We start from the raw sequence: 274,397 nt of genomic DNA, 5'->3' as shown, positions 1-274,397 counted from the left end.
TACCACACTGAAGGGGACAGGAAAGAAAACTAGCATACAACCAGCAACTTTGAAAACAGGATATGACTGTATAAGGCTAAACACATAAAGAACTGTACACAATTATACTGTAGGTAGTAAAGGGTTATGGGTTAGCAATTCTAAAAACACCTTTAGCATGTTTAGATTGAGGAAATAATTATACTGTGGATAATGAAAGATCCATAATGAAAACAGGTTTTCATTATTGGAGAAAAGGAGTCACAAAAGTTGGGAAAGACTAGAATGAACCCTGTGGTGTTGGATTGAAATTGGAGGTTTTTATGTGTACAGATGCTTTGATAAATACAGACGGATGAGTGAGAATATACATAGACCTTTCCTAGTTTTGTCCACTGAGAGAAGGGCCTAAAAGTAAGGACACCCCAGCAGCAGTGAGCACACCTAGTACACAAATACTGGTTTCTAAATACCTTCTATAAAGGGAACTAGGGCACCCTGGAGAAATGATTGATTCCAGGGCTGGGGCAGGGAAGTCATAAAACAAGTCCAGAACATCTGTGATGCCAAAAAAGGGAGTGCTCATAAAATGGTAGGGATGGAAAGGGGGCATGACAAGGGACTGAGGAGCCAACTCAATGCTTCTGATGGCCAAATCTGGAATGCTTTGAAAAAAATAACTCAATGCTAGCAATCCATTGTAAACCGTGGAACCAAACATCCATGATATAAGTGAATAATTGCATAAATAAATGAGGGAAAGAGACAGCTTTTCCTTACAGTAGAATACCAATTAGTAGAGCTAGAAGGCATGATGTAAACAAAATCCTCAAAAACGCAATAACTGTGTGAAGATAGGAACCATTAATCAATGTTAAATGCAGTGGGCAAAAGAATGACAACATACATACATAGGCTCAGTGTATCCCCACAAGATATTATTGGAGAGGGAAGAATACTAACTTGGTGGTTAGCCAACTTGACATGACCTTCATCAAATGATCAATAAGATGTGAGGACATCGTGTACCATCTGATGGATGTGCTGAGAAGGGCACGATTCTGTGGGACTCTTGCCAAAAATGTATAACCTCAACCTCAAGACAAACCCAAGCTTTGGCACGTCCTACAAAATAAGTGACTAGTGGGATGCCTGGGTGGCTCAGTCAAGCTTCTGGCTCTTGATTTCAGCTCCAGGTCATGGTCTCAGTCCTGGGATCAAGCCCCATGTTGGGCTCTGTGCTCAGGGTAGAGTCTGCTTGTCCCTCTCCCTCTGCTCCTCTCCCCACTCCTGCTCTCTCTCAAATAAGATCTTTTAAAAAAATGACTAGCACTCTTCAAAAATATCAAGGTCATGGAAGATAAAGAATGAGGAGCTGTCACAGATTCAAGGAGCCATGACAACTAAATTCAATGTGGGATGCGGGATGGACCCTGGAGGACGGTTCTGACGAAGGAGGGGTGTACAGGGGGCTTCTCTGGTACTGGCAAGATTCTGTTTCTTGACCTGAATGGGGGTTACATAGATATTTACCTTATGATTTTTAACTATGCTTACGTGTTTTATGCACATTCTTGTAAATAAGATGTCTCATTAAACAAAAATGCCACCTTATGAGTTGCCCTCAAATCTGTGAGGTTTACCTCATCCCCTAGTAATGGGTTGAATTGCACCCTCCCACCCTCAAAAGAATATACTCAAGTCTTAACCCCCAGTACCTTAGAATTTGTCTTTATTTGGAAATAGGATTTTTACTGATGGTAATTAGTTAAAATGAAGTCAGTGTGACCGGGGTCCTGAGAAGAAGGTAGCCATGTGAAGACACAGAGACACAAAAGGGAGAAGGCTGTGTGATGGTGAGGGTGGAGGCTGGAGTTCTGCAGCCTCAAACCAAGGAATGCCAGAGATGGCCAGCAAACCAGCAGAAGCTAGGATGAGGCAAGGAAGGGTTCCCCTCCAGGTACCAGAGGGAGCACGGCCCTGCTGACATCTTCATTTGGAGCTTATTCTAGCCTCCCGAACTGTGAAAGAGTATGTTTCTATTTTCAGCCACGCCATTTGTGGCCCTTTGTTATGGCCACCCTAGGAAATTAACACATATCCTGTGAATGGGGACATTTTTGGATGGGTTGTCTGTGTACCTTCAGTAAAAGGTCACGTTGAATCCATGGGCTTATGGGAGGGTAGGAGCCACTTCACCGCCCAGCCCATGTAGAGCTCATCCTGAGAGAAACATTCGTCTCCAGGGATATTACATCTTCCTGCCTCAAATTAACTTAATCTACACATCAAGATGCTCTTCACAACACGAAATAGTTGTACACAGTGATTGCATGAAAAATCATAGGTAGAACACATAGGACTTTCTTGATAGGACATTAAAGATAGAATTTTTATCATTCCTTAACGCCCAGAATTCAGCTCCAAATCGAAGCAGGTGTCACAGGCATACAACTGTGATTTTCTGATGGGGATGATGATGAGATGCAAATGGAGATATCACACAAATTCTAGAAACGATGTCCTTCCTGTTGTGGAAATAAATGAGAAAGAGCAAATTACAAAGTGGGTGGGAGCTGACCAAGAGGGTTGTGTTTTGGGTTTGAGATGCTGAAATCATTTATGATAATGCGAATACTGCTAGCAAACTACGGAGCATTGAGGACAGAAGGCCGGCACCTAGCTAGAGGGTGAGCTGGTCACCAGAGAGCAGGCTGCTGCAGTCTTATATTTGACAATTAATTTTGCATTAAAATAGCCACATTCCAGTCCCCAGGAGCTGCTGCTGCTGCCCAAAATTCACATTTACAGAAACTTGGTAAATGGCCGCAAAGTCAACTCTCTGCTGCGTCCTTCCACACATGCCCGTGCGCGACTTGGGAGCCGCTGGTGTACAAGTTAGCCAGACCCCACGTTACACCTTTCCCTCGAGCAGGTGCTGACTCATGTGAAAGCACAGGTATTCCAACATCCTCTTTGCAATTAGTATAATAAAAATACTCATGGAGGGAGCGCCTGGGTGGCTCAGTCGGTGAAGCGTCTGCCTTCGGTTCAGATCCTGATTTCAGGGTCCTGGAATCGAGTCCCGCATCGGGTTCCCTGCTCAGCGCGGAGCCTGCTTCTCCCTCTCCCTCTGTGCTTGCTCTCTCTCAAATAAATAAAATCTTTAAAAATAAATAAATAAAAGTACAGTGAGTTTATTCCATTGACCAGCCATTGCATGATGGGCAAAGTATTTATGCAGACAATGGGCATATTAGGGATGAAAAGCAAGGATTATTATATAATGTATCATTAGTTTGCTAGGGCTGTCATAAAGTATTAAAAACTGTGTGGTTTAGGGGCACCGGGCTGGCTCAGTCGGTGCAGCATGTGACCCTTGATCTCAGGGGTTGTGAGTTTGAGCCCCATGTTGGGTGTAGAGCCTACTTTAAAAAAACAACTGTGTGGTTTAAACAACAAATGCATTGTCTCACATTTCTGGTGGCTAGAAGTCTGAAATCAAGATGTCGCAGGATTGGTCCCTTCTGAGGGCTGGTGAGGGAGGATCTGCTCCCAGCCCCTCTCGTTGGCTTGGAGAAGGCTTCTGTCCCTGTGTCTCTTCACATCATCTTCCTTTTGTGTGTGGCTTTGTATCCCCACTGCCCCTTCTTATAAGGACACCAGTCATACTGGATCAGGGCCCACCCCTCTGACCTCAAATTAACTAGATTACCGCTGTAAAGATTCCATCTCCAGATAAGGTCACATTTGGCTGTACTGGGGGGTTAGGATTTCAACATATGAATTTGGGAGGTGGGGGAAGGCAATTCAGAGCATAACAAATGTGGTTGTGGATTATGGATTTAGAGAGTAAGAAAGAGAAGCACTTAGCTCTTTAATCGGCCCAATATGTGTTTATGATGAAGCTGGGATTTGGGGAACACCACATGGGACATGAACAAGCTGGCTGTAAAGAGATTTTAAAGACTGCTCCCTTAACATTTCTTACGTTTATCTGTGTCTACTATATCTAGAGAGAAACTCAGCACATGGAATTCTCTTCCTGATTCCAAATATCTCACTACATAATCAAGACCCACTGGAACCCAGGCCCTTTGCCACTGGAGCTTCCATGACATCATGGGGCTGGCATGTGTATGTCCTCTGAGGTGGCCTGTTCCAAGGGCCTTGTGTCATCCTGTCAGGCAGCATCATCCGTCTGCGTAACAAAATTTCTCAGAACAGGACATGTGCAGTGGTGCTGTGCTTTCCAATTCTTCTTGCCTTCTCACTCCTTTCTCAGCCTGAATGCTTTTTTCTTTCTTGGTTTGTTTTCTTTAAAGATTTATTTTAGGGGCTGGGTGGCTCAGTCAATTAAGCATCTGCCTCCAGCTCAGGTCATGATCTGAGCGTCCTGCAATCGAGCCCGGAATCGGGCTCCTTGCCCAGTGGGGAGTCTGCTTGTCTGCTTCTCCCTCTCCCTCTGCCCCTCCCCTCTGCTCCTGCTCTCTCCCCATCAAGATAAATAAATAAATTCAAGATTTATTTGGAGGGAGGGACAGAGGGCTAAAGTCTTCAAGCAGACTCCCCACTGAGCACGGAGCCCCACATGAGACTCCATCTCATGCTCCATGAGATCGTGACCTAAGCTGAAACCAAGAGTCGGACGCTCAACCAACTGAGCCACCCAGGCCCTCCTCTTTCTTTCTTTTAAACTGAGGTGGCATTGGGGCGCCTGGGTGGCTCATTCGGTTAAGTGTCCAACTCTTGGTTTCGGCTCAGGTCATGATCCTAGGGTCGTGGGATCAAGCCCCACGTCAGGCTCCTTGCTCAGTGTGGGGTCTGCTTGAGATTCTCTCTCTCCCTCTCCCTCTGTCCCTCCCACTCGTTCTCTCTCTCTCTGAAATAAATAATAATTAAAAAAATACACTGAGGTGACATTCACATAACATAAACTTAGCCATTTTAAGGTGAACAATTCAGTAGTATTTAGCACATTCACAGTCTATGCAACTCCCCCATCTAGTTTCAAAACACGTTCATCACCCCAAAGGAGACCCCATACCTATTTAGCAGTTACTCCCCATTAGCCCTTCCACCCAGCCACTGGCGACCTCAAATCTGTGTTCTTTCTCTATGGATCTACCTGTTCTGGACATCTATAAATGGAATCATATGGTACGTGGCCTTCTGTGTCTGGCTTTTTTCATTCAGCACGTTTTCGAGGTTCATACACATTGCGGTGGATATCAGTACTTCATGCCTTTTTATACTTTAACAATCCACTGCATGTGTCCACCACACTTTACTCAGTCCCTCCGTCACTGATGGACGTTTGGTCTGTTTCTACCTTTTGACGATCGGGGCTACTGCTGCTATAAGCAAGTGTGCATGTGTATCAAACGGATTATCTAATGGCCCTCGGCACCAATCTAGTTCTGATTTTCCCACATTTAAATGATAAAAATATCGGGGCGCCTGGGTGGCTCAGTCCTTAGGCATCTGCCTTCAGCTTGGGTCATGATCCCAGCGTCCTGGGATCGAGCCCTATGTCGGGTTCCCTGCTCAGCGGGGTGCCTGCTTCTCCCTCTCCAGCTTGTGTTCCCTCTCTCACTGTGTATCTCTCTGTCAAATAAATAAATTAAAATCTTAAATAAATAAATAAATATCCCTTCGGTCTTTTATTTAAAAATTACTAAATACGCACATCGCTTCCAAAAAGTCGAATAGTACTAGAAGGCTTATAATAAAAGTGACCATCCCTTGTCCCGCCTGTCCCCACCCTCATAAGTGACTTCCCAGAGTTCTCAAACCCAGCCTGCACCCCCTCCTTGGTACCCGCATCCACCGTCAACCTCCAGGTCCTATGTGAGGAGCCATGGAGTTTGGACCCCTGGCGCTGCAGTGTTGAGAGGGGACACGGAGCCACCTTCCGTGGTAGCTGCGCTCGCTATTCACAGACATTTCACTCTGCCAAGTCCACATGGTGGTGGCATTTCCTCTCCTTGCCCTTGTGCATTTGCGTATTTTATTCCTATAATGGCATTAATTGAGGTCTTGGGAGGGAGATAAAGGCATGTGCTCAACCCACCTTGCTTAACTAGAAGTCCAGGGAGTTCCTTCCCTCCTTTATAAAGGAAGACAACAACACTGTCTTCCTTTATCACTTGTTAAAATACAGTGTCTGCTGCAGTAAACAAAGAAAACAAACAAAAGGTGGAAAATTAAAACTAATCTCCAGGTTCGGATTTCCCACAAAGCCAACTCTGAGACAAGATTTAGGTGCAAGGAATTTGGGGAGGGAGTGCTCCCAGGAGCATAGTGAGGGCGTGAAGAAATGAGACAGGGAGAGGAGGAGAGAAAGCTAACAGGAGCGCCGGGTTAAGTGTCTGACTTCAGCTCAGGTCATGATCTCCAAGGGAGCCCCCCCTCCCAGTGTCGGGCTCCATGCTCATCTGGGAGTCTGCTTGTCCCTCTTCCTCTTCCACTTCCCCAGCTCATGCTCTCTTTCTCTCTCAAATAAATAAAATCTTTAAAAAAAAAAAGAAAAGAAAAAGCTAATAAATGTGCATTGTTGGATGCATTACTACTATGTGTACCCCGGCGCTCATTCCCATTGAGGACCCTCTGGGAAACTGACAAGGACACACCCCAGCAAAGGGTGACTTCTGTTGTTCCGGAACCCGGACAGGATCGCCTGATGGAAGAACCAAGCAGCACCCGGAGATCTTGGAGGATCGGAGGTTTATTTAACACCAGCGGGCTCAGAGGAGAGTGGTCTCCAAAGGTCTGAGCCCTGAGCACAAAGGGGGCAATTTATACACTTCTGCTTCCACATATTTGGCACTTTTGGCACGTGCACGAAGCGGGGCAGGGAGAGGAAACTGGATTGGTGCGCGTGGGAAGCAGAGCAGGGAACAGAACCCAGAAGAGCCCCGGGGCAAGGACTGGGACTCTCACTGGCTCAGTCGGCCATCTTAGGACACAGATTTTCCTTATCACTGTCATTGGAGGGAGTTGCTCTGGGGACATCAGCTCCCTAGCACCCTAGCTTGCCCTGTACACCACCAGACATGCCCGGAAGCAGAGAGACTAGAAAACTTATGGCCCGTGATAAAGGACTCCAGGTGATGACTTGGGGGTGGGGACCAAGGCACCAACAGCCTCTGTTCAAATGACCTAGAACCCCAGCCCCCAGAGAAAACGACTTGGCATCTTACTGTATTTCTTTCCAGTTTCTATGATTATACACTCGTATGTTCTTTTATGAAAACAGAATCATACGGCATATACTACTCTTTTTTACCTATTCTATTATATAAATTTTCCATTGTTGTTACCTAATCTCCTCAGTTGTAATGATTAGGAATATAAGCTCAGGAGCCCCACCGTCTAGTTCTGATACAGGCTCTACCACTTACTAGCAAGGAATCAGACCCCCTCCTTCAAGTTCTTCATCTATAAAATAGAAGTAATAATTGCCCTACCTCATTGGGTGGCGGGGAGGTGAAAAGCACTATTACATGGAAAGTTCTTAGAAATTTACTTGGCACATGGGGAGTACTCAGTAAATGTTACCTCAATCTTTGGACACATAAACAATTATTTCTTTAAAATACATTCTTAGAAGTAGGGGCACCTGGGTGGCTCAGTCGTTAAGCATCTGCCTTTGGCTCAGGTCATGATCCCAGGGTCCTGGGATCGAGCCCCGCATCGGGCTCCTGCTCCGCAGGGAGCCTGCTTCTCCCTCTGCCTGCCATTCCCCCTGCTTGTGCTCTGTCTCTCTCTCTGTCAAATAAATAAATAAAGTCTTCAAAAAATAAAATAAAATAAAATAAAATAAAATAAAATAAAATAAAATAAAATAAAATACATCCTTAGAAGTAGAAGCACTACTTCATAACGTATAGACATTTTTAAAGATTCTACGTATGTAATTTCTCTCCAGAAATGTATAAGTTTAGGGGGGGCACCTGGCTGGCTCAGTCTGCAGAGCTTGCGACTCTTGATCTCAGAGTTTTGAGTTTGAGCCCCACATTGGGTGTGGCCATTGCTTAAAAATAAAATCTTGAAAAGGAAAAGAAAAAGGAATGTGCCAATTTATATTCCAACTAGACCTCAAGAGTGTTCTGTTTTCTGTACTGTATTCCCAACAATGGACATTTTTACTTAAAAAAAATTTTTTTTGCAAGTTGATGGGCCACCCCCAAATCTTTGGTCTGTGTCATTTATTAAGCAGTTCATCTTTTCCTCATTACATCTAAATGCTTTAATTTCAGATGATAAAAATTTAATATGCATATTTGGACCTGTTTCTGATGTTTTTATTGTGTCACAGATTTCTACATTTCTGTTACTACTACCCCTCAAACTCCCCAGGTTCTTTTTTTTAAAAGATTTATTTATTTATTTGAGAGAGAGAGAGCATACGGGGGAGGCACAGAGGGAGAGAGAATCTTAAGCAGACTCCACCCAGAGCCGGGAGCCCATGTGGGGGCTTGAACCCACTGCCCTGAGGCCATGACCTGGGAGGAAGTGAAGGGTAGGTCGCTTAACCGACTGCCCCGCCCAGGTACCCCAAACCCTCCAACCTCTATTGGAATTTTTAAAAAATTGTGCTTAATGTATAGCTTAATTTGGGGGAAAGTTGATATTGTTGTGATAGTAAATGTTCCCATCCAGGAACAAGAAATGTCTATCTGTGCAACAAGGACTTTTAAGATAATGATGTTCATTCTAAAAATAGAATTTTGAGGAGCTCAGTTTTTTCAAAATCTAAAATTAATCCCACTTCCGCGTTTTCAATTTCAGTGCAACTTAGGGAGGAGATTTCTGCCCATTTTGCTTTTTGTTTGACCAGTCTAAGACATTTCACAATTTCTACTAATTTTTATCACTTCTCATCTACTTTTATTTTTCGACTGCTTGTTTTCTCTTCTATACATCTCTTAGTTCCTTATCCTAAAAAATAACCTTTCTCTTCCTTTAGCTATAAAATGTCATCCAAAAAGAAACAGCAAATATTCACTCTGTATTCATTTCATTCAATTCAATATGAGTGAACTTTCCTCAAATACTATTTTCCAAGTAAACAGAATAAAATCATATTAATATGCTACTTGATAACATAATGTGATATTGTTTCATATTTAGCCCCCTAATTATTGAAAAATAATGACTATCAGGAGTCCTTGCTTGTGGCTTAATAATCAAGTTTTCCACATGGTAGCCTGCCCAGCAGCCTGGCTCTTGTTGACCTTGTCCTCGAGACAAATTGCACTTGGTTGGCTCCATGGTCTATTCCTTCCTTAGAAAAGCTGTAAAGATGTGTTCTTTCTGGAGACTGTCTATGGATCATACCACATGCCCTTAGCCCTTCTTTCTCCTGCCTGTTTGGCACCTCCTTCCAACTTTCTCGGCCCCTCTGGACCTGACTTCCTGCCGCTCCCTTACTCAAGCTTCTCGCTGGCTCCCTGGGATGTTTATTGCAACACTCTGTGAAAGAGCAAAAAATTGGAAACAACTTAAGCCTATCAATACGGGAATTTTCAAGTCAAATTTTAATCTATTCTGTAACTGACCAGCAGTGTGATCTTGAGTAAGTACTTAACTTTTCTGTAACTTAGTTTCCTTGATAAAAATGGGGATCTCAGTAATATCTACTCCACGGGATAGTTGTGATGATGAAATGGGCTAATTTTTATCAAGCACTAGAAGGGTACCTTATGCACAGTAAGTAGTATATACTTCATTACATAGGAAGGAAGAAAAAGACAAAAAATTTATGGAATACTAAATAATGGTAAAAAAAATCAGGATTCTATATAGATGTATATGGCATATTATTAAGTAAAAATATGGCATATTATATATATTTATATAATATATAAATCTATACAAAATATATTAAGTTAAAAATGTGATGGAGAATAATATATATATTGTGATCACATACGCATATATACACATATGCACATTGCATATGTATGTATCCCACACACAGGAAATTAGAGAAATACATCCCAACTTTTGACTTTGATAACTAATTTCTTTTTTTTAGAAGATTTTATTTATTTATTTGACAGAGACAGAGCACAAGCAGAGGGAGAGGCAGGCAGAGGGAGAAGCAGGCTCCCCGCTGAGCAGGGAGCCTGATGCGGGACTCGGTGCCGAGACCCTGGGATCATGACCCGAGCTGAAGGCAGCCGCTTAACAGACTGAGCCACCCAGGTGCCCTGATAACTAATTTCTGGATGGAGAATTTTTATCTTTAATTCTTTACGCTTCTACACTGTTTGAATTTTTAAATCATAATATTACATTAATATATGACTTGTGCAAACGAAAATTACATGAAGAGAAAATATAGGCAAACAGCATGAGCAGACAATTCACAAAAGAAGAAATATAAATAGCTTCCAAGCATATGAAAAGACATTCAAGATCAGTAAATATAAGTTGAAACAAAGAGATACACATCTTTGTCTTTCAAATCAGCAAAAAATAAAAATGCTTAATAACATTCAGGATTAAGGATTTACTTGTTCATGAAATGTTGATGGAATTTAAAGAGGGGAAATCATATATATGAATGACTGTGTGTGTGTGTGTGTGTTTGTGTGTGTGTGTGTGTAAATTGACCAGATGATAACAATTCTAGTCTTCTGATTCTATCCTACAGAGGTTTTAGCACAAATGCATAAAGACAAGTATGTAGGATGTTTACTTAAACATGATTTTTAATGCAAAATTGTTTTAATTTCCACACCAGGAGAAGGGATAGATTAAGGAATACCTTCCAGCCATTTACAAAACGGTGGAGCATGTGACTCTCTTGATCTCGGGGTTGGGAGTTCAAGCCCCATGTTGGGTGTGGAGATAGCTTAAAAATAAAATGTTTTAAAGAATAAAGTTTTGGGCGCCTGGGTGGCTCAGATGGTTAAGCGTCTGCCTTCGGCTCAGGTCATGATCCCAGGGTCCTGGGATCGAGTCCCGCGTCGGGCTCCCTGCTAGGCGGAGAGCCTGCTTCTCCTTCTGCCTCTGCCTCTCTCTCTGACTCTCATGAATAAATAAGTAAAACATTAAAAAAAAAAAAAAGAATAAAGCTTTTATGCACTAAGCTGAAAAGTTCATAATATAAAGAAAACAAATTATGCTAGCAGGACACTATTTATGGTAGGATCCGGTTTTTGTGAAAATAAGGACAAAAGAAAACCCTACTTTTGTGTAACTGTGCTTGCAAAGCATGGAAAAATGATATCAAGCTTACACAGGAACTGAGTGATGACCAAGACAGGGGGTGGGACGGGGAAATGATGCTTATGTAACACAGTGTGCATTGTGTATACTTGTTTCTGTGAACTGCTATTGCTCTTGAATTTTAGAAGTTGTAGGGTTTTTTTTTTTTAATCAACATTCTCATTAATAAATGTACATGTAACCATATTTTCATAAATGACAGCATTAAAAGGGATGCCTGAGTGGCTCAGGCAGTTAAGCGTCTGCCTTCAGCTCAGGTCATGATCCCAGGGTCCTGGGATCAAGCCCCACATCGGGCTCCTTGCCCAGCAGGGAGCCTACTTCTTCCTCTGCTGTTCCCCCTGCTTTTTCTCTCTCTCTCTCTCTCTCTCTCTCTCAACCTCTGACAAATAAATAAATAGAATCTTTTTTAAAAAAGTGACAGCATTAAAAACAAATGTGGGGAGGGGTATAAGGGAACCTCAATTTTGTTGGGAACCTAAAAATGCTCTAAAAAAATAGTTTATTCTTTAAAGCCAAATGCCCAAGAAGTTGTGCTAAAAACATTTTTTAGCTTTGTGTTGCAATGTGAAATACAGTGTCCTAAACTGACGAGCTCATATCAAGAAAAAAAATTACATGCAACGTAGTATTTTAAGACAAAATGTTATGCTGCTTTTTTTTTCTGCATTCAAAATTTTACACCAAGGGAAGAGTTTCTTGAAGGAAAAGTATAAAGGTTAAACATTTTCTCATCATGTGGTCCTACAATAACTCTCCTTAGAATTTACCCATATAAGTTGAAAATTTATGTCACACAAAAACTTGCACACCAAAGTTCATAGGCAGTTTTGTTCATGATTGCCAAAACTTAGAAGCAACCAAAACGTCCTTTAATGGATGAATGGAAACATGAATGTCGTCCATGCAGATGATGGAATAATATATAGTGTGAAAAACAAATGAGCTTTTAAGCACAAAAAGACATGTATATCCACATACACATATAGCATATACATTAAATGTATATTACTAAGTGAAAGAAGAGTATCTGAAAAGGCCACATAATTTATGGTTCCAGCTATGTGACAGCCTGGAAAAGGCAAAAACTATGGAAATAGTAAAAAGATCAATGGTTGTCAGAGGTTCAGAGGGAGGGACGGATGAATAGGCAAAGCACAGGGGATTTTTAGGGCAGTGAAATTATTCCATAGGATGCTACCATGGTGGATAAATGTCATTATACATTTGTCAAAACCCACAGAATGTGGGGCGCCTGGCTGGTTCCCATCAGATGAGCATGCGACTCTTGATCTCGGTTGTGAGTGAGCCCCGCATTGGCTGTAGAGATTATTTTAAAATAAAATCTAAAAAAAAAACCCTCACAGAATGTACACCACAAAGAGGGAACTCTAATGTAAACTATTGACTTTAGTTAATAATCATGTGTCAATATGCATTCATCGATTGTAACAAATTATCACACTAACACAAGATGTTAATAATAGAGGAAATTGGGATGGATGAGGGCATATACAAAAACTTTTCTATAAACCTCAAACTAGGGATGCCTGGTTGGCTCAGCAGGTTAAGCGTCTGCCTTCGGCTCGGGTCATGATCCCGGGGTCCTGGGATCAAGCCCCGCATCCTCCCTCTGCCTCTGCCTCTCTCTCAGTCTCTCATGAATAAATAAATATAATCTTCTAAAAAAATAAACCTAATTATTTTTATAAGGTTATTATAAAATAACCTTTTTATTTTTTTTCTAAAACTTTTTTTAAAAAAGCCTATTAATTTTTTAAAAAGTGTAAAGATTGAGGTCGATGCTTCCCACCCAATGTCCTGATTGGAGAGCCATTGGCAGAGACCCAGTAATTTATCATAGCTCAGTGGCTACCTCAGTTGAGGGGCACGCCCAGATACGGGAAGAATGAAGAAGAAAGCGTGCAAATGACAAATAGATTTAGCTGGTTCCTTTGCATGAACAGAAACCCTATTAAAAAATTAAAATCACTCTCCTCTCTGCTCCTTAAGGTCCCTTCCATCTCACCACCCATCTCTTGCACTTGTACTCACATCTGGATCAAACTCTATTGTCAGGCTCTGAGTGCCAATGAGACCCGGACATGAAGTCCTTCACCTGGTCTGACTGGCGTATCCTCTGAGCATTCCTGGGCATGGCAGGTGGCGATTTCTAACCTCACGCCCACCTTTGTACCCCTTGAGCCTGGAGGTCACCGGGGCACCCTTGGTTGGCTGGGACATCGTCTTCCTTTAGCTTCTGTTGGCTTCTCCCTATTCATATGACTTGGACTTCTGTGTCCCAATTTCAGATTCAGTTCCCACAGGAATGTAAGTCCACAAAGGCAGGGAATGGGGTTTTCATTTTTTGTTCTCTGATGTACTCCTCCCACCTGGAACAATGCCTCATTCATAAAAGGAGTGTGGAAATACTTGGAAAAAAGTGATGGATGAATAAAAACAAAAAGGAAAAATACATACACATATTTTTTCCCTAACTGTTCCCTTTTGGGAAAAGCTCTCTTTTTTTCTCTAAGATTACGTCCTTCTTACTTCTTTGGCGTTAAAATGGCTTTTCTCAAGTAACAGCAGTCGCCTCTGTGGGAGAGACATTCACTTTGTACCATCATCCTTTGTACCTTTGGTTTTACCTATTCAGAAAAAAATACATACAAATGTAAAATAAAATAATTGATGTCCTTGCTGTGATGATGGCAATTTTTACATGTCCAAAATGGGCAAAATCAAAATGTGTTTTATTAATTTCCTAAATTTATTTAATTTTTTAAAATTAAGAGCAAACCCCCCAAATTCCAAGGCACTGAGTACAACTTGGCACTGAAGTATTGGATGAATGAATGAACCACCTCTGTTTTGAAATGCTTGAGGTTAGTGTATAAACTTCACCACAGTAAAAGTGTCTGTCATGACACTGTGAAGGGCTCTTGTCACCTGTATTCTAACAACCAATTCCTGATTGCTTTCTCCACAACTAGGGTCTCCTGCTCAGATTCATTCTTATATACGCGCACATGCACACAAACACACGTGCGTGCAGGTACACACACATGCGCGCGCGCGCGCACACACACACACACACACACACACACACATACTGTCGTCTGTCTGCAAGCACACTTGGGGGCCGTTCTGGGCGAGCTGGGAGGCATGGGGACCTCTGCTGGGATCCTGATGCCTCTGGCGGTGGGTTGCAAGTGAGGTTGTCTGCGTCAGAATCGCTTGGGATTTGTTACACATCCAGGTTCCAGGGCCACGGAATCAACGTGGGAGTTGGGGGTGGCCTGGAGTCTGGCTGGAAAGACACCCCGGGAGCCCTTCCTGCTGCTCTCCCGTCTCCCTCCTGACTTGGATCTCCTCCAAAGGTCATGTCTTCTTCATCTCGGGATCCCCAGGTCTAGCAGAATGTGGCCTTACTTGGAAAGCACAGTGTTGCAGGTGAGGCCATACTGGAGTTGGGGGACAAGGGGCTTAATGATCACCAGTTTCCACAGAGGAGGAAGAAAGCCCCAGGTGAGGAGGCAGGCACCCAGGGAGAGTTCCATGTGCCGAGCCAGGCACAGGGCAGAGCCGGGCAGCTGCAGGCCAAGGACAGGGGAGCTAGGAAGACGCAGGGAAGGGCTATCCCCAGAGACTCAGAGGGAGCAAGGGTCTCAGACTTCCAGCCTCCAGAACCAGCTCTGTCGCTGAAGCCAGCCAGCCTGTGGTACTTTGACACAGCAGCCCTAGGAGACCAACACAGATCCAAAATGTAACACTTCTCCACCGCATGACACCTGCGACCACCATAGTGTTTCGTTTTGTTTACCATGAAGGTGATCATATAATTTGAACTACATGTGTTGATTAAGCTCGGTGAAGTGAGTACTCCTTTCATCCCCCCCACCCCAAATCTTTCCATTCCTTGGAAACATAGGCTAAAATATAAAAGGGGGTAAAATATACTATATATAAGGGGGTTCCCACTTCCCCAGGGGTGGCACTCTAGGTTTATCTTCATTTGGGGGTGCTCTAAGACAGGCTTCTCATATCAGGGTTGCCCTTGGTCCTCCAAAGACCTTGTGAAGATGCCGATTTGGATTCCAAATGTCCAGGTTCAGCCTGAGCTTCTGCATTTCCAAAGTGGTCACCGGTCGTACGGGTGCTGCTGGACCCCAGACGGGTGTGGAGCAGCAAGACCTTTAGCTCACGGTCCGTCCAGGTCCTGTGGGAAACGGCGGGCTCCTTCAGAAGAGAGAAGTGGATCTGGGGAGAGGACGAAACAGGTTTCCAAACATGGGCGTGAGTCGGGGGATAGAATACGCCTGCTCCGGGATGCTCACTCGAACAGTGACGCAGGGGGCAACATCTCTTCGCCATGGTTATTAGTTTTATTGCCCCGGGCTTATCTTTTGGGTTTTTAAATTTTTTTTTATTTAAATTCAATTAACTAACATATAATGTATTATTGGTTTCAGAGGTAGAGGTCAGTGATTCATCAGTCTTATACAATACCCAGTAGTTAAAAGTCTCTTATGATTTGTCTCCCTCTCTGATTTGTCTTGTTTTATTTTTTCCTCTCTTCCCCTATGATCCTGTTTTGTTCTTAAATTCCACATATGAGTGAGATCATATCATAATTGTCTCTCTCTGACTGACTTATTTCGCTTAGCATAATACCCTCTAGTTCCATCCACGTCATTGCAAATGGCAAGATTTCAATTTTTTTAAAGATTTCACTTATTTATTTGAAAGAGAGAGAGGGAAAGAGAGCACAGAGGGAGGACTCGATCCCAGGAGGCTGAGATCATGACCTGAGCTGAAGGCAGATAGATGCTTAACGACTGAGCCACCCAGGCGCCCCAAGATTTCAATTTTTTTGATGGCTGAGTAATATTCCATTGCATATATATACCACATCTTCTTTTCCATTCACCTGTCAGCGGACATCTGGGCTCTTTCCATAGTTTGGCTATTATGGACATTGCTGCTATAAACATCGGGGTACCCCGGGCTTATCATTTGGATTCTAAATCACTGATGAAGAAAACGTTAAAATGCCTTGCACAAAATCACAGAGATTGTGTTTTCGGCTCCACAGCTATACCTGCTTGCCAGTGCCTCTGATTTCTCTCTGGGATTTTAAAGCTCTTCCCCAGTCCAGATGCCCTAAATACTTAAAGATCCTTCATTCATAATAACAGTGGTGGTAATAATAATGACTACAACACCAATAAATTAAGTAACAATTTTAAAGGAAATCTACATTTTTTTCAATTGTCCAATATCTAATTATTAAAACAGAGAAAGCTATTTTGGGACACCTTAACCACCGCCTAGGAGTGATGGGCAGTGGATAAAATATAAGCTAGGGTTGCTTTTTTATGTTAGCATTTGACAACGTGAGAAATAAATTTCATCAGATTAAGAATAGCCTTCCCAATATATCAGAAGCATGTAGCTTGAACACGCTTTTGTTCCTTCTGAGGATACGGCATTAAATTTAACTGGAACGTCCCACTTCCAACACAGCAAGAAGAGCTGGACACTGAGGTGGCCATAAATTCCGGGGTGGCCTCATCAGGTAACTCTCCCCTATGCACAAGTCATTGATTTTAGTTCTATAGTGGGTTTTATTACTGTGAAGAAAACCTTTTTATTTCTACCACATGATTTGACACTAAAAATTATTAAAAAGAACTTAACAAACCAAAGCCACGACAAAAAAAACAATGTGTTGTGTATGGATCATTTTTATGCTTGGGACCAGCTTTATTATTTTTGGAACTATTACAAGACTTCTGTTAAACATGTTGAATGTTAAGAGGAAACAGACTCTTGGCAAATGTGGAAAACCAATTACAGAAAACGTCTCTGCTAGAGCTAGAGAAACACAGGGAAGGGATGGGGAGAAGCTGGTCGTCCCCTGCTCTCGCTGCTGAAAATACAGACAGTGGAGTTGCCTTGAAAAGAATAGGACTGTTACATTGTTCTCAATATTTTTGTATTTACAGGCAAAAAATAGCAAAATAATACTTCTCAGTTAAATCTACTTATGTAGTAGAGTACAACACAGAATTACTTTTCTTAAGGTAAAGCTGATACAAGGAAAGCAGCATCTGCCAAATAACCTAGAATATGACTGCTACACAAAAGAAAAAGCTTCACCGCTAATAAAGAATTCAGATTACCTTAAATTGTAAACACTTGAATTAGAAATATTAATTTACTCATGGTTTGAGAGCAGATCTGGTGTATCCAGTGTAGTAAAAGCATGCTATCATGTAAATGTTAATTAGAGAGTATCAATCATTTTATCTACATCAATATTGACAAGATTTAAATAAATGAAACTTCAATTTTGAATTGATTAAATTTTGAAAAAGCCAGACAGCTGATCTGGATCAAGAATCAATAAAGGAAATGACGATCTGTATTTAGCTATTCCTTCATCATGTTCTTGATGTGTTTGGCACGGTGCTAAGCACCAAGACGCGCAGATGAATGACGTGAGCTCTGACTTCAAGGAACCTCCATTTTGCGAAGGGCCAAGCAGCAATTCCAATACAATGTGGTCAATGTTGTAAGAGACGCAGCCCACGTGGAAGGACACAAGGAAGTCTTCATAGGGTTTTCCTGACAGAAAGAACAGCATCCTCGAGGGCTAAAGTGTGTGGGGGACAGGAGTAGTTTGCTGTGTGAAAGGGGGAAAAAAAACGCAGCAGGGAAAGGCCACAGATGAAACTGGAGGTGTCGATAAGGGGCCAGATCATGATGGATGTCTGAGGCAGGCCCCAGCCAAGAAGGGAAGGAAAGGCACATTCACTTGGACTTCTGGAAAAGACTTTTAAGAAGTGCGGGCCGAGTGAATCAGCAAGGTGAGGCAACCGGGGGCAGCCGCCATGGGAAGCCATCCCCACCCCAGGCTGAGGGGTTAAAGAAGGAAGATGGCGCACCAGAATCTGGTTGTGTGCCGGAGCCCAGGAAGAGAGGGTGGCCACCTGTTGGGTGAGAAGTACTAGTACAAAGATACAGGAGTAGGTGCTTGCTATTAGATTTAAAATAGTTTTACACATTCATAAGATATTTAAAATATTTGGATTTGAAAAACATCAGATGGGGACGCCTGGTTGGCTCAGTCGTTAGGTGTCTGCCTTCGGCTCAGGTCATGATCCCAGGGTCCTGGGATCGAGTCCCACATCGGGCTCCCTGCTCCGCGAGAAGCCTCCTTCTCCCTCTCCCACTCCCCCTGCTTGTGTTCCCTCTCGCTGTGTCTCTCCCTGTCAAATAAATAAATAAAATCTTAAAATAAAAAAAAAGAAAGAAAAATATCAGATGGTAAGAGCTTCATTATGGAACACTGTAAAACTACAATAAAGTAAAAAGACAACCCCTGGCTAATGAGACCAGGCTTCGGTCAGACCTGCCCCTCTAGGTGCCTTAGGGACTAAGACATTGATGGCAGCAGGACTTGTGGATCGGGTCACCCAACGCTGGCCTGTCCTCCACGCTGTGCTGTCCGCCTCCCTGTCAGTGTTTTACGGGAAATGGAGAAGCATTTGTTGGCCAAGGACAAAGAGCACTGGGTGCTGGTTGTGGGGCAGATGGGGGCGGAGGATAGCTGAACACGATTCTTTCATCCCTCTCTGTCCCCAGAACCTCAAATCCTAGTGCTGATCCTTAATCACAAAAGTTAAACAGACTTAGGCAACTCAATTTTCAGTGATAATGAGCATCAGAAATCACATGGATTAATGAGTCGCAAGTGATCCCCTTCAGAATAATTTTATTTCTAATTTCTTAACCCTCCCAATACAGGCACCGTGAACAAGCAATGACAGGGAATGTTTTGAGACTGAAAGCCCCTTTCCCCCGGACTTTGGCAGAGCTACCCAGGAGCACGACCTGTCTACTGCCTGTAGCACCAGGCCTCTAGAGGCCAAGGTGAATGTGAGAGGCAGCAACCCTCTACCCTTGATTGTCATGAAGGATGTGCCACTTCTCAGCTGAAGGTACAGACTGAAGAAGAAAGCGGCGGGGGCGGGGGGGGGGGGGGGAGTCTTGAAAGTACCAGCCCTTTCTCTCAGCTTTATGCTACTGAACCCCCAGATTCCTGCCATGCATTCTTGGTCTCCCCTCCTTTTTCCGTCTTCTGAAGATCTGAGTGACTTGGCAGCCTTCGGCCAATACTGACTGTGGACGCCAGCACCTCTGCTGGATGGACACCAACTCGATGTACCCAACACAGCCAGCCGGTATTCTCGGGGTCCCATGAAGCCATAGGCCTGAAAGAAGAAAAAGAACGAAGAGAAAGAGAAAACGCCGAAAAGCAGAAGGTGAGCGGACTTTCCCATGTGCTACTGCCCATGTCCACGTCTCGTTAAAAGAGAATAGAGATGCAAATTTCAGGGGGTGTTTCTCTTCAAAGGTGACAGGCATGCTTGACTTTTGGTAGCAAACTAAGCACAGATGGCGCTCTGGTAGCCACAGGCTCACCTGAAATATAAATGGATGAAAAGGACAAAATATTTAAATGTGTAACTGTTGAAAAAAATCTGATCAAAAGTGCATTAATGATCACACCCATAGAAATAACTAAGCCTGCTCAGTGAGGGCTTGAGAACACATAGCCACATGGCTTTGAGCAGAGTCAGACAGGATTCTAGGCCCAATTCCCAGCTCTGCACCACCCCCCGTCTGACTTCAGGCAAGCTACCTAACCTTTCTGCATCTTTAAAATGGGGATAATAGGGGCGCCTGAGTGGCTCAGTCCATGAAGCGTCTGCCTGTGGCTCAGGTCCTGATCCCAGGGTCCTGGGATGGAGCCCCACATAGGGCTCCCTGCTCAGCCAAAGGAGAGTCTGCTTCTCCCCTTCCTTCTGCCCCTTATCCCCTGCTCATGCACTCTCTCTCTCTCAAATAAATAAAATCTTAAAAAAAAAAATCCTATTTAATAAATAAATAAATAAATAAATAAATAAATAAATAAATAAAATGGGGATAATAATATACCTGCTCCCTAGGATTTTTGTGAGGATCTAAGACACTTAAAACACTGCTTGGTATATACCAAGTGTTTGGTAAATATTATGATTCTATACAGCTTATTCTATAGTTATATATGGAATACCAAAGCAAAAGTCCTAAGGAAAAGACTTGCTGGAAAAGTCTCAAACTTACTTGGCTAGTCATTTCATGCCTTATAGACTATATCGTACAACCTGCTGCTTATGTTTATTACAAACACCTTATTTCACTCAGCTTAATCCCTAACTTTTAATCATTTATTCAATAACTTTCAGGTAAAATTAGTTTAATTCTAGAAATTAACAATTCAAATTCTAGAAGTTTAAGTAATCAAAACTAAATTCGCATCACTCACAGACATCCACACAACTATTCACGTTTCACTTCTGGGGACAGCTAGAATCTTTATGCTGATGATTTCTGCTTTTATTCCCATATTATGATGGGTGAGGTAGAGGAGATTGGGACAACTGTCATTTAAGGAAGTTGCAACAATGTTTTAAATTTTTCATTGCATCTCTTCTCTTTTTTCCTTTTCCATACCACAAAACAATGACAACAACGAAAAAACATATTAAATTAGTAAAATTTTGAGGAAAGTCTGTACAATAAATTTATTTAACATCAAATCTGGTTTAGTGGAAATCCCTCTAATAAGGAATGAGGTCATGTCTCTCGCAATGAATCATGTCCATTAAATTTATCTTGTTTTCCGGATGTTTTCCTTCCTTCATTTGTTTGTCATTTCCAAGTCTCTAATTCTTGTTGATTGTTCAATTAAATGAAATCATTGACTTTTTTTAATTTTGAAGAGGGCATTAAACTGAAGCTACAATATATTATAATCTATATTGGTGATGCCTGAAATTGTTGAATCACTATTTGGTACACCTGAAACTAATATAACACTGTATATTAACTATACTGGAATTAAAATAAAATCCTTAAAAAATTAAAATAGATTTAAATATATGCATATGTATACATATACATACATATATAAACACACAGGTAATCTGTATGAACACAAGTCTGCTTTTAACTCTACAATAATTTTTCCTATCCAGCTTTTTAAAAAGCAAATGCAACTTAGTTTTATTCAAAACTCTCCAAACATTTTCCATTTGTGTATCTCTTATTTCATTTGTGTCTTCTTTCCTTTGACATCTTTCTACTCCTTTGATACTGAGAACAAAATAGGAAAGATGGCTATTCTTTATTATAATATTCCTTTACCTAGAAAACTTATTTAGGATGAAAGAAAACCCTGCTCTTCACATTGACTAATAACTGATTGATCTCCATACATTTCTCTACTGCTCTCATTTCCCTTTACTCCAAAATTACACACTGAAAGATTACAACTCCACTTAAATAACTCCCATAAACATTCAAAGATGATCTGAGAACTGAAATCTCCTCGAGGGCTCTTTAAAAGAGCTCATTTATTCCAAGACCTTGAGATGTGATCCAACACATAGGAAGACATATCAGGAGTTTAAGTCTAGATTTAGAATCAGAGTTATTTTAATAGAAACAAACTTGGAAAGCTACCAGTCTTTTTTACAAATATGGAAACTAAGACCCAGAGAGGCTGTACTATCCAGAACAAGGTTATTTCATATACATATGAGTATGTATGTATGAATATATAGCTTAAAATTTCATAAAGGATATTCAGAAAAATTATCATAGGTCTTAAAGGACTCTTGAAAACAAAACTAATCCGTTTTTAAGACAGTTGGCCCTCTTCAAGTACCTTAATATTTTTAATCTTAAGGGAAACCTTTATATCAAACACAATGATTTTATTTCCTTGTTGAGAACGATTTTGTATTTTGAAACAGCACCTTTTGCCATTCTCAGAATCCGTGATCTCGTAAAAGTTACGTTTTCCCACTGTGGTGTTCCCACTGTTGAAGGCACTCCCTGGCCGCCGGTACCCTGGCGACCAGAGCCCTCGCTCCGCACCCATCTTGGTCTGTGGAAGGGCGGCGGGCAGGGACACAGACGTCCGCGACCAGACAATGTCCTGCATTCACGGCGGCCTCGGCCAATCACAGGCCGGCGCCTCCCGGCCCCGCGCGGCGCCACCGGCCACGGCTTGGGCCCGAGAAAACCCAGCCTCTGGGCGGCCATCTGCGGCCATCCCGGGGCAGGGCGCGCCGCGCTCCAAATGCGCCCCGCCCGGAGGAGGGGGCCCATGGCGCGGGCGCCGCGGCGTCCCCTCCTCGGGACACGGGTCGCGCACGGAGGGCAGGACGCGCCGCCCATTCCGGCAAGAACTCGGCGCTGTCCCTTTAAGACGAGCCTCCTCCCGGGGCCTAGAGGAGCGTCGGCGGCCCCGCCGCGGGGGGCAGCGACATCCGGGCTACCGGGCTGGCGACGACGACGGCCCCTCGGGCAGCTCCCAGTCCCTACGGGACGCCCGACTGGCCGCGGCTAGGGAGCGCTGCCGGGGCAAAGGGCGGTGGGGGGCCCTTCGGGGCCACGTGAGTCCCCAGCCCGGGTACAGCCCCGCCGCCGCCCGCCCCCACCTCGCGGACGCCCGGGCTCGGACGCTGAGGCCGGCACGCGGGTCACGGACGCTTCGCCCGCGGGACCGCGCCGCGCGCGCCCGCTTCGGGGCCCGCCCCACCTCCTGCGCGTGCACAGGGGCGGGGCGCCGGGGAGACAGCCAATCAGCGCCGGCCGGCCAGGGACCGCCTCTGAAGTCCTCGCGGGGGGCGGTGCGGGAGGGAGAACTTCGTGGGGGGCGCGGCGCCCGAGGGCGGACCGGGCAAAGCAGGAGTGCGGGAGGGGCTGGGAAGCTAGGCTTGCGGCGGTCCGGCTCCGATCCTGAAGCACCGAGGAAGTGAAAGGGGCGGGAGCGGTGGGGTGGGCCGCGGGCGGCGCGTGAGAACCGGCGCGGGCGGGCAAACGGGAGGAGAGGGGGAGGTGCCGGGAGCAGGTGGTGCGGCCGGAGGGGGGCGGGCGAGGGAGTGAGAGGGACTGGCCCGGGGGGGGGGGGGGCGGGTAGCGATTAGGCACGTCCTCGAGATAGGAGGACTGGGGATGGACTTGCCGAGTTAATAAGCGTAAAGCCAGAATCTGTCAAGGTTTATTTATGCAGCTCAGAGAACTTGAAAAAGTTTTGAGCTTACTGGTGGAAATAGGTTCTAAAATTTTCCTCTATCCGAATTTTTTAAAACATATTTTTAGTATCTGGTGGTATTTATTAAAACAAAGTTGATCACAGGATTTCATGAGGGTTGGGAGAAAAGGAACAAAAGGCATTTAAAAAGAAAAATCGTATCTGTGATCCACTCTACCGAAATTTTGAGAAAGAATATGTTTCAGCAATCGGATACATTGAGTTAATTTTTAGGGCAGAGTAGGGGCTCTGTTGGTTGGGAGACGGAAAGGCAAGACTCACCGTCAGGTGATCATGAACAAGCCTTACACTAAAGCCTCGTTTTCCTCACCTGAAAAAAATTGGAGCAATGAGCTCCCCTACTGATCGCGCAGCGTGTTTTGTAATTCAGCGTATATTGGAAGAGAAGTGGGATATAAGCATTGTCCAGTTGCGTGGGTGGGGTTCCCTGGGGAGCGGTCCTGGGTCGTCTTCTCTGTGCGCTCTCCGGATGGTGTTTGGTCCACTCTCAGAGGGCCGTCCTGCTTCCAGACCGCCCTGCTCTGAGATCCAGGCATATCAAACTTGGGTGCCGCAGAAATCTGCCAACCTGTGTGTCCCAAACGGAGCTCCGCACCTTTCCTCCAAACTGCCCGAGTCTCCCATCCCAGCAACTGCTTCACTACAGCTTGGACATCAGCCCCCAGCCCCTTCCCGCAGTCATGAAGCCCCAGGATCCGTTTTACTTCCGTCCTTCTGGTCGTCTGGTTGTCGCTCCTGCCACGCTCTGACTTCCTCTGTACAGGCCACGAGCGTCCTCCACCTGGACTACGGTAGTCTTCTGCTCACTAGTCTTTCGGCCTCGGGCTTCGCCCCACCCCCATCTCGACACTGCAACCGGAGAGGTATACTTTATTGTAAAGTAAATCCGATCGTGTTATTCCCGTTTAAAATCTCTTAGAATATCTCCGTTGCCCTCAGGATCGATTCTATCTCCTTAAATTGGTTTTGCAAGGCCCTCCCAATCCTGTTTCCGTCCCCGTCCCTAGCAGAATCGTTTACGACCAGCCACTCCTCCCACCCTTCCCTGAGTTCCAGCCTACCTGAATTGCTTTCAGTTCTCCAAGGCGAGAGAGTCCTCTTTAGCTTCTGCAGCACTCCCCGGTCTCCTTCTTTCTGAAGAGGTGGCTTCCTTCCCTTCCCTCACCTCCTAGCCCCAAAGTGAAGGACCAGTTGTATCCCTACGTCCACGGTGCACCCGTCGCCCTACCCTGCGGTCGCCTGTTGCGCCGCCTGAGTGTTACATCCCACAGCAGCTCTTCAGAACGGGGGCCGCATCCTGCTCACCATTGTTCCCAGTTCCCAGGATGGTACTCGGCAATACTGGTCGGAGCCCAATAACCTTTTAGGAATACACCGTGATCTGCTCAGGGAAACAAAAATCAGGGTAGCCTTAGGTATCTACTGATAGATTTATTTTATATTGCTGTGTTTTTCAGTTTTGAATGCTCCTCTCTTAATAAGTTTCTCTATTAAGAACCAATTTTTTTTTAAAAGGTATAATAAATTTTACTTAAACCATTCGGACGTTTTTGTCACAATTAACTATAAATCTCCCTTAGCAGCAATATGTGTGTGGTTTGTGAAGTGAAATTCTGGAACAGTGGCTCCCTGTTTAATGCTAATGGGCAGAAATGTTCATTTTAAGCCCAGCCTCTGAAATTTTAAAACGGAGCTGAAACTAATGCCCCAATAATGATAGTGGAAGGAAAGAGTATTATGGTAAGAGTTCTGATCCTTGATTCTTACTATTAAATTTTAGAACAGCAATTATCAATATGTTAAGGAATTGTCCTGATACTGACTTAAAAAAAAAATCCTGTACTCTTAATATTTTTCTTTTGTTTAGGAGATGTCATGGTAACAAACTGAAATTCTCATTTTCCTTGTGCTCAGAGCTAGCAATGCTACATATGTACATTTAGATCGGTAGTATTTCTAAACACCACCCTGCTACACACTTTCAATAAAATTAAACAAGAATTCTTTGTTGAGAGATGTAATATTTGGAGGGGAGGATAAGGGAATAAATCTTAACTACTACAAATTGTTTCCCTTCAGCCTTACTCTGAAGGAGATCCTTGTTGGTTTTCTCATTACTGTACATCTAGCCTGTTGACTTTGTTACACTTTGGTGGAAGGGAGTATAATTTAGTAAGAAATCAAACTTTTTAAAAGAAGAGAAAGTTTCTTTAGTAAAATAAGCAAAAAATAAGTGGATTATATAAAGGTAAAAGCAAGTAATGTATTTAAAGTATTGGAAGCAGAAAAAAATATGCATTATAATTATTTACTATTTCTGTAGGTAAGTATTCTCCCAGTTATGTATCATACCTGTTTACAGGACAAACCAAGTGATTATTGTAAACAAATGATAAGGGAAAAGTAAATCCCAAAGAGCTTCTCTTTGTGTATGTAGGCTTGCATAATTTTGAGTTTAAGAAAACATTTTAGGCACCGATTTGGAAAAGTCCTATAAGTGCACTTTACTGACATTTTGGCTAGCTGCATTTTTCGGTTTTAAACGTGTTAAAAAATCTTATTTCCAAATGTTGTGGTGTGGTAAATGACATTTAAAAGTTTTTATAGTGAAACATTTTTTTTAAATAGCCCATTTTAAGAGTGTATCTACAATGAAATACATTTCAGCCTTATTTGAGCATGGCAAACCTGATTAGGCGACCGCTTGAAAGAAACACACGTGTAATATGAGATCTAAGATTGCCATTTGCTACATTTGTTGGTTTTAGCAGAGATTTCAAGTTAATTGGGCATTGAGAATAAACTGCCAATCTAGCAGAGATACGCAGATAGTGATGACTAGCACATAATATAGTGGAAAAAGGTTGGGATTTGGAATTAAGACTCAGGTCTAAATCAGCTAGTTTTATGCCTTCTGCCAGTTATGCCTGAGAGTTTCCACATTATAAATTAGCAACTATTTACCATCCTGACCAGCTCACACTGCTGATGTGAGAAGCAAATGAGGATAATGTATACCACCAATCTTAAAATACTGGCCAAATAGTAGTTACCCTTTCTGTTCTATACATTATGCTTTGGACGTGGAGACATTTGGTTTTCACAGAAATCACACACACACAATGAAAAAAATCTAAGAAGAAAATAAAATTACTTTTTCATAAACTGATTCCCTAAGTAGGGATTATGTACTTGCATTTATTCATGGGTAATCCTGATATTAGAGGAAACTGGAGGACTCTATATAAAAAATAACTATTGGAGTAAGTTTAAGAGGATTCTGGTACAGTCTGGATTTTGTTATGCTCTACATATTATACAAGAGCAAGGTGTGTGTGTGTGTGTGTGTGTGTGTGTGTGTGTGACACTAATAAAAATGGATAAAGAAAAATAAGGCAAATAATGAAGCATAGTTGCTTCAGTGCTCACTGTCAAAGGTTAAAAGAGGAAGATGTTCTTCAATGACACTATTGTAATACATATTATTGACTCATGATAAATCTGAAGGATAAAGTAGCAACAAAAACCCTTCTATTATTCCTGGCTCCTTCAAGCAAGTCTGAAATATTTGGCCAGTGGTTAATCATCCTCCCAGGTTTGACTGAGAACTTACTATGTGCAGAAAGGGACAATGCACACTGTATGGATGGCAAAAGAAACACAAGATGCATTTTTTCTCAAGGAAGCTAAAATCACATTTTGAGAAAGAAAAAAAGCAAAGCCCTAAATGCATCTGTGAGTGAGCCTCCATTCTTTTGAGGAATGGGTAGCTGGGCAGACACTTTCCCACCCACCTTTCTCTGCAACCTCCTAACCCCACAAGCAAGCAGAGGAGGTGACTCCTGCCTTGAATACAGCACTCTCACCCCCCTGCCATTCTACTGTTACAGCCCCATTCTCTTGGCTCCTAAAATTTTCAATTTTCTAAAGCTGCCCCTTAAAATGTAAATCTCTTGGGAGGGGCACAGATGGCGCTTTAAGTTAGCACCTAAATAATCTTTCACCTGGTCAACAGAGATGGGTTCTATCCTGCGGAGATGAAGAAAGGGAACAAGATGGCTAAATAAGAGACTGTGAACAACAAAGGTAGAAAGGAAGAAATGATCAATGACCCAGTGAGGTGGGACCCAAAAGAGCTTTGACAGTTTTGCCTGGAGCTTCTCGGGCTCCATTTCTGTGCTGGTGTGGCGTCATACTGTGGGATTCCAGCCTCGCTCAGACTTCCAGGATCTGTTCATCTGCCCCACCCATATTCCTCCTCAGTCAGGGAATTCCACTGAATTCAGACCAGCTTGGGGGTAAACACGGGACTAGAACAAAAAGCAGTCTGAAGGTCAGAAGACTTGAATTCTTTTTGACTTTGAGCCATTCAGACCTTCCATAGACGACAATTTCCACATTTTTATGTAAAAGGAGAGAGTGGATTACATTCCTGTTCCGCTCTGGGTTTCTCCCTTTCCCTGCTAACTTCTCCAACTCTTTTTACTCCAAAGGCGAAACACCCCAAAAGTCCATGGATGAATGCATGAATAAAAAAATGTGGTATATACATACAATGAAATATTGCTCAGCCTTAAGAAAGGAAGGAAATCCTGACACAGGCAGCAACATGGATGAGCCTTGAAGGCATGATGCAAAGTGAAATAAGCCAGACACAAAAAGAAACATTGTACGATTCCCCTCATAGGAAGTACTTAAGAGTAGTCAAATTCACAAAGGAAATAGAACAAAGTAGAGCAGAGGTTTCCAGGCACTGAAGTGGGGAGGTAATGGGGAGCTATTGTTTAAGGGGTACAGATTTTTAGTTTGGGAAGATGAAAAAACTCTGGAGAGGGCTAAAATGGTGACAGTTGCGGAGCAATGTGAATGTGATTAATGTCGCTGAACTGTACACTTAAAAATGGTTAAAATGGTACATTTCATATTATGTATATTTTATCACAAAAATTATTTTATTTTATTTTTAAGATCTTATTTTTTATTTGAGAGAAAGAGTGAGCACAAGCTGAGGGAGAGGGAGAAGCAGGCTCCCCGCTGAGCAGGCCCAAGACCCTGGGATCATGACCTGAGCCAAAGACAGCCGCTTAGCCAAAGGCAGCCGCTTAACCGACTGAGCCACCCAGGCGCCCCAACACACACACACACAATTTTTAAACAAACAGCCTTGGAAGCCCTCAGTGGGATCCCTGCTTGAAGACCTGTTTTGTGTCATCTGCCTCATGCCTTGCCCCTGACTTTTCCGTGTGGCTGAGTTTTGGCCCATCCTCAATCTCTGCCTGCATGACAGGACCCCCTCCCTAGCCCCCTGCAGGGAATGCTCCTCATTCTCCCTCAAACCCACTCCTGGACTCCCCTGGCTCTTCTCAAGCAAACTCCCTTCTTACAAACTCCCGAGTGCTCTGCCACGACTCCAGAGCTGTCATCCCAACCCTGAGCCTTGTTCTCCCATGTTCACGCGGGACATGGCCTGGAACCACCCCACTTCTGAAGTGCATCCACGTGTAGCCTATACCCACAGCCTTCGTTCTTCCCCCATGGCTTTGATTTTTTTTTTTAAGGAGTTTATTTATTTATTTGACAGAGAGAGACACAGCAAGAGAGGGAACACAAGCCGGGGGAGTGGGAGAGGGAGAAGGAGGCTTCCCGCGGAGCAGGGAGCCCCATGCGGGGCTCGATCCCAGGAAACGAGTGAGCCACCCAGGCGCCCCTTTGGCTTTGATTTTATTACACCTGCTCTTCAACCTCACGGAGACCCCATCCACTTAGCCTCTCCCCCAGCCCTTCTCTGTACTTCGGGGGTGGACACGGTACCCTGACACACAGGCTTACTGGCTGCAGCCCCAACGGAGCCCAAAGTGAAGTCTATCAGTGCTTTTCTCCAAGGCCCTTAATGATTTCCTCTTACACTCTAAAACGGCACCCTTGAAGCCTCATTCCGTGTCACCTTCGGCCTCTCCTCATGCCATGTGACAGAGCACTGCCTCATCATGTTCCCACATCGCCCTGCGTGAACGGACCGCATTTGGTATTGCCCATGCTGAGCGCTCCAGAAGTGCTACCCTCCCTCTTGTTCCAAGTTTCTGCACCAGCAGATCCCACTGCCTGCCAAGCCGATTCTTTGGCCAGATCCTATTCTTTGGGTCTCAGCTGGGACGTCATTTCCGAGAAAGCACTCACTGGGCCCTACCTCAGTCTGCAGGAAGAGGGTGCGCGTGCCCCTAGTACCTGCTGCTTATCCCCACTATTGCAATCAGACTGCAATCTCCTCAGGTGTGCGATTCATGGGACAGAGACTGTGGCTTATTCGTAGGGCATCCTCCGAGTCCAATACAGGGCCCAGCACAAGAGAACTGGTTGGAAACTGGTCACTGAATATACTTTTAAGAACACATGAAAAGAAAAAAAGAACACATGGTTATAGGTTTGATCTAATAGACGATCATCTGGCTTACAATTTTACTTCTGTGATTTTATTATATTCTTATAAATAGCAAATCATTACCTTTTACCTTAACTTTTTTTTATCAACAACTACTTGATTTTAATACTTTGTATTAACAGTAGAATTAGGTTTGATGGCACGTAACAGAAAATCCTCAAATAACGTTAGCATAAACAAAATAGAAATTTTATCCCAGTTCTGTACAAGTGCAAGGACAGATGGTGTTGGGCTGATGTGTGTCTCACTTCAAATCTTCAGGCATCGATTTTCTTTGACTTCACCATTTGGAAGATTTGCCTCTATCTCTGTGGTCCGAGATGGAGGCTAGAGTCAAATTCTGGGCAGCAGGGTGGAGGGAAGAATAAAGAAAGGGTGAAGGGCATGCACCAAGTGTCTTTCTGGAAGTTCTTCTGAAGCTCACATACAACGTGTTTGCCTATGCACTGTTGGGCTGATTTAACCACCCTTAGCTGCAAGGGAGGCTGACATACACCATCTTTGTTTTGAGCAGCCATGTGCCCAGCTAAAATTTCTATTGGTATGGAAGCAGAGGACCAACGAGTATTGGGGGCCAAAAGAAGGGCGGGCCATCCCTGAATTTGAAAAGTTACAGATAATGTCAACATTATCATCCAGATGAATCTAGATTCAAAACGTCTTCTTCCCAAATCTTCATCTCCTTTATCGAGAGGTCATGACATTTAGACCCAGGAGTTTTTATAGCAAGCAAGTTATTAAATTTCCAGGGTTTTTTGTATTAGCCGGTATTGTAAGAAACAAGTGCTACCAATTCGTCCTCAGGATGAGGCTCAGAGATGAGGTGATGGGGGGTTGGAAGTGAAGGGTGAAAGTAGAGTAGAGGGCTCAGAAATAATAGAGAAAGGATTGCACATTTTCACGCTCCTGGTATGACCCCGAGTCTCCCTGGGTGCATTTGTTTTGTGCTGTGTTTTCCCCTTGGCTCTCCGGGGAGTGTTCTAGCCCTTCCTTCCTCAAGCCCCTGCAGTTCCTCCCCGGGAAGCTGGAGGTGTCTACTCCACCATGGGCCACCTTGGATGCTGCTTTAGACCCAGTGCCAGTGCCGCCCTTCTCCCATTGCCCCAGTGGAGGGATTAATCAGAGCAATCTCTGAAACAGGACAGGGTGCACACGCTACTTGCCTGGGCCTCGGACAGTGCTTGGGACCCCAGCCTGCACTCCATAAACCTGCTCTCGCTCGCCCCCAGCCTGGTTGTCCTTGTCACCCTCAGCCCCTCACCCACACACCGGGCCCCATACTCAGCTAGTCTCTCTTTCATCCTCCCTTCCGTGCTTCTCTGTGCTTCTCCCTTGCCTGTCTGAGCTCCCCTCCCCCTCCCCACAGTCCCTTCCAGTGCTCTTGGAAACCCTGATTCCTCTGGAAGCTTCATCCTGTTTTTATTCTCCACACCTCACTCACTGTGAATCAACTTCCCTGAATAACCTCACCCAAAGGTCAGCCCTCCATCTCTCTTCCTGAGCGGAGGACCCTGCTCCTGCCTCAGCCCCTTGGCTACTCCCCCTCCATGGGCTGCTTCCTCTCTTCCTGCAGACTTGCCAGTGCTCCCTCACTTTGAGAGAGGGCTCCCTTGCCTTTGCTGCTCTATCCCTTTCCTTTCTTCCATGGCCAAAGAGGGAGATATACAGAATCCACCGCCCCTCCCCCCCCCCCCCCCCCCCCCCGCTTCCCCAGCACTCCAGCGCAAGTCCCAGTCATCACGTTTTACCGGCCACATCTTTGTGAAACTAAGATGTTGACATCATCTGTGACCTCCAAACCACCTAATCAGATAAAGGCATCAGATTCCTGGATTGTAACCTGGCACCATTGTCATTGCTCTTTCATCAAAGTTTTCTCTTGCCTGCTGTCAGGCTGCATACTCTGGTTCTTTTCTTACCTCTTATGACCACTAATCAAACAGCAACTCCAATAGCGAATGCTTAATGAGTGTTTATTTTGTGTCAGGCGGAATATAAGATGCTTTATACACATTATTTCATTTAACTCTTGTACTAACTCTAGGAGGCAGATGTGATTATTATCCCCACTTTATGGATAAGGAAACTGAGGCTTGTACGCTTATGGAGGAAGATGATGTACTCAGAATGATGAAGCTGGTCAGAGGGCTGGATTCAAACCCAGACTTCTGGAATTCCAAAGCAGTGCTTTTTGCCCGTAGAGCACATTGCTTCTACTTTACCTGTTGTTCCTCTTTTCCTGATTACATCCTAACTATGAGACTTCTTGGGGTTCTGCTCTGGACTACCTGCTCATCTGTCTATAGATATTTACTTTAGCAAGGAAGTGTTTGACTTTCATGGGGTGAACTCTCTCATTCATTCATTCATTCTTACCTATTTATTATGGAACATTTTATTTTTTTTATTTTTTTTAAGACATATTTATTTATTTGAGACAGGGGCAGACCGAAAGGGAGAGAGAGAATCTTAAGCAGGCTCCACACCCAGTGCAGAGCCCGACAAGGCCCTCAATCTCATGACCCTGAGATCACGACCTGAGCCAAATCAAGAGTCTGATGCTTAACCAACTGAGCCACCCAGGCACCCGTATAATGGAACAGTTTAAATGTATGCAGTGGTAGAGAGAACTGTGTGATGCTGATCTGGCCTCCCCAGGTATTATCAACCATGCCCAACAACCATCCATTTATGGCCACTCCCATTTCATCTCTACCCCACCATTCCCTATGTCCTGCTCCTACTGGATTCTTTTGAAGCAAATCTCAGAAACTGTATCAGTTCATTTGTAAATCTTTCAGTATCTATTTCAGTACATATTTTTAAGTTTTAAGGACTCTCTTTTTTTAGTCTTAACTACAAAAATATCCAAATATCTAATCAGATCAAATTTCCTCAATTGTCTCATAAGTTTTTAGAAGAGTCAGTTTGTTCAGATCAGGATCTAAATAAAGTCCACAAATTGCACTTGGTTGATGTTGCTTTTTATTTAAATCTCTTTTCATCTTTAGATTCTCTTTCCCTCTTTTTTTTTCTTTTCCTTGCAATATATTTGTAGAAAACACCAGCTCATTTGTCCTGTGCCATGTCCCACATTCTGGAGTTTGCTGATCGCATCACCACCATGTTGTTTAACACATTCATCCCACCACCCATCTAGGTTTCCAGCAAACTGTAGAGGTGTGATCTGATTCAAGTTGATTTTTTGGCAAGAAGATTTCATAGGTGAAATGATGCACTTCCATCAGGAATCTCATTCATTTAGATAGCTTCATTCTTTTATCATCGGCTAACTGCTGGGTCATTTCGCTGGGATAATCTGCCATCATCTCAAAATCAACATGTCTAAAAACAAATGTATCTTCCCCCACACAAACTACCTCCCTTGACACCATATCTGTTTCTGCAGTTTCTGTGGTCCTCTTAAATCACTTGGCCGCCAGGTCTCAGAGCCATCCTCCACTTTTCCTCCGCTCTCATATTCAGTCATGAAGACCTGTCAGTTCTCTCTCTATAGGATGTGAACAGCCTTTCCCTTCAATTCTCACGCCTATTGCCCTATTGTAGGCTTCAAAAATATTACAATACCTTCTCCCTGCTGGTCTCTTTTTCCTCAATTCCACTCGAAACCGCCACTGGATTGACCACCTACACATCATGTGCTCCTTACCATGTACTTCCTAGTCACAAACCTTCAATGGCTACCCATTACTTTTGGAGTCAAGTCTAAACTGCTGAGAGTACTCTAACACAGTCTGGTCCCAACCTATATTCCCAGCCTCCCCGCCACAGTTCATCTTGCTTAGCATTAGATGTTTTTCTATAGCTATGAAAACCAAGTGACTTGAAGATGTGTAGACCAGTGTCATATCTGACATCCTCTTTCAGTGCTGAATATCAGAGAGTCAAATGAACAATTATCCAAGCACGGCAAGAAGGCAAAGCTTCTCTCTGAGGATGATTCTACATTTGTCTCAAGGGACACCTGTGGTCCCATGCTAGGGGAAGGGGAATTTGCCTGTCACTCTGGCAAAACACTGCTTGCTAGCTTTCTCAGCTTTCCTAGTAAGAGGTTCACACTTCTTCCTGTTGTCTGGTCTTAAAACATGTGACTGGCCATTGACCAGTAATACGGAATGCCAGCCACTTAGACTCTGTCCTCATGTCACCTGTTCTCTGGCTCCAATTCTAAGTCAAACACACAACCCCCGCCCCAACAACACAAAGAACTCCCAGCTGAGAGAAGGATATTCAGGCAAAATTCTCTAGGAGACATGATATTCATCCACTCTTTCGAGAACTTTGTTAAGGTAGACCCCTGAATGTCTGCATCCTGGATGACCTTCAGCCAAGATGCTCCTGATCATTACCCTGGCTTACACAGATCCTGCTCAGGGTCACGACTCACTGTCTCCTACGTGAATTCTCATGTGACACTTTCTTACAATTTTTTTAAGAAGCTTTTATTTGAGAGAGAGAGAGAGAGCGTGCGTGTGCAAGCAGAGGGAGGGGCAGAGGGAGAGGCAGAGGGAGAAACAGACTCCCTGCAGAGCCCGAAGTGGGGCTCTATCCCAGGACCCTGAGTTCATGACCTGAGCCGAAGGTAGATGCTTAACCAACTGAGTCACCCAGGTGCCCCACTTTCTTATAAAATTTGACAGAAAGAACTAGTACTCAGAAAGCTGTTATGCATCCTTTACATAGCAAAAGCCATGTGTTTATGGTTTTGTTTCTTTGCTCTGGCCATCAAGTGGCACAGATACAATTGCAAAGCTTAATAACTGGTTACTTCTCTTGGTTAAAAATTTGTTATTTTCCCCTAGGTCCTGATTTCAGCTTCTATTTCTTTTTTTTTTAAAGATTTTTAAATTTATTTATTTGACAGAGAGAGTGAAAGAGCACAAGCAGGGGGAGCAGCAGAGGGAGAGGAAGAAGCAGGCCCCCTTCCGAGCAGGGAGCCCGATGCGGGACTTGATCCCGAGACCCTGGGATCATGACCTGAGCCGAAGGCAGATGCTTAACCATCTGAGCCTCCCAGGCGCCCTCAGCTTCTAATTCTACTTTAATAATTTTGTGTTGTTTTTCACCTTAGAAGTGTCTTAAAATGCATGTTGGAATGAGCCAGTGTATACATTATGTAAATAAAATATTGCTACATTCCTCCACCCAGGCAAAGGTCAACTGATTTACTTCATAGACTCAAAGTTTGCTTATTGTGTGCCTTCTCTTTGGAATGCCATCCCACCCTACCTCCGACCACTCCTCGCTCTGCCCAAAGCCTGCCCGTCTGCCCGTCTTCCTTGAAGGACCACTCCACTTCCATGAACTGTCCTGACTGCCCCAGCCTAGAGCCAGCCTTCCTTCATCTGAGAGCCTTTCGTGTTGTTTATACACTATTCATTTACTGCTTCCCACACTCTCTCTTCTATTGTTAGTTTTAGAAACATTTAAAAAAAATTGAAAGTAATATGTGCACTCGGTCAAAAATTTAAACTGTACCAGAGAGGCCCAGGATAAAGGTATTCTGTCATCCACAACTGCCTGAGAAGCAACAATGCTTGTTAGTTCTTTGTGTTATCATTACAGACATAGCTATGCATTTACAAACACACACACATGAATACGCATATATGTACTTATATATATGCATATATAAATTCTTTGGTCCTTTCCCCCCCCAACTATAAACATACCATATACATTCTTCTGCATTCTTCTGCATCTAGATTTTCTTTCCCCCATATAACAGTATAGCTTGGAGATTATAGCACCTCAGCACAAAAATATATACCTTATTCTAATAGCTAGGTAGCTTCTATTATAAAGATAAACCATAATTTATTTGAATAGTTAGACCATCATGGTCGATATCTTGGACTAAATGTACTCTCTCTGAGGGCAATGGAAGGGATATGTCTACATTTAATATAGTCCTCCACAAATCCCAGAGGAACAGCTTAATAGGGGCACTGGATGGCTCAGTTGGTTAAGCATCTGCCTTCGGCTCAGGTCATGATCCTGGGGTCCCAGGATCGAGCCCCATGTTGGGCTCCCTGCTCAATGGGGAGTCTGCTTCTCCCTCTCCTTCTGCCCCTCCCCCTGCTCCTTCTCTCTCTCTTTCTCTCTTTCACTCATTCTCTCTCTCAAATACATACATACATACATACATACATAAAAATTTTTAAAAGGGAAAAGCTTAATAAATAACTGATTGTCAATTTTTATCAGCAAATAGTCAAGCAGCAAGCAATCCTATTTTATAAAAATATTTAACTTGAAAAAGTCTTATAGCATTATCCCATCACAACCACACCTGCCTTTCACTAAAATTTTCCATGTTGTGGTATACTTTTGCTATTATCTACAGCATGTTTTGGAAAGGTCTGACCTTGAGGCATACGAAGCTTTAGCTCATGAAGAGAAAGGCTGGGTGTGCCTGATCTTGTGACAGTGGCTTCCAGGGAAGGCAATGGGTCCTGCCAAGCTCCCACATCCAGAGACAGGAGCAGGGAATCTGCAGGGCCAAGTGCAAGAGAACCACTCCAAGAAGAGAGCACAGCAGTACATGAGGAAGCCAGCCTCAGTTCTGCTCACAGGAGGTAAGGCCTTCACTGTGGAGTAGGCAAAGGGACAGGGGAGCTGGCGTGAACCGGTCTCAGGGAAGGAGGAGTTACAGAATGCCAGGACCTTGGTTGAATGGGTCCTAGCCTTAAAAAAGATGAGGCTATACCCATGTTGATAACAGTGTTATTCACAGTAGCTACAAGGTGGAAGCAGTCCACGTTTCCATTAACAGATGAATGGATAAGGAAAATGTGGCACATACTACAATGGAATATTATTCAGCGTTAAAAAGGAAGGAAATTCAGACACATGCTGTGACATGGATGAACTTTGAAAACATGTGCTAAGTAAAATAAGCCAGACACAAAAGGACATGTATTATATGATTCCATTTACATGGGGTACCTAGATTTGGTAAATTCACAGGAGAGTAGAGAGTGCCAGGGGCTGGGGGAAGGGCAGAATGGGGAGTTAATGTTTAATGGGTACAGAGTTTCCACTGGGGGTGACAAAAAAGCCCTAGAGATGGATAGCAGTAATAGTTGCACAACATTGTGAATGAACTTAATGCCACTGGCTTGGACACTTAAAACTGGTTTCCTATTATGTATGTATGTATGCATGCATGTATGTATGTATGTATGTATGTATGTATGTATTAGAGAGGGGGAGGGGGGCAGAGTGAGAGAATCTTTTTTTTTGCTATCAGAAAGATTATTTTTTTAAATTTTATTTTATTATGTTAATCACCATACATTATGTCCTTAGTTTTTGATGTAGTGTTCCATGATTCATTGTTTGTATATAACACCCAGGGTTCCATTCAATACATGCCCTCTTTAATACCCATCACCAGGCTAACCCATCCCCCCACACCCTCCCCTCCAGAACCCTCAGTTTGTTACTCAGAGTCCATAGTCTCTCATAGTTCATCTCCCCCTCCGATTTCCCCCCCTTCATTTTTCCCTTCCTACTATCTTCTTCTTCTTCTTCTTCTTCTTCTTCTTCTTTTTAAGATATAATGTATTATTTGTTTCAGAGGTACAGGTCTATGATTCAACAGTCTTACACAACTCACAGCGCTCACCATAGCACATACCCTCCCCAGTGTCTATCACCCAGCCACCCCATCCCTCCCACCCCCCACCACTCCAGCAACCTTCAGTTTGTTTCCTGAGATTAAGAATTCCTCATATCAGTGAGATTATATGATACATGTCTTTCTCTGATTGACTTATTTTGCTCAGCATAATACCCTCTAGTTCCATCCACGTCATTGCAAATGGCAAGATTTCGGGTTTTTTGATGGCTGCGTAATATTCCATTGTGTGTGTGTGTGTGTGTGTGTGTGTGTGTGTGTGTGTGTGTGTGTACATATATACCACATCTTCTTTATCCATTCATCTGTTGATGGACATGTGGGCTCTTTCCACAGTTTGGCTATTGTGGACATGGCTGCTATAAACATTGGGGTGCATGTACCCCTTCAGATCGCTACATTTGTATCTTTGGGGTAAATACCCAGTAGTGCAATTGCTGGGTCGTAGGGTAGCTCTATTTTCAACTGTTTGAGGAACCTCCATACTGGTTTCCACAGTGGCTGCACCAGCTTGCATTCCCACCAACAGTGTAGGAGGGTTTCCCCTTTCTCCGCATCCCTGCCAACATCTGTCGTTTCCTGACTTGTTAATTTTAGCCATTCTGACTGGTGTGAGGGGGTATCTCATTGAGGTTTTGATTTGGATTTCCCTGATGCCAAGTGATGTTGAGCACTTTTTCATGTGTCTGTTGGCCATTTGGATGTCTTCTTTGGAAAAATGTCTGTTCATGTCTTCTGCCCATTTCTTGATTGGATTATTTGTTCTTTGGGTGTTGAGTTCGATACATTCTTTATAGATTTTGGATACTAGCGCTTTATCTGGTATGTCATTTGCAAATATCTTCTCCCACTCTGTCGGTTGTCTTTTGGTTTTGTTGACTGTTTCCTTTGCTATGCAAAAGCTTTTTGTCTTGATGAAGTCCCAATAGTTCATTTTTGCCCTTGCTTCCCTTGCCTTTGGCGATGTTTCTAGGAAGAAGTTGCTGCGGCTGAGGTCAAAGAGGTTGCTGCCTGTGTTCTCCTTTAGGATTTTGATGGACTTCTGTCTCACATTTAGGTCTTTCATCCATTTTGGGTCTATTTTTGTGTGTAGTATAAAGAAATGGTCCAGTTTCATTCTTCTGCATGTGGCTGTCCAATTTTCCCAACAAAATACTAGCCAATAGGATCGCAGTACATTAAAAGGATTATTCACCACGACCAGGTGGGATTTATTCCTGGGCTGCAAGTTTGATTCAACAACCTTTGTTGAAGACACTGTCTTTTTCCTGCTTTGTCAAAGATTAGTTGACCATAGAGTTGAGGGTCCATTTCTGGGCTCTCTATTCTGTTCCACTGATCTATGTGTCTGTGTTTGTGCCAGTACCATACTGTCTTGATGATGACAGCTTTGTAATAGAGCTGGAAGTCCGGAATTGTGATGCCGCCAGCTTTGCTTTTCTTTTTCAACATTCCTCTGGCTATTTGGGGTCTTTTCTGGTTCCATACAAATTTTAGGATTATTTGTTTCATTTCTTTGAAAAAAGTGGATGGTATTTTGATAGAGATTGCATTAAATGTGTGGATTGCTCTAGGTAGCATTGACATCTTCACAATATTTGTTCTTCCAATCCATGAGCATGGAACATTTTTCCATTTCTTTGCGTCTTCCTCAATTTCTTTCATGAGTATTTTATAGTTTTCTGAGTACAGATCCTTTGCCTCTTTAGTTAGATTTATTCCTAGGTATCTTATGGTTTTGGGTGCAATTGTAAATGGGATCGACTCCTTAATTTCTCTTTCTTCTGTCTTGCTGTTGGTGTATAGAAATGCCACTGATTTCTGTGCATTGATTTTATATCCTGCTACTTTACTGAATTCCTGTATGAGTTCTAGCAGTTTTGGGGTGGAGTCTTTTGGATTTTCCACATAAAGTATCATAACATCTGCAAAGACTGAGAGTTTGACTTCTTCTTTACCAGTTCGGATGGCTTTTATTTCTTTTTGTTGTCTGATTGCTGTGGCTAGGACTTCTAGTACTATGTTGAACAGCAGTGGTGATATTGGACATCCCTGCTGTGTTCCTGACCTTAGGGGGAAAGCTCTCAGTTTTTCCCCATTGAGAATGATATTCGCTGTGGGTTTTTCATAGATGGCTTTTATGATATTGAGGTATGTGCCCTCTATCCCTACACAGTGAAGAGTTTTAATCAAGAAAGGATGCTGTACTTTGTCAAATGCTTTTTCTGCATCTATTGAGAGGATCATATGGTTTTTGTTCTTTCTTTTATTCATGTATTGTATCACATTGATTGATTTGCAGATGTTGAACCAACCTTGCAGCCCAGGAATAAATCCCACTTGGTCGTGGTGAATAATCCTTTTAATGTACTGTGATGCTATTGGCTAGTATTTTTGCATCCATGTTCATCAGGGATATTGGTCTGTAATTCTCCGTTTTGATGGGGTCTTTGTCTGATTTTGGGATCAAGGTAATGCTGGCCTCATAAAATGAGTTTGGAAGTTTTCCTTCCATTTCTATTTTTTGGAACAGTTTCAGAGGAATAGGTATTAATTCTTCTTTAAATGTTTGGTAGAATTCCCCTGGGAAGCCATCTGGCCCTGGGCTCTTGTTTGTTGGGAGATTTTTGATGACTGCTTCAATTTCCTTAGTGGTTATGGGTCTCTTTAGGTTTTCTATTTCTTCCTGGTTCAGTTTTGGTAGTTTATACATCTCTAGGAGTGCATCCATTTCTTCCAGATTATCTAATTTGCTGGCAATAGTTGCGCACAATATGTTCTTATAACTGTGTTTCTTTAGTGTTGGTTGTGATCTCTCCTCTTTCCTTCATGATTTTATTTATTTGGGTCATTTTTCTTTTCTTTTTGATAAGTCTGGCCAGGGGTTTATCAATCTTGTTAATTCTTTCAAAGAGCCAGCTCCTAGTTTCGTTGATCTGTTCTACTGTTCTTTTGGTTTCTATTTCATTGATTTCTGCTCTAATCTTTACTATTTCTCTTCTCCTGCTGGGTTTCGGCTTTATTTGCTGTTCTTTCTCCAGCTCCTTTAGGTGTAGGGTTAGGTTGTGTATTTGAGACCTTTATTGTTTCTTGAGAAAGGCTTGTATTGCTGTATACTTTCCTCTTAGGACCGCCTTTGCTGCATCCCAGAGATTTTGAACAGTTGTGTTTTCATTTTCATTTGTTTCCATGAATTTTTTAAATTCTTCTTTAGGGGGCGCCTGGGTGGCTCAGTTGGTTAAGCAACTGCCTTCGGCTCAGGTCATGATCCCAGAGTCCCGGGATCGAGTCCCACATCGGGCTCCCTGCTCAGCGAGGAGCCTGCCTCTCCCTCTGACCCTCCCCCCCCTCATGTACTCTCTCTCTCTCATTCTCGCTCTCTCAAATGAATAAATAAATCTTTAAAAAAAATAAATTCTCCTTTTGGGGGCGCCTGGGTGGCTCAGTTGCTTGAGTGACTGCCTTCGGCTCAGGTCATGATCCTGGAGTCCCAGGATCGAGTCCTGCATCGGGCTCCCTGCTTGGCAGGGAGCCTGCTTCTCCCTCTGACTCTCCCCCCTCTCATGTGCACGCTCTCTCTCTCTCTCTCTCAAATAAATAAATAAATAAATAAAATCTTTAAAAAAAATTCTTCAGTTTCCTGGTTGACCCATTCATTCTTTAGTAGGATGCTCTTTAGTTTCCATGTATTTGAGTTCTTTCCAACTTTCCTCTTGTGATTGAGTTCTAGTTTCAAAGCACTGTGTTCTGAAAATATGCAGGGAATGATCCCAAACTTTTGGTACCGGTTGAGACCTGATTTGTGACCTAGGATGTGATCTATTCTGGCGAATGTTCCATGCGCACTAAAGAAGAATGTGTATTCCGTTGATTTGGGATGGCATGTTCTGAATATGTCTGTGAAGTCCATTTGGTCCAGTGTGTCACTTAAAGCCTTTATTTCCTTGTTGATCTTTTGCTTAGATGATCTGTCCATTTCAGTGAGGGAGGTGTTAAGGTCCCCTACTACTATTGTATTGTTGTTGATGTGTTTCTTTGCTTTTGTTATTAATTGGCTTATATAATTGGCTACTCCTATGTTAGGGACATAGATATTTATAATTGTTAGATCTTCTTGTTGGATAGACCCGAAGACAGAGAATCTTAATCAAGCCCCACGCCCAGCACGGAGACCGATGCCAAGCTTGATATCACAACCCTGAGATCATGACCTGAGCCAAAGGCAGACACAACCCACTGAGCCACCCAGGTGCCCCAAAGTTCAGTCCCTCTTGTGCCACTACCTCAATCTGTGCCATCTCTGAGCCTGCATGTACTATTTTACCCTTGCTGAGTCAGGTCTGGTAATGAGACATTTTCTTTTCCTGAGAGGTATTAAACGAACAGGCTGTTGGTGAAACATGTGAAATTATACTTAATCGACTGTAGACCCAGGTGACTTTGAAGTGACTCAAGGGCTGTGGCTTATGAGGGCCCCACAATGAAACTGTGAGGATGGGACCAGGAATGGGATGGTGTACTCCTCTGCGGCCAGTTGGCTTCTGTCTTGTTGATCCCATGAAGCTCTACCCTGTCGACTGAATTTACAGCAGCTTACACTGCAGAGAAACTCCAGAGAGGAGCATAGGAGATGGGTTAACACGAATTCTTGCTAGCTATCTAAATGAAAATTCCCAGTATAGCAGCTCAATCATATTATAAACACATTAGAAACATTAAAAAGTAATTACTTCGGAGGAAGTTAACTATGTTAAAATACAAATTAAGATAAAATTAAGAATGTTTCCTCCTTTCAGGTTCAAGTACACAGAATCTCTTTTAAAAATTAGTTTTGTCTTTCTGTGCCCAGTCATCCCAGCACCTTAAATGTAACCCTCTTTCCATGAGCATTGGTCATTGCTGGGCTCCTACATGCCAGACACTGTCCTAGGTTCTGGTACTGAGCCGAGTGCTCCCATATCCAAGTGGTGGGTTGCATATGCGCATCCCCATGACCGCCACATTTCAGTGTGGAGCAGTTAGACAGAGAGTAGTTAGCGATTCTGCCCAGGAGAAGGGATTAACTGGCACTGGTTGTCCAATTCTCAAGTCTGTCCCATTCAGAGCTGCAGCCTAAGGCAAGATATTATGAAAGGGTACAGACTGGTCTGTCAAATGTGACTTTTCCCCCTAAAAAAGCAGAGGAGGGGCGCCTGGATGGCTCAGTTGGTTAATCAGCTGCCTTCAGCTCAGGTCATGATCCCGGGGTCCTGGGATTGAGCCTCACATCGGGCTCCTTGCTGGGTGGGGATCTTGCTTCTCCCCTGCCTGCTAGTCCCCCCTGCTTGTGCATGCTCTCTCTCTCTCTCTCTCTCTGTGTGTGTCAAATAAATAATAACATCTTTAAAAAAAATAAAAAAGCAGAAGAAAGGGCAAACAGTTGGATGTAAAGGAGTTCAGTCCGCAGTGGATCAAGGGAAAGGCTACTCGTCTTTCGGCCATTATTAGATTTCTGTTTGGGAAAAAAACACTAAGCAGGGGTTTAGGAGGTCTGGGTTTCAGTCCCACCTTTGCCTTTCGCAGTAGGGCAATCTCTCAAGTCTTTGATTCTTCATCTATAAAGGTTGTGTGTACATGATCCACAAAACCCAAATCTTATATTCTATCTACTGTGAATATTTTGACCAAGGAGGAAGAAGCCTGGAGTGTCCTGTGCTAGCAATAATGATTGGCAAATATCTAAACCAGAGTAGAATGTAGGCATATCATGAGATCTGACACATGAGATACAGAATTAGGTGACCTTAAATTATGACCTGTTCTCATTTTACATCTCAAAGTACTTCTTTGAGTTTGACATAGTTTAGCCTAGAACTGTCTAAGAACTTGCAGCGATAATGTTATGTCCCACTGCTTGACGTTGACACTCCTGAGGTCACCAGAACAAAAACAACACTCAAGGCTTTGGCCTGGTTAACATTGGAATCCAACCAAATGGGCCAACCAGCCACCCAGAGTCTTAATGAAATGGAAGGAAGAGGAGACATACTTAGTTATTCCTTTGTTGTTGTGAACATATCTATTCCCCAAAAAAGGATTTGAGATGGCCAGAAATCTCCATCTCTCACATTATTTTATATAGAACTCATGTCCTACATTTCAACGATGACCCATGATTGTGGCTACTTCATGGCTCCAGGTAACAACGCAAGCTGATCTGGCATGGCTCTGGGGGACCCTACTTTGGCTATGTGGCCAGTGATCCCTCTGGGTCTCCATAAAAGAGAATGACTCCCCCAGGGTGAACCTGGCAATCCACCATTTGTATTCCTTTTCTCCAGGGGTGAATGCCACTTCAGAAAGTGGCATAACAGCTTAGAGCTGCTACAATCTCAGCTCAGGACTCAATGAGAGTCCTTTTACTTTCTTTTTGCAGCTTCTTTCTTCCCTGTAGGGACTATTCCAAAACTTGAACTCTTTCCTCAAATCTCATGACCATCCATGAACATTTTGATCTCAGCAAATGATTAGCCACTGAATTAATAAGAAAAACAGACGCTACTATAAAATGAATCTGCTTAACTTTCTGTTGTCTCTTCCTGCCCCAGCCTATAAACTTATTACCATTTTCACCCACCTTTCTTGGGTTCCAGAAAGACAGGTGTCTTTCCTGTCGTCCACCCAGGGTTTGATGACATCTTCTTCCCCACGAGCCTCACTCCCTGATGTGGTTGCCCACTCCCTTCCTGCTCCTGTCTCCTACTCTACAGGAATGCTTATCATCCTGATGGTTGTTTTTGTTTTGTTTTGTTTGTTTGTATTTTAAACCTGCTACCCTCTCTTTGATGTGAGGTCTCCTTTAGCTACCATCCCATCTCTCATTTCATGACTACACTACTACAGTCTGAAGTCTACACAAACTGCCTACACTTCCTCAGCTCCCATTAAATTTCTCACCCCTCTGCAATCTAGCTTTTGCCCTCAACATTCGAAACTGAAAAGGTTAACAAAGACCAAATCCAATGAACACTTTTTGTTCCTTTCCTTCTTGCTTCCTCTGTGACACTTGACTTGTTGCTCTTTTCCTTCTAGAAACTCTCCTCTCTTGAGGTCTTATTTTTCCTTTCAGATTGATCTTCATGAGTTGTCTTTAGTGGCTTCTTTTTTGATGTCTCCCTTTATTACTTTTTTCTGTCTGTCTCCTAACAGTTCACATGGATAAGTAATGCTCCCCAGTGAATTACTCCTCAGGGCGGTCACGGAATTTCCCACTTTCCTTCTCCCGTCACCTCAATTCTGGGCTTGACCTTGTGACTTGCTTTGGCCAGTAGAACATCAGTAAATGCAAAGCCAGCAGAGGCTTGATAGGTGCTTGTGTTTTGGGGCTTGCCTTCTTAGAACACTCCTCAAAGACTGCCATGTCATCTGGATGACTAAGATAAAGACCAAGGGGAGAGAGAGAGAGAGAGTGAGAGAGACAGAAAGATCTACCCCAGGTTTTCCAACTGAGCACAACCCCCAGTCAATCCACCAGATGAATAATACATTTTTGTTTTAAGCCACTACTTTTTGGGATGGTTTGATACACAGTAATAAATAACTGAGAAAACATGGTGTTTTAAAGATTCCTATTAGCCTGCTTTTGTCTCATGTTGCATGTCTTTCCAAACAATGCCATCCATGCTAACGGATTTGTTTTAAAGATTTTATGTATTTATTTGACAGCGAGAGAGGGAACACAAGCAGGGGGAGTGGGAGAGGGAGAAGCAGGCTTCCCACTGAGCAGGGAGCCTGATGCGGGGCTTGATCCCAGGATCCTGGTTTCATGACCTGAGCCGATGACAGACTAACGACTGAGCCACCCAGGTGCCCCGCTAATGGATTTAAGTACCATTCATACCTTATGATTCTTACACCTACATTTCTAGACCAGATCAGTCTTCTACATTCTCATATCTTAATGGGCATCCCCACTTGAATATTCCAGAGATCACCTCGAATTCCCATCCCAAAGCACTGTGTTCTGCAAACTGCTCCTGCCCCTTATTCTTTATCTTGGTTAATGATGCAACTGGTTACCATTCAAGGAAGACACTTAGAAGTGAATCTTCACCTTTACTTTTTATTCACTTACCAATTATCAGTCATTCACCAAATCTTATCAAATATGTCACCTAAATATCTCTTGCATTTATTCCTTTATCTCCATCACCTCGAATGCTGCCTTGGTCAAGGGCTTTGTCATGTTGTACTTTGACCATCAGCGATGTCTCTTCACTGTCTCCTTGCTCTGAGAATTGGCTCACCCAGCCAATACATCCATGTTTGTCCTGATCATTTTCCTGCTGACAACCCTTTAGTGGTTCCTCACCACCTATGGAATAAAGATTTCTGAATAGGCTACAAAACCTTCCCCAACCTGGCTCCACCTATATTTCCAGCCTCATTTCCTGTCCTGTCCCTGTTTATGCTGTGCTTGTGCCAAATTACTTGCAGTGCTGACACTAGCCATCCACCCAGTAGATGTCCCGGACAGTTTTTCTGCCTGGTATACCTCCCCAGCCCTGACATCTGCAGAGTCCTTGAAGACCCAGTTTAAATGTCACATCCTCTGTAAAGCCTCCCCTGCCTCTCTGCGCAGAAGCAAAATTAGTCGTCCCTTCTGAGCTACCACTCTACCCAGTAATACCACTATTGTACGCATTTGAATTGTAACGACATACTTCAATGTGTGTCATGCCTGATACATTCAGACAACTCCTTTAGGGCAGGCGTTTGCTTTATTTCTGTTTTTCCAGCCCCCAGAGCAAGTGCTTGATCGCTGTTGAATAGAACACTATATTTTCCCACTTAAAATGTCTTGTAAAAGAATCTAATTACAATTGGCTAAGTTAGCACTATGGATTTTCATTTGTTAGTCTAGAAATGCAGACAGTGAGAGACTTAGGTATGGCCCGTATTATTGAGGGTAAGTTCAGTGATGACAAGTCACCCAATATTGGAGCTGGTAACTGAGGGGAGAAGAGACAAAGTGGCTCCTTACAGATTGGTGGCAGGGCCACTCTGGAACCACTGCCTTCACAGTCCCCATAGGTGCTCCTTCCAGAAAGAGCACTGCCTTCCTCCACCACAGGGCGGAGCGGTTCTTCAGTTCTGCCTTGTCTTCCCTATGGGATGACAGCCCAGGTGACAAGCATCTAGGAACTTCTTGAGTCTGAGGGTACAAAGAAGTAGTTGATAATTGCTTCTATATCTTCCCTGTTTTTGTCTTATGGGGGCCACCTCACTTTTCTCCCTGCTTCAGGTCTAGTCTCCCACATTCTGCAACTTCTCACAGAGATCTTTTTAAGTACAGGTCTGACTTGTTACTCTCTTGCTGGACTCATCAGTGACACCAAAACGTTTGGGGGTGACATCTAGAGCTCTCCTTGGCTATCTACTTCTCCAGTCTAATCTACTACCTCTCCCCCCCCGTCCCATATGTATATAAGTATGTAAGCATTTACTGAGCACCTTCTATATAGAAGGCTCTAGGCCAACGAGGGATGCTAAAAGACAAGGCATGGACCTTGCCCCACAACCTAATGACAGAATAAGATAGCAATTAATTATAATCCATTGTAAACCAGTACTGATGTAGATACGCACTCTTGGGAGAACAAAAGTACAGCCAACCCATCCCGGGAGAATCAGAGAAGACTGAAGAGGAAGATTGGCTCACCCTCCATGTTCCACTCAGTATAGAATCACTTGCAGTAACAAGTGCTCATCAAGCTTTAAAACCACCGGACCACTTTGTTGTCTGTTGGGAATGCCTCCCACCCTCCTTGTTCAGATTAATTCCTGTGCTTACTCGAGACCCAGCTTGAACCTCCTTTCTTCTAGGAAACCTGCTCTTGCTGTCTCAGGCAGCAAAAATCACATCTTCCTTTACATTGCTGTAAAACATGAGCTCCTTGAGGACAGGGAGCTAGCCAATAGTCTGGCACATGCTAGGTACTCAATAAATGTTTGCTGAAAGAAAGTAGGCATTCAATACAATGTTTGCTAAGCCCTAGCTAAACATGCTATCTTTGGGAGTCAACAGTGGGGCTTTCTTTTCACCTGATATCTTGACCTTAATAACCTTGGCAGTGACTAGCAAAAGCTCATAGCAAGTAGTTCCATTATGGGTAGAACATGGAGGGTGAGCTTACATATCCAACTGGATTCTTTCCCTCATGAAAAAATGACAGAGGAACATAGACGCTGTTATTCCAGTGATGCAAGCAATGCTTTTTAGTGTTTTCTTTTTGGTGCTTCCTTCAGCATTTGTAACCTTTTAAATATCTGCACCTTTGTTTTTCTTTATATTTTCAATGGTAGTAAATCTTCATCATTTAAAGGCAAAATATATTGGAGCTTGCCAAAATCATTTGGATGGAAATTTGATAAATGATGAAGTAGAATAATACAGTTTTAGTGGAGAAAAAGAGATATGGTCCTAAAGAGAGTTGTTTCCTATGGCTTGCAAATTGGTTGCAAACACATTTTCAAAAGATGAGTTCCGAAAAGGCATTGAAGTATGTCCTCAACACTGGAATTAGTGTAATATCTGTAATTTCTTAAAGTTGATAATATTTGGAAGAACAGATAGGGCTCTAGTTTTAAGTAGGAGGTGTTCCTAAAGTTTGGGTAATTTTCAGTTCTTTGTTTGTTTGTTTGTAAGTAGTCTCTACATCCAACATGGGCTTGAACTCATGACCCCAAGATCAAGAGCAGTATGCTCAGGGGGTCTGGATGGCTTAGTCGGTAGAGAATACAACTCTTGATCTCTGGGATTTGGGTTGGAACCCCACGTTGGGTGTAGAAATTACTTAAAAAACAAAATCTTTCAAAAAAAACCAAAATCTTTCAGAAAAAAAAAAAAGGAGTAGTATGTTCTATCCACCGAGCCAGCTAGGCATCCCTCAAGTTACTTTGGATGTGCAAATTAACCCCCCCACCTCCCCCTGCCTCCATGAAGTATTATATATTGATACATTATGGCTATGTTTCCAAACAGAGACAACTATTCATTTGTCTAAACAGTGATGTAGCTGAACTGTTGGTCACTTAGTAATAGTTTCAGTTCTTGGAAGACTTTTCATTCATTTCAGGGGGCTGAGAAAACCTTTTTGTAACAGGTTAAGTTGTCTTTGGTATTTTTCTCGACTGCTTTCTGCTGGCACCCAATCCATACTTTTATGTCCATCTTCCAGGTCCTTAGTACCTTTCCAATGCCTTCTGGCTGCAAGGAACACAGACCTGCCCTATCCCCCAAGGGCTCAGACTCCAAAACTACCATTTTGTCTAACCACTGAATCAAAACTCCCAATCTGTTAGACTGTAAACTTCAGGAAGGCAGGAATTTGGGTTTGTTTTGTTCCCTACTGCATCTTCAGTGCCTAGGACAAAGCCTGGAACCTCTTAGGCACTCTGTGTTGAATGAATAAATAAATCTCTAAATTTGTTAGTCTCAGCTAGCTGTTGGGAGGAAAATGACCCATTGACCTAATTTACAATCATCTGTGAATGACCAAGAGTCCCTTATCTCTCCTTAAGGTATTTGCATACTTAAAGGGAAAGCTTGTGAATTCAAATGATTCTCATTGGGAGAACTTCAATAGTGCAGCAAATGGAGAGAAAACAGTGAAATCTAAAGGGTAGTGGGGATGGGGGGGTGGCGCGGGGGGGGGAGGGGGGAGGTAGCGACTTCAGTAGGCCAGAGCTGCCTAGAGTTTGCCCCTGAGGCTCCCTGCTTTTCAAGGCCCCTCAAACTCTGCACCAGACCAACTTCTAAAAGCTTAGAGTCTGCTCCATCATGGCTGTCAGGACAGTGGTTGGGATAAGGAGGGCAAATAAATGAAGGGGCAGTACCGCCGTTTTGCTTCTAGTTTGAGCTTTGGCTGTACTACTTTACCATCTCTCGTGTTTCAAGAAAAATGTCCTACCTTTCTAGTTAAATTACAAGGGCACAAGGGGGCCTCCTCATAGTCATTTAGTACTATTTGTTGATTGAAGATTAATACACTTTCATTATATGCAGATGTCATTTTTGTTTTTGCTCATAATTAGCCTTGAAACATTTACACCTGGCAGTGAGCTGGGGTATACTGTAAAAGATAAGAAATAGTTACTTTTATGTCAGTTTTATGTCCTCTGATATAGCAAGGCACTAGTGATTTCTTTGTAGACATTGTATCCTGTCTTTAACCTCTCTCTCTCCCACACACATACACCAAAGCATCCCCCACATGCTTTCATTGAGAGATATAATGGAAATGTAAACCTAACCTCAGAATTCTGATTCTTGGTTTATGATATGGGGCTATAAAACAGGGAGAAGTTTATTTTAGTGTTTTCCAATTTTTTAATGTCAGAATTTTCTGTAGTATCAATCTTCTTTCTGCTCTTTATCTGTAAATACCTTGAATAAACTATTTACCTCCTTTAAAACACCACTCAAATGACAAAAGAAAGCCAAACCCAATGCATTTTAATAAATGACAGTACAATGTAACTTATCTTTAGAAAACTATTACTAATAATAGAAAAATAAATGTTTTAGTGGTTAAGTCTAGTATAATCAAAATTATTGAGTAGTTCTAGTTATTATGTAGCAAAATGGTTTTGATTAATCTTTTGTTCAAATAGAAATATTGTGATTAGTCTTAGCACTACAGGTGGTGAATGAGGAGAAAGCATGTTTTGCATAGTTTTGCAATTTTCTCAGTTTATTTTGGAGTCTAATAATAGCAAGTTGCTTTACTCTATTTTAGACTACCTTTGGTTGATAAAAGTTCCTTCCTTGATTTAACAGTAAATGTAATCTTCAACCTAATAACATCATCTTAGTGTACAATTGTTGACAGTTTAAAAGAATTATCATTGCTCATTAACTTGCACACAGAAAGTGCTCGGTAAATGTTGCAGATTTATCTCCTAAAAGGAAAATTAATACAGGAAAATTTTCTCCAGGTTTACTATTCCTTTTGTACCGGGAGGAGAAACAGAAGAAGAGGTGTGGACATTAAAGGTTAGGAGATCATATAAAAGTGACATTTTTGCCAAAGAATGATTAAAACATTCTAGTCCTGACACGCTTAATAATGGGCACACAACCTATTTCTTTGTTTCATAATGACTGCGCTCTCTCCCCCTTTTTTGGCATGGTAACAAATTCAACAAAATCAACGCCATCTAGTTAAACTTTTTGATCTAGTAGTGGGTCCGGCTGTCCTGTCAACGAGGAGGTAGGAAAAGCAATGTGGAGAGAGGCAGGATAAATCTAGCTGAAATGGTATGTGTCCATTCTAAATAATTTCATGTGGGAAAATAATTTCAAGTTGAAGGATAATTACAGAAGAGACATCCAAACCCCTCGAGCCGCCGCCGTCCGCGTAGCGTTGGAAACCCCTCGCTGTGGCCAGGAGGACCGCTGCTGGCTCCCAGCCGCCGCTTCCTGCCCCGGGGCGGCGCACCCTGACTCCGGGAAGGTGCCGCGCGGGGAAACGTGGCACCCTCTCCAGCCCGCGCCCGGGGCGCTGCCGCGCGGCGGCCAAGCGCTCGGAGGAGCCCTGCCAGAGAGGCTGCACGGCGGCCGCGCACCGGCCGGCGGGGAGAACCGCCCGCAGCGCCGGCGCCCGCCCGGGGACGGGAAGTGGCGCCCGGCCCGCCCTCCGCAGCCCGCGGCCCCGCAGCCCCGCGCCGCCCCTTTTCTCTCGGCCTCTCCCTCGGCCTCCGCCACCCCGGCCGAATTCTTGCATAAATTATGCCAGGCGCGCCTGACGTCAGGTGGCGGCGCGCGGGCGCGGCGCGGAGGGAGCCGCCGGCGGGCGCGCGCGGCCCCGCGGCCTCGGGCGCGCGCAGCGTGCCGGGCGCGCGCAGGCGCTGGCGTGCTGGGGCCGCGGCGGCGGCGGCGGCGGCGGCGGCGGCGGCGGCGGCAGCGGCGGCGGCGGCGGCGGCGGCGGCGCGGGGGTTGAGCCGTGGTAGTGCGGACGCGCTCGTGCTCGGGAACTATCGGATTAAACTTGAATCGAGTGAAATTACACAAAGGAGCGCCGCTGAGGAGGCGGCCCGGGGACCCGGAGACCCTGAAACTCGCCAGAGCCCCGTTCGCCCCCGGCCAACTCCGCGCCCGTGGATTAGCCCCCTGGCCGCGGCCGCCGAGCCAACTCCGGAGCCCGTTCTGCGTTTTGTTTTCCCCTCGGCACAGGGCAGCGGAGGAGCCCTACCGACCGACCCGGTGAGCGCGAGAGTTCGCCGGGCGCCTCCGGGAGGGGCGGCGGCAGGAAATCGCTCCGGGCCGTGGCCGGGGCCGCGCGAGGAGTTGGGAGCGAGGAGTTGGGCGTGTGCGGGGCGAGGGGCGAGGGGCGAGGGCGGGCGGGGGCCGGGGCCAGCGCAGGAGCGCAGCGCCGCCCGTGCCGTGTCGCCGGCGTCGCCGCCCGCGGGGCCCGAACCCGCGCCCCGAGCGCCGCCCGGCGCCCCAACTTTTGCCTGCGTCCGCTGGGCCGGCGGCGGCGGGGGCGCGCGGTCCGGCCGAGGGTCACTTCCTCGCATGTAAATGGCTTTTTGTTGTGCTGCCGGCGTGGGGGGGGGACGGGGGACAGGAGGGAGCGTGTCTGCGCGCGGAGGAGCGCGAGCGCGTTTCCTCCCGCCGGCGCCGAGCACGAGTTGCCGGCTCCATTCGAAAGAAAAAGGAAGGAGGAAAAGTTGGGCTCCAACTCAAGTGCGAGTGGGCGATGGGCGCGCGGGGCGGCTGAGCGGCGGCGGCGGCGGCTCGGGGACGGCGGCGACCCCCGCCTCCCGCCCCCGCCCCCCGCTCCGGACCGACCACGCCGCGCTCGCCGGGAGCGGCGGCCGCACCGGCGCGAACAAAGTGCGTCCCTCCTGGCGCGGCGGCGCCGGCCCGCGCGGGGACGGCCACCGGGCGAGGTGGGTCGGTGGCGGGGAAAGTGCGCGGGGCGCCGCGTGGGGCGGGGGCGGCGCGAACACGCGGCGCTGGGGGCGTCCGGACCCCAACCCGTGCCGGCCGCGGGCGCGGAGTTGCGAGCCCGGAGCTGGGGGCTCTCGGGGCTCCCCGGCGACTCCCAAGTGCGCGAGGAGGAGAAGAAAGGGAGCGGGGCCGGGGCGAGCGCGGGGAGGCGCGGCGAAGAGGGGACCCCACCTTGCCGAGCTGGCCGGGCCGGCGGCGGCGACTGCATAATAGCGACTTTAACCCCCCGAGGCAACTCAGCTCCCCCACCCCCGACTCCGCCGGGGGTCAGCGCCTGGGGGGGGTCACCAGGTGGCCCCCGAGGTGTCTCGGGTGCGCTCTGCCCCCGCAGAGATCCGCCGTTCGGAGTGTGAACGGCCGAGGTGGCTGGAGGCCAAGCGGTCAGCGGGGAAAGGAAGGAGGGCGGCGGGGGACGCGTTGTTTGTTTGGTTCGCACCGGGGATTGGGCTCACCGGGGGTGCGGGGGCGCGGGCACCGGTGGGCTGCGGTGCGGCCGCGTCCGCGCGGGGCGAGCGCGGCCTGGGGGAAGTGGGGAGGGCGGCGAATCCCGGGCGGGGGTGGGGGGGGGGTCGGGAGGCTCCGGGGAAGGAGCCGCCGGCCCCGAGCAGCCATCATTACCGAGCCGCCTTTCTCCGGATGGCTCTGCCTCGAGGAGCCCCGCGCCGTGGGAGCGCACCCCAAACTCCCGGCCGGCCGCCCGCTTTGTGAGCGCCCACGTAGAGCGGGCGGCGCGGGGAGTGCTCCTGCTATGGGTCGGACGGTTTTCCCGGAGGTCACTTTTAGAGACTGTTCACGCCTCGATTTTAAACTAGTTTTTTTCCCCCCTCTTCTGAACAGACAATGGACAAAAGAAAAGTAGCAACCCACATGGAGAGTTTCCTTTTGAATTGCTAGAATTAGATACACTATCCAGCTCTCCACTCGCTAAGTATACTTTTTAGTTTCTCATTGTATATTATCTAGCAATCGATTTAAATAACTTATCTTGAAATATGTCCATTCTCTGGGCTCGATTGCTGGGGTATGTTGAATATTTTAATTTATTTTAAAAGGATTTATATGAAGGCCCTGATTTTTATTTTCTAAAAATATTAATTTAAGCCGTCTTTGCAGTGGGCAATACCTTTCAAAGAGGTTGAGTGTATTTCCCCCCCAATTCTCTCCCAATAACGAGAGGGGGGGAGTACTCACTATACGTAATCAAATAGGAAAAAAAAAGTAGTTCTCTTTATTTCCTCACAGATCAATTCTAATGATGACAAACAAATCTTAGTGACTACGACCTTAACAGCATGGGAACCTGGTTTATCCCAGTTATAATTCTATTTAGATTGTAGTAATGTGTGAGTACTAGGTAATTCTTATTTCAGAAATAACTTGAGCAGTGATTTTATGAAGTTGAATCCGTCTCCCAGCCCCCAGAGTACATCTGTCGCGGAGTGTTTTTGTCTTGCTGTTGCACAACAGAAGCCCTCCAGTCTTTACCCTAAAATGGCAGCTTTCATTTGACTGGGGCCCATTCATTGACAATGATAATAAAGAGGCTGAAAGCTAGATGCTTGGGGCACGGAACAGTACTCGGTTTGCCTTTCTAGGTGATAATAAGTAGGAGACATTTTATGTCTTCCAGATTTGCTCATGAAAAGTTTATTTTCCCTGGAAAAATCTGTACTGTAGAAAAAAGTTCCAAAGTAAACAATTTGGAAATTGATAGGGACTTGCAGTAAATTTTAGGAACCGAATTTTCTTATTTTGCCACTAGTGGGAATATGACATTCTCCCCTTTTTGATGACCTGATAAAGAGAATAATGGATTTTTGTGAGGCTTGTAACAGGTGAATTTCCTCACCATGACACTTAAGAATTATTTTCCAGCACTATGTATTTTATAATTTATATTCTCTTGATATGTTCTATTTTTTTCCTCCCTCTGTGCAAGACAGTAAGTTGAAGCCTGAGGAATTCTAGGTTTTTCAAGATTCAAATGAATTTTTAGGTAAGAAATGAATAATAATATAGACTGGCATGGGAATTCCAAACTAGTTATATTGGTTTAATCAATAGGTGTATTTTTAAGTTAATTTAAAAAATTACTTCCTTTATGTCTTTACATGGAAGTCAGGATTGAAAAATGATATAGGTTGTGTATCATACGTAATGGTGATGGTTTAAAAACTCAAACATGGTATTTTCCTCTTTTGAGGAAAAGATAATGCCTTTCCCCCAAGTTTAAAATATCGAAGTCAAGTTTAAAATGCATCTAGTAACTTAGTTTTAAAATAGAACTTTCATAGATTCACCTGTATTTGGTTTAGTTTTTAATCAGTGGGACTTATAGGACTATTTCCCAAACTTTTTTCATGAGAGTCTTTCTTTTATTTAATTAAAATGAATATTGTGAGGAGTACCTTTATAATAATGTATCAGAGAAACGTTACAACTTTCTCATACAAACATAGTCAATAATGTAATATTTATAGTATGGTTTTTAGGCAGTTAGGTCAAAAGAAAAAGAGTGTTTTCATCTGTGAGAGAATACAATCTGAGTGCTTCAGTGTATAAGAGCAATCTAAGTGCCAAGATTAGGAGTAGTTATCTCAGACCTAGGCTTACAACATTTTATTCCCTGTGCTTAAGAAAGTTTGCTTGCGGTAAAGTCGCCATCCATTTATTTACTCTTGTTTCCGTGTTCATTGGTAAGCCTTTCGGTGTGTAAATGACAAATAAGAGGCAGGGCTTTCCCTCAGAGAGTTTCCTGTCTAGTGGGAGAGAGAGTTCTTTAGGTAACCAAATACTCACATTTAACTTTTAAGGTTAACTTTGGAGGTAGTTATCTTTCATCCTTTGTTATCCATATATGGCCTTTCGGATTTGATAGCAGACACCAGGGCCATCTTATAAACATCTATAAATAAGGCATTGCAAGAATAAAAATGCTTAGTCAGGGCTGAGTAAAGTGTGTGACTACAAAAAAAAAAAAAAAAAAGCCCTTAATGCTTCAGCTTTGTAATAAAGTGATTTACTTTCAGTATTCAGATGGATTTTAGATGTAAACAAACAAGCACTTAAATAGCTATAGGTCACACAGCTAAATTCACTAAAAAAAAGATGGCGAAGGAACATTTTGGATGATGTTGAGATGATATCAGGAACACATTGGCCCTGTGTGACTCTCATTGTCTTGCCCATTCGTACGGACACGTTTGTGTATCTTTTTAAAAAGGCTATTCTTTTTTATATCATTCGAAATTCAGAGTTTAGTGTTATATCTAATCAGGTTTCTAAAGTCATAGCTTTATTTGGGTGATAAAATTTTCCTTTTTTTCCTAGAAAACTATTATTTTGCATTGCTTTAAAAAAACCCTTTGATATTCAAAGATGATGGATGATGGCAAAGTATAAAAAGAAATTGGGAGTAAATGATCACCTAATTTTTCTACAAAAAATAAGATGTCATGTTGTATTTCAGGTTGGTTTGCAATTATGACAGGCAGAAGACCATAGCTGATTATGGTGGTAGTTAGGAGCTAGGAAGGTAATGAAAAATGCTACTGCTGATCTTTTATATTTTACTTTTATCAATATATTAAAATTCTTAAACCACACCTTTATGATAAGAATAATGAACAGAAGTAGGAAATCATCAGGATATTGTCAAATAGAAATTTATCTTAAAATCATTAGTGAATCTTTGGATATTTAGACAGTGAGGGACCTTAGAGAGCTAGTCTAACTTTCTCATTTTACAGATTAAGAAACTAAAGCCCAGAGAGATTAATTAAATGAACTGCCTCTGGCTGGTCACCCAGTATTACAGGGCTGTCTTGGTCATGGTTGTCTTCTTGGTGCCTAGCTTGGTGCCGGTGTAGGGGAGGTACTGGGTTTGTTTTTGTTGGATGACTGAGCTGGCTCTGCAAGAGTCTCGCTCTCCCTCTTAGGTTCTGATCAAAAGTACCTTTGGCTTAAGAATTAAGCGCAGCTCTTAAAGGTGTTCTTAAGCCAATAATAATTTATTTGTCTCTGCTATGTAATGGTTTGGAGGTTTTTTGTTTTTTGTTTTGTAAAACTGATTATCCATGTAGAAAAATGCAGAGATAATTATTCCAAGATTTGATTACTGTTTTCATTTTAGAAGCTTGTATTCATTATCATAACTAGATTTTTGTACCTTTTAACTAACGTTAGGTGACTGAAAACATGATTGTTTTCTCAGTGAAGTATTTTTAGAGGGTTCTGTTAAAAAATAATGTAGAATAGTAATACAGAAGCATAACTTGGTAGTAAAAGGCTGATTGGTCCTTGGGCGTATTTGCTTATGCCAGTGTGGAATCGGTGACACTTTCTTAAATGGCCCTTTTAGCCCCTAAAGTGCTGTAGGTGTCAGGCTTGGCTCTAGCGGCAAATGACTGTGGACTACGATTAGTTTTCCTGGTTTGTCTTGTTTTCTTGTTCATCCATTCAAGTATTTATTGAGTACCTGCCACCTGAAAGGTGCTGTGTTGGGAATACAGGGGTGCAACAAGAAGACGTGGTAGACCCAGACAAAACCTAAATAAAGCAACCGGACTGTCCTAGGTGCTATGCAGTGGATATTGGGAGGAGTGAGAGTGACTTGGGGGCCTGTCTAGCTGGGGGGGGGGTGTCAGCCCTTAGGAAGTGGCTATAGCACTGCCATCTAAATGATGCTAGAAGAGGAGGGAGGTAGTGTGTTTGAGGTCTCTAGAGAGCAGCTACATGAGACTCAAGAGACAGGCAGAGGCCAGCTTGGGTGGGGTCTATGGAATACAGAATTTGGGATTTGAAAAAAAGTTACAGAGCCACTGATGAGTATTAAGCAGTGTTTGACAGAAACAGATTTATTTTCTAAAGAAGATTGGATTGATGGCTGGGCCTGAAGAGGTAGAATATGTTAGGGATAGCATCCAGCCTGCTATTGTGGTGGTCCATTTGATGGGGAAATAATAATGATTTGGACAAATTGATGGCCGTGGGGATGGAGAAAAATGTACTGGTGTGAAAAATACTAAGGAGGTTCAGTGAATAGGACTTGAGGATAGATTTGCTCTCAAGGAGAAGAATGTGTCAGGGAATGTAGATTTCTAGCATATACACTGCTTGGCTAGCTGACTGACTGGTGATGCTATTCACTGAGGCAGGGAGCACCTCATGAGGACCAGATTTGAGGAGGGTGTTTATTAGCTCTTATAGCGTATGTCTGAGGTAGCAGATAATGGACCATGATGCCATTGCTCAGCTTTCTTTCCATTGCTAGTGGCATTCCAAAACTTTCCCAAAATGATCTGCAAGGTTCCTCAAAAGGTGGTATATGGTGAGTCCCCCAAGGAGTGCTGGTGAAGGTCAATGAAATGGGGGGGGGGCGGTTTGAGAAGAAACCTTTGTTATTTGCCTAATAATATGGCACTTTGTTAGTTGCCTGAGATATAGCACTTTGTATAAGTTTGCTCATTATAGACTGATAATAGAATCCTATGGTAAGCAGACTTTGCCACATTTTGTTCTTCTATATCTCCACATTGTGATGGTGGCTTTCTGTTGCTAGTTACGTATGGGCACAAGGTGCTCAGGTTCCCAGGAGACAGCCAGTGGGTCCCACTGTGCTCAGCCAGGGGAGTTAGTTGTATTTTAGGAGCTGGTTGCAGTCGTACATGGGTGTGGTAGAAATGATACAATACTTAAATAATTGTGGAGAAAATACCATCCTACGTCAGAATCCTTACCTGTTTTTTAGTGGAGGATGTATAACTTTGCCATGTAAATTATCTTAAAAGCCACTTTGTTCAATTATTATAAAAAGTGGATTATACAGCATGGTTGGTAGCAAATGAGAGATGCTAACTGATAAATCCAGAAAAGCTTCTAATGAGATAAATTATGAAAAATCCTGAACGTTTATCTTGAAACAGTTTTTGAGGGAAGTGTTTATATTTTTGTGTTTGTTAGTTTATGTAGGTAATGATATTACCCACTTATATTTATTATAAATCAGACTTTGATCTTGGTGTGCGTGAAAAAATCCTTCCTGGGACTTCTTGCCTTTGGGTAGGGGTCTGTTTCAAAGGCACTGTCATTGACATTGTTCTTCGTAGGCTTCTCTGGTGGCCAGTGTGACATGGTCAAGTCTCCCTGAGTTGTTCCTGTCTCCTTCAGGATAGGCAAGATCATGTGGCTTTACAGGCGAATTTAGGGATGTAGATTGATTGTAGGGGCATACTTATTGTGAAAGTTTTACCTCTAGTTGTTCTGAGCGATTATTTGGGTAAGTTGAAACCTCAGGAGTAGTAGGTTTCCTGTGGTGGAATAGAACAGCTGGGCACGCTTAGTCTACCTTCCGATAGACTTGTTGTCCCCTACTCTGTGGCAGTTTGCTTGTTGCACTCTTTCTTCAACTTGATAGTTTTAAGTTTTTCAAAAACTTTTTAAGATATATTTTTTTTGTTTGCTCTCATCAGCAGTGTATTCTTAAAGTTTAAGAAATCATTGCCTTCTCAGAGGTGTAGACACTAAATGGAAAGCTGCGTGCAGGTTCCTGTGATGTGGGTTTTAGTGGAAGAATAAAGATGTTGATTTGTCCCGCCCCCTCCCACCTCCACTCTGCAAGGCCAGTGAGATAGCAGGTTTGAGTTTTCCACCATGTAGCTCATATATGGGGTGTGGGGCAGGGCAGGTCAGGCAAGGAGTCACTGTCAGCATGGGCACAATTGGGACCTGGATTGCCACATTGAGACTTTGTGGAGGGAAAGGCAGGCAATTAGACACTGTGTTAGTTTTGACATGTCATACTCTCCCTGGTATCCACCACTTAAAATAGTCAAGAGATTTTTACACTGTAGCTGCAGTAGGTCTGATAAAGGATACGTGATACCTCAGTAATTAATTTTTTCCCCTAGTCCTGTGGCAAGTTGGGGGCTACTTTAATCTTTTAAAGAGTCCACTTTGTTCTCTTTTTATTCTTCTGTAAGATACCCATAGCAGAATCTGTTGGTGTTTAAAACATAATTAGCAAGTGTACTATTATTTAAACGCACCTAAAAACTCTCATCTTTAACGTGATACTAAGAGGCGAATGGTGAGAAAGTCCCTTATAGAATTATAAGCATGCTTTAGTTTCCAAGGCAGTTCCTTCCATTGCACTAAGTGAATAATAAAATCAATTTGAGCACAGGTGTACAATCAAAAATGTGCTTTGCTTGGTGATGTATTTTAAAGTGTATGGGTCTAGAAATTACTTTATTTATGGATGGGACTAACATTGAAACTGTTAAGCCTACATCCTCAAGGTGAACTTTTTTGAAACCTCTCTATTGCAATATTTTATATTCTCGTATACTTGACCTTGTTTGTGCTTGGAGTTTTGCTTTGGCCGATTGCAGGTGTATTGATCTTGTCAGAAAAATCATGCAGACTCATCTTGAGAATTTAAAAATCTTGATTAAATTAAGAAACTTTATTTTTTCTATTAGGTTGTGCTGGGGCAATCAGCTAAAATGGTGTAGAAATAACAAAACAACATTATAAATAACAGTAATAACCATAGCTACTAACCAGCAGTTAGTTATGGAGCATTTCCAATCAAGTAGGCATTATGCTAAGTGTTTTAATGGATTGTTTCATTTACCTATCAGAACCTAGGAGATAAGTAGAATTACTGTCTCCATTTATAGATGAGGAGACCTCGGTTGAGAGCTTAAATTGCCCAGGACCTTACAATTCTAGCAAGTGATGGAGGAGGAATTTGAATCTAGATTGGCCAGTGTCCAGAATCTGCATGTGTAACCATCTTGCTCCGTTGTGTCCTCGATCAGCTCTGAGACCACCATTTCTGAATTAATAGACAAAGGTCTGTTAAAAATACTTACAACACCCTGTCATCCTGTATCATACCCTGTTACTGGATCCAGTCAGTCCAGGTTATTTCTGTCCACACGTCCTCTGTTTGTGCCTACTGTATTTGTGGGGCCATAGGTCTTGGCGTCTAAATGACTAGGTCCCATGCCTTTCACTCTTTCTGCCCTTACTGTCCCATGGAGGTGAGAACAGTTGTTCTTATGGAGGTTTTATTCTGTGGTGGCTGAGAACTTGAGTTCTGACATCAGGTCAGAGAGTGAATCATAAAAGTAGAAATAATACTACTACCAACTATCCAGGGTTATGGTGGAAGATTAATGAAATACTTTACTTAAAGCACTTGGTATAGCATATGGCATATGTATTGAGTAGTTACTGTTAGCTTACTCTTACTCATTGAGCTTATCAAACCATATATCTTGATTTTATTTTTAATCTAAAAAGCCCCCATAACCCTAAATTATGACTGGAAAGAATAAGTGACCTGCAGTAGTGACCGGCTATACCATTTTCACTTTTCCCCAGGAGTAGGCATAAAATTATACGTGCCCTTGTCCTGGTGTATAACTAGATGTTGTTTAGCTAACTTGTTGGTTACTGAGAGGCAGTTGAGATATCCCAGCTACTAAAAAATGATAAATTTGAGGGACTAGTTTTTCCTTTCGAGCTATAAGATACCCATCTACAGCCTGAATGGTGGCCGTCTCGCTAGCAAACCGGTCACTCCTTCTTTCCCCCAACCTGCACTTCTCCCAAAATGCTGGATGATGTGACCCTAGAAAGTCAGTGGTGTGGGCATATTCGATCAGTTCTGGAATAGTAGAACTTCCCAGTTCAGACTGGAGAGCTAGAGTGTTCTTACAAGTCTTCAAGTTGCTGAACATTTGATTCAGTCCTGTCCTCTCCAAATTCTCTTTATTGCTTAAGGAAGAAACAAGATGGGATCTAAAATGAAAGTAGATTGGGGCCAGGATTTGGAGAAGCCACAAGAGAGTGGGAGGGTTCCCTTCCTCTGGAAGGGCAAGGCTCTGGGATAGTTTCCTTGGAATTCCACTGCTATCCAGACTGGCATGACGACGGAAGAGATGGAGTGTAGACAACTTTCATTTTATTTTCACTTAAAAGTAACTTTTAAGGGCAAAATAAAATGGTGCGGCAAAATGCAAACACTTGATAAACATGGATGCATGGGAGTTCCTTGTACTGTTTTTGCATCTTTATTGCAAGTTTGGGAAATTGTATCAAAATCAAAGTTTCTTAAGTAACAGTGACTGACTCTAAGGGCTTGATCTCAGTAGGTAACACTTACAGAGCATGGATTTTTTGTGAGTTCACATTTTGCTAAACTCCTTATTTACATGAACTGTTTTCATTGAATTCTGAAGTAGGATTAATCAAAATGCTGAGGTAGAGGGGCATCTGGGTGGCTCAGTTGGTGAAGCATCTGCCTTCGGCTTGGGTCAGGATCCCGGGGTCCTTGGCTCGGGCCCTTCCACACCCTGCTCGACAGGGACTTTTCTCTCTCTTCCCCTCTCCCGCTTGTGCTCGCTCTCTCTCCATGTCAAATAAATAAATAAAATCTTAAAACAACAAAAATTGCTGAGGTAGGAACAATGCATGCCATTTTATAGGTGAGGGAATGGAGTTTTAGAGATTGTTTAATAAATTTGCCCCAAATCACAGCTGTTAAAGGTGGAGTTGGGATGCAAATCAGGATAGGCTCATTTAGTAGCCTGTGTGTGGCATTAACCTCTCGCAGAAGCTGCTTTGGATGGCCTCATCAAACAAACGAATGGAGGCCTTAGAAGTAGGGTGAGTTTATCAAGATTTCACGTACCCGTGCTTTGGAGGGCTGCCTCCTGGAAAGAAATTGAGAGGCAGAAAGGTGTCTATTAATGGATTATAATCAGTGAAGTTTCTTCTACTCAGATGTTGTATCTTATTAATTGCCAGTGCTTTCAACCTAAAAGACACATGTTCATTGCAAGACTTCCTGGTGTCCCAGCCCTGTTTTTGCTTACCAGTCCAAGACCTAGCCAACATCAGAGTATTCAGCTTGCTACAGAATTGGCGTTCCTGAATGTTCCTTCCCAGTGTTTACCCAAGATATAATTCACTTAACATCTTTTCCTCATTACACAGGACTTGAGTTGCCCAGGCAGGAACCCAGGATGCAACTTAGGCTCGCAGTCACTTGTTCTTCATAGATGCTTTAACTTGGGTGAATATGCATCCTCCTTGTCAACTGCTTCTGCTAACACACAAGACAGCAGGCCATCTTCTCCAGCCATGCAATGCGTTGTTTCAATTGGTATAAAATTCAACTGTGTAAATCAGTAGACTTGTATGTTATGCGGTAGACGTGTGTTTCTTTTCCAGAGGATTAAAAAAGAAAAGAAAGAAAGAAAACATCCTAAATGCTGCTACTGCTTTGCCTCATAGAAATATTCTGTGGTGAAATGTTTCTGTTTTCTTCATGTTTATAGTACGCACCCCCCCGCCTTTGCAACTGAAGAAACTGTTCACTAGCTTGAATACAGCGAGCTTCTAGTTGAAACTTAAGTTTTGCCATTTTTTTGGTGTGATTAAAATTTAAATTTTTGTCTTGATTGTGTTAAGTTTCAGAGCTGGGTTTGTCACCAGAATTAGCATTTAAGTTTTCCATTTCCCCGCTCATTGAAAAACAAAAACAAGTATCTGGGCTGGTGTTATAAAGAACTTTGTGGCTAGTATGGGCTGTTGAGAGCCATTCCACTTAGCTGCTCGGGTGCAGCAGGATAAGGAAGCGTCTGTCTTATGTGTTGTCAGATACAATTGTAAGGACACAGTGCAGTAACATAGTTGGGTGCTTTCCCCACGCAGGTGAGCCCACCGGTGGGGACACTGCTGTAACTGGATTGCCGGCTGGCAGGTGTGTGTTGTGGTGATGTTGGACTTTCTCTGTGCGGGGGCAAAAGGCAATGTGCTGTCCAGGGAGCTGCACCGGAATCCAGGCTTTTGTGAGCAGAATGGTTGATGTTGGGACCGACTGTCATCCTTTACAGCTCAGGCTTTTCAGAACCTTGGGAAATGCCCACATCGTTGGTATTTTCCTTTATGGGTCACTGCTGCAATAATAACAGCAATAATAACAATAATGTCTTCCCTTGGCAGACCTGAAAAATGACTGTTCATTACCTTTGCCTTCTCTAAAAATGACTGCTTGGGCCAGCTGTTGGCTCTAGTAAGAGATTTGACTTGTTTCACCTACTAGGCTAGAGGTGAGAAAATGGGTCAATGATTCAAATGATTCGAAGCACTACAGCAGTAATTCATATCCCTGTGAAATTTACCTGTGTATTTCTTACTCTCCCAGTGTTCTCCTTTGTGAAAGGAACTCCACCTTTCCCTTTTCTCACTGTTTTGAAACATAGAAAATGATCATCCATCATTCTTGGGGCAGAAAAGCAGCTTTTTAACAATGTTTTTATCTCCTCCTTCTTTCCGCTTTCTACCTTCCACCTCACCAGGATTCAGAAGGTGTATGAGGTTGTTTTGCAGAAATAATGCATCCATTGGTCTTTAAGAAAGAGTGGAGTGGTGAGCTGGGCTGAGGTAGCTTTTTCATCTCTTTTCTTCAAGGGACCCATAAAATGAGTCCATTTAGGTGATTTTCAGGATTTTAGGTAGTTATTTTTAAAAGTGCATGTGGTAAGATTAGAATAACTAATACAATAGATATTTGTCATGCTTTAGAATTGACACAGTCATCTGGGGTACTTGCTAAAAATGCAGATTCCTCCCCGCCCATCCTGCTGAGTTGGAATCTCTGTGGGCCATCTAAGATCTTACTCTTCATCTCCATGTCTCTGATGTACTCTAAGAAGCCACACATTTAGGCAAATGTGGTAGTTACACAGTGGGCATACCCGGGAAATACAAAACAATTGAGAAAAAAGGAAACCCAACTCATGTATTCTTAACGATATTTTTTTTGCAGCGCTGCAAGTACTGTTATTCTCTTACATGCAAATGAGTGAAATGTAGCCGCCGTTTTGGTGCGTGTGCCAATTAATAGAGAAGGCAAAGAAGGGCAGACATGGGTTAGGAGTTTAAAAACATAGTCGACTTTAAAGGTGGTGTCAAAAAGGGTTGGGGAATAGCTTGTTTTGTATTTATTTGCTACATTTGATTTTCCTTCCTGCCACAGAATAATTAAAATGTCATTTTATGTGTAGTTCTGGTTTACATGGTAGGGGTATGAACAACGAATAGGCTACCATGCAGCAGTAAGTACTAGTTTTAGGCAGCCCATTCCAAGCCAGTATCATTTCCAAGGACATGTAACAACTTTAAAATGAGAGTCCTCTCAAAATGTAATTTGGCGAGTGGGTTAGTGCTGTCTTTGAGGACTTGTCAGCATAACTCTCCAGAAGAGACTCGGTGTTCATGTTGAGGGCTGACAAAGCACCCGCACCGAGGCTTTTTTCCTTGGCTCTCCTCCCTCCCTTTCTGGTTTAGCGCTCACTAACGACTCTGTCCTCTCAGTACTCGTCTCCCCGGACCCTGGCACAGAGGCTCCATCAGGGTCCTGGCCTTGCCTCCTCTGTCCCCACAGTTCCCCCTTCCTCTCCTGGCTCCCTGCGGACAGCCTACACTCAGGGCTTTGATCTTGGTCTGCTCTCGGGCCTGCCTCAGGCCCCCAGCCTCAGCTCTTGTTTCTGTGGGGTGAGCTCCTAAATTTGTATCGTTTCCAGTATCTCTCCCATGCTTCTATCCTCGATGTCCCCAACCTGTCTAAAACCTAAGTCTTCCTAACACCTCCTCCTTCCTGCCAAAGCATAACAAAAGCCTGAAACTCCAAACCCAGTTCTTTCTCTTGAATTTTGGTTCTCCCTCTCAAGCCTGCACTGACGTCGGCAGTCCCTGGCTCCCGGATCTTGGCCACCGGTGGTGTGTTGCAGGCTCCTTCTCTTTTGAGGGTGCCCCATCCTTGTGCCCTGGCATCCTGGCTTCTTCCACTACGTTGCATTCTCCCTGACGCCTGCTTGGCTATTAGAACACAGTCCCGGGCCTGCTGGGCCATTGCCGTCATTGTTACTTGCACTGGAGGAGAGCCGGGCAGTAACCAGTGTCTGGGGGAACCCTCCCTCCCCTTCCTGTCCTTTTGCATCTTCCTTCTGTGCCGGGGTTGCCGCTGCCTGCATCCCACCACCCGGACTGGGAGTGTAGAAGGAGCTGGCTGTGGGACGCGGCTTCCTGCGAAGCGTGGGTCCTACCTCCAGCTCTGCTCCTCGTAGGGCCACCTCCATGACAGAGGCCCCTGCATGCAGCTGGGCCTGACAAGTTGACTGTTGAGGCTTGGGCTCAGGCGTGCCAGGTTGCCCTCAGTGGCAGATAGCCTCCCCTTGCTTGGCTGTCTCCCAGGTAGTTCAGAATGTGGGTGGGGAAGAGGAGGTGAGAGTTATTCTGGCCTCCTCAGACCCCATCATCATGGTCCTGGCATTTGACCCAAATGCGGTTTTCCACTGTGGCATTGTTTGGGTTAGGTACGGAAGATGCGCTGTGGGTTAATCCCGTGTGTTTGTAGGTTAGCAGAATAATGTCCGTATTCTAAGATTGTGTTGGAGGGAAAACTGTTAAAATAGCCCCTCAAATCCTTTTGGGAGGGAATTGCTGGCTGAATTGGGCATGATTTAAGTAACTCCTGGAGTGGGTGATGTTAGCAGGAGGAGCCATTTGGTGACACTGGGATGTAGGCGGATGCCTGACTTCCCAGCTCGCTGTGAGTACGGCAGACTTCTAGGAATGGTGTTACAGAAAACTGGACCTATCCGAATCCATGTTAAGTGAGCTTTTACGTAAAGGGCTGTGCCCACATCAGTTCTAGGAAGGACTTTAATGAATGCAAAGACGTGGCCAGTAACAGGCAGGGAAAAATTCAGTAATGTTTTCAGATTTACATCTCTAAAGAGAAAATGGCAATTTCTGTGTGAGGTTTATAATACAATCTTTTTGGGTTTCGGGAATCTGGATGTGGCTGATGAAAGCTGTTATTTCCTTAACTCCTTTCAAAGGTAATAGAATTATGAGCATGTAGATCTTTAGAATATTTTCGCTACCTTTTTAGTATGACTTTGATGTTTGTGAAGGTGTGCCCGTGTAAAATTACAAGTTCCGTGGGAGGTACTAAAATTGTTACCCATAGCTAGGAAGTGCAGGTTAATCCACATGTGACAATGTGAACAGGACAGCACGGTGTGTAATTAAGTGCTAAAAAGGTGTCATGCTGTCAGTCTAGTAGCAACTGCAAGCCGCCAGTGCAGGGCTTGGTAATGGAGAAAGAAATCAAGAGGTCTGACTTCACTGTCTTTTGGTAGGTTGAAGTAGCTGAGAAATAATACGAACAAAAGCATGGAGACTGCCGTGAGCCACGGGTGCTGGCCAGGAACAGACGGCTAGCCCAGAGCAACCTGCAGGGGCCAGTGCAGGGGACTTTGATTCCCAGTGCTCTCCCTGGGAGAATAGGAGCTGGGGAGAACGACACAGCCCCTGCCATGCACCTGTCCCCTCCTCCTCTCTCCCCCTGGGTCAGTCCAGCGTGGCTGAGCGAAGCCTTCCAGCTCAGGGAGGATCAGAGTTGGCCAGGAAGAAAGGAGCAGGGTTGGGATAGACAAGGAGGGTGTGGGCTATGGCGAAATTTTAAGTCCAGAGTGTTAGGTCCTGACTTCCATTACGTGATGGAATGGAGTTGAAAGGTTAGTTTGGCAACATGTGATGGATTGCAGTTGAAGAGGGACTAGAGGCAAAAAGTCAGAGTGGTTGGAGTTGGCCAGCCAGCAGTGGTTGGAGCCCTGAGTGCGGGGAAGTAGAAGAGGAGAGGTTGAGACTGGGCTGCTAGCAAGGGCAGGGGTGGGGGGGGGTGGGGGAGGAGGAGGATGGGAGCTGGGCACTCCAGGGGGTCTGGTGTGGAGCTGGGAAAGGCTTCAATGAGAACTTGGGTTTGGTATTGTGAACTTAGATTGGGAGGGTAAGATGTATAGAAAGAAAAAAATGATCACGTTAGAAAGGTTCCAAAGTAAAGCTACTTAACTGACAAAGTTGTGCAACTTGCAGTTCAAGAAATGGCCAAATACTAGACTGTTTTTGTTTGTTGTTTTAAATAAATGGATCTTATGAAGATGATTTTGGAACTCTTTTCACATGTAGCTTGACTTTATTTTTGTGAATGTCCTTTACAGCATGGGCACCCCCGGAATAACACGACGGTATCCTATAGAATATTAATATTAATATTACTTTTTTAGAGTCAAACAGCCCAAAGGCAGTATGATTAGGAGTCTGTAAGAAGGCCATACAAATACAGTTACTGCAAACTGAAGTTCATCAGCTTACTCTAGTTCAACTTTTTTTTAAGTGTATGTATGTGTTCCAACATTAGGAAGAACAGTCTCATGTTTTATACTTCATCTGCTCTGTGTGTGTGTGGATCTGTTAAAAAGACAAATCAGCATTTTCTGTGAGAGAATACAGCAGAGAAACATTGCAGCCCAATGGAAAAGCAGTAAAGGATACCAGTAGGTAATGCATAGAAGAAAATTCAGTTGCCAGTAAACATGAACATTTTCAAATTGTGGAGTAATAAAAGAAGTGCAAATTAAAACGAGATACTTTTTTCCTCCTTGTCAAATTAGTAAAATTTAAAAAATATTCTTGATGCTGCCAGAATATATTGGTGAAACTTGCACACTCACTGCTGTCTGAAGTTCAATAAATCCAAATATTTTGCAACGAAACTATAGATTATATGTCTCAAGACATTTATAAATAGCCATTGAAGTATCAGCCATTGTAGTCTGAGGAAAAATCTGAAATGCAGTCAGCTATTATGAATAAGAAGTCACAGCATTTTTTCTGAGTGAAAAATTGCAAATGCTTAAATTTGTGTTATATTCATGTTAGAATATTATGCAAACATTACAAATCATGTTTTTTAAAAATACAAAGCTTGTAAAAGTAGGGCACAAAGTAATATTAACTGTGGTCCCAGTTTTTTACAAATTAAATTATAAGCATAGGGAAAGACAAGGGGAAAATCTATCAATTTAAAAACATGAGTGATTTCAGGGATTGGCAGTTTCACTTAGTTAAAAGCTCCGATTCCTGAGTTAAATAGATCTGGTTTGAATCTCTAACAGCTTATTGGCTGTGTGACTTTTGGACAAGTGACTTACTAGCTCTTTGACCATAGGCAGGTTTTGTTTTGTTTTTTTTTTTTTTTAACTTACCTAAGACTCAGTTTCTTAAGCTGTTAACAAGGAGATGATAATAGTACTTACCTCCTGGCCTTATTTAGATTAACATAATAGTGCATTTAAAAGGCTTCATACAGTGCTTGTTGTATTGTTAGCACTCAGTAAATGTTAGTTATTTGGATTGCAGGTGATTTTTATTTTAAATCTTTTTATTTTTTAAATTTTGAACTGAAAGGTATTTTTATAATCAGGAAAAACAATAACCACCACCAAGAAGCTATCTGGTACCTTATATGGAAGGATGGACTGACAATTTTTCAGTGTTTTATGGTATGGCCAGGAAAATCTTCTGAAAAAAAAAAAACAACCCACAAAACTTAGCTGGTTATATTTTTGAAACAAATAGTCCCACTTGTCCCTCTCAGGGTTTTTCTTTTTTCTAGGTCCCTTAGCAATAATTGGCTTTTTTTTTCTATCCCAAAGAAATTTTGTTCTGCAGCAAGTTGAATTTAAAGACGACCCCCTCCCAACTGTTTAAGTTTTCTGAAGTCAAAGAAAACAAGAATCGTCTTTAAAAACATTTCTATAGATGAGATCCGAATTTGGTTAATATTAACTGCACATTTAGCACTCAAATTTCAGACATATTTAGTGCTAGCTTCTGTACGTCTCACCTAATTGTTTAAATATGTGAGCATGATTCTGATATTTGGGAGGTGGAGGAGAAAGCCCTTGAGGTTTTTCGAGCTTGAGTTAAAAGGCTTATTGTGTCTTGGAGCAAGTTGATGTAAGCTAGTAGGAAGACTTTAGCATCTGGAACTCTTTCACCTTGGAATTGTGTCTTTCTCGTGGAAGAAACACATTTGGGCTGCATGCAGCCTAGAGAAACAGGCTCTATTTTCTTCACAGGAGGGTAACAGCTTTGCACTTAGAATAAAATAGCTTCAAAGCCTTTGTCTTCTTGAAGTTATGTTACCTTGCATTTATCTCACACATTCTTTATTATATCTTCTATGGCAAACAGAGGAGGGTAAGAAAAGGAAGAATGGAGACACGTTGTTAACATTGTCACCTAAGTTAATTATGTAACGAGTAACCAGTTGATGGCAATATACAACTTGAAAACCATAGAATCCAGAATATAAGCAGTTATATTTTATTATTCTATTTCATCAAATCTAAGATGGTATCAGTTGTAAGACAGATCTATATGTGACGTATTGAAATGTGGAAAAAAAACAACGTATGTCTTGGAATTGATGAAATACAGTGAGTAAAAAAAATCAAGAAACCCTTCAGTTTGCAGTAACTTGTATTTTTCAGTTTTGTTTACTGAACAAAAAGGAAAATCAACTCAATGCATCTGAAATTGGAACCTAGGCCTCTAATCTTGAGCAGAAAGATTTCACAGTTATATGTCACTTTAATCACCCCTGGTGCCATCTCTAACCCGCCTTGCTCCGTAGTTGTGAGCAGCACATAGAGTTCAGCAGAGATGGATTCATGAATCAGGTATTTCAGCATGACCCTGCTTGGCTGCTGGACCTAATGAAAGCAGACAGTGGGCAACTTTTTGTAGTGTTAATCTTCCAGACTGCTGTCAACACATTGGGTACCATAACACAGTGTCACCGAGACTATTCCACAAGACCGATGCCAACATCGATTAAAACTCACAGGAAAACAAGAAATGTACTGTTAACCACGAAAAACTTGACTTGACAAACAATCAGCTATTTGAGTATAGATTCTGAGCTTACTAGGCTAGTGCCCACAGGTTACATATGCAAAAGTAGTAAAATGAACGGTTCTTGTTTATGAAGAAGTTTAAAATCTAACTACTTAGTGATAAAACGGAAGGAAGGACCCCCTTTACTATTTTTGTATCTAGGATAATTTGAGAGGATTTTGCAGCAGATAGTGGGAGGCCAGTATGTGAAGAATTCAGGTCAGGTAGACTTCTCCAAACCCAAATGTGGACCTGTTATAGGGACACCAGAGCTTCCTCCCCCACCAACCATAAGAAAGAAAGATTGCAGATAAAATGATAGCGATTTAAAGATTTCCTCAGTGGGGATGCCTGGGTGGCTGAGTCAGTTAAGTGTCTGCCTTCAGCTCAGGTCATGATCCCAGCGTCCAGGGATCGAGCCCCGAGCCCCGCATCGGACTCCCTGCTCAGCAGGGAGTCTGCTTCTCCCTTTGCCTCTGCCTGCTGTCCCCCCTCCTTGTGCTCGCTCTCAAATAAATAAAATCTTTTTTTTTTTTAAAGCTTCCTTAGATGTACAGTTAGAGATTGGAAAGGTAGCATGGCGTAAAGATTAAAGCCAAGAGCTCTGGAATCAAATGACCTGGGTTTAAAACTCAGTTCCAACACTTAACTACCTTTAGGACCTTAAGCAAGTTAATTAACCTCTGTGCTTCACTTGTAAAATGGGGTTCATAACAGTACCTTCTTTAGTGCCTGACACATACTAGGCATTCATTAAAATGAGCAGTTACTAATATCGTTATGGCTTGCTGTGTTTCTTTGTAAAGAGAAGATGAAAGTGAGGGGTGTAAAGATTTCAGAGCCCTGGTATCTATTTGCATGACAAGGTTTCAAATAAAGGTGGTAGCTAAAGGGCTTGGCATCACAGTGAGTGTGAACGCAATTTGAAGAACAGTTAGGTATTAGTATCTTTAAAAGAGAAGATTGAAAGTATGACTGTAGCAGTTAGCTTTAGAACATTTTGCTAGTAATGTCTTGGTCACGGTTTTCTGGATTTCTCCCTGTGTTATGTGGTTAAAGAAGGAGTGGTTTTAAGATGGCGATGTGGAGGGGCGCCTGGGTGGCTCAGTCATTAAGCGTCTGCCTTTGGCTCAGGTCACGATCCCAGGGTCCTGGGATCAAGTCCCGCATCGGGCTCCCTGCTCCATGGGAGGCCTGCTTCTCCCTCTCCCACTCCCCCTGCTTGTGTTCTTCCCTCTCTTGCTGTGTCTCTCTCTGTCAAATAAATAAATAAAATCTTAAAAAAAAATGGCAATGTGGATTTAGGTTGTAGCCAAGTGTAGGTAGGAGCTGTGCTTTGTGCAATGTAACAGAGGCTTCTCTGTTTTATCCCATGGATTCCTATATCTTAAGTGATATTACCCAGTATTTTAATGTCACCAAAAAATTATGTGACCATCAGGAAGAACTGGAATGATTTCAAAATCGCCAAATACTGATATTTTAGCCACTGTTTCTAGTCATGTAGAGTGAGCCAGTGCTATGTGATGGGGGCTCTTTTATTACATGTTATCTCTCCCCCCGTTTTAAAGCCTCGGATGGCCCGTTCTGCGTAGCCAGCCCTGTGTGTCCCCTCATTCCTATGGAACATGTCCTAACTCTTCCGTTTCCTTCCCCAGAACCTTCTCTACTGGGGTGGGGAGGGCGTAGGAACCTGCAGGTAAGAAGTGGGGCAAGGCTTTGAGGAGCTTACAGCTGAGTCAGCTTTCATCCCCCTTGAGCCTCATGCTCCACTGACTTCCCCCAGCACCTGTCACATTCCTCTCCCAGCTGCATCGTGGGTTAGGGCAAGTGTGGTGTTCTTTTTTCCCTCTCCCCATCTTGTCTGTCGTTGTTGTTTCATGGCTAGAGATTGTTTCTATGGAAATATTTTAGATTCTAAACAGTCAAATTTCAAAAGATCATCAGGGATAAAACTAAATTCTGAATTGATACTTGGTGATTGCTTGCCTTGGGCTGTTTCCAGCCATACTGGCAGCTTTTCACCTTCACGGATTAGGTCTAGGACATTTCTGAAAGCTTATTACTATCTTAGAGTAAGTATAACGGCCAATGGCTGTTCGGGTGTAGGTACACGCTATCTAACAGGTCTTTTTATTCGTTGCTGTGCGGAGACTGGATATGGACCTGATGAAAGCCAGGGTTCCATATAATTAAAACTAATCCAAAGGTCTGTGAATCCAAGGGAGTTTTCAAATGCTCTAGCTGCTGTCGCCAGCCATTGGAGGCAGTATAACCTAACAGTTAAGAGCGTGGGTTCTGGAGTCGGAACCTGGTTCTAATTTAGGCGGCACACTGCACCACGCGACCTAGGGAAAGCTACTTAAATTCTGCAGGCGTGGTTTCGAAGCGAGACCAGTGCCTGGCGTGTGCCCGCTAAGCGGAACCACGGGCACGATGATGAGGGGCAGTGGAGTTGCCGCTCCCGCACGTCTGTCATTGCCTCAGAAGGGGTTGCTTTCCAGAAATGGCGCGCTGGTTTCCCAGATTAGAACAACATGTTCATCTGAATGTTGTGCTGAGTGACGTTTGTGAGTGATGTGTATTTGGGCTAGAAAAGAATCTGATGGAAAGTGAGCGCACATATGTACGCAGACGTAAACTTGAGGCGATTCAGAATCTCTAATGTGATAGGAACAGGCACGTGGCTGCAGTTTGACCAGCTCAGCAGACCAGGTTAACTGAATCGAGTCACAGTTAACACGTCTCTGTGAGCAGCAGCTATGGCTTAGGCACCATGGATGTGGGACCGCTGATGTTCAGTGTCCGTGAGGGGGTGCAGACCTGAGTACTCCATCCAGTCCTCAGTGAAGGGGAGTCATGGCGGAGGAGACCGTGGCTCAGAGAGCCCAGCCCGTCTTCTCAGCCACATGGATCCGTTAACTTGTAGAAAGGCAGACAGTCTGTGTCTCTCTGACCTTGTGTAGTTCCAAATAAGCACATCCCTTAAGGTGAAGTGGGTTATTTTTCCTCCTCCTGTTTTGTGCATGATTACATTTGGACATTTGTTTGGGAATAGATGGACCCCCTAGTTACAACGGGGAGGGTGTTTCTTACCCCAAGATGATGTTGTAGCTGCACCACACGTGTGCAGTCATTGCAGTACGGATTGTTTTGTTGTATCGTAGTTCCTTCTTTTGTGTAGCCGTCTATACAGTATAATGGGAGTTTTTCTTAATGTGGTTCTGTCTTGGAAAAACTTTTTACCAGATAATTAAAAATTTTAAAGAATGAATTTTATTTGGAAAACTGGGTTTGGGTGAGAAGGAAACTCTGCTCGATTTGGTTTAGCGACGGCTCCGAATGAACTTGGGAGATATTTTTAACCTTCCTGGGGTTGTTTAAAAGCGAGTTCTCCCCGACTCTTTGTGGGGGGAAGCACCCATCACCACTGTGGCTTGTTTGATTTCTCTGTAAAGGATGTTTACCTTGCTGTAGGGTTGTTTTCTGCCTCTTGTGCAAATCCTTAAGCCTCTGGTGTAGCTCTGCATGGTCCATGGGGAGTGAGGACCTGTGCTTTCTCTCCTGCAGTGCTGGTTTCTGAGGCTGGACAAGATAACGAAAAAACAGCTCCTCTACTCACTAGTTTTGTGTTTTGGAGAATTACTTAGTTGCTTTGATTTCATTTTCTTCATCTACAAAATTGAGAATAGAGGAAGATAATACTTGAGGGGTATTTGTGAGGATTATAGGGGGTGTGTGGGTGTGTGTGCTGTGTAAAGCACCTAGCACAGTGCTTGGTTTATAGTGAGCACTTATTAAATGCTAGTTACTTCCCCCCTCCTTGCTTTAATGGTAATTTTCCACATGTGGTGTATAATTGGGAAAACACAGGATTTTCTTCTTACAAATATTGCACTTGTTTTAGACTAGGTATCCCTCCTGATTTCTGTGTTGGTAAACATAGTTATTGTGTCCGTATCACACCTCTCCTCTCGCAGCTGTTATTTTGGTTTCCTCCTCAACTTAACTGTCCGTTCCAACTTCAGAGAACAACTGGAATCTATTTAGTCCTCTAAGTAAAGCTTTTTATGTTAAGACCTCCTAGCAACAAGCTCCTGAGAAGGTGGAGACTGTGGTCTTAGTTGTAAACTTGAAAACAAAATTTCTTCTAATCCTTTTCCTATCCAGGCATTTCAGTTGCTGGTACGAGGAATGTGAAAGTGACAAGGAATTAGTCTATACTCTGAGATAATAGAGTCTCCTAGTGAATCTCAATTATTTGTTAACTTGGCCAGTCAGTGTGGGAGGGACTACTCAAGGGAGGTGTGAACAAACTGGGGCCATCAGTGCAGTGGTCTTCCACAGTGAATGTGCATAACCTTAATTCTCGCATAAAATACCTTTGGTCAGTTGACCAGTGATAGTGCTGAAATGGAGGGACTAGGGGAGAATGTGTTAGAATCTCATTGCTTTCTCTTCCTCTGATTGGTCAAGGTAGGGAAACAGAAGAAAACAGAACAAGAAGGCTATTTGTACTTTCATTTTCCCCATTACGGTACTCAAGTCTTAGAAGCTGTTTTAGGTAAATTGTTAAAATCCTATTTGGTTTCAGCTCTATCAATGGAAATTATGGTCTCTACTCTAGCGCCCCTCCCCCCCCTTAAGGAAGAAGGTAGATTCCTAATGCTTCAGGAACTGGAACCACTGCTTCAGCTCTCATCATAACATTAATATTACATTCCTATCTTTGAGTGTAAACTGAATACCATGTTGTTCCACCCTTCCTGGAAGGGCTGTCCCCACCAACAGCCCTGCTGTCCTGGTGCCATCTTGGACAATTTCTTCAGATTTCAGTCTCCCAAACCACTCTCCTTCCCTGCATTCAGCCAGTTATTGAATCTGATCTCTTGTTCTGCCTCGTACCTGAAACAGCTTATGACTCCTTTCTGTATCAGACTTCATTCTGCCAAATTAATCTTGGTTTAAGCATGTCTCGGCTCCTGGATCTACAATGTCAAATGTTTAACTTACTCTTTCAAGACCCTCCACTCACATCATCCCTTGTGTCCCCCAGCTCTCCCTCTCCTCTGTGGCGTGACCCCCCCCCCCCCCCGCCACAGTGCCCTTCTCTGAACTGTACCCAGTCCTAGGGCCTTGTCAACTCCATGTTCCTCCTGCCTTTTTTTTTTTTTAACTTACTAAACCCACTCGTATAAAAATTTCTCCTTTGAGTTTCCTCAGTGCACATGCACTTGATCATGAGTTTTATCTCACCCTCCCCATGGTATTGGCTATAGAATTAGTTGTTTTCATGTTTATTTGCTGATCCAAAAAAGTAATTATGAATGTTTGTGGGTTGGGTACCATGTTAAGTGTTGGATACAGAGGTGAGCAAAACTCTCCCGGGTGCCCAAGGCTAGTGGGATAGATGGATGTTAATCAGGTAATCACACAGACATGTAAAAGTGCAACTGTTAATAATTTTTTTTTTCAAAGAGGAGCTGTGGAATGGGTAACAGGCATTTAACTTAGACGTGAAGGACTGACTTACCTGAGGAAGGTAAGCTTGAGCTCTGGTCTTCCTGCCTGTAGGCTTAGTGGCTGAACTGGGGAGAGCTTGGTCTGTACCACAGGAACAGTGGGGAACAAGTCCTTGGTTGTGCTCGACACACAGATGGAGGGGCTGGAGATGGTGGGTGAAGACTGCGGCCTAGTCTAGGGAGAGGTAACAGTGATCTGATCTAGTGTGGTGGTCATGGGGGGATATGGACAGAGGCAGATGGGGCTGAGAATGATTTAGCAGGTAAAATCAATGTGGTTTGGAAATGGACTGGATGCGGGGAGGTGTCCTGGGTGATTTCTGGGTTTCTGGTTTGCTGAAATGGCTTGCTGGGTGACTGTATTCATGGGGCCAGTCCTCACCCATTGGGAACCTATGCAAACTCATGAGAGATGCCCTTTCTCTAGCGTAGATGGCTTGGCTAGTGGAGTATTGCCTGGATTTTTATGCCCGCTTGCTTCCCCCGGCCCCTATGTAGTGAAAGGACTGCACGGTCATACAGCTGACTGTGGCAGCCCCGGGCCAGTCACCAACATGCAGGCTCACCAGCCTTTTTCTCCCCTCCTCCACATCAGGTGAGATTTGTCTGTTTTTTCTTTTTTTAATCAAATGGCAGAAACTAAAGTATGTAGAAGCAAGTGGGAAGGATACACTGGGGAGATGGAAATGTAGGAGTTTGTGGGAGAGCAGAGGATAGTTGGTGGAGTAAGATTCTTGGGGTGCGGGGGGAGAGAGAGAGAAGGGGTAGAGCCCAAAGGTAGAGGGGCCATGGCCACTCTGTAGTAATAGGAAGGCAGGAGCAATGGGTGCATGCTGATGTTAGGGAGCATATTTAACCTTCAGAGGGCTCTTACTTTCCCTGCAGCATGGAAGTGAGGTTACTTATTTATACCTTGCCCCTTCAACCAGAGTATAAATTCAGTGAGGACCAAATGGTGTGTATGTATAAATATGTTTATTTGTTTCTTTCATGGCGCTGGGTTGATAGATACTTAACTGTTGGGTTTTGTTGAAAAGTTGGACTCATTGAAGATTTAGACTTGTTACTTGGGGTTCAGTATGGAATTACATGTGAAAGAACTCACTGTTTTATCCAGTTTTCAAAAATACTAAATGTGGGAAACATGTGCCATGCTCCATTATTCCTAATCACATTCCGAATATTACTAATGTACCTTGTGATAAAGTACCTGTAAGTAAATCTCATAGGGTAAAAATGGCAGGATTCTTGCTAATAGTTGGATGCCTGGACTTTAGAGAAATGCACACCATCCACTCTTTGAGATTTCTGAAGTACAAAGATAATGGTGACACATGCAGAAGAGAAGACAGAGGGAGAAAAGCTATGTGGGGTAATGGTTCTTTGCTTCAACCCATATGCATTGGTCGGCATTATGTAACAAATCACATCTGTACCGTGTTTAATTGCTTACTTTAACATACACTGGTGCTATAACCCATATGGCATTTTATAGAAAAAGAAACTTAGGATTTACCCACAGCCACATACTTGATTCCAGGCCTCATGGCTCCAAAACAGAGTCAAGTGCCTTTCCACCATGGGTATCTTGAAAGGGTGAGTTACATTTTTTTAGTGGACCCTGGCTATGCGGTTCCACATATCACGACATATCTAAAAGACACACACAGACCTTTTTAGGCACTAGTGATTATGCACATTTAATCCAGTTGCTTTGGGGTGATGTACCAAGTTTTCTGAATAATATTTTGTTTTCTAGTCATGCTTGTGCAAAATTATTCAACATGGGGAAAATTTGAGGCTCCCAAGTGGCTCAGTCGGTTAAGCGTCCGACTCGTGATTTCAGTTTGGGTTGTGATCTCATGGGTTGTGGGGGTGGGCTCCACGTTCAGCAGGGAGTCTGCTTGAGATTCTGTCCCTCTGCCCCTCCCCCACCTCCATGTGCACTGTGTCTCTCTCTCAAATAAATAAAATCTTAAATGGTGAAAATTTGAATTTGTGTTAGGTGGTTGAGCCATTATGAATTGCTTACGTTGGTAACATTCGGGAAGCAGGTAGGAATAATTTAGCATGGCCTGTACTTAAAATAGTATTTAATATTTTTAAACCCTTGGTAAAACAGTGAATTTTATGATACCAGGGAATATTTTTGTGCTTGGATAGAATTTCACTATAATTAAAAAGAAAAATATGCTAAATAGAACATATGTTAAAACAGAGTCTGGATGGGATGCCTGGTGGCTTAGTCAGTTAAGCATCTGCCTTTGCCTCAGGTCACGATCCCAGCGTCCTGGGACCGAGTCCCGAGTCAGGCTCCCTACTCAACAGGGAGCCTGCTTCTCCCTCTCCTTCTTGCTCGGGCTCTCTTGTTATCTCTGTCCCTCTGTCTCTCTCTCTCAAATAAATAAAATCTTAAAAAACAAAAAAATAATGTCTGGACATTGTAGGTGTTGAAAAAACAAAGGACGACACTAGACCACTTGTTACATAATTGCATGTTACAGAACTTCTTGTTAATAGAGGATCTTGTGCCAATTGTTGAATAGTCATAATGAAAAGTGAGAATTAGAGTTGTGAGGCATAAAAAGAGAGAGTAACACGTTTATCGTCAAATTATGAGGACAGAAGTATTGTAATTTAGCTATGATTTGATGACTTAAGTTTAAATCTATCCGTTAAAATATTTTGCCATTAAAAAATATCTTTGTGCTGTTAATTTTCATTAAGAAGAGGGAAGTGCGGTGTGCCTGGGTGGCTCAGTCGTTAAGTGTCTGCCTTTGGCTCAGGTCATGATCCTGGGGTCCTGGGATCGAGCCCTGCATCTGGCTCCCTGCTCCGCAGGAAGCCTGCTTCTCACTCTCACACTCCCTCTGCTTGTGTTCCCTCTCTTGCTGTCTCTCTGTCTCTGTCAAAATAAATTAATAAAATCTTAAGAAAAAAAGAAGAGGGAAGTTCTTTTAACATTGTTTGCTAATCTACAGAGATCTTTAAAAATGCATGTTAGTATCAGGATTTTGCATAGGAGCTATGAATCTGTGGTATAAAATCGATTAATTAAAAACGCCTTTTGATGCTAATATTTTGGAACCTGTGTATTTCTGCATCTACAGAGGCCAAAATATGCAAATATTAACAAAACTAGATTTATTGAAAGTGATTTCACTTAAAATATTGTGAGTCTGTGCATCCCTGAGTCTTCCCTGACTGGCAGCTCTCTCTTTGACTGCTTTCCTCCTGAGTAACTCTGCTCTAGCGCAGTTAGATTTGAAGATTATAATTTACTGTCTTACTCCTATGTTGTACACTTGTCCCCCATGAAATGGTATAACTTAGATATATCTTGTAATAGACGTCTCAATTACTGATTACTGGATTGGATTAATGGAAAAAGTTTACAAGGTACCCTTCTTTAAGAGTTTACTTTAAGGGATTTTAACAGTTAGTATGAAGAGTTGATTGTCACATTTGGGTAGCTGTTGATAACTCACCCAGCAAGCATCGACAGTCTGCTGTGGCAAGGCCAGGTACATGCAGACTCAGAGTTGAGTCAAATACTAAGGTTCAGACCTTAAACGTTGGTAATATTCGGCCAGGGAAAGTGTTGTGGAGAATACCTGGAGGAATTGGCTTTTGTGCAGAGTTTATTTTTTAAAAATTATTTATTTATTTGACACAGAGAGAGAGAGCACAAGCAGGGAGAGCAGCAGAGTGAGAGGGAGAGGGAGAAGCAGACTTCCCGCTGAGCAGGGAGCCCGATGCGAGGCTCGATCCCAGGACACTGGGATCATGACCTGAGCCGAAGGCAGACGCTTAACCCACTGAGCCACCCAGGTGCCCCTTGTGCAGCGTTTAAAGAAAGGGTGATGGAAAGGGGAGGAGGAGGAAAGGCATGTGGGGAAAGCAGTAAAGCTTTGTATTAGGAACTGGGAAGAATTTGATCTGGTGAAATAGAGGAGGTGTGAAGATTAGTGTAAGGAGGGCTTTTTGAATGAGCCTGGTTTTATTTCGTAGTCAGAGGGAGCCTTGGAAGGACGGAGGACACCTGACCTGTGCTTTGGTTGTCACACCTTCAAAACCGCATCGTGCTGCCCCACCCTTCTGCTTTCCACTCACCCACAGGCACTGTCTCCATTTCACTTTCTTCCGCTTTGACTCTCTCTTTCCATATCCAGAATGTTGTCAAGGTTTGTAGATCTGTAGATTCTGTCTCCCCGATGTGGCTTCTTAGATCTTGCCCACATTTCAGTGTCTATTGACTGCCCCTGCTGGCCTCTTGCAAAGACTTCTCGTGAATCCTCCACCTGTGCCAATGCCCACATCCCCCCGTGTCACACTTGGCACACCCTTCTTCGTATTTCCCCCTTGAAAACCAGATTGCCTGCTTGTCCCTGGCACTCAGGCCTTCCATTCTTAATGCCAGTCTGATTTTCTAGCCATTGTACCCTCTTTTTAAAATGTGTCCCATCATCAGGCTTAACTGGATCACTCATGGTCCCTAAACACACAGTAGTTCCCCTCTTCAGTGCCTTTACTCTGGCTGGCGCTATTTCGAGTACCTTTTTGTCCACTCAGACCCATCTTTGCCTGTCAAAATCCTGCTTGCCTGCCAGTTCTGTAAAGACATTTGTAATTATTTTCACCTGAATGCAACTTCCCTATCTTAACATTGTCTTCTCTTTCTAGTTATTTGGGGCACATGTCTTCTTGTAGATGATTCAGTCAGTAAACAAGCAAACACACAAGTGAGGTGCAAAGGTAAACATGGCAACATCTTGCCCTTGCATCACTTGAGTGTCCCTGGGGAGTGCTCCCTGCCCTTTCCTTCTCTGGGAGGATTCATTACTCTGTCTTTGGTGCTCCATCTCTGCCTGCAGCATGCTTCTTTTGCCAAATTTCTAAAACTGTATTGCTTTACAGTGCTGTTTTCTCTTATGTTAGAAGCTCTTTGAAGGTGTCTAGGGCTACTGTAGTATTTTTTTACTAGTATTTTCTCATTCCTGTTAACAGTTAAGTTCTGATTTCTAAAATAGGTAGTTGTACATTTTCTAATAAGTAACCAAGGTGCTTTTGTATAGCTTGTAATATTTTGATTAACTTGAAAAAATGGTGGGAGTCCCTTAAAGGAGGGAATCCTGTGTATGCTAGAATTTAGTAAAGTTAGAGGAAGTAGGGAAGGTAAATATAGTATAAAAATCACTGAAGCTTATTGCTATTATTTTTGCATCCCCATTGAAGCCAGCAAACAGCCTAAAGGAGTAGGTTTATGGGTTTTGGTTTAATTGAAGATTAAATAAAAACTCTTAAGTGAAAGCTGTTACCTTATAACTAAATTATTACAGTGCTAAATCACATTGTATCATTTACTTTTCTCTTTGCTCTTCTCACTAGACTGAGTTCATCAAGAATTTCTTGTTTACTTTTTATTCCTAAGACCTAGCGCAGTATCACTTATCCTCTACACGTTTAGGATTTTTAAATAGAAATTGAAACTGTAATGGTGAAAAGAAACTTTAGTGACAATTTTTGTCTCTTATTAGATGATAATAAAGATAGTGGTTTCTTATAGAGGAGTTTAAAGGTGTCTTATAGTAATAGTTTGTATAAATTGGAGTATTTGTAATTTGTTATTAGTAGTGAGGTATTTAAGACTGGAGATTCAGAAATATAAGTTGGTAGGAATAGTTTTGGAGATTGTCTTAAATCTCAGGTTTTAATCTCCTTAGTTTATGATAGCTGTTTTTGAAGTGATTATAAAAATTCTCTCTTGGTTTTTGGGAAAGAATTCTCCAAATACCACTTTCTTCTTTACATCTTGTTTAGATGAAAGTTTCTCTTATGTTGATAAAAAGGGGAGTGGGAGGGGATTCCTTGAAAGAAATCTTAGATATCAAAACACCTGTTCTTAATTCATTATAACTCTTGTGTAGACTTTTAAATTTTAAAATTTGTCTTTGTCTTACTGATGATGTTGGTCCTCATAACAGTGCTCTTTTCAGTAACACAAACAACATTCATCCTTGAAGTACTAACCCTGTAGAGGATGGATGCCACGGCTGCCATGTGTATAGCCAAGAAATGGGTCACTTGTACTCAGAATGCATCAGGTTAGCCCTTTCTCTCTGTGTTGTGGAAAATGACATCGTCTTTCTTTACTGTGCCAACTGTACTAAAGTTGGTAAATTATCGTTCTAATGTACAGTTGATTTCGCCAAGTTTGTTTTTTTCCTGATCTTAGTTTTATTTTTTTACATCGAAGTATAGTTGACATGTAATGTTATGTTAGTTTCAGGTGCACAACATAGTGACTTGACAAGTTTATACGTTATGCTCTGCTCACCGCAAGGGTAGCTGCTGTCACCATGTAACACTATTACAATCCCATTGACTGTATATTCCCTGTGCTGTGTCTTTCATCCCTGTGACTTACTCATTCTTTTTTGAAAGATTTTATTTATTTGACAGACCGAGAGAGAGAGAGAGAGAGAGGGAGAGAGAGGGAGAGAGAGGAAGAGAGGGAGAGGGCGCACTTGAGCGTGCATACTTAGGCAGGGGAGCGGCAGGGAGAGGGAGAAGCAGGCTTGATCCCAAGACCCTGGGATCATGACTGAGCCACCCAGGCGGCCCTCCTTTTTAAAAAGATTTTATTTATTTATTTGAGAGAGAGAGAGAGAGAGAGATAGCATGCTCCAGAGAACATGAGTGGGGGAGGGGCAGAGACAGAGGGAAGCAGACTCCCCACTGAGCAGGGAGCCCCATGCAGGGCTCAATCCCAGGACCCTGATGATCATGACCTGAGCCAAAGGCAGACATTTAACCGACTGAGCCACCCAGGTGCTCCGTGACCTACTCATTCAATAACTGGAAGCCTGTTATCTCCCATTCCCCTTCACCCATTTTGCCCATCCCCAACCACCCTCCCCTCTGGCAAGCATCAGTTTATTCTCTGTATTTATGGGTCTGTTTGTGCTTTTTGTTTTGTTTTTTAGATTTCACATATAAGTGAAATCATAGTATTTGTTTTTCTCTGACTTATTTTACTTAGCATAAGTAAAATGTGTGTTGTCATTGTCATTCATGTCTAGGTCCATGCATGTTGTTACAGATGGCAAGATCTCATCTTTTTTTTTTTTTTTAAAGATTTGAGTGTGGAGGGGAGAGGGGCAGAGTATGGATAGGGGGAGAGACTCCCAAGCAGACTCCCCATTGAGCACAGAGTTGATGGGGGGCTCCATCTCACAACCCTGAGATCATGACCTGAGCCAAAATCAAGAGTTGGATGCTTAACTGACTGACCCACCCAGGCATCCCAAGATCTTATCATTTTTTATGGTCAAATGATACTCCAGTGTCTGTGTGTGTGTACGTTTGTGTACGTACATACATACACACACATACCCCATCTTTATCCATTCGTCTTTATTTATTTATTTATTTATTTATTTAAAGATTTTATTTGAGAGAGAGAATGAGAGAGAGAGAGAGCACGAGAGGGAAAAGGGTCAGAGGGAGAAGCAGACTCCCTGCTGAGCAGGGAGCCCGATGTGGGACTCGATCCGGGGACTCCAGGATCATGACCTGAGCTGAAGGCAGTCGCTTAACCAACTGAGCCACCCAGGCGCCCCCATCCATTCGTCTTTTGATGGACACTTGGGTTGCCTCTGTCTCTCAGGTATTATAAATAATGCTGCAGTAATCATAGGGGTGCATATCTTTTTGAATTAGTGTTTTAGTTTTCTTTGGGTAAATAGGAATTTCTGGATCATGGATCATGATATTTTTTAAATTTTTTGAGGAACCTCATCTGTTTTTCACAGTGGCTGTACCAGTGATTTTTGTCAAGTTTAAAATCAAGTTCTAATAAAAATTCAGAAACTCAGTGTCTTCTTTGGTTGAGAATATAGATCCGTGTATATCTGCTCTCCATTCCTCTTGACATTGAAAGAATCATATAGTTCCACACCTAAATCCTTAATCTTGAGATATTTTAAATGTGAATATGTCACAGATGATTAACCTGAAACTTTCAGGCTTTAAAGTGGTGCATTTTTCTAAGAATAGAATGAAATGTGTACTTCAAAGGGCAGTGTGGTTGGCAGAGGGCAGCAGGGAAACTTCCCTAAGGAATGCCTCCAGCAGAGATGTGGATGGACAGCTATCAGGTTCACCTCCTAAATTCCTGCCTAAAATACTTGATGGGTGTAGGCACATCTGCATGTGCACACATGGTAGGGAAGGATACAAAAGAGACGGTTAAGTTGATTAAGTTGATTATCTTTGGAGAATGAGGCTAGGGTTGGTGGTGAAAGAGAAACAAAACTGTTTCAGTTAAGTGTCAACACTGGATACTGTTTACCTTGCATTAAGGACTTTTGCTGAAGAGTTACGTACAGTCCTTCACAATTCTAAAGGAAAAATGTGGAAGCTCCCAGGGAAAGCATCTCTGCCTGCCGAGTTCCCTTTCTGTGTGAGTGAGATGAGAACGTTCAGTGATGGGAGTCCAAAGCAGTTCTGAGGCAAAGGGTGGTAGCCTCCTCAGATACAGCTTTGTGGCCTGGTGACTTATAATGAGGATGGCATGTCATTAGAAATTGTCCCTGTCTTTCTGAGTACTGATGAAAACCATGGCTCAGAGGTTAATTCAAATAATAATTAATATTGGTCTCTGTCAGTACAGAGTGGTAATGAAATCTTTCGTTATTTGGTGACTTTGACTTTAAATGTTAAGGAAGGAGTGGAAATGGTATTATTTCTCACACTAATTGTGGGGAAGCTCCAACAACTGAACACAGTGTGGTAAAGTATGCTATTCAGCAGGTGTTGAGTGCGAAATTTTTTGTAGCCTAATATAATTGCCTACAATAGAAACTCTAACACAACATAGAGATATTAGTGTTATTTTATTTCCTAGAGTGATAATTATTTAGAGATACTAGGAAGGCACAAGTATTGATCCACCATTGTGGACCAAGCAAATTTTCCTGATCCTTCACATACCCTACTATATCTAGTGTATGTAGTATGCAGCATTAAATCACCCACTAAAACTTACCAGTTACGTATGCATGTTAATCTAAAGACAAAAACATCAAATGGTTGGTTGACTAGGGAGCCTTGAATGTCCTGTTTTCAACCTTGAAAGTCAGTGATTCTATAAGCCAGTTCACATTTAGTGACCATTTTTCATATACAGAGTTGGGAGTTACAAATGAAGTAAAAGACATATAAGTTAATGTAAAAAGATAATTTGGAAATGTAAGTATTAACACAAATTATTTACAGCTTTATAAATCCATAATGCTAAGAATTGTGGGCCTAAAATAATTTTGGTGGAAGGAAGATGTTTAGGCAGGACTGTTTTTAAAAAACCCAAATACTTCATGGAGCTATTTGCTCTAAAATTGCAGTTTTCTCTTTTGAAATGTTTGTTGACGGATCTCTATAGTTTGATCTTTGAGGGTTACGTTCGGTGTCATTCTAAGCAGCATCGTCTTTCATAGGGAAAAGTAACCGAACAAAAGGACTTTATGTTGAGTCTGAGTACTTTGAGGTGCTTCAGATGCCCAAATAATAGAACCTTTCCAACACACAGAAGGAGACAGAATAGTAGAATCAGCTGTCACAGCCTGATGCACTTCATTCACATACTCACCAGCTTCCCCCACATTCTGTCTAACTTAGAAGGAAATCCTAGGCAGCATATTATTTTATTTAAAAATATTTCAATATGGGATGCCTGGGTGGCTCATTTGGTTAAGCGTCCAACTCTTGATTTCGGCTCAGGCCATGATCTCAGGGACCTGAGATTAAGCCCCAAGTCAGGCTCCATGCTCAGTGGGGAGTCTGCTTGACATTCTTTCTCTCTCCCTCTGCCCCTTCCCCTGCTCTCAGTCTCTCTCTCTCTGTAAAATAAATAAATGTTGAAAAAAATAAAATATTTCAATTTGTATCACTGAAAGGAAAGAATTTCTTACAAATTAAATTGCTGTAGAAGCTGTGTGAGGGGCACATGGGTGGCTCAGATGGTTAAGCGTCTGCCGTTGACTCAAGGTCGTGAATCGGGTCCTGGGGTGGAATCCCACATTGGGCTCCTTGCTCAGCGGGGAGCCTGCTTCTCCTTCTGCCACTCCCCCTGTTTGTGCTCTCCCTCCCTCCCTCTCTCTCTCTCTCAAAAAAATACTTAAAAAAAAAAAGCTTGTGTGAACGTTTTAAGGAAGTTTTTGTTTTAATTTAAAAGCAGTGCTATATTTGAGGAGTGACTTGTAAGCATGTTTTCTTTGCTAGAGTGTAGTGGGTGATGGGCGGTTACTGTACAGTTAGGATCAGTAAGCTTAAGATGATTTCAGGAGCAGTCGCAATTCTGAAATGAGGACAGTATCAAAACATTGTTTTATTTGCAGAGGCAGCGTTCTCTACAGGGTGTCAGTGTCGTGCCTGTCTGGAGGCCAGAAGCTTTGGAGGAGGTGACCAAAGCTGATGAGGAGCTCTTCTAGAACTGTTGCTCTGTGGGGGTAGACCAACAAGAGATTCTACAAGAAATCATGGAAAAAGCATCACATTGTAATTAAAATGACCTTTCCCCCCAAAAGCCTGATCTTTTCACTTCTCTGCTTAATACCCTGTGTCGACTTCTTGTTGCCTTCGTACAGGCCAGGAGTTCTGACGTGATTTCTAAGGTGCTCTTGCCCGTTGGCCCCTCCGGGACTCGCTCCCTGGCCTTTTGGGTTAGCTGCACTGCCCTCCTTAAATCTCCTGCCCTCCCTCTGCCCCGGGCTGTGTGAGCCACTCCCTCTGCTTGGAGCTCCGCCCACCCGCCTTCCCTCTTCTGGCTGGTTCCTGCCTAGCCTTCCCCTCTGGTCATCACTCAGGGAGACCTGGCCTGGCCATAGCCCTGGTTAGGCCCCTGACCCTGTCCCTTGGCCTCAGCTGCCTGTCCTGCTTTCATAACCTTTATCCCACTTGTAATTAGTGGGGAAGCGGAAATCTGAGTGCTTAGAATGGGCTTGGCTCCCATCGGAGATGTGCCTGGGGAATGAGTGAGTGGAAGGACTTAGCTGGCAAGGCTGGTGGTGGGGCATTGAGGGTGTGCGTGGCACAGTGAGCAGGGAAAAGGAATGCTGGCAGTGACACAAGAGTCAGAGAAATAGTCTGCCGGAAACCTTTGTTTTTTGAGTTTACAGGATAGCTGAATGCAGGGCTCCTATGATTCATGAGAAATGTGACTGGAGGGAGACAGTAGGGTTTTGCAGGTGATGTTAAGAAACAGCTGTAACATTGACATGATTTGCTTCCTGAAAGAGATCAGGGTAGATAGCTGACCACGTGGGGCTAAACTTTGGGGTGCATTTTCGATTAAATTTCGATTAAAACAGCAGATGGGTGAACCACTGCTGTTCTTCTAGTTGTGTATATTTCTTATAGAACCAGCTGGGGCCCAGCTACATGAGGGAGCTTCTCAGCATACAGATGGCCCTGCAGATACCTGACGGTTTGGTAAAGGGTACTTTCTGACCTCTGGCTGCAGAAGAGTTCATGTTAGTGAGTTCTCGGGTACAAGTGAGCCATTGAAGTGTTCCAGAACAAGGCTTCTCCGTGTTCTGTATATTCTGTATATGGTAACATTCTGCCTTAAACAAATGGGAAACAAAAAACCAGCTACATGATATAATGGAAAAAAACCCTAAACTTGGGAAGGAAATCTAGGCTCCTGTTTTGTTTCCAGTACTCCTATATATGGACAGAACGCCCATTCAGGCCTCATTCCTGCATGCACAAAGGGTGGGAACGTTGACCCTGCACAGCCCCCTTCATAGGATTGCGGTGCACGGTGAGAGGGCACAGCGAGACCAGGTGCTTTCTGCCAGCATTGCCTTCTGAACCTTTATCACAACGAGGGCTTAATGGGAACCTTGGAATTCTCTCTGACTCCTCTTTCTCTCACATACTGCCTCACATTTGTCCTCAGATCCTGTCGGCTCTACCTTCCAAGTCTGTGCACCTCCACTCCTACCCCCTGCCTCAGGGGCTATTTCTTCCTGCTGGCACGACTGCGGTGGCTCCCTCACCGGTCCCGCTGTCTGCCCCTGGCTCCTACAGACTGTTTCCAACAGAGCAAGTGCCCTAGCCTGAGTCAGATCAGCCCCTCCTCCCAAAGTGCTTCCATGCCTCACCTTCCTCCTTGCTGCACCCTGCACAGTGGCTCCCCCACTCCTCCCTGCGACACTCCAGCAGTTCCGTGGGTCTGCGGGATCTTTGGGATCTGCAGGTGCAGGCCTACCTCGTGGTCTCTGCACCCTGCTCCCCGCTCTGGAGCAGTTCTCTCCGGCATCCGGCTTCCTCCTCCTCCTCCTCAGCTCCTTCCACATCCTCAGACTCCCTTTTCCCTGGGAGGCTTCCCTGTCTCGCCCACTTTAAAATCACACCCGGTCCTCCAAACTACCTCTCCCCCTTCCTTCTATGCTGTGGATTTTCTCATTTTGCCTTTTACTTTTTGCCTATGTTTTACTTACTTACTCTGTTTGACTCTGTCCTCACTAGAATGCAGTTCAGCTCCATGAAGGAGAGGATTGTTATCTGTGATGTTTACGGATGCATCTCCAGTGCCTACAACAGTGTTTGACCTATGGCCCGTGCTCAATAAATATTGGTTGCGTGCAAGTATATGGAAGTTAACCATTGGAGGGAAAATGTCATTGGTTTGCTTCTTTGTAGCACATAGTTTTTGGCATGAGTATAGCAGACAAAACTTTATGAAAGATAGCAAATATCGTTATACTGTAGTGGCTTTCAGAAGTTAAACATCTCTGTGAGGTGGCCAAAATAGCAACCTGATTAGTAAATTAGATTTTTTCCCTCCTCTTTAGAGGTGGGTTAAGCCTTTTTTTGGCCAGAGTAATGCATGGGCGATGGTGTGTCTTTCCTCAGGGTGTCACACTGGGGCACATGACATCTCTTCGTCCTGTTTACTGGTGATGTTTAGTTGGGTCATTTGGTGACAGTGTTACATCCTGTCTTGAAAGGAAATTATTAGAATTCCATTCATAACCTTAGTTTATTGTCACATTAGAAGTATGGTGATGTACCTGCTTGAAAATGAAGGAAAATGTATCACTGTAGTGTTTTCATTTAATTACTTGTGGTGATGGTGTAACTTTGTAAGCTTTGGTTAGTTATTAGACTTGGCAGTACCTTTGTGTAGGACTTTTCTGAGAACTCAAAATTATGTGACATTTGTTATTTCACTGTACATTTTGTTCATCTAGAGAGAGGGGGTTACTATGGCCTAGATATAGATTGGCCCTTTGAGGTAGCACAGTAAGTCCCAGCTTCTTCACCAGGACTTTGCTCTTGGTCCCACTGCCACTCAAGTGGTTCTGTATTAAAGCTCAGCTATGCAGGGGGTGAGGAAGTACAGAGGAACTCGCTGTAAAAGTTGACAGAGTTAAGTCTGATTGTGTGTTCATGTATAGCATCTTGCATTCTGCACCCGAGTAAATGCCTGGCACTATTTGGATGTGGGAAAGAAATTGTCACCCGGGGGGTAGGGAACTTTGGAGGTAACAGACTTTCTTTTTGATTCAGATGAGTCCAAATTATAATTTCAGATGAGTGGACTGAAATATTCTTAAGCTTTTATGGAAAATGTGGACATATTTCATTTTGAAACTCTACAAGGAAGACATTTAGATAGGCTGATCAGTTTTATTTATTTATTTATTTAAAGATTTTATTTATTTATTTGACAGAGAGACAGCGAGAGAGGGAACACAAGCAGGGGGAGTGGGAGAGGGAGAAGCAGAAGCAGGCTTCCCGCAGAGCAGGGAGCCCGATGCGGGGCTCTATCCCAGGACCCTGGGATCGTGACCTGAGCGGAAGGCAGATGCTTACTGACTGAGCCACCCAGGCGCCCCTATTTATTTATTTTTAAAGATTTTATTTATTTAAGAGGGGGAGGGCATGCACGAGTGTGGGTAGGGGCAGAGGCAGAGGGAGAAGCAGATTCCCTGCTGAGCGCAGAGCCTGCCATGGGGCTCGATCCCAGGACCCCGAGATCATGACCTGAGCTGAAGTTAGACGGTCAGTGGACTGAGCCACCCAGGCGCCCCCAGTAGATCAGTTTGGGGTTTTTTTTTTTTTTATTATTTTTTTAGATCAGTTTTATACCTTAAAATATTTGGAATGTGTGTGGGGTTTCACGGATTCATAAATACTTTTTTCCAAAATTCTCTTGAAAGGAAAATATCAGCCTCAGACCGACACGTTCTTATGTTACTAGTATTGGCTGAATATGCTAGCTGTAGATTGTCTCGTTCGTGAATTACTCCTCGACCAACATTTTGTACTAGGCAGTGTGGGGGGCCTTGAGGTGCACACAGCACACAAACACCTTACCCTCTTGGAGCTCTCCACCCGGCAGGCCCTTGTCACAGCATGCAGGGTTGTGTGGCCTGCCCTGGGGAGTACTGTGCAGGATAGCCGAGGAGATAGCTCAGAGAGCAGACAACAGGCGTTTTCGTCCCCAGAGTAGTTACTGTGAGAAAATCGAGGCTTTGTGAGACTTAGTAACCCAGCGAGGGTTACCAGCTAGCAGAACTTGGATGGAGGGAAGCTGGATCCATATGACACGGGGCGGGGGGGAACTGTAATAATTTTTTTTTTTTTTAACATCTGGCTGATTGTAAGGATACTTATTCCAAAATGTTTCACACTACAAAGTGTGTATAAAGTAGAAAGTGAAAGTCCCCGTGCCCAATAAACATTGGTGCATTAATTATTCCTCTAGGCCTTTTAGTGGGAGATAGGTTTTCACACTGCAGATGTATTCTACACATATAATTCCCTTTTTTCAGTATATGGTGGCTGATCAATACATAGAGCTGTACCTTATCTTTTCAGATGGGTCAAACAACGATATCCTGTATCATGGAACTTCACTTACCTGTCCGCCTTTAATGGACATTTAAGTCATTTCTAGTGTTTTCACGGTTGAAAACAGTGCCTCCATACAGCTTAGCCCTTCATGTACATCTCTCCATGAACCTTTAGGATACATTCCTAGAAAGAATTGTCATGGGGGTCACAGGCTGTGTTCATTTTCTATATGGTGCATTTTCCTGGATTGCCCTGAAAGACCACGCCATTTCATAATCTTTTTGGTGGTGTGGGACTTGCTCATTTTTTTCTGCACTTCCCAACTCAGGACATTGTCGTTTGCCAATTTGATAGGCACACTTTCATCATCAGTGACGTTGAGTATTGTGCCATGTGTGTTACGGTCTTTTGTGTTTCCTTAACAGCTGACCTCTACACCGTTGTGCTGGATGGCGTCTAGCGCCTGGGATCGCTCTCTCTGATTGAAGATCAGATACGAGCCTGCACTCTTTTCTCCCTTCTAGTAGCGTGTAGAGGTTAAGATTGTCTTGGGGCTTATTCCCATTGCTGCCTCTTACCAGCGGTGGCTCCTTGGTGGGCTACTTAACCTTTAAATCCTCCATTTCCATTTTCGTAATGGGGGTAACACAGATTAAATGAACCAGTACATCTGAAGCCTTACCACGGGGCCTGGCACATGAGCAAACGCTCAGTAAATGTTTACCACTGTCAGTTAGCATTAGGCACCAGTGTGGGAAGTGACTTTCCCTCCTTCCTGTGTTCCTGTGGCAATCCCCGTGAGTCCTTCTCAGTTGCTTTGGGTTAGTGCTGGGATTCCCATGATAGTTGCTGCTTTCCCAAGTAAACTTCTCTGTCTGTGTCCCTCTGTGGCGTGGGTTCTGCAGGTGAGGTCCTGGACCAGCAGCATCAGCCTTTGCATGGGGCCTGAACGTTTTCCTTCTGAAGTCAGTTAGGGGCTGAATTTTGTCCCTGCCCCCCCAAATTCATATGTTGAAGCCCCAGTCTCAGCGTAACTTTACTTGGAAATAGGGCCCTTATGGAAATGGTTATGATTAAATGAGGTCATGTGGGTGGGGCCTGAATCCGATAGGATTGACGGCTTTGTAAGAGGAAGAGAAGGATTTTTCTCTCTCTTTGCACAAAGAGGTTGTGTGACCGCAGATACAAGCCAGAAGAGGGCTCAGAATGAAGCCTGCCCTGCTGGTTCCTTGATCTGGGACTTCGAGCCTCCAGAGCTGTGAGAAGTACATTTCTGTTGTTCAAACCATTCAGTCTTTGGTGTTTTGTTATGGCGGCTCTGGCTGTATTGTATTGGTGTCAAGTTGTTCATATTATTTATGTTATTGTCCTGGCGGATGGGTGCCTTTCTGGGGTGTCATTGTTTCTAGGCCCTCAGTTCATACATCAGAATGACCAGGAAGGCTGTGTAAAACACACCTTGCTGGGGCTCACCCCAAGAATCTTAAATTGAGTCGGTCTGGGTTGGCTTGAGAAGTCACATGTCTAACAAGTTCCCCGAGGTGTCGATGCTCCTGGTGCCAGACCACACCGGGAGAACCAGTGTCCGAGTAGTGTGTGGTAGAAATTTCAAACAAGAGCCCAGAAGACTCGTGGTAGGGATATACGGTTCTTCCACCCAACTCTCAAGACTCAGTTTCACCATCTGTAAATGGGGTTAATATTTGTACTGCTTATCTCATAGGGTTATTGAAGCTAAGATACATATGAAAAAAAGCTTTTGGGTCCTTCTCTGATCTTCATACAAAGCAGAGAGAGTAGGAGTGTGGATGTCTCATTCTTGTAAAAAGAAGAACAAGTGGGTGAATGCACAAGTGTTTTCACAGTAAGCTACAGAGCAAAAGTAAGGTATTCCCTTCCTTTTCTCTGCTGGATGGACACAGCCTGGTCATTTGATTTGCTGGTTCTGGAACTTTCTCTGCTCTGCATTCCCCACCCCAACGTCTCTTGAAAGCCAGACATTTTAGCCAAGCAGCCTTCATAATAGAGTCTGTGGCTCCTTATTCTGGCTCTCCTTTGTCAAGGATATCTGTGGCTTTTTTGGTGATTGTGGCAGTGGAAATTACTGAGTTTCTAGTTCTCCGTGGTTAAAACTTTTGGCCAGGCTGTTCATGTCCAGGATATCGTATCTGAAAGGTCCTTTTTGTTGGTTTGTTTCCATTGTTGTTTTGCCATGTTTAAATGTTTTATGATATCTAAGTTTTAAGTGTTTGTACGTTGCATTCCTCAGCAATGCTGTTGACCAACAATACATTACATGTTAATACGAACAACTTAATTTTTTATGAAAAATCAAGTGTTTTCCAAAGCAAAAGTTTATAGGGTATTACTTTATGTTTTTGTAAATCTCTTAGTGCCTGGCTCAATAGAAGACCGTTAGATTTTGATAGCTCCTTCTGCATTCCATCTGTTGTAATATGTTGTTTTGGTTGAAGAACATGAAGAAAATCTGGCATGCAGACTTGTAATTGAAAAGGGAGGAATATTTGAATAGGCTTTTTAGATAATTTTATACTATACTAAAACTATAAGGAGTAGGTTCTTAAAGGTTAGTTGTAGTGTGGAATCCGAAATCGTATCAGTGAAATTTTAGTATTTGGTTTCATTAAAATGCATTGGTGTATCTTGCACTTTGAGTGGATCTTTTATCCTTGTGTATAGTTTTGTAACATCATGCATTGGTAATTTGGAAAATATTGGTTCAGTGAGTTACATAAATCTTTCAGATGTTGACACATTTCATTATACAGTATTTTTAAAAATCTTTTTTCTCTTACTATCTACTCAAAAAATTCTTCAAGTATTGGGAAGCTGTCAAGTTCATGATGGTGGATACAGATTTTCCAAAATTCTGATTTTTGCTTGAAAGCTCAAATTTTATCATTGGCAACAAACTGTCAATTGTTGTCCTTAAGTGACAGACTTATTTTGTTCATTTTTGAGAAAATGCCTGCCACACACTCGTCTGAATAATGATGGTTTGTAAGTTGGTTTTTTTTTCCCCCCATTAAAAATGGTGTCGTTGGGTCGTGGGCATTAAGGAAGGCACGTGATATGATGTGCACTGGGTGTTATATGCAACTGATGAATTATTGAACAATACATCTGAAACTAATGACGTACTATATGTTGGCTAGTTGAATTTAAATTTTAAAAAATGGTGTTGTTTGAAAAAAGCTTGCAACTCAGTCACACAAGCTGTTTCTCCATCTACCCTGAATCAAATGGCTTATGGCATTAACCACCATCTAGAAAGATCCAGGTGTATAGAAATGATGCATAGAGGGCAAATACCTTTGTGTACAGAAAGAAGGGCTTAGCATTCGGAGACAATTTGGGGAAGCATCTCCTCTGCTGGTTAAAAAATTCTCATGACATAGTTGACTTAATACACCAGAAATTATGCAAATGAATTTTGTTTCCTTCAACATAGTGACCTTGGAGTCACAACACCACATTCAGTGATAACGCCAACAGAACAGAATGTTTTTAGAATGCCACCTTATTTGGAATTGCTTCAAGTTATGACTTTAGCTTACCCCGTAGATGGTGTTTGGATGTACTGTTTTAAAATTGTATTGCCTCAAACATCTGTTAACATTTTTCCAGTGATGTATACAGTTACCTAGTCTGAGAGGACACTGTTGCCTAAGAATAAGGGGATACGTTCGTAGCAGTGTAGGGTATTTATTACAGTGGGAACCAGCACTAGTCTTAGAGCCTTCACTCTCTCTCTCTCTCTCTGACTAGCTGAATGACCTTGAATAAAGCATTTACCTTCTCACTGTTTCTCTCTAAGGTCAAGTGATCGGATTGGGTCTTGAGTCTTTTAGCACACCCGTCCTGTGATTCCCAGATTCTAGATGCATGAAAGCAGGATTTCCTTCATGGTCTGCGAGGGTGTCCATCCAGGGACTTGCTCTGCAGACTTCTGTCTGGACTCTTTCTGCTGGCTCTGTCTCTGCACTAGCAAGGTGACAGGCTTCTGTGGTTGTGATTTTTAAGAGGCATTTTTGATTCTTAATAGGGCAGAAGAGTTCAGAACTTGGTATAATACCATTTGAGTTTTGTACTGTCAGCTCCCATGAAGAGATACCCAGTATATTTGGCAGTGAAGCTGGGAGTAGGGAAATCTAGATGACTAGGTTAGGGTTGGTGCAAAGTGTGGGGAGAACAACTAACATTTACCATCTGTTGTGTGCAAGGCATTCTGTTAATGGCTACTTGTGACAAATCACTTCTAAGCAGCCCTTTGAGGGAGGTGATGGAATACTTATTTCCATATTTTCGTAGATGAGCAGCTGAGGTCCAGAGAGCTGCCTTAATTTGCTTGAGGTAGCGCAAGTGTTTGGGCCGGATCTGGCTGGCTTCACAAATGGTTTTCCCCAAATTTCTAGATGCTCTTCTCTTCTACCCCCTTCTCATGTTTCCTTATGATTGTTTTAAGCTTTTCTAAAGTGTTAAAGAGATGTCACAATTGTGCAACATTAATCTTTGATTAGGTGGTGATTTTATAAATAAGCTTAACATTTATAAGCTTAATTTTTGACAGTGGTCAATAAAAGATAAAGATGAGAAAATGCTGATATGAAATCATAAACTTGTGTTGAAAGGGGGTCTGCCCAGGGCTATTAGATATATAAAATTGAGGGGAGATAAGCTTTGGGACAAATTCAGAAACGGATGATGGGATTTGCAAATACAGCATTCAGGTGTCTTCCAGTTTGCCTTTCATGTCAGGGGGTAGAAACTCAGATTTTTGTGGCTTATTTATTGGAAAAAAAACTCTTACTTTTTATTCCTTCTGCAAGCATGTGCGTGCACCTGCTTTATCCTTGCCACGGTGATAAGTACTGGGGATAAAATGAGGAGGGATGAGCAGTACTCCAGGAGCCCGTAGCCCAGGGGCAGTGGGCACAGTACCATGTTGGTGATGACCAAAGTCTCTCCACTCCCTGGGGGCTCTAGGGAGGGGACTTGTTGGGCTTCTGGGCGAAAGCCCTGCAAACTGCAAAGGTGTACTGTTCTAGATTCCAGATATGGGGAAACCTACTGATGGTGGCTTGTTAGGGAAGATGTTTTAAAGAACTGTTCTGTGATCTTTTCTGAAAGTTTTTTTTTTTAAGATTTTATTTATTTATTTGACAGAGAGAGAGAGAGAGAGAGAGGTAGCGAGAGCAGGAACACAAGCAGGGGGAGTGGGAGAGGGAGAAGCAGGCTTCCCGTCAAGCAGGGAGCCCAACGCGGGGCTTGATCCCTGGGTTCACGACCCGAGCCGAAGGCAGGCACTTAATGACTGAGCCACCCAGGTGCCCCTCTGAAAAATTTTAAAATTGTGGAAGCTGAAATTTTGTGTGTGTTTTGTTTTTGTGTGTGTGTGTTGGGGGGGTTGTTTTGTTTTGTTTTGATTGGAGAGCTCTTCCATCGGTATAGTTAGGGAATCTGAGGAAAGAAGTGTCCTAAGCTAGACCTTTAAGACTAATCATGATGAATAATAAAAATTTTAATATATTTTTTATAGTGAGTATATTTGTGCTAGGAATTTGAAGAAGTTACCCTTACAGCATCCCTGTTGACATTAACTTATTTTGACATTAACCTATTTTGACATTAACCTATTTTGCTTTTGGAAAAGGAAATTGAAGAGGTCACTTCTCAAGTTTGCTCAGCAAATAAATGGGAAATGGGAAGAATACATTTAGCCTCCAGTTCTTCAGTGCTTTATAGGATGACTTGGAGTTATATTCTGAACCCTTAAATTGTTAATTTAACGGAAGGATTACAGTTCTGTGACCAAGAGTTTATATTATTGGTGATTAGGGAGAGATTGTGTGCTGCCAGCCTTGTTTAGGAATAAAGAGAGCATGAGGTTTCATTTTTCTGAGAAATTTGCTTTAGGTGACTGCTTGGTCTTCGGACCAGCACTTCGGACATTTAGGAAAAGACCTGGCAGGCTTCTGAGGGGTGCTTGCAGGTGTCCACTGCCCTGACCTCCGTTTCTCTAGGTGGTCTGAAGCAGAGGAATGCCCTAGGATGCCCCTTTATAGCGTCGCAAAGGAATGCGTTCTGAGGAATGGTGGTTTCCTAATCTTACCACGTAAGCCAGGTGCTGATTTACCTTTAGGGGGGAACAGTTACTTGAGTTACTAGTGGTTCCCACATTTTAGTAAGGGGGGATTCCTTCTAAAATGTATATCTTTCTAAATAGCATAGCTTAAAAACTTTGGAGTGATTCACTTCTCCATGAATTCGGAATGAATTCTGTAGAGTGATAATTCTACTTTAGCGTTACTGAATTATTTACATAATATATATGTGTTCAGTTTATCTGTATAGTCACTTTTTATCAATTATCTGTGCTTTTTGAAATTGTAATTACTTTTCTATCACTAGAAGTGTGGTTTCAGAAGAGGGCAGCTGTACTTCACCGATTTCCAATTGTGAAGTACTTAGTGTCTTAGAGTGGTAAGATGTTTGCCATTTTGTTCAGCCACCTTTCCACTTCCCCTCTCCACATGAAGAACCAAGAACCAGAGAGGCTAACTAACTGGGTCAAGGCCACACAGCCTGGTTGATATATTTTGCATATTTAAATTTCTCACATTAAAGGAGAAAGTTGTTTGATCATCTGCATTGCCTACTAATCATGTGCCAGGGACTGTGTTAAGTGCTTTGTATATACACTCCAGTTTAGTCCTCATGAATTAGAGATAGGTGGAATTATCATTTCCAGAACCAGATGTCATTTCAGAGTTGGTCTCAGACCTTAGTGGGTTCATAGTGCCCTGTGACCATGCCACTTTGCTCTGTCGATATGCGGGTCTTTTCTGGTTCCATACAAATTTTGGGATTGTTTATTCTATTTCTGTGAAAAATGCTGTTGAAATTTTTATATGGATTGAATTGAATCTATAGATTCCTTTGGGTAGTGTGGACATTTTATTTTATTTTATTTATTTTTTTAAAGATTTTATTTATTTATTTGAGAGAGAGAGGGTTGAGCACATGGGGGGTGGGAGGGGAGAAACAGACTCTGCTGAGCAGGGAGCCCGATGCGGGGCTCGATCCCAGGACCCTGAGATCATGACCCGAGGCCAGACACTTAACCAGCTGAGCCACCGAGGGTGCCCCATGTGTGGACATTTTAATAACATTAATTCTTCAATCCATGAGCACCGTATATCTTTCCACTTTTGTCTTCAGTTTGTTTCTTTAAAACTTACACTTCAAGACCACTGCCTCCCTTGGAATTGAACAAGCCAATTGAAGCCATGGGAATGAAACCATATTCACTTTTTGTTAACTCTGTATCTGTACCCATCATTCTGCTTGTCCTGGTGAAAAGAGGCAGATCCCATGCCCTCTGCATGGGTCTTCTCCCACCCCTGCCCCCTCCTCTGAGACTCATGCCCTTTATTGTTCCCCTTTTTTCTATGCTCCTTCTTGGACCTCTCACTCAATGTCTCCTGTCAGTGTTATGTATCTTATCTAACAGATGCTTATATAGTGCTTACCATGTGGCAGGCACCATTCTGAGCACTTTACAAATATTAATGCACTTAATTCTAACAGCCTTGTGGAGTAAATGCTGTTGTTATCCTCATTTTATATTGAGGTACAGAGAGACTTAAGGAATTTTCCCAGGGTTGTGTGAGTTGTGTTTGAGCACAAATCCCATTTCTCTCTTGTTGAGTCTACAGATACCAGTCCTTGATCAGTCCACTCCACTGCTGCCTGTTGTCTCTTCGCCTTCTCTGTTGGAGGCTGGCAGCCACCTCTGCTTTTCTCTCCTCCCATCACCACCGTAACTGGGGCACTTGAGCTTCTGGCTGTTCTACTTTATAGAAGCTGCTCTTAGAGTTACTGACATCCTGCCTCTGGAGTCTGGTGGACACTGTTCTTCTTTCTCTATAGCATTCGAACCTGTTGATCACCTCCTTCTTAAAGCTTTTTTTTGCCTTTTTTTGATGTTTGCTTTTGTCGTGCTGGCTGACGCTTCTGCCTGCCCTGCAAGTGTTGGTATTCCTCAGGGTTCTCTCCTTGTTCTTTTCTCTTATCATTAAACATACTTTCTGGGTGATCTTATCTACTCCAAGACTTTGCCTTCCTTCTGTTTGTCAGTGACCTAGACAGCCGTAGCTTTAGCTCAGCTCTCTCTCTCTCTCTCTCCACTTTTATATTGTATGGCTTCCTTGGTGGCTCTGTGTGGATTATTTCTACACCTCTCCCCCACCCCGTATGAATTCAACTTCTCTTCTGTTCCCCATGTTTCGGTGAATGGGATAACCATCTGCTCAGTTACCCAAGCCAGAGTCCTGTCATCCTAGACTCTTCATCCTCAACATCCAATCAGAAACGGCGTCAGATGGTTGGGTGGTTCCGGGGAGAGTCTTCTAACTGGGCTTCTTGGGCCTACTCTTGTACCATTCCCACCTCTCCCAGTCTGTAATCCACAAGCCGGTAAGGGGGATTCTTTCCAAAATGTACATCTTTCTAAACCATGTGGCTTAAAAACGTGGGAGTGACTTGACTTCTCCATGAACTCAGAATGAATTACAAAGGACCTTCAAGATCTGGCCTCCACTTAAGACATACTGAGGTATTTGCAGACATCTGAGTATACCTGCTTCCCTGAGCCTCGGGAATGGATTTTTCCGTCCTCCTGCTTCCCTCTGCCTGCTGGCCTCCTGCTTGCCTCTGGATCTCTGCTTAGACAGAGTCCTCTAGACCACAGCTGCCCGCATTGTCCTGCCGTGGTGGAAGTTCAGCAGAGCTCTGTGTCTGCTGCATCCACTTGAGTCGCCACTGCCACGAGTGGCTGTCGAGCACTTGCCTGTGACTCGTGTGACAGAAGAAGAGGATTTTTAAACTTCATGTAATTTCACTTCATTGAAATAGCTACAGGGGCGAATGGGAGGGTTCCTGTGCTGCTCGGCATTCTGTTCTTATCTCCACCAAAACACTTTCCCCAAGAACAACAAAATACTAGCTGATAGTATTGGAGGGGTCAGAAAAAATTCACAAACAACAAGCTCAAGAACTCAAAGTACATTTATATGAAGACAGAAGAAGACTATAATGAAGAAAAATAATTGTATTAAAACATGATTTTGATTCATCAGGAACCAGTTATGATTTTCAGCATATTCACATGGCTACTTGTTTTATACTGGATTTACATCTGAAATGCTTAAGTATAAGCTGTGAACCAAGGGGCCAGGTGGAATTAACAATCAAAACTTATTTCAAACATTTTATTGTTTGTGGATGCCAGATAATTTTACAGTTTTCAATGATACTTGTTATTTGGGTGGTTAGCAAATATTGATGGAACTTAAAATGGTTCATGATGAAAGAAATATTGAAATGTATATATTTGCAAGTTAACCTTTCAACAGGACATCATTTATTCAAATAAAAGATACATGCAAAATCAAAAAATTAAAGTAACAGAAAAGTTAAATTCATTCTACAAAAAAGTTATAAATGATTCTGATAGGTTAAAGGCTGCTAACTACCAAGTTTGTATGCAGCCAATAAAAATTATTTGAATACTGATGATCTAAACAATTTGAAATACCAAATGGTATTTTAAAGCTATTCCCTTTACCATGGTGAGAATCAGTCTTTAATCTCCCTTATTTTAGTTTTAGTGCTAAGGAACGTTGGTCTTAACAGCTGTCCAACGCAGACACAGAGGGCTTGTGAATTTACTTTTGAAGTAGAACGTGAGATATGTGGTCTTCCAGAACACTTTATGCTCTTTCCAGGTATACATTGCAATCTGGAAGATGTAGTGTAGGGCAGTACTCTATTTAATGGGACACTCTGATTTATGTACAGAATCCTTAAGGCTGTTTTAAGAAATTTGAGATATGTTTGTCATAGCCACTGGTTTTTAAAGGTAACTGAACCCTCGGTAGCATGGTTAGACTAAAATGTGTTCTTTATGTTCTGCAGAGTTGTTTTAGAGGAAAAATTGTGAATATTTTCAAATTATTTCTGAGAAATGGGCATGGGACTTTGGTATATTTAGAGACATAACGAATATGGGGGCGAGAACATGAACAGTGTGAGTAGATGTAGTATGATGTATAGTATCTGTGATGAAACTTAACTATTTTCATTTCCTTACCTGCACCATAATTTTATTGGCAGATGATGTATACTAGTTAAACTTGGAAAAACCATACCAGTGGGTGGGTGCAGCAGTCTGAGGCCTTAGGAAGCTCTGTATTTTAAAGGTGAGTAGATAGGTGTCTGTTCTTTTTGTATTTTTTGATTAAACCAAGTACAAATGTCAGTGGTAAGATCTCTTTGGTAGCCTTAAATCATCTTGATCATCCTCATTATGTGAAATAAATGTCTCACCTGGTAGTAGCTCCTCTTCTCACTCTGCCTTTTTTCTTTTTACACGTTACAGTCTCTCTTACCTGCTCACTCGAGGTGAACTTAATATTGATCTCTGATCAAAATGAACACAAGGTAGAAATTACAACTACATCAGTAGGATCCCTTTTCAAACTGAAATATAAAGTTTACCTGCCAGTTAGAACTATATCCTAATATCAGGAAACTTGTACACTCATGTAAGAATTACTTAACGTGAGAATTGGTTAACTGAATGACTTTTAGGGGAATATTTGAGGCAGAAGTGGCTATTATAGTCCGCTTTCAGCAACATAGAATAGTATGGTGCTGCAGTAAAATAATAAAGGAATTTGTTGCAGAATGTATTGTAATATCAGGGGGAACAGATTTGGGTTATGAATTCATTTGGTTAGAATAGTATAAAAGGTATTTCATTTTGCCCACAGTGCTCAGCTAACTGGGGAAGGAAGCTCAGAAGACTTATGGGTAACGAGGAAAAGGGCTGGTTTAGGGTTGAGCCTTTGCTGTGGATGCAGGAAAATGTAAAGTTAAATATACAGAGTCTATGGAGAAAATTGTTGTCTTTTATTACATGCGAATATGAAGACATTTAACTTGGCTAAAAGAGGTATCAGACTTGGGCACCTGGGTGGCTCAGTTGGTTAAGTGTCTGCCTTTGGCTCAGATCATGACCTCAGGGTCATAGGACCCAGCCCCACTGCACTGGGGCTCCCTGCTCAGTGGAGACTCTGCTTCTCCCTCTCCCTTTGCCCCTCCCCCTCTGCTCATGCTCTGTCTCTTGCTTTCTCTCTCAAATAAATAAAATCTTAAAAAAAAAAGATGTATTGGACTTATTTAGCTGCGTGAAATTGATAGTTTTGACTATCAGTAGTTATATTTTAGAATATTTAAAAAAATGTTTTTTTAAATTTTATTTACTTATTTGTCAGAGAGAGAGAGCACAAGCAGGGGGAGTGGCAGGCAGAGGGAGAAGCAGACCCCGGCTGAGCAAGGAGCCCAATGCGGGACTTGATCCCAGGACCCCGGGATCATGATCTGAGCCGGAGGCAGACGCCTAACTGACTGAGCCACCCAGGCGTCCCTAGAATAGTTGTTTTTTTTTTTTTAAGATTTTATTTATTTATTTGAGAGAGAGAGAAACAGCACGAGAGAGGAAAGGGTCAGAGGGAGAAGCAGGCTCCCCGCCGAGCCGGGAGCCCGATGTGGGACTCGATCCCAGGACTCCGGGATCATGACCTGAGCCAAAGGCAGTCGCTTAACCAACCGAGCCACCCAGGCGCCCCCTAGAATAGTTTTTGATAATAGTTTTGGTTATCAGATAGTTTTGATGATGGTGGCATTGTAGAACTTACATTTATAAGTGTCATAGGCATAGAAAAAATGTTTCCAACCTTGTTATAATTCAGAATGATTATGATATAATAGATGCGAAGCTGTTTATTATATATTCCAGTCTTCCTTCCATTTCCTTTGTCAAATATAATTTATATTGAAGTAGAGATTTAATGTAGTTACTGAATAAGTGACATTTGTTTTCTTCCCTTTTCCCCCTATAGATTTACCTTTTTGAGATCATGTGCAGTTTTCCCAAGTAACTTTCTGTAACACTCTTCCAAGGACCTCCTCAGCCTTTCTTTATAGTTCTGTGTCACTTTTATATTGCTTGCTTCCCTGATAGAAATTTGGATTTTTCGAAGTCCTGTGTACTCCTCTTCTGCATGAAATACAGCATCTTTAAAAAACCTTCCAGGTTACCGTGTGACCTCTACCCTCGTCCTGTGACACTTTGTGTCTGAGCTCAGGTTTATTCATGATGGATAAGGCTTCTCATCACATGTGCTCTCTTCTAGCAGAGAAAATGATAAATTATTTTCAGCTGTGGTATTGCCAAAGGTTCTTTTCCCCCTCCTCTAAGGAAAAGAATGTTAGTAGTACGCATCCGAGAACAGTATTTACTGCAACCTCCCTCTCCCTGCGTTTCAAACCAGGCAGAGTTGGGTACAGAATTGGGAGTTTTAAACTCCCCCTGGAAGATGAGACAAGACCCCCTTTTCAACTTTTTAGAACCCTTGAAAATGCAAAAGAATGTAGGAAATTGCCAGATCAGTTAATCCATGACAACTGTAGTTAAGTATACAGAAAACTGTTCTTACAAGAGCAGTTGGCTGTTTGCCTTTGTTTTAGCCCCTCAGCATTGTTGCCTGTATCCCGCTGTGGCATCTTTCAGTGGTTCAGGATGAGCTTTTTAGGGGTCTGTGATCAGCAGGGTGGCCCTAGGCAGCTCCTTCCTTCCCTCCTTCTATTCTCTTTTTACTTTCTGTAGGCTTGACATCACCAGATGGGGTGGGTGTGTGTGTGTGTGTGTGTGTGTGTGTGTGTGTGTGTGTAGTCAGTTGCTTGAAATAGTTCTAGATAGAGTGAATAGGGAAATATATTTTCAAATGGCGATTTTTAAATAGGCTAATAAACATGCGACATCATTTGCCTTTATAGATCAACCATGTTTTGTTTGTTTAAACTCTGCCAGGGTATTTTACAGTATTAAGCAAGATGTATCAGCAATCACAAAATTTGGAAAATTTATATTACTCTTCCATTAGTCTGCCCAATAAACATCCTTGCCAGGTGGATTGAAATACATTTCTGAAGTTTAATTTTTCCCTGTCCCAAATAAAAATTTCCATTTACCTATTTTTGGACCTGTCTCTGTTTGCTTTCCTCCTTGTCTGTAATAAAATTAATTAAGATAGCATTAAAAAGATGGGGTAGATTCACATATTTTACAGAGATACATATCTTGTTTACGTATATGGGTATAGCACGTACAGATGTGTCTATAGGTTTTGTCCTCATTTCTTTTGCCATGTTATATTGAATATTCCAAGTGCTTTTAGAGTGTATACTGGTCTATTGCTGGGCCATGTGAAGTTGTGTATGGAAAGGTCACCCTGGATGTGTTCTTCTTAGGTCTTGTGGTGGGACAAGCAGGTTAGCTGTCTGCTGGCTGCCTTCTCAGTGGGCCTAGTCTTTGAAGGAGCTAATTTCAGAGAGTGATATTTCAGTGTGGAATTGCAGGGTATAAAGGTTGTTCTCTAAAGGACATTGATTTCCAGGATTCTTGTGGTTTAGTGGCACAACTTATGTATAGGACAGTATGTACCTTTTGGCCAATTTAGAAAAAAAAATTAGTGTTGTGGCCATGCACTTGGTATGAACTGTTAGCTGAGTGCTCTTTCATTAGTTGCCTTGAAGAAAACATTGGTCCCATTGTTTGTGATCAGCAGGGCACCCCTGGATTATATGGACACGTTATATAGAAAAAAAAATCATCTTTATCTGAAAGACAGCTCAGAATATAGAGACTCTCAAAGTTATGTAGAAATAACTGAAAGATTTCTGCAAGAAACCTGTGAAATAGTGTGTTATGTAACATAGCATTAGATATCAATGTTAACTGCATTTTTTGGAGGGGCCATGTAAAATGATTGGCAAGCAGATGGATGTATCTTTAAAATCAAGCCACTTTTAAATGTCCACTCGTTGTAAACCATTGCAGATTAAAATTTATCACTAAGGAGTACTCATAATTCTTTGGATGAGGTCAGTATCAGTATTGTTTCTTTGTTGGTCAGGAATGCCAGGACTACCTTTCCTTAAGAGTAAGATAGCACATCTTTGTATTACTTTGTAATTCTTTGGGATGAGTTATTTGTTGTTGGTTATTCATTCTCGTGTTAACTGAGGAGCAGTGAGAACCATAGCGGCTGGAGGGCCTCGGAGTCTGAGAGCTGGACTTCCCAGATCTGCACTGGAATCCACAGGGGCGCTTGTTAATAAAATGCAGATTCTGGGCTTGTTAATAAAATGCAGATTCTGGGTCTGGGTTAGGACCCCAAGATTCTGCATCTCTCACCAGCTCCCAGGAGGTGCCCGCGGTCCCAGGACCCCCTTCAAATGGCAAGGCAAACAGAGGAGAGCAACAGTGCTGGGTGTTTTTGTAGCCCTTTGCCCAGTGTGGCGCAAATACTAGGGAGGGCTCCAAAATCAGCCTGAGGAGGAGAAGGGCTGAGGGTCAGGAAGTTCCCCCAGGTGGCTGGTAACAAAGGAACTGAGAGGAAGAAGACGCCAGACTGCATGGTGAGGGGGTAAGGAGGCAGGTGGGGAGGCATGGAAGGTGTGAGGAAATGAATGGATAATTGTTGGTAAACTTCCCGCGGTTTGACGGCTATTTGTGCTTGTTTCAGTGGCAGGGGGAGGGGAGTTTGGGGGGGTTAGAATGGAGGTTGACAGGGATCTGATTATGAAGTGCCTTCCCCACGCTGGAGCATTTGGACTTGATGGGAAGCCACGGAAACTCCTTTAAGGATTTTAATCAGGGGAGAAAGATGATGTGTTTTGTGTTTTGGAAGATCATTCAGTCGGCTGTGTGAACTTGTTGAGACCCGACTCGGGGAGAAACAGCCAGCCTTTCATGTTTTGTCCTGTGTGTCCCTAACACACGAAGGCCTGACTCCACAGGAGCTGGTGTGAACTGAGAGGAGAAGTGGACTGGTGGGATATTTGGGAGGCTGAGTTAGCAGGTTGGCGGTGGATGGAGTACGCAGGCTATCCAAGGGGGTGTATGAGAAGAGCAAACTGCACAGGACGGGGGGCATGGCTGTCTTGTTCAGCTCTCCCCCCGGTGTCTGGTAAATGCATTATGCAAAGTTAGGCACTCATTAAATATTTTTTAAATGAATGAATGATGGGAAGGATAGAGGGTTATTTCCCATTGTTTGGCTGGGTTAGAGAGGCAGATGGATCTAGTACGAGCTGCCATAGGGAATGCCGATGTAAAGCATAGCATTGCTCTGTACAGCATCAATTCTGAGCATAGTTTTTCCTGTACAAAATATGTATCTCTTCAATTCATATCAGCAAATTTGGGGGTTACCTTAGTGTTATGAATGAAAGCTAACTGTAGATGCAATTCTTACTCTTTTTTTTTTTTTTGGTTTTATTTTTCATATGGTGCTTGGACCAACATAGATCTTTTGAAGGACTTCAAATCCTTTTTTGTTTTTCTATATTTTTTTCTTCCAATAAAATAGTGACTGAAGGTAATACCCAAAGCCACTAAGAAAAATAGTGGCCTTACTCTATAGTTATGTAGATTCTTGGTTGTAAAAATTAAGATTGCAAATACTTTATTAAAGGGCAATGGTAATATGGCAATTATGAGTGAAAAGGATTTTGAAATTAATTGTTCTTAAGTGTAGTATTTTGTGTAGTTCAGACTCAATTCTTAACATAATAAAAATTATTCATTAAGAAATAGAAATACATGTTGGGAGGTATTACAGAAAGGAGAAATTTTATAGGTTGGAAATACAGTTAATTAAGATAAAATGTGTTAAATGGAACAAACACTGTAAATTTCATCACAAGGGGTAGGTATGGACCTTTGAAAGAATGCTTTGAAAGAACACTCTGAACAGTAGAAAATATTTTTCATCAAAGAAAATTGCTACTATCTTATATGGTCTTTGTCTAAAAATGTTACTTCTAACAAGAAGTATATAGTAGTGCTGTCCATAGATGTTTCTGCAATGATGGAAATGTTCCATGTATGCACTGTGCATATACGCACAGAGAGCCTTTGAAATGTAGCTTGTGTGACTGAGCTCCTGAATTTTAAATTTTATTTAGTTTTAATTAATTTAAATAGCAACATGTGGCTCATGGCTGTTGTGTGGGACAGCACATCCATAGCATATTGGTACCGCCTGAACATACTAATGAGGAAGAAAATGTCGTCTTTCCCCGGGTGGGGGATGGGTGGTTCAGGAAGGGCACCATTTGGTCCATGAGGCAAATCTGGAATGGACTTGTGGTCAACTGATGTTGCTGACTTGGAGTTCTTTATCTGGGTCGTTGTCTATTGGATAGTACCTTCTCCCACAGCGAGCATTGGCCTGAGTAGACTTTTTCTCTTTTCCAAGTGGCTCTTGGGGGCCATTAGTGGGCATCAGTGGCCACAGGCCTCATGATCTAGCAGATCTGTGAATACGAATATTCAGCGGCGCCGAGTCCTTTACCTTTTGTGTGTTCACCCATTGGCTCATGGATCCTCCTCCCTTTTGATATGATTTGTAACCTTGATGATGGAGAGGTGTCTTCCCAGGTTGTACTGCAGGGGCGGGGGGGAGGCGGTGACATGTGTTTTTCCAGCTGCGAGACACTGCCGTGGAAGTGCTGATACATGCTTTACCCAATCCCAAGAATCACTGTCACAGTCATGTTACGTGCCTCAGGCTCTCCTCAGGTGGAGGAGAGAAACTTACAGAGAACAATTTCAAATCAAGCTGTAGAACACAAACAGTCTTCATCATCTAAAAGGCAGTTATCCTTTGATTCCACATTTGCCCACATGTGTTGGATATTTATGAAAAAGTTTCCTCTGGATGGCATTCTACTTACACAATTGGATAAAAAGTGGCTGGACTATGGAAAATATTTTGCACATGAAAGTGTTTTGTATCCTTGCTGGTTTCCCAGGTCACTGTGATACCACATCGAAACTTGGCTGCAGAACTGCCATATTACTTTGGGAAGAGCAATGGAGTTAAGCATTGTTTATGTAAGTTTGAGGAAGTCAGAAATTCACTTCAAGATATTAATGTATATTTTTGCACGACTTATTTCTTTCATCTTGGTTTGTTGTATGCCCATTGCTTTCATCCCTGATTCTCTGTGTGCAGTTTACTTGTTTTTTGGATCTCCCAGTTTTCATCCTGCTCATTTCCCCCGAAATCAACCAGGAGCCTCAATATGGTGCTGATAGGTGCTTGCTTCCTAAAAGTTACAGATAGTATAATGCAAAACATTTGTTTGAAAGGAAACTCTCTTCTATTTGTTTGTCTCAGCAGTTTAGTGACTTATCCTGAACAAAACAGACCCCAGTTAAGGCCTTTAATAACTCGCTCTTACTAGGAAGCTGCCATTTCTTCCATATATTTCTCTTTCGTCTTTGGGAATTGTTCGCCATGAAAGTATTTTTTAGAAGATGTTTACTTCTCTCAGTCTCTAAAAGGGTTTTTTAATCTGTTAAAGGAAGAGGGGTTTGGCTTAGAAGGTCTCCAAAGTCCTTACTAATTCTCAGATTTTCATAATTGGTTTCATAGTGAGGTCTCTACTGCAGTGTAGATGATTCTGTTAGGTGACCTGTCTCATTGGGCCTCTCCTCACCTCCAGATGTACATGCACCTCTGCACTGTCATTCTTTGTCTCAGAAAATACCCAGTAGGGCACTCAGCTGAAATTTACATTATGTCTTCACTGTATGTTTCCATACTGTTTACTATATAATATCATACATAGTTAAAACACTTGTCATTATAAATTCCCAAGAAATATTTTGTAAAATGGTATCCTAAATTTTCATTACCGTAACCTCCGAATCTTACTTCTTTAAGGTTCATCATTTACAGATGATCTCCATGAGGATAAAGGGAATTTTGTTTGTTTCTGTTTGCTGATATATCTCTAGTACCTAGACCAGTGCTTGGATCATTATAGGTACTCAGTGCATGTATTTTGAATAAGTAAGTGTGATTTGAGATTTAGCTTGATTTTTATTTAAAGTCAAATCAGATATAAAGACAACTTGAATATTTATTACCCAAGTGATAATTATGAGAATTATTTGAGAACACTGACAACTTGTATTTCTAGTCTTCTTTTTAATAATCTGTAACTATGCTGTCCAGAGTGGTAGCCACTACCCCCACGTGCACATTTTTTCCTTGAAATGTGGCCAGTAGAAATTGAGATACGCTGCGAGTGTAAAATACATACTGGGGTTCAAAGATGCAGTACCAAAAAGTGTAAATAGTCTCATCCATTTTTTAATGTTGATTACATGTTGAAGTGATAATATTTTGAACATATTGGATTAAATAAAATTTATTATTAAAATTAATTACACTCTTTTTTGGTTACTTTTAAAACGTGGCTACTGCAATATTTAAAATGGCATCTATGGCTCTGATTTGATGGCTCATTGAACAGCGGATCTATCTAGACATAGAAAATGTAGATACTGAATGTAGAGAAGGGGCTAACTTCCAAAAAGGAGTTTTAAATGAATATCTTTGATAGAAACAAAATTATATGTTGCAGCTGTGACTTGGGAAAGTGGGTATTCAAATGGACTTGATCAAATTAAAAAAGACCAAAATAAATTAATTAGATTAGCTCAGATCAGAAATATGAAATCCAGCTACCAGATGGATTCCTAGCATAGTCGCCAGCCAAGTCTCGAGGTCAGAAAAGGGGCAGGAGGGCGGTGGTGGCTGTCCAGGCGAGCGAGAGCAGTCACTAATGACAGGCTAAAGCCATAGTTCTTGAACTCCTCTGCCCTGAGCTCACCTGACGGTGGTCTCAGTTGTGGTAGGTGGTGCGCTTACTGGATACCAGGTAATGCCGTCATTTCTCCTGCTGCTGGGAAATGGAGTGAGTCTCAGTTGCAAAGATCAGCTAACTGGAAGCCTGTGTGTCAGGTAGGATTGCTCTCCGTGAGTGTTCTGTTTCGTCCCTTCCCGTGCTTGTAGGCAAGTTCTTTTTCCTCTTTCTGCTCAGCCTCAAGCTGATACAAAGTCAGCGTCAACTCCAGCACTGCTGCTCCAGGCTCAGTGGACCAGGCCATCCACCCCCCACCCCACCCCCCGCGCTACTTGCTCCTCAGAGCTGGTTGGGAACCCCATGCAGTCAGTAGCATTGCCTCCCGGGACGCGTGGGGGACCCAGGAAGGGTGAAGCCATTATCCTGTAAAAACAAGGCCATCCATCCATATGAGTGGACATTACTTCCCTTAAGGTAATTTGAAAGGTTATTTTGGTAAGTGGTTAGCCTGCACGGCTAGTTTCAGCCATTATCAAGTCCATTCTAGTATTTATTTCCTTGAAAGCTGGAATGAGTCTTGAATAAATGAAGACCGACTGCTTAGGCTGTTGAGGAGTAAATTCAGTTTATGAATATTTGTTGCACTTGGCACTGAAGGTTTCTGCTTCTCTTTATTTTGGATTCGAAAGTGGTTGTGTAGTAAAGCAGCATGTCGGTAAATAAAATGGCTTTCACGCTCACCTTATTTTCACCCTTCTGACCTCTGTTTTGGAGAAAGTCGATCAGAAAATTCATGGCAGTTAGCGGCGGAGTGAGGAGACCTTTGACTTCAGCTGACAGCTGTCACCTGAAAACTACGGACCCAGAGACCTTCTCAGGTGTTCTGTCTGTAGTTCTGACAGTGAACAGGAATGTTGTTTACATTTCCTGTAAGCAGAATTCTCCCCTTGTTAGGAATATGTTAGAGTAGGGCAGGCAGGAACTGGGTTTTCTCTCTCTCGTACTGGAAAGTTCTCAGCAGTGCTGGTTGCCCATTGTTCCTTCCCATGCTGCTATGGAAGTGTGTCAGTAGAATTTATGACTGAGCCTGTTTCTAACATCACTTTTGAAATTCTTCAACAAGATATTGCTTTTTTCAAGTTGGGCAGTATCAAACAATGCTTCATGTACTTACGAAAGAGAGAAAAAATGAGTTAAATTCCAAAGATGTTTAAGATTTCGGACATTTTTCCTACGTGAATTAGTTCTTTATTAGGTTGTTGATTTAATTAGCATTCGCCAAAAAGGCTTTCCTGTTTTGATTGGTGAAGCATTCTTTTAAACTGGTTATTTTAATCAGACGCGCAAAATCTGTTAGGAACTGTTTGAATAAAATGCAGAGCAGTAGGTAGAACATACCTGGTGCTGTAAACACAGGATGCTGATGGATGGGCTTTTCTCCCTACGGGCTCTCGTCCTGTCTTGTCCCAGAAGAGGGGAAGGCAAGGGTGAAGCCTGCATGGATATTTTGAACTTTGTTCCGTTAAAGTAATTTTCAGTTTTGGCCAGTTTGGGGGAAAGTTTTCGGTTTCTTCTGATGAGTATAGTCATCGTCTAGCAACTGTCCATCCAGCTAGAATCTCTCTGAGTGGTCACGTGGGCTCTGGGTCCATCCCCAGGGTCTGGCACCTGCTGGGGAATCATGACCTGTGATCAGACCTCTCAGCCGGCGGCGCAGACTGGGGACATGGTGGGCCCAGAGCCATGAGTGAAATCGGCCTTCTTGGAGAATGAAAGCTTTTATTCTGACCTCTTTCTGACTCTTGTATATTCCTGCCATTAAACGTAATGGAGTCATGAATTTATTACACTGTTTGCAAGCTTGCTTTCCACTGTCATTATGGACGCTCCCTCGTTGGAACATCGTTGTGGACAGGTTCTCGTTTGACCCCTCTGTTGCTGTTACATAGTGGTATGTGGGCCGTAAATATCTAATTTGTATGAAATGGCTGATTTTGGTATTTGTATAATCCTCTAGTCAGTTTGACTAAGTTGAGCTTTTCACAGCCCTCGGTGCCGCGGCTGCCCCTCTGATTACCCTGCTCAGGGGAATAAGGTTGAGGGCGGGCTGCTGGGAACCAGAGCATCTCCAGGGCGTTCGTTCAGCAGATGGGCTGCTCGGCTGTAGTCCTACATCTGCTAGCCTGCTGTGGCAGCTGCTGTTGCTTCATGTTGTGTTCTTTTGTTCTGTTCCGTCCAAGAATGGAGCGCTAGGAAGTGTAGTGAATGGATTAATTTAAGGTTAAGGTTAGTGTTTTGCTTGCTTTCTAAGTAACCGATCATAATAATGCTTCTGGTAGAAGCTAATGAGTTTCTCTGAAAGTGAACTAGATTTATAAAACACAGCTCAGTGAGGGGGCTAGATTAGTATTGTTGATGGAAACCAAATTCAAATGCGTAAAATACTGGCAGTTTTTATCATTTGTTCCTAATTCTTTGTTTTCTTCCCCCTTCCTCCCCCCCCCCACCTCCCACTCTCTTCTAGGACCTCTATCCAGACTTTGCCTGACACTGCAGGGTCCAAGAGAATTAAAGAAATACGGAATGACATGAAGAAGATTAGTTAAGGATTATAGGCTTTGAGGACAAACACCTCAGTGAGGTGAAGCACAGACAAGCTCCTGAGCTGTAGTTTGGAGGAGCCGTGTGTTGGAAGAAGATGGCGGATCCAGGAATGATGAGTCTTTTTGGCGAGGATGGGAATATTTTCAGTGAAGGCCTTGAAGGCCTTGGAGAATGTGGTTACCCTGAAAATCCGGTGAACCCCATGGGTCAGCAAATGCCGATAGACCAAGGCTTTGCCTCCTTGCAGCCATCCCTTCATCATCCCTCCACTAATCAAAATCAAACAAAGCTGACCCATTTCGACCACTATAATCAGTACGAACAACAAAAGATGCATCTGATGGATCAGCCAAACAGGATGATGAGCAGCGCCCCTGGGAACGGGCTCGCGTCTCCTCACTCGCAGTATCACGCCCCTCCTGTCCCTCAGGTCCCCCATGGTGGCAGTGGCGGCACTCAGATGGGCGTCTACCCTGGCCTGCAGAACGAAAGGCACGGGCAGTCTTTCGTGGACAGCGGCTCCATGTGGGGCCCCCGGGCTGTGCAGGTGCCGGACCAGATACGGGCCCCCTACCAGCAGCAGCCCCAGCCCCAGCCACCCCAGCCTGCTCCATCGGGGCCCCCCACGCAGGGCCACCCTCAGCACATGCAGCAGATGGGCAGTTACATGGCACGTGGGGATTTTTCCATGCAGCAGCATGGTCAGCCACAGCAGAGGATGAGCCAGTTTTCCCAAGGCCAGGAGGGCCTCAATCAGGCCAGTCCTTTCATTGCCACGTCAGGCCCCGGCCACTTGTCCCACGTGCCCCCGCAGAGTCCCAGCATGGCGCCTTCCTTGCGTCATTCGGTGCAGCAGTTCCACCACCACCCCACTACTGGTCTCCACGGAGAATCCGTTGCCCACAGTCCCAGATTCTCCCCTAATCCTCCTCAGCAAGGGGCTGTGAGGCCACAGACCCTTACCTTTAGTTCTCGGAGCCAGACCGTCCCCTCACCTACTATAAACAACTCAGGGCAGTATTCTCGATATCCTTACAGTAACCTAAATCAGGGATTAGTTAACAATACAGGGATGAATCAAAATTTAGGCCTTACAAATAATACTCCAATGAATCAGTCCGTACCAAGATACCCCAGTGCTGTAGGATTCCCATCGAACAGTGGTCAAGGACTAATGCACCAGCAGCCCATCCACCCCAGCGGCTCACTTAACCAAATGAACACACAAACTATGCATCCTTCACAGCCTCAGGGAACTTACGCCTCTCCACCTCCCATGTCACCCATGAAAGCGATGAGTAATCCGGCAGGCACCCCTCCTCCGCAGGTCAGGCCCGGAAGTGCTGGGATGCCAATGGAAGTTGGCAGTTATCCAAATATGCCCCACCCTCAGCCGTCTCACCAGCCCCCTGGTGCCATGGGAATCGGACAGAGGAACATGGGCCCCCGAAACATGCAGCCGTCTCGTCCGTTCATGGGCATGTCCTCAGCACCGAGGGAGTTGGCCGGGCACATGAGACCAAATGGTTGTCCTGGTGTTGGCCTTGCAGATCCCCAAGCCATCCAGGAACGACTGCTGCCTGGCCAACAGCATCCTGGTCAGCAGCCGTCTTTCCAGCAGTTGCCAACCTGCCCTCCGATGCAGCCCCACCCGGGCTTGCACCACCAGTCGTCACCCCCACACCCGCATCACCAGCCTTGGGCACAGCTCCACCCATCACCCCAGAACACCCCGCAGAAAGTGCCTGTGCCTCAGGTAAGGGGACTCGGATCCTGCTGGCCTCACAGTAGAAAGTGCAACACGGTAAACTTTTCTAATCGATTTGTCCTTTGAATTTCTCGGAAAGCTGTTTCGTTAGGAGTTCCTTAATTTTTATCTTGTAAGCTACACCGGAATCTCGCTTTTTTTCTATGAGTCTCTCACTTACTGGCTTATGCGTTTATTCACCAATTCAGAACAGTCTCGAATCCTCTGTCCCAGGGATTGCGGTAGGTGCTGTCGACGTGTCATGGATAACTAACGCCGGGGCCCTGCCTGCAAGAGTTGTCACTGTGTCAGTGCCAACAGGGACAGGGACATTGGACTCTTGTTCTTTGTCTTTCTCTCTCTGGTTTAAAAACACCGAAACGTGGTTTCCAGCAGAGTTTTCCATGTTTGTGGCAGTCCCTCCCACCTCTTTTAGAAAATTACGATTTTTTTTCCCCTTGGGAAGCTTCAAAATGTGTTCTTCTGTAATATTTATTTTACCAGCTATTGGATGCTAGTGTGAACTTAAGTTGCTAAGTGTAGAAAATCATAGTCAACGTTAATCTGCAGAAAGCATTTGGTCTCTGAGATTTGGGTACCCGGCGCCACAACAGGAGTCTTCCTTTTTGTAAGCTGCAATTTTTGTTAATTTTATAAGCAGACATTTAAGTTTCAAGCTCTTGTATTCACAGAGATGTCCTTCCATTATAAGCGTTGGTGTTTGTGCCCTCGGTCTAGGAAAAATACATTAATATTTATATATGTACAGATTATTCTGAGTGCTATTCAAAAATAGGTATTGATCTTTCACCATGGTTGCCACTTGAGTTTGGATGGCACAGGAGGCGATTTTAGAGCTGTTCTTAATGAACCTAGAATCGGTGAGGGTAAACATGACCAATGTGTGGAAAAGAAGCCCACTGAAAGACTACACGTGGTTATGTGACAGGTGTCCGGAGACCGGAAATACCTGGGGATGTGGGTGCTTGGCATTTGGCTAAGACTTAGCCAGGGACAGTGAGCTGAGGACGGCATTTCTGGTTTGGGGATGACTCGGTAAATGACTCGGGGGCGTGGGACCTCGAGCTTGCCATGGGGCATGCCAGATGGCGGAGGTCTTGCGTTGTTTTAAGGAATTCAGACTTTGGTGGGGGAGCTTGGGATATTGATGAGACAGTCCACGGAAGCCTGGGAGACCAGAAATTGAACTGCCATCCTGTGGTCCAGGCCCATAAGGACAGTTTGGACCGGGGACTGGGGAGTAGAAACAGAAGGGATTAAAGCAATGTGAATGTAGAAAGGTTTGGTCAGGAAACAAATCTGTGTGGGGTAGCCCAGGTGGAGAGGCATTTAGAACAGAGACTCCGAAGCCTCAGCCCTGGTGGGCGCAGGAGAGTGGAGATCAGGAAAATCTCCTGGGGGCCCAGGACACAAGGATACATAGGGGCTTGGGGGAAGCTGCCGCCAGAGGTCTGGCACACTGGGATATTCTCAGCAGGACCCCTGAGGTCAGTGGGCGCTGCCCAGGAGAGAGCTGTTCCCTGTCTCCTCTGGGAGCAGACGTCCAACCTGTAGCCCGTGGGAAGAGGCTTGTGAGCCCTGTGGTTCCCGGGCCAAGTGAAGGGGGAGGTGAGAAAGCCAGTCTGACAAGAGGCTGGGAGCAGAGGGCCTTGGGGAAAACAAGTGCAAACGAGTCAGTGGAGAAGATCAAACCCTGCTCATTTGTTTTTCCTTGTATCAATCTCAAGGCAAGATGCCCCTCTTCAGAACTGACTGAAAGTGCTGTCCCTGTGGCCAGCCAACCTGGGTGGTGTCTAGGGCAGAAATGAATGTGACTTAGTTTCCAGGATTTATTCTTTTCTGGTTTCTCGGAAAGCGTCTTATTGGACGAGGGACGTTTCCAGAGCAGTGATTCTGACTTCTCCTTGTTCCAGCATCTTCTCACTCCGCTGGAGGACAAGCACAGCTTGAAGGAGATACCCTGTGGTGGTAATACGATCTCTGGATGGGAATTGTTGATCTCCTCCAGCTTTCCCTAGTTTGAAGAGCACAAAACATCTCAATAGCCACTTCAGAGGACGGATGGGAGTACGTGGCGTTCGAGTCACTTGACACTGGAGGGTTTCGTATGTGCTAGACTCTGGGGGACACGAGGTGTAGTTCCCTTTTTTTCCAGCGCCATATTCTTGAGTACGCCATTATAGACAGACTCAGAACTGTTTTAGGGATGTATGTGAACAAGTACGTTTAAGGGATTTTTATTTAAGTTCAGTTGCCCTTAAAAATTTTTTGTTTGTGGTATTTGCCTTCTTATTTCTGCTTAACTTTGCATCCTCTTCAGATTTTGAAGTACTCAGTTCTGAAAATAATACTAGGGAGGTGCAAAATCTTATGAAGAGATTCTGACTCTTATAGTCAGAAAAGTGTTCGAATTTCAGCTCTGCTTCTTATTAGCTTGCTGATCTCAGACAAGTTAACCTCTCTGAACCTCAGATTCTTCATCAGTAAAATAGGAGAGAGAGTACCTATCACAAAGGGTGTTGAAATTAGTATATACCAAGTACCTAGTATGTTGCCAGCTGGTGGTGTGTACTCATGTTCATTCTCCTCCAGGCTGTAGTTCTGGTCTCCTCCAGTACAGACCTTCATAATTATGTCATCTTACATGTAAATACAATGTAAAACTACTTTTATTTTTAAGGAACAGGTTAAATATGATTAAATATAGCCTTAGTTATGAAACTGAATTTAATTAAGTTTGATTTGTGCAAATATTTCCCCTCCTTTAGCCCATATTCACAGGTGTGATGAGGATAATGATGTGGGTAATTCAAAATGCTATCACATAATCCTAAAAACCTCTCTCTCCCCCTGTGAATGACTCACGTTCTACTCTAGCAAGTATATCTATCTAATTATGTTTTGCTTTAGAACTACTAAAATTATTTTGCATTTCACATATGATAGAATGGTGGTTCAAAACCATGCTGTGTAGCAGGGAAACCGCCAGATCAGGTTGAAATATTGACGTGATTTGCTGAATTATCGCATTCAGATAGGCCTGTTGGCTTTTTTATCTTGATTTTTTTCACTTTTTAAAAATGTAAGTTATGCTTTTTAAATGTCTCGTGGGCTCTGAACAGATGTTTTCTAAGTTATATGACACACAGAAGTATCTTTAAAGATAAGTTTAACTTTATTGTTGAAGAGTCAGCCAAGGAAAATGTTAGAAAAGCCAGAGTTCATTGGGCCATGATGTTCATTGTGGAGTGTGGACACATTCTTTGGTGCTAGCTCCAGACTATCCTGATCATTTGATAAAGTTTACAGGGGAAGAAAAAAACCTAGCATATATTTCTTTTTAGTGGATGATAAGGGAGGATATCAGTTCCTGAACCTTTTCATTTCAGACCCATTTACATGCTTAAAAATTGAGGACTCCAAAGATCTTTCGTGTACGTGGGTTATATGTGTTGATATTTATTGTCTTAGAACCTTATTTATTTGTTGATAATTTAAAAATTATAAGCTGGGGCAGCTTAGTAGGAAGAGTGTGTGACTCTTGATTTCAGGGTTGTGAGTTCGAGTCCCACATGGGATGTAGAGATTACTTAAAAACAGATAAATAAACTTTAAAAATAATAAGCCATTATGTATTAACATCAGTAACATTTTTAAATGAAAAATAACTGTTTTCCAAAACAAAAAAAAAGTTAAAGACATTGTTTTACATTTTCTCAAATGTTGGATTCTAACCTCTGCCACTGCATAGAGTCTGCATGCAAGTTATGAGCCTTTGCAAAAGTCCATTTACGTTTGTTTAGAGAGAATGAGAGTGAGAGGCCGATTACCTCTCACAGACTCGAGAGCCCCAGCCCCACTCTCAGAGCCACCAGCATGAAGAGAAGCGTGCAGGCTTTGGAGTCTGCAGCTTTTGAGTGGAAGTATCATCAACCACTGGCCCCATGACCTTGGGCGGGTGACTCAAACCACCTGGCCTCAATTTTTTTCCTCTCTAAAATGAGGGTAGACTGGGGCGCCTGTGTGGCTCAGTCGGTTGAGTGTCCAACTCTTGATTTCAGTTCAGGTCATGATCTCAGGGTCATGGGATCCAGCCCTGTGTCGGACTCTGCGTGCAGCTTCGAGTCTGCTTGAGATTCTCTCCCCCCGCCCCACTCGCTCTCTTGCTCTCACTGTAAAATAAATAAGTAAATAAATAAACTCTTTTAAAAAAGTAAAATGAGCGTAGATTTACCTCCCTGGTTAGAGGCATAGCAAGACTAGCAGTAATATCTTTTAATATTTAACATGGTTGTCAGATACATGGTGGGGACTCAAAAATGTAGTATTATCATTGGGCCAGTGCTCAGAATTGCTTGTTGCAAAGTTTAAAAAATAACTTAAAACACTTATTTCAATGTTAACTATAGTCAGAGTTGTTTGCCTTTGTTTCTGTGGTTTTAGGGACCAGTACCAGATACTGAGGCTCCTATAATACTATCCTTTGGGAGAGATAGAAACAGCTTGTTTGGGGTGGTGGTGGAGGGCTGGGAGCGGTGGGTGGATGGTGTAGGCAAGCATCTGCCATGGAAAGCACACCACAGGAATAAGCACTGTGTGCTTTGGAAGTAGCTCCCAATCCACTCTTGGTGGGGGTGCAGTTGGGGGTCTGGGAGGGTGAGCTGGGGGAAGTGATGGCTTCACTGAGATGTGAGGGATCAGTCCAGGTTGAGGGGAGGCTGGGTGAAAGGGGGAGGGGGAAGAGTATAAGGTTTAGGAAATAATGAGCGTAAATAACGGGAGCTCCTAATGCCCCAGTGTTACTGAGGTGTAGGGGCTGGGGTGTGGGAGAGGAAGCTGTGTGGTCTCCTTGTGGGCAGGTTCTGTGTCCATGGGGTGCACTGGGAGGTTTTTGGCAGGGACACGGCACCATTGGGGTGCTCTGCAGCACCGTCAGGGGTGGGAAGAGAGCAGAGAATGGAATGTTTATCAGTGCATGGTGGCTGTGGGTGAGAACCACCTAGAAGGAGAGTACAGAACATCGTTCTGTTCATTTGAAGAGTTTATCTAAAAAAGACTGGTTAAGTGGATTGTCTTTCAAGTTATAGGCAGATCCCTGAGTTTCTGAATAAGTTCTGCTACTGCATAAGACATAGGTATCTCTGTCCACAGATTTGGCTTGGGGCGGGGGGGCAACTTCTGGTGGAATTTAGAATCTGCAATGTTGTATCTTTAGAATAATTGTATTTTGAATAATTTGTACCCTTTTCATTAATGGGGGCCTAAAATACTGTCATGATCAAGGAAGCAGAAGCAGAAGAAATTTTTAAAGGACCTCTAAGATTGAGGAGATGGGTAATAATTTCTGTCTTAGTTTTTCCCCAGAAGATTAAAAAAAAAAGAAAAACACCTAGAAGAAGAATCAGTGGTTGTAACTTTCCCAGTTCTCTGTCTTTCCATGACATCTTATAAATATCTTTAAAAAACAGCCTTTCTGGGAAAACCTTTTCCTGGTTAATTTCAAGTAGAGTGCCTATTCTGCTGAAATTCTCTCAGTTCACCCAGTAAATACAGAATTCCAGACATGAGCAGAGTAATTTGGCAACTACTAAATAAATTTTATGGAAAATGTGGCCATGCATCTCAAGCTTCACTTATGCAAATTGTGATCAGAAGTAGAGAAAGGGGCCTTTTTAATAGAGAGTAGATGTATCTCTTTGAATATTATTCTTGACAAAGTTATGCTTTCATACCCCCATAGAAGTCTAGTGGAGATGGGGAAAACAAAATATATCTAAGGGGAAAACCCAGCTTTGACCTCAGTGGCATTCAGGGGCTGTTCTAAGTGTAGCCGCGTTCAGAGAACAGGCAGCCATAGTGAAGACCTTGGTGGAACAGGCTGCCCCACCATGCTTCACAGAGGGAGGGTCGCCGCTTTGCCCATGTGCTGGTGGCCTGTTGGTTCTTTCTTCATGATACGTTGGTTACAGCAAGCCACCCGTCCTTGACTGCCCTTGACTTTACTGGTCGATCTGGTGCTCTCAGCAGCCTGTTGTTGGGTGAAGACTGTTAGGTATTTCTTCTGTTGCAATTTGTATATGCTGCAGCTTAATGAGAACCTCCCGGCGTCTTCCCTCAGCATAGCTGCTTTATCCCAGAGGTCAGAGATTCGGTGGGTTAAAATGGAAAATACCAAGTGTAGAGTTAAAGCACAGGAAAAAATTTTGCCCTATCTGTCCTTTCACCCCACTGTCTGAAAGCATGAAGTGAGCCGCATACTAAACGGTAGCCTTGTCTCCTAGTGGCTTTTATTTTGTAAAAGAGTATTGTTTTCTGTAAGTGTAAAAAATATTGTGTAGGCAACAAGGAGTTAGTTTTTTAAATTACTTTTGAAGCCTGGATATTAACCATCGGCTAAGTGTCCTAAGCAGCCTATGAATTTTCTAGACCTTTAAGAAGTCACTTTTAGGTACTGCATTTTAGGCTCGTATCTTGTTGTTTTCGTTCAACTCCATTAAAGAAATGTTATATTGAGTGTTATGTGCTAAGCACTCTATGAAGGACAGAGATTGGTGATGTGGGAGAAGGCAGGGAGGAGATAAAAGGCCTTCACTGAGATGGACGCGGAATGTTGTTATTTAGGTATATCTTCTGGTTGTCATTTCTTCAGGAACCAACTATATTCTAGACCAGTGCTGTCCAGTTGAAATGTAGTGGGAGTTGTGGATGTAAGCCACATGTGTTATTTTAAATTTTCTCATAGTCACATTAAAAAAAAAGCTAGTAAAATTAATTTTAGTAATATGTTTAATTAACCCAATATATCTTAAGATATTATTCCAGTACAAAATCAGTATAAAATTACTAATTAGATATTTTACACAAGTACTTGAAATCTAGTGTGTGTTTTACACACATTTCTCATTGCAGTTGATCTGTACTTGTGTCGCCATCGAAGGCAAACCAGGAGCCCAGTGTGGCTGGTGGCTGCCGTATTGAAGAGTACAGGGCTGGACTCTTTCAGTGCTGGTTGCTTCAAATTCTTTTTGAAAACAACTCGGAGTATAAATAAGTCTGTGCACATATAAATGAATTTTAAACTGTTGAATTATGACGGTAAACTTCACCGCAGCTGTTAGCACCCTCATTGTGACGTTGGGAAAGTAGTAGCATTTTTTAACTCATGTAGTGTTGTGTGCGTGTGTGCATGTGTAGTATCCTCATCAGATCGTGAAAAGTTAGATCACTGAAGTGAAATTTCATTTGTTCGGATTTCAAAGAATGCTGTCTGAATGTCTTTCTACTTTCTTGTAGGAAGAAGTAGTGAGTTTCTCTGAAAGTGGATTATAACTATTTCCAAGACTTTAGTTTCAAGTGGTTTTTGGATACTTGTAGTAGTTAATGCCGCCCCCCGCCCCAAACTCAGGATCTCCCTTTGCCTCTCCATCACTAATGCTTATTTATGAAATTGGCTCTCCAAGGTTAAGGGAGTAAGCCCTCATCTTCATTCCTAGGCATGCCTCCCTTCCTTTTCCTCTCACCTTTTTCTTCTCTGCTGCTCTTTTCTTCTTCATCTTAACAATCACTCAGAAAGGCCATTTCTGGCACTGCAGAGCAATAGTTAGCTGGGGAAGGAAAATTGGGAAGTGGGTCAGGGGGACAATTAGGGGAAAAGCATTGCTAGACCTAACTTGAAGAATTTACCTTAATCTTGACATCTTAATATTATTCTTCATTTGCTGTAGTTACAGCTGTCAATCTATCAGTAGTCTCTAAGTAACCACGGAGAGAGGGCCCTCATTCTTCCTTTGTTACTGAATGTAGTTCCTTTATCAGCGAAGGAAGTCAGCAGCAAACTTGTGCTTTTGCCTTGCAAAACTTCAGTAGGTGATGGTGCATCACCGTGAGTGAGGTTTCACTTTTTTTTTTGCTTAGTGTGAGAAATGTAGGAGAGCCTTCTAGGGACTGGGGCATGACACTAGGAGTGGTGCCAGTGGAGAAGTTAAAGGAAGCTGGGAAAATGCCAAGAAGTTAGCACCATTTAAAAAAGTTAAAAGTCAACATAGATATAGAGACACTTGTTATCCTGCTTGCTTTTTTCCTGGTTTGATTGGATAGTGAGAGAGATGGCCAGGTAAGGCCGGAAGGCATTTCCTTCTGTCTTATTTTAAAGAATTTATGTATGTATGTATGTATGTATGTATGTATGTATGTATGTATGTATTCGAGAGGGAGGGAGGGAAAGCGGGTGCATGAGCAAACAGAGGTGGGGGCGCGGCAGAAGGAGAGGAACAAGCAAGCAGGCTCCTTGCTGAGTGCAGAGCCCATTGTGGGGCTCAATCTCAATCTCACAACTTTGAGATTATGACCTGAGCCTGAACGAAGAGTCGAACACTTAACTGAGCCACCCAGGCGCCCCTCCCTATGTCTTATTTTAATGATTGCATTAAAATCACCACCCAGACAGTTATTTAAAGGAAACATGCCATTTTGATTCCCCTTTATGAAGAGCATATTATCCGTTCTGCTTTATAGTGTGTTTAGCCTGTTCTCCACTGTTTTCTGTGTTTAATTCTGAGTAATTCTTACCACCGATTTCAGGAGAATTCTTAGACTTTAATGCTAACTGTGAAGGCAAAAAAAAAAAAATTGTTTTAATTTGAAATAAGGTGTTAATGTTGAGAGCTATGTTGTTTGTTTTGGGCATGGGCAGAGAGTTGGAGGGTATCGAGCACGTAGTGATGTTGGAAGCCTTGCTGAGAGTTTCTTGAATGGTGTTCTACCTTAGCATGTGCCCTTCCTGTCTCTTCCTCGGCAGGCTGGAGCAGGTTTGCAGCTCTGGGGTAGGAATCCCTCCCTCAGCCATTGGGTGGGCTGTGGAGTCTCCGCTTCTTGCTTATCAGGAAGAGCTGGGAACACGGCAGGGTGGATTTCTCAGCTAGTGAATAGGCAAGGACTTTTAGATGACCCTTTCCCCGGAACTTTTTTTGAAGTTGTATTTCTGAACTTTTTAATGAAGGGGCCATGCATGGACTTGAAGTTCTTATTGAATATAGGAATATTTGAAAGTGAAGTACAGTTTTTAGATCATGCTTCTTCGTGGACTCTTAACAGCTTGAACGTTCTCTTTAACTTAAAAAAGCAATCATATAAAATTGTGGGATTAGTCAATTATGATGTGTTTGTTTTCACTGTTAATGTTACAGCCACCTCAAAATGTCAGTGTGAAGAGATGGCTAACCTTTAATACCACTGTGGAAGTTGACAGAAATGGACAGTGGGGACTAATGGAGAATTTTCCTCAGTCTTGACATTTTAATGTTACTCTCCATTCTCTGTATTCATAGCTGTAAATCTACAGATAATCTGTCAGTAACCACAGGCAGAAGTGGAACTGGGGCAATCACCAAGTAGGATGTGCTGACGTTGCTTTAAATTGGTCCATTACTAAGCTAAACTCCATTTCTGGCTGCTCAAATATTGCAAGGACGTTTTCACAAAGAGCCGTTGAAATGCATGGAGGCATACTGTGGATTAAAGGAGACAAGTGAGAGTTCTTTAGGGAAAAAGTTTGATGATTTAGAAGGAGTTAAGTAGTAGTTCATTTTTATCAACTTTTCCTCTGGATGCTTTCCCCTTTCACTTTAGCTGTATTCCCCTAAACAGTGGGGCCTGTTAAGGGAGCATACACATCCCCCATGCTGGGTGCTCCGCGTCTTATATAGCCCGACCTCTGATTCAATCAGCTGTTCCTCTTACTCTGAAACAGTGGTAGCAGACAACTGAGGGAAAGAAATACTCCAGAGCCTGATTTTGGAAAAGGGCTGTCCTTAGAAGCTGAGCTTAAAGCTCTCAGCTTTAGTGTTTGCAAGAAAGTGAAAAGCCAGTATTTACATATAAATAAGTTCTCTAAGCTAGGGTATCATTGGTGAAGGGAAAAAGCAAAACAGAACAAAAAACTAAGAGACCAGGCAGTCATAGGGCAAAAAAAAGGCCAGATTGTAAGATCAGTTTTAATAAGTTTCCCTCATTGAAGACTTAAGTGAGAATCCCCCCCTTTTTAAAAAAGATTTATTTATTTGGGGGGCTGTGTCTTTGTGAGGGGATCGGCAAAGGGAGAGGGAGAGAGAATCCCAAGCAGACTCCTAGCCGAGTGCTGAGCCTGACACGGGACCTGACCCCATGACCCCAAGGTCACGACCCCAGCTGAAACCAAGAGTTGGAACCTCCACTGACTGGGCCACCCAGGTGCCCTTTGAGTGAGAATCTTTTTAATGCCATGCCGTGTTGCATGCTAGAGTAGTATTTCATATTAAATATAAATTTGGCTTCAAGAGTGGGTTAATGGGAAGAGGTGTCCGTTTACTTGCTTCATTTCGTGTTTTCATGTTTTCAACCCCGCGTGCCTCTGCTGGCCGGTGGGCCACACACTGGGCGGTTGGCCAGGGTGCTCCTGGTCACTGCTGCCAGAGGGGGCGCTGGCGAGTCAGGAGCGCAGACTTGTGAGGACCATGGGCTTCACCTGCGTGGGAACTGCAGCTGAATCTCACTCTTCCCATTTTGTGCCTGGTCAGAAAATTGGGTACTTAGTTAGTGTCCCTAAACTTGTTTCCTGGGGATAACAAGTACCAGTGGCTCCAGATCATTATGGGGGTTAAATGAGATAGTGGCTGTCAAATTTTTAGCACAGTGTGTGGCATGTGGTAAGTCTCTGATGAAAGTTAAGTATTTTATTGTAACTATTGCTAATGTGGTTCATTGAAATGAGCTCTTGAAATTCCTCCCCCCCCCACTTTCAACTTTTCACCTCAAAGTAGAAAAACTTTTCCTTATTTTGTGAAACAGAACATTATATATCATGGCTTAAAAATCAGTTTATTAGAATCCCTATAAAGCAAACAAGAATTCATAATATTTTTGTTAGGGGGAGGAAATCGCTATCACACTACTGTATTTTTAATTTACTCTCTAGGAAATGGGGTACTATATATAAAATACCAACTTTCTCAGTGTTTAATTTCTTCCCACTTTCAACCAAGGTGAAATCATCTCTTAGATTTGGAAACTTCAAGTGTCAGAGGTTACGTTGGCATCCTGTTCTGTGTTCTTAGGGAGGTTCATGAGTATTTCCTCTAGCATCCAAGAATTATACATACTCCTTTATATAGTAAGTCTTGACTTTATTAAATATAAACTGAAACTTAGCAACTGTTAACCACAATTTGGTGATCCATTTCACCCCATTGTTTTTATCAACATCTTCCTGTATTTTCATGGTGCCCTCCCTATACTCTGTGATGACATTATGATTTTGTTTGGTAAACAGGTTCCTGTGGAACAATTGCAGTGGTAGTTTTGAACTCCATTGGTTTGTGAGGGCCATACCACTTACAATATTTTTAGTGTTTTCTTTATCCTAATCTGTTTTTTTTCTTTGAAATATAACTTCATGTTTCAAACTGAGACCATCACAAAAGGAAAATAAAAAGAATCATTGCAGTTTGTTTGATTCAGTAGCGATGTTTTTTAAAAGTGGCCAAAGAAGGTGATTCACAGTTTTTTAGTATGTGGGGTTTACAGTTTTGGAAACATTTGTTGTGCAGCTCAATACTGTTGTCACTTTTTTTTTTTAAGATTTATTTATTTTATTTGGCGAGAGAGGGCATGGTGGGGGTGGGGAGGGGCAGGGGGAGAGGGAAAAAGAGAATCTACAGGTGGACTCCTCACCAAGCAGGAGCCCACCACAGGGCTCGATCCCAGGACCTGAGGTCATGACCTGAGCCGAAGCCAAGAGTTGGCCACTTAACCAAGAGTTGGCTGACTGAGCCACCCAAGGCACCCCAAAAGTTTACTATTTTAGAGCTATAGAATTTTGGAGCTAGATAGGGGAGCCATGTTATTTAGGAAAGATCACATATCTGTCTTCCGTTTGACTATAAGGGAAAGGACCTTTTTGCTTTTCATCTTGTAACTTCATACAGTACAGTTTTTTTCTTTTTATAAAATATATTGAAGAAGAATGGGATTTAAAAAAGTAGATGGAAAACCTGTTAGTTATCAAATGTCCGTCAGATATGTGTTTACCAAATATCATGTATAATGTTTGTATATATTTATTGAACTGTACACACAGTCTGTGTATAAAATGAAATGTTCCCTTCACATTAAGGAAATACTATAGAGTGGTTGCAATCCAGCCTGCTGTATACTTTTCTTTTAATTCAAGATTTAACACCTCTTAAATATGCTTAACTGTGTACTAAAGTTTGTCAGAAAGTATCTAGTACTTTCCAAGTTATTTTTCAAAGAAAGTTTGCCATTTGTTCTTTGATGCCACACTAATAATGTGTTTGTAGAAAATGTGTAAGTTCGTACTATCTGTGACCGGGCTTGTGGTGACGAGAATGTTCTGTGTTTGCTCCATCCGGTACGGTAGTCACTCGCCACAGGTGGGCTGTTGGGCACCTGAAACAAAGCTCGTGAGGGACTGAGCTTTTAGTTTTGTTTAATTTTAGTTAATGTAAATTTAGCCGTATGTGGCTAGTGACATACATGTTGGACAGCTCAGCCATAACAAACAAGAAATTATTTAGGTTTTACCAGAAAATAAGGTGTAGGGCACAACGAGAACTAGAAAAGTTTTTTGTCATCTGTGTCCCTACTTTTTTAATCTCTCACCTCTTACCAGATGGCCTTCAAGCCAGATGCACCCTGTATCTTTTGGCCCCGTTAGGTGGTTGTAGAATATAGTGATTCATACACGGTAATGCTGACACAATTCACATTGTTATTTTTGGAATAAATCTTTGCTGTGTATCAACCAGTTGTTGCTAAACACAGCATACTATTTTTTTTTTTAAGATTTTATTTATTTATTTGACAGAGAGACACAGCGAGAGAGGGAACACAAGCAGGGGGAGTGGGAGAGGGAGAAGCAGGCTTCCTGTAGAGCAGGGAGCCCGATGCGGGGCTTGATCCCAGGACCCCGGGATCATGACCTGAGCCAAAGGCAGATGCTTAACAACTGAGCCACCCAGGCGCCCCTATTACTTAATTTTTTCCCAGAGAAGTCCTAGCCATAAATGTTTTATATGAAACATTTGTTATTATTTGGTTTCCTAAGTTAAAAACTATCACAGATGATGAAATTGTTTTTTTCCTCCTTGAAAAAGATTTCTCACAATTTGATATTAAATTCAGTCTCCTCATTCTTGTAAGAAAAACTTCAAAATATTTTCTCAAGTGCTTGTGGCTGACAGCTATATCTTGTTATTGGTCCCCTAAGGTACACTTCTCATATTTCGAGGTGGGTGTATATCTTTTTTTTTTTCAGTAATCTCTGCACCCATTGTGGGGCTCGAACTCACGACCCAGAGTTCAAGAGTTGCATGCTCTACTGACTGAGCCAGCCAGGCGCCCTTGTGTGGCTCTCTTTTGAGCAGAATGTGCTAGTGTTACGTTTAGCATTGAAGACACGCAGAGAAACATCAGTTGTTATAAGATAATACTTCAGGGTAAGTTAGTTAGTCCTGTACTAAGATTGATCTTGTCCCCAGATTTTATAATGTATGATTAGTGGCAGAGAGTCAGTAGAATAATAGAAATTACATTATACTCCTTAGTTGATAGTTTTCCAAAAAGGATTGGCGGGGGGGGGGGGGGGTTGGGCAGAAATTGAGAGAGTGGGGGAGATGGGGAGGGGAGAGAGTGTGTATGTGTGTAACAGACAGGAAATTGGGTCCTGGAAATAGGACAGGGAGATATGCTAATGGTAGCCTTGGTTGCCTGGACTGAGCACCATGTTCTATTTCGAGCTTCCTGGTGACTGTGCAAGGGGAAACCTGACAAGACGTGTCATTCTCATCATCAAAAAGAAATTTTTTTTTTTTTCTCAGAAGGATGTTTTTTTCCCCTGGCATCAAATCCTAAAAGGAATTTTGTGTGGTATATTTTATATATGTAGGAGGTACTGACTGACATTACAGATACTGTTCTTAGATGGGGTAGTTTTATAACAAATATAGAAATAGTTTTTTCCCTTCATGATAGTTTCTGTCATGCCCCTTAATAATCCCGTCTGAGAGTGGCAATCCGGGCTACGTGGTGACAGCTGTCGTGTGAGGGTTACGTTGATCTGACCTAGGCAGCGCATCTCGGAGATCCTGCTTGGTAACCCAGATGGACTTACGATGCCTGACGTGGACAGGTTGCATATCTTAGGCAGTCTCCTCTAGATTTTTGTTCTTTTAATTAGGTCATGAATAGAACCTTGACAGAAGGTGATTTGACAGATTCTTCAGGTCATCAAGAGTCAAAAGTATGGTGACTATATTAAATGCCACTGAATTGTTTACTTTAAAATGGTTTATTTTTTGTCTTTTATGTTATGTGAAACTCAACTCAGTAATAATTTTTTTAAAAAAAGGCTAAAGTACTAGTTTTCTAACTTACCGGTGGAGAATAGAAGAACCCTCTTCATTGGAAATCAGATAAGAGGATTGTAGGGTGAACATTCTGTTTTGAAAGTTGAATTCCTAACATGCGTTGTTACCTAGGTGGGAATCTCTCACCTTCTCATGGCACTTGGGGTCATAAAAATGAGGGTAGGTAGATCCAGCATTTTCCCTGGAAAGGAATTCAGTGCTTTATTGAACAGTTGATCAGAATTCCAGAGTAGCTCTGTCCAGTGGAGTTTTCTGGTATGATGGAAATGTTCTCTGTACTGTCCCTTACGACAAGATGTATTAGCAGTTGTGGTCATGAAGACTTAAAATGTGGCTAGTGTGACCAGGCAACCAGATTTTAATTTTTATTTAATCTGAACCGGTTTAAACTTGAATAGCCACATTTGGCTACTGACTACCCTATTGGACAGCGCAGTTCTAGTCATATTTGGTAGAGCAGTAGTACTTAAACTTTTTTGTCCCCTAAGAGAATTTTGAAAAATTAAAAAAAAATTGTTTTTGTTTTTCAGTTAGAATAAATGCACTAAAATTCCTGTGTCACCATCATTTCACTAAATGGGCATTTGTGTCCTTTCTTTACACCTCATTCAGAAGAAGGCATTCTCAAATCACCATTTGATTGGTGGCCCCCAGAGGTTTTTATAACCCAGGGCAATGTACAGTAATAAGGTTTGGGATGAATGAGAAAGGCATTTTGGTAAAACGAAGTGATTGTAGTGGTGCCTGGGTGGCTCAGTGGTTAAGTGTCTGTCTGCCTTTGGCTCAGGTCATGATCCCAGGGTCCTGGGATCGAGCCCCGCATCGGGGCTCCCTGCTCGGTGGGAAGCCTGCTTCTCCCTCTCCCACTCCGCCTGCTTGTGTTCCCTCTCTCGCTGTGTCTCTCTCTGTCAAATAAATAAAATCTTAAAAAAAAAAGTGATTGGAAGAAAAGGAGAAGCAGCAGAAGGCTGGTTGTTTTTTCTTAGAATGTGTGCGTTCCTTGGGAAACTGGAAAGTGACCCCTGAAATTCTCCCTGGCCCTTAGAAACTCTTCAGAGCTCTCCGGGCTCGCACTCATGCTGGTTTGAAGACCGCTAGAATGTCAGTATGACTCCGGTGGTGTGTCTTAGTATCTTCTGCACACCCATGTCAGCCGAATGTTATCTAATCAGAGACGCCCAAGCTGCTGGTGTGGGCCTCACTGTCCCTACTCTGAAGAAGCTCATTAGGGACTCTGATGTGCGTCAGAGGCTGAGGAGGGCTGCTTTTAAGTACAAGCAGGGATAGTTGTGGCCTGAAAAAAACTCAAGAGCAGGTTTTGCCACCCATTGTCCCTCTGTATAAAATCCCAAGTAACTTTTCCATAGATTGTTGAGTTGCATGGCCTGCTAGTACATCCATTGTGATGAATTTGGTAACTGAACAAGTTATGCAGGAGACTATTTAGTTGAGAAAGGAGCATGGTTGCCCGGGTGGGCCTTGGAAGATGGCTGGGTCTTAGTGGGGTCATTGGTTCTTTCCTTCTTTCCTTCATCCATGCCTCACACGTTTAGTGACTGATGAGTATGAAAAAAGTGCTGGAAATATAAAGATGAACAACACCTTTTCCTTGCCTCCGAGCTCGCTTGTAGCTGGTGTTGAGTGGTTAAGCGTGTGTCTGTATCATCATGTAGTAAATGCTGGTAAAGAGTGAGCACTCTTTAGGTATGGTTATGGCACAAAGATAAACCATTTTGTTAGGGTTAGGGCTTCACAGAGGCTTCTGGCTTTGGAAATCTGGAACATAGTGACATTCAGAGTTGATTAGAATCTTTGGAATTGACCCAGTTTGACAAGATGGTACTTGGATGTGTGAAGACTGTAGAGGCCATGCAGAATTTTATGTTACTTACAATGTTTAAAGTTTCCACTGTCACCTCTTTTTGCTGTCAATGTACACGGGAGTCCAGATTCATAATCAGACCTTCTTTGGTGAGAATACAGTAGGAACAAAGGGTGTTGATTTCCCTGAGGTTTACTTTACTTAGGACTTTATCCAGGCTCACCTGTATCTCTGCCACATAGCAAAATTCCTCTTCCTGGTCAAGTTTTCCTTGATCCCTTTTACCCTTTTGACCTTGTTGGCTAAATGGCTAAACATGTCCTTTGGGTCCCTAGCAGACTATACCTTTCCTGTTAATACCTTCTTTCTTCTTACTAGGTTTGATAAAATTGATTATTATGCATCTTTTCATTTACTTTATTTTTCTTGCATGCACTTGGCTGTTAGGGTTTCCAAAACTCATTTAGGTACCTTTTCACTATTCTTTAGGGTATGTTGCTTCAGTAGATATTTCTCTCATCTATATATTTTTATCATTTGAACAATACTCAACAAATATTACTGCTTGTTCTGTACCAAGGATTGTTCTAGGCATAGCAGTGAGCATAGCAGTGATCATGAAGCTAACATTCTAGTGAGAGAGGCAACCAGCCAGCTAACCAAAGTGTGTGTGTGTGTGTGTGTGATATTAATTATGAAGAAAAATAGAACTGAATGAGGGGATAGTGAACTATAGAGAGCAGTATTGTGGATAAGTTGGTTAAGGAATGCCTCCTTGGGAGGTAACACTGAGCAGAAAACCTGAATAAAGTAAAGGGAGCAAGCAAGTTATGCAAACATCTGAGGGAAGTGAGTATAGCCTCTGCAAAGGCCCTGAGGCAGGAGTGTGCTTGGTATGTTTGAAGGGCAGCAAAGAGGCCATTGTGTTTGGAGTATAGTGAGTGAAAGAATGGGGGGAGTTTCGGTTACAGGAGTAACTGGGGGTCGGATCAAGTAGGGTATTGTGAGCCATAGTGTATGGAGTTCAAATTTTACTGTGAGTGAGATGGAAAGTTATTGAATTTTGAGCATGATGTGATATAATATATTGTGTATTTTAGCAGGCTCACTCTGCTCTTCTGTATGAGGACTAGATAGGGCCAATGTGGACAGTTGATCAGGCAAGATAAAATGGTGGCTTAAATTACGGTTGTGGTGGTGGTGCCTGGGTGGCTTAGTCGTTAGGCCGTCTGTCTTCAGCTTGGGTCATGGTCCCAGGGTCCTGGGATCGATCCCTGCATGGGGCTCCTTGCTCAGCAGGAAGCCTGCTTCTCCCTCTCCTGCTCCCCCTGCTTATGTTCCTGCTCTCAGTATCTCTGTCTCTGTCAAATAAATAAATAAAATCTTTTTTTTTTCCTTAATTGAGGTTGTAGTAGGAAGTGAGAACAGATTTCAGGGTAGTGCTGACAGGATTTGCTGACGGATTAGAAATGGGATTTGAGAGAATGAGAGACAGTGGGGTTTTAGCTTGAGTAATTGGGAGATCAGGAATACTGGGAGAGGCAGGTTAGGGCAGAAAACTCACATTTGATTCAGACGTGTTAATTTGGAGGTGCGTACTAACGAGACTCAAGGAGAGGTTTCAGAGAGGCAGTTGCATATGGGAATTTAGAATTTAGGGGAGGAGTTCAATTTATCATTATATAGATGGCATTTTCTGCATAGCCTGGACGATGTTGTTTAGAGTGCATGGGTAGAAGAAAAATGTGAGGATAGGGCCCTTGTGCAGTCCCTTATTTCATACTCTAGCCAGGAGATTCAGGACAGTATGGCGCGAAGAGTAGTCAGGAAGGTGGAACACCACCAGGGTGTGTGTCCTGGAACCAAGTGGGGAAGGGGTTGCAAGGAGGGAGTGAGTCATCAGTTGTGTCAAGTGCTACTGTGAGGTTGAGTAAGATGAGGACAGAATTTCACCTGTCTCAGTCTTTTTTTTAATATTTTATTTTTATGTAATCTCTGCGCCCAGCATGGGGCTTGAACCTACAGCCCTGAGATCAAGAGTTGTGTGCTCTACCAACCGAGCCAACCAGATGCCCCTTACGTGTCTCAGTCTTAAACGCCCACCTTTTTCATATTCTCATATGCTTCCTTACAACATAATAAATTAACTCTTCTTTTGTTGTTGAATTTTAGTAGAATCCTGCATCTGAGTAGCAGTTCAGCAAGAGGTCATTATAATAGCACTTAGCATCTACCATGTACTAGGTGGTATTGGCTCCTGAGACACAAAGATGAATAAGAAAAACCCTTCTAAACTTCCCAGACTTGTAATCTTGGGAGAGAATGTATGTACATTTTTTAGTGCAATGCTTGGCACAATGAATGTGAATATTGAATGAATAGCGTATAAAAGCTAATGATAAAATGGTTGCCGTTAGTTGGTGACAGGACTAGGATTAGATTGACTTTCAGTTTCTATTCTCTTTCTTCCAGTGGACGCCATTTTTTTTTAAGATTTATTTATTTATTTTAGCCGGGGGGCGGGGCGGAGAGAGAGAATCTCAAGCAGACTCCCACTGAGCACAAAGCCTGACTCTGGGCTCCATCCCAGGACCCTGAGGTCATGACCTGAGCTGAACCCAAGAGTCAGACACTTAACCGACTGAGCCACCTAGGCGCCCCAGTGGACACCATCTTTAAACATGTGAAAAATAGCCATCTTAAAGCTCATGAAGATATTTATGGGAGGATGTCTGCTTAAAAACTATATTACTACACTTCCAAGGTACCGCACATTAGTAGAAAGCTTTCAGTCAAGATAAGAAATCAGATTCCCATGATGCTCTTGGATAAGGGATCATATCAGTTTTGTGCATTGCCTGTCCCACTTTCCTATTGTCTGCTACCACTAAAAGCGAAGGAGGATGAACCAGTGTGTGTGGGGGGGGGTGGGGGGTTCTGTGGTATTGCTTGAATTGGCAAGCTAAGCATTTCTTTTAAAACTTTTAAATTCTTTTAAAAGCATTTCTTTCATCTTTAAAATGGATGTAAATTTTGCAATCCACTCAAGTATAGAATTTTTGCTTAGCTGTTTGGTTATTTAACACCTCCTCCCTCCCCATCCTCAACCTCTACCCCGAGGAAATTTTTTTTTTTTTTTTTTTTTGGTTGCTTTGAATCCCTGTTGATATACTTGCCGTGTTGTCTTGGGGAAGTGCTTATGCTGGTGGTTTCATAACATTTTTACTTCACAACCTTGTAATCAGAAATTTTTTTAAAGTTAGATGCATGTCTCAGTTGCATGGAGTTAGTAAAATCTTCAGAAGCCCTTGGCCCTTGCTGGTGGAGAGCCTGGGAATTCCTTCTTGAGGACTAGGGATGCCCCATTTCCCTTCGGTAAGAGATGTGAGGTTCTGGCTGGGCTCATCAGAATAAGGAATGAGGACTGCAGTATTCCCTTCTCTTACCTTCCAGATACTGTGGGAGGGGGGCCTCTCTCCCCCTTTTTAGTCAGTTCTTCACCAGACCTCTGGGTCTTCAACCGTCTTGTATCTTCATGGACTCTCTCTGCAGGCTCTCTTAAAAAGTTCCTTCTTCTTCTTTTTTTTTTCTTTTAAGATTTTATTTATTTATTTGAGAGAGAGAGAGAGAGAGAACATGAGCAGGGGTCAGGGGCAAGCAGAGCCCAATGTAGGGCTCAATCCCAAGACGCTGGGATCATGACCTGAGCCGAAGGCAGACGCTGAACTGACTGGGCCACCCAGGCGCCCCTCAAAAAGTTCCTTCTTAAACCACAAATAACCAAAGCCCTGTCTTCCTCTAGATATAGTCCTTTCTTTCTTCTCCTCAGGCATAGTGAACTGATACCAGTTCTTCCAGACCTTCTCACCCCTGGGCTTTTGGCCCAGAACACTGACCTGCAGTTTAGAAATGGCTTCTTCTCCAAAGCCTTTTCTGACCTCAGCAGTGTGGGCTCTGGACTACTCCTCTGTGCCCCCACATATCCCCCACATGTCCTCGCCCTGTTGTGATCCCTCATCTTGGAAGGCAGCACAGCACAGCGTTGGAACAGTGTGGCCTTGGAGTCCTGGTTCTGTCCCTTATGAGCTGTATGACCTTGGGTGAACTGCATAGCTTCTCTGGGCCTCAGTTTCTCACCTCTAAACTGAGACTCATACTAGAAGCTATTTAATACTGTAGTTAGGAAGATTGAGTAGGGTGTGCTTGCAGTTGTAGCTGGTTACATAGATTGTCTGTAAATTCTGACTGCTATCCATGCCACATTATTATATTATTACTGCTACTGTAATTTTTACTAAGATACTCTGTCACCTCCTTTGTATTCTAAGCAGAGTGAGATCAGGGTTGTGTCTGTCATCTTCATTTGTACCCTCAGTGCATGGTGCATACATTCTGTAGGTGTTTGTCCAGTGTGTGGTACGCTAACGGCAGGTGTGGGAGAGAAGAGGTGTCTGGGGATATGAGGGGAATGACATTCACGGACCTCCTATGGAGGAGACACCTCCTGGGCCGATTCGTGTCTGGCGGGTGGAAGCCAACCGGGACTGAAGGTCACTGGGCAGCAACTTGGAGGACTCCGGGGAGGGTGGGCTGAAAAGATGAGCCTGCATGGGGGAGGCCAGCAAAGAAACTGAGAGATGCTCCTGGGCAGTGCTGTCCGGGGGGACAGGATGTGAGCCACACGTGTCATGTAAAATGGTCTAGTCACATTAAAAAAGCAAAAAACATTTCCAAAATATTTTTCAGCATGTAATATTTGCATATCCATTCAACAAATAATATTTAATATAAAAATATGAATGAGATGGAGGTAGTTTACTTGTCCTGCTGCTGTTCTCAGTCTTTGGGATCTGGTGTCGTACACTCTCCGCACTTCTCAGGGCAGACCTGCCGCATTCCAGGCGCTTGGTAGCTGTGTGTCTGGTAGCTGGTGCAGCGGACAGCATGGGCTTGGGAGAAGCTAGTTGGGAGGTAATGGGTCTGGACTTGAGACAGCAGCGGTGTGCTGGAGGGGTCGAGGGGTGGAATAGGACCACTGCGTTTCCCGCTTGGGTACTAGGTAGAATTCAGGAAAAAGAACACGAGCTTTTTTGTTTGTTTTCAGGAATCAAGGGGCAAGAGGTTAAGATGGTGAGTTAGGTTTTGGAGTTAGGGTAAGACCTTGGGCTCCGTGGCTCAGGAGCTACATCTGGTGCTGTGTGATCTGGTGGAAGCTCTGCAAACCGAGGACCGTACCCCCTGGGCTGTCGATTTCCCCCTCCGCCCACTGCCCATTCAGGCGTCCTCTCTGGCTCAAGGGCTCCCTTCTTGGGCTTCAGGGGAAGATAGATAATCGCCCCCCCACCCCCACCAGTGGTTGGGTTGTGGTCAGAGCAAAAAGGAGAAGCTTACGTGTGTCAAAATTTGCAGACATGTTTAACCTTCCATCTAAAATGACTGAAGTATTTCGCAGTTCGTAAGCCATTAGAATTTTAAAGTTTATTTTAAAATTTGTATACACTAAAGTCCTAAGCCATTTTGATACAAAATATAGTAGTTCAGCAGTTATTAGAAAATGTACCTTTTTCATTTTTAGAGGTCCAATTCTGAGAACTTTTTCTGGGTCTCTTTCCAGGGAGTGCTTTTGTTGGGCACTGTCTCTCTGGGAATGAGATGAGTGATCGCAATTAGTTCACAGTAGAGAGGCAGCGTTTGTGGTCTCTTGAGTCTCGTTTAGGATATTCAAAGATGAGGTGCTAACCTCACCCATCCATTCATTCATTCATCAGTGAACATTGTTGCGCGTTTATTATGTGCCACTGTGTGAGGTTGTAGAGGTGTAAAAATAAGCTGCTCTCCCCTTAAAAAAGCCCCAGTTATACTGTAACGGAACTGCAGTGAAAAGAGAGAAATGTATGGGAGTAGGTAAGTAATTATTTCAGGGCCAGGAAGAAAAGGGATGGTTGAGTCGGGGAAAGAGAGTGCTGGAGAAGTTTGTGCAGACCCAGCATGGGCCCCGTTGAAGGACCGCAGACGTTCAGCCTTGCTAGTGTGCACTTAACTTATGCCTGCATTTGTTAGGTCGTAGTGGCTGAAGGCATTCTTCCCGGCACCGCGGAGGTTCAGCTGCTCTGAGGTGTAGAGGTGGAGGGCACTTGTGGTCAGGACAGAGGGTGGGGGATCATGGCCCTGTAACATCTTAGTGCAGTTCGGGGAGATTTTGACATTCACACTCAGTAGTAGATGCTCAGCTGTGGTATGTTTCAGTCCCTGCTCTGGGTGTTAGGGAAACACACACGTGTACGCGTGTGCTTGCACACATGCACACGCTGTGTATACATGCAAACAGGAGCATAACATGCTGCTTTCCAAAGGGCCTGTAGCGCAGAGGGCTAGAAGGATCTCATAATAAGTAGTAAAGCAATGTGGTAAATAGTACTTGACCTTGGGAAGAGTGTTTGACTCCACCTGGAGAGATCAGGGAAGGCCTCAGGAAGAGGTTATGTTTAGTTGTATTTTGAAGATTGAGCAGGAGGAACGAGTGGGAACGGGCATTCCAGGCAGGAGGAGTGACACGGCCACAGGCACTAAGTTGGGAAAGAGCGAAGTGTGTTATGGGACTGCGTTTGTTAGCCTGCGCTGGCCGACGTGTTCAGTGCCGAGAGGCGGGGCACAGGAAAGATGGCCCTGGGGAGGACCCCGACTGGCCACACTGGGAGCCTCAGTTTTAAATGCAGTTGATGGGGATCGTTGACAAATTGTACAGGGAAAGCAGCACAGGTGGTTTGTGTTTTCGAACCATCTCTCTGCCCCGATACACAGCACGGAAGAAGGTGAGCCCAGCGGGAGGAAGACTTGGAAGGAGGACCTTTGCAGTAGGCCTGGACTGCGGAAGTATGGATGGGGGCCAGCGAGGGAGAGAAAGAAACAAGATTGGGTGACTGGGAATCACAGTTGACAGTGACCAAGATAGAAAAGCAAGCTGGTGGAGGAAAGTGATTTTGATTTTTGGCCTGCTGATTTTAAGTTCCCGAAGGAAATATCCAGTCTCGGGTGGAAGCATGGATCTGGTTCTGCTGCAAATGAGGGAGGAAAGGTCAGAGACGAGGTATAAAAGAGTAATGTTGTGGTAGCACTGAGGTTTCCCCCCTCCAGCTTTGATTTTCGAAAATTTTTAAATCTACAGAAAAGTTGAATAATGCAATGAGCACCTGTTTGTCCTTCCCCTAAAATCACCAAGTATTAGCATTGTGTCACGTTTGTGTTAATCAGTTACTGCCTAAACCATCCTGAAGGAAGCCAAGGGAGATAGCCATGGAGGTTTTGGGTAAGGAGCTCTGAGGGCAGAGGCAGCCTGTGCGAAGACCCTGAGGTAGAAGGGCCTTTGTCTTTTATTGTTTGTTTGTAAATAAGGAATCTATGTAGTTGGAGTGGAAGAGCACAAAGGAGGATTATAGGGGATGAAGTTAGGGAAGTGGCAGGAGTCCACATCATTTAAGGCCTTGTAGGCCATGGTGAGGACTCTAGATTTTACTGTGAATGAAATGAGCAAATCTTGGAGGTTTTGAGAAGAGATGTGACATGGTCTGATTTACATTTCTAAAGGATCCTTCAGACTGTGCAGCAATAGACTGGGGTGGAGGACAAAGTTAGAAATCCCGGGTCAGTTATAGAGGCTGTCACAGTAGTCCAGGCAAGGTCTTGCAGTCCCTGGACGAGGAGAGTAGCAGGAGAGGTTGTTGAAGGGTATTTCCTGTCTATGTGGAAGGGGCAGCCAACAGGACTTAACAGATTGGATTGAAGGAGACTAAGTGAAGAGTCAGGGATTACTCCATGTTTTTGGCTTTTTCTGCTGGTAGAGTGATAATGTGTGGCACTGGAGTTTGGTCGAGAGAATTAAGATTTTGTTTTAGAATGCATTAAGTTTGGGATGCCTATTGGGACATTGACGTGAGTATATCAAGTAGACAGTTGGATAGAGAAGTACGGAGTTCAGGAGAGTGGTCTGGGCTCAGGAAAGAACTCTGGGTTTCATCAGTCTGTAGGTAGTATTTAGAGCAATGGTACCTGAAGAAGGAGGAAGCCCGGATGGAGCCAAGATCCAAACATGGAGGTTTGGAGCTTCTCAGACATCATGTTTGGGGAAGTTGATGAGAAACTGCCCATGAAAGAGCCTGCAGGGTAGGAGGGAGAGGACCGTCCTGGAGGTGGAAGTCTTGTGAAGAAGCTCAGAGTGGGAAGCTGTGTCAGGTCCCGCTGTTAGGTGAGGAGCACTGAGAGGGACAGGAGGCCTCTGGAGGTCACCTTGATGAGAATAGTAGAGTGGTTAGATAGAGCAAAGTCAAGAGTGAGTGGAAGGAGGAGGAAGACAGCAAATGTGGTCGCTCTCGTGAGGATTCTGCTCTAAGGGGGAGCAGAGAAGATGGCAAGAGCTGGAGGAAGACGTTGGGTCAAAAAAGGCTCGATAAATATTTGAAAAACTGAATGAGGGGTGGAAGGATGCCATAGGTGGAGAGAACTGTGTAAAGGCAAGAGTCAAATCCAAAAGTAGGTTGGTTAGATAAATTTGGAGGGAAGAGCTACATGGTTCTTCTGTGTGGCAGACTTCTGGGAGGGGGTGGGTAGACTTCTTTGAAATTGCTAAAGAGTGTTGCTACAGGGTGCCATGCGTGGGGGTGGCTGGAAGCCAGCCTAGGGTTTGCTTGAGCTGGTGTCTCCTGGCTTGCGAGGCTCACAGCGCTCTGGGTAGTGCCTGTCTGCACTGCCCACGCCTTCCGCTGTGTCGTGGGGAATTCGGATCCCCGGCAGTTCCCTTCCTTGCTTCCCTCAGTTCAGCACTGCCCCTCTAAAAAGTGTCAGCGCACTGTTTCCAGGTGAGAGAGTGTCGCTTTCGTCTGTGATTTCTCATGGTCTCGGGGCTCATGCTGAATGACTTCTGGTTTTTGGTTCTTCCTGCCTCATCCCCCTTCCCTCTCACCTCTCCGTGGTTTATGCGGTATGGATCTTCAGCTTCAGAGGTTCAGCAGAAGTGTATAAACGTGAATGCACTTTGTATTCCTAAGCATTATTATTCTGTGCAGACTGAGAGGCTTAATACACATTGTTTTATGACACGTTATACACACGCATACACACACACACACACACATATTTTATGACATGTTATATAGCAGAGGCTAAGCTTACTGCAGGAAAACCTAGCAGATGTTACATGCATGTCTGTGAAATGAGATTATGCGGTATTGGAATACTGTTCCAAAAGTTTCCCTTTTTTATGGGAAAAGTAAATTGTACACTTAAACATTTTGTTATAGTAACTCGGGTTTATCTTATTTAATTTTGTGCTGTCTAGTGCAGGTTTTCACTTCGGTTTTATCTTTTTGTGTTTATCTGAGACACTTTCTTAGTATTTCCTTCTGAGATCATCTTCATTTTCCCACTCCATCTTTACAAATAATCCTTTCTTTCTTTCTTTCTTTTTCTTTCTTTCTTTCTTTCTTTCTTTCTTTCTTTCTTTCTTTCTTTCTTTCTTTCTTTCTTTCTTTCTTTTATTTATTTGACAGAGAGAGAGCGAGAGAGAGATCACAAGTAGGCAGGCAGAGGCAGAGGGAGAAACAGGCTCCCTGCTGAGCAGGGAGCCCGATGTGGGGCTCCATCCCAGGACCCTGGGATCATGACCCGAGCGGAAGGCAGATGCTTAACAGAGTGAGCCACCCAGGTGCCCCAATATTCTTTTAAAAAGACAATTGGGGTAGCTATCGTTTGAGCAGGACTGAAGTCAGATTTTAACAGCAGAGACCTGGGTTGCAGAGTTAGAAGGGATTTTATAGATCAGTGCATCCAGCTTCTCCATCTTGCATAGATCTTGAGATGATTGGCTTCCCACTTGATTGTTAAAGCCCCACAGAGTAAATGGTCAAATACCAACCCTAATAGTGAGTCCTCAGGTCCATCCTGCTGTTCTTCCTTCTGACAACTTGTCTAAAAAGAGCTGCCAGCACAAAAAGGAATATCTCCAAATAAGCGTCTGGTGCTCTTCATCTAATGCTGGTGTACTCAGCGGGGGTTGCGGACCCTCATAACCCTGAGGACCTTGGCCATCTGGGCCAAGGCCACTCTGGCTTCCTCGCTGTTCCTGGTAGTTTAGTCTTTCCTGGTCGGAGGTAAATCCATTCTGCGTGTTGTTTCCTGTTTGCCGGCTGTCCCTGGAGATGATGATGGTACCAGATACAAAAACTTGGGAGGTTGTTCCCGAGATCATTTCTGTTTACTTTTCTGAATTTGCTATAATAGAAGCTTAAAGAGAATGTCTTTAGGTTCTTGAATTGGAGAAGTGGTTAGCGTTGGGCTGACCAGACTTTACATGATCATTATGTTTTGTAACTGTAGAGCTTATTATCCCAATACTTTTGAATAGTAAATGTTAAACTACCATGAAAAATCCCCACTCCTTTGTTTGCAGATGTTCTCTATTGCTGAAACACACCATCTTATTGTGAATAGTCAATTATTCCCCCTAAATTGTACTTTGAAAGAGAATATCAAAATATAAATACTTACATTTTAGGCACAAATGAGGATTTTGTCATAAGTCATCTCAAGTTATATATTTTCAAAACGGATGGATTTTTAATATAAATAAGTTAAAATAGAAACAAGTTACCTAAATATAAATTATTACATAATAGCCACGTTGTAGCATTTTCAAATTGTTCAAATGTTTTCAAATAGATACAAGTATCTGAGAACTCTATAAAGAAGGCTGCCGAATGGATGTTGACATTAAGACACAGAGTAAATCACATAGCAGTTTAAACTAAAACAGCTTAGTTCAGAGGGTACTGCTGTTTTATAACCATATTTAAAAATCTGTTCCTCTTTTACTCCCTCAAACTGAGTTCAGGGATATAATGGATCCCATTATAGGTAAAAGGTCTGTGACTCAGCCATCGAGCTACTCAAACTCTTGGCTGTTTTAATTGCCACCATTAAAGCTTTAGTACTTTTATCTCATAAAAATAGATATCATTGATGTAAAATGTGTGCCTGTTGAAGATACATTTGTACCTCTGCCCCGATGGTTAGCTAATCATCCATTTGTGTTTGAAGTTAGTTAGGTTTTTATGCAGACGGGAACTTGACATAGATCACTGATTTGTTCAGATTTAGTCATTTAATTAAGAAAAAAATGCCATGTAGTAATAAGGATAATATCTAGCTAGAATATTTTCCCAAAAGAAACTTACTTAGTTTTGGCTTGCATTTTAACTACATTTAGTTGATGGAAAGATGGTGGACTTTTACCAAGCTTAGTCTTGAACCCAAGAGAATAATAATGTTTTTCTAACTCAAATGCTGTGACTTTAACAATTCAAGGGAAATATAGGAGTCACTCTCTTGTGACACATCTGTGTAAACTTAACTATGGTAATTGGCAGAATTTCTCTGCCCATCTTCTGCAAAGGGGAAAATATCAAGGTGTGAAGGAAACTCCAAGAACACAGCAGGAGCTAAATGTTAAACTGTGAAAAGCTACTTTGTTCTAGGCTTTTCCCTCCAGTATGCTAGGGAGTCACAGTCATTCATTATTCATATTGCTGTACACAAACAAACTAAAATGTATTCATCTAAAATGAGTACATCTCAAGAAAGTTTAAGTTCCCAATCACTGTGAACATGCTTATTTCTCTAGTATAAACAGAAGAGCAAAAATTGGTGGGACAGTTCATTAAGTTATTTTCTGTTCTGTAGTCGTAATTGTGGAATTGTATTCAGATAAGAAAAAAAAATCTGACTTTATAAAAGGGACTCAAATCTGAACCAGTTCTAAAACTAAAACCTACCCACACAAAGCATTTGTGAGCTAATATACATAACCAGGCTTCTATTCTTGCCCAGCTGTGTAGATTCAATTATAATAATTTTCTCAGTTGCATAACATTGCTGTTTGTTTATTACTGCGTTATTAGTCAGTGAATGAACCTCCCTCTTTTTGACCCCTCAGCAGTGTTTATAAAATACTTAATTGCTTTGGTATCTTCTGTTTCATGTGTAATTCCAGCTGGAAGAAGTCATGGGGACATCATCCCCTTTAAGTGTTAAACAGACTGTTTCTAATGTGCAATAAAGTTTCTTTTAAAATACCAGGAACCTTTAATATTGTTTATAGTGCAGTTTCTTATATTTTTTTACTTGAAAACGGAGTGATTTTCTTATAAAAACCCTTTCCTCGTGATGATCTCCGTGGCGGTTAACTGTAGAACAGTGTCAGGCTTGCCACCTTCTCTGTGTCATCTGGGTTCTTCCTGTCGGAGCCGGTGCCACCCCTGTCACCTTACCACCAGCTCTCCTGCCGTCCCATCTTCCTGCTTCCTGGAGAGACTCTAGCAGGAGTGCGGGAGCGACAGGGATGAGGCGGCAGGCGTGATGGCTGAGGTCTGGGCTCTGCAGAGAGGTTGCCTGGGTTCAACCTGGACTCCTCTTGGAACCAGCTTTTTGTGACCTTTGGTAAGTTTATTGATCTCTTTGTGTACCTTAGTTTCCCCATGTATAAAATGGGGGTAATTTCCTCAGGTGGTTGGTTGTGAGCCCGGAACAGTGCTTGGCACGGAAGTTCTCAGTCTTGGCGGCGGCAGTGTCACAGAGGTGCTGTTTGTCATGACGTGGAAGGATCAGTGTCTGGCATGAGAAAAGGGATCATTTGTTGTTTATTGCTGTGCAACAAATTACCACAAATTTCATGGATAAAACAGTGCCCCTTTTCTTAGCTCCTAGTTTCTGTGGGTCAGGGTTTGAGCACAGCCTGGCTGGGTCCTCTGCTCAGGGTCTCCGCAAGGCTACAGTAGGGTGCAAGGGCTGCTTTCTCATCTGGAGTCTTGACAGGGGAAGAGTCCATTCTGGTTGCTGACGGAATTTGTTTCCTGTGGCTATATGATGAGGGGCTTTGGTTCTTGCTGCCTGTCACTTGGGGCTGCGTGCCACTCCTAGAGGCTGCCTGCAGTTTCTTAGCATGGTGGGTTCCCCACTGTGGTCTCCTCTCTCTGGTCACTTGCTTCCTCAGTGCCAGCAACAGAGAGTCTCTGACCCTCACAGAGAGCCCATACTCTCTTTACAAACCTCCCCTCATTAAGCGAGGCTTAGCCAGGAAAATCTACCCTTTGAGTAACTTAAAACCAGCTGATTTGGGACCTTAATCACACCTGCAGAGTCCTGTGACCTTTGCTGTGTTCTGTTGCCTGGAAGACACAGATCCCCTCTACAGTCAAGAGGTAGAGATCCTACGGCCATTTTAGGATTCTGTCTCCTATGAGAAGTGGAGGAATTTTTATAGGACCAAGGTAGTTCATCATTAAGCATTTATTGCCAACTAAATTTGCTAGACTCACAGTCTCTGAGTTCTGGAGAACTTGCCTGCCTGGAGTGTGTAAATTAGCTTTCTCACTGAGCTCCTTATAAATTGATTTTTTTTTCCCCCTCAAAGATTGTTTTATTCCCATTTCTACACAAACCCTTGGGATTGGCCAGTGTTAGAGACACACCTTCCTTTAAGTCTACTGAAGTTTGACTTTTTAAATTCATAGGAATAACATAGTAAGTAAGTTACATTTAATATTAACATTTATAGAGTAGTAGAAACCTAAATCAAACTTAGTATCAATAGCTTTTCCAGAGCCAAACTGCATACGTTTCACCTTTCCAGTTTTGCTGTTGGGTATACCAGTGATAGCAAAATGCGGTGTAAGTGTACAGTAAAAAATTATTGAAGTAAACTTAACTATTTTCAGTATGTAAGTTTGGTCTTCATCCTTAAGTGTCTTTGAATAGGATTTATCTCTGCAGATCAGTTGACCACTGTGGAAGCACTGTTTTGTGTGTTGCTGAGTTCGATCCCTGGTAAGTTGGGTCGCTTCAGGTCTGGAGGTCTGCTGCCAAATTCCAGCCCCCAGACACCTCTTTGAGGACAGTAGGGACCCAAGAGCTAACTTGAAATAAGTAAGACAAACGCCTGTGAACTGGGAATTTGTTCCATAGATTCTCATTCATTGATATTTAATTGAGCTGAGCCTACTAAGGGAAAACACTGTGCAGGGAGGTGAAGAAGAGAAAGAAAAAAGAGGGAAGGGAGACACAATAAAATGGACTTGTTAAGGCCCCCGAGCGGATTTGTTATCTTTTCTACTTATACTTCTGGAGAGTAATGTCTGGTAAAAGATAACACTTGATGATTTACCGCTATAAGGAACTAAGAAATCCAGACTAAGAGGCTGAAAGTATGATTGTGTCTCAGACTCTTCTCACGGGTTCATATTTTAGTTTGCCTCTTGTAAGTCAGATGCACCATGATGCCCTGCTTTTTCCTGGGGGTTTCTGCTGGGGAGAATGGATGTAGTCTTTATGGGTGGGCAGGCCTGCTTCCCAGAGGGGGCCACCCTTGTGCCTGTGGCCCAGGAGACCTATGAAGTTATTCACCATTACTGTGCTAGGCTTTGGATTGTGTTACATTTATGGTTGCGTCTGTTTCTCCCCTGCCCAGAGTAGAAATAGGTTCTGTGGGCCCCCTCTCCCTTTCTCTCCTATCAGGAGTACTTCAGGGATAGGAGAGTCTCATGATCAGGAATGCAGTCTGATTACCTGTATATACTTTTTGGAAAGCTAACACATGTAAAAACATAATTCAAGTCTTGTATAAACAATTAGGCTAATTTTTCCAAGCATTTATGGAGCAGTGGAGGTACATCAAAAGTATGTTCAGTTTACATCAGTTCAACTCTGTGCCCTAGGGGTGTGTGTGTGTGCATGCATCTGTATAAACACGTTATTTCAAATACATGGTCCTTAGATGCAAACCTCCTACTTCATCTGGTGCTTTTCCTAAGAAGTAGAATGATGTGTTACCAGACTGGGGAAAAGAACTGACTGTGTTAGATTCCTTGAAATATAGTAGATTGGATTTTTAAAAATCATATAAGCTGTTCTTTTTAAGTCGTTTTGGGAGAGTTTTCAGGGCAGGGCAGAAAGTGGGCTTATTTTCTTCCGGTTCTGGAAGACTCCATTCACTCCCTGGGACAGAGCAGATTGATTGAATTGAACTCAGCTTCTGTCAAATGGGGTGAATCTGATATTCAAACAGGATAATGTTTGTGAGCAGCAATCTAAATGCCAGTTCTTATCCACATTTTTGTCTTTGGGAGAAAAGTTAGTGATTCTCCACAGCTTTAGTTTGGGGTTAAACTAGAGTTCTCCTCCAATCCTTTGAAGACAGAAGTCCCAAATTTATAGTAAATCAAAAGCCATTTTAACCTGTAGATTCAGGTTTGGGTCTTAAAACTAAGGCCCTTCTGGTTTTGGAGAAAGACAGCAAGCGGCTTCCCAGGCTTGGAGAAGCCCTCCTCACCCCCTGGGTGAGCCTGATCCCATGGCACTGGCTTTAGCCGCCACATCGGGATTATGGTCCAAGGTTGACCCTTTTCTAGCTGTGTCACTAAAGCCTCAGTTTACTCATTTATAAAAGAGCAAGAGTATCACCCACCTTGGCAGCCTCATGTGGTCACTACAGACACTGAAGGAGAGGGTCGTGAAATGCACATGTAACTGCACAGGACATAGTTTACAAACCTTATTGAGTACTCTGTCCTGGGATGGCTTCAGGACTTCCTGCCAGTCTTGCTATTATCTCTCCCCCAGCTCCAGGGCTGTTCCCCAACTCTCCTCCCCGTCACCCTGAGTGGGGCCGGCTGCAGGCAGCCTCGCAGGTACCCAGCATGGGTTCCGGCCCACATACCTGTATCTCCCTGCGGCCACCTCCCCCCTCTGCAGGTCACTCCCTGCCCAGTGTGACAGCCTGCTCAGAACGGAGATGGCGAAGGGGAGATGGCCAGAAGGGCAGTGAGGGGGGTGGCCAGGAGTGAGGTACGGTGGACAGATGCCCTGTCCTCCACTGGGAGGGAGTCTACTGCCCTCGGGGTCTCTCAGACGCCTGGAAAGGGTTTAGCATTGGTGGAGTTTCACTGCTGTTATTCTAGCTAAAGTGACTGGACAAACACCACAGTAGAGTGCTTTACACATTAGAAATGCTGTTGACTGTTCCTTGTGGTACAGTTTTACTCATTCATAGAAGATGGGCAGTATTCGGTATCCAATGTAAACTATTTAATATTAAATGTAACATGATTGCTTGGCTCATTATTTTCATTAGTTTGGGCTCTACTTAAATTCAAAATGTGTTTATAATTTAGATGCCATTAAAGTGGTTCATGTTAATTTGTAGCTATTTAAGATTTTGTATGGCACATCTATTCTAAAGACAGATTAAAAACAAGCAGAAAACCAAAGTTTCGGAAATGCCCTCAGATGATTTTTAAATGAGATATTTCAGCAGTAATTAAAATTTTCAGTTCTAACATTTAATGGTTCTGAGGCACTCATAAAGATAACTTATTGCATTATGATATTTCAACATTCATTATCTTTAACTTGGTAATTATCTTGACTGTATATAACAAAAATTATACAAGTCATCCTTATATGATTATACCAATATTCCTATTTTATTCCTACCAGTGACTTGAATTGAGCATAAATGAAACTCCCAATTCAGTGAGCCACTGGAGCACATTTTATATAAAATTAGGTTTGTTCATAGAGTCACATGCTATATTACAAAACATTTGATAACCGCTCTTGGAGACACACAGACAGACACATGCACACACATACTTTCCCCACCCCAGAGAAGCAAATGAGTTTGCCCCACTTTAGCTATATTGGTATAATCCAAAGTATGTCTTGAAGAACATTTTTATTCAAGATATTCTTAGAAAAAAGGGATGGAATCATTAAATACCTTTAGGACACTGTATTATTCCCCACTCAGAATGTAGTAAGGTCTTGGAGTTTTTGTAGTGAAGAAAACTACTTACTTGGTTAGCATCGAATTTCTCTAAACTCCTGTGATCTGAGTCATCTTTTCATGTAACACTTCTTAATATCCAAAACTTAAAAAATGTTGTTTTACACATTTTGCCTTCTCAATTCATATGACTAACAAGCTTGATAATTATTCATTTGGGTGTTTTGTTCATAAATGTACTCATTCAATAAATCATTGTTCCTGGAAATTAAGAATGAGCTGAGTAAAACTAACTGGCATTTAAAGGCTTGAACTTGAAGCCCTGACTCTAATACCAAATTTAGCCAAGCAGAAAATAGCCCAACCTTTGATTGTCTTCTGAAGAATATTTTTATACTTTTTTTTTTTAAGGTTTTACTTATTTAACTTAGAGAGTGAGAGCGGTAGAGAGAGAGCAGTGGAGGGAGAGGGAGAAGCAGACTCCCCACTGAGCAGGGAGTCCTAGTCAGGACTCGATCCCAGGACCCTGGGATCATGACCTGAGCCGAAGGCAGATGCTTACTTGCCTGAGCCACTCAGGTGCCCCCATACTTATTTTATATCAAATAGTCATAGTTAAGAAGTACATCACTTGACCATTGAAACTAGCTGCTGCTCCTCCATAAACAGGGTTTCACAAGCTTGCTTATCATGCAGTTTTATGCTTTCAGTCACCTGACCTCAGGCATGAGTCACTGTTCAGGTCCATGGAGGAAGTGACCTCTGGCCAGCACCGGGCTGACTGTTTTCAGGAAGCCTCCTTAGTGTCAGCCTAGGTCAGGTGCTCAGGTACTGTGGCTGGCTTGTTTACTGTTATATCCCCAAATACTTGTTGAATGAATAAATGAATTGGGCACCAAATATTGAGTGCATCTTCTTTTTATCAGTGTCACTGACAAGAAAAGGGTGTTAGAGTCTCAACAGGACTTACAGAGCCTTTGCTAAATGCACTTTTGAATGCTGTATGCTCTTTTGGCTGAAGATTGAGCTTCAGTTTTCATACTGGAATTCTTTCCCTCCCTCCCTCCCTCCCTCCCTCCCTCCCTCCCTCCCTCCCTCCCTTCCTTCCTATTTGACAGAGAGATAGCACAAGTAGGCAGAGCTGCAGGGAGAGGGAGAAGCAGGTTCCCCATTGAGCAGGGAGCCCGATGCGGGACTTGATCCCAGGACCCTGGGATCATGACCCAAGCTGAAGGCAGCCGCTTAACCGACTGAGCCACCCAGGCGCCCCTGGAATTCCTTTTTAAAAGAATGTCAAAGGACCAAGAACCTGGGGAATACTGGAAAAATAAAAGTGAAGAGCATCAGTATAAGATGCATTTCCAAAGCCACTAAAGACAAAACAAAAGCAAATAATAGTTTGCAATCTTTTTTTTTTTTTTTTTTTTTTTTTAAGATTTTACTTATTTATTTGACAGAGACGCAGCGAGAGAGGGAACACAAGCAGGGGGAGTGGGGGAAGGGAGAAGCAGGCTTCCTGCCGAGCAGGGAGCCTGATGTGGGGCTCGATCCCAGGACCCTGGGACCATGACCTGAGCCAAAGGCAGACGCTTAACGACTGAGCCACCCAGGCGCCCCAGTAGTTTGCAGTCTTAAGTGAGCACTTAATATTTGTATTCTTACAAATCATTGAAATCATAGTTTAGTGTGTTTCAGGCTTGTATTTGTTGTTCCTTCAGCCTTCCATGACCTGCCGCTTCTCCTGCAGAATCTCAGTTTCTCTGAGAGCGCAAGTACCTCCCTTTAGCTTAATGTGCAGAGAAGGGATGTGCCTCCCAGAAGTGCCTTGTGACTCTTGCCCAGTTGGTGGTACCTTCTCTTTATTATAAAGTAGCATTTTGATTTTAGATTTGTTTGTATCACTCAGTTAATAAAATGTTTGTCCATAGGTGTCCTACGGTAGAATGTTACTTTGCAGAGATCATATGTGTTGGAAACATTGCGCAGTGTTAATATCAGATGGCTCACTCCTGTTACTTGACATTGCTAACAGGTTGAGGCTTTAAGAATATAATTAAGGCAAAACGTGAGTAAATAAGATAGCTCTTAGGCCAGACAAAGCTGATGAATGTTGGATGAACAGCATACCTGAGGTAAATGAAAAGTTTCTTCTTAGGCACTTTTTCCTTTTCTTGCAAATGCTCCTGAGCATTTTGGGTTTCATTTGCTTAAAGGTAAGAGAAGGATTGGCTTCACTTCTTCATCTCCACTCTCCTTTGGTTAACTTTGAATCCTATCTATGTGTTTGTCTAGTTTATACATTTTGAACAGTGGCGTTAAGGATAAAAGTTATTATCTTTAGTTTGTGGTAATTTTTTTGACAAGACACACATACACACCTTGAATCATTTTGATTTACAGTTTAAATACCAGTCATCCTCTTTTAGTTCCAGAAGTCCATGGCGGCGTCCTTACATATTCCATAATATATCAACAGGCACATGGGATTATGATAGAAAATGTGTCAAGTGGAAGGTCCTATAGTGTGTATTTAAAAATACCTTTGGTATCTAACATTCTCCACATTTGCTCTAATAAATGAGAGGTTTTAGCAATGCCCTATATGGTAATATCAGATGTTAATGGCATTGATTATCTGTCAGGCAGTGGGAATTGATGGGAAAATGTCCGCTGTAAAATTAAATAGCATTAGAGAAGACTGTACCATGCGTGGGAGAGGGGGGGCATGGCTGGGCCTGGGAGACTTTGTCAGGGTATTACCGTGAGCTCCAGGTTTTTTCCCCCACATGATTAAGGCAGGCCATCTGTTCTTTGTTAAATGTTTACAAAAACAGCTTTTCTCTAAAAGATTTAAGGAGATGTGGGTCTGGTAAACACTATAATATTTCTGAGCACCTTTTTCACCCTATTTCATATAGTACCCAAACATAATTCTGCTGTATATCAAACAGGATGAATATCTTTTTTGTGTTTAATCTTTATGTTTTTTCCTTCTTGTGGAAGATTAAAAATTTTAAGGGATACTAATTTATGGCTTCATTTATTACTGAAAGGAGCATCTAAAATCATTTGTATGCTAAAATGTGTAGATAAATTTTCAGTCTTTTTGTATTAGATATTCTGTGCTTTTTCTAGTTCATAAATGTGTATCAGGTATTTCTCGTGAGAAGCTGGCACTTTGTTACTGGGGTTAACATGCAGATTAAAGCAAGGTACGCGTACCTGGGATTAATTCACTATTCTGAGCTTTAAGCTTTGTTTACTGGTAGACTTTTCTCTTTCCTTCCCTTTCCAGGAAATACTTTTTCTTCCATTTCCTGAAAAATAGTTTGTCGCAAATAAGTTTGACCTCTAAATCTCTTAAAAAAAAAAAAGATACGGCTTTTTTCCTTTTTATTTACATTTGAAATAATATGTAACATCTCAACTTCAGCAGCTGAATTTTAATCACACAGTTAAATCGGACGCTGTTAATTCTCAGGTAATGGTAACGTGGACAGCACCTCGGTTGATGTTCATTGAGCGTGTGTGTGAGAGAGAAGTGTAGGGCAGAGGGTAACTTTTTTCAGTGTTTGGCTTGCTGTGCTATTCCTGTGTGGAGACCTGCTCATGTGGACTCCCACCCATGTGCTCTTCCTTAGACTTCTGCTCTTGTTCCTTTCTCTTTCTGTATACCTTTAATCTTTTTCAGGTTCATCCTCTTTCAGCTATGACTAGGAAAGGAAAATATGTATTTTAAGATTTTCTCATACCATTGGATTTTGAAAGAGACTTGGAAATCATCGAACCCAGACCCTTCATTTTGCAGATGAAGAAAATGAACTGTGGATGAGTGAAATGATTTTTCACTGATAATATAGCTAACGGCAGGACCCAGACTAGAATTTGTGTCTCTTACCTCCTAATTTCTGGGCTCTGTCTCTTGCACCAGTGCAGGTGAAGAATTGAATGTGGGTTTCTTTAGTGACCATAGTAAGGTTTAGTGGGGGAGAGTATGACCACTTTCTTTTCAGACAGTGATGTCTCAAAATTTGGGGGGGGGGGGCGTCACTGAACACTTCGGAAATCATATGAAACCCATGGAGCATTTCCCAGAAGGATGCCCATATGTAAGATTTCAGGAGAAGCACAGAGTCAGCAGAACACTGGTTTAGAAAACCTAGATTCAAATCACAGCTCCATCTCCTTCTATGTGACAGTAGGTGATCATATAACATTCTCAAACTTTACTTCCTTTCTGAAAGATGGGGGCAGATTACCACGGTTTTGTTGTGAGAGTCAGGTGAGCTAACCCATGAAAGCACCCAGCTCAGTACGTGGCATGGAATAGATGCTTAGTTAGTTGTACTGGAATCTAATTTATGGTACCTTGCTGATGGTAAGCCATAGCTTCTGGGTTACTCTTGAGTTCTCTGGAGACCTGGACCTGGGCTCTCCTCCCCCCCTTTTTGGAGGTGGTGTGGTCAGGAGGGTGGGTCTGTAACTCCTTGGGCACAGTACTGCATCCTCGAATGTCAGCGTCCATATCCAGCTCCTAATTAGGGCTGGTGTGGAGATTGAACAGTGTCTGGGGTGTAAGGTGCCTAGCACGTGCCTGGCACATAGTAAGATTGTTCGGTAGACACTAGCAGCCATTCTTGTTGCTGTTTCTGTTAGACTTACTGTTAAGTGTCTGGAGCAGCAGATGAAAAAGGCAAAGAAGAAAAAAAAAAAAGAACAAACCCAACCCTGAGTGACATTTGCAGATATAACATTTTAAAGTATTTCTTTGAAATACAGAGGTTCATTTGATGTCATAATTTATAGTGGAGATGACACTCGACCCCTGTGCTGGTTTGCAGCGGACTCTGACCTTGGCTGACCAGTAAGCCTCCCATCCTAATTGTTGGCATTCTCTACTGCGTTAAGCCCATCTCTGGATGCACTCCTTGTGAATGTCAAAGCTCTCCTGCAGGGCTTACCAGCTCGACTATTTGGATTTTCTGTTCCTCAGTGAAATGTGAAAATGTAAAGCTTTAGTAACTTAACACAAACACTCTCTGCATTTCATATTAGTATAAGAAATTTAATGAATCCGAAGTCACTAAGTTTGGATATGTGCTTTTAATGTGGCATTTTCATGTCATTTAAATCAGAAATGGCCTGCACTCTGTAAGATTTGTGCGTGATACTTGGATTTCAAGCTTTCACAGTACCTGAATTGTGCAGTGCTCAGTACACTTGTTCTTGTTAAAAGTGGCTTAATTATATATCTTTAATTTGAGTTCTCATTCCTGCATGGGGAAAAGAATTCCATTTAAATTTGTTCTTTGAGTATAGCTTCTGCCGCTGTGTTGTCATTCACCAAGTCCCACACACGTAGGGGCTGCTATGGAGATGGACCGTGTCTTCAGCTGAATGAGAATTATTTTTCTTCCTGAACTGAAATTTTTACTGTATTGCTAAGTTACCCCCCCCATTTTTTTACTGTTTATGTAAAAGCCTTCTTGTTTTTTGGATGAGAGAAAATGATAGATTTTTACAACTGTATAGTTGGTAAAATATTTGCTACTTTGAATGTAAAGTTTCAGAAGCATCAGCTACTAACTTTCAGTTCCTTTCTTCAATACAAAGAATAATAAACTAATTTCAATTCCCATTTGTGTCTCTTAGCATTCTCCATCGGAGCCCTTTCTAGAGAAACCAGTGCCGGATATGACTCAGGTTAGCGGGCCGAACGCCCAGCTAGTGAAGAGTGATGAGTACCTGCCGTCCGGAGATCAGCAGCCACAGCAGAAGAAGAAGAAGAAGAAAAACAACCACATTGTTGCAGAGGATCCCAGTAAAAGTTTTGGTAAAGATGACTTCCCTGGTGGGGTTGATAACCAAGAACTAAATAGGAACTCACTAGATGGGTCCCAAGAAGAGAAAAAGAAAAAGAAAAGGCCGAAGGTAAAAAAAGATCCGAAGGAACCGAAAGAACCCAAGGAGAAAAAAGAGCCCAAGGAACCCAAGACCCCGAAAGCCCCTAAGATTCCCAAAGAGCCAAAGGAAAAGAAAGCAAAAACTGCCACGCCAAAACCCAAATCCAGCAAAAAGTCAAGGTAGGCTGTGGGCAGAAACAATCACCAGCAAACACAGTGTAGAAATGAGCAGGGCAGTGAGGGCCCCTGAGAGGGGGTGGGGCCTGGGGATGGGGGAGGGGCAACAATTTGATTTTTGCCATCGGGTTCCTTTTTCTGATACCCAAACTAAAAAGTTAAGAGTTTTATACATTCTGAAGTTTAGGACTCAATTACCATGAACCGTTTGTTTGGATGGTACATTTTAGACTTAACTGGGTAAAAATTCTTTGTTATTTTAAAATCATTTGCTTGTATTTTTGTGAAAGTTCATCACTGACCAAATAGAACCAAATTGCCAGCTTAATTACTTGTAAGCCTAGACCAGCAACCTCATTTTGAATGACAATGCAAAGCAGGGACAGAAGGATTACAGAAGCAAGATAGGCCACTATATTTCACTAAGCGTTTCAGCCCTGTTTCCCAGAAGTCGAAACAGGAGAATTCATTCTCTCCACTTGGCGGAGTAAGCCTTCCAGGGGCAGGGTTGAAATGCTAGTGGGCAACGTGGGAGAAATCAAATAGCAGTTATCCATTAGATATGCATGCAAGAATAGCATGCGCTTGAGCTTCTAGGAAATGCCCTCCTCCACTCCATACTTCCCTCCGTACTTCCCCTACCAACTCGACCCCCCAGAAGGCATATTTACTCAGTAAGAAAAGCTGAGAGGAGAAGACATTGAAGACTAATTTCTTCATTTGTACTGAACATTTCTTACGACCGTTCTGAACCAATTCCAAACATCTGAATCTATTTTTCAGAATATGGCTCATGTTAGAAAATATAGTTTCCAGATGGAAATATGGTCAGACTTGGTTAATCTGAACCTGTTTGCAAACTTCATTAGAAAAAAACGCTCCCCCCTTCCGACCCCCGCGTGCATATGTATACACACACGTGTGCACACATGCACGCTCAGGTCTGTGATGGACATGCTTGATGAGAACTTTTTGAGCTCGCTGGCCTGTAAACCTTTGACTTGTAGGCTTTCCTGTGTGCACATGCTTGGATACAGAGCTGAGATGATTTCTGTGACTACAGAGATGTCCCTGCAAAGGAAAAGAGCAAAGTTGGATTTTCAACTTCTGCTAAAAATATCTATACAACCCCAAATACATTATTCTGTAGTGTTTTGAGACTTTGTATCATAGTCATTTAAACATTTTGTCGTCGGTATTTTTTATGGTGCTGAGATAACGGAATTCTATTCAATAATTCAATCTTACAGGTAACTTAATATTGGCATTTACTTAGGAACCTTCTTTGATGCCTCAGTATGTGGTTTCTTAATTGAAAACCATTATTTTTTTTCCCATATGAACACTTCTAAACCCACAACCCATTATAAATTTTGTTTTCATTTACTTAAGAAATATTAAGTACTTATTCTTTGTAGGTACTGTGTTAAGTGTTAGGATGTGAGCAAGGAGGATATTGTTAGAATTTCAGTCTGACTTATCAGGGTTTTTTTTTAGAAATATAATTGCCTAAAAGCTAAGTGTTGTGCTTTTGATAGGCGGAAATATGTGCTTATTTTTCCCAAGGAGAAATTGCAGCAAAATTTTAAAAGAATGTATTATTATGATTTTAAAACTTGAAATGTAAGAGCCTGTGTTCTAAAGAAGCTTCCTAGAACTCAAAATATATCACCAACACTAGCTTTATCCTCAAGGTCTGTCGTTACTTTGTATCTTTAATTTTTTGAATCTAGCACCTAATGATAAACATTGGTTAAAAAAAAGAAAAGACTTAACTGTGTCTGGATGTTGTCACAAATTTCCAAGTATATTACCTTCAGGTTCTGAGTCTACATTGACCTAGTTCTGTCTTTAAAAACATACTTTTAGTTTACCCTTACCTCTTGTGGGATACTTTAGGGCAGATATTAAAATGCTGTATTTAACAGTGAAACTTGTTAAAATTTTCCCAACAACTGTAAACAAGTGTTGGGAACTTGGGGCATCAGATCCAGTCAATTCTGGGCACCCGTGCTGCCATGGTCCAGAGAGGGGCCCTGTCTTTACCCACGAGAGAAAATTCCAGTGCATGCTCTCAGCTGCTCATCCTCAAGTTTGCATTGTCTGTGCAGAGTAAATTCTTGGCATTGCTGAATCCGAGTAGTGGCCTTGCATTAGAGTCACATGTTTTTGATAGGAGAGAGGGCATGTGATTATTTTCTCCCAAGAAGAATGTTGGGTACTTTACTCCCCCTCTGTTGTTGCTTTAGACTAATAGTTTCACTGGATGCCTCCTTGAGGTGATAGTTGCTAATCCCCAAGTGGTGTGCAGATAATTGAATGGAACATTTCTAGTGAGCGTGGGGATGTGTATGCAGAACGGGGGCTGACGTAACGGGGCCCAGACACCTGGGCCACACCGAGGGGTGCTGGGAGTGTTTGGAGTACTCTGTTGGCCCTAGTGACTTGACTGCTTGTCGGGCCACCTGCTGAGTCACGACAGAGTGTGGTGAAGACTTTCCTGGGGGACTTTCCTGTCATTGATGGTCAGATGGGAGTAGCTGTCTAAGAAAATGGTAATTGAAAAGAGATTTTCATTAAATTAACAAACCAACCCACTATTTTGTTGAGCCACAGTTTCTACTGGCCAGATGAATTGAGTATGTCAAGTTGTGGTCTTGTGTTCTGCTGAATCTAGGAAGGAAATCGCATCCCTGAAGCACAGATAAGTAGAATGCATACAACTACATGTAAATTCTGAATAGCATAGCAGAATAATTATGTAAATTGAATATGCAGTGATGAAGGTAATAGGGGGTTTGGGTTATGTTAGCACTGGCGTTGAATTGCCAGAGCAGTTTGCTTTTAAGCACTGGAATACAGCAGTGGCAATTTTGTTTTGCAAAATGTTATGTGATACCAGTTATTTCCATCCTTGAATAAGTTAACTTGATGAATTTGTTTATACAGAAAATAATTTTCCTACAGAGGGCTGAAATAGAAGGGAATAAACAGAAGTGAAATGAAAAATTTAGTGCAGAACTACTCACATCTTTCCTGTTCAGCCCCGCATGCCGAATGCGCTGCCCCCTGAGCGGGCAGTGACGGAAGTGGCCCCTGTGGCCTGCCCGGCCCTGCATTACGTCTGTGGAGGGCGGAGGGCTCGTTTTGCATCATTCACACACGCTCAGTACTAAAGGACATTTTGAAAGGGTGGCTGTCATCAGGGAGCTGATTGTGTACGCCTTTAGGATGTCCGTCTCACCGCCTGCCATTCTGCTGCATTCCCGAAAGTGGCTGAGGCTTGAATCTGTGGCCATTCCCCAAGAACTGACCCTTTGGGCAACCAAAATATAATGGTATTGTCTTGCCTGTGCAGGAGAACTCAAAGAATCTGCAGGAGAACTCAAAGAAGCTGTGACATAGAATGGTAGGGAAACAGAAAAAGGTATTCAGCCTTTCAGGAAAAGACATTTAAAATCTTAAAAATGAGAAAAATGGGCTGCATTCCACTTTTCTATTAGAAATGTATCTTTCTTTCTTCTTTTCCTTTTATGTTAAATATGTATTTTTCTACCCATTTTTTCCTAGTGCTTTCCCCAGGTGTCCTTATAGCCTTCGAATATTGGCAGTAAATATTGAAAATGAAAGCTAAGACATTTGTGGGCTGGAGGGGTTGCCACTTTGCATATGGAAGGATTCAAGGAGCTGAAATAGGATTTGCATTCTTCTCTTCAGTGCGTTTTCCGTTGTGTATGCAAGGGCCTTGTGAAATGAGAGGGAGTTTGGAGGAAGCGCTTCCTTTGAATGACTCTTGAAGGATTTAGTGGTCCATTTAGCTATATAAAGATTCTTTGAATGGACATAAAGAAGGGAACTTGGCCAAAGACTGTGACTTGACTAGCGAAGTGCCAGTTAAATGGAGCCGTGGAGATTTGCTTCTGGTGCAGCTTCCTTACTGTCTTCCACCCCCAACATTAAAGTTAGTATGAGACTAAAATGCTGTTTCTCAGTGAAGAGTGATGAAATATTTTATTTAAAAATGGACAGTAAACATACTGCTCTTGTTTTTTAAAAACACAAAGTACCAAAAACACATAAGGTATATTTTTTGCAAACCACACTGTCATTATCGTTAATATTTATGTGGCAACTTTCTTCTGAGGAACTTTGCTTTTCAGATTCCCCCCCCCCCAATTATGATCTAAGAAAGTAGCAACATTTTACCTGAGGAATATTTTTATTCAGCCAGCGAGCCCAACGGTGGTATATTTTGGTAACCTAATACATAGTTTATATAGTGTGCTCTTATACATGTACAATTTCTCAGCAGAGATTAGACACAAAAGCAAACCATTAAACTAGTTTTACTTAATAAAGACAGAAAACCTGGAGAGTCAGATACCTCTCCATCAGGTACGTAGGTGGTAAGTTAAACCCACAGCTTTTCTTCTGTTTTCTTGTTCTTTCTTTTACATCCTATGATTTAGTTTTGACTCATGGCATTGGGTAATTGGAGATTTTGAATTAAGTATTTTGGACAGTATGCCTGCAGAAAAGGCTGCAGATTTTTTTAACGTATAGTCACAAGACAGACTTTGAGCCCTTTCGGTATTGGAGAGGAACAAGGGAGAGAAAGTGCCTGTGGGCGGGCGTTGTGCATCTCCGCGGGCTGGCCTGCCCTGCCAAGTCTCTGGTTCATTAAATCCAAGCTCCAGGCCAGGGATGGGACCACGTAGGTGCTGCCTCCCCTGGTGGTCTGAAGGGTTATCATCTCTTTGAAAGGGGGCCGTTGGGTCTTTTTGTTTGTTTGTTAAGATTCATTTATTCATTGGAGAGTGAGAGCATGCCAGCGGGGAGGGGCAGAAGGGGAAGGAGAGGATCTTAAGCAGACTCCCCGCTGAGCAGGGAGCCCCCGTCTCAGGACTCCATCCCAGGACCCCGAGATCGTGACCTGAGCCAAGATCAAGAGTCAGATGCCTAACTGACTGAACCACCCAGGCGCCCCACGATTGTGTCTTTTTAACCCCAAATCCTTTTTTCCTTCAGGATGACCATCTCAGAGTCTTTCTCTTGCCAGTGACACGCCACATTACCACCCTTCCTTTATCCAGGTTGTCTTCAATCAGCTGAATGAGCAGCGAGGGAGCAGTCATCAGCCACTTTTTAGTACAGACCGTGCTAGCTTTAGCAGCATGTGGTTTGGTTCATAGTCCTTGGGAGAAGAGAATGCCCAACGCTACTGACCCTTAAAAAGCAGGTTCTGCTAACTCCTGCTCTGTGCTCTAGGCGGGAATGGGCCACACTGGGCCCTCCTAAGGTTTGTTTCTGCCTGTCCAGGGAGCTGCAGTGGTCTTGAAAGTGGTGGCCTGCAGCCATTTTGGTGTCTGTTGGAGAGAGTGGCATAGACCCCGCCTCCAGCTCTCACTGCACCCCACACACGGACGGTGGCAGGGAGGGGGCCGTGGGTGGCAGTGGGATGTTAAGGGGGGTCTTTCTGGAGACACGTTCCTTTGAAGGCTTTTGTAAGTGGAATTTTAGGGCGGAACACATGTTGCCATTGTAGAGGTGGTGGCGATGTTAGAATTGGAAGATAAAGAGCAGAAGGAGTCCTAGGCTGATTTTTTTTAAATGATTATTAAAAATATCTATGAAAATGCTTTTGAAAAGTAGGGAAATCGGTACAAATGCAAAATTTGTCATGTGATATACAAAGATCTTTCTGCTGGTTGTCTTCTGCCCAGGTAAGGGCCCCTTCAAGTCCAGGTGCTGTGCAAAGCCACCCTGAGAGCATCATTGGCCATCTGAAAGACCAGCCCTCCCTGCAGCTTCTCAGACAAGTCTGTGTGGCCTAGCTTTAAAATATTAACTAGGGAGAGGTGCCTGGGGGGCTCAGTCTGTGAAGCGGCTGCCTTTGGCTCAGGTCATGGTCTCAGGGTCCTGGGATCGAGCCCGGCATTGGTCTCCCTGCTCAGTGGGGAGCCTGCTTCTCCCTCTTCCTCTGCCTCCCTCCCCCTTTTCAAATACATTTTTAAAAAATTAAAAAAAAAATGTTAACTAGGGAAGTGTGAATTAAGAAAAAAGACACCATCCTTCTTTATTTTGACGTTTGAGAGAGAACACCCTTGAACTTCCATTAGAATACTAATTGTGTAGGTAGCCCTGATATCTGTATGAACAGTATAATGTCATGGTTCTTTGGCTTCTCCTGTTAGAGTGGGTGGTAATATTTTTTCCCTGTGGGTTTTACCATTTGCTCTGCCTAATTCTCTACCTACCTGTAGCACCTGATTAAAATGTGGATGAGCAGCATGTCTCATTTGTTGTATTGGCCATGCTGGCAGATTGGAGAAGATCATTATGAATCTAGGGAGTGGGGTTCTGACTGCCAAAGTTAGCCCAGTGTCCCCCTTCAGGGGTCATGGGAATGCTGTGCCTAAAAATAAGAGTGGCATCTGAGAATTGGGCACAAGCAGCCACATCTCTGCCCTACTGTTTGGCACTTGGGAGAACATGCTATAGGAAAAGGGTGTACTTTTTGCATTCGTTTTGTAATGTCTGATTTATTCAGTTCTTTAAGTTGCATTACAGTGCCAGGCTGTGCCATATAGCCAGAGTGGCCAGTGTTTATGTTGAGCTTCTGTGATGAGATAACGTATTAGCTAACTAGAGTTCTTTTCCATGTTACTGGCAGATCTTAATTCAATCCATAAAACTCAGTAACCCTTAGATTTTCAAAGATAATTCTTGACTGCATGATGAGTCTCCCCCACCCCGAATATATTTAATATATTAAAAATGGATTTGGCTCGTTCAGGAGGCTTTCTTTTGTACATTCTCTCCCTCCCTCCTTCCCTCCCTCCCTCTCTCCCTCCTTCCCTCCCTCCCTCCTTCCCTCCCTCCCTCTCTCCCTCCTTCCCTCCCTCCCTCCTTCCCTCCCTCCCTCTCTCTCTCCTTCCTCCCTCCCTCCCCCCCTCCTTTCCTTCCTTCCTTCCTTCCTCCTCCTTTAAATAAGGGGCTGCAACCCTGTAGCTGTCCTCAGGATAGTGTTCTGATGTTACTGGAAGGCTACCCAGAGATGGTCCCAGGTAACAGAAGACATTCACCAGGACAGGTCCCTGAGGCCTGAAGGGTACCCCAAAAGGCCAGGTGCATACTGGACTCTTAGGAAGATCTCTCTGAGGAGGTTAGATGCCTTCAGGCCAGGTCCAGGATTCAGAAGAGGGTCCTGGACCCAGACGGGTATGGCTCCCGTGTCAGCAGTGCCACTTCTCAGGCTGAGCGTGTTGCCTGTCTGACTCTCAGTTTCTTCATCCTTGGGAAGTTTGATTGTAAAATGTAAAGGCGAGGCATGTTGAGTTGAAATATACTGTATCTTTTCTAACTTTCTTGGTTCTTTTCTAAAAATTTAGCATAGTAAATGTACTTAAGGAGTACCTGATGCTGGAAGAGCTATTTAAGGTAACAATTTAGATTAAATTAAATGTCTTAGAGGTGTTCCATCCAGTAACTTTCAGAGAACTTAAAAAAAAAAAAAAGCCTATTAATTTGTCATTGAAATCCTATCTTTGTTGTTCAGAAATAAAATAGAATCCCCTCCCTTTCTCTCTCTTTTTCTCTTCTCAACTCTTCTTTCCCCTTTTCAGCCAGAAGAGTGGGGTGAAGAATTTATGGGTGGATTTGAGGAGCTGGGGTGGCAAGGCACCCACTTGGTCAGTGGCTCAGCACCTGCAGGCTGACTGGCCGGGGGCCTGACGGTGGGGGTGAGGGGCAGGTCAAGGCCCTTGCTCCCATCCCACCCGGATGCTGTCTGCCCCAGGTCATCCTGTGGAGCATGTCCGGTGTTGCGGCAGTCTCCCGAGTGCTCCCGGGCCTTCACCTTCACCTCGGCGGCTCTGACCGCCTTTGTGGGAAGAAGTTGGTAGGCCTTTATGTTTACTGTCTGTGGCGCAGTTTGTCTCTTTCATTATTAACTTTTTCTGTTTATTCTGCGTTTTATTCCATTCTAGTTTAGCCATTGCATAAATTTTAGTCTAAGGACTTTATTTTAAAATTTTTATTGTGTTTTGTTGGGTTAATTTTACTTGATGTATCACATTTTATGTTGCCTTGACACTTTGAGCTCTTAATACTTTATATTGTCTCTTTTTTCTTTTGCTTCTTTCTCAAGTTTCTTTTTCATGGTTTAAAAACTTAGAGGAAAATCCTATACTCAAGTTGAGAGACTTGATGCTTTTCTTTCTACCACCATTGGGCCCTTGACCCTCACAGCTTATTACAGTTTTCATTATGGCAGCCTGGATCTTTTAGAATTGCAGTACACCACAGATGTCCTGTGCCAGGAACGTCTCTCTCACTTACATCCATTAATTTTGATTCTTTATTAAAAAACCTTTTGAGCATATAAAATACAAGGATATCTTTCAATACCTTTTATTCTTCTAAAAGATGATAGTATGACATTTTGGCTTGAGTCCCTGCACACAAATCTGATTAATGTTCACGACTTAAGCCTCAAGGTTGATTTTCCCCAGTGTGAGGAGAATCTTCACTAACTTATCCCATCTGAAGTGTCTGTCTGATTGAGGACTCCCTCCCATTGTCCAGACCTTCACTAACCATATTCTCATCACATGTGGTTCATTTTCAAACTGCCTTTCTTCTTTTGAGTACTTAGATCCTTAGGCTGTTGCTAATCCTTTAACTGCATTCTGTTTTGTAATAAGTCAGGGCAGCTAGCTGGATTTCTAGTAAGTTCTGGCCCTTGGCTTGTTTAAAAACCTTGTACTCATTCTCACCAAAAAGAATTAGTTATCTCTGTGCTGTGTCTTAGGTGGAATGAGTTCATGCCACCCCATTTTAGGTCCTGCCACGTAACCCTTCATTGTAGACCCTTACAGTCAGAAGCTGACTCAAACCCTTCCGTAAAGGGTATGGAATGTCCTTAGCACGTCCCTCCATATGACATGTATTCTCTGAAGACAAAGTTTGGGTTCTCAAGAGTTCTCATCAAGGTGGCCTGTGCTTTGACCACACTGGGGGCAATTACAGCACTTTAGAGCCTGGTCTAGCCATGGTGACCTAAATGTCACTAAGCTATGGACCCTGAGCATGTCCATCTGCCCACCTGTGTGACCCTGCTCTCATGATGAAATGTGAAATGGAAATGGAGCTGGTGAAGGGACAGCGGCCCTTCAAACTGCTAGCACCATCCCCAGAAAAACGTGCTGCTTCCAAGGTTCTAAGGGCTTGTCTCGCTTTAGGAGTGGGTGGCTCTGTATCTCCATCACACCAGCAATGATGGGAGATAAGGCTGAGGAAATGAAAGAACTTGAGAGGAGGGAGAGGAAGTATAGCGATGTACTGGTTTTGAAAACTTGGTAAGTCTCCTGTTTCGTTAGCATGTTAGTCCTATTTTACTGAGCTTCATAGGTCTTTCATCATAAAGATAGAATCTCTGTGGGGTTTTCTTAAATGAGTTAATGAGAAAAGCACTTTAGAGTAGCGCCTGGCACTTCATAAGGGCTGTATATGTGTGTGTTGTCATCGTCGCTGTTACTTGTGCTCTTAGTTAAATTGATCTGTTAAAATTGATAAGGAACGGACCTGACCAGGCACCAGGAAAACAAAGATAAATAAGACCTACTTCTTCCTCTTTTCTGAGCTTCAGAGATGGTTGGAGAAAGACATACACTTGCACACACACTCAGGTACACACACAGCTTTGGTTTGGGTTCATTGCGGGAGTGCAACCCCCATATTGTGTGTATTTTAAATATCCCTTGTGTGGGGTCCACCGGGTGACGTGTAGGTGGAGTGATCCAGAAAAGGCTTCTCCGAATGAGTGATGGCAGTAGATGGAGCAGGGCGGGGAATGGAGGTGGAAGAGATAGGTGGACCCCCTAGGGAGTAGTTCTGCGTGTCTGCAGCATAAAAGGTGGGTGGAGGGTTTGAGGTGTGAGAAAAGTAGACAAATACTGTTGACAGTTGCAAAAGTTGCAGAAGGCCTTATATGCCGATGCAGACTCTGAGGCGTTATTGCAGACAGCATTGGGCTTCAAGTCGAATGGTGCAGTCAGCTTTACACTTCAGCTGGTCAGTGTGGTGACGTGTGCAGGGTGGGTTGGATTGGTTTGGGTTTGGGTTTTGGTGGCAGCGCCATGTCCCTGAACTAGGAAATGTGGGAGGCAGAGCAGCAGGTTCAGGAGAGGAGTGGGGGCAGATATGATTTCTCCAGGGCAGAGGCCATTTAGGGCTGGAGTGAGAAAGCGTTCCCTGCATGGCCGTGGTCTTCCTTGTGGTTCTTGGTGGCAGGTCACTGCACGGGGGCCAGCATCGCCTGCTCCCATGAGCAGCCATCACAGCAGCTGTTGGAGGTTCTGTGTCTGCGCCTGGCTGCTCGGCGGCCTCATTCTCAACATTGGAGTGTCAGCTTAAGGGAGGTTTCTTACTAGTAACATTCTCTTACCCCCAATGGGAAGAGCTGCCCTGTTTGTGCCTTCCGGCTTTCTAAGTTGTAGTTTGGGAGAGGATTGTTTGTGTGGCTGTGTTTTGGCTCTGACGTTAGAAAAGACGAGCTTTGAACCAGAGAGGTTTAAATCGTGACGATGGGGGTGGACTTTCCCCAGCTCACAGTGGGTCACCCTGCCTGTGGGTCCCCAGGATGACGAGGTGGCGGGGGGAGGGAGAGGGGTTGTGACAGGGGAGGTGGGAGATGACACCTGCCTGGACTAGCGCGGTGGTCCTGGGCTTGGAGAGGAGTGGCCTTTGGGGTTGTGGGCTGGTTTGTTCTTCCAGTTTGTGTCGGGGACTGTGGATAAAGGACCTTCCTTCTCCTCGTGTTGCTTAGAGGAAATGATCTGTGGTGAACTGGGGTTCTGAGTCTGTGGTTGATTTGGCCTGAGCGGGTCTGAGCCACACCAGAGGATTTGTTCCCAGCTGTTTGTCTTCCAGATGTGCGTCCATACCGGCTGTTTGTGTCAGACACTGCCAAGGCCTTCATCCACTATCTCACTTAAACCTCCTAACGAATCTTGGAGGAAGGTAGAATTACTAACCTCATTTTACAGACGAGGAAAGGGAGTGGCTTGTCCAGAGTCCCAGACAGACAGGGTTCTACGTGACAGAGTCGGAACTTGAACTAAGGTGTGTCTGACCCACCTCAGGGCTCTAACCCACCATTCTGTATTACACCTTATTGGTTAAAAATTCTGACTTTGGTGCTTTTTTGGGGGCAAAGCAGTTTTCATATAACACTTAGCTGAGAATCCAAACGAGCTTGTTGCAAAACAGTAGCAAAGGCAATTTAATAATTAAAGTAACTTCATCTTGTCCTTGATTGCATCATGTCTTCGGACGGACACCGAGGATCTTGTAGCTTTTTTGACTTCTTGGCCCGTTTTTGATTTGTATATTGGTGTCATGAGAAGATGTCAGTATGGAAATGCTTGGCTGTCTCTGAGCGGCGTTAACAGTGCAAGGTCTAATGAGTTCAGAAATCTTTCAGGAATCAGATCTGGGACGAGTGCTTCCCTTGGCCACAGGCTTTTTCCTCCTAAACATTTGGAGAGGTCTTGTCTGACTTTTAGCAGCCTCGGAGATTCTACATAGTTCATTCATGGGAAGGGCAGATGGAAAATCATTAGCACTTCTCTCCTTCAGCAAATTGATATCTCATCAAACCTGGGCTCTGGTGGCTTTAAGACAGTAAGCCTTTTTACTCCTATAGGATAGTTCACACAGGGTGCAGTAACCCCACTAAATTAAATTGTGTACTTCGCTCCGGTGCAGAGGGGTCACCATGAAAAGCACTGGCTGCTGACTTACTTTACCTGGCAGTGGTTCAACTCTGTGACAGGCCTACCTCTGATTTAAACAAATTTGAGAAATATGTAAAGTTTTGGAAGCAGTTTTGCACTGATTTGATAAAAGAAACCACAAAACACTGCAGCGCAGGTGTTGAGAATGTTTGAAAGCTGATTGAGGGAAGCAGATGGCTTTAGTCAGTGGCATCCAGCCAAAAGAGCAGGTGCTGGTCATGTGACCGCTGGTTACCAGGGTAATCTGATTGCTCTTGGCGTGCAGATGAAAGGAAAGGGGCCCAGCGTTCAGCTGTAGTATTGTATAATTTGTGGCAGTTAGAGCGGAAATAAATGCTGGAAATGGAGCCTCATAGTAGGGGAGACTTCTGTCCATGTGTAGCGTAAACACTAGGACAGTTGGATGAGGAACTGTTGTATGGATTTTTTTTTTAATTTAAAAAATATTATTCTTTCCATGGATCTTTTGGGGACTTTAAGTTTTTAGGACACTGCCTTTTTAAAAAATTTTAAATAAAAAGAACTCTTTAAACCTAACTGCCGTTTGCTATAATCTTGAATTCTTATAAGTTACTTCCTTATGTGGCTATTTACTATGCTAAAATGTTCACAAAATAAACTCTGTTTATTTTGAGTGTTTAGAAATAACTAGTTTAGGATTACCAAATATTTTATTTACTCATGACAAAAATACATTTTAGGTGGGTGATGGATACTTTATTATACTAACATGCTTTCGAAATATTTTCCATGACATGTGCTTTATTGAAATGAAAGCATAGAGAAGTCTTGGTGTCTTTTGTAGTAGCTGAGGCTGAAAAAAAATGCTGTTTAATGCATTCTGTCAGCAGTACTTTTCTGGAATTTATAAACTTCAATAAATAAACTTTTTAAAGGTGTTTGAAATACATCTTTTTTTTCAAATTTGTTAGAATTTAGGCTTTCTAGAAATAGTAAATATAATTAGGTGAATTTAAATGTTGGATAATGTGATAATGTTAGAAAATCTTGGGGCTGGTTTGGAAATTGGAACAGAAGGTGGCATTAAATGTACACTCTAAAAGAATGTCAAATAAAGGTTCTAAAGGTAATGGTAAACTTAAAAATTCTTTTTTTTGAGAGTTCATTCATGTCTTTTGACTTCTGTAACATTCAAATCCTATTAACGTTTGACAGAAACATAGTATGGAACATGCACTTTAATTATTGGGGTCGCTTTGCTATATTTTTGTATTTCAGAGACCTAGCTTTTGAAAGAGAGGCTATTGTGACTTTATAAAAAAAAAAAATGCCTAGCACCAAAATAAAGCTTATTTTAAATGAAGAAGACTGCATTAAGTAAAATTATGTGGAACAGGAAATTGCCATATATTTTGTTATATTTTAAAAGGCTGTCATTGGATAATAATGTAGCTGGATGACATAATAGAGGACACCTAGTAGTGTTGCTTATGAAAAGGACCTAAATAGGAGTATTTAAAACTCTTTGCAAGAAACACAAAGAAATGATCATTATAGTCTAGTTTCACTTGACATTTAAAAAAAAAACATTCTGTACCTTAAAAACTTCATAGCAAAACTAGTTCTTAATCTGATTTTTCATTATGGCTTGGTGTATTGGCAGGGATTTTGCATTGTCTAGAAGAACAAGTGTACTCAGTGTGGTACTAGGAGTTTTTGCATGAAATTTCTTTTTAATTAGGTCAGATATTTGCCAAAGGTCATCAGTGTGGGGTTTTGCCGTAAAAACTTAATTGAGTGTGCCATTTAACTATAAATGGCCAACATGCATCGATTTATCAGTTGTCATTGATACTTTCGTGATATTAATGTGGGAAATATAAGGCATGGGGCATGTGGAAAACCTCATTAAAAAGTGAACACTAAGTGATCCACTTTGAATTCTAGTAATAAGAAACCTGATTCAGAAGCAAGTGCTTTGAAGAAAAAGGTCAACAAGGGAAAAACAGAAGGTTCTGAAAATTCAGACTTAGACAAAACGCCCCCACCATCTCCTCCTCCTGAAGAAGATGAGGACCCCGGTGTTCAGGTAATACCGTCATTCTGATCCCGAGCCTTGGTTATTTAGCATGGGTAACTTTAGCCGCATATCAAGTACACTAGACCTCCCCTGTCTTTGTTATGGAGCTGCTTTAAAGGTGGCTTTATTGTTGTCTGGAACACTAGATCCATAATGGTGAGAGCTGGGGGCCAGCACGAAATTAAACCCCTGACTTCTTGGTTTTGTCATCTTTGACCCCATGATAAATAAAACTGAGAATCTTCATTTACTTCTGTAAACGTATCTTTCGATGTTGATGTATGTGTTAGTGTTAACATATTGTTGATATATGTATCATGTAAAGCTGCTTTCACATTTCTGATTTTCTCTGAAGTTTGGTTGCTTGTCAATTCTTTTATTTTTCAGAATAAAAAACCAACATGTAATCTGTAGCTTGTCTTAAGGTTTCTGACATTTGATGGCCAGAGTTGAGATGTATAGTCATGTAATAATAAAGTTTCTATGAACAAGTTAGTGACTTTCTGGATGGCAACGGTGCAGAACTTTTCAGTGTTAGATTCTCCTGACTTTTGGAGAATTTTGTAGGAAGCAGTTGAAAAACTGGAATAAACATTAGGAATTTAGATTCTTGTGTGTAAAGCACACTGCCTTCACTGATCGGACTATAAGGTAAGAGGCCCTTCCACGTGACCGTTAAAAATTATTTCCTTGTTACAGTCTCTGGAAGCATGCCAATACGTTCCACTGGGATGGCTAAGAATGTCACTTTAGTGAATGACATCTAAGTTATCAAGGAACAGTTACTGGAGTCCTGCTCAAATAGGAAGTCAGCCCCTAACAGCCTGCTTGCCTTTTTCTGAGTGTTCAGTCCACACTAAGTATTTGCTACCTATACCTCTACCAATTCTCTTAAAAAGTTAGGAAAAAAAATGTGCCATTTGTAGCTCTCTTCTAAAGAATTTCAGATGGGTTTGGTTTTTGTTTTGTTTGTTTTAAAGATTTTATTTTTAAATAATCTCTGCACCCAACGTGGGGCCCGAACCCACGGTCCTGAGATCGAGAGTCACATGCTCTTCTGGCTGAGCCAGCCAGGTGCCCCTCTTTGTTTGTTTTTTAGTAGAACTCCCTGATGTCTATAATGTCACGGAATGGCTTAAGCTAAGAGGGCCCGAAAGGGAGAGGAAAGAGAGAGTACCTGTGAATGAATGTGGTTTGGTTTGGTTCCGTAACTAACTTGTGATGCCTCTGGCCGTTGGGGTGAATTTTGTAATTTCCTTTTACACATCACTGAAAAGATAGGAAAGGTAAGTAGACATCTTTTTTTAATTGCTTAGGGACTTTTAAAGTATTTGAATGATTTTAAATTTTATTTTTATGCACAAGGGTGTTTTTTTCCTGCATAGTGTTGGCTTAAACTAGGGCCTTCATGGCAGTAGTATTTGGACAACATTAAACAGATTTATTGACACAGGTCAAGAAAATTCCATTGTTCCCTCACAAATAACGCTGCTGTTTCTTAAAAGTATTTGTATTAATAGAGACTGGGTTGGACTTATGAAATACTAATTTTTTTTTCCTTCTGCATTTCAGTTATAGAAGAAGGCTAATCTATTCAAATGAACATCAGTGCATCCTTTCTAATTGGCTAGTGCATAACTGTTATGGGTTCAGTAGCTCATACAAGCAACCACCCAAGGAGATCTGACTTTGAAGGCAGGTCTTTCTCTGTGTCAGTGACACAGGAAGTGATGCTGATTGCTGTTTGTTGTTTCTTCCTGTAGCATATGCATAAAGAGCTTACAGTTCTTGAGTTCTGCGATTGATTTGTTTAAACTAGTAAATGCCATATATAATGTAAACTCAAAATTGTATCTCAAAGTACTACAACAGAGAGATAGTGGAAACACGTTTAAGTCTTCTCTTTGGCATAGCCGTGTTAATTATGTGCAACTTTTCTAAAGCAATCCAAGGTTAACAAGTTGACCTATTATTTTAGTGTCAGTTCAGAAGTTTTGAGTTACGGCTTATTTTATTTTTTTAGATTTTATTTATTTGAGAGAGAGAACGAGCAGGGGGAGGGGCAGAGGGAGAGAGAGAGAGGCAGACTCCCCATTGAGCAGGGAGCCCGATGACCCCGAGATCATGACCTGAGCTGAAGGCAGACGCTTAACTGATTGAGCCACCCAGGCACCCCTTGAGTTATGGTTTAAATGGAATGCTTACACTTTGTTTTGAGTCACCGAAATCTTTCAAATAATGATAGTTTAACAGTCCATAATAGAAGCATATTATATAATAAATTTTATGTTGGGAAATTGTAAAAGGAATCTCGATACCACAGAACTTAAGATCAGTTATTATTTAGAAGGCAGAAAGCCATAATAATATGTTAAATTTTCAGAAAAAGATTTAGTTCTATTTTGGGGTTTTTTTGCTCCTATGAAGTGACCTTGTATCCACTACTAACTAACCTCATCACCATTGCATAGATTTGTAACCCCAAGTTGATGTGAGGGCAAACTTCCATAATTAAAAAAGTTATATCCGCCAGTCATAAATTTCTATTCAATAAAAAGAAAAGCTTCCTGTTTTATTGTACTGTAACATTTCTTCAGTAGTGAGATTTAGTGTAAAGTGGATTTGTCTTAGACTCCATCTGAGGGTGTTTAGTTACTTAGGCTGGAATGAATACTGTGACGTGGCCCCGACCAGGGAAACCTGATAAAACATCACAGATGCATCACTGGTAGCACACCCCTCCTTATAGTAATGACAACAGGATGAAAATACAGATTAGTCCATTTCAGTTTAGTTAAATTGATGTATTAAATGAAATACAGATATTATGCCAAATTTTACAAAATTAAAATACTGTTCCTCATAACAGCCCTTTATAGCTTAAAGAAATTGACAGTTGAGAAGTGAGGTGTGGTTAAATGGGTACAGGAGCAGGAGTTACTCTGGATCAGCTTTGGGAAGAGAGAGGGGAAGCTGTGCAAGGTAGCCTGGCCTTGTAGCCTAAGTGCTTTCTGATTTTTTTTTTTTTTTTTTGGAAAGGTGGAGCTAATTCATGATGACTTTAGTCCTCCTAATTTCATTTGGCATTCGTATGTACCATGCACTGTTCTGAATGCTTTAAATGAATTCCATTATGTGGTCTCATTCCTTTATGTGATCTTTAGGTATGCTTATGACGTAGTTAACTACCATTAACCCCACTCTGCAGACGAGGAAACTGAGGTCCACAAAATAACATGTCCAAGGTCACATAGTGAGAACCAGGGCTAATTCAGACACTCAGCACTCAACTCCAGGGCCCACAAGGTCAGACTGCCTTCGGTGGTGTGGGGAAGGGTCACAGATGGCAGAACCCCTGCTGATTTTTGCCCCACCCTGACCTGGAATTGGTTCTGGGCGGGGCTGACTAGAAGGGTCAGAGGAGGAACCTCTAGTCCAGGTTGCTACTCCTGCTGGTCTAAGCCGTTAGGAAGTCCATTAATAAGATGTTATCCCACATACCTTGAGTCAGAAAGGTGCTTTGCACCTCTGCAGTCACAGCTGTGTAGGGCTAAGAGCTCATAGTCTCCAACAACTTATTTGACAGTCATATTATACCAAGTTTGTGTTGTGAGTTGTCTCATCCCCTCGAGAGCAGAAAGAGCAGAAAAGTAATAAAACAAAATAAGAGTAGAGGTGCTTGGCTTCCTTGGTCCTGACTCGAGCCACGAATGTCCTTGCTTCTTCCTGCCCAGATCTACATGGTGGGGTGACTTGTCCTTCTGCCTTACTACTGACCAACTTTAAAATTCACGAGTCTCTTTTTAAAAAGTTTTATTTCATAGTTCTTAGTAAAAAGTTCGCTAGTGTTACTTTTCTCAGTATTTTTATTCATTCTATGTGCTTCAGGAACTCATTTACAAGCTGTAATCCTACACTTAATCGGTGATTTAAAACTTACACATGTCATTTTATAGTTATGTTAGATTTTTATCAAATACACATATTAATGAAAGGTTATTTCTCCTCATTTTTAATTAACTGACAAAACTAATTCTTCATCAGAAAGGTCTAACAGTACAGAATTATTTTGAACAGAAAGTGTAAAACTCCTCCTGCTCCATTCACTTCACTCCCTAGAATCAATAGCTATTAACAATTTGTTGTGTCTTTTCAGTTTTTTTTTTGTGATTGAAAATGTATACACATATACGTTCATTTTTTATGAAATATTCATTGAGTCATAGAGAAGTAAACAGGACATTCAGTGTCCTTGTCTTGAGTTTATGTATTGATGATCCACATATGCAAGATATGCACAAGCGCTTCTGTTACCTTAAATAGAATTATAAGTTACTTTATTATGTGACTTGCTTTTTTTTATTTTATAATTTATCTTGCAGATAGTCTAAGATCTAAAAGTTTGGGTCTAAAAAACATTGGAGGTATTTTGCAGATATTCTGAAGATATGTACCTTACTAGAAGTGCAATTGCTAGGGTCAAAGGGTGGGCATGTTTTAAATTTTGACAGACATGACCACACTGTCCTGCAAAGGTGGATTGGGTTCCCTTTTGACACTGTGGTGGGAGGGGACCTGTTTTGCCGGTGATCTTACTAATACCAGCTATTGCCAGGATTTTACATTTTAATCAGTGTGGTAAAAAATTTAACCAAAAAGAACAGTTAGTTTTTGTAGTCATTCATTATAAATTCTGCCATTCAGTCCTTCATCTCTTCAAAAATATTCAGACTATTGCCAAGATTAAAATGCAAACCTTTTATTTAAATGGCCCTCTGAGTATATAGAACTTTATAATTTGCAGATTATCTTCTAATGCCTTCACTTTTTTGGACCTTTTATTAGAGGAAAAATTTTAAAACATACAAAAGTAGAATAGTAAAACAAACTCCTATATACCTGTCACCCAGCTTCTGTATTGCTTTCACCTCTGAGTACAGAATCAGTTCTGTCGTTCCTTCTGTTGCCCAGCTGCAGGTCTGGTAGCTGGTGGTGGAGCCTCAGCAGCCCCTGGCGCCTGACTCCAGATCTCCCCCATCTCCATTATGTTCATTGCCACTGTGGCTTCTTAGGTGACTTACAGGGTTAAACTCATCAGCTTTTCTTTAAGACTAATTTAAAAAAAATACATATATCTTACCATCTGAAAAGTTATAAAGAGCATCAGCGATGGCTTTTTAAACCTGCTTTGTTGGGTTTTTTGTTTGTTTGTTTTTGTTTTAGAAGAGACGCTCCAGTAGGCAGGTGAAGAGAAAGCGATACACGGAAGACTTGGAGTTCAAAATTTCTGATGAGGAGGCAGATGATGCAGACACTGCTGGGAGAGACTCCCCCTCCAACACCTCGCAGTCGGAGCAGCAGGTCAGCCGCCCTTCCGTGTGGTTTTCACGTGCCTTGGAGAAGGTGGACCAGAGATTTCATAGCTGGAAGCCTTGGGCTCTGAGCTGGAGAACATTCATCTACTGTTGGATCACGTGCTATGGGCTAGTAGTTGTTCAGCAGTATCTTTTAGAAAGCCCTGTTTGCTGAAATGTATTTTTATATAAGCCTATGATACGTAATTTGACACAGTTTTGGACAATTAATGGTCTATGTTGAGGAAGAGTCAGAGCGAGGATGCAAGGAGACAGCTGAATTCAGGGCTCTAGCTTCTGGGACTTTAATAAACCACTCAAGCTTGTCTCCTGCTGTTAGGCACCGTCAGAACCCCTTTATGAAATTACTGCCTTGTAGTACCCAGCAGGGCATACTTTATTCTCTGTGCAATGTAAATGATGGATAAAATAGTTTGTATAAAATATGGGTAGTAATGTAGGATGGATTATTGTAAAGATCTTTTTTTTTTTAATGCCCTTTTGTTAGCATTACTGTACTTTAGTTAACAAACTGGTAACCCATTGAAAAGTATATTAAATGCAGTTTTTTACTTTATTTGGTAATTTGTGCTATGTTAAGTTGTTACATAACGCTTTATATGACCAACATAGATAAAAGCTGCCTACAATAACAGAATGATGAGTATATTTACCCCATGGGTATAGATGAGGAAAAGTTATATTTTTGACTGCTATCATGCGGAGATTATTTTCTCTTGGCAGCTGGAGTTTTTGAATGTTCTATGGCTTTAGGGATCCATGCTAGTCCACGTAATTAAACCACATAATCACGAAGTAATAAACACAGATCTTCCTTTTGCCTTTCTGGAGAGTGAGAGTCTTGTTCTTTTCAGTCATATTTCTCACTGGTGACTTTGTACCCAGTAATTTAAAGGGTATGAATTAAAAGGGGATGGATGTGCAAAGGGGATGATTTCTTATTTTTATATCATGGAATGAAATGATTACCATTTGGACTGATTTATTCTACTTTTTTTATTTGTTTTGGTTTGCTTTGTTTTTTTTTTTTGTTTTTGTTTTTGTTTAAGGAATCTGTTGATGCAGAAGGTCCAGTGGTAGAAAAAATCATGAGCAGTCGTTCAGTAAAAAAACAGGTAAGCACCATTTGGAGTGATCAAAACCTATGGTGTATGTGTGACTCTTAAATTATTTTTTGCTTCATAATTTCCTTTAAAAAATTCACTATTGTAAAACAAAACTTCTGGTGATATTTCTAATCCTGTCTGATTTATTAGCCAAATATAAAACTTTGGGATATTTGGCCCCAAATGAAATTGAAATATATCAAACAATCAGTGATTTACCCCATTTAGAGTAGGCAAGAAACTCAACAGTCGCCAAAGAAATGTATAGGGCTTTTAGAGTTATAGGCTGCCTCTTTCATAAATATTATTTATAAAAATCATAAACATGAATTTACCTCTCATCTCCCTTAGGAAAGTTCCCTGCCTGCCCCTGCCCCTGCCCCCGCCCCAGGATGGAGGTTTATCATTTTAGTGAGTAGGTGTTTTCTCATACTTTTCATAACATTCTTCATATCCAGTTAAAATATTCATTAATATCTTTTTTTGTCAGTGCAAAGGTGAAATACAGAACTGTTTTCAGCGTAATTTTTTTTTAAAAGATTCTATTTTTTTTTTTTTTTTTTAAATAATCTCTACACGCAATGCGGGGCTTGAACTCACAACCCCGAGATCAAGAGTCGCATGCTCCACCGACTGAGCCAGCCAGGTGCCCCTTCAGTGTAGTTTTTGAAGATAATATGACTTTCTTCAGTATGATTTCTTCAGAATTAGTCAAAATTTATGTTGATCTGCAAAGGTGAACTCTAAATACCTGTCACTAGTCTGATAACTTTGTCACTGAGGAACACATATCCTCTGTGACAAAGCAGTCCAGTAACACTGTATTTTCTTTTACTGTATTTTCTTTTACTGATTGAGATTCCCCATTTCATCCCAACCATCTCCCTCTTGCCCAGTTGGAGAAAATGTTTTATTTTGCTTGAAGAATTACATAGTCATTGAGATGCATCTCTGTGTTCCAGCATACAATTTCCAGTGTCCCTAGAAAGTGGTGTCCTTTAGATATAGGGTGCCTGTCTTTCAGCTTGAATCATTGTTAAATGCAGTTCTTTCTTTTTATTTACTTTCCAGATAGGTGGGAGTACAACCTCATTGTTTTGATATGTGAAATCAGCTTTTTTTAGAATAAAAATGTAAGATGTATACAAAATGTAACTTCCCATTGAGAGAGAGGAGACGCGGAGGAATCCAGGAGACCCCAGGCTTATCAAATAGGGAACCTTTGCTCTTCAAATGCTACTGTCTAGAAACCCTTGAAAATGGGTTTTAGACCAGCAGGGCACTTCTCTTTACCTTTGTTGCAGTACGGTTTGCTTTTCTATTGTGTTAGTCAGAGTGTGGGTTTTTATCAGAATATACAGCTCTAGTTCACATGAAAATAATCAAAAATGACATGTCAAGATATTTTCAAATTGAGTGTAGGGGATGAGGGGGAGATACGGAATGGCTGTCTGTTGACTCTTTGAACATGATGACTTCCTCTCTGATGAATTAAATGGTAAAATTTCAACCAAATTTCCCACCTGTTCAAGCAGAAATGAGCACTGTTTAACTCATTGGAAAGGTTGCATTTTTGTCCTGCTAATGACTCCGGAACTGTTAATTTGTGAATTGTAGATATATGGTAAAATTTAAATACTTGACATGCTCTAAAGAATAATCCCCTTCACTGAATTGAAGTGACTTGTTGGAGTAAAGAGCCTGTGGTTTGGATAGGATGTTTAATTTTCATCCAGTTGATAGTGCTTCAGTAGGCATACTCGGCAGGTTTGGGGGTTGCACATTATGATTAGCTCTGTTATTCAGAGCTACTTAGACTATGCATTATGTAGGACATTGCTTTTTCTTTCTGCTTTGCCCACTTTACAGCCCTTTGTCTTTTCTCATGACCCTTAAAAGGTAGGAATAGGTATTGTTACCATTTACAGACAGCTGGGGTTATTTTATCATAGGAGGTTAAAAATCACTTTGTTTTTATATGAGGGTGGAGTATTTGTTGAGTTGGTGGTGAGTTTTCGGACAGAGATGAATGGAAAAATTGCTCTGGAAGGGGAGGTATGCCTTGAGGTGTGATTTAAAGTCAGGATGAGATGTAGAGCTCATTGAAGGGCTTGTACATGAATGATATTTCATTAAGTGTGGTAAAAAACCATCAGAACGTTGTAAACATGAGCAGGTACTAACTTTTTAAACTGGTAATGTTCTTGAAATAGTTACTTTAGTTAAAATCAGCTTTATTAACGGAGCAAAGTGTGGCAAATAGAAACAAAAGGAAATTTGAGATCTTTCTGTGGATTCTAGCAATGCTTGCTGGTCTGTGCCCTACTACCATGAATAATTGAAGAAGTAGCTGTGAGAGGGTGCCTTTATTTCCCCTGGCAGCGCTACAGAAACTCACTGTGAGCTCTCAGAGCCTACCCTACACGGTGCTGACACATAGTGGGGACTCAGATAATGGTTTTCGAAGTCCGTTGACCTCATTACTGTAGCCTGAGAAGCATTTCCCATTGTGATGGAGTTATGCAGACGCAGAGCTCCTCTCGCCAAGCCTCTGTAATTCAGCGCCTCGTGTTAAATAGGGATGGCCCAGGCACGTATGTTGTTCTAAACTCATGTTCATGCATGTGAGACCCAGTGGAAGGGATGTAGTTGATACTTGTATTTGAATTTTGAGGTAGATTTCAGAATGGACTTTTGGATTGTACAGTGGTTAATTTTCTTTTGTTTTCAACATTTAGCCCGTCATGTAGCCCTTTCTGCTTGGAGCCATCTGTCCTTGGGGAATAATAATTCAAATTCTTTTTGTATTGGAAGGTCAAAGATAGTTTTAAAAGTGAATTCTGACTATATTCCCTGGAATTCTTTATCTTTCTTAAGTTATCCCATATGTTTTCTTAAGAGCTAATTTTAAATTCCAGGCTATTTGTTTTAATCCTCTTCAGCTGAGCCCACTAGTAACAACAACAAATCGTATGTAAAGCAGGCAAAAAACTCTCCGTTGCTTTTATTATGTCCTATTTCTCCATAAGTGAACTATAACTTGCTATCTCTGGTTAGAGTATAGAGTAGGTTGGGTCAGAAGTAGGAAGTGATTTGTACCTTTGCTTTATTGATATCTTTATCAAGGTGCTTTCTCTTTCTGTTGTCAATTATTTAACAACATTCTCCCTTTTGGCACTATAGTTTAGCTTTGTTTCTCCAGTGTGGCTGCTTAATTTAGTAATAGAATGCCTAGGAAAGGTCATTATTTTAGGCTGTTGGATTATCATTACTGGATTGCTGTTGTAGAATCCAGGTGGCCAAAGGAGTGGATTTTCTGGTTCCTTTGAACAATGGGAACGAGTATAGCTTAATATGTTTGGAACTTTAAATTTCATATGAGTAATAAAGATTTTCATAGACTAGCTTTGGAGTCTAATGAAGAGATATACACATTTCTTTAAAATATTCTATTGAACACTAAAATTACTTTAGAGGGCTCTCAAATATAATAGTAGTTGTCCAGAAAATAAATTTGCTGGTTCTTCATGTGTGTGCATGCACATGTGTGTTCAGAGTCAGTTGTTCATTGGTTATGCCATTATAGACATGGGGGGAGTTGTTGGGGCTGTTTCCAACTATCACCAGAGGCTGGTCAAACTACCATTTAGTGAATAATTAAAATGGTGTTCCTGAGGGCTTATGAATTCACATACTTTTGTTAATTGTTTTGCTATTAATAAAGCAAAAGAGGTTGGCAAGATTGTATTTATATGAAACAAAAGGTATAAAATGGCTCTGCTTAGAGTTCTAGGGGTAAGAAGGTGACCCAGTATGTGTGGTCACTTAATCAAAGAACAGCTTCTAATCCAAAAGAAACAGGCCATGGTAGAATTCTACACCAGCTCCCAGTGCTACTACAGGAAGCCTTGGAACCTAATTGCTTCCCCTCAGACAGTTCTAGACCCTCTTATTAGGCATCTCCACGGCAGGTTCCTAAAGGAATAGCTGATTATGACAAGAAAATGGGTATTGATGAGAGTCAGGGACAGACAGTTGATAGCTGTGAGTCAGAGCTTTCTGGCAACAGGACTCAGAATGAAAACTATCCCTGTTGTTCCAGAGCTGACCCTGTGTGTCTTGGTCCCCACTTGGAAATTAATGGGCTGGTGAGACTATTTAGAATGAGGTGGAAAAGATAGTATAGGAGGAAAGATTGGGAAGAAGGAAATCAGGAAATAATAGAGCATAGAAATGATAAAGCTTGTTTCTTTGGTTTGGTTTGGTTTTTTACTACCTCAAAAATAACGTAATTTTGAAACACTCTTTCTGGATTGAAAGAAATATAGTTAGGATCCAGAGAGTATAAAACGGTAGACCAGACATTTGAATTCCATTCTAGGATTGAATTTCATGATAATGCTCTGACAGGTGTCAAAAGCTCTCGGCTCATCCTGGCTTTCCCTTTACCCTGGTTGTCTTCTGTCTTTTCTTGGCCTTTCTACTGGACTATCCAGTTCTGTGCAGAGATAATGCATTTCAGAATGACTGCTGAAACGTGTGAGTAGAAGGAGTAACATTGGGGCTCAAAAAAAGTAAGGTGGGGGCTGGATAGATTGTCACTTGAATTGACCAGAATTTATCTCTAAATTAATTCCAGGTTTGTGTTGCTGGCTCTTGAGGGTATCTGGCAAACATTTCTATTCCTATTTTGGACAACTGAAAGTTTGGGATATTGATTGTGTTCTGTATATATTGGTTAAAAAGCTGTTTATGGTTATGACCGTTTATAGGTCATTAGGTTAGAACCAGATGTTAATGGGCTTTGACTACACTCTTGAATATCCAGTCTTCTAATTGCTGATCTCTATCCAGGTGGAAAAAAACAGTTTAAAATTTAGGTTCAACTGATACATGTGAGAGTTTTAAAGAAAAGTTTAAGGTCACAGTCTTTGATAGTAGTTTGAAGTTTAGGGATCGAGGGAAATTGTAGCCTCTTTGAGCAGAGCCTGTGCCAGCCTGTCATCCAGTCTAGAAGTCTTTGCTCCTTTGTTTGTCCTCTGCCGTGTTCCTACTTGCCTTAATTTTCTTCGCAGCATCTCTGAGGCGGCTTAGCCAAGTGTGACCCTCAAGGCAGGCTTGGGTGCTCTTGTAAGAGTGTAAAAGCAATCCCTAAACATCTGTAAGTGGTGTTTACGTTTTACATCCCTGATTTATCTGATCAAATGTTAAGGAGAAAATTACATATTATGACTGGCTTAACAGCCTAAAACCAGAAGGGAAAAAAATATTGAAAGAGATACTTAAAATATCATTTGAGCAGTATCTTCTGCACACAAGGCAGTAGGTGGGATCAAGGGAGATGGTGTAGATACTCTTACCGCCGAACTCTTGATTTGGCTGATGGGTATCACGATTTTAACCTTACCTAAATGTAGTAGTTGGAGTGTTAATTTTATTTGGCTGCTATGTGTGTGAGACATCTTGTCTGAGAGATTTTAATTGTACCATTGAGTAAAACTAAAACTGTGAATTGTGATGCACTGATATTACAGCATAAGAACAAGGTTTAGTTTTATATGGTTTCTTGTTTAGAGTTATTAACTATATGGAGGAATAAATGTCTTTTAAATATTTTAAAACATTACAAAACCCACAATGTAAAGTTGCCACGAGGCAGCCAAAAATAATACATATGGCATTCAGGAGAGCAGTTGCTAATTGGCTGCTGCCTGAGAAAATGGTACACTTGGCGTCTCCTTAACACTGTGGGTTTGGCAGAGAGCCAAATTTGGGGTCAGGTTGTTGTGAATGAAGCTGCATGTGGTTAGGGAGGAGTTAAAATGATTCATGTCTTAGAAGCTGTAGCACATCGAGTAGCATGCATGAGCCTAAGCGTGTTGGTCTTCATCTCCCCGGCCTCCTACCACTCGCAACGTGCTCATCCTTACCAGAACGTCCAGCACTGCCTTTGTCGTTCCTGTTGTGTGTTCCTGTGGGAGTAAATCATTACTTTTGGAATATTCTAGTAGTTGGTTTTAAGCATGTGCCTGAAATTTTCTTTTGTTGCAGAAGGACTCTGGAGAGGAGGTAGAAGTTGAGGAATTCTATGTGAAATACAAAAACTTGTAAGTAAACAGTGATTTTTTTTTTCTTTTAATCAGGCTCCCCGATTAAATCCTAAATAAGGATTTAAAAAGTAATTGGAAAAATGAAAAAATAAGTGGGAATTGGGAAATATTGGTATGGTTTATTTAGTGCTTTGGAGGCCATTGCCTGCTAACTTTTTTGCCTTTGCAATTTCATGAATTTAATTTTCCTGGAAAATGAGTAATTGGTATAAAAGTTGACTAGCTTTCATGTATAACCAAGAAATTCTTTTTAGAAGGGATAAAACCTCATACAATAATAGAAAAGTGAGTAAAGTAGTATTTGCCTGTCCTCTGAGAGTGAAGTTTACTCTGTGAGGCCTCTCTCCCACCTCTGCTTAGGATGAGATCTCTACTATCAAGCGAGGCTCTAGAAAACCGTGACATCATTTGCATTTTGAAATGCGCTCAGCTGTGATTTTGTCTGTTTTTGATTAGTAAATTTGAATTGCATAACTTTTAGAAAACTGAACTGAAGAACACAGTGAGTTATTGTTCTTTATTATAGATGTAGGACCAGACACATTTTGACAAGGCAGCGTAGTTGTGAGAATCAGTAGTCATCCCGCTATCCCGCTAAAGAAGTTTGCGGCCTTTTTCTAGTCTAAGCAACAATCACAGAACCAGGACAAAAATCTTCATGGATGATGTAAAAATTAAATTAAAAATGTTCAAGGCAAGGAGCTCAAGTACATCATATTTAATAGGTTCTAGAGCTTAAAGAGAGGCTTTTGGGCGTTGCTGTCAAAACAGCCTAAGAAAATTTACCCTACTCTTAGAAGATGAAAGCATCAGGCCCATGGTTTCTATCATTGTCCTTTGTTGCAACTGGCACTGTGTTAATAAACTAATATAGTTGTTAAGTTTTGTGAGCAAGACCCTTACCAAGTGAGAAGATGAAAAAGTCTCTTGTCAGTGTTACTGTGGGAGTTCAGTGAAATACAGAATACAGTGATAAAGAATGCTTGGTCTGTATTAGGTGGGTGTTGTCATCATTTTGTACTTAGAGCACGATGAGTTGTACACATGTGGAAATTATATGTATGACATGATTTCATATATAGTCATTTGAGGGAAGTGTCAGGATCGGTGAGGAGGAGATAACTAAGTAAGCCAGAGAGAGTTCTCTGGTCGATTTATCAAATCAAACATAGAGCAAAGAAGTTTTAAGTATTGATTCCCACAAAATGGCACCATTAGGTAGGCATCCATCCAAATCAGCATGTGGAAGTGGGGCTTGAGGTGCTTGGTTCATTCGTGACTAGGTACCGCTGCCAGGCCAGGGGAGACCAGTCATCCTTCGTCGGTCATGTGAGATGAGGCAAACATGGTTCTAAAAAAGCTTTTCTGAGTTCTAAGGGGAATTAAAATTTTCATAAAATTAGCAGTTTCTGTTAACCTTTTATTTTGACATAATTTCAGATTTACAGAAAAATTGCAAAATGGTATAAAGAATTCCTGTTGTCCTTTTTGTAATTAAAAAAGTATCTTCTGGAAAGATATTTTTGAGACTGTTAAATGTGATAAAGTTGCTAAGTGAGGATTTACTTATTCCATCACCCATTCTAAATGTATTAGTTGGGTTTCCACCATAAGGGAGAATTTGACCTAAATTTGCTTCTTTGTGGCTTTGTAGACTTGCAGAGTCCTATTTTATTCAATGGGCCATAATTCTTTATTATCATATCAGTATTTACTTTGCTCACATTATCCCAGATTTGGCCAGTGGGAGCCCCTTCAGGTTGGATCCTGTCTCCCTTTGCTTTGTCCCCATGCTTCTTTGAGCACTTCCTTACTTTCTGACACCAGAGGATAGTCCAGACTCATCTTGTAATTTCCCTGTTTAAGTCCTGGAATAGGTTATTTCTCCAAAGAGCCTTGGTTGTTTCTACTGGAGAATGGCATTTAGAAACCACGAGTTGAGTACTAGGTGTGCTCATTGCTGCAGGGGAGTCAGCGCTTCTGGGGCCTCTCAGTGGAGAGGGCTAGGTGGGCCCCCTGCACATGTCTATGCATGTGCATGCATGTGTGTGTGATACATGTTACATGTACACACGTTTATGACACATACACACATACCTCTGTGTACCTACCTATCTACTTAACTAACAGCGATGAGAATCAGTGCCTTTATAGCAGTAGTTTTGGTTTTATTTCAACAGCACCACAGGGCTCATTCAGTCCTTTCTCCTTCCAATAGCAATGACTCCCTTCTTCAACCATGAGAAACCTAGCTCTTATTATCCCAGTATGTTTGCTTATTTGTCCTAGAATATACAGGAAGTGTTTTCCAATTTACTAGATCATATTTTTGTGGAAAAGAAGCCTACCAACTATAAAGTTCATTCAGTGTTCAGAATTTTTTGTATTTAGCCAAAGGGTTTTTAGAAGCTAAATACTTGGTTCAGAATTGTCTTGGGTTCATTCTTCTCTTCCCCCGCCCCCCTTTCAGGGTGGTTAATGTTATTTATTTGATATTCAGTTTGGTCTTTAGTTCCTGTCTGTATTTATATTCCATTTTAGCACCCCACCATTCTCTCTCTCTTTTTTTAAGATTTTATATGTTTATCTGAGAGAGAGAACATGAGCAGTGGGGTGAGGCAGAGTGAGAGGGAGAAGCAGACTCCCCGCTGAGCAGGGACCCCGACGTGGGGCTCTAGAACCCTGAGATCATGACCTGAGCAGAAGTCAGACCCTTAACCGAGTGAGCCACCCAGGTGCCTCAACTACCCACCATGCTCAGTGACCTCATTTATTTTCTTCTTTCCAAGTTCATGAAAAGCACGTCCTTTTCCCTTCCCTTCCACCCCATTCCTACTTACCTTGTCGCTAATCCCAGATTTATCCTTTCTGTAATTTTTGGCACGAACAGGCAGATAACATACATATGTATATATATGTGTGTGTGTAAATATATATACATAAAAATATTTTATATACATAAGATATATATTATTTTCCTCTTCTTTCTTACATATAAAATAGCAACTATCAGTACACATTTGCACTTTGCTTTTTAATAATACTGTGTTTGGAAGTTAATATCAATCCTTAAGTCTTCTTTGTTCTTTGTTACTGCTGTGTGGTACTCCACTGCATGGCTGTATCATTGCTCATCCAACCAGTCTCTTATGTATGTGGGCATGTAGATGGCTTCTGATATTTTATAGCTACAGAGAGTGCTACAGTATAATTCTCATGCCTATATATTTTCGAATTATTGGAGGCACAATGTGAGGGTGACTTCCTAGGAGTGGGATTGCTGTATTCAAAGGCGAACATGTATGTAGTTCTGTTAGGTACTGCCTCATTCCCTTCCATAAGGGATGGCCCTTTGCATTCCTACCAACAATGTTAGAGACCACCTCTTTCCCTACAACCTTTCCAACATAGTATGGTGGTTTCATTTTTTGTGAGAAATTGTATTTCGCTTTAGTTTTTTTTTTATTTGTGAATGAGAACATCTTTTCATAAATTTAATGACCATTTTTATATTTTCTTTTGTCAGTTGTGTGTTCATGTCTTCTGCCCATTTTTCTGTTGTGCTTTAGTCCTTTTTCTTATATGTTGCAACTATGCTTTCCCAGTTTCAGATGTCCTTTGACTTTATATTTTTATTGCACTGTAAATTAAAGAAATTTTTATGTTGTTAGATTTATTAATCTCTTCTCTTGTTGGATATGGCTTTTGAGCCATAGCTAGAAAGCTTTTCCCTACCCCCAGGTTAAAGAGGAGTTTGCCATGTTTTCCTCTAGTACCTGCATGGTCTCATTTTCTGTATACAGATGCTTAATCCACTTAATGTTTATTCTTCAGTATGATATAAAACACAATAATATTTGGTTGTTCTGATTTTATACTTTTCCAAATATTGTTGTTCTAGCACCATTATTTACAAAGTCCATCTTTGTCCCAGTGATTTGAGATGTAACCCTTATCATGTACTAAATTTATGTATTCATTTGGAAATATATTTGTACCTTTTTTTTTTTTTTTTTTTTTAGAGAGAGAGAGAGAGAGAGAGAGAAAGAGAGCAGGGGAGGGCCAGAGGGGGAGAGAGAACCTGCACTGGGCTCGATCTCATGACCCTGAGATCCTGACCTAAGCCAAAATCAAGTGTCGGGTGCTCCACCCAGGTGCCTCTGTACCATATTTTAATCCTTTGGTCTGCCTGTCTATTCATGAGCCAGTAGCACACTGTTCTACTTATAAAGGCTTTATAGTGTATTTTAATATCTGGTATATCTAGTTTCCCTAACAACTTTTCCTTTTTAGTGTTTTCCTGGATGTTCTTGCATGTTTATTTTATATATAAGTCAGTATTAACTTGTCCAGCACCATAAAAATGCTTGTTTATATTTTATTTATATGTATATTGTGTTACATTTACAAATTTATGATTTATGACATTGGATCATGCTATCTAAAAATAAGGATGTCTTTCTAGTTGGTCCAGCTCTATTTTTGTGTCTTTTAGAAGGGTTTTAAATATTTCCTTATAGAAATTTCACACTTTTTTTTTTGTTAAATTTATTGCTAAGCATTTAATCTTGTTGATAATGTAAAAGAGGTTTTCTCTACTGTTGTATCTTCTAACTGGTTGTTGTTTGTGTAAATGGAAGCTATTGACTTCTGTATGTTAATTTTGTATCCTGCTGTATTGCTAAATTATTTTATTATTTGAATTAGTAGTTTTCTAATTGACTCTCCGGGGTTTTCCAGTTATGCAATCATATCATTTGCAAATAGAGATAGTTTTGCTTCTTACTTTCCAATTATTGCTTCCCTTGTTGTTTTCTCTTGTCTAATAGCATTGGCTAATGCCTCAAATACAATATTGAATAATAGTGGAGGCAGTGGCAGGTGCCTGGGTGGCTCATTCGTTAGGCGTCTGCCTTCGGCTCAGGTCATGATGCCAGGGTCCTGGGATCGAGCCCCGCATCGGGCTCCCTGCTCCACGGGAAGCCTTCTTCTCCCTCTCCCACTCCCCCTGCTTGTGTTTCTGCTCTCACTGTCTCTCTCTCTGTCAGATAAATAAAATCTTAAAAAAAAAAAATAGTGGAGGCAGTGGGCATCCTTGCCTTCTTTCTGATCTTAGTGGAAGAGTCCGTGGTTTTTCTCCATTTAGGAAAGCAGAGTCAGTATCCAAAAATTCCAGCCCGGTTTTCAAGAGGAAGAGTGAGACTGATGCCTGTGTCCTCTTCACAGTCACACTGGTGGTGCTTTAAAGTCATGTGTACCACAGCAAAGACAGAGTGTTGACTTGCACCCATGCCTTTTTCTATCCAATAAGTAGACTAGACTAGGTTATTTTTTATAATATTTGTTTCTTGATAATATGCAGTAACAGTATTGCATATTACTTATTGGAAATTGGGAAAGTACTTGAAAGTAGGAAAGAAAATACTTGCAGTCTTACCACCCAGAAAATATCATTATTCACGTATGGATGCATTTCCATCTAGTCTCTTTTCTCTGTGTGCATGTGTGTACAGGGTTTATATCAATTCCTTTCCTATTGAGGCATACGTATTTAAAGTCCTTGTCTCCGTCAGTCAGTTGTAGAAGGACTAAATCAGTCCTACCTTTCGCATGTTAGACTTTACATAAATATAAATGATATGACACTTAATATCATAAGCCTTTCCCATGTCATTAATCATTTTTGACAGATTTTAGAATGGCTGCATAATTTCTAAGAGTAGTAGTACCTTGATTTTGAAATAGGTACATATTCAGGCACCTCATTTCTTTTTAATGTCATCACCAGAAAGAGAAATAAGAGACAGTCCAGGCTATCTGGAACAGGGAGAAAATGATGGTACAAAAGAGTATTGAAATAGCAAGCCAAAGAATGTCAGAGGTACCATAAAATATTAACTATATACCTGTGAGTCTCAGGGAAGTAAAAGGGAGGATGAGAGTGTTCAACTTGAGGTTAGAGAGAACACCTGTGCTTGGAGCAGGCATGGTGACTCTGAAGAGGAGGGGACTGGCTCAGTGCGAGGACCAGGTAGACAGTAGAGAGTGACAAAGTCACGGGGGTCCAAGAGACATCATTTCAGAGCTCCTGGACGAATGAGGCTGGCAAGGCAGAAACTGACCAGGGGTTAGTTGGGGCATGGGTGTTCAGAGAGCAGGTGAGGGTTCTTTTCTCTCAGATTGCTCTAGAAGGACTAAGTTATGTTTACCTTTGTTGTTTTAAATCTGAATTCTCTTAACTTGATGAAAACCTTTTATTTCTCAATTAATGATAAAACGCTCAAAATGTAAATTCATAATTAAGGCCACCCTGTAGTGCTAATTGTTTTTTATTGAAGTGTAATCCATTCACTTATGAAAACAGCTTGTTAGTAGGTCCTTTTCTTTTTTTAATGGGATATAAATAGGAGAGCTGGAGGCTCAGGACGGAAGACAAATTTCAGGCACAATTATTGATTTTTTTTCTTATTCTCAAACATGAATAATTGTATTGAATGTTGATCAGCAGCCTCTATTAGTAGGTAAACCGCTTATTTCGTTCATTATTTAGTTGATTTTTTGGGAATAATAAAAGATTATTTTCTACATGTTTTTCAAGTATATTATTTTATTCTTTTAGCTCTTATCTTCATTGTCAATGGGCATCTGTAGAAGATCTGGAAAAAGATAAGAGAATTCAGCAAAAGATCAAACGATTTAAGGCAAAGCAGGGCCAGAACAAATTCCTTTCAGAGGTATGAAATACCCAGTTAATTTTCTTAAGTAGTAACCTTATTAAAGTGTTCTGAATTTTGAATTTTAGTTTAGCAAATTACTAAGAAAAACTAGTTTCCCTCATTTGGTGCTGTTACTTGCATATTGGTAACTGGTTATTGCTAAAAAAAATTTGTAAACAGGAAATTTCTCATTCTTCCTGTTACTTAGCCTAGAAGATACTGGTCCTTATGCTATTATATGGAAATATGATGGTATCATTAAAATCTTGTAATGAAAGTACAGTTAGCGGACGGTGAAAAAAGTCCGTTTATAAAAGTTCTGTTAAGATTTAGTGAGGTTAAAGACTCTACAGTAAGTATTAAGTACAATTTCTAGAATATAAGTTACTTCTATTAAGGAAAGAATGTGGTGGATTTCTTTTGTTCAAGTTAATGCCCGATTACAGAGTTTACTAAGCTCATTTTTACAAATGATGTGCTGTAGTATAGAAGTTGGTATAATGTCTTTGCCTGTCTCCCTTTATTCTAAGTTATCAATGATAGAAAGGTAACCATACCTAGGGCGGGGAAGGAAATCTGCATTTTTTGAAAGAAGTGCCAAGTTCCCCTCCCGGGTACTCGATTGCATTAAAAAATGCTTTTGCAGACTGCTTACTAGGGTCTCTGGACTTTTGCTCACCAATTTGGTTTCACTTACAGCCTCAAGAAAATAAAAGAGAAACCTTCACATTGAAAGATTAAACTTGCTGATTTATTAGTTTTCCTTTCCATAAAGGACTTAACAGAATGTAAACTGGAAAGAAGTGTGAAATTTGATGCAAATAATAACTGTTTAACAACCTATTTCACACCCCCTCCCCTTTTTGGACATGGGGTGGGGTGGGGACGGAAGAGTGTTCAGTATTTTTATGTCATAAAATCCTTATAATCTCAGGTGACAAGTCTGTGTTCTTCTGGAATCTGATTTCCATGCTCCCAACAGGCAGATTGTAAAGTTTGAATTAGATGGGTGATTGGGTGGTGGTAGTTTTATTGGACATATGTCTGCGTCACCCCCTTCCCTGATCTGAGGGTTCAGCTTCTTTGCAGTGCAGTAATTAACACTGAGGGGAATGAAATTACTCACATGTGACTCACTCACCTCTCGGAGAATATTTAAGTGATTTTTTTTTTTTGATAGGTCAGTTCCTAAGAAATACCATAAAATCCTATTTTTTTGTGCCCTTCTTAATGAAACTGAAGTTAAATGTTGGTGACATTAGGCAAGTTGACATCATTAGCTTTCTTTTAGAAAGAGATACCATGTGTTCTGGTGACCCATTCTCCATGGATCAGTGGAGGGAGAAGGCAAGAGTGCAGTGGCAGCACCCCCCACCCCCATCCTTAAGTCCTGGTTCTGTTCATGAAATTTATTTGGACTCTGTTTGCTGGTGTCAGATGCAATTTAGGGATTTGTGCCTCGCCCTAGCTATGTAGCCTTATCTATTTGGGTCTACCTATATGAATATCCTGTACCACAATTGAAATACATTATCTTGAGTGGTAACTTGGCAACTAGAAATCTTAAGTTTTGTCCCAAGTGGAGGTAGCGGAAACTTCAGTCCAAAAAGATGATCTGAGGGCAAGCACAAAAGGATAGCAACTCCCTTCCTCTCTCTTTTATACACACACACACACACACACACACACACACACACACACACACACACACACACACACACACACACACACGCCCTGTTCCATAGACAGTCCTGGTTTCAGGTGTTCCACAGTTCTGCTACTTTGGGGTTTTTAATTATGACTGCTTTCGCATTCTTTGTTTCACCTTAGGCGCCCTTAGAAGTCTGCTGCAACTAAAATCTTTGTTTAAATTGGAAATTGCATCACATGCATGATGGTGCAGATTACTCACTAGAAGGATGGAAATGTTTAAGAGTAAGGTTAAGGATTTTAATTCATCAGTGAAAGCTGCCATTTAAGAACAAGGGGTCTTAAAAGGAGCTTTTGTCATCAAAACATAGTTTATGGAAAGTTTTCAGTGTTCATGCTGTATATGAATAATGCATTCATATTGTGTACCTAAACCTAGAAGCTTTTGACAAAGCCAGTGCATTAATACATTAACATTTTAAATGAACTGAATGTTTCAATGAGTTTTTTGCCTTACTAATCAACGCTGTGTAAGGGCCTGAGGCATTTGAAACACATTTTTGTATTTCTGATTTTTTTTTCATAATTCAGAGTTCAAAGGACCCAAACCAGACGTTTTAAATGGACACAGTAGCCCAGAGAATGTTTGCTATCCTTGAGCCAACTGTAACCAAACAGCTTATCTTTTCAGCCTGCAATTTAGAGAATATGAACGGTGTCTAAGTGACTTCTAATATGTCTTGCAAAAGCCTTTTAATGCAGTTATGTTACTGATAAATTCATCTCGATGAACACATAAGAATGTGTCTTCTGTTTTCTAACTTGCCTGACTCTGAATTCTTTAAAGTATGGCATAGTCTGTAATTTCTCTTTGAGCCATCTTCTGTTACTCTATTCTCTTATAGGAGATAACTTTGCAAGCAAGTTAGTATTACTTTACTTTTGTAAAGATTGTTAATACGTTGGCTAAATAACCCAATTATTTAAGCCTCATTTCTTCATCCTTAATATTTTTAGTCAGCTGCTCTCTATTCAATACAAATAAATCATTAGAATCCTTAGATTAACGATAAGACCATATTCAAATGAGGTACTAATATTGATTAGTGAAGACGACCAGACACCCTAAACTATTCACACTAAAATAGGAAATTCACTGGTTTCATTGTTTTTGCCTTTGGAATAGCATTGTGTAAGTGATGCTATAAGGCCTCAGACAACTCCAGTAGTTATGAGATAGCACTTACTGTGCATGGCTCTGAGTCTTTACTGCAAGCTGTAGTTTCGAGAATACTAAATGCATTGCATGCCATAAGCCTTTTGGATTGCTCATTAGTGAATTGTAATTTCACACTTCATTTAAAATATTCCTAAACATTCTCTCACAGTAAAAAGGTTTCACACAGTAATTAAAATACCCAGTTAACAAAGTCTGAGAAGTCTGATTTCCTCATGGGGAATGATTTTGCTAAATTGTAGCATTTCAATTAATATAATAGAATTTGCCAAATATAAATTTTATTTTGCTGTGACCCAAGATATTATTGTCTGGTGAAAAGTGAAATAACGTTTACTCTTAGGAATTAAATAAACATTTTAACTTTGTTTTCCTTTGGTGCAGATTGAAGATGAGCTTTTTAATCCAGATTATGTGGAGGTTGACCGGATAATGGACTTTGCACGTAGCACAGATGAACGGGGAGAGGTAACAGAAGATCATTTGTATTATGGGGCAGTGACTCAGACGGTTTAAGTGTGTTTACGGAGAATGATTATGGAATCCTAGATCTGGTCCTGGTCAGAGCCCTGGATGATGACACAACTGATCTAAATTTAACTGAAGCTTTTGACTGACTATTAGTTTTATGACCTAATAAGAGCACTCAGTGTGTTCTTTGTTAAGTGTGCGAACTTTTTAAAAGAAATCAATTTTCAATATGAAACAAATACATTGGCATTTTACACGATTTCAGAATATGATCAATAAAGAAGAATGCAATACACTTTGGTATAAACCCAGTATGAAGCACAGATTTCCCATACATAATTAAGAGTGCTCTTGTAGCAGAATGGAATTTAATGTTACTTAACATTGTATATCCTTAGTGAAGTTGATGAACCTCATTTAATGTAGTGCCCAGAGGACAATGTAAAATAATTCTCTTTATGAGATCTTGGCATTTCTTAGGTTGCTTTGCAGAACTCTGTGAGGTTGTAAAGGACGGTTGATTAGGGCAGTAAGAGTGAGGACAAGTCTAGTGCCTTCCTGAGCATATTGTCTCAGGAATGATGTATGCACCCACCATGAGTTCTGTCATTCCTGGCTTCTTTGTGTAAATTAAATTTTATATAAAATGTTTAGATCTTGCTTATCTAGTGAGAGTCTGCAATGAACTCCCATTTTTTCCCCCCAAACTCTGTATCCTGAAAACCATGATGTTTCAAGGACTGTGTCTGTAATGTGATGTTTACTTTTCTAGCTTTACTTAGCTGTACTTAAAAGAAAATTGTTTTATTGCATATTTATGTAGCACAGTGAATGTTTTTAACATCACAGCCAGGTGTACCTTAGTCTTGAAGTGAAGGTTGACCACCCAAGTATTTTCTAGAAGAAAGACAAAGGAAATCCTGTTGATCTGCATTACCCAATATATTTTGTTCTCCAGTCTATGAAAGCTCAAACACTTTATTTTTTATTTATTTTTTTAAAGTTTTAATTAAGTAATCTCTACACCCAATGTGGGGCACAAATTTACGACCTCGAGATTAAGGGTTGCACGCTCTTCTGACTGAGCCAGCCAGGTGCCCCTCAAACGCTTTATTTTAAAGGGATTGGATACAAACAGTACCTCTCTCTTTAAGAAAAAGGCAGAGATACTAATAAATTCAAGCTTGTTTCTCATTCTTTAAGAAACTAGCCAATAATGTAAATATACTATGATGATTTACCATATAAGTCTGAATCAGACACCCGTTAAATGATTTGCACAGGTAAGAATAAGGCTTAAATTTATCTGTGTTATTTACAAGCTATTTCTTTATATTTTTTGGCTTGAACATAGCAGTGAATTCGATAAAAATTAGCTTGTTCTGATGATACCCAGTAATATTACTTCTAGTTTATGCTTGATACTATTAACTAGAGATGACTGTGTAATGGTTGTAGTTTTAAATAAACTTCTACCAACTCATTCTTACTGTCGCTGGGGTAGTGTCTATCAATAAGTAATGTGTGTGTGTGTGTTTGTGTGTGTGTATTTCGATCAAATGAATCCAATTCTAATTTATTTAAACCTGGCCCAGCCTGTGACTCACTATCTGGTGAAGTGGTGCTCCCTGCCTTACGAAGACAGCACGTGGGAGCTAAGGCAGGACATAGATCAAGCGAAGATCGAAGAGTTTGAGAAACTAATGTCCAGGGAGCCAGAAACAGAGCGTGTGGTAAGACTTGGCTAATGGTGAAGGATTTAATTTGAAAATAGCATAGTGGTGTGGTCTTGGAGAAACCACTAATGGGATTTACTATATTTGAAACAGGAGCGACCTCCTGCTGATGATTGGAAGAAATCGGAGAGTTCCAGGGAGTACAAAAACAATAACAAACTCAGGGAATACCAGTTGGAGGGAGTAAACTGGCTACTTTTCAATTGGTACAACATGTATGTAAAAAGCATGTTTTTCTTCACTTTTAAGAAGGCCTATAGCTGTTTTCCTTTGTAGTCATTGAAAATATTAATCAGATAATGTCACACTTTAATCTCTAATAAGAATTATGAAAAACAGCCAGGATTGGAAGTATGCGTAATATTTATCCAACAAACATTAATACAGAGATATTGATAGACATATGTAGAAATAATTTTTATGCCTTAGAGGATTTTGTTTGAAAATGTATTTTGTTGAACTAAGAGAACATTTGAGATATGCATTTGTGATTATAATAGTATATGTTTTGTGAAAAGAAAGCAGTGTCTAATATCTGTACTTATTAAACTTTTTGTGTTTTATTTCCTTCCCAAAGGCGAAACTGCATTTTAGCAGATGAAATGGGTTTGGGAAAAACTATCCAGTCCATTACATTTCTCTATGAGATATATTTGAAAGGAATCCATGGCCCTTTTTTAGTAATTGCCCCATTGTCCACAATCCCCAACTGGGAAAGGGAGTTCCGTACCTGGACAGAGTTGAATGTGGTTGTGTATCATGGGAGTCAAGCTAGTCGTCGGACCATTCAGTTGTATGAAATGTACTTCAAAGATCCCCAGGTAAAACGTCACAAGTGGTATTCTTTATGCCTATTATGTACGTTTTAAGGTCCTGGATATTAAAATGGCCTCAGACATTTTGGGGGAAGGTCTAGATTTTACAAAATTGAGAAATTTGCTTTAGATTTCTTTCCCAATTGTGTTATATTTTTGCATCTTATAAATACAGCTAATTTTTACAGCTTTGGTGGTTCTGATTATCCGATAAGAATAAATGAAATATTTTCACCTTGGGTGACTGTGGAAAATCATTTAATGTTTTGATATGCTAATTGGTTTTATTTTGCAAGCCTAAGAAAAAGCTAAACAGAAAATGGTGTTATTAAATGTAAGTGGAAGTAAAAATTATTAGGCATTCCATGTTGAGTGAAATACACCCAAAGGGAAGAACTTCTGCTCTGACTCTTAGTAGTACTTCGTATAATTTTTTTACTTACGCTTCTTACCTGTATACAGTTATTCTATGATACTGACAGTGAAGCATTATAAATGACAGAATAGTATCTGCTAAAATAGATTTAAGCTGATAGGTGGTAAGGAGAAGTCTTATTACTGGAAATAGGACAGAGTTTTGTTTTATAGGTTTGCTTTTAACTATAAAATCTGCAATTAAATACTTCAAGGAGAAAAATATTGAAATCTGTTTTGGTGTTTATCTCTAGATTTGAGAGATGGTTATAAGTTCTACCCTAAGGGAATGGGTTTTTTCATTTAGCACTTTAATAGTAAAAAATAAGTTAACAAAGGTAAAAAAAAAAAAAGTAAATGTTTTAAACAGTAAAAAAGTTTTTAAAAGCTACCTTAGTACATAATCCCCTAGGCTTTTCACCTTTTTGGGATCTGTAGGATGTAACTAGGATGACTACACTTAGTGGCACTTTACTACATATGATCTGTAGGGAAATTGGATAGGAAATTTTACTAACGATTTTCAAATTTCTTTAAAAGGGAAAAGAGTTTAAAGCTTCCCTGCAAAACACCTGGAAAACAAAATACAAGTGTTACCTAAAATAAAGATGTCCCCAAAAGATAAATATATCTGTTTTATGCTATTTATTAATCAAAGTTAATGTCATCTCTAATGTTAAATAATAATTTAGAACTGTTCTCATAGGGTCGAGTGATAAAAGGGTCCTATAAGTTTCATGCCATCATCACTACATTTGAGATGATTTTGACGGATTGTCCTGAGCTGCGGAATATTCCATGGCGCTGTGTAGTCATTGATGAAGCCCACAGGCTGAAGAATAGGAACTGCAAGCTGCTGGAGGGGCTCAAGATGATGGACTTGGTCAGTGATCATATTGATGATTCCATTGAACCTGAACAGAATCGTTACTGACTGTGTTCCCGCTGCTCTGAATGTGACTGATACCTGTGTAGTGTGTTTTTAAAGCCTGTCAAATAAGGTGATAGGTCCTCCTGAGCTTTTAGTTACTCAAAAGTTGCTGCCCTTCTCGATCCTCATATCATTGGCTGGTTTCTTTGCATGATTGTATTACAGTAAGGTATAGTTAGGATATTTTCACTGAAATGAGTTTCAAATATTTGCTTTTCCCTTTTGTTTATAAATACTGCCATTTCATAACCTGGTGGGCCAGGCTTTGTCCCAGTGATGATAATGAAGTTATATTCCAGGGCTCAATGGTTTTGGCACATTGGATCCAGTAGGACTTGTAGATGCAAGTTCTTTGTATGGGTTAATACCTGGAATTGGTCAAGTTCATACAGACACTTAGAAGTTTGGGGCATTACAAGACCTTGAATTTGATCTGGAGTTTGACACCACACTTACCCCATACTCTCCCTGCTTCCTAAGAGGTGGTCAGGTTTTTCTGGTTAGATTTTTCTAGATTGTTTTCAGTAGGAGTGTTACGGGATAATGTAGAGGTGGTAGGATTTGATTGATTTTTCTGTTCCATGCTTCTATGTGTTTGGTTTCCTGGCAGAAATTATTACATGACTTCAGTCATCCTCAGACTTCTTTGTTCTCTGTAGTTTGCAAGGTGGGTTTTGATCACTTGTTTTCATTTTTAATGTACATTTTAAAAGCAATGTTACTGTCATTCAGTAACATTGGATGTTTTGCTGAGTTTCTAAAAAAGTGCAAAAGATTTTTAAAATCTCTTTGATGTTGACTTCAGTAGATTAATTTGATTTCTTGTTAATTGAGAGTTTGAGACGGGGAGAACATTCTATACGTTCATGGCTATAAATTTTGTTAATGAAGACTGGGACTACCAAAAAGAACACTTAAAAGCTTTTTGTTGCAGCTGGTTCTTTGAAGCAGTTTCTTTTATTCATTAGCCAGTGATTCTTTTAATGAAAAACAAACAAAATTTAGCTTTGTTTAAAGGGAAAAAGTCTGACTGAATTATTCTATTAAGGATGGGAAATCCCATCCTAAGACCTTTCTCAAATCAGTTTATATTATTTGGTGACCAATCCACAAAAGAAAGGAGAACACTTAGAAACAGTGACCAGCCGTGAAGACATAGGCGAGCACGTGGAAAAGAGAAACTCTGAGACTGTATTTGGTCTCTCCGGGCAGCACTTGGGCATTACATTTGCAGGCAAATGTGAGTGTTCATGAAATACCTAACTCCATCTTCCAAGTAGGGACCCATCTTCACAGTGGTCCACAGAAAAGACAGAGTACCATTTTCTGAAGGCTTAAATAGCCACCTGAGTTTATCTAAGTTGTTTCCTATTATTAGTTTATGTGCTCCCAGGCAGTCGATTCTTACTGCAAAACAGTCCTCCATTGGTGCGTACAGTTGAGTTAAATGCTGTCAACATCGTATAGTCTAATTGTTATCGGGAGACTTGAAACAGTTTTCTATTGTTTGTAGTAACAGTTCATTAATGGATTATAATCTCTTATCCAGATAATTTTTGTGTTACATACTTCAGTGTTCCCTAACCTTTTTTCACATAATGGCACATCTAGAAATTGGTAATGTTCTGTGTGTACCATTACAGCATGTCATGATGGGGCAAGCTGAGAATGCTGCCCACTGCCACAGGTGACCAGCCCTGGAATCTGACTCTCAGCCCTTGCTGGCTACTCAAGGACTTGCATACCTGTAACTCATTCTTGGCTCATCCACTGGGAATCTCTGATAAGCACATGAACAAAATAATTGTTTTTTGACAATCAAGAATTTTTCTTAGAATGATGTTTTCAAGATGGAACACAGTACTGTTGTTTAGAATTAGAATGCAATTGTATTTGTCTAGTTCTGAACAACTCCTTGGTTGACCTTTAAATCCTTACTTACAGTAAACACCATGAGAACTTATACACTGGCCATTTTTTATTCTTTTCTGGAATAAGTCACAGTGAAAACGAGTTTATCCGGCTACAAAGCAGGTCAGAGGGAACTGCTGTTTCTTGCACTAGACTCAGTTAGGATGAAGGTGCACTTGATGAGGATCATGTTCCAAGTGCATTCTCAGAAAGAGAAGGCCAATGAATGTCTCAGCTCTCTCATCACAAAGGAAATGCTTGTGAAGATGATTTGTAGAGGGACATTTATGGTCTTCACCCTCTTCTGTGGGAGCTCTGGAAAGCAAAGCCATCTCCTTGTCCCTCAGTGACAAGGAGGGGATTCTCTGGAGGTGGTAGTAGTTCTTCATTGATTCTATCGTCTCATCTTTCATTGTCAGGAGGCCTCACACAAATTAAAGAGTCTGCTGAAATAAAATTAAATGGTCGTCACTCCAGCAGAGCTAAAAAGAATGGTAATGTTTTCAAACCAAAAGCATATTTGCTGACATAGTTGAGCTTGGAGGTGATAAGCCTGCTAGCACGTAACGTCTCTTACATGATGTTTTGGGACACTCTGTGTATTAATCACATGTTATTTCACAGTTACTTTCTAATGGAAACCTGGTTTTATTCCACTACTCACATGTAACCTTATAAAAATATCATGTGTGTAACCGTTTGGGATAACTGGCTTTAAACAGCCCTTGAGGGAAAGCAGCATAAAAAAGGGAGTCCCTCTCAGGGCACCTGGGTGGTTCGGTTGATCTCTGCTCAGGTCTTAATCTCAGAATTGTGGATTTAAGCCCCGTGTTCAACTTTAAAAGAAAAAAAAAAAAACCCTTTCCTTTTTTCAAATATATTTATTTTGAAATGAGTAAGTTAAAAGGCTTTTTCTGAAGTATTTGTTTAGAGGTAAGGATTTAGCTCAATCATAAGGAATAGGAGAAAACTGGGAAACAATCTTCAATATCAATATAATGCTCTTTCCTGAGTCTCTGACAGTTTTAAAAAATTCTTGGATAAGGTAATTCAGAACCAAAGTATGTCAGGGACTGTGGCCCATGTTACCCACCAATATGGTTATATATTAGAGTATCTTTCTTTTCTTTTTTTTTTTGAGAGAGAGAGATAGAGGAGGGAGGAGCAGGGGGAGAGGGAGAGGAAGAATCTCAAGCAGACTCCACACCCAGCGTGGAAACCGACGCAGGCCTCGATCTCACAACGCTGAGATCATGACCTGAGCTGAAATCAAGAGTCAGATGCTTAACTGACTGAGCCACCCAGGCACCCCTATATTAGAAAATCTTGAACTGATTTGCAAACTCCTTACTCTTTACGAAGTTAATGAGTCTGAAGATGATGATGGTCTATGTATCTTCCTGAGAGACATCTTTATTCAAAAGGGAGAAAAGGAGAAAGAAAAGCAAACTGAACTGCTTTACCTTACTTTCAAAGAGCTTCATTGGCATATAAGACATGGTGGATATTACGAAAATTAGCATGTCCTTACCCTAGTTACATCATTTATCTAGTATTTACTGAGCATATGCTCTCTCCTTGGCAACCAGGTCTTGTCAGATTTCACGTTAAGTCAATAATTTGAACCTGCTAGAAGGTAGGATCACGTTCTTTTTTTTTGGATCACTTTCTGAAATAGTTTTATTCGCTATACTATGTATCAAATGGCCAAACAAAATATTAAGTAATAAGACCCTTAAGATTAATAAACTCACCATCATTAAAACTGGTCACTGAGAAATAGCTCCTCTGTGTTGGATATATCAAATACAAAGACAAGGGTATAGATGCATAAGGAAAGCTGGAGAAAGAGCTCATAAACAGGAAGAATTATTTTAAATAAATAACCTAACTTGGTTCAAAGAAACAACATTAGAAATAGCATCTGCTTTAAAAAAAAAAAAAAAAAAGAAAAAGTGATTGTGGTATTTAAAACCAAGCTGACCTCTTCTCTAGTTTAAAATTTTTGCAGAACAAAATAGTTTTTCATATGCTGTTGCATGTAGAAGAACTTCTTTTGTCTCTAAAGTGAGTCATGCAGGAAGCAGATGGGGAGAAGAGAGCGCTGTTGATGTAGAGAACAGAAAGAAGCATGTGAGCTCTCTCTGAGTCTAGGGATTTTAGGAAGAAAACTTCGGTGGAGAAAAAAGTATTGGGACTCAAGAGACTTGTAATGTAAAGCCATAGCACTAAAATGTTGACCTGATAATCCCAGGAAGAAATGAAATGGCATGACATGTTTACAGGGTCTGCCGCATTCTAGAGGGCCCACACCACATATCTGTCTGAAGCAGGGTCCATGTCTTTCTTGTGTCTCTGCCTTTGTGCCCTCTACCTTTACATTATGGTGGACGCTGAGTTAGCATTAATGAGATGTAGGAAAATGGATATCTAGAGAGAGGTTTGGTTTTATTTATTTATTTTTAAAGATTTTATTTATTTGAGAGCGAGAGCACATGCGAGGGCACTCGCACCCTCGGGGCAGAGAGGGAAGGAGAGGGAGAGACTCTCAAGCAGACTCCACCCTAATCACACAGCCCATCCGGGCCGATCCCACACCCGACATCCCACCCTGAGCTGAAACCAAGAGTTGGAGAGTTGGACACTTGACCACCTGAGCCACCCAGGCGCCCCAGGAGAGCTGCTTTCATTTTAGGAAACTGTTTTTGTTGCAATTTGCTCAGTTGCTTTCCTTGTGTTCCTACAGGAACACAAAGTGCTGCTGACGGGGACCCCACTACAGAACACTGTGGAAGAGCTCTTCAGCTTGCTTCATTTCTTGGAACCAAGTCGCTTCCCTTCAGAAACCACCTTTATGCAAGAATTTGGTGATCTGAAAACTGAAGAACAGGTACTTATCACGTCTACTTTGCACTTTAGTCATATAATTAAAGATTAACCCATGAAATGGCAAAGCACTGCTACTTAGGTGTTTAAAAACAAAATTATATCACTTTTTCTCACCTAGTAGTTAAGTGAGCTTTGTATCTCCTTTCCTTGGGCATTCTGAGTCTTCATTATGGAGGTTTTCTTGTTTGTTTGTCTGTTTGCCCTCATGATGGGCTGTTGAGATTTGTTGGGAGAGGTTACTTAACTTTTCATGTAATTTTCGAACACTGCCATGCTGTTCAGATCAGTGATTTTGCTTTGTATACTTTTTTTTTTTTTAAGATTTTATTTATTTGAGAGAGAGAGCAGCAGAGGGAGAGGGAGAAGCAGGCATCCCCCTGAGCAGGGAGCCTGATGCGGGGCTCGATCCCAGGAGCCGGGGATCATGGCCTGAGCCGAAGGCAGATGCCAAACCAGCTGAGCCACCCAGGCGCCCCTGCTGTGTGTACGTTTTGAGCACAGTGTCAGAAACCAGGGGAACTTGTAGTTATTTTCCTCCTGGAGTTTTGGGATACTAGTCTTACTTCCTAGCTGTGTATACTCGGTCACATTGCTTACTTTCTGAGTCTACATATTTTCATTTAAACTACTCCACAGGATTTCTGTGTGAAATAAATGAGGTATTGTGTATGAAAAGCAGTTATTTTATACGTTCTAAGAGTTCTGTGGGTATTTATTATTATACTGTTTTTGAAACAGATATGGAGATATGCTTGCAGTCTTGGTCTTTATGTTCCTCCTCAATTTACTGTCTGAAACCTCTTAGTTTAGTTCAGAGTGAAGTCCGTTTTGTTTTGGTTTTTGCGTTCTTAAAATAAAAACTGTCTTGTGTGCTATATGTCCTATTGCCAGTCATCAGAGATGAGAACCAGAGAGTGACACCTCTGCTTGCTTGTTGGTGCGGGGGGTAGGTAGCTCCTGGCCTACTCGTTCTGTTAGCTCTTTCCAGAGGGGGAAGGGGACTGAAGCATTGCCACTCCCATGACATCGCCTCTTCCCTCTTCCTCATCATCCCTGTGGCTTAAGACAAACAGAAGGGAAGGCTCAGTGAATAAGCTGGGTTCTTTCCTGCTGTGTGCTTGTCGGGCCTTCTGGCTGTTCGGGCTCCTGGGCAGCTGAAATAGGCCATCTAACGCGGACTCATTCAACCTTCATGCACTTCTGTCATGCAAGCTGAGAGATTAGTGCCTTCATACCCTTACTGGGCTTTGACAAATGAAAACCAATGGTGAATGAATGTTTTAACATGCAAGCGAATCACGATACCAGTATTTACTTAAGGTCCTTTTTCAGGTGCAAAAACTCCAGGCTATTCTAAAGCCAATGATGTTGCGACGTCTCAAGGAGGATGTGGAAAAGAACTTGGCCCCCAAAGAAGAAACTATAATTGAAGTTGAGCTAACAAATATTCAGAAAAAATATTACCGAGCCATCCTTGAGAAGAATTTCACGTTTCTCTCCAAAGGTGGTGGTCAAGCTAACGTACCTAATCTTTTAAACACTATGATGGAATTACGGAAGTGCTGCAATCATCCATACCTTATCAACGGTAAGCCTGTGCACCAGTAAACGTGTTTAAATGACTCCAGAGGTCCTTTTCTCCTTCCCGACAGAGGATTTGTTGCTTTGTGGTCATTACTGGATCCTGTCACCTCAAACGTGGGTTTCACCAGCTTCCTGTTCTCTGTGATGCCTTGTTTTGTGGTGGCCGTTAGGCGGGGCACCATTGCCCCTGCTGACCTCTGCCGTGGGACCTCAGCTCACCGTTCTCCTTCTTCTCTGCCTCTGTGTCTCACCCCTCGGAAGGAGGTTTTGGTACTCATGCCTAAAAATCGTCAAAGGTGCTAACAGTTAAAGAGAGATTGGCCTCAGTTGAGACTTCCTTGCTGTGCGTGTGTGTGCGTGTGTGTGTGAATCAGAGCAGTTAAAGAGGAACAGTGTGAGAAGGCAGCTGTCAGCTGTCTGGAGACTGTGGTAGGAGGGAACTTCTGTCTAGAGACGTCTAGGACCTATTCCCTAAGAAGGAGAGATCGTTTTAAAACTTTGATCCTAGTTTGTTTCTGTTACTGATGAATACTTCATGGTCTTCCTGTGTTCTTAACTAAATTGATAGTGTCATGTAACTGATTTGAGTACAAACCTATATTATGTATTTCCGAAAATCATGAAAGGGATAAATATCGCAGGCCTGGATGTGTGGGACACTCTGGAGGATACGGGAGCCTTCAGGCTTGTCAGGGATGGAGATGAGAGAAGCCGCAGAGAAAGCGATGGTATTGAGACAGGCCTACGGGAATGGGAAGGAGTTTGCCAGTCAGGGTCAGAAAAAGGAAGGGCATTTAGGCTGAGGTAATAACATGAGCAAAGACAAAGAGACAAGAAAACAAAGGGGAACTTGCCCAAAGTGTAAAGTCCGTGTCAGAAACAGTGTGGCAGTGAACGTCAGGCACATGCTGGGACCCTGCTGTGGCAAGCCTTAAAGGCCAGGCCATGGGATTTGGGCTTTCGTTTGCAGGCAGTGGAGAACCATGGCTAGTGTTTGAGCTGAGAAACGATTCAGGATGACTGATCTGGCAACATCATATAAAACAGATGGGAAGGAGTAGGCAGAGACATACAAGCGGAAAGACCGGCTTGGAGGCTTTTGCTGCCTGCTGTCCTGGCCAGAGTCCATACGGGTTAAAGAAAGGGGCCGGCCGGCCAACTTGGGGTGTTTGTGCGCAGTTATAACGGGCCAGCAATGCAATATTAGGTTCCTTTACAGGGGAGTAGGAACAAAGCTTGGTGTTGTCTTTATCACAATCTGTGAAGTTCAAGGGCAGCTAATTTAAAGAGTTCCTGATCTTTCCCCACCCCATTCCTGACACACCTGTCCACCACCTTAGACCCACAAGTTCCTGTTATTAGATGACAGAGGGGCCCACACCTGCAAGACCGCCTCGACATTGCCCCTGAGGTCATTGCTGTGGTGTGACATCGATGAATTTCCTTCTACGACTTTGTGCTTTTTAGCTTTGTCTTCCAAAGAGAGTATCATGTGTGATAATTATGTTTACCACGGCCGGCCTACTAATCACCATGTGTTTTAGAGCCTGTGAGGCCATTACAGGGAGTGTCAAGCAACCTGTCCCTGTGTTGGGGAGCTGGAGTTGGGGCTTAGGGTGACTGGTGGTATGAGTAAAGCACGTGTGCTTGTATGACACACACACACACTCTTGCATTTAATATCTGCTAAAAAGAAAATGAGGAATAGTAGCCTACAAGGGGAAAGTGAGGGCAGTCACAAAAGAGCTGAAATGCTGCCGGCAGGATGTGTGCGAGAGGGCTGACCTCAGGGGTGGCTGTCAGATACCCGCTTGCAGCTCCGTCAAGTTTGCCTTGTCTGTTTACATGCCAGTGACATGCATTGAACATGTCAAGGAAGGAGTCCTGCCTCCCGTCCCCCTCGCCCCGCCCCTACCCCCCCAACACAGCTGGTGGGTCTCTTCCTTGGCTGATTGCTCTTCAGGGTCATCTTCTATACTTCATGGTTCACCAGGAGTCTCTTAGGACTTGTAAGACTTGGGTCTGTGGCATTATCCTAATTGGTCACACCTTGGGGTCAGCGTTTCTGTCCCTGCAGCTTATGGAGTAGCCGCTAAGCAGGGGTCTTTATATACCTTTATGTTGAGAAGTTGTAGTTAAAAAAAATATATATATATATACACATACATACATACATATATATATATATATATATATGCATCTCCGCCCCCCCCCCCCCGCCCATTTGGCGTCACAACTACCCAGATAACTTAATGTGGATGTTGGGTTTCACTGAGGTTGCTCCATGGCCGTATCGCCCATTCTCATCCACAGTCTGGAGTAGAAAGTATACCTATGTGCTGCTAACCCTACACATATGTATTGAGCCGATTCAAGGACATTTTTAGTGTTGCAGTTTCAATTGAAATTTGTATGGGTGGTGGCAGAGTCAAGCGGCCCCAGTCAAGCTAAAGTTCAATTCAGGAAAGCATAACACTTCCGTAACTGTGGAAAGTAGAAGCAAATATATGCGTAAGTTGGTAACATATGGTAATATAAGCAAAGCAGAAGGAAGAAAATTAGAAATGACGGTAGAACACAAACTGAGTAATATTTTAAATGTGGGTTAATATCTTAAGTGCTTAGCACAGTGTTTGAGGTGCACTGTGTGAGCATTTGGTAAGTGTCACTAGTTGTTGCTTTACTTGCTCTGATAAGTGGGTAACTGGGGAACGTAAATGCGGTTACTGTTACTGGCCCAAGCTTCAACAGAATGCAATGCCCAGTTTTAGGTTCCCTGTGTGAGAGTACAAATGATGTTGAAAACTTGATCGAGGTCCCCTGATGGTTAGGAAGTGACCTAAGGTCATTTGTTGTCATTGTTGGGGGTCGGAAGAGTACAGAGAAGAGTGGGCAGAAAGAAAATCAGCTGAAGCTTGCACGATGGAATGAATTTTTCAGATAGAACATGGTAACTTTTTTTCTCGTAATCTTCAAAAGAAAATAATTTCTTGTTGGTGGCTAGATGACATTGGCTAGATAATAACTTCTCATTATAGCGAGCTAACATTGCAATTCCTGTCCTCACGGTGACCATCTGTTTAAGTGAGAAGGCTTCCACACTCGTTTCAAGTTGTCTTTGACACCACACACACACACAGTTTGAAATGTAGCATGAACAGTAATTTGGGGCAGTGTCAACAAAGTATTTTGGCTTATCATAACCTATTTCCAGGTAATTTTCAGACTGATATTTACAAATCTAACATCAAGGTAAATAATTGGTAAACTTGGACACTTTGGCTGTGACGTCGGAAAGTAGAAATTGCTTTCCTCCAGCACCTTCCCCGACGTTCTTTCCTTCAGTCTGGCCATAATAAGTATAGTGCTAGAAGAATCATATAGGAAATATGTTTGCTGATGTTTAAAAAACTGGCTGCCTCTTTAAGAACCTTGAATTCATAACAAAGAGCTAAATTGATGAATTCAGCAGTAGCTTTTGTCAGGTAAGAACAAATGTATTTTAATTTTGACTGTTCTTTATAAGATGAGAAATTATTAGCAATCAAAAAGCAAGAAAGTTACTTTTCTCATCTCTGAATAAATTTAAAATGAAAATTTTCCTGCTAATTTGAGAAATTATTTGTATTTTCAGTTTTTTACTAAAATTATTCAAATGTCTGATATTTATCTTGTCAAAATGATTATTTCATTTTTGAAGACTTCATTGGCCCTTAGCTTGTTTTAAACTAATATACTATATTTTGATTCTAAGTTATAATTTTCATATAGACAAAAAATAACTACCCAAGTATCAGGAGTAAATCTGTTTCTGAATTGTAAAGAGCTTATACTATATTGCACATGAAGAAACTTTTTAAAAGACCTCATGTAATACATAGACTTAAATCTATTTCCCCTGGCTCCTGAGGGCCTTCTTGTCCTGAATCCAGAACCTAGATTTATAAATTTCATGTTTTGAGAAATATTATTCAGCTTTGTTCGAGAATATTCTTTATTTAAGAACATTCCTGCTAATGATCTTCAACAGCATTTTGTTTTTACCTTTTCCTAGTTAAAACCTTTCCCCTTTTTTTTTCCCACTTAGAGCAAAGTCCTGAGCGTTAGCCTCTTACTCGTGTGGCGATTCTGCCCCAGCTGGCTTTTTTAGCCAGGCCCCCTTCCTCACAAGTAGCAAAGCAGTGTGCTTTGCAGAGGCCTTAGTGCTTGGGTCAGGGCATTAAATGACTTTAATCTGTTCTCAGTAAGATTCTTTGCTGATTAATAATTAACAAGCTGCATTTCTGCATACGACCATGCCATAACTTAATTTGCACAGGTGCCCTTAGAGTGAAAATAGGATGGCACTTTTTTTTTTTTTTTTAACTTCCGTTGCTGCTTGTGGAAGTTCTGTCCCAGAGGCCATGGGGTCTAACTCACCTAACCTTTAAGTCCCCTTTGAGATTTTATGCATGCTCATCCCGTGTATTGTTAGTTCACACACATGTTTAAAACCGGTGGTAAGCAGGGTAGTTGACACTTTCTGGCACAGTTGAAGGCAGGGAACCAATCCCATTAGGTGGATTTGTTTGTTTGTATTTTCTAAAGAATATGTGACCCCATCAGCACGGGTCTGGCCTCCTTCCGTTAACTCCAGAGACGGGCGGAGGCCAGACCGGTGCTGTCTAATTCTAGCTAAGCCACCTAAGCAGTTGAAGGGAGCTTAGCCTGTGTGTGTTTGGGCTTTGGGGGTGGGGTGGGGGGGGTGGCTGTAAGCGCTTCTTTCCTGACGATGCCATTCTCTTGAGGCTTCTCTGATGCGCCCAAGTCTTTGACAAGCGGAACTCTGCACGAGGCTAGGAGAAAGAGGGCTAGGCATAGAAGAAGCCTTATTTGTGTAAGACAAGTTTGATTGCTGCTGTTGGTTTTTAAACGCTTGAAAAGCTTTGGCTCCTTCAAGATAGAATTTTTGTACCTCATGAAACGATCAGATAAGAATGAACATGGAGGGAGATTTAGAGATTGCAATAGAAGATGTGTGTTCAGAACCCCTAAAAAAAAAATCCCTAAAAATTATCCTGAGAAAGGAATTCCCTTTTGTTGCCCTCCTTTGGGCTGTATTTCCATGCAGTTATATACAAAAACTACTGTCCTGACACTGTAATTATTAGAACTCTATTCCCTTGTTTCTTAGCTTCAGAACAGATTTTGTTGTTTGTGTTTATATTCAGCTAGTAAACAGTTCTTCATTTCTTTAGCAATTTAGGTTCCAAATTTTCTGTAGGTATCTGGCCCTTGGCTTGTTTCTGCCACTTCTGGCTTGACAGTCTGTTGTTGAAATTCAGTTTCTACAGACAGCAAACATTTGTTTGTTGGAAAATGTGGGTTTTTTTCCCCCCAAATGTTTAAATGTGTTGTGCTTAAAACTTTGATCCCTTTTATACTTCCATGGTTTTGTGTTAGACCTGACTTTCAGTAAGTGGACAGATTCATATTCATAAACGTGAGTATGGCATTCCGGTTCCTATAGTTAGCAGTGGGTTTTGAAAGCAAGTTCATTGTTTTTAGTAATAAAAACCTTCTACAGTATTCACGTTATGCTGTCCAATCTCTGCAGGTGCTGAAGAGAAAATTTTGGAAGAGTTTAAAGAAACACACAATGCAGACTCTCCAGATTTTCAGCTCCAGGCGATGATCCAGGCTGCTGGCAAGCTAGTGCTGATTGACAAGCTGCTGCCAAAACTGAAGGCTGGTGGCCACAGGGTGCTTATCTTTTCCCAGATGGTGCGCTGCTTGGACATACTGGAAGACTACCTCATTCAAAGACGGTGAGGCCACCGCGCCATAAGAATATAAAGGAAATAAAAAATGACCTTTCCCAGGGCTCCAGGTGGCTCACCTCAAAGTGACATTCATAATAGAGGGGAAGGAGTGGGGGAGATGTATCACATCTCTCTTTAAAAACTGCCAATGTACACGGCCGTTATTCTGTGTGGTGCCTACGGTAGGACACTGCGTACTTTTGATGGCAATTTCATTTCCCATTTTTTTCACTTGACTAGGGGAGAACAGGTCTTACCTAAAATCAGAATTGCTTATTATTAAGAGGTGTCGGCCATTTTTAAGAGTTGTTATTTTAACTAACAGGGAAGTAAAATAAAATTTAATTTTTGAGCATTCCACCAGTTATATGCCAACCTACAATAAAACCTGTTTGCTCTGAAATGATTTCTGATACATAATATTACTCAGATAATACATATCCCATGTTGTAATACTTGCTTTACCGAAAGAAACAAGAGTGCCGTAGTCGTGTGGCAGGCCTCCTTGTTAACCCTGACGTTTTCTAGGTACCCGTACGAGAGGATCGATGGCAGAGTGAGAGGAAATCTCCGCCAGGCAGCTATCGACAGATTCTCCAAACCTGATTCTGACCGGTTTGTTTTCCTCCTGTGCACAAGGGCGGGAGGTTTAGGCATTAATCTTACTGCTGCTGATACCTGCATCATCTTCGATTCCGACTGGAATCCCCAAAATGATCTCCAGGTAAACACACAAGAAAATTGTCCTGATGCCTTTTTTTTTTTTTTTTTTAAGTCATTCCACTATGATGAAGACTCCCCAGTCAAACCAGTAAATTAAAGTTGTGTCCTCATTCAGGCGGTGTCCCACGATCGGGCAAATGAACCAAGCAGTAATCCATGTACTAACAATGTCCAAGTAATTTCATAGTATGTTAACCTTCTGTACTGCACCTTCTGCACTCCTCCTGTATTGGAACAGGGGTTTCGGAACTGGCACATGAGTCTTTTCTTTCTTTGGTGGCCATTCATTTCCTTTTTCTTCCAGGCTCAGGCTAGATGTCATAGAATAGGACAGAGCAAATCTGTGAAGATCTACAGGCTGATTACAAGAAATTCTTATGAGAGGGAAATGTTCGACAAGGCGAGTTTGAAGCTCGGCCTGGATAAAGCTGTGCTGCAGTCCATGAGTGGGAGAGAAAGCGCTACCAATGGGGTAATCCATGCTCGCCCGGGCCCTGCCTGTATTCTGGCTCCTTAACTTGAATTAATTCGTAGGAAGAAATTATCCAGCATCGAATCACTTTCAACCTCACTGTTTTCAGCCTATTTTGTCACATTGTCTTTTTTTTTATGTTTCCAGCTTGTCCTACTTGAGGGGCGCCTGGGTGGCTCAGTCGGTTAAGCGTCTGCCTTTGGCTCAGGTCATGATCCCAGGGTCCTGGGGTCGAGCCTTGTGTCAGGCTGCCTGCTCAGAGGGGAGTCTGCTTCTCCCTCTCCCTCTGTGCTCTCTCTCTCTCTCAAATAAATAAAATCTTAAAAAAAATTCTCCTTCAGTACAATGAAGCATTTGTGTTGTCTACAAACATTTCAATTCTAAATGATTTTAAATACCTCACTAAAACAGGTACAACAGCTTTCCAAGAAAGAAATAGAAGATCTGCTACGAAAAGGGGCCTATGGTGCACTCATGGATGAGGAGGATGAAGGGTCTAAGTTCTGCGAAGAAGATATTGATCAGATTCTCCTGCGGCGAACCCACACTATCACCATTGAGTCTGAAGGGAAAGGTTCCACATTTGCTAAGGTGCGAAATGATCTGAAGAGGCAGGTGTTCTATAGAAGTGTAATAGAGTTTCCTTAAAGCAGGACCTTATAAAGTACCCACAAGATGCATGTGTAACATTGGCTTTATAATTGAGAATTAAAGTAATTATGACCTCCCTGTGGAGCCCCTAATGCATAGAAGATTCTTTGTGTGCGTTTGGGTTCCCTTCTCTGTGTATGGCCCTGGGAGTCACGCTCACCTTGGCCTCATATCTGCTTCCTGTGTCCTTGATCCCACCCTCTCCACTTCTGGAGTTCCTGCTCTGACATCATCTTGCTTCCTGAGATCGTGATTCCTGACGGAGCCTGTAAGAACAGTTGAGTCACTCCTATCTTAAGAAAGCCTCTCCTCTGTTTTGCCCTCCAGCTACAACTCCTCCTTCTTTCGTAGCTAAAATCCACATGAGTGTTGTTTGTACCAGCTGTCCCCACTGCCTCCCTTTCTGCTTATTTTTCAGCTTCCAGCTTGCACCCCTCCCCCCACCCCTCCATCAGACCAGCTCTGGTGAAGGTCACCACCGAGCCTTCCTTCCCACCACGTGACTGAGGGTGCCTTCTCAGGCTTCCCCTACACATGGTTCCACCCATCCACACCCAGGCCCTCTTTACACCTATATTTTTAACAGCTTTATTGAAATGTTATTTGCTTACCATAAAATTCACCAATTTTAAGTGTACAGTTCAATGCCTCTACCATATTTGCAGGTTTGTGCAGCCATCACCACATCCAAGTTCAGAGCATTTCCATCACCCCAGATCCTCTTGCCCATTAGCAGTCAGCCTCTGCCTCCCCCCCACCACCCCAAGTCCTTGGCAGCCACTAGTCTACTTTCTCTATCTCTGTAGATTTGCCTACTCCGGACATTTCATAAAATGGAATCATAAAACGTGTGGTCTTTTGTTTCTGGCTTCCTTCACTTAGTATAGTGGTTTTGAGATATATCCGTGTTGTGGCATGTGTCAGTAATTCCTTCCCCTTTTTTGCTGAACATTGTTCCTATTATATAGGTGTACCTCTTTTAGCAATTGATGATGGGTGTTGGGGTTGTTTGTCCATTCACTAGTTGATAATGAAATTTGGGTTGTCTCCACTTTGGGGTTATCATGAATGTTGTTATGGACATTTATGGACAGGTTTTTATGTGGACATATTTTTTCATTTCTCTTACGTACATACCATAAATAGAGTTGCTGGGTCATATGTTAACTCCATGTTTAACCCTTTGAGGAACTGACACTGTTTTCTAGTGACGGTAGTACCATTTTCTCTTCACACCAGTAGTGATTTAGGGCTCCAGTTTTGCCATATCCTTACCAACACATTTTATCTTCTGACTTTTTGATTATAGCCATATTTGTGAGTGTGAAGAACTATCCCAGTCTGGTTTGATCTGCATTTTCTGATGCTTTTGAGCATCTTTTCATGTGCTTGTTAGCAAGTAAAGTATATCATTTTTGGGGAAATGTCTGTTCACATCTTTTGTTCATCTTTTGAGTTACTTGGCTTTTATTATTGAATATTAAAAATTCTTTATATATTCTGGATAAAAGTTTCTCAATAAAATGATTTGCAAGTATTTTCTCCTAGTCTTTCCTAATGGTATTTAATTTCAGTGAAGTCCTGGGTGCCTGGGTAGCCCAGATGGTTAAGCGTCTGCCTTTGGCTCAGGTCACGATCTCAGGGTCCTGGGATTGAATCCTGCGTCAGGCTCCCTGCTCAGCGGGGAGTCTGCTGCTCCCCCTGCTTACGTGCACGCTCTCTCTCTCTCTCTCCTCTCTCGTTCTCTCAAATAAATAAATATTTAAAAATTTTTTCAATAAAGTCCAGTTCACCCATTTTTCTCTTTTTATTGTTCATGCTTTTGATATGTTGTCTACCCTAAGGTCACAAAGATTTGCTCCTGTTTTCTTCTCTGAGTTTTATAGTCTTCACTCTTACATTTAGGTCTATGATCCCTTTTGAGTGAATTTCGGTGTGTGCTGGGAGATAGCGGTCTGTCTCCTTCCCTTTGCTTGTGGACATCCCGATGTCCCAGCTACTCAGTCTTGGGAGGCTTCCTCCTTTGGGTTCTGTGCCCCAACACCTTCTCTCTCCTATCTCAGCCTCTGTTCGGGTTCTGTTCTCTGTCCTCATGGGCACTTCCCATTCAGCGTGTTCAAACCCCCCCTCGTCCTCCCTGTTCCTCCTCCCTCTGCGTGCACACTCACTGCCCCGGTTGTTCACCTGACTGATGCTGTTCGGACGCCAGTGTTGGCGGCTGTGTTTCCTGGCTTCCTCCTCCTCCTCCGTGCTTCACATCCATGCAGATTCTAACCCCTTCCGTTTCACTTTTTAAAGAATATAGTTCTAGACTGCTTTTCTCCACTCGTGCTGGCACCGTTTCCAGTCTTTGCTGCTTCCTCTCTAAGCTGCTGCAGTAGCCTGTTCCTCCCTCCCATGTCCCAGGACAGCAGGATGATCTCTCTAACAGATGGCTTGGGATAGGAGTGTGTCCATCTTGAGATTCTTTCCATTTTGAAAGAGTTCATGGGTACCTGAGGATAGAGTTCCGACCCCATTCACAGGACGTGCGAGGCCCTGTGTGACCTGGTTTCTGCCTGCTTCGCCAGCTTGACCTTTAGCTGCTCTCCCCTGACCACGCTTATCACCAGTGCCATGACACAATTGCCTTTCTTCTCTTCTGAGCCTTTGCACATGCTCTGTGGTGAACATGTCCACATGCTTTCCTGTTCTCGGAGTTCTTAACAGTCTGGGCCAGGCATTATATTCTGGGGAGCCTGTTCTTTCTTCCCAGCCATGCCCTTCCTGCACCCCCACGTGAACCTGGCTGGCTCCCTCCTCTGTAGATCAGTTGTACCTGTATGTACCATTGTCACTGTCATTGGTTACACTGTGCTGCCTTCTTTAGCTTCCTGATCTGTTGAAAGCCCTGGACAGAGAGCTGCCTGTGGGACGGTCTTTCATCCCAGCCCACCGACTGCAGCATCTGGCACACAGTGCAAGAATGCATACGTGTTTGGCTGAATGAGTAAATGAAAGCTGCTTTGCATTGTGCCTCTGAGAAAAGCATCTCAAAGTAATGCATATTTTTTCCCCTTTAGGCCAGTTTTGTTGCATCTGGAAATAGGACAGATATTTCCTTGGATGATCCAAATTTCTGGCAAAAGTGGGCTAAGAAGGCTGAATTGGATATTGATGCCTTAAATGGGAGGGTGAGTGAGAGGTCCCGTTCAAACCCTATCTAATCTAACCCAAGGGATGCTGTTTTAGAAGTTTCAAATTTATCTGCTGTCTGTTCTAGAACAACCTGGTTATTGACACTCCGAGAGTGAGGAAGCAAACCAGGCTGTACAGTGCAGTGAAAGAAGACGAGCTGATGGAATTTTCAGACTTGGAGAGTGATTCTGAAGAGAAGCCGTGCCCGAAGCCGCGCCGGCCCCAGGACAGGTCACAGGGCTATGCTCGGAGTGAGTGCTTTAGAGTTGAGAAGAATCTGCTCGTCTATGGGTAAGTCAGGCTTGTGTGAAAAACGGAATCTTATTTTAAATATGGAATTCTAATCAGTGTAGAGAAGTGTGTCTGTGTTGGGATTTCTGTGACCCCCCCAGAGTGCAGCCAGGCACGTGACCGTGCAGCAACTGCGATGGGACCCAGGGTTGTTTGGTTCAGGTGCTCATGCTTCTTCATATCCTCGTACATTTGGAGGAGCACCATTTTGTCCCTTAAGGAATTATGTCAGATCCAGATTTACTTGTTGGTGACTAATAACTCAGAACAAAGTCTCAAAATGACAAAATCTTTTCCTACTTTAGCTTCGCATAAAGTTTTCGACTGTGGTAGTCTTTTAGTATTTTTCTGCTATAAAACCTTGTTAAAGGCAGTCGTCTCAGTTATAAAGCTCTTCCAACTCCTGGAACATAAATGGATGGTTATTTCAACTCTGAATGTGTCGTACTTTTCCTGCTGGACAACATGTCTCAGAAAGGCAGGACCCACATCTAATTCATCTCTGACGAGCACTCATCATGCAGTGCTCTGAGTGATGGCAGGGTGCTCACTAAATATCTAAGTCTGCAAATAAGAATTCTCTGGCATTTTATGGGACTGCAGGCAAGTTCCATTCAAATAAAAAAACCACCACCAAAACGATATTTCTGTGGATCTGATGATATCCTGCTTTTGATGATTTCTTCCAGTGGATTATCATGAGTTTCAGAATAAATACACACCTTCTGTTAACATGGCATACAGGGCTCTGATCTGGCTCTTGTCTGTCTTGTCAGTCCTTTCTCTGGGTAGCCTGGGCTTCTGTTGGGACAAACCGCTCCATTTCCTTCAGTGTGCCATGCTCTGTCTCGTCTCTGTCTTTCTACAAGTTCTTCGCCTGCCTAGAGCACCAGCCCCCGCACACCCAGCCCACAGACTTGATCTGTCCAACAGCTCTGGTCGTTGACATCCAGCACAGGCTTCCCCTCGGCACTCTGCACCAGAGTGTCTGGCTTGCACGTTCTGTCACACTCATCACGTTGGTTTATGACTTCAGGTAGCAGGCCTCTCCTGCCGAAGCCCCACTTAGAGCTCCATGAAGCCCAGGACTCTTTTCTCTGTGTCCACAGGGAAGAGTGCAGTGCCAGCAGACGCACAGTGAGTGCCAAATCAGTGATTTCTTACGGAATAAATGAAGTTCAGCGGAAGCCCATGCTATATCTCAGCTAATTATCTGCAAGCTAGACAGTCTTTCCTGTCTGCTCTTATGTGGTAGACAGACACCTGAGCCCTTCGCTACTGGCACCTGCTCGGATGTTTCAACCTAATGATCAAAGTTGAGAATTTTGCTGGTAACTTTAGAAATGGCATATCTTAATAAGTCCTAAAGCTAAGAAGTATGTGTAGAGTGCCATGTCTCTGAGGAAGGGCCTTCTCTCCTCCCCTAGGCCTCGCTATGTAGGAAACACCTGTAGGAGGCTGGGCACTGTGCTAGGTTACTCAGACACAGGGGACGCACCTGTGAGCAGGACAGTCTCGGCTCTTGTTTCAAGGCAGGTGGACAAGCGGAAATGGCAGGAAACCATGATGGTGTTGTGGCCGGGAAGACTGTGCAGATGGAGGGTAGAAGCATGTCTCTCCTGTAAGACAGCTCCGGTATCATCTCCCCACTTCTGAACCTGGGGGAATACAAGAAGGGATTCCACAGACGATGATATGACTTGATGGGTGGATATCATGGCTCAGCCCGGGTAGGAGAGAGAGTTGGGTGCTGGGCAGGGAGGAGAGAGTTCCAGGCAGAGAGAGCAGTGTGTCCAAAGGCCTGGAGGTGAGGACTGGCCCTGCAGTTTGAGGAACTGAGAGTTCACAGAAGCCAGAGATGACCAGGCCAGGGCATACGTCCGGGCCTGCTGTGGTGGGCCCGGCCCTGTGCCTCTCACAGCCAAGGCTTCCCTGCCGCGCACAGCCCTCAGTCCCTGAAGAAGGCAGAGGAGGGGCTGGCTTCTCTCCTGAGCTGCGGCCTGGGGGGAGACACGGTGCAGACAGCATCTGCCCATCTGTTGTTACGCTCTCACGCCACAACACCCAGATCAAAGAGCACAGCACTGTGTCTAACTGGGATTGTAACCCCGAATAGACTCTTCAGTGTCAGCAGTGTGCTATCTGTTCCGTTCTGTGTGCAATCCTTCTCCTCCCCCGCCCCTGCCCTCGCCCCGGTTTACACAAGGGCCTGCAAGTTCTCAAAACATGTTGCCTGTGAATGCTCTTGTACTTGGGAGTTAGCGCTCCCTGTTTCAAAAGGAAACTCAAGCCTGTTCACAGTCTTTCAGTTGTTATCATGGCATCCCTTTGAGGTAGACTGAAATATGACCATTCCTCCTTAGCATCGTGTCCTCGATTTGGGAGCAGCCACACCCACCTCAGGTCACCATGCATCTCAGATAGCTGGTCAGCATTGAAACATGCTAACCATGACAGAGCGAGGCAGAGGGTAAAGTGTCCAGGTCCCGGCATGCTTTCCTGTCCCCAGAGGTGCGGCCACTGCAGGGATCTGACTGAGAAAGCCTGTGTCAGACCCGTGGGCATTACTTCAGTGACGGTTCAACTCCAGCACCGAAGAGCCGCGGGCTCACGCCCGGCTCTGTAACATGTGTTTTTGACTCTTGTGCCCTGAAGTGCTTTCCTATCCCCCAATGTAAAATATTGCTAGTTCTGATCCAGGATTTCCTAACACTGCTACTTGACTGAAAGGAAAGCCCCACATCTAAACTGAAAGGCACCATCTACATGCTGACGATTTGCTTTGCAGCTGGGGACGGTGGACAGATATCCTTTCCCACGGACGCTACAAGCGTCAGCTCACCGAGCAAGACGTAGAAACCATCTGCAGAACCATCCTCGTGTACTGTCTCAATCATTACAAGGGGGATGAGAATATCAAAAGCTTCATCTGGGATTTGATCACGCCCACGGCGGACGGCCAGACGCGAGCCTTGGTCAATCACTCTGGTAGGTCTGCTTCATGCTGTCTGTACTGCGGGCTCGCAGAGAGCCACCCGGGACCCTTGTGACGCCATCTAGACCCCGGGTCTCTCTGCCACGAAGTCGACGTGTCTGAGTCCAACGTTGTAACTGGGGTTATAAAAAGCTGCTGTTACTATTATTATTCCTCCGATTCCAGGTTTATCTGCCCCAGTGCCACGGGGAAGGAAAGGAAAGAAGGTGAAAGCCCAGAGCACACATCCGGTGGTGCAGGATGCCGACTGGCTGGCGGGTTGCAACCCGGACGCCCTGTTCCAGGAGGACAGCTACAAGAAGCACCTGAAGCACCACTGTAACAAGTACGTTTGAAAGGGTCTGTATGACCGCCCAGGAGACTGTGCTCCCTGCTTTTGTACAGCTTTGCTGTTTTCCTTGAAATGTGGTCCTGGGTCACACGACGGTATACCTTCAGAGGACGGATTGTCTTTTTCTTTTTCTTTAGTGTGGTAGATACATAACACGGTCTTCCCATTTTAACTGTTTGTTAAGTACACAACTCCTTGGTATTAATTACATTCAGAATGCTGTGTACCCATCAGCACTGTCTATACCCCAAACCTCTTCATTGACCCCGGTGTAAACTCTGCACCTACGAGACAGTCACTTGCCCTCCTCCCTCCCTGCCCCAAGTCCCTGGCAGATACCCTTCTACTTTCTGTCTCTACGGATTTGCCTATTCTAGGTAACTCCTAAGTGGAATCATAGAATATTTGTCTGTGATGTCTGGCATAATGTTTTCAAGGTTCATCCACTTTGTATCCTGTGCCAGAATTTCATTCCTTTTCGTGGCCGAATAATACTGCATTGTACGTGTGTATACCACATTTTGTTTATCCATTCATCTGTTGACGGGCACTTGGGTTGATGGGCACCTTTTTTGGCTGTTGTGAGTAATGCTGCTATAAATGTTGCAGATAACTAAGTTGTAACCAAGATGTGTTAGAGAATGACTGTTTGCCTTGTATGACCCCACCTTCAGCTGACTACTTCCACGGGAGGGACTGAGGAGTTTATGTGGAATTTTTTGCTTAATCATACCTCAGTGGCTGGGTCCTTTTTTCTTACCTGTGAGCTTAGAATCCTGTTCCTTATCTTTATTTCCAGAACCTGATTATATGTAATTGAAGAATATTAAATCTGTACTTATTTCATTGCTGGGAGCTCTGGTAACTATCCTCATATTAAACTGACATCTGCTTGTGGCGAAGCTTCTTCTCTTGCCGTGACCGTGCGTTTCTGAGAATCATAGCCTAGCCAGCACTGAACAGGTCCACCACTTGTAGCTTTGTGGGGCCCTGGGCAAGTTCCTCAGCCTCTTTAAGACTCACTTGCCTTGTCAGCCACCTAGAGCTCTGCAGCAAGACCTCAACTGGATGAAGCAGGATCTAAATCAATGTGTATCTCTGCTAAAAAGTAGCAGCAAAAGTCTGAGCACATAGTAACTGGCGGTGTGGCAAGCACTTCGCATGCATTATCTGTGTGCCCTGCCTAAGATGAGTAGTGCTCTCTTATCCCCGTTTACCTGACGAGGAAATGGAGACTCCGGCACTTATGGTCTCAGCTAGTTAGGGAGCAGAGCCAGGTTGGAAGTCGAGAACGGCTGAGGGCAGTGCCCTTGCTCTCAGTGACCCCCACCCACCTGGGAAGCCTGCCTGCCCCACGGGGTCATCCCAGGCCTCACGCAAAGTAACTCCTGGCTGGCAGTGATGAATGGTTCTTACCCCTTTTTAAATATGGAAGTGCTTTCGGGGCCTGCCTTTGATCACTATCACTAGATTTTGACTGACAAATTTTTTCCTTTTTGAGTCTTTAAACCATTACCTCAAACCATTTTGGTGCCTCGGAAATTGTTTGTTGTTACTACTGTGGCACAATAGTTCTCCCTAAAATCCTGCCCCACTTACAGCTGTTAGAAAACTTCTGTTTCCTGTGGTTTATGTGAACTTTGGGTCAATAGCCTTCTGGGTTCTGGATTCAGACAAACCGGAAGTGAAGTGGTTTGGTGTGGGAACAATGGCTCCTGCGCCTGGATCCCAGAGTGATGGGGGCGGGAGTTTTTAATTTCCCATTCTACTATCAGTAGCAGACTTTTTATAGAGTACCCTCCCTAATTAGTATGTGAGATGGAGCTAGTATGCTCCTCCCTGTGGTCTCAGGAGAAGACTGGCAAGGCTTGCCATCTCCTCTCTGGGACGTCCATTTCTTCTTCCTATTGGATCATGCCCTGAGACCTCTCAGGATCTAAAGTGGGGAACTGGTTTGTGACTGGTAAGAGAAAATGAAACCCAAATCAAGGGACCTCCTAGAAAATAGCTAGCCAGTTCTCTTCAAAAGTTTCAAGACACAAAGAGGAGCTGTCTTAGGTTAAAGGAGATGAAGGGGCGGGACAGATCAGTGCTATGTGTGGTCCTGAACTGGATGCAGGTCCAGAAGGTGGTCACTAGTGGGGATAGCCAATTAAATGTGAATGAGGTCTGGGGACTCGTTAGTAGTCTGGTCTGTCAGACTTACTGAGTGCAAACTCAGGGTCAGAGCCCACCTCCTCTCTGCTTTGTTATCCTGCTGGTACCACTGAGCTTGCCAGTTGCACTGGTTTGAATTTTTTTCCTCTAGAAGAAAGGTGACATTCATAGTTAGCTCATAAAAGTCTATGCATAACTAAAATTCCTCCCAAAGAAGAAAATTGTATCTTTTGTTAAAAAAGGGAGAGAAACCATTCAGATCATTGCCACTGTGCAGAGTTTTGGTTAAAAAAAGAGAATCTAGTCAAAGACGGAGGGTATTTCCTTTGGAATTACCCTTTCTGAGCATCCTCTAGAAGGAGATCCTGGCTGGTAAATTCTTCCCTAAACAGAGAAGAAACAAGGTGCCAGCCATGGAGGCCCATACTGTTATTCTTTTGCCAGTTCAGTGTGGCACAGCCAATTTTTAATCTTACCAAAAGAAAAATCTTAAAAAATTAAAATGAAATACCCAGAATGACTGTTTACACTGGAGTTTACTCAGATATTTACAGCCTCACACTTTGTCCATCTAGAGCCCATGTTGCTCAAAAGCAGACACCGGGTGGGGAGGCAGGCGTATCACGGGTTACCTTTTCATGTATGCGGGAGTAGTCTGTTTTGGGGAAGCTGCCCCTGGTTGTCGTTTTGACATTTTCAAGGACCCTTGCCATGTGCCGAGAGACGTTGTGAGGCGGTGGAGTCAGAAGGCCTAATCCCAAGTGGTCCATGCTCAAGGTGACTCTGTGACCTTGGATATGTCACTGGTCTTCTGTTACCCTCAGTTTTCACGTTTGTGAAGTGGGAATTATAACATGCCCCACTTCATCATAGGATTATTGTGACGGTGATCCGTCAGCTGTAAAACACCCTCTAAATGTGTGATGGGATGACCCAGCTAGGGAAGGGGCATTTACTATTATCGTGTACTCACGGCCAAGGAGGTGAGTCTTCAAATACTCAGTCCTGAGTGCACAGCAGGGGCTGTCCAGCAGGAGATGCTAGAACTCAGAGTCGACCTGGGCCTTTGGGATTTACCAGGTGAGCTTTACTGAAATACTAATTTTAAGCCATTGAGGAGATCCAAGTGATACTGAAAATCTGGTTCCTCGAATTCCATGAGTTTTTAGAAACTGATTCCTTGAGAATGACGAAGAACGTCAGTGGATTGGACACATTTTAACCTCCTTTGTGTCATTTTCTTATTTCTTAAGCTACAACCTAGGCTTCCAGGTAATATGGACTAGAAGGAATATAAATAATGTTTAATACTCCTTAAGCGAGACGAGTGAGGACCCACCCTCTACCCCACCCCCATCACCATCTTCCTTGCTCGGAAGCAGAGTTGTATAATCTGAAAAACCTGACATTCCATATTGAGGGTTTATTGTAAGGTAGTAAAACCAGATTTTATATCTCGTTTATTCCTACAACTTCTGATGTGCTTCCAAAAATGGTATTAAGGCAGCAGCTGAGGAAATTTTATGAGATAATGAAGCAGAACAGTTAGTGAAAGCCATCTGCTCAGTTGTTTACAAACTTGCTTCAATACTTCAGAGGCAGTGGTAGGGTACGTGTCTAAACTTCACAAGCTGCACTAGGTAGAAGTAAATGAAGTGCGCCTGAGCCGGGCTGAGCTCGGTCCCTCTCCGTGCAGCGTGAGCGGTTGCCAGGCAGGCCTGTTGGAAGCCAGCAGAAAGCACCACACAGAGGTGATTATGTGCCACCATCTGTCACGCTTCAAGCCCGCCGTACAGCATGGCTAATCAGCCTTGGCAGGATGATGGATGAGCAGCGGCAGCTGCCAAAAGCCACTGTTGGCAAACAGTCCTGAAGTGAAGAACTTTGTCCCCCCTCTGTCTTCCTCTCCAGGGTCCTGCTGCGTGTCCGCATGCTGTACTACCTGAGACAAGAAGTTATAGGAGACCAGGCAGATAAGATTTTAGAGGGTGCTGACTCAAGGTTAGTGCACGTGCCCGCCACTCTGTACCTCCCTGTAATAACCCGGGCAGTCGGAAGACACCTTCGTCAGCCATTAGTGGCGCACGTCCCTGTTCGCGCCCAGAGTGCGATTTTTACCCTGTGAGCGAGCGTGGGGACGTGGAGGGGACCAGGGAGAGCGTGTTTGCATGTACGCGGTCCGTAGAAAAAGGTGGGAACCATGTTACTGGTGCCCTGAGGTGACCTTTAAAATGGGACACTGTGTGCAGGAGTCCATTTCTAGCCAGGGTAGAAAGTGACAGGCTCACACCCTTTTTCTCAGCCTTTGCTCACTGCTTCCCACGATGCTCGGATGCGTGTTGCGGGAAGGGGGCACACGAGCCTGTGTATCGTGTTTGTGGCTACTGCAGATTCTTCTTTACCATTATGTGTGTTATAAATGCCGTGTGAACGGTGTGTTTACAGTGAAGCTGATGTGTGGATCCCTGAACCCTTCCATGCTGAAGTCCCCACAGACTGGTGGGACAAGGAGGCGGATAAGTCCCTCCTAATTGGAGTGTTCAAACACGGTAAGTGATGTTCCCGTTTGACCACATCTTGACTGTGTGGCTTTGTCGCTAGCACTCTTTGCATACCCTTTTCCAAAGTCATAATATTAATGAGGATAGTTCCAAAGGACTCTTGGCTTCCACCATTTTCCTGTACTAAAAATCTAATATGAACTGTAAATATCAGATGCTGTTTTTGAATGTTTGTTGAGGATTTGAGAAGAAAACATTTCTTTCTTGGCTGTAAATAAAACCCAAACCATATTTGTTTTAATAATAGCCAAGTTGTCCTATAGCTCCCTAAACTTTGCTTCTAGCACGGCTCCCCTTGCTGGCTCTGCCAACCCGTGTCAAAGTGGACGGTGGGCTTAACCTCTGCTATTAATCTGTACAAGTGCCTCCTGGGCTTTGTTCCAAGCAATATTTCACAAATGTCAGTGCTGAGAACTCACGGCTCCCCTGAGCGGGATGCAGCCTTGTTAACTTTGAAAGGCTGGGGATGCAGAACTGGCATGATATATACAGTGAGCGATTCCTGATTATAATCCCAATTCTCTGGAGGTCGCGGAGGTATTCTCAGCAGCCCGGCCTGACTAAAGGGGAGAATGATGGCTTATAAAACCTTTCATGATTACAGTTTGGCTTGCGGCTCTACAGCAGTTAGGAGCGGTGTGTTGTAGTACACGTCCTAATTGAATTGTGCCGTTCTGCCTCCGTACTGCAGCCGCGTTTTGTGAGCTCAGCCTAAAAATCATTTTCCCGCAGTGCACTGTTGGGATCTGCCATTTTCCATCTAGTCAACTTGGGCAGTCAAAAAGCAAATTGCAGTTTGAAAACCATAGAGGGAACAGTGTCATCTTACTGACATGCATCATCCTAAACCTAATAAGACAGGTTCGCTGGCCTTACGTAGACAGGGATTTTCAGCCAGCGGTGCGCATTCCTGCAGGACTGGGAGCCGTTCGCAGGAGGACAGGGTGGACGCAGAGTACCCTGCAGAGATCGTAAAGCAGCATTATGAAGCCTTTTAAATGTCAAGCAAAATTAGATCTTGGAGAAAATAGGGTCAAAAATCTTCCCAGGCATCTTGCTTGCAGTTAGTTTGAACCTGTTTCTCTTTTCGTGTCTGTGGTCATTCGGATACCATCCCTGAACTGTAACTTGACCCCCCAAAATCTGCCCCGTAGTGAGCATTCTGTGGAATGCTTCACTAAAAACAAGGTTCCTAAGCGATCGTCTCAGTTGAGAGCTGAACTTGGTGTATTATGGCAGTGCTGTGATTTTTGTGAGTGACGGCCCTTTTGCTGTTTCTGTGCGTGTCCTCTGTGGGCTGGTGGGGACGGCGCAGGCTACGAGAAGTACAATTCCATGCGAGCTGACCCCGCACTATGCTTCCTGGAACGAGTTGGTATGCCCGATGCCAAGGCCATCGCTGCCGAGCAGAGAGGAACAGACATGCTAGCAGATGGCGGTGACGGGTAAGAAGGACATTTAAAAATTTTAATAAACTTTATGTCAGTGTCACATCTATTGGCAGGGTTCAGTCCTTACGCTGCACTGTGCACTATGCTGCATCTGATTTGAACTTCAGTGATGTTTCCCAGTATAGTCTGTTATGTATCATAATGATTATTTAAATGCAATATATTACCTAGATCATCTGAAACTTGTTTGTTTTTTTCCAAATGACACTTCCCCCGCCTGCCTCTTCCCCCATGGCTGCACGATTTAAATACTGATCAGGTTGCCTTTGATGTCAAACCCAGAATTAAAAGTAGCATCAGGCAGAGGATTAGTCATCCCCAAGCACCCCCACCCCCTCCAGTCTCTTGCTTATCTGTACAATTTAAACTTTTTTTTTTTTTTACAACTTCAATATAGGGGAGAATTTGATAGAGAAGACGAAGACCCAGAATATAAACCAACCAGGACGCCATTCAAGGATGAGATAGATGTAAGAACTTGAGTATATTGACTTTTACAGCACTGTTAAAATATCATATGCCCATATAAGACTTGTTAAACTTTATAGATACTGGCCCTTTCTTTAAAAGATAAAGCAAAATGAAACCCCAAATTAAAATAATTCTGTTTCTTGCTTTGCTTTCAAGGAATTTGCAAATTCTCCTCCAGAAGATAAAGAGGAATCCATGGAAATACATACCACAGGTAAAGCTCCATCAGAGCCCACGGACCAGAGCAAATGTGTGCTGTGCAGACATTATTCATGTACCGGCACTTTTGCTTCTTTATGACGATGGTATCTTCAAATGTTATTTCTTCTATACTGACTCATTCCTTTTGTGAATAATTTTAATTGTTTATTATGGGTTTTTCATTACATTGAATTTCTTTGATGAAATAACTACTTTTTGGATTATGATAATTTGTATATATATATATATATTTTTAAAGCATCTTTAGAAATTTATCTCAGAGTAGGGCATTTGCTAGGAATCTGAAATATTGCAAGTTTATAGAATGCTGACCTTTTCCCTAATGTCAGATAATTAGCTACCAATTACGTGATTATGTTTTGCGCTCAAGATTATTATTCTAAGTACATTACAGGAGAGCACCCTTATATTGTAGTTCATGGCATAAAGTAGGTTTCTAGGTTTCTTTACATAAAACTGATAAGTAAACTTGTTTCTCCCTGCTAAGGAGTTAAAAAAAGAAAACTGTTTATAAATTTCATACTAATATTATCCTTTATTTATATTTTAAAAATGAGAGCACTGAGATGCCCTTTCCCACACTGTCACTTGAATGTTAATGAGTCATCTTGTTTTGATGGAAAATCCTGTGTATTGCAAGATTACAGCTACACATTTCAGAAATCTTTTTTCCGCTTCCCCAGGCAAGCCCAGTGAGAGTGCTACTGAGTTAGGCCAACTCTACTGGCCCAACACCTCAACCCTGACTACCCGTCTGCGCCGGCTCATTACTGCCTATCAGCGCAGCTATAAAAGGCAACAAATGAGGCAAGAGGCTCTCATGAAGACTGACCGGCGGAGGCGACGGCCCCGGGAGGAAGTGAGAGCACTAGAAGCAGAAAGGGAAGCTATAATATCCGAGAAACGGCAAAAGTGAGTTTCTTCAGGGTTTTCCTCAGCTCCTGGGATGGGCCTCTCTCCTCTGCCCCTCTCGGCCGGCAAGAGGCTAGGCATCATGTCCCAGACGGTGATCAAAGAAAGCCTCAGGACATCAAAGCCCCCTGTCTCTCGCCCCCAGAATAAGTACCGTGTGTTAAGTTTAGGGAAAGAGAGGAAAAAAATGAATAAGCTCTATGCCTGTTTACTCAAGTACAGTTCAAGCTAATGTCTTCTTGCTCATAGGTGGACAAGAAGAGAAGAGGCTGATTTTTACCGTGTGGTATCTACTTTTGGAGTTATTTTTGACCCCATGAAACAGCAGTTTGACTGGAACCAGTTTCGAGCCTTTGCCAGACTTGACAAAAAGTCTGATGAGAGTTTGGAGAAATACTTCAGTTGTTTTGTGGCCATGTGTAGGCGAGTGTGTCGAATGCCCGCTAAGCCAGATGATGGTAGGTTCTCTTCATAACAAAAGTTCTATAGTAAAAGGCCCAGTACAGTGAAAAATAGAGCGTGAGCAATTGAGAGCATACTTAGGGTTTTCCCAAGTGAATACAATTGTTTTCATGTTACAGAACCACCTGACCTCTCCTCCATGATCGAGCCAATCACAGAAGAGCGTGCCTCTAGAACTCTCTACCGCATCGAGCTGCTGCGGAAAATACGCGAGCAGGTTCTTCATCACCCTCAGCTGGGAGAGAGGCTGAAGCTCTGCCAGCCGAGTTTGGATCTGCCGGAGTGGTGGGAATGTGGGAGGCATGACCGGGACTTGCTGGTTGGTGCTGCTAAACACGGGGTCAGTCGGACGGATTATCACATCCTCAACGACCCCGAGTTATCTTTCTTGGATGCACACAAAAACTTTGCTCAGAACAGAGGGGCAGGGAACATGCCCTCCCTGACCCCACTGGCCATTGGATTTGGCCAGACTCCTGCCGTCCTCCCGTCTGCTCACGTTCAGGAAGACAAGGCGACAGGACAAAGTGAAGGCAGGGCGGAAGAGTCTGGAAGTGCGGCTGCCCAAGAGAAAGCTGAGGGGAAGGAAGAGGAGGAAGAGACCGATGGCGGGGAGAAGGACAGTAAGCAGGGATGTGAGGCCGAGTCCAGCTCTGTAAAAAGTGAACTGAAAGGGATGGAGGTCAGTGCAGATACAGGGCCCAAGTCTATTTCAGAAAAAGGTTCTGAAGAGGACGAGGAAGAAAAGCTGGAGGATGATGATAAGTCAGAGGAATCTTCCCAGCCTGAAGGTAATGCCGCGCCATCTGGGCCTCTCTCGTCATTCCACCACGGCGGCTGTGACAGGCCATGTTTTCCTGTCACGTGACAGGGGCTTTTTTTTTTTTATTTTTTAAGGGTAATTAGTGTACATTTTCTTCTGCGAATGGGTAATTTCAGGTTATGCTCAGGTGTACGTTTTGCTCCCATGCCCCATGTAAACACGGAATTTTGAACAACTTAAGCTCTCAGAAGAGGGTTATGGGCACGTTAATGATTTCCGGATTAAGAATAGGGGTTACCTTCAGGTACCTGGGTGTCTCCGTGGGTTAAGCGTCTGCCTTCGACTCAGGTCATGATCCCAGGGTCCTGGGGTCGAGCCTTGCATCGGGCTCCCTGCTCAGTGGGGAGCCTGCTTCTCTGCTGCTCCCCCTGCTTGTGCTCCCGCTCTCCCTCTCTCTCTCTCTGACAAATAAAATCTTTAAAAAAGAAAAAAAAAGAATAGGGTTAACTTTATAGTAGCAGTGTATTAAGAATTCTAAATGATTTTAATTTGGACAATTAAATGTGAAGGAGAAGAGTCATTCACTGAATCAATACTGGTAATTATTTTAAAACAAATGATGCTTAATTTTCGTTTTAAGTCCAAAGTAAAGGTAGAAGCAGAATCTGAAAATAACCAGTTGTCTTTGTATGTCGCAGTTAGGTTGCTGTTCCCGACACAGAGGAAAAATAAAGCCTCCTCTTGTACTGTTCCGCTGGAGCTGGGGCTTGGTACTCCGGCAGGTCGTTAGCCCTCTCTCCTGTGTGGAGGGACATTGTGTGGCGAGGCTCTTGAGTCAGAGACTTGGTTGTCATTCCGCCTCCTCTGAGACGTACGTGCTCAACGTCAGATAGCTAGTGATGTCACCTACCTAAGCCCATCTGCTGCTTCATCCATAAAATGAGAATAACACCATCTGTATGAAGGGGCCATCACCAGCTTTAAACAACAAGATTGTAAGATGCCGAATGCCATACTGGCCATGTAGTAGGTTCTCAGTAAAATGGAGCTGGTTGATATTCAAATTTTTACCATGTCCTCTCTAAACTTCTTTTCCAGTGATACTCTGGTGGTGAGTAATGCACTTTAACTCATTTCTCAGTAGGAACTGTCTCTAGAGGGAAGAATTTTGATGAGGAAAGCAATGCTTCCATGAGCACCGCTAGGGATGAAACCCGAGATGGGTTCTACATGGAGGATGGAGACCCTTCAGTAGCTCAGCTCCTTCATGAAAGAACATTTGCCTTCTCATTTTGGCCTAAGGTTGGTGGGGTTTTTTTGTTGTTTTGTTTTGTGGACCAAAAAAGAGTGGGGTACAGGAAATCATTCTAGTTTGATTTTTTTCCGGCTAATTTTAAGGTAAACTTTGACAGTGTACGAAGACTAGATTTTTCTCATGTTTTAAAATCTGTGCAGTACTTTCGTAATAGGATAGGAAAGGTAACATGAAGGAAAGATAGGAAGTAGAATGCTTTGTATGGCTCTTTGGCTCCTTGAAGTTTTTTAGGTTGGTAATTAATCACATTGTCCGTTATAGTATATGGAATGTTGTTTCCATAGACTCACCTTTTAGCAGAATGAAATGTATGGAGCTCTTTCTTTTTCTCTTTTTCTTTCTTTCTTAATTTTTTTCTATTGTAAAAACCACATAACATGAAATTTATGATCTTAACCAATTTTAAGTGTATAGTTCAGTAGTTTTAAATACATTCATATTATTATAAAACAGATCTCCAGGACTTTTTTGTCTAGCATGACTGAAACTTTATACCTATTGAACAACCCCCTCTCCTCTCCCCTCAGCCTCTGACCACCACTAACTACTCTGCTTTCTGTTTCTGTGAATTTGATTACTGTAGATACCTCATCATATACGTGGGATCTTGCAATATTTGCCCCTTTGGGACTCATTTATTTCACTTATTTTCAGCTTATCTTCAAGGTTTTATCCATATGGTAGCATGTGACAGGCTTTCCTTCCTTTTTAAAGCTGAAAGCCTTTTTAAGGCTTTCCTTCCTTTTTAAGGCTGAATAATGTTCCATTGTATATATATATCACATTTGCCTTATCCATTCATCTGTCCTTGGGACATTTGGGTTCCTTCCCTGCGTTGGCTTGTTACAGTGCTACTGCGGACATGAGTCTACTAACATCTCTGAGATCCTGCTTTCAATTCTTTTGGTTATATATCACATGGTGATTCTATTTTTAATTTTTTGAGGAGCCTCCATAGTGTTTTCTGTAGCAATTACACCACTTGAGAAAGAGGTGCACAAGAGAAAATGCGTGGACTTTTTTAAATGTGTGTTTTAATTTTTTTTAAATTTAAAACAGAACTTCCAGATTTAAGACATCTTCCCAGGTTCGGAAACCTATCGTCTTCTCAAGTCGGGAGAGGTTGGGCTATGGACCCACCCATTTGTTCCAATACATTATGAAATAATTCTGAATGTAGTTATCTGTACCCAGAAGCCAAATAGAAAGTACTTTTTTGGCTAACTAGTGTAATTTTATAATAAATCCGTGTGTAATTGGGGTCTGTTTTTCAGGGTGGGGACATAATCATCCCATTCACCATAACAGGGCTGTCTGGTTTAAAACAAACGACACAAAAACAAGCTTCAGTTGACTCATCTCCAGGCTGCTCTTCCACAGTATTAGTTGTGTAAGAAACAATGTGAAATTTTTAGCTGCAGAGTGTATTCTTAAAGACCTTTTTTTCTCTTTATACCCTGTTATGCTGATCTCCCTTATTGAGTATAGAAAGGAGTTTCCCAGGTCAGTCAAAAGGTCTATCGTAGCAGACACTTTTAATCTATGGAAACTGGGCCTAAGAGCTGTAATTAGAAATTTTTAATGTACACGCTTCAGTGAAATTTGAAGTGATAATAGGTGGGGAATGCAAATTGACATTCATTAGGTGTTCCTAGGGTAGTGCCCATTTCGTAATGCTGAACTTTATTAATAGTGACGCTAATGATGTCCCACTTCCTGGGACAGACTGTGATCCAGCCAGTGGGTCTGAAGCACCAGAGCGTCCAGAAGCTAAACGCAGGGTTCCATTGTTGTCTGCCGGTGTTCACCGACAGTTCTTTAACTTTTGAAGTATTTCAGAGGTGGCTATGTAATGTTTCCTGGTTTATGTGATCCACTGTTTAAATTGGAAAAAGATTAGGCTTTCTGTGTTGGGGCCACCTTTAGGACCTTCCACCAGAGCAGAGCAGTTTTTGCAGATTTTGTTTATTTACTCGCTTTTTGTTTTGTTTTCTTTTCACTTTTTGCCCACGGATTGACTTTTAAACCTCTTCTGCTCTTTAGCATCTTGATGGAAATATTTATCTGGTAATTTTCACCATGTCTTTATTACAGTTTCGTGTGACTTTTCTTCTCCCTCCAGGACCGAGTAATGATAAACCGATTAGACAACATCTGTGAAGCAGTGCTGAAGGGCAAATGGCCGGTAAACAGGCGCCAGATGTTTGATTTCCAGGGCCTCATCCCTGGTTACACGCCACCCACCATGGATAGCCCCCTGCAGAAGAGGAGCTTTGCCGAGCTCTCCATGGTCGGCCAAGCTAGCATCAGTGGGAGCGAGGACCTCACGACCTCTCCTCAGTTGTCAAAGGTAAGTTCGCTTTGCTGTTTAAAGGCCAGCGCGCTAAATCGTCCCTCAGTCTGGGAGCTCGCGGCTCACTGGTCCTTCTTGGAATTAAGATGGCTGCCGTTTCCTCAGCTCTCTTTCAGCCATTATGAATGTTTAATACCTGAAGCTTCTTGTTCTTTGTGAAATCCAGCCCATATGGCAGATACAATTTGGGCTCATTATTTTATTGGGATTTTTCAATAGGAAGACGCCCTCAACCTCTCTGTCCCTCGCCAGCGGAGGAGGAGGAGGAGAAAAATTGAAATCGAGGCCGAAAGAGCTGCCAAGCGGCGGAACCTCATGGAAATGGTTGCCCAGCTGCGGGAGTCTCAGGTGGTCTCAGAAAATGGACAAGAAAAAGTTGTAGACTTATCAAAGGCCTCGAGAGAGGCAGCAAGCTCTACCTCAAATTTTTCATCTCTTACTTCAAAGTTTATCTTGCCTAATGTCTCGACACCAGTGTCCGATGCCTTTAAGACTCAAATGGAGCTGCTCCAGGCAGGCCTGTCACGCACACCCACGAGGCATCTGCTTAATGGCTCCCTGGTGGATGGAGAGCCTCCCATGAAGAGGAGGCGGGGAAGGAGGAAAAACGTGGAGGGTCTCGATCTGCTTTTCATGAGCCACAAACGGACGTCATTGAGTGCAGTAAGTTCAGGAGCTCACTTGCATTGTGTGTGCCCACAGTGGCAGCCAGTGCCCTGCCATTCTGACGACACTGGCCTGTGACCCTCAGTGACAGGGCGTTAAAGCCGGCCTCTTCCACTACAGAGATAGGACCACAATGAACAGTCATGGTTCGGAGCTGAAAAATTGTGTTGAGCACTGATACCGATCACTCGGCCTGAACCAAATGTAGCTTGAGGATTTATTCCTCCCAAGATGCTGATATATTGATTACTCTCGGAAGACTAGCCCAAAACAAAAACATGTTCTTCTGAGCCTGTAATTGTCATCTCTGAGCTCCTGAGGCAGAAAAAGCTTCTGCTCTTAAAAATAATGTTGTTTGGAGCCTGGCATTTATTAGATTAGTATAAATGTTTAGTTTCAGACTTAAGATTTGTGTTCATATACAAAGCTAGTGATTGCTAACTACCTCCGTAACTGTAGCTGTTTTTAAAATCTCAACTGAGTAAAGATCTGGGCTAGTTTAGGTTTGTATGAAATGTATGTGCCAATGGATTTTGACATTTTGTTTTTCAATTCAAAGGACATGAGTGCAGTGTAATCAGAATAACTATCTTCCCTAATCTTCTTCAACCATGCCACCTAAAAATGCACTGCCTACATAATGACGAGGGTTTTACCCCCAAAGAACCTGATTACATGTGGTCCCTTTTTAAGGGACACATGAGTACTGGGTATCTTCAGCCTTATCGATTTGGAACCCAAGTCAGCATAATGGTGCTGGAGCTTGTTTGTGCACGAGCAGCTGGCACTCCGGGAATGATGGGCCCTTTCCCTGCGGATCCACAGTTTGGGAAACGGTGAAATTTGAAACTGAGAGGAGGGAGATGTTTGTTTTGATATTTTTTACTTTTTCCACCCCAGTCTTATTGCTTATTTTCTATTTCTTGAAACCTCCAGAAAGTTTAATAACAAATAAGGGTAGTAAAGGGGTGGTTGAGTTAAAGTTTAGAAATGACAAAATGGCATTCACTGGAATTTGCCCTCTGGTGGGATCTGATTGAAGCAGAAGCATCTGGGTGATTAAAAGTTAATTTTCAAAATTCGTTACCATGCACCAAGCATAATAACGGTCATTTTTGTTGAGCATATGATTCCTTTTAGAATCTTATAAAAATATACCTTGTGATGGATCAGCTGTAACTGCTTATTCCGTAAGTTAAAAATGCCATTTCTAGGTGTGTGGTCCCCAATGTTGATTGGGGATTGTGATTAGCCTCCACATTTGAAACCACCAAAACACATCAGACCACTTTGATAGATTTTGTTCCCTGAAATTCCTTCCTCCATAAGCATCAACAAGTTAGTGAGTTTCTGCATCTCATGCCTTTGTTTACTTTTGGCTTTCATATTTGAATCACAGCACATACTTGTCTGTGGTCCTGGCCATCAGGAATTAACAGTGTGAGCCAGGTGCTATTTTCCTATTGTAATTATATATCTTGTATTAAACTTCAGGCTGACTTTATTCGTTTCACACATTTTAAGTCATCCTGAAGAACTTACTAATGTTTCTCTTTTTCTAAAGTCACATAAGCAACCCAGCCCAAAACATCCTAATAGATGTTAGAGGTGTATTTTTAAGTTTTTGTTTGTTTTACTGTCAGGTGTTAGAATTTCAGGATTACTCAGTTGGTATTGTGGATGGTTAAGTGCCTATACATACAATACAAGGAAAATGCTGATTAATCTATAGATAAACGAAATAGTGAAGCGGTATAAAGGTCAGCAATGTTACTCGTATGGGACAAGACAAATCCTAAAATCTTGTATTATGTCAGTACTCAGACTGGAGACCGTTTTGTGTTGCCATGAAAAATAAGGACGCAGTCATCACACATTCGGCAACATGGTAGAAGTCGTCCCTTTGTGTGCTGGCCCCACCCCCAAGTACAGGGTTGTGAAGAATAAGGGCCTAACAAGTGCTTGCACTGGAGAACTCAGTGTTGAAGATGAGTGACAGATAAATAGTAATGTATCATAGCCGTGAGGCACGCCTGGAATACTTTGTGTGCCCAAAGGAAGAATGGGAATGGAGGGAAGAAGATACGGGGGGACAAAGATGAGGAAATTTCCTTCGACGTGGCCATACTTCGGTTGTTTTGAAGGTTGTGTAGGAGTTGGTCATTTGAAGAGGTTGCAGGGAGAACGTGCAAAGGGACTGAGGCCAGAGAGAGCCTTCCATGTCTGATGAACTGAAGGTCATTGGCATGGCAGCAGGGGAATCTGATGAGGAGGTGAGGTTCAGCAGAAGTGGGCTCGGATACAAGGTAGGATATAAATCGGGGAGGGCCTCGATTGCCATCTTAAAGAACTTGGATTTTATCCCGAAGGTGAGGGGGATTCAGTTATCCAAACAGTTTATTTTGTTTTGACCTAGGAAAAATGCATTTTTAGAAACCTGACTCTGACATAGCAGTGGGGAAGTCAGAGTCAAGAAGGGTGGAACTAGAATCAGGGAGACCATTTAGAACACCACAGGGATGTGGGGTGGGGGCGGTGATAAAGGCCTGAACCAAAGTTGGAGCCATAGGAATGGACAGATGGGCTGCCATAAAAGATGTCTGGAGGTTGGAGTAACAATGTGAGGGCTACCAGCTGGACCATGGTAGAGGCTGGACTTCAGACAGACGTGGTATTTTCAGGGTTGCCACACGGACCTGCCGCAAAATGTTGTACTCCCGATAAAATTGTATGGTTCAGAGAGTGCTGTGTACAAGTTGGCTGTGGGAACATTCCTTTAATTATAATTTCTTTAATGATATTTTCCCAAGAGCCCCAAGAGAGATTGAGAGGCTACCTTTCATGCATGCGAAGCTCAGACTGCACTGCCCATGCCCTAGTGACTGGCTTAAGATCTCAAACATGGAGCGTTGATGGACTGTGAATTTCCTACCTAATTACTAATTCTACAGTGTGGAGAAGGATATTAAAGTTTCATCTTCTAATTTAATAGCTGTTCCAAAACTGACATTGTTTCAAGTAACTTTTTCCCTTTTTGGTCAAAGATCTGTTATGCTAGGATAGGGTTTTCTTGAGATAAGACATTTTTGGAATCTCTCTTCATAAGAGAAGAATTGAGACCCCTGTCAACTTTCTGCAGGAGGATGCTGAGGTGACCAAAGCTTTTGAAGAAGATATAGAGACCCCACCCACAAGAAACATTCCTTCTCCTGGACAGCTGGACCCAGACACGCGGATCCCTGTGATAAATCTTGAAGACGGGACTAGGCTGGTGGGGGAGGACGCTCCTAAAAATAAGGATTTAGTTGAATGGCTGAAGCTGCATCCTACTTACACTGTTGATATGCCAAGTTATGTACCAGTAAGTACTACAGAGTTCAGTCGGGACGAGTCCTGCGAGGACAGCCCTCGCAATTCTCCTGTACAACATAGAAATCCCTGGTCCCTCCGCGTTTGCTTGAATGTCTCCTCATCACGAACGTTTTCCAGTTTCTGTCGCTGTATATTTTACGTTAGAGAAACCAGCTTCAGGGCTGACGGGCAACCTCGTAGTTATTTGAAGACTCCTGTTATGCACTTTCTTACTTTCTCCTTCCACCACATAGATACGATTTCTTCAGTTATTCTTTACATGGCCTGGTTTCAGGTGGTCTCATTATGGGGATGACACTCATGAATGCACTTTAATTGGCCTCCAGACCAGGTCTGACCAGCACAGAATACTATGAAGCTGTTACTTGCAGAAATTTGACTAGCTAATACAGCCCAGGACTTCATTAGCCTCTTTTTTTTTTTTAAACAACTAATACTTATGCCTTACATTAAATGGTATCTCCAGATGATTTGTCACATAAACTGCTTGCTAGCTGGCCATGCAGATCTTTTATTCCCTATATGCTTAGTGACTGTTTTTTTTTAAAAAAACTTAAGGGTAGGGGGCACCTGGGTGGCTCAGTAGGTGATGCGTCTGCCTTCGGCTCAGGTCGTGATCCCAGGGTCCTGGGGTCAAGTCCCGAGTAGGGCTCCCTGCTCAATGGAGAGTCTGCATCTCCCTCCCTCCCTCTCTCTCCCTCTCCCCCTGCTTGCGTGCGTGCTCTCTCTCTCTCTCTCTCTCTTTCTGTCAAATAAATAAATAAATAAATATCTTAAAAAAAAAACAAAACAAAAAACCTTAGGTGTAGGATTTCACATTTTATTTTGTTGAGTTCAGCTTGAGTTGAGTCCTTGCCGCTCAGAACGCCCCCTCCTGCACAGGTCTTTTTACCCCTTGGGTTGCCTCTCAGGTACAGTCTGTCATAGACGTGACGTCATCTCTGTATTTGTCCAAGTCACTGAGTAGAAATTAGCAAAGGTCCTTGAGAAAGTTTCCTTTAAAAATACCATGACTTGGTTAAAAAAGATAAAAAAATAAAAATACCATGACTTTGTTAAACATTGGAATAAAAGACTTTAAGTGGGGTTATTGGTAGACAAAAGGAAAAGCGAATTCTCAGCTTACGTGATCATTTAGTTCCTTAATGTACAAAGAGAAAAACAGCTTTTCCTTTTAAAGAAAAGTATGGTTTCTAATAACTGAAATGATTGCTGAAACTTCTATAGTAGTTAAAAATGGCTTGACTGAGGGTGCCTGGCTGGCTCAGTCAGTGGAGTGTGTGACTCTGGATCTCTGGGTCGTGAGTTCGAGCCCCACGTTGGGTGTAGAGATTACTTGGAGGGTGGGGAACGACTATGTTTTCTTTGTCAATTATGCAGGGAAGAATAATTACTAAATACCATTTTACTAAATATGTATCTTGGGTTTTTTTGCAGAAGAATGCGGATGTGCTGTTTTCCTCATTTCAGAAACCGAAACAGAAACGACATAGATGTCGAAACCCTAATAAATTGGATATAAACACTTTGACGGGAGAAGAAAGGGTGCCTGTTGTCAATAAACGAAATGGAAAGAAGGTGAATGTTTGGGAAAGGGAATTGATCTCCATGTGATTTCTTACCCCAGAAAGAAGCGTTTTATCCTGTCATCTTTTTAAGGAAAAACAATCATGTTTTTCCAGGATATCTGTATATGATACGTGTGTGTATGTATAGGTGGGGCGGGGGGCAGGGGGGAATGTATGTGCTTTTAGATCATTTTCTAAATGCCTCTCCCCAGATGGGTGGAGCTATGGCGCCTCCAATGAAGGACCTGCCCAGGTGGCTGGAAGAGAACCCTGAATTTGCAGTTGCTCCGGACTGGACTGAGATAGTGAAGCAGTCTGTAAGTACATGCTGCACTTCTGTCAGGACAGGTGTTTATACAAAACCGTTGTCCTGAGCCTGCCTTTCTTTTCTGTTGACCATGGATTATTCAATTATAACTTATCTTTAGCTTAAAAGAATTGATGTAATACATCCTCATTTCTTATATCAGTACATCATTAATCCAAAGTGGATTCATTGGACGGCTCTGATTTTAAAGGATTGTATAGACATATACGTTCATAGTCTTGTTCAGAGCCCACCTGTGGGATGGAATTCATGGCGGTTGAGATCTTAAGATTAAGATTATTTTTTTTTTAATAAAGCATACAGCAGTTTTGCCTGAAATGTTTTTCCGCTTTAACGTCTTTTTAAGATTAATTTGTCAGTGTCTTGATTTCTTCTTGTTTATTTTTTTTAAAGTATACAGTAAGATTTCTTATTTTTCTCTTGTGTACAGTTCTGTCAGTCCTAACGTGTAATTTCTTGAACCACCACCACAACCAAAATACAGACTGGTCCATCACCTTCCCCCACTCCGAGTTCCCTTGTATTACTCTCCCCCACCACCACCCCCACCCCTAGTCCCTGGCAGCTGCTGATCTGGTCTCCATCCCAAGTTTTGTCTTTTTGAGGATGTCCTATAAGCAGAAGCATAAATTCTATAACCTTTTTAAGATGACTTCATATTGAGATTTATCTAAGTGGGTTGCACGTGTCAGCAGTTTGTTCCTTCTTACTGCTGAGCGTCCCTCCAGTGCGTGTGCGTGCCCCTGTGTGTGGTTATCCATCACCCAGAGAAGGACAGCTGGGTGGTGTCCAGACTTGGGCAAATAGGAGTACAGCTGCTAAAAACATTTGTTTTGGGGTGATCATAGTTTTTATCTCTCCAGGGTAGATATTAAGATGTAATTTTAGTTAATGTTCCACATACTTTTCAACTTGCTCGTGATGTATTATTTCTCGAGTTAGTTACGGATGCTGGTAACTTGACATTTCTTCCTCACCGGTAGAGTAGCCTTTAACAATTTTTCTGCAATTCTGCATAATACAGTGAATTCACGTGGTGCTAAAAGATAGAAGTTTTGCTTTCCTAAGTCTGGCCAGCACGCTTAATTTAGAAGGGAAAAAGTTGCTGATGTACTTGCGTCCAGAATGTCTGTTTTCCATGCGTCAGGAGGGCCCGCCTGGAAATTAAGTTTTGGCCAGCCGCGTTTATAGCCACTGTTTGCCTGTCCGTTTGCTGCAGGGTTTTGTTCCTGAGTCCATGTTTGACCGCCTTCTCACCGGCCCTGTGGTGCGGGGAGAAGGAGCGAGCAGGCGAGGACGAAGGCCCAAGAGTGAGATCGCCCGGGCAGCGGCGGCGGCGGCCGCGGCGGCGGCCTCCACGTCAGGCATCAACCCTCTGTTGGTGAACAGCCTGTTTGCTGGAATGGACCTCACGAGCCTTCAGAACCTCCAGAACCTGCAGTCTCTGCAGCTGGCGGGGCTCATGGGCTTCCCTCCGGGACTGGCCACGGCGGCCGCCGCCGGAAGCGACGCTAAGAACCCCGCGGCCGTGCTGCCGCTGATGCTGCCGGGCATGGCGGGCCTGCCCAACGTGTTCGGCCTGGGCGGGCTGCTCAACAGCCCCCTCTCGGCCGCCGCTGCTGGCAACGCCTCGACGGCTTCGGGCCCAGGAGAGCCGGAAGACGGCGCTTCCAAAGCCGAGGACAAAGGCAACGAGAACGAGGACGAGAACAAAGACTCTGAGAAAAGCACAGATGCTGTTTCGGCTGCTGACTCTGCGAATGGATCTGTTGGTGCTGCTACTGCCCCGGCCGGATTGCCCTCCAACCCGCTCGCCTTCAACCCCTTCCTCCTGTCCACCATGGCGCCAGGCCTCTTCTACCCATCCATGTTTCTACCTCCGGGACTGGGGGGATTGACACTGCCTGGGTTCCCCGCGTTAGCAGGACTCCAGAACGCCGTGGGCGCCGGCGAAGAAAAGGCCCCCGACAAGGCCGAGGGGGCCGCCTTCCAGGAAGAGGAGCACCTGGAAGGCAGTGACGCCGAGGAGAACCTGGACAAGACTGCGGAGTCCTCCATCTTCGAAGACGAAATAGCACAGGGTGAAGAGCTGGACTCACTTGACGGGGGGGACGAACTAGAAAACAATGAAAATGATGAATAACCAGTACCAGTTCCAGTTCAAGTGTTTAAAACTTTTGACAAGTGGTAGTCCTACTGTTTACACTCACAGTTAATGTTCATACCTAGTTTTATAAGCTGTTCTGTAACATAGTGTAGCAAAAAAAGAAAAAAAAAGTCCAAGTCATGTTATACAGGTGTGTCAAAAGGTATCTTGGTCATTAAGTATTGTGCAGTGCATTATTTATTATCCCTAGGAGAGGTGAAATTTGAGAGGTGATCATGTCTTTTTAAGGAAACTTACATAATGCTCTGCTTTTTTTTTTTTTTCCTTTTGGTACCATTGGTATTATAATAAAGAGCAATTTGTAACTGAGTGGCACTAATGGAAGGAAGTGCTGCTCAAAGGAAGTATGAAGTTATATATTTAATTTTTTAATTTTAATTTTTTTGCTGTGAAGGTCAAGATGAAATTTACCGTACATATCATACTTGCTCATTGGTTTCCCTTTTGACCGTATGGGGGTTCCCACACTTGCGCATCCACACACATCCATACACTCTGACAATCTCCACGTTAGTGTGAACGTCTCTGTCCTGAGGCGCAGCAATAATAAGGCAGCTGTTGAATGTGAAGGGTCCCTTTGGAAATTAACCTACTGGGAGGGTTCTTGCCAGACAGAACTACAGTTCCATTGTCTCGTGGTCTTGTAATGCACTGGTATAAACAAAATAAATAGGTGAATAAATAGTGAGAGAAGAGAGAATCAGGTACCTTTTTTAAATTAAAGGACTTTGTTACTTTAGCCACAAAGCTAAAACAGCATTACCTCAGCTCTAAACTAGCCTTGAAGTTTACAGACATGACTTTGTAAATGTATTGTTTTTCTTTGTTGTGATGTCCTTTTATTTTTTTCTTTGAAAACTGCTATCATGTAAGATAAAATGTAAATTGCTGCCAACTGTAGTAATGATGCTTTTAATAAAAGTGACCCATGATATGCAGAGATGTAATTATAGAATGTAGTATGTAGGGAACTGGTGTTCACTCTATTTTTTGTATTCGCAATAGATGCAAATACAGCATTCTGGCCTTTGTACAGTTTCTTGATATATCCTCTTATGCTAGATTAGCTGTTAGTAATACGCTAAACTGATTGTCTTCAGACTGGACAGGAAGAAAAACCTTAAATTACCTTCACATAATTCCACTCCAGATATCTCCACAGAACCACACACAAAAACCTCCTATTACTCCCTCAAAAGGGCATCTGAGACTGAGAATACTTTAAAATGTGTGCAGCGTCTGATAATGTGGTACACTAAAGAACAAAAGGGCAAAAGAAAAATGAGGCTTTAATAGGCAGAATATCTAGGTCATTTATCCTTGGTTAATGGGTAGAAAAACACAATGCCGGAGTGTCAGCAAGGGACACAAAGGCGCTCCGGTGTCCCGCGGACCGGTGCTTGATGCCAGAAACGGTGTGGAAAACCCATGTGGAATTAAAAGGGGCCCACTTAAGCCGCCGCATGCGCACGCGCGCAGGCTGGGGAGCTGCTGATGTGAGCACCCCTTCGTGACCTCTGATATTTGAGGTTAAATATAATTTGAGAGCTACTGTTTTCCCCTTTTATGTCACCTGACCGAACACAAAGCCGTATTTCCGTGCAGCTGGAAAGGGAGAGGAAGGGATGTGGATGGAGTTGTTCTGTGTGTGTGTTGTCTCCGTCCACGCCCTACACACACACACACACACACACACGTAGCCCATCCCCCACTAGATGTGTTACAAGACAGACTGTCTGAATTCCTTGTAGACGCAAAGATTCAGTTAATTTTTACCCCAAGATGGAAAATCTACCCATCTGATTCCGGAAAAGGAACGACTCGAAGCCTCCATGTTACCCTATGGTTGCTTTTATCCACCATCGTTACTGTTCTCCCTTGAAAGTTAACCAATGGGTAGTGTACACCGGAGGGAAAAGTGCCTTTAAGAGAATATTCTTCTGAAATGGAACTCTTTGAACATGGGGTGGGGGAGGGGGAAAGACTAGATCCGCACAAAGTATAGGGAGTTTAAATATTTAAAACAAAGATTTTTTTTAGGCCTTAAAATAAGACGTTAGGTAGGGAGAATATGTTTAATAAAATGAGTCCGAGAAGGGCCTTTTTCTAAAATACTTTATAGCACTGAAGTTTTCCTATGACCTTGTGTAAATAGAACACGCGATGAGACTGTCTGTTCCAGAAGAAAATGCCAAGAGCAAAGGCATCGGTTGCTTGTGGCCAGAAGGAACCCTGAGTTGAGAGATGGGTCACCAGCTGGCTCTGCGTTATCTGGGATTTATTTGTTAACACGGCTTTAAAGTCATTCAGATTTCCATGTTGGAAAATGCATTTTTTTTCCTTCTAATGGTATCAATTCTTAATGTTAGATCTTGAATTTACCTAAGAAATATTTTAAATTCAGTCTGACCCTTAATAACTAGTGTTCGTTGTGTGCTGAGTGTCAGTAAAGTACTGAGGTGTGCTACGTGCTTTGCATGGCATCGCTGCCCCATCTCCCTTCTCTGAGAGGGAAGTGCTTTTTCTTCCAGGGGGAAACTGAGCCTTACAGAGGTTTGGGAGTTGGCCAAGCAGTAAAGATAGGAGCTGGGTAAGAACTCAGGCAGGTTGACACCAGAATCTACTACTTAACGGTCTCCAAAAAATAACAGCTCTCGGGTCTCTGAAAGACAATTATTACAAAATGATGTGAAGTGTTTGGGGCTTCTCTATTTTTGCAAACCGCCCCCCCTGCCCCCAATCCATAAGGGATCTTAAGTTTCAGACTGGGAATTAAGAGAAAGCCTATGTCAAGTAGAACAGTGTGAGCTCTGGCTATGGAAACTTGAGTCCCAGTTACCTCATTTAAATTTGGGTTTATCTGGCGCCATGAATATTTCCATTTTATAAAGAAATCAAGTCTTTGGAAAAGATAAGCTTACTCAGGCTTCCGAGTTAGTAAATTGCTGGTATTTGAACCCAGATTGATCCAACTCCAAAGCCCAGGCACTTAACTGCCAAGCTAGTGTAATTTTCATTAAACATTTGGGGGGTGCTATGTGCTAGATGCGGTTTTAGTGGCAAGAATATCGCAATGAAAACAAAAACAGACTAGTCCCCTACTGTCATGGAGCTTACACTCGAGTAGAAAGAGACAGGTGATAAGCAGATTACACATAAAACTTTCATAGATCAGGGAAGACTATTAAATAACACAATGGGGTGGTCAGGGAGCCACGCAGTGGAGGGGGCAGCTCCGCTTACTGCCTGAGTGATGAGAAGCAGGAGCCAGATGAAGATCTGGCTGGAGGATGTTCCGGGCAAAGGCAAGAGACCAGTGCAAAGACCCTGAGTTAGAGAGTGTGCTTGGAAGAAGGGGCTTCTCGGGCAGCATCTCTACCTAGAAGAAGAGGGAGGCAGGGACCAGGAGGGCCCTGTTGGAGAGCTTGGATTTCCTTTTAGGTGCTGTAGAAAGTGCTTGGGAGGTTTTGTGCAGGAAAGCGGTGTGATCAAATTCATCTTTTTAAAATAAATAATCACAGTGGCTGCAACGTGGGAAAAAAAAAAGGCTTGTAATGAGGAGCCGGAATTCTAGTCAGGAAGCTGCTGTAGCAGCCTTGGATCAAGGAAGTGGTACAAATAGAGGCGGAAAGCCGTGGGTGGATTTGGGGTATATTTCAGAGAGCTAGAGCCTCCAGTTTAAATTATGTGAATAATTTGAATTAACTTTAGGATTACTCCTTCTGAAATATATCCAAAGGTGAAACCAATGTTGGCTATGCTTTTTTTTTTTTTTTTTTTTAAGGAATTGGACAATAAGTGTTACAAGAAAAGATACTGGGAACAGAAAATTTTCCTCCCATGTTCTGTTACGAAATTCTCTCTTGAGTGAAAATTGTTAATTATCTTTGGGAAGAGTTCTTAGACATTATTTCCAACAGGTAGATAGGGGCGGTAAGAGCGTATGCGCATTGTTGAAGTGATGTGTGCGTGCGGTGAACATCACTGTGCAACTATAGCCATCAATAAATTTAAATTAGGAAGCAAAACAATGTAAATGACTTCTAACAAGCGCTTAAAAGTTACAATGTCTTATTCATTCAACTGGGCTCCCTAATGAGCAATTTTATGTATTTTCTTAGCACAGATAAGATTTACCACAGTTTTATAGACGTTTTATAGGAAAGTAAACTACATTTGGCAAAATAGAAGAATAAATTACCCTCTGGAATATTTAATGTAAGGCTCCTTCAGTGAAAAGCATTTCATCATTGAATTTTTTGTTGGGAGAGTCACCCAATTTGGAGATTTTTCTGGCGGGTGTTAGGTTGATGATTTACAAAGTAGTTTGGACTATTTAAGTCATTTGTATGTTTTAAGGTTTCTCCTTAACTTTCCTCTTGCTCCCATTCTTATTCTTGAGTCTCTAAACCAAAATTAAAACAACTCCTTGTGTATGTGTGTTGGCAATGTAGCACTAATCTTCCAATGGGTCTGTTGATCTGCAGATCTTCCTTTGGATCTACCAATGTAGAGTTGAATTTTAGTTTCTATCTCCTTAATGAATGAGTGTTTACCATGTAATTTAAATGAAGTCGGAGACTAGGGTAATGACAATTAAAACTTCAAATACAGTCTTCTTTCATCGGACATCTTTATCTTCAGAAGCATTGACTCATATAATTTGTTTAGCTCCTAAGCTGGTTGAAATTTTCATCAACTGAACAAACGTGGCAGAACCCACCTCCAAATGCTTACAGGTAGTTATTTAAGTGTTTTGGTGTCTCCCCACCAGATTCCTTCCCCTGAACCTTTCTTATTCACGAGGTCTTTCCAGGCTCCGGGTTAAACATCATGGGGAGTTTTGAGTTAGAACTAAACGACAACATAATAGGTTCCTAATGTATAATAAAGACAAACCCAAAGTCAAGATACTGTTTAGGAACCACTTCATGCTCTGCTTTAGGTGGCTCCCTCCGTTGTCCGTTGCCCATGCCTGCATCTCGATCTGAAAGCTTGATTTCAAAATTACAAATGAGAGAAACCTGATTCTCTTGTGACAAGATCCAGGTCCTGCGGTTGCTTCACACCCTTTGCAGCCCCAAATCACCTCGTCATTGTCAGCTGCAGCTCAGGAGACTTCACCTTGGACATTGGCTGGATGACCGAAAGCTTTGGCAGGCTGTAAATGTCATAGTTGGGAGAGTACGTGTCCTGTTTTAAAGCAAAAAATTCAGCCTGTCTGACGTGTTCCTCCATGTTTCCTTAGGAATCAGGAAGCTCGGGCGCCTGGGTGGCTCAGTTGGTTGGGCGACTGCCTTCGGCTCGGGTCATGATCCTGGAGTCCCAGGATCAAGTCCCACATCAGGCTCCCTGCTTCTCCCTCTGACCCTCCCCCATCTCATGTGCTCGCTCGCTCTCTCATTCTCTCTCTCAAATAAATAAATAAAATCTTTAAAAAAAAAGGGAGTCAGGAAGCTCTTCGAATTTTAGAATTCAGCGTTTTCATTTGCTAAAGGGCACCTCTGAGCTAATCGACACCACACCCCAGTGAGGTAGGTCCATGTTCTTGCCACCTCCCCTATTTAGCTGGTGGGGGGGGGTGGTCACTGCCCAGGGCCATGTGGACAGACAAGTGTGGTGGAGGGAACTAGAATTGAGGCTTCTTCAGTGTAAGCTGTGTGTAGTGGCGGACAGTCTTAAGTAAGCACCTGCCGTTCATGTAAGCTTAGGTCTACAAAAAAAGCCCCAAACCTGAAATAAAGTAAGCTACAAACTCTCTTAAGAACAACTGATGTTATGATCTGAAGAACAAACCAGAAGGTTCCGGAATCTCATGCTGCAAAAGGGCTAGTAAAGGATGACTGAAAGATGTTTAAAAAAAGAAAAATGTTTAAGTAATCATGAGCAGGCTTCACATCCATGTTGATTTTAGGATATAACCTATGCAACTGATTGACAGTCGACATATATTTGCACCATTATTGAGGCTTAGTCTCTAGGCTCTTTGGATAGCGGACCTTGTATCTGGCCCTAAACGGCAGGCCCCGCGGAGCCTGGAACGTCAAGTCCCTGCAAGGATGGGAAATGGCCCTCGGCAGAACGGGAGGGCTTCCTCAGCCTCCCCAGCCCCCCCAGCCCCCCCCCCCCAGGCTTCCCTGGGCTGTCGGAGCCCTCAAAGCAGATTTGCATATCTGTAGCTGCCCAGCTAATGTGCTCTCCCTAGCTGGGGGCCCTGCGAGGCGACTCCAGGATCCTTTCCATCTTATTGTAAGAGTTCCTGGAAAATGAGAGGCAGCCATTGTGTCTGACTGCCGAGGCATTGTTCCTCCCCAGACGAAGCTGGCCTGTCTCTCAGCTCCTCGCTTTCCGCTCCTTCAGCCATGGCTAGCTGCAAGCGGCAGCTGGACCGCCTCGGAATAGCCTGAAGGGTTATGTAAGAGCTATCTGAAAGTCTCCCTTTCTCCTTTCCTCTGCAAAATGTAAAGTTGCAAACAAACCCCCGGCCCCCGCTTCCGTGAGTCCCACTCCGAACGGTGCCTGCGTGCTCTGAGAGAATCCAGCAATGGCGGCTCGATGACAACGTGCTTGGCGGAGGCTCCCTCTCACTCGCTCTCTCCCTCAGCCCCCGGCCCGTTCTTCTTCTTCTTCTACTTCTTTTTTTTTTTTTTTTTTTTCAGAGATGGGTAATTTTTTTTTTTTAAAGATTTGAGAGCACGTGTGTGGGGCGGGGGAGGGCGGCAGAGGGGGAGGGAGAGAGAAACTCAAGCGGACTCTGCCTTGAGCGCAGAGCCCCACGGGACCCAAGAGCGGGACGCTTAACCTTAGCCGCCTGCGCCACTAGGCGCCCAACCCCCAGCCCCCTCGGGAGAAAAGAACTGCATTGGCCATCAGGTCCCATGGCCCTGGGAGGGAGACCACGGTTAAAGCCGCAAACGCCCCTTTACGTTCCAACCGGAAAGCTGTGTATTGACCGGGGAGGTACGAGTATCAGCTGTGGATCACCACGCACCCCCGCGTGTTGGGGACAGTTCCGCGGTACACCCGAATACCGTTTATGATGTCAGGCAAACAAAAGGCTTCGTATTTCTGTGAGTTTTTCATGTGGTTTGGGAGCAGGCCAAATGAAGGAAACAACGCTGACCCCGCGAGGGGTGGGAAGGAAGGAGGACACCGAGGTGTACAATGCACGCACGTAGAAAAGCCACTCTGCCGGTCCTGGCTTGTTTCTCTGCGATGTGGAGCTCAGATGACCAAATGGCTGAAATCTCCTCTCCAGCAGAGTTTCAAACACTTCGTCTTTCAAACAGCCCTATACTCAGAAAGCTTCGTGTGAGTAGCTGCCCATGCGATTTTGTGCGCGGAGGCGTGGACGAGCAGGGGACACGGAGGAGAGGAGGGACCGCACGGCCACGCTTTGGGACACGTGCCCGGAGATGCCACGCGCGGGGGGGGGAGGGCGGTGGCGCAGTTCCCATGGCGGGTACGGAGCGTGGGGCCTCTCCCAGCCCTCGAAGGGACCCTGAGACGGCACCCAGAACTTGAGGGGTTAGGCCGACTCAAGTTTGAGTAGCCGTTAGAGCTGCAGATGATCCTAGCTGGTTGATTGTCAGTTGTTGGCTAAATGGATTGAATAATCACGAAGATCCCGAGCCCATACATCCTGGGAGAGGGCAGGTGACATGACTGGTTGTCGTCAGCTCCAGGTAATTTTAGCTCCCTGCACCTGACAACCTCACCCAGAGCACGAACAGCTTAAACTAATCTTATTTTACTTGAAGGCGAGCCGTCGAGGCTTCTGAATTATTGCGGGGGGGGGGGGGGAGGGACAACAACACGCAATTTAGAAACTTAGGTTAAACGACTTGCGCATCAGCCTCCCCTGCATGAACACGGTCCTGACGCCCACCACCTCTCTAGAAAGTGCCACCACCAGCAATCTAAAAATGGCTCCAGCAGGGGTCGAGAATAGCATCCTTGCTGCCAGTGTCCACAAGCTGATTTCCTTCGAGGCTTGGATACTCTTGCCTGATGGATTCAAGGCAGCCATTTTGTGCTTCCTACATGAAGCCTCCTCTCTCTCAAGAACAAATGTCAGGGAGTCTTTTTGTGTATTAAGGACACTTTTTTTAAAGCTTGCTGGAGAAAGGGAATAATAGGCATCATTCTTGTCCTTAAGCAGCAATCAATTGGCAAATATTTAATGTGCAGCTGGAGGGTGTGTCGGGGGGATGGGGTGAGGGACAAAGAATGTAGTCAGGGTCCTTGCTCTCAAGGGCCTTCGCATCTCGCTGCCTGACGTAGTTTATATAAATAACACATAGCTGGCTGCAATTTACAGATTTCAAAGCATGCATGCATTATCTCCACTGATACAACTTTGAAATCGCAAGTTTGTTGTGACTTCAGGGATGAAAGATACTAGGTCTCGGCAATCTGAGGTTAGCTTGCAAGAGGCTTAGTTGGGTCTTACAGGCAGGTCTTTGGACTCTAAACTCAGAGGTCTTTCTACCACACTGTGACACCAAAAGGGCCACCTGCCCTAGGCAGCCTGGCAGTCCTGCACAGCGAGAGCCAGGACGCCTCTCTGAGCCTCACCTTCATTTGTAAATCTGGAATAACAATACTAACACCAATCATGATCATGCCTTCCTTGTATGTTGTGTAAGGATTACAAAGAGTGAATATGCAAAGTCCTTAGGGTCTGGGGCTGAATTGACACTTGATGAATGTCGACCTTACGACCTTACACCCGTCATCATCTAATGAGTTCCAAAAGAAAGCGGCTTCAGAGAGTGCAGTCTAAAAGCACTGACGAGGGGCGCCTGGGTGGCTCAGTCGGTTAAGCGTCTGCTTTCGGCTCAGGTCGTGATCCCAGGGTCCTGGGATCAAGTCCCACATGGGGCTCCCTGCTCAGCGGGGAGCCTGCTTCTCCCTCTCCCTCTGTCTGCCACTCCCCCTGCTTGTGCTCTCTGTCAAATAAATTAAAATCTTAAATAAATAAATAAATAAATAAAAGCACTGAAAAAATGGCTGGGGTGATCTGGTCGGTGGAGAACATCTGCAGAAGTGAGTCTGATGGCGGCCGGCTGAGAGCCGTGCAGAGCCTGGAGGAGGGACTCGGGCTGGGTATGACTCGCGCAGGACTCTGGCTCTCAAGACTCTGAAGACGAGTACAGGTAGCCCTGGGACCTTGCGCATATTCACATTTGATTACGAATTTTTTTCCCCAAACTTCACAAAATACGGCATAGTCTTATTCCCTCTCATATACTCGAATCATTTCTGTTGTGTTTTATTTCAGTAAAAAATAAATGGTCATGCCTGTCTAAATGGATTATATGATTCAGTAAGAGGTGAGGACCTGCTCCTTGAAAAATCGTGCTTTAAACAAGAATTCTTTTTTTTTTTTTTTTTTTTTTAGATTTTACTTATCTATTTGACAGAGAGAGACAAAGCGAGAGAGGGAACACAAGTAGGAGGGGGAGTGGGAGAGGGAGAAGCAGGCTTCCCCGCGGAGCAGGGAGCCCGATGCGGGGCTCCACCCCAGGACCCCGGGATCACCACCTGAGCTGAAGGCAGACGCTTACTGACTGAGCCACCCAGGCGCCCCTAAACAAGAATTCTTAACCTGAGGGCGCCTGGGTGGCTCAGTCGTTAAGCGTCTGCCTTCGGCTTGGGTCATGATCCCAGGATCCTGGGATTGAGCCCTCCATTGGGCTCCCTGCTCTGCGGGGAAGCCTGCTTCTCCCTCTCCCACTCCGCCTGCTTGTGTTGCTGCTCTCGCTGTCTCTCTCTGTCAAATAAATAAAATCCTTAAAAAAAAAAAAAGAATTCTTAACCTGAGTCCCTGGATGGGTTTTGTGGCAGGGCGGTGAAGGTGGCCTCGAATCTCCTGAAGTTGATGCATGATGGTATGTGTGTATTTTTCTGGAAAGAGCGTCCCTCAGTTTTCACGTGGTCCTCAAACACCTCTTTTTTTTTCTTTTTTTTTTTTTTTAGAGAGAGAGAGCAGGAGAACGGAGGGGCCGGGGGCGGGGGGAAGAGAGAGAATCTCCAGCAAACTCCCTGATGATGGGCTCAGAGCCCAACCCAGGGCTTGATCTCACAACCCTGAGATCATGATCTGAGCTGAAATCAAGAGTTGGACGCTTCACTGAGGCCAGCCAGACCTTCAGCAGGTAGTGTGAAAGAGGCCGAAAATTCGATCTGAGTAGAATGGGGCTCGCTTTTAGGTGGAGTATCCTTCCACATGCTGCTGGGTGGGCCTGCCTCTCTCCTCTGTGGAAGGGCCCATGGTCACGGCTGCCTTCCATGGGCCACGGGGATGGTAACAGCACCCACCAAGTGGGCCTGCTCTGAAGACTGAGATCATGCGTGTAGTACTGAAGAGCTGACACACAGGACACACTCTTCCAGAATGTCAGCTATTGTGCACGCTGTCCCTGCATGGTGACGGGCCCACGGAGAAGGTTGTCCCCATTGTATCAGCCCAGCTGTGAGTTGTGTGTTTGAGTGAAATGAATTCGTTCCCTCTTTCATGAGCATGGAGGCCGATAGAAATTCAGAACCCCCTGGGGCGCCAGGCTGGCTCCGTCAGGATAGCATGTGACTCTTGATCTTGGGGTTATGAGTTTAAGCCCCACTCTGGGCAGAGAGCTTACTTTAAAAAAAAAAGAAAGAAAGAAAGACATTCTGGGCAATCCAAGCTACCTTTAGGCCTCTCCCCTCAGTCCTCGCACAAAGCTAGACGGCAGAAATGTGTCCTTGCCCTGCTGTCTGGCTTCTGGAGGCTGGTCCTTGCACCTGAGATGGCATTCTTGCCAAGCTACCCCAGGTTCCTGGACGGCCTTGGCCGCGGTACGCTCACGACACCCACTTCTGTCCCCATCTGCCCTTTAGGGTAAAAATCAAACCCAAACAAAACCAAAAGGCCCCAGAGAGTGGCCCTCAGTTTTTTCCATCCTTGTGAGGAAGAAGCTGAGGTTCAAGGAAAAAGGCCTTTTTGCATAAGTTGCTTGCCTTTGGGGGAGTCCAAATTTCTGCCTTCTTATGTAAATCCACCACCTCAGTTGCCCCCATGCTGCTCAGTCCCGAATGCTAGGGCCCCACGTGGAAGTGACACTGGGGGTGGAGGCGGCAGATTTAGGTTGTGCTGGACTCCATTCAGCGATGGGACCAGGTCCTGGGCTCTGACAAGGTGGGTGAGAATGCAAGCAAACAGGCCCTCACAGCTGGGCTGATGCAATGGGGACAACCTCCGTGGGCCCGTCACCATGCAGGGAACAGGAACCAGCTCTTGTTCTCCAAAGATTACTTTAAAAGGACGTGGAGACAAAGGTTTTGCTGATTTTAACAGCTCCCACCTGGTAAAGAATGAAGATTTATACACCTGTAAGTCCTGAGCCCATTTGTTTTTAATTGGGTGTTTTTTTATAACATCGTGTGTTACAGGCTGAATCGCGTCCTGCCCCTCTTCATATATTGAAACCTTAGCCCTCAGTAGGTCAGAATGTGGCCCTATTTAAAAATACGGTCTTTGGGGACGCCTGGGTGGCTCAGTCGTTAACCATCTGCCTTTGGCTCAGGTCATGATCCCAGGATCCTGGGATCAAGTCCCTGCATCGGGCTCGCTGCTCAGGGGGGGGGGTTGCCTCTCCCTCTGCCTGCTGCTCCCCCCTGCTTGTGCTCTCTGTCTCTCTGACAAATAAATAAATAAAATCTTAAAAAAAAAATAGGGTCTTTAGAAAGGTAATTAAGGTAAAATGAGGTCATGGGGGCAACCCTAATCTGATATGACTGGTGTCCTTATAAGGACACAGAGGGAAGACCGCGTGAAGACACAGGGAGAAGACAGCCTTCTGTGAACCAAGGGGAGAGGGCTCAGAGCGAACCCAGGCTGATGACAGCTTTGTCTTGGACTTCTAGCCTTTAGAACTGCGGGAGAATAAATCGGTTGAAGCCACGCAATCTATGGTACTTTGTTACAGTGGCGCTAGCGAACGAATACCCTGTGTTTTTTATGAATTCATCTAGTAACAGTTTACAAGTCTGGCCACCCACCTCAGAAAAGGAAAAAGTAAAAAACCATCTCGCAGAAGTAAAACACCATATAATGTCGTGGTTAGAAAAATGGATCCGGGCCAGAGTGCATCTGGCTGAATCCTGCTCAGCCAATTATAAGCTGTGTGCCCCAGGGCAAGCTGTGCCACCTCTCTGGGCCTGTTTTCCTAGATGTAAAGGAGGGATGATGATGGTGGTGGTGGTGGTGATGGTGAGGATGGTACCCACTTCATAAGCCTGCAGTGAAAACTCAGCGGGGTAACAGGTGTCAAGCACTTAGCACTGCACCCGCATCTAGAAAGCACCATGCAAGCGATGGTTGATATGTTGATATGAACCATTCTGTAGAGAGTAGTGGAACATCTTGATATGTTGTGAGAAGCATAACACTTTCTGGGGTTTCTATGCTCTATGTGTTCATGGTTGGCAGACCCAAGTAAATGGGGATGCCCTTAAGGAATAACCTTCCAAATGATTTCCTTAAAACACACACACACACACACACACACACACACACACACACACACACTCTCAGTATGTACCCGTGGATTCTGTAGGCATTAACACCAAAAGGGGGGAAAAAGCAAACTTCTACTTTTAAGCAGTGCAAAGTGACTGCAGTAAATCTGTGTAGGTATCATCGTGTTTGACTTTAAGAAAATGGCTGAGCTATGGGCAAGGTAATTCAAGAAGATATAAATGGCTGCATTATAATAAGCAGACACCTATTTTAAGCATGATCTATGTTTTTGAGAAAATTCATTACAATGAGTCTTACAATACCAACCTCTTCAATGAATTTTTCATGTCTGCATACCAAGATATATATAAAACGATCGTAATCATATACCTTTGGGGCAATGCTGAGCACCAGCTGTTTCGGGGATGATTTATAGGTTGCCACACTCAAGGTTAATAATCAGGAGAAACAGGTTACAGTATGCAATGTATTTATGTCAGGTTAGAAGTTCAGTTAAGTAGAGATGGCGTGTTATAAGGAGGCACACACTTTTAATTATTTTCAAAGGGTCCCCCCCCAACATTTCTCTGCAATAAACTAAAAATAAATGATGTTTTATGCAGGGGAACTCCTCTGCCAAGCATATCTCCTGGTTACTGTTGGCTTTATTTAAAGGGGAACCGCAGCTAGGAGTTATTAGCTGTGCATATGAAAACACAGCTTGATGGTACTTAACCATCTGTGCAATGGGCCTGCATACTGGGTGTGATGGAGTTTTATAAACTTCGAGGTAATTATGCCCTTATTGAATGGCAGCATTTCCCCGCTAGCAGGATTTCTAGAGGCTTCTCAGAGCTGTGGCATATACAAGCCACAAGTCAACCTCCAAAAACGCTAAGATGTAACTTGTCTCCCTTTGAAGGCAAAGGACACAAAGGATACAAATTGTTGTATCCATTTCATAAAAGTCTCAGTAATGTTCCCTTTCTGGATTGAGATAAAATTTGCCTTTGTCCTAAGAAACTTCTTTTAAAATAATCGATGAAGAGAAAATAACTATTTTTTTTAAGATTTTATTTATTTATTTGAGAGAGAGGAGAGTGACAGAGAGAGCAAGAGAGAGCCCAAGCAGGGAGGAGAGGGAGAAGCAGGCCCCCACTGAGCAGGGAGCCCGACATGGGGCTCGATCCCAGGACCCCGGGATCATGACCTGAGCTGAAGGCAGACGCTTAACAGACTGAGCCACCCAGGCGCCCCAAGAGTCCTAAATTTTAGAATAAAAAAATTGTTTTTGCTTCCATTCTTTCAAAATGAGTGTTGTTTTGTGTGCATCTTCAATTGCGTACGTGGCATTTTGGTATGTATCTCTTTCTACCTTCTTTACTTTTATGGGTTTAATCTTATTTTTAAGAGGCTTATTGAGGTCTCATTGGCATGTATTGTACTGAACGTGTTGAGTCAGTGTGGACACCTGTGAACCATACTCTACACCGCTCAAGACAGTGAACATATCCATCACCCCCAAAGGTTTCCTCTGGCTTCCCTGTAACTCCTGCTCTCATCCTTTGCCACCCCCTCACCTCCAGGAGACAGGTGATCTGCTTTCTATCGCTAGAGATTAGTTTGCATTTTCTAGAATTTTATGTAAATGGAATTAGATGGCATGTACTCTGGTGGCTGACTTCTTTCACCCCGCAAACTGTTTCTGAGATTCATTCATGTTGTGTGTATCAGTAGCTTTTTGTTCGTTTTGGTTTTTTGGTGGGAGAGTAGAATTCCACCGTATGGATCTACCAAGTTATTTCCCTGGTCCCCTCCTGGTGGACATTGGGGTTATTTTCAGTTCCTGGCTCTTAGAAATAAAGCTGCTGCAAACAGCCACTTTTTAAATAGACATATGTTTTTGTTCCTTTTGGATAAATGCGTAGGAATGGAATGTCTGCATTATACGGAAGGTGTATGTTTTACTTTTTACGAAGCTGCCAGACTGACTTCCCAAGTAGTCGCATTAGTTTACTTTCTTGCCAGAAGTGTCTCAATGCTCCCGTTCCTCCACATACTCGCCAACACTTGGTGTAGACGGTCCTTTTAATTTTAGACATCCTAACAGTGGTATCTCATTATGGCTTTAATTTGCATTTCCCTAATAACTACTGAAGCCAAACATCCTTTTTATATGCTTATTCACCATCTGTATATCTTCTTTGGTGAGGTGTCTGTTTACATCTTCTGCCCATTTGTGGAGGAGGGTGTTTGTTTTCTTGTATTGAGTTTGAGTTATTTTTATAATCTGGATACAAGTGCCTTGTCAGATATATAGTTCATAAATATTTTCTCCTAGTCTGTGGCCCTTTCCCTGACTCTCGTAATAGAGTCTTTTGAAGAGCAGAAGTTTTTAGTCTTGATGAAGTTTGATTTACCATTTTGGTTTTTTATGGATCATACTTTCGGCATTGTTTGTGGACCCTGTACTCTGTCCCGTTGATCTATATGTCTGTCTTGATGCTAGGGCCAGACTGTTGTGATTACTGTGGCTCTATAATAAATCTTGAAGTCAAGTAATAGAATCCTCCAAACTTTATCCTTTTTTTCCCAAGTTGTTTTAGCTATTCTACTTCCTTTGTGTTTCCATATACATTTTAGAATCAACTTGTCGATTTCTACAAAAATCCCTACTGGGAATTTGTTGGGGACTGCATTGGCTCCATACACCAATTCGAGCAGAATGACATCTTATCAATATTGAGTTTTCCAATCCACAGAACATGATTTTTTTTTAATTTTTTTAAAAAAGTATTTATTTATTTTAGAGACAAAGAGAGAGAGCACACATGAGCCGGTGAAGGGGCAGAGGGCGAGAATATCCAAGTAGACTACCACTGAGCACAGAGCCCAATTCCGGGCTTGATCTCACGAGCCATGAGATCGGGACCTGAGGTGAAACCAGGAGTCGGATGCTTAACAGACCAAGCCACCCAGGCGCACCGAACATGATATTTTTTTAAAAAAACATTTTTCTCTTAACACTGAAATTTTAATTAATGTTCCTATGTATTTACTATATTGCTTCCAACTCTGACATAATCTCAGTGTGTTTTAGTTTCCTGTTACAGCTGTAACAGTTTCTCCACACGTAATGGCTTCCAGCAACACAAATGTGTTCTCTTAGTGCTCTGGGGGTCAGAATCTGAAGTGCGTTCCACTGGGCTAAAGTCAAGGTGTCAGCCAGACTGATTCCTTCTGGAAGCTCTGAGGGGAGACTGTATTTCCTTCCCTTTTCAGTTTCCGGTGGCTGCTTGTATTCTTCAGCTGTGGCTCTTCCCCATTTCCAATGCCTGTCACTCCGACTTTGGTTTTGTCATCCCATCCCCCTCTCACTCCAACTCTTTTTTTTTTTTTAAGATTTTCTTTCTTTATTTATTTGACAGAGAGAGCACAGGCAGAGGGAGAGGGAGAAGCAGGCTCCTCACTGAGGAAGGGAGCCCGATGCGGGGCTCGATCCCAGGACCCCGGGATCACGACCCGAGCCGAAGGCAGATGCTTACCTGAGCCACCCGGGCGCCCCTCACTCCAGCTCTTATAAGGACTGTTGGGATCCCATCGGGCCCACCCAGATAATTCAGGAGAATCTCCCCATTTCAAGATCCTTAACTTTATCACATCTGCAAAGTCCCTTTTGCCAGATAAAGTAACAGTCACAGGTTCCAGGGATTAGGACCAGGACATATTTAGGGTGTCCACATGACACATGCATCCACCACATTTTAGGTCCACACTTTCCCAGTGATGGACACCAGGTTGGTCCCTACCCCCAACCCCCACCCCCACTACAAGGAATGTTGCTGAGAACATCCTCCTTTATGGAATCTTATGGACTTGCAGGTATATTATCTTAAGATTTGTCCCGGGAATGAGACTTCAGGGACACTGATGCATGTATACACTTACTCTGGCTGAGTGGCGACTGGTTGCTCTTGAGAAAGGCTGTACGAGTCCAGCCTCCACCAACCATGAATGAATGTCCCTCTGTCTCCAGGCCTCACCAACATTTGCCATTGTCTTTCTAATTGTTGCCAGGTGTAAATTTCTGCCCTGTGGTTTTATTTGCATTTCTCTAATTACCAATGAGTTTGAGCATCTCTTCATGTTTATTAGACTTTTTGGTTTCATTTTGTAAATGAAACCTGTTCAGCTCCTTTTCTTATTTTTCTATTGGAGTTGCCTTTTTCTGGTTAATTTGATTTTATTTAGAAAGCCTGCCCTCAAGCCTGTAGCAGAAAAGTCTTATCCTAGGTTGTCTTGACTTTGTAGTTTTGCCTTTCACATTTAGGTGTTTACCCATCTGGATGTCACCTTTGTAAGTGCTATACGTAAAAATGCAAAGTTATTTTTCTCCAGAGTGAACCAATATTCCCAATACCAGCTGCTAGAAATTCCACCCTTTTCCCATTGGTTTGTAGCACCACCACTATCAAATATTAAGTTCCTGTGTGTGTGTGTGATATTCCATTAGCTTCTTTGTCCTTGTACCAATATCACACTTTTCTTTTAATCCTGTGGCTTTATGGTATATTTTAATCTCTAGTGTGGAAAATCCTTTCCCTTGTATTTTCGAGATGGATTTAGATGCTTTATTTTTCCATATGCATGTTAATGTCAGTTTAAGTTTCTCAAAAATTCAATGTCTAATCATGATTATGATTGCATGGGTTAATTTAGAAACACTGACACACTTAAGCTATTAAGTTGTCCCTCTAAGAGAAGGGACTGTCTCCCCACTTTTTAGGTCATCGACTATGTTCTTCATCAAATTCAGATTTCGCCACAAGAGACTTCAGGAGTCTTGGTTAATTTGTAGACAGATTCCTAGGTTTTTTTTGCTAGTACGAACAAAAGACTTTATTTAATTTTTCATTAAAATTTCTAGTTGGTTATTTATAAAAAACTGCTACATTAGTAGGTTGATCACACAAATGACCTTGCTAAACTCTTGATACGGTTTCTTATTCTACACCCCCACCCCATAGGTGATCATCTGCAAACAATGCCAGTTTATTGCTTTAGAAAACCTTTTCCCCCAGAATCCTATGAAAGTTTCATTGTCTAAATTAGGGGGTCCCTCATTCAAGACATCTCTGCTTTTTTTATTAGATCTAACATTTGCAGTGCACTTCATGATACTGTCTTATGGCCATGTCAGTATACTTGAAAGGAAGATAAGAAGAGTTTTAATATGCAGAGATGTAATTACTTAAAAGTATTAAAAATACACTCCTTGCTGGGCCTTTCTCTTTAGAATCTTTTGTTTAGTCAACACTTTGAAATTTAGTTAGGAAACATAATGAGAGGGAAAAAAAAATCCACAGAACTTTCAGAATTAAGGACAAAACATTGACAGTAATGATGTCATGTCCCCAGTAATTATTCCTCTTTCAACATTCAGGAGATTACAAAATCTTTTCCTTTCTCCTCAAGTTGTTTGTTTAATATAGTCCGTACACTACTCAAATCTGGCCTATTCTGTAAAGACTGGGTCATCTTTTCCAAGTCAGTTTCACATCCTATTTTTTTAAATTTTTTATTATTTTATTTACTTACTTGACAGAGCGAGAGAGCACAAGCTGGGAGAGCAACAAAAACAGAGGGAGAAGCAGGCTCCTCCCCGCTGAGCAGGGAGCCCAGTGCTGGGCTCGATCCCAGGACCCTGAGATCATGAGCTGAGCTGAAGGCAGACGCTTAACTGACTGAGCCACCCAGGTGCCCCTCACATCCTGTTTTCTAAAGGGAACAAATACCTTGGAACATCTTTTGAGCTCCACACACCTAGGAAGAGTGTGGTGTCATAGTTTATACTTACGTGGTTGTCCCAAAGTTGTTCTAAGCATTGGCTATGTCTTAACTCATTTGAAAGTTCTGATCCTTTTCACTGAAATGTATGAGGGGAACTGTCATTAGGTGTCATGCTGGGAAAATCGGGATCTGAATAAATTTCTATTTTATCCGGTGCCTCCCAACTACCCCATTACAGGACATACTCAAGATATGAGGATCCAGGAGGAGTGCAGCCTGTGGTTTCTCTCTCTACACCCTGAGCATGTTAGACCTGGAGAAAAACTGGAGGAAACCAAGTCTAACCCACTTAAGTCGCAGATGAGGAAACTGACCACCATCCCCAGGCCACACAGTGAGAAAGGTGTTAACACTCAGGTGCATTAACTCTCATCCTGTACTCCTTCCAGCAGCACACAAAGGTCCCTCGTCCCAGTGAAAAACCAGTGGAAGTCATCATCAAGTAAAGGAAAGGGCAGATACGTCCTAAATAATAACTAACACTGTGTAATTTTAGATATTCTTCCTTAAGACTCATATCAACTCAGAAGAGCATAATGATAGCTACCATCATTAATCCTAGCTATATGCACTTTATGTAGATTCTCTCATTTAATTCACATAAAAGCCCTGATATGGGTGTTATTATTGTCATGTCTATTTTATAGATGAGGAGAGAGATCAGAAACGTCAAGTAACCTGCCTAAGATGCCCCAAAGAGGAAGTAGGCAGAGCCAGGACTTGAATTAAGAACTCTCTCCTGTGTAGATCTGTGTCCTTAACCATTACCCTACAGGTGGCCCAGCTCTTTACTTCCATTTTACAGCTATGGACCTGAGGTGCAGCCCAATGTGGCAGAGCTCTTAGTTAAATTTAGAGCAACCAATTTTGGCTCATAAAAGAATACTTACTGAGACTCAGAACTCCAGATTCCAAGAACACTGCTGTCCTATGAGGCACCCCAGGGGACTTCCTGGGTCCCACCCACGCTCCTCTCTGCCCCATTGTAGAGCAGCAACTCCATTTCCTCGTTATAAGCGGATCAATTACTTCAGAATCCATAACACCCCCATCACCACACACCACACACACACACACACACACACACACACACACACACACACACACTTATGGGGTTTTTTGCCTCTTCATCCAATGGCAGGAGAGTCATGAAATGTGCAGGTGTGAGTCTCAGCTTCAAATGCAATGGAACTATTACTACCTCACCTGGAGGAAGCATTCTTTCTGTGCTTCTTAAGACCTCTAGACAAAGGGGCGCCTGGGTGGCTCAGTTGGTTAAGCGACTGCCTTCGGCTCAGGTCATGATCCTGGGGTCCTGGGATCGAGTCCCGCATCGGGCTCCCTGCTCAGCAGGGAGTCTGCTTCTCCCTCTGACCCTCTTCCCTCTCGTGCTCTCTATCTCTCATTCTCTCTCTCTCAAATAAATAAATAAAATCTTAAAAAAAAAACAGACCTCTAGACAAAGGCCAGTGGGGTTGGAAAACAAAATGGTTGCCAGTGATCATGAGGTCATACAATTCTCATGTCCATCCTGCTCACACATGAAAGAACACCACATATCAACTGCTAGTTCAGCACATTCCGTGTACCCCAAACCATGAGGTTGAATGGCATGAACTCATCATTTTTGTAGGTCAAAAATGGTTGTAGACTAGCAGTGTCACTTGGTTCAATTTAAGAGCAAGATTTTTTTTTCTACTTTTTCCATTGCTAGAACTAGTCTTCAATAGGTCATTCTGCTGTTCCATAAGGGCATCTGCTTCAGAGAAATGGGCTGCCTGGTAAAGTTGGTGAATCTCGTGGACATGAGCTCACTGGCTGTCTTCTTTCAGCCGGAAGTATGTGCTTTGGGGAGAAGTAACTTTATGTGAGCGGGAGATACCATGACGATTAATAAGCCTGTGTGGGTCACGTAGGAGGAAGCTCTGGAGGAAGGAAAGCAAATGTAATCCAAATCCACAATAAGTGTTTATTCCAGGGAGGATGAATTACTACCTCTTCAATTACGGAAAAAAATCCCATGTGATTAACCAGCTACAAAGAGTCTGCCTGCTCCTTGTGGGTATGGCACCGTGCTCACACTTAGGGTAAATCACTGCTGCAGAAAAGTTGGGTACTCAGCCAGCTGAGAACATGCCCGTGTTTTTGAGCCCATGCTTAGCTTCCCTTTCCCCCCGCCGTGGCCCCTCACCTCATGAACCTACTGAGTGAACACTCAGTTGCTGGCGATAGTGGTTGACTGATGCCCAGAAAATAAATCATCACATCCACCTTATTAATGAAAGCCTCCTCCACTATGAGGGGCTGTGGGGGCGTATTTACTTGGCACTCTCGATGCCTATTCTTAGAGGCCAAACCGTCTTCTTTCCCTAATCTGGTCACCAACCCGTAAATCTTATGCTTTACTATTTCCTTACCAGATAGTCCAACAATTAACCACTACCCATAGAGACTGACCTCAGCAACTCTCTCCTTTGAGGTAACATAGAGAATGAAAAACAGCCAAGGTTATATTGATTGGGAACATTTCTTTTCCTAACCGGCTTTCAAGGCCACCCCTGAGCCTATTTCCGGCTGGCACCAACAGATTCTGCAAAACCATCTACGCACAGATCGATTTTTTTCACTTTCAGTCAACTGATTGGGAGAACTATCCATGAAGGCCAGGTGTGGGTTAGGGAAGGGTCATACTATAATAGAAGGATGTACAGTGGGAGTGTGAGCCATCTGCTCGTACAATTTTCTTGTGTCTTCAGGATCTGTTCAGCCTGAATGATGGGTGCTTCTGGGAATGGCTGACTTAATGGCCAGGAGGACGAGATAAAACCCACTTGGTGATGGGCAGTTCTGGTTTACCTGGTGTTCCATGCTGAGCGTTTCAACCTCCATCAGAGTCCATCAGCAATGCCGGTTTCTCAAAAGAGAAATCATTCTTGCCAAGAAGTTGTGGCTTTGCTTCTAAAACCCAGAGGCCCCCGCTGTGATTTTACAGGGAGCCCAGCAGAGGCTCCATACAGCATCCTCATCTGCGACAGACACTTTGGAACCACCGGATCTGCTGTCGTAAGGCTCAAGGGGAAGGGCGGTAGCTGCTGCAGACCAGCTAGTTGGGGATGAGCTGGCCCCTACTTCCGGCGACTAGCCTTTCAAGTCACCTGTGTTCAGGGAAGTGGCACTGCCAGATGTCATGTATGTTGCTTCCACACTCCAAAGAAGCTCACAAAGCACTGTGCTTCTTTCGCAGGGACTGTGAGGTGCCAACAATTCGTTCTTCGCTTTTGAGAAGATAGCCCTTCATGCCCTAATGGACCTCCCAGAGATGTCACTGATGTGGCCTTTATTTTCGTGGGATACATCGGCTACCTTTGGCTTACACAGATCTTACCAAGACATCCTTGGTCCCTGCTATTTTCTGCTCTCCAAGTTTTATTATGATGATGTTATCGATGGACGCGTGGGTGGCTCAGTCGGTTGGGGTGTCTGATTTCAGCTCAGGTCGTGATCGGGGTCCTGGGATCGAGCTCCACGTAGGGCTCCCTGCTCAGCGGGGAGCTTGCTTCTACCTCTTCCCCCTGCTCATGCTCTCTCTCTTTCTCTCCCTCTCAAATAAATAAAATCTTAAAAAAAAAAAAAAAGGCTTTTATGATGGTATCAATGCAGTAGATCAGTGTGGTATCTTTTGGGAAAGAGAGATGACCAGTGACCCTTTGGCACAGCCCTGAAGCAAGATGATGAAGAGGTACGAGAGACTGCCGCCCAACCAGGCAAAAACAAAGGTCTGCTGTTCTCCATTTGTGGCGGTGGAGAAAGAAGTACACACTTTTTTAAGTCAGTGCCGGCATTGAAAGTACCAGGGGCGGTGTTGATTTATTTCAGGAGAGAGACCCCATGTGGAAGAGCAGTGGCAATTAGAACAACCCCCTTAGGGCTGCATGGGTGGCTCAGTTGGTTAAGCGACTGCTTTCGGCTCAGGTCATGACCCTGGAGTCCCGGGATCGAGTTCCGGGATGGAGTTCCGCATTGGGCTCCCTGCTCGGCAGGGGGGTCTGCTTTTCCCCCTTGACCCTCCCCCCTCTCGTGCTCTCTCCCTCATTCTCTCTCTCAAATAAATAAGAGTAATAAATCTTGGGCGCCTGGGTGGCTCAGTTGGTTAAGCAACTGCCTTCGGCTCAGGTCATGATCCTGGAGTCCCGGGATCGAGTCCCGCGTCGGGCTCCCTGCTCAGCAGGGAGTCTGCTTCTCCCTCTGACCCAACCCCCTCTCATGCTCTCTCTCTCTCTCTCAAATAAATAAATAAAATCTTTTAAAAGAAAAAGAATGATAAATCTTAAAAAAAAAAAAAGATTTAGAGGCACCTGGGTGGCTCATTCGGTAAGCCTCTGCGTCTGGCTCAGGTCATGATCCCAGAGTCCTGGGATCGAGCCCTGCATCGGGCTCCCTGCTCCGCGGGAAGCCTGCTTCTCCCTCTCCCACTCCCCCTGCTTGTGTTCCCTCTCTCGTTATGTCTCTCTCTGTCAAATAAATAAGTAAAATATTTAAAAATAAGTAAGTAAAAGATTTAGGACAACCACCTTATTCACCGTAAGATAATCCACTGTCATGGGTTCCCCAAAACCTATCTATCCTCTACATCGCCCTGAGGTCTGTTGCCGATAACCCGTTCTGGTTTCAATTCCTTTACCAATGAGCATCTTTAGTCAGAAGCAACAAATAAGGACTCTGGCTGATTGATGTACTATACAACCCCTGATGTCTCTGGTGAAAAAACTTAGCTCCACAATTCTCCCAGAGATAAAGCATAGTTTGGTTTTTTTTTTTTTAAAGATGTATTTATTTATTTTGAGAGAGTGAGAATGAGAGCGAGAGAGAGCACATGAGAGGGGGGAGGGCCAGAGGGAGAAGCAGGTTCCCCGCTGAGCAGGGAGCCCGACGCGGGACTCGATCCCGAGACTCCAGGATCATGACCTGAAGCCAAAGGCAGTCGCTTAACCAACTGAGCCACCCAGGCGCCCCGAAAGCATAGTTTTTTATTTACTACCTGCTAGGCACCGTCAGCATGCATCAGGGACTCCCATCAGATTCTCTGACCCGAGGAGCCGCCTTTAATTCACTGGATAACCAAAGTGAGGATCCCACTAGCTGATGAGGTGACACACTTAGCAATGGGGGAAGGGTTAGAGATGCCACGGAATCTTGTGGGATAGGATCTGGTCAAAACTCTGTTTCTTGCCTCCCTCCCCAAAACTGCCTCTCTGACTAGAAGGCTTCAGGGGTGTTCTGGGTGTTCTCAAGGAGTAGGTGTTTTCTAAGACCACCAGCAGCCCAGCCTATAGAGAATGGCAACCCTGGTGTCACACAAAAACAGTGGCCCCTTACTTCATCCACGCATTTGTCCGTGTTTGACGAAGGGGGTGTCTTCTTGGGGCCCTCTTTGGAGACGAGGTAAGTTTTGAGGGAATGTGTTTCACTTTATCACTTGCGATAAATCTTCTCTCAACATTCCTCTCTCCCCAAACTCCAAGTCTTTAGATTCCTTCAACTACATTTTATCAACAAATTTTTGGCATCTCAGGAACTATGAACAATTACAGACTTCAGTCAACTAAACAGATAAACAACTGAAACTGTTCCCAGCTGCCCAAGCTAACTCAGCGAATCCAGACTCTCTGGGAAATAGACCTATAATCAAATTCAGCTCAGTCTACAAATATGTACTTCTCTCCTTGGTATGGCTCATCAGAATATGTCCCCATATCTATTTGCCAAGTTTGTGCTAAAAAAAAATTACTTATTTTGGTGTGTAAGTCTTTTCTGCTCAGGTTTGGTGTTAGACTTGACCTTCCAGACCATCCCGGGACTTTCTCCAGTTGAGAAGCTAACTAGAAGTCTAAACGGGTTGTGACTGAGGAGCATGAGGACAGTTTTGGGTCAGATGGAGTGCCTGGGGCTCTTGCACGAGGTAAAGATGGTCAGAGAAGGGGAGATGGACCGCCATGGCCTTTGTGGCGGGTGCAGGGAGGAGCCGCAGGATCTTAGTTCCCAGAGCCTGCTGGACCCTCCCCAGATCCGCAGTCCAACTCCTAGGGTTTTACTCTCTCCTAATCAGTGCTCTAAATTTTGTACAAAGATGTAGTGAGGCTGTGAATTCAACTGGCAATGGAGTTCATCGGCCTGCAGGATCCAACTTTGAGTTTGGCTTTTGGCTTCCTCAAGACATACGGCTGCAAGAAATGAGAGTTAATTTTAGGGGCGCCTGGGTGGCTCAGTTGGTTAAGCAACTGCCTTCGGTTCAGGTCATGATCCTGGGGTCCCGGGCTCGAGTCCCACATCGGGCTCCCTGCTCGGCGGGGAGTCTGCTTCTCCCTCTGCCCCTCTTCCCTCTCATGCTTCCTATCTCTCATTCTCTCTCTCTCTGAAATAAATAAATAAAATCTTAAAAAAAAAAGAAATGAGAGTTTATTTTAACAGTCATACAAACCTCACATTTTCTGACTATGCTTTGGGCCGAGAATTTACATATTTGAGCTTTTTTAATTGCCCATCCCCCGTAGAGATACTGACCCCACCCCACTCTTGGGTCTTGAGTTCCTTATGTTTTCCATCCCATTTGGGCAGCAGTTACAGGGTCCCCTGAAGCCTGCTATGAATGGGGGCCTTATTCAGAGGACTACAGGTCATGATGAATGAACCATTTTGCCACCATGCTGTAGGACCCGACAGAGTCACATCCTTACCTGAACTTTGTCCCCCCCCGCTATCTTCCCCAACGAGGCCTAATAACCAATCCCAGATGTCCCCCAATACCTCAAAGTTTGTTTCCTCTAGCCACCTCTGGTTCCAGTTTCTCCATCCATGAGCATTCTTAGTTGTAAGCACGGTGGGGTTGATTTAAGCAGAAGAGAAACTCATTTAAAAAGATATTGGGAATCTCAGAGAATTTCTAGGAGGGTGAGAGAAAAAGGAATAACACCTCCAGATTCCATCACAGAATCTATCCAGTGAAGACCCCAGGGTTCTTGTCTCCCAGTTCAGCTCCCACCACGATGCCATTGACTGAGTCGTGGGGCATAGAGAGCCAGGACTGTTGACTTTGCTCTGTCAGGAACTTGACTGGCTACAGTCATCGCTGTGTCAGAGAGAACTCTGTGCCTCCTGACAGGACACGCTGTGAAGAATACCTTACCCCTCATGTAGCCTTCCTTCCCAATAATGCAGGATTTGCAGTCTAATCATGAGAAAACATCAGGCAAAGCCAAACTGAGGAGCATTCCACAACATTACTGACAAGCACTCTTCAAAAGTGCCAAGCTTATGGGGCACCTGAGCGGCTCAGTCGGTTAAGCATCTAACTCCCGATTTTGGCTCAAGTCGTGATCTCAGGGTCATAAGATTGAGGCCTGCATCTGCCTCTGAGCTCAGCGCAGAGTCTACTTGGGATTCTTTCTCTCTCTCTTCCTCTACCCCTCCCCCCCTCTCTAAAATAAAGAAGTAAAATCTTTAAAAAAAATGTCAAGCTCATGAGGAACAAGGAGGGACTGAGGAACAGTCACTGACAGGAGGAGACAGGGAGACGTGACAAGCAAGTGCAATGTGACATGCAGGATTGGGTCTGGACAGGAAAAGGAATTAGTGAAAAAACTGGGGAGATCCAAACAAAGTCTTCCATTTAGCCAATAGAATTATACTAACGTTAATTTCTTTGTTTTGCTAATCGCGGGATGGTTATGTAAGATGTTAGCACAGGGGAAGCTGTGTGAGGAGGCCGCAGGAACTCTGTCTTATTTTGGCAACTCATCTGAACATCTAAAATGATCTCAAAGTGAAAAGTTAAAACCCAAAACAAGCGACATTATGCCCTATAAGCAATGGCACATTTGAATGGAGAGACATGCTGTATTTTTGTCTCTCCAACTGCTGCTTTCCTGAGTTGTTACCTCAGGGACACAAGATACCAGCGGTCTGAGGAGAGGGGAGGAAGTTGGCAGGGGTGGGAGGGAGGGAGAGAAGTGAGTTAGAGTGGGTGGGGGAACCCCATGACGAGCTCGTGGGGGAGGTGCTTTTAAGCAGGTCTTTGGGATGCCTTAAATTCTGCCCCCAAATGACTATTTGCTTATGGGACTGGCTCTGGAGGTCATGACTGATCAACCTGGGGTAAGGAGGAAGAATTCCCCCAGGGGATAGTAGCCAGTCTTGGGCACCTGAGCTCGACCCTTACTTAGAAGTGATTTTCTTTCTGGGCCGCCCGCCCAGCAGACTCAGTCGGTGGAGCATGCGACTCTTGATCTCAGGGTTGTGAGTTCGAGCCCCACGTTGGGTGTAGGGCTTACATAAAAATTGTTTAAAAATAAAAGAAACGACTTTCCTTCTCATTACAGCGCCTTCCAACAGAGAGTTCTGTGATGATGGAAACGTTCTATGTCTGCGCTCTCCTACACTGTTGCCACGAGCCACGCGTGGCCATGCAGCCCTAGAAATGCGGCTGGTGTGATGGAAGAATAGGGCTTAATGTAAATAGCCGCGAGGGACTAATGTCCGCCCTACTGGTCAGTGCAACTCTAATAACTAGCTTAAGCCTGTTTTCTGTTGATGGTGCTACGGCTCAACACAGGCAAAGAGTTACAATTTTAAAGATGTGTATGTATGTATGTAATTGACTACCCAAACCGCAGAGACATGTTGAAACAAGGAAGAGTTTTACAACTGGTAAATCGGTAAATTGGTAAATCATGGAATTTCATAGCTGGAAGAGACTGGAAGAGACCTTAAAACGTGTTTGTTCCAACCGCCTCATCTTACTGCCGAGAAAGCAGGGAAGGCTTGATTGTCCCAGGATCAAGGGCCCGATACGAGCAGAGGCAGGACTGGAATGAGGTCTCTCCAGCCCCACGCCTGCGTGTGGCCTCACATACTTAGAACTGAAGATTGCACCTGCAAGCACGTTCACAGGCACCTGCATGCATACTGATGAGTTCTGGACGCACCCCACTCCGCCCGCCCTAGCCACCTCATTTCTCCCTGGCTCCCACTGTTGAGCCTCACCAAAATATCCCAAATGTGATGTTTGAAGAACAAGTCCTTTTAAACAAAAAGTGGCAAAGCCTCCGTCTTTTCAGCCATATGGTCTCTCTTCTGGCCCCAAGAGAGGAGAAGAACTAAATAATAAATCCTCTAGAGGATACAGAATCAAGGACACCAGAGAGCCTTCTCATAAATTGCCTCTCCATTACAATTTGAGTATATTCACAACGGAGAACTCTAAATAAGATGGGGGAGAGGCTAATTCATTTTATAAACATGGCTTTAAATCTCTTCCTGTACCTGAGCCACGAAATTAATTATGGCAGTGATGAAATGGGGGAGGGGGGGACGCTGTGTTTTAAACTGTAATGAATATGACCGGAGCTGCTTTCTTAACCAGTTTATTTTCCAAAGATGAAGAGATGATTTCATGAATTTAAATCTCCTTATTGGGTAATTCAGCAGAAAATATAGATGATACTCACATCACCAAAGGATGCCCCGTTGTTCTTCTAAAACAACCAGCACAGTTTAAGTCCCCTCGTGGCCCAAGCAGTGGGAAAACCCACCTTCGGATGGAAATAGTGAAACTGCAAAGACAAGTAAGCACTTCTCACAAGTTGGTGTGTGACAGGGCCCGTTACGGAGTGGTATTCCAGATGTTTTCTTTCCGGTGTGAGTTTGGGGTCCTCGCAAAGGCCTGTTTCTCACAACTTCTTTTCTGGAAGGTAAAAACCAAAGCTTCCACCTGATTGTCAAGGGAGACCGTTCCAAGAAGTTCCTCATCTTGTGCTACCTCATTTGAATAAGAGCCCACTTTGGTGAAGATCCAAATTCACGTTTTGACATTGAGTGTTTCTTTCCTCTGTGGCTCCAGCTCTTTCCTCAGCAGGGCCTTGGAGCCTCCGGTGACTGACAAATCTAGTGTGTGAATTAATTTCTGCTGACTATAAACACATACAAGATCAAAGTGACATCCTAAGCATCCTGTACAGTCTCAAGCTGCCCAGAGGAGAATGGTGCTTTGTCAATAATCTATACACACATCAGTTACGCACAGGCACTGCATAAATAATTAAGGATGGGACAGAAGACATCATAGCAGCAACTAATATTTACTGAACATTTTCTACCTGCCAGACACTTTTCATCCACTGTGTTGGATAATCTCCTGAGATCGATAGTTGTACTGTCACCTTCACTGATGAGGAGACGGAGGCGGACTAGCTTGCTCTTAGGCATAAAACAACCAGGTGACAGTCCATATCTGAATCCAGATTTATCTGACTCAGATCCTGAACTCTTAACCATGATACTATCCTGCCGTCCTTTGGAAGGAAGGAGGTGTTCTGAGAGAGACCCAGAACCAATAGTTAATAGGATCCCATGCCTTCTGGCAGATTATTTCTGATCTGCCAAGAATGTTCCCTGGCTCCACTCACTGCCCCACCCCCTCATTGCCCCAGGTGGCAGGTGTGGCTCCTGAAAGCTGATTGGGATATTTAGTTTCAGTGACTTTTGCTCCTTCTTCCACGCTCCTTCCTTCCTTCCTTCCACCCCATCCCCCATCCCTACTCTGTGGTCTTGGTTTTTCTAGGACCTCTTGCACCCTCTCAAACCATATCAAGTTTCTCTCCTGTCTGGGTTCAGTGAGTAAAATCGGTGCTAACTGAATCAGATTTCCTCCTTCAAGGTGAATGGTAGGCCCTGTGAGGACACAGTACTTCCACTTCCTGTGTGTCTTGATGGTGGGCATTTCTGCTACAATTTACCCAGGGCAGGGCTCCCACAAAAGCGCTCACTCCGTCAGATCAGCGGTGGGCAGGGAGGAAATGAGACTTATGCTGATCTTATCATTGACCATTACAGTTTCCTTGGGAAAGCCAAACTTTGGCTTTGCTAGATTCATATGCTGTGAAGTATCCAAGGACTCTATTAAAATTATGACCACAAAGTTTACTTTCTGGAAATAACCTCTTTTATCTTTCCTAATCTGCTGGGGAAAAGACAGTCCCCAATGTCAAAGTATCTTCCAGATAGATTGACCTGGCAGTTGATAAGTGGGGACGGATCCATGTTATATGTGACTTGATAGTGACCGATCCATGTTGTATGTGACTTGATAGTGACCGCTTAGCCAGAATTGACGGTGATACTGCATAAATGTCATACGTGTATTTGCCTCAGTGAGTTGGCAATAAGTCAGCACCCACCCCCAAAGATTTTGGGGAAATGGAATAGCAGTGTAATAGTTCAGACAGTGTTGTCCGCTGGACCACTCAGAGCTACACCCCTACAGGGCTGAGATGGGGGTCCGAACTCTGTCATTCTCGAGACACTTGGGTGGCTCAGTTGGTTAAGCGTCGGCCTTCAGCTCAGGTCATGATCCCGGGGTCCTGGGATCGAGTCCTGCATTGGGCTCCTTGCTCAGCAGGGAGCCTGCTTCTCCCTCTGCCTGCAGCTGCCCCTGCTTGTGCTCTCTCTCTCTGGCAAATAAATAAATAAAATCTTAAAAAAAAAAAAAGTCTGTCATTCTCCCTGCGGGTCTCCGTTGCCATGTGCCTTCGTGGTAGGATCTCTGTCACTCTGGCATTTAAAGAGATGAATTCTCTGCAAGTGCCCGCATGTAAACGCACGGCCCCGGTTGGTACTTTGTTGAAGAAGCTGTGATGTGTCCAGAAAGGAGGAAAATCTGGCGGTATTAGACTTTGCAATGTGGCAATTTTCTAGGGGATTTTCAAGGGTATTTTTGAAAGTGTGTGACTTTGCCCCGAGAGTCCGAGCTGGGACTCTGCTGGATGATAATGAGTGTATCCCGTCCTCATAATGGTAACTATCCCTTGCAAAGAAGCAATTGTATTCCAAGCTTCTTTCTTGCGGCGAGTATTGTGTTAGGTTTATATAGTAGATACTAGAAATAATGAGGGCTGATCTTTCCAAGCTGTACCCAATTATGCCATTGTCCTCTGAAGCAAGTGCCCTATGATACACGCTCCGCAGGTACCCCATTATGATGCCTTCTACTGTATCACCGAGGCCTAGACGTGGGCCTCACTTTCATGAACCGGGCTCTCTCCCTCTAGCCCTTGGCTCTGCCTTTCTCGGGCCTGACTTCACTTTGGGGCTGACTTTCTCCATATAGTGGGCTCCTGGGGATGTGAGCTTCACAACTGCAGCACAGAGAACTTCTCTTTGCCAAGGGTGACTGTAACAGTTCCGGAAGCCCGTTCCTGCGGCTGGCTCTGGGTTGAGCTGGTTTGGGTCTCAAGCCTATGCTGGTCCCCGGCTCCGCAGCCCGGGATATGCGATGCTGTGATTGGCCAGCCCTGGGCGGGGCGCAGAGGCGGAGCCAGGTTCAGGCCACGCCCCAACAAGCGAAGCCCTGAATGCCGGGAGCAGAGGTGCTCCAAGAACAGACCCCGCGCAGCAAGGGCCCTGGGTGCTCACAGACAAACGCAACCCAGGCGGCTCCCAGACCCTCTTTGTCCCCCTTTCTCCTGTCACCGCCGGCTATGCTTTCTCTCCTCCGCCTTCCCTCCACCTCCAGACTATTAACTCACGGCTTTTCCTGCCTCCCAACTTCCATGCCTCCGTGCCTTCTGTTTGCTTTCTTCTCTGGGCCGCTTTCCATCTCTGCTTACCGCAGTGTTGTTTCTTTTTCGTGCCTCACGCTGCAGTTGCCTCAGAGGTGTCTGACTGGGTTTGTTCGCATGCAGTGCAGAGGGTCCATGATGAGATGGGTGCTCTTGTCAGGCCACCTCAGAGCCACTAACCAGGCCTGCAGACGGTTTCCTTCCGGTTAGACCCCTTGCCCTGGGATGATCGGCCCAGGTAACAGAACCACGTGCTGTGGTATAAGGCAAGGGACCTACGGAGAAGGTACAGTTTTGGGCTTTTTTGCTCAGAGAGCACAACCATCAGAGCTTCTTGGCCCGAAGAATGTATACAGTGTTTCTCCTAAAGGACCAGCCTCCATTATTTCTAGTATATGCTAGACACCTAAACCCACACTTGCGGAAAGAAAGATCTCCGTGGAATAGGGACAATTTTTTTTTTTTAAGATTTTATTTATTGGGCGCCTGGGTGGCTCAGTTGGTTAAGACACTGCCTTCGGCTCAGATCATGATCCTGGAGTCCCGGGATCGAGTCCTGCATCAGGCTCCCTGCTCAGCAGGGAGTCTGCTTCTCCCTCTGACCCTCTTCCCTCTCATGCTCTCTATCTCTCATTCTCTCTCAAATAAATAAAATCTTAAAAAAAAAAAGATTTTATTTATTTACTTGAGAGAGAGAGCAAGCAAGAGAGAGAGCACGAGCAGGGCAGAGGGAGAGGGAGAAGTAGACTCCCCACTGAACAGGGAGCGGGATGCGGGGCTCCACTGCAGGACCCCGGGACCGTGACCTCAGCGGAAGGCAGATGCTCAACCAACTGGGCCACCCAGGCGCCCCAGGACAATTTTTTTTAAACTCCAGGTGGGACCACTGTTGGGTGTATGACAGATGGAAAGTCTAGAAACATAATCTCAATGACGCAAGGAAAAGGGGTTTGATAAGAAAAGGTGAAAGGGGTTGAGAAAGGCTAAGCGGTGACCACAAGAAGTTTTTTTAAAAACTAAAGGTTAAAGAAGATATTGCTCAGCTATTCCACAGGTACGGGGAGCCTAGAGCATGCAGACTGGTTTCAATAGTGGCAAGAAACAACCTTATTAAACCACAGATTGCAGTACTGAGAGAAGCTTCTAAAGGCTTCTAAGAGCGTGTTCTTAGATGAGGTGATGGCATAAATGCCTGACTCCTGCCAGGCAGTCAGGGGGATTACAATTTAGAGTTTTATAATTTGAATTCTAAAATATAATAAAAACGGGAAGCCCAACACTTTTTTGATTTCATTTTAACAAAAGAGCCTTCCTTTTATCTACCATTCTGTCTCCCTCCCAACTGCCCAGTGATTACTTGTGGGTCAGAAGGAGGGTGAGGCAAGTGCAAAATTTAAGGAGGCCCTTCCTCTTAGGTGCCACCCCTGCACCGGCCTGCTAGCTGGACAGTGAGCGCCTCCTTAAATTTTGTGCCCTGGGCTCCTGCGTGTCTCACCTGCAGCCCAGTTCTCTTCCAGGAAGTACGGTGGTTTCTTTTTCCTAAAAGCAAAACACTGGGCGGTTTCCATAAGAGCAATCACTTAATCCTGCTCTTTCTGACCTGGGTCAGAGGACTTAAACTAAAAATGAAGAATTTTGTTTGCAAGTGTGAGACAGAGAAGGTAAACATACAGATTTTTCTAAATGTAAAAAACAACAACAAAAAAAACCTAAACAACAACAACAAACACAACAACTTGGTTTTATGTTAGCTTACTTTTTTTTTTTTTAATCCCTGTGGCCTATCAAAACATATCCTCTCCTGGCCTGGCCGGATTCATCCCCAGGGCTGCCAGGTGGCCACTTCGGCCCTGAGCATTTTCATATTGGCAATCTGTTTCCCAGTCCAGACGCTTCTCCTAGACAGCTCATGTTCACCTGTCTTATTAATAATTGGCTGCAATCTTTTCAATTTTCCCCTCTAATAGGCTTGCAGAGTTATGTTACTTATCACTTGATGAGCTCAATTCTTCTAGATTTTTACATTACTCCTCTAATGCCTTCAGGTAAATTGCAGGATCACCTGAGTAACTCGATGCTGATGAGGAAAGCTTTGAGGCAAACACAACGTGGATGGGGCCAGGATGGTCTCTGAAAACTTGGCTTTAATTGTCTCCAGGCTGCTTGCTATGACCACATCATGCGTAGCTTTCCTCCACAGTGAAAAATATCCTGAGAACAAGTATTGTCCCCGGGACACAGAGGGATCCCTCATTTGTCACTGAGTGCCACTGTGTTCATTCATTCTTCCACTTCCTAAGAGGCCTTACTTTCTGAGGATACCTTGTAATAGTCAGCCTGAAATTTCCTTTAATTCCTGTGGAAAATATTCTGGGCTTCTTGCCCCACTAGAAATAGTTAGAGCCATTCAGGAAGAGCCTTCTTCAAACATTTATTCCTGGAGGGAAGATCCCTAGAAACCCTGACATTGGTTTCTATTTTCTTATTTTCTTTTTCTTTCTTTCTTTCTTTCTTTCTTTCTTTCTTTCTTTCTTTCTTTCTTTCTTTCTTTCTTTCTTTCTTTCTTTCTTTCTTTCTTTCTTTTTCTTTCTTTCTTTCTTTCTTTCTTTCTTTTTCTTTCTCTCTCTCTCTCTCTCTCTTTCTTTCTTTCTTTCTTTCTTGAGAGAGAAAGAGAGTGCGCACAGGTGCACATGAGTGGGGACGGGGCAGAGGGCGAGGGAGAGAGAGATTCCCAAGCAGGCTCCATGCTCTGCATGGAGCCCGACTTGGGGCTCCATCCCATGGCCCTGAGCGCCCTGAGATCATGACCTGAACTGAAATCGAGAGTCGGACACTTAACCAACTGAGCCACCCAGGTGCCCTGGGTGTCTATTTTCAGGACTATATTGAAAGTTAATAGCTTTTTGATTAATAGTTATGAGTCATGTAAAAAAAAATTGGATGTTGGTGTTCCCTCTCATGGGCTCACAATGCTTTATTTCTGTTAGAAAGAAGTGAAGCTGGACATGTCCTCGAGGGGGCTAGCTGGCCAGACAGGCTGGTTTCCCAAGGGGCACTACCAAGCTGAGTCCCCAGTCTGCTCCTGGGCTTTTCAGGGTAAGAAATGATTAACTAGGGCAGCTGGAAATGTTTGACTTAGAACCCTCTTAATCAAAACCTACAAGAAACTGGGGTACCTGGGTGGCTTAGTCAGTTGAGCGTCTGCCTTCAGCTCAGGTCATGATCCCAGGGTCCTGGGATCAAGTCCCGCATCCGGCTCCCTGCTCAGCAGAGAGCCTGTTTCTCCCTCTCTCTCTGCCTGTCGCTCTCCCTGCTTGTGCTCTCTCTCTTAAATAAAGAAAGTCTTTAAAAAAAAAAACCCTACAAGGGGCACCTGGGTGGCTCAGTCGTTGAGCGTCTGCCTTCGGCTCAGGTCATGATCCCACAGTCCTGGGTTCTAGCCCCGCATCGGGCTCCCTGCCCGGCGGGAGGCCTGCTTCTCCCTCTCTCACTTCCCTTGCTTGTGTTCCCTCTCTTGCTGTGTCTCTCTCTGTCAAATAAATAAAATCTTAAAAAAAAAAAAACCTACAAGAAACTGACATGTTAACCATAAGTCCAGTTAATTCATATTTAATGCAAGATGTATCAGCCAAAGGGTCAAGAATCCCTAAAGACTGGTGGCTGCTGACTTCTGTTCATTAAAACCTCCACTTTCCACCTCTATTTTAGGGAGTTATATCCCAGAGCGCATAATAACGTTACTCACGGTTATTCACTGGAGGTTCCATTCTCCTTCCCTTACCCCCAACAACACTGGGGAGAGAGCGTGATTTCTGGATCAGCTCCCTTCTTAGAAGTTCCCAAGCTGATCATTTCAGCTCTGTAAGAGTCCTCCTTGAGACTGGTTCACTTCATTCACTCACTGTGGTCCGCCCAAATTCCCATTTGGTGACCTGAGAATGTAGGTTTACCACTGTGGGATTGGGGTTCTTAAATTTCTTAAATTTCTGTAAGCTGTGCATTAATTGACTGTCCCTTAGAGTTACCATTTCTACAGACGGCTGATCTCATCGGTCCGCTAAGTTGTGCTTTCCTGAAGGGGACCTGATGCCTCCACGTAGAGATCATTTTTACAACAACCACACACAAGAGAAGAAATGACAGATGTACCTGAAACCAGAGCAAACCAAAGGTTCACTTTTCTTACTCTGTTGAACTTCAACCTCATTTAAGTAGAACAGCAAATAAACGTTACAAAGAAGTCAAGATTCAAAACACTCTCCCCCCCCACACCCCCGCTCTCCCCCCCCACTTCAACTTATGAAAGACTAAGTGAACCAGTGGAAATACAATTGTGTACTAAAAAACATCAAAAGCGCATAAAATCTCTTTTGCCTCTGTTTTCACAATCAAGTTTGGATGTTACAAAGTTCTCAAAATCTCAATTGGGTCTGCATATTTATATTCAAAAAGCCATCTGATAGGTAGGTAGATGTTGTCTCATCTATGCTCTGAGTGACATGGTGAGGATGCGTATCAATGCCGGTCTGTGTGGGTAGGTTTTATTGTTAAAACCCTCACAGCAGGCGGGGATGATTGATTACAAGACTGAGGCTCCGGCGCTTCTCTGCAGCCCACCTTCTCGTCCCCTCCCCTGGTAAGTAGAAGTAAGCTTTCTTCCACCAGCGTGAAGACTCAAAATTTAAAAAAGTAGCATTGGTTAGTCAGAATGTTCTCCTCACTGGAAAACCACCATTGGAGGGGCCAGGAAATGACAATTTTCAGCCCCCTGTGGTCATGAATTATAGACCATACATAGTGTCATGTGAAACCAGGGAAACTCATATGTTTCAGGAAAATCTCCCCCTCCCCCTGGGGTTGTTGTGTTTTGTTCTGTGTGAATCGAATTCCTGGATTTTCTTACACAGCATCTATGCTTCCCACCGGAAGGAAACAGGAAACTTCAATTCTCTGAAGGGAAGCTACTCCATCTGCACCCTACATACAGCCTTTACTGGAAACCCTGTTGCATTTCCTCGGTAGGACATCAGGTTTATCTAAGCTGTGAAAGCAACACAAAGATAAGACCAATGACGTTTTTCTTGTTACGAAAAAGCTGTCTGCTTACTGTCTGGAAACAGTGAATCCTTGATTTGGAAGGGACACCAGCAATTTAAGGTTGAAAATGGGGCCTCTTCACTTATTTGTATTTCACCCTTCCCTTGGGGGAGGGCTGCTTATGAGTTATTCCAAGATTTAGAAGTCCTAGAAGAATAGGTCACAGGGTTTGTGGCTACATTTGACTCCTACAATTGTGCAATAAAACCACATTCTGCTGATTTCCTTAGGTAAAAGCAGAAATGCCCTTATGGAATGCCCATCAGCATTTGTACTCTTTGAAGAAACATAGTTTAAAATTCTCAAATACTTTGGAAACTTTAAAAAAAATCAGAAATATTCTGAAGTCACCGAATACTTTAATGTTTAACCCGTGTGGCTAAAATAAATGTGCAAGATGATATATTAATCTCCGGTGTATTTGGAAACATTACCCTTCTGTAAGTTTAAATTGTTCACAAGATAAGTTCATTTGCTAAAAAAAAAAGACTGATTGATTTGAGAGAGAGAAAACACGTGCAAAGTTGGGGGGGTGGCAAGGGAGAGGGAGAGAGAGTCTTAAGCAGACTCCACGCTGACTGTGGGGCCTGATCCCACGACCCTGAGATCACAACCTGAGCGGAAACCAACAGTCGGTCACTCAACCGACTGCACCACCCAGGTGCCCCAAGATAAGTTCATTTTCTATAGAATTCCATTTGATTTTAACCTTTCTTCATGATCATGTGTGTTTGTCAGTTTGCCCTTGGATTCAGTCAAAGCTAGCGATAGTTATTGCCCCATTCCAGATCCTTTTGGGAAGTTAACACCCTGGCACCTCAGTTTCTTCATTTATAAAGTAAGGATAAGAACATGTTCTACCTCTCTGAGTGCTTTTCTGTTTATTAACAAATACTGTGTGTGTCAGGAGCGCTAGACATCGAGGACACATTGGAGAGCAGTTGCCGAATGTGTGTCCCTGTCCTGCTGGCTCTTACGGCTCAGAGAGGGAAATGAACAAGTAAGCAAACAGAAAAACAAGTGATTTTCCATGATTTTAAGTGCTATGCAGGAAAATAGAGTGCTAGGGTGGTTAGATTAGTTTGAAGGAAGTTCTCCATGATGTGGAGACATTGTGAAAAAAATATTAGCCAGGCAAAGGCTGGATATTCCAGGTAGAGCGAGAAATATGTGCAAAGGCCCTGAGGTGAGAATGTCTTTGATCTTGACAAGACGGGCCTGACTGATGGATGGAAGACAGTGATGTGGGTTCCTGGAGTAAATAGGCAGTAGGCAGGTCCAGGTGTTGTCTTGTCAGCCAAAGGAAAGCAGTTGGAGTTTTCCTGAGCACTTGGGAAGCCACTGGAAGACTTTAACCAAGGACAGGACTTGACCTAGTTTACATTTATTGTTTATTTTTTTTAAGTAGGCTCCGTGCCCAACGTGGGGCCTGAACTCACAATACTGAGATCTGAAGTTGCACACTCTACTGAGACAGCCAGGCGCCCCTTTTCTTCATGAAATTAAAAACGCCTTTTTAAAAAACCCTGTTCACATTTTATTTATTTTTGTTTTTTAAAAACGATTGAGAGAGAGAGCACAAGCAGGGCGAGTGGCAGAGGGAGCGGGAGAAGCAGGCTTCCTGCTGAGCAGGGACACCGACTGACCTGTGGCTCCAGGACCCAGGCGCCAGGCTTGACTCAGCGCTGTACCGGGGAACTGAGCAGAAGGCAGACGCTTAACTGACTGAGCCACCCAGGCGCCCCTAACCTTGTTTACATTTTAAAAAGAGCTCTCTGGCTACAGTGAGGAGAGGAGACTGGGGACGAAGGAATGGAAGCCAGGGCTTTCTTTGTAAGGATTAAGTGAGCTGACGAACATTTAGCATTTGGTGCAATATTTGACATATAATAATAGCCTAGTTCATGTTGTTACTAATAATTGTTACTAATAATTATTGTCAATATTAATAACAATAATGCTTCAGTTTGGCATCATCATCTGATGGTATAAATTCAACATGTATACTTGAAATTAAATGTCCACATTGATTTCAGTCACTACAATGTCATAAAAAAAATTAGGTCAGCAGTTGGGAGGTGAGTTTATTGGGCTCTCTGGGACTCAATCGTAAAGCCAATTTTGATTCCTCAACTGGTTACCTTATTATTGTCCATATAGTTAGCTGCGTGTGTTGAGTGCAAACTTTTTAATGAGCAAATTTATGAAATGTTTTTCATTAGTTAAATTACCCATCTATAAAAGAAGTCACTTAAAAAAAAAAACCTTGTTTTCCGGAAACCATAACATTTACTCCTGTGAGATTTCCTTCTGACCCTGACGACGATATAGGTAGAGAGTGGTATGTATGTTTGGGAAACTAGCATTTTATGTACTAAAACTCAAGCTTTGTGAAAGGGTCTCTATTGGCCACAAGTAACCAGAGTGTATGTGTTCCATTTTCCTTGCTCTCTGTCAGTCTTTAGCACCTATAAGCAGTAGGCGAGAGCCACATAATGCTGAGTAACTTTATGCCCTCTCCTGGACCCTCTCTGAGCCTCAGTTTACTCATCTGTCAAATGGCTGTAAATAGTCATGACCTCCTTTTAAGGCTGTGAAGATAGAAGGAGAGAAGTCATTAAAGTGTTTCCATGGTGTCTGACACATAAAAGAGCTCAACCATTGTTCAGTGTTGCGCTTATTATTATTATTATTATTTGAAGACCAAAGTCCCTGCTCTCCTTTATTGGACCCATTTAATTCCAGATAAAAAGGATGAGTTCTAGATTCCACAGAGGATTGCTTGGGATATCAGAAAATGTTAGTGTGATGACCTCTGACATTTTATCTCTGACCCTAATTTGACCCTGGAGCCAGGATGAGACCTGGAAAAGAAGCCCGCGGCTCTGGCTCCGGCAGCCCTCCAAGACTTCCCGCCCGCGCAGCTCTGTGAGAGGCGGCCCTCCCGAACACTGGCAGTTTGATAAGCCAGGGGGTCTGGAGTTTCAATTCCCTCTGTGCTCTGCTTTTCTAACTGGCAGTAATTATCTTTGTAATGCTCTCATGCTAAATAATGCTGCCGCTAATGCGCGCTGCATTTTCGCGCACAGGTGCCTAGTGTTACCTCCCGGGGCACACTCAGGGCTCTCACACTCAGGGCCCTCGCCAGGCCCAGTCCCTGCCCACCCCGACAACACAAAGGCAGCCCCAGCCTCCTACAGATCCACCCTGCCCTTCCCCCGCCGCCAGAAGGAGGCCCTTCTCCCTCCCTCCGGGCGCTCCTCTGTCCCCTGCTCCGCCTCCCTGGCCCCTT

General features: G+C 43.0%; 1 protein-coding gene across 2 annotated transcripts; it reads left to right on the top strand.

Moving 5' to 3' along the window:
• The first annotated feature begins 51,457 nt into the window (after positions 1-51,457).
• Positions 51,458-236,078, top strand: CHD7 (chromodomain helicase DNA binding protein 7). 2 transcript variants are annotated; one of them, XM_028108815.2, is made up of 38 exons: positions 51,458-51,745; positions 112,052-113,887; positions 152,625-153,055; positions 166,759-166,900; positions 172,115-172,252; positions 173,316-173,381; positions 179,424-179,479; positions 186,102-186,216; positions 189,470-189,553; positions 191,152-191,289; positions 191,386-191,507; positions 191,870-192,113; positions 193,228-193,404; positions 198,110-198,253; positions 199,585-199,840; positions 205,433-205,643; positions 206,166-206,361; positions 206,665-206,832; positions 207,244-207,423; positions 210,546-210,656; positions 210,746-210,951; positions 213,740-213,939; positions 214,112-214,271; positions 218,346-218,435; positions 218,880-218,983; positions 220,311-220,440; positions 220,844-220,916; positions 221,074-221,131; positions 221,823-222,051; positions 222,301-222,509; positions 222,633-223,304; positions 224,421-224,578; positions 226,714-226,941; positions 227,164-227,607; positions 230,750-230,971; positions 232,420-232,560; positions 232,763-232,867; positions 234,098-236,078. In XM_028108815.2, exons 2-38 carry the CDS (start codon positions 112,226-112,228, stop codon positions 235,019-235,021), a joined length of 8,994 nt encoding a protein of 2,997 aa, XP_027964616.2. In that variant the 5' UTR covers positions 51,458-51,745; positions 112,052-112,225; the 3' UTR covers positions 235,022-236,078. The 2 variants fall into 2 exon arrangements, with proteins under 2 accessions (XP_027964616.2, XP_027964593.2); XM_028108792.2 differs by having other exon boundaries at positions 224,418-224,578.
• The last annotated feature ends 38,319 nt before the right edge of the window (positions 236,079-274,397 follow it).

This window comes from Eumetopias jubatus, unplaced genomic scaffold (assembly GCF_037043125.1).
Source record: "Eumetopias jubatus isolate StellerSeaLion01/CBP00866 unplaced genomic scaffold, mEumJub1_p1.0 scaffold_4, whole genome shotgun sequence".
NCBI classification, from domain to species: domain Eukaryota; kingdom Metazoa; phylum Chordata; class Mammalia; order Carnivora; family Otariidae; genus Eumetopias; species Eumetopias jubatus.
Note: the sequence above shows the minus strand (reverse complement) of the source record. Positions and strands in the feature narration are given on the sequence as shown.

Coding starts and splice junctions, on each gene's coding strand:
- CHD7 (XM_028108792.2), top strand. CDS start 112,226: ATGGCGGATCCAGGAATGATGAGTCTTTTTGGCGAGGATGGGAATATT. Junction 214,272..218,345: donor CTGAAGCACCACTGTAACAA/GTACGTTTGAAA, acceptor CTTCCTCTCCAG/GGTCCTGCTGCGTGTCCGCA. Junction 232,868..234,097: donor CTGAGATAGTGAAGCAGTCT/GTAAGTACATGC, acceptor CGTTTGCTGCAG/GGTTTTGTTCCTGAGTCCAT.